The sequence below is a fragment of the Bufo gargarizans genome, chromosome 2 (genome assembly GCF_014858855.1).
Source record: "Bufo gargarizans isolate SCDJY-AF-19 chromosome 2, ASM1485885v1, whole genome shotgun sequence".
Taxonomy (NCBI): domain Eukaryota; kingdom Metazoa; phylum Chordata; class Amphibia; order Anura; family Bufonidae; genus Bufo; species Bufo gargarizans.
The window spans coordinates 328725864-328953304 of record NC_058081.1 but is presented as its reverse complement, the minus strand read 5'-3'; the positions used below and the strand labels follow the sequence as shown (position 1 = coordinate 328953304).

The 227441-nt window shown below is 43.5% G+C and overlaps 1 protein-coding gene across 1 annotated transcript; it reads left to right on the top strand.

The window, feature by feature from the left end:
• The first annotated feature begins 102515 nt into the window (after positions 1 to 102515).
• ACSS3 (acyl-CoA synthetase short chain family member 3) lies at positions 102516 to 226722 on the top strand. The gene is made up of 18 exons (XM_044280551.1): positions 102516 to 102549; positions 103825 to 103935; positions 111312 to 111859; positions 140675 to 140819; positions 163666 to 163854; positions 164004 to 164138; positions 165662 to 165802; positions 165900 to 165980; positions 172198 to 172293; positions 178007 to 178158; positions 186125 to 186228; positions 195958 to 196053; positions 222642 to 222705; positions 223991 to 224072; positions 224154 to 224276; positions 224544 to 224643; positions 224797 to 224972; positions 226295 to 226722. Exons 3-18 carry the CDS (start codon positions 111498 to 111500, stop codon positions 226361 to 226363), a joined length of 2115 nt encoding a protein of 704 aa, XP_044136486.1. The 5' UTR covers positions 102516 to 102549; positions 103825 to 103935; positions 111312 to 111497; the 3' UTR covers positions 226364 to 226722.
• Positions 226723 to 227441: the final 719 nt, after the last annotated feature.

Genomic DNA, 227441 nt, shown 5'->3' with positions numbered 1-227441 from the left:
CGGTGAGCTTGAGTTCTAACCTCATATTCGCGAAGGCAAGTGACCGGACACAAGTCAGGCCTGGCCGCAAACGCCGGGTAAGAGATAGTGCGAGAGGAGGATTTTGTGCGCCTAGAAACCAAAAAGGACACCCCCTCGGGCGTAAAAGACCTAGCCGAAATGTCCAGAGCCTGGACGTCGGAAACCCGTCTGCAAGACACTAAACACAGCAGGGAGACCAGCTTGGCCGAAAGGTGGCGCAAGGAAAGCTCCGAATTAGAAGGCCAGGACGAGAAAAGTGACAGAACCAATGACACGTCCCAGGTAGAAGAATACTTAGGCTTAGGGGGACGAGATAGCTGCGCGCCCTTCAAAAGACGGCACACAAGAGGATGCTGCCCGACCGGGCGACCCCCGAACCCCTGGTGGGAGGAAGAAATGGCAGACCGATAAACATTGATGGTCCGATAAGCCCGGCCCTCCTCAAACAAGGCCGTCAAGAAATTAAGGGCGGCTGAAACAGGTGCTGATATGGGATCCAAGTCCCTTCCCATGCACCAACCAGCCCAAGACTTCCAGGCGGAACGATATGCACGTCTAGTGCCAGGGGCCCAAGCGTTGGCCAGTAGGCGTCTAGTCGAGCCCGGAAGACCCTGGAGTTCTCCCGAGATCCAGAGATCCTCCAGGCCAGGAGAAATAGGGATCCCTCCGTCAGAAGCGGGTGAAGTTGACCGAGGGGGCCCAACACCAGGTCTGGAAGGGCCGGCAACAACCTGGGGACATCCACCATCAGCTCGAGGAGCTGAGGGAACCACGCCTGAGACCTCCAAAGCGGGGTCACCAACACCAGTTCGGCCGACTGGTGCCTGACCTGAAGGAGAACTCTGGGAATGAGAGCGAAGGGAGGAAAGGCATATAGGAACTCGCTGGACCAGTCCTGGAGAAACGCATCCACGGCCTCCGCCGCGGGATCCGGCCTCCAGCTGAAGAAACGCGGGAGTTGGGCATTGAGCCGGGATGCAAAAAGGTCGATTGACGGGGAACCCCAGAGAGAGCAGATACCGCAGAAAACCTCCACGTTTAGCTTCCAATCGCTGGAGTCTGCCCAATGACGAGAGCTCCAATCCGCCTCGGTGTTGTGGAGGCCCGGAAGGTAGTCTGCTCGGAACACCAGATTCTTGGAGAAACAATAGTTCCAAAAATCCTTCGCCAATCGTGCTAGCAAGGCGGAACGAGTGCCGCCCAAGTGATTGACATACCTCACGGCGGACACGTCCATCCGGAGGCGAATGCAAACATTCACCTTGTTGCACGTGAAACTCCGAATCGCAAAGGACCCGGCTAGCAATTCCAGGGCATTGATATGGAGGTTGGATTCCTCCTGGGACTAGGGTTGTTGCGGGTATCGAAATTTCGATACCCAATCGATACTTTTGTCCCGGTATCGATACGATACCGGGATTCCCGTTTTTTCGATACTGGGCTGCGTTTCTGCGCAGCCTAGTATCTCTGAACATGAGCGCGCTGCTATCGGCGCGCTCATGTTCTCTCAGCAGCACGGGGAGAAGGAAGCTGTCCTCCCTCCCCCTGTGCTGCTGCCGCTGCCACCAATGAGAAGAGAGGGGGGGGGAGGAGGGGCGGGCGCACTGCGCCACCAATGAGGATAGAGGGGCGTAGGAGGGGCGGGCGCACTGCGCTACCAAATAGGACTATTCCCATTTCCCACAGAGCGGCGCCCAGCGATGCCCCAGCACTCACCATTAGTCCTGGGCGCCGCTCCGTTCGCCCGCAGTGCCCCATTACTGTCTCCTCTCCTGCTCCACATGCTGCTCATTACTATCGGAGCGATGGGAGGAGACATCAGCTTCACTAGTGGGCGTTCCTTCTCCCTGCGCTGCGATTGGACAGCGCTACAGCCAGGAAGAAGGAACGCCCACTAGTGAAGCTGATGTCTCCTCCCATCGCTCCGATAGTAATCAGCAGCATGTGGAGCAGGAGAGGAGACAGTAATGGAGCACTGCAGGCGAACGGAGCGGCGCCCAGGACTAATGGTGAGTGCTGGGACATCGCTGGGCGCCGCTCTGTATGGCCTGATAGTGAAAGTCAGTCTAACACAATACAGGAGGCGGGTGCCGGCAGCAGAATCGCATTGCCGGCACCCTGCCCCTGACAGGGAGCTGCGATCAGAGGCAGTTAACCCCTCAGGTGCGGCACCTAAGGGGTTAACTGCTGATCTGCCAGTACCCGCCTCCTGTATAAAGGGGTAATTTATCATTGGTGGTTCAGTGTGCCCCTCAACCCCCCATCCCATTAAAATCATTGGTGGCACAGTGCGCCGGCCCCTCTCAACCCCCCAGTATTAAAATCATTGGTGGCAGTGGCCACAGGGACCTCTCCCCTCCCCCTCATTGGTGGTGCAGTGGCAGCTTCTGATCGGAGCCCCAGCTGTGTAAGCCTGGGGCTCCGATCAGTTACCATGGCAGCCAGGACGCTACAGAAGCCCTGGTTGCCATGGTAACATCCCTGATGCTGTGTGCACAAGGCACAGAGCAGCAGGGACAGTGTGAAGTCCTATTCACCCTGATAGAGCTGAATAGGACAAGGGATGAAAGATCCCAGGTTCTAGCCCCTAAGGCTACTTTCACACTTGCGTTCAGAACGGATCTGTCTGAGACGGATCCGCTCATATAATACAGACGGTGGATCCGTTCAGAACGGATCCGTCTGCATTATATTGTAAAAAAAAATTCTAACTGTGAAAGTAGCCTGAACGGATCCGTCCAGACTTTTACATTGAAAGTCAATGGGTAGCGGATCCGTTTGAAGATTGAGCCATATTGTGTCATCTTCAAACGGATCCGTCCCCATTGACTTCCATTGTAAACATTGTAAGTCTGGACGGATCCGCTTGCCTCCGCACGGCCAGGCGGACACCCGAACGCTGCAAGGAGCGTTCAGGTGTCCGCCTGCTGAGCGGAGCGGAGGCTGAACGCTGCCAGACTGATGCATTCTGAGCGGATCCGCATCCACTCAGAATGCATTAGGGCTGGACGGATGCGTTCGGGGCCGCTTGTGAGCCCCTTTAAACGGAGCTCACAAGCGGACACCCGAACGCTAGTGTGAAAGTAGCCTAAGGGGGGAAATAGTTATTAAATAAAAAGTGTAAAAAAAAAAGTAAAAAAAAAACCCACCAAAATATGAAGTATAAATGACCCCCTTTTCCCAATTTCACATATATAAAATATATAAATAATAAACATATTACATATCGCCACGTCAGAAAAGTCCAAACTATTAAAATATAAAAAAAAATCTAGGTGGTGAACGCCGGAACAGAAAAAAATTAATAAAAACTGCGCGATTTGCCATTTTTAAACATGCGGAATGCACGTGGCTTTTTTGGTTTATTTTTTTGCGCGTGGTATCGAATGGTATCGAGTATCGCAATACTTTTTCATGGTATCGAAACCGAATCAAAAATTTGGTATCGCAACAACTCTACCTGGGACCAAAGACCCCCCGTGGACACCCCCTCGCAGTGGGCACCCCAACCGAGAAGGCTGGCATCGGAGTCTACCGTGAACTCCGGACGAGATCCGAAAATGGCCCTGCCGTTCCAGGCTGACAGGTTGTGGATCCACCAGGAGAGCTCGTCCCAAGTCTCTACATCCAACGAGACGACATCCACATAAGAGGCACCCCCCCGAAGGTGGGCGATCTTCAAGCGTTGAAGAGCCCGGTAGTGGAGGGGTGCAGGAAAAACCGCCTGCATGGATGCTGAAAGGAGGCCAATTATGCGGGCTAACTGTCGCAGGGAAACCTGAGGGCGCCGTAAAGTTGGTTGCAACTCCTTGCGAATGGCGCGCACCTTCTCCAACGGGAGGCTGAGAGACTCGGACTCCGAATCCACCAGGAAACCCAGGAACTCCATGCGCCTGGACGGTAACAGGCAAGATTTCTCCCAATTGATCAGGAACCCCAGCTGCTAAAGGAGATCTGTCGCCCAACGAAGATGAGACAGGAGCAAGTCCCTGCTCCGGGCCATTAGCAGGATGTCGTCCAAATACACAATGAGACGGACACCCCTGGCCCGAAGCCAGGCCACAACCGTCCGCAGGAGTTTGGTAAAACCTCAAGGGGCGGAGGAGAGACCAAAGGGCAGACAAGTAAAGCGCCAGGTCTCCCCGTTCCAGAGAAACCTGAGAAGGTCTCGGGAGAGAGGCGCAACCGGGACTGTAAGATACGCGTCTTGGAGGTCCAGTTTGACCATCCAATCCCCTGGCAGAAGAAGATCCCTCAGGAGGTGGATGCCCTCCATTTTGAAATGCCTGTAGCGCACAAGGGTGTTCAGGGCTCGGAGGTTGATAACCGGGCGCATCTGACCTCCCTTTTTCTCGACCAGAAAGATATTGCTTACTACTCCTGGGGAGGAGGCGAGCGCAGGTTCCACGGCTCCTTTCCTGTAAAGGGTAGAGAGCTCTTCCTGGACCAAGGCGCGGTCCGTCGCGGAAAGACTTATTGGGTGGGGGCGCGGGATGCGGTCCGGTGAGGAGACTAATTCTATCTGGAAGCCCAGGACCGCTGACAGGACCCAACTGTCCGATGTAATGGAAAAAATGATGGAGTCTGCCCCCTACAGGTGGATTGAAAGAAACACGAGGAAGCGGCAATCTTACCATACGGACGTCTTGATCCGGGAGTGCCTCTGAAGCTTCTGGAACGCCAAGGTCTTCCACGGGAAGGGAAGAACGGGGTTGGTTGGCGCGAGTCCTGGTAGGAGGGACCTTGGTAACCAGTTGGTTGGGAGAAGGAGCCTCGGCCCCCGGTACGGGCCTGATAGGATGAACGGCCGGACAGGCGGCCCCTGACACTGCCGGCCCTGGAAGAGACCCGTCCCTGAAAAACCTTCCTCATGGAGGACTGCGCCTTATCCAAGGCCGTGAAGGCACCTACATAACGACCCAGGTCTTTTATTAAAGAGTCCCCGAATAAGAGGCCCTGGGCGTCCTTGCCCGGCTCAGTGAGGGCGAGATTTGCCAATTTAGGCTCAATTTTAAAGAGTATGGCTTTGCGCCTTTCTATGGAGAGCGAGGTATTGACGCTACCCGCAATACATATCGCCCGCTGCACCCAACCTCGGAGATCTTCCGGGTCCACCTGCCTATTCTCGGCCCGAGCGGACTCTGCCAAGTCAAATAACTTTGCCAGGGGCCCAAAGATATCGAGCAGCTTGTCCTGGCAAGCCTTCAACGCAGAATCCAGACCTTTACGTGGATTCCAGCCCAGTTTCGCAAGAAATTGCGTCATCTTGGGGTCAACGGTGGGGGTGTCACACACCTTATTAGGGATGATAGGCCTGGGACACTCAACCTTAAGCTTATTGCGCGCCGCTTTGCTAAGCGGGCGACGGATCCAATTTTCCAGGTAACTGGAAACATGCTCTGCAGGTAGCCATTCCGCCGACCTGGGATGGTGTAAGGCGTCAAGGTCAAAAAGCGGGTCCCCATAAGGGTCTAGAAGCGCACCTTCCGGAGCAACCGGAAGGGTGCATGATGCGCCAGAAGGTCGCGCGGTTAGGGGCGAGGGATCCGACGGACCCGGGCCCTCCGTGTCCGTGGCGTCCCCAGAATCAAGAACGTACTCATCCTCAGCCTCCTCACTAGACCCGATTTCTGAGTCGGAGTCGCTCTCAAATTGCGCTCTGGCGCATTTCCACTGCCGCGCCCGTTCCGCCTGGCGTGGTAAGGCTCTTTTGCATGTCAGTGGCACGCTATCCTGTGGGTGAGACGAGTCATCAGTCAAAGGGATTCTGGAGGCCTGAGTATCTTGTTGGACTTCGCACATGGCGGTGGATGGGGAGGGGTCAGGGGTCGCCACCTGTTGTGCGACTTGCGCGTCACCGGAATGGGTCCGGAGCGCTTGGGATAAGGTGTGAGAGATGGTGGCCGACATAGGCAATGGCCTCCGCTACCGCTTTTTGGAGAAAGGATGCGGCATCAGGGACCGGATCCATATGAGAGGGAGATGCGGTAGGCACCCCAGACGGGGGAATGATCGGGGTAACAGGAGGGGCAGCGACCCCAGGAGAAGGGGGATTAACAGCCGGGGAGGACATAATAGAGGGTCCTAATGTGGCCACTTAACTAGAAAGGTGCAGTAAAAACCTTAAAACTAGCGGGAGCCGGGTCCGCAGGGCACAGCAGGTCGCAGGCGACTGAAGAAAATGGCCGCCGAAGTCACGCGAGAGGACGGGACAGCGAGAGGCGCGCGGCCGAAATCTCGCAAGACTTCCGGCGCAACCGCCGGAGCCGCCGCGAGACCACAAGACGGGGCAGGGGAACGGCCACAGTGAATACCGAGACAGAAGGGGCCTAAAGGTAACGAAATAAAGAATCCCCACTGGCGAAACAACGCACAGGGGGACACCAGACAAGTAAGGGAAGGAAAAATCGCGTTCCCTGTGGAAAAAATATATATATAACGATCAAAATACAATACACATTAATCAGATACTCATCTTCCTGTGAGCAGCAAGAAAAAGGGAGGACTGTGGGTTGGAGCTGGCTCTTATACCGGCTAGTCCGGAGGAATGGCTGGTTACCTAGGTTACAGGGGCACTTTTTTCTCTTCCTGTGTTTTGCTGCTATATTTTAGTAAAGAAAGAGAAAAGCAATACGAAGCCTCCGTGTTAATTTTTTTGCACCATAGTTTGTAAACGCTATAACTTTTACCCAAACCAATAAATATATACTTATTGCATTTCTTTTTTTATCAAAGACATGTAGAACAATAAATTTAGAGAAAAATGTATATAGAAATGTAGTTTTATTTGAAAAATTTCATTTTTTTGCAAAAATTTTGGTCAATTTCGATTAATATCAAAAAAAGTGAAAATGTCAGCAGCAGTGAAATACCACCAAATGAAAGCTCTATTAGTGAGAAGAAAAGGAGGTAAAATTCATTTGGGTGGTAAGTTGCATGACCGAGCAATAAACCGTGAAAGTAGTGTAGTGCAGAATTGTAAAAAGTGGTCTGGTCATTAAGGGGGTTTAAGCTAGGGGAGCTGAGGTGGTTAAAAGTATCTTATAAAACATCAGAGAATGAGCCCATCAAAATTTCTGCCCAGAGCTGTCCAGAAGAGAAGACAGTAACCAGAGGGGACAACTGACAATGACAGACCAGAATAGAAAAGGGTAAGTAATGCATCAACGTGTACTGCTAAACAGTGTGCAGTATAAAGTCCATAGCTACACATGTACAGTATGTATAGACCCAACCAGCAAGTACAGGTTTAAAGGCGTCTCAGAGCTGGAGAGAGAGTTTTACTTTGAACTCTATCAAAGTACATTCAATAAATGAACTAAAGGCATATCAATTGCATCTCTCTCATTGGAATTTTACATGCAACTAGTGTCTCTAGGAGAATGATTATACGTAGCGAATTCAGCATCTTCCATTGCTTGTACAAAGAATTGGCACTCACACTCATCAAAGACTTCTTTAATGTACATCGTGGCGGAATATATATGCGTACGTAAAACTGAAATATATACTGTTAAAATTGCGTTTTATTCTTATTTTAGGCTCTAATGAACAATAAAATTTTATTATGTCATGCCACAATATAATGAACCAATGCATAGTTCATCAATAAAATTAAATACAATAGGATTAAACACATACAGACATACAGAATATTTACAATTGTGCCTGCGCTGTCGCTTTTGGGTTTTCTCTAAGTGCACTGAGGCAGGTAGAGCCGCTGCTAGGTACCTAATTGGATGACGGCTGCTCCGGTCCAAGGTGGTAGAGACAGTAATGGGAGTGAACAAGTTAATGTTCGGTACCAGCGCTGAAATTTAAATTTACTTTATTGATTTACCTTGTACCTAAGTAGGGTTTTGATCCGTGGTTGTCTAGCGATTGTCGGGTATGGTGACAGGATACGGTGGTTTGCGCAGCGCTTCTTCAAAGGATTTCTTCCTGCTCAACCTCAGAGCGTGTATGCCGCCCCGGCCGGTAGCTGGCGTGCACGCGAGGGAGCTGTGATGGTGCAGGGTTCCGGGACGAACGGCGTGACGTCACGACTGTCCTACGGAGTAAGCCAGAGACCAAAAGATCCTACGCGTTTCGAAACCTACGGGTTTCTTCGTCAGGGAACCCTGCACCATCACAGCTCCCTCGCGTGCACGCCAGCTACCGGCCGGGGCGGCGTACACGCTCTGAGGTTGAGCAGGAAGAAATCCTTTGAAGAAGCACTGCGCAAACCACCGTACATACAGACATACATTTGAATATACATGCGGTCAGGAACAAAGTGGTCATCTCACTACAAATTGTAGCTGTGTAGTAAGAAGAACAGACAATGTCAAGGTGGATTAAGGGTAGTCATTCTACAGAGTAGTACATTTAGGTGATACTTTACTACTCTAAGAGTTGTCAATTTCCCAATCATATTAGAAATCAGATCTATTCTAAGCATAAAAAAGTACAGTCAATGAAACATACCGTCGTGAAGTCAAGGTGAACATATGATGTTAAGGAAGGCAAGATAATGTAGAGCTCTCGTGATCTCTGTCTTTAAATATGTAGCTATTAGTCCCATATTTTATTAAATTTGGCTTTACAACCTTTGTACAAATACAATTCTTAAAGCACAGTATAGAGTGTAGCGTCTTGTCGCTCATGCAGGCACATCAATTATCATTTCAGGGTAGCAGATCCAGCAGTCTAAACAGTGATCTCAGATCTGGTACCCAAAAACAATGGTTCTGTATGAGGACAAGCGATCGCAATAGCAATCTTTTGTCCACATACTGTGAAGGAGAGCACTTCCTTCCCAACAATCGTTTTTCTGGTCTGCGCATGTAAACACGCCTTTATTACTGAGAACTCATAAACACTCATTTAAACTGATATATGATATAGTTAATAAGAATTTAGCTTAAAAGTGTTTTTGGGGATTTTAATATTGATGACATATCCTCAGGATAGGTCATTAATATAAGATTGCAGCAGTGTGTGGCTTAAAGAGAAAAAGGCGCTCATAGGGTGAATAAGTTAGGAGATGATCCTCATAGGAGGATGTAATGTGCTAACCTGTTTTTGTTGTGCTATCCTGGGCACAACGCCAGTGAAGGTGAAGGAAAGAGTCGATGGTCGGTGCAGCCGGAATGATCAAAAACCCTTTAGGTGGGAGCCAAACCGCCAGTGGGGCAGATTAGATATTGGGAGTTGGCTTGACTGGAATTGTCCAGCTGATTGGAGATAGTCCAAGATGCAATACACAATCAGAAGAGGATGTCCAATAAAATCCCTTCTTTTTTTTTTTGAGACATCCTCTTCTGGTTGTATATTGCGCCTCGGACTATCTCCAATCAGCTCGACAATTTCAGTCAAGCCAACTGCCAATAATTAATATAAGATCGGCAGGGGTCTGACACCCAGCACCCCCACCAATCAGCTGGTTGATGAGAAGGCCCGCTCCGTGCAAACATAGCCCTTCCTTCATTGTTTACCTGCTCACCATCGACAGTGCAGCAGTGAGCAGGTGTAATTACAACCATCTTATTCACTTCAATAGGATGGCTCATTTCTATTCAAGAGTTTAAAAACGAGCCGTCCTATAGAAAACCCCTCTAAGTGAGTGTTTGTGAGCTGGTATGTTGCAGGCAAAAGGGTTACAGATCGAGATATCACACATTTTTTCTCACAGATTTCACCATGAAGGGGAAGGAGCAGCTTGCAATATATGTGAAAACATGCAAACTGCAGAAAACAGTTAACAATCTTTACTTAAGAACCACTGGAAAAACGTTTTTTTTTAACCAAAATAAGCAAATGACATAAAAAATCTCTGTCTTTAAATATGTAGCTATTAGTCCCATATTTTATTAAATTTGGCTTCACAACCTTTGTACAAATGCAATTCTTAAAGCACAGTATAGAGTGTAGCGTTAAATGAGTCAATTCAAGTGTGGAGAGAAGAGGTCTAGGTGGCCATCCTCTATATAGTGGTTGTCTTCCTAGCATGAAATACAGTAGGGTCTCCATAAGGAACAATAAGTGATTCAACTATCATAAAAATTCCTCCTTGCACGTTTACATCTTATTGACATGACATTGTTCATTCTTAAAAAGGTTTCTCCCATGGCATATCAATATGTCATAAATATTTGATCAGTGAGAGTTTTACCTCTGAAGGCATTGAGTCTCCATGCTTTCTCCCTTTAGCTTCTGTCTGCTGTTCTCAGTTTCCATTTAAAGCAGCGTAAACTGAGTGAAGCCCAACAAAGCTGAAGGACACATTTTATATTATGTGGAATACAAATAAGTTTAAACCAAGAGATAAGCCTTCTATATAGTATCAGCAAAGCCAGAGAAATTAGGAATACAAATTTACTTAACTTAACCGTAAAAGGAAGCGCATAGCGCCTCCGTAGCAGAATACACAGAGCTCCTTCAGTGCTGTGTATTCAGTAAACTTGAAGCCAAGGACACCGAGGAACGGTCCCTGCCTTCTCTATGGGGATGCCCTGCTGTCACTGACAGCAGACCTCCCGCTCAGCAGCTGCAATCTCTGGGCGTTCTAAAACATCCATTCAGAGATAAATCCCATCCCCCAGGACGTTTGTAGTCTATGCACGGTTAGGAAGGTTTGATATTACTGTAACTGTTTAATAATATTAACCAGTTGTCATTTGAAAAAAAAAAAAAGGCTGTAAAATATATATTTTTATCTGGAATTTGGGAGAAATGTTGCCAGTATTTTATAGAATAAAACAAAAGTCAAACATATACCTATAAATTGTAAAACTAATGAAACTGATTATGCAGTGGTTTCTTAAAGGGGGGGATTTTTTTTTATTATTGCATTGTACTCATTATGAGCAAAAATAAAACATTTTTTATTGTCTTTATTAAAAATATTGAGCCCTTTTTTCTGTACATAGCTGAGATGCTCTACTAGCAGCCTTTGGATTGTCTTTCTTTTAAGTCAGTTGGGGAGCTGATGGGCTCTTTATCTCTGCTCTCTGACATTAAATAAGTGTTTTTTACCTCTTAGTTGTTTAGAAATAAGGTTTATTAGATGACCGGCACAAAGGGAAAGTGAAGGTAGGATGGACACAGCTAGAAAGACAGTTAACCATTTGTGACAGAACAGCACAATATTTTTAATAAAGACCAACTGAAAAAAAGATTTTTTGCCAAAAATGAGTAAAATGCAATCATAAACAAAAATTGCCTCCTAAGGTGTACATAGCCTTTAATTTCTTCCAATACTGTGTGTGTATATATATATATATATATATATATATAAATATATATACAGACAAAAATAACTGGCAGCACCACCTTGAAAGCAATAGCAAGTGGGTGCAAAGTCCAAGTACGGCAACTGGATCTTACCCACTTCAATATGATGAAAAAATTGGACTGCACTCCAGACGGTTCCTTATGGTAAAACGAGTGAAGTTTATTCACACATGTGATAGCAGCAAAAAAGCGACGTTTCGGCTCAACATGAGCCTTCTTCAAAGAGCCGAGGAGACGGCGATTCTACAGTGGCCCCAAACCCCGCCCCCAGGCCGACTCCATTGCAGCCTGTCTGCGGCCCCAGACCCGGGACCCCCCGCCTCTGGCTCCACTGACAGGCCCGCCCAGCAGGCAGGGTGGCTGCTGGAGGCGTGGGTGGCAGTTTAGTGTCCTGGGGTGTCGGCACGAGCAGGAGGCAGAGCGGCACCAGGCAGGAAAAAGAAAAAGGTAATTTTTCATTTATTTCATTTTTAAATTAAAAAAGATTGAATTGGCCAATTAGGGGAACAGGAACAGGGAAGGAAGGGGCCAGGCCAGGCTGCGCTGCCCATGTGTGGACTAGGGCGGCCGCGGGCACTGGCAGCCTGGCTGTCACAACAGTCACTGGCAATGGCATGGTGGCACTAGGCAAGGCAGGCAGTGGCACTGGCACACTACTTGGGGCGGCGGGCCCCCCTTGTGCCACTGCCTGCCTTGCCTGCCAGTGCCCTAGTCCACACATGGCCAGCGCAGCCGGGCCCCATCCTTCCCCCAAGTAGTGTGCCACTGCCTGGCAGTGCCCTAGTCCACACATGGCCGGCGCAGCCGAGCCCTATCCTAAGTTCCCCCAAGTTAGTGCCAGCCATGTGTGGCAACTGGCAACTAGTGTCACTGGCAGGCAAGGCAGGCACACTACTTGAGGGAAGGATGGGGCCAGGCTGCACCGGTGTTGTAAAATTAGAACCGAACTATAACATTTTCCTACCCCCACCATGTGACTTCCAGTTCGCACGCCCCAACGCGCAGGGACACAGAGTGTGCACCCAACCGCGCATGCGCCCTCAGGGGTATGGAGATTTCACGGTCTTTCTACTTGTATAATCTCCATCCTGCCCTGTGCAGGGAGGATAATACGATATTAAGTTATTATCCTCCCTGCACATGGCGAGATGGAGATTTTACTTGCATCCCTGTTCTCTAAAGGGGCGGTTTTAGGGGGTGGTCCTAGGGGTGGGTAGGGGGGGGGTGAGTTCCACCACCTTTTCTCTGAGAAAAAAAGCCCTGTATATATATATATATATATATATATATATATATAAAACTATATATAAACATACTGTATGTAAAAAATCACAATGACCAAGGGAAGAGCACATAAACATGTTTACAGTGAAAAAGTGTCAAAGTTCTGCAATAAATTCCTTCCTTTTGATGCTCTTCCAAAATGTCTAGCAAAATATCAATAAAAGCAGAATTGTAAAAATGAACAAACAGTATACTAAGATTTATGTGCTTTGTATAGAGGAGTATGTAAAAGTGGAGCTACCTTTGCTCCATCTACAGTGCTAGTATTCATCGTTCCCTTCATTCATCATAACACTGTTGTCCGGTTTCACAATACCAATGACCTATCCTCAGGATCGGTGATCAATATCTGACTGTAGGGGTCCAATTTCCAACACCCCTGACAGTTAGCTGTTTAAAGGGGCACAGTACTCATACTAGTACTGTGTTCTATTCAATATTTGCCTAGAGACAGACCACCCCCTGATCTGATATTGATTACATATCCAGAGGATAGTGCAATAAAATTTAGACTAGTATGTCTAAAGTCACAGGTGCACATCCATGCAGACAGCAAACAAAAACGTTTACTTCTCACACATTTGGGCCCCTAAATTGCCAGGGCAGTATAACTACCCAACAAGTGACCCCATTTTGGAAGGAAGACACCCCAAGGTATTCCGTGAGGGGCATGGCGTGTTCCTAGAATTTTTAATTTTTTGTCACAAGTTAGCGGAAAATGATGATTTTTTATTTTTTTTCCTTACAAAGTCTCATATTCCACTAACTTGCGACAAAAAATAAAAAATTCTAGGAACTCGGCATGCCCCTCACTGGAATACCTTGGGGTGTCTTATTTCCAAAATGGGGTCACTTGTGGCGTAGTTATACTGCCCTGGCAATTTAGGGGCCGAAATGTGTGAGAAGAACTTTGCAATCAAAATGTGTAAAAAATGACCAGCGAAATCCGAAAGGTGCACTTTGGAATATGTGCCCCTTTGCCCACCTTGGCTGCAAAAAAGTGTCACACATCTGGTATCGCCGTACTCAGGAGAAGTTGGGCAATGTGTTTTGGCGTGTCATTTCACATATAACCATGCTGGGTGAGAGAAATATCTTGGCAAAAGACAACCTTTCCATTTTTTTTATACAAAGTTGGCATTTGACCAAGATATTTATCTCACCCAGCATGGGTATATGTAAAATGACACCGCAAAACACATTCCCCAGCTTCTCCTGAGTACAACGATACCAGATGTGTGACACTTTTGCGCATCTAGGCTGCAAAAGTGCCCAAATTCCTTTTAGGAGGGCATTTTTAGACATTTGGATTCCAGACTTCTTCTCACGCTTTAGGGCCCCTAAAAAGCCAGGGCAGTATAAATCCCCCACATGTGACCCCACTTTGGAAAGAAGACACCCCAAGGTATTCAATGAGGGGCATGGCGAGTTCATAGAAATGTATTTTTTTGGCATAAGTTAGCGGAAATTGATTTTTATATTTTTTTCTCACAAAGTCTCACTTTCTGCTAACTTAGGACAAAAATTTAAATCTTTCATGGACTCAATATGCCCCTCAGCGAATACCTTGGGGTGTCTTCTTTCCAAAATGGGGTCAGTTGTGGCGTGTTTGTACTGCCCTGGCATTTGAGGGTCTCCGCAATCATTACATGTATGGCCAGCATTAGGAGTTTCTGCTATTCTCCTTATATTTGAGCATACAGGTAATGAGATTTTTTTTCCGTGCAGCCTCTGGGCTGAAAGAAAAAAATGAACGGCACAGATTTCTTCATTCGCATCGATCAATGTGGATGAAAATATTTCTGCCCAAAAAAAAAAAAAGGAGGGGAAAGGCATCTGCCAGGACATAGGAGCTCCACCCAACATTCATACCCACTTAGCTCGTATGCTGGTGTATGCCTCACCACGTAATCCGACAGCACCAGCCCCACTCTGCTGCTCTTGAAGCGGATCCTGCGCAACCTGCGGTCTAGCGACACGGGGCCGGGTACGCCTGGTGCTATCAGGGACCTCAGCCTCCTCGTCCGAACTTTGGGTCAGAGAGCCACTGCTTTCTACAGGTTCGTATTCTGACCCGCTGGATTCATCAGATGAGGGTTCCCACTCCTCATCCGACTGGGTCAGAAGCCTGTAGCCCTCTTCAGAAGAATACCCCCTGTTAGACATTTGGGCAACTAAATTTAGGGGTATTCCCTGAGACTACCCAAGAAAAAAAGGCAAGCCTGTCTTACAAAGGGGAGGCTAGCGAAGTACCGGAGGCCGCTGCGGTTGATAAAAAATATCAAAACTGATTTTTTTATCGCCCCAGTGCGTGTAAAGTGAATGTGCAGTGATCAAAAAATAATAATTTTTTTGTCACTGCGGTGGGGCGGGTGTGGGCGAACGCACGTGTGGGCGACCGATCAGACCTGATCGGGCAAACACTGCGTTTTGGGTGGAGGGCGAACTAAAGTGACACTAATACAATTATAGATCTGACCGTGATCAGTTTTGATCACTTTCAGATACTATAAAAGTACAAATGCTGATTAGCGATACGCTAATCAGCGAATAAGGGACTGCGGTGCGGTGAGCTGGGCGCTAACTGATCGCTAAACTACCTAACCAAGGGGCTTAAACTATACCTAAAACCTAACGGTCAATACCAGTGAAGAAAAAAAAAAAGTGACAGTTTGCACTGATCACTTTTTTCCTTTTCACTAGTGATTGACAGGGGCAAGAAGGGGTGATCAAAGGGTTAATTGGGTGCTGGGAGGTGATCTGGGGGCTAAGTGTGGTATTGGTGGGTACTCACAGTGATGTTTGCTCCTCCTACCAACCGACCAAAAGAAGGAGCAGAGGAGCACAGCAGCCATATAACCACATCATATTTACTAATATGATGTGGTATCTGGCTGCTGATTCGTTTTTTTGAAAATCATCAACCTGCCAGCCAATGATCGTGGCTGGCAGGTTGATGACGAACTTGTCCTTTGAATTTTGCCGGCCCGCGATGCGCATGCGCGGGCTGGCTTCCCCGGAAATCTTGCGTCTCGCGAGAGGACGCACCGGCGCGTCCACGCAATCCTGCGTACGGCGGTCGTGAGCAGGTTAAAGATATTGATGTAGATGAGAGTTGAGTCCTGCTCTTGGCACCAATGATGATCTGCTTTTTCAAGAGGCCATGATGCTTGGTTGAGTGCTGCAACCTCTTTATTGGTTTCATAATGCCATAGTTTTAATAACAGCTATTCTGGATAGTGTAGCTTTGTCCCGTTCAAGTGATTAGCCGACAGTCTTATGTGTTTGTGGCTTAAAGGGGTTGTCTATGTTACTATTGATGATCTATCCTCAGTATAGGTCATCAATATCAGATCCGTGGGGATCCGACTCCCAGTCCCCCCCACCCTTGGCAATTAGCTGTTTGAAGAGAAGGCAGCACTCATACAAGCGCTGCCTTCTCTGCTCTGTTTACCTTAGCAGTATAATTACAAGTATGGTGTCACCATTCAATTCTATGAGACGGCTCTGTCTGCTCAAGTGAATACTACAGATCCATACTATAGAAGTAAATGGGGACGCCATAAATGTAATTATACTGCTCACCGCTGTAATTGCGTTGGCAAGCAGGTAAACAGAGCAGATCTGATATTAACCCCTTCACGACTGCAATACGTTTATATACGTGATATTTGCACATGCCCCGTGCAGCTACCACGTATGAATGTATAAACGTCAAGCCAGGTCTTTAATCCAAGCGCTGCAAAACGCTTGGATTAAAGCTTCTGCCACAGGCACTGCTGCTGTTACTGACAGCATACAGTGCAGTAATGCCGGCAAGGGACCAATCAGAGTGGTCCCTTGCCGGCAATCGATCCGATTGGTTAGTCTGTGCAGACTAACCAATCGGATCGCGGTAGTGAAAAAATGCCTGTTCCAGGCTCTGATCTGCGCTCTGCAGATCAGAGCCTAAAATCAGGTAGTATCTTTATGCCCCCAAATCTGTGTGCCTCCAAGCCCCCCCTTGTCCCCACCTGCTCCTTATGCGGTTCCCCCCGCTCCCATCCACATTCATGCAGCCTGCCCTGATGCGGTCCACCCCCTCCCCGCTCCATAAATTTTTCCTGCCCCTGCCCCCATTTGTGCTGCCTAACTCAATCCCGGCCGTACCTCCCCCCTTTCCAGCGCTGGCCCCTGCCCCTGATGCGGTCCCCCTGCTGTGTTTGATGGCGGCGGCTCCATTCCTGAGCCGCCGCCATCAGCAGAGAGTGTCAGCTCTATGCTGACACTCTGCTGTAACCCCTAAGATGCCGTTGCAGCGGCATCCATGGGGTTAATAGAGGGAGGGGGCTCCCTCTCTCAACCATCGGGGCTGCCGCGCTGTGATAACAGCGCCCAATGGTTGCCATGGCGACCGGACGCTTTGCAAAAGCTTCCGCTGTTGCCACCTACAGGACATCTGATAGTATTATACTTTGCAATGCAAGAGCATTGCAAAGTATAGTACAGTCATCAGCCCCACTGGATCTTTAAGATCCAAGAGGGACTTGATAAAAAAAGAAAGTGAAAATAATAAAAGTTAAAATAAATAAATAAATAAAAATGTAAATTAAAAAAATTAATTGCCTTTTCCTATAAAAAAAAAAATAATAATACACATATTAGGTGTCACCGGGTCCGTAACGACCGTCTCTATAAATATATCACATAATAGACCCCGTCCGATAAACACCATAAAAAATTAAAAATAAAAACTGTGTAACAAAAGCCATTTTTGTCACCTTAAATCACAAAAAGTGCAACACCAAGCGATCAAAAAGGTGTATATCAAACAACATGGTACCAATAAAACCGTCACCTCATCCCGCAAAAAATGAGACCCTACATAAGAAAATCGCTCAAAAAATAAAAAAATATAGTTCTTAGAACATTGAGACATTAAAACATAATTTTTTTATTTCAAATATGCTATTATTGTGTTAAAGTGAAATAAAAAAAAAAAGTATACATATTAGGTATCGCCGCATCCGTAATAACCTTCTCGATAAAAATATCACATGACCTAACCCCTCAGGTGAACACCGTAAAAAAAAAAAAAAAAACTGTGGCAAAAAAGCAATTTTTGTCACCTTACATCACAAAAAGTGCAACAGCAAGCAATCAAAAAGGCTTATGACCCCAAAATAGTATTAATCAAACCGTCACTTCATCCCGCAAAAAATTATACCCTATTTAAGACAATCGCCCAAAAAATAAAAAAAAGCAATGGCTCTCAGACTATGGAGACACTAAAACATCATTTTTTGGGTTTCAGAAATGCTATTATTGTGTAAAACTTAAATAAATAAGAAAAAGTATACATATTAGGTATTGCCACGTCCGTAACGATCTGCTCTATAAAACTGTCACATGACCTAACTCCTCAGATGAACGCTGTAAAAATAAATAAATGAAAACTGTTCCAAAACAGCCAATTTTTCGGTCACCTTGCCCCATAAAGTGTAATAATGAATGATCAAAAAATCCGATGTACCCAAAAATGGTACCAATAAAAACCTCAACACTTTCTGCAAAAAACGAGCTCCTGCACAAGACTATCGGCAGAAAAAAAAAAACATATAGCGTTCAGAAAATGGACACACAAAAACATAATTTCTTTTTCAAAAATGCTTTATTATGTAAAACTGAAACAAACAAAGAAAGTAGACATATTTGATATCATTACGTCCGGAACAATCTGCTCTATAAAAATAGCACATGATGTACCCTGACAGATAAATCTTGTAAAAAAACTAAACGGTGCCAAAACAGACATTTTTCTGTTACCTTGCCTCACAAAAAAACGTAATATAGAGCAATTAAAAATCATATGTACCCCAAAATAGTACCAATAAAACTGGCACCTTATCCGCTAGTTTCTAAAATAGGGTCACTTTTTGGGAGTTTCTACTCTATGGGTGCATCAGGGGGGGCTTTAAATGGGACATGGCATCTAAAACCAGTCCAGCAAAATCTGCCTTCCAAAAACCGTATGGCATTCCTTTTCTTCTGTGCCCTGCCGTGTGCCCTTACATCAGTTTACGACCACATGTGGGGTGTTTCTGTAAACCGCGGAATCAGGGTAATAAATATTGAGTATTGTTTCGCTGTTAACCCTCAATGTGTTAAAGAAAAAAATGTAATAACATTGAAAATCTGCCCAAAAAGTGAAATTTAGAAATTTCATCTCCATTTTCCTTTAATTCTTGTGGAACACCTAAAGGGTTAACAAAGTTTATAAACTCAGTTTTGAGTAACTTGAGGGGTGTAGTTTCTACAATTGGGTCATTTATGGGGGTATCAACTATGTAGGCCAGACAAAGTGACTTCAGACCTGAACTGGTCCTTAAAAAGTGGGTTTTGGAAATTTTCTTAAAAGTTTTAAAAATTGCTTCTTAACTTCTAAGCCTTCTAACGTCCTAAAAAAATAAAATGACATTCCCAAAATGATGCCAACATAAAGTAGACATATGGGGAATGTTATGTAATAAATATTTTATTAGGTATCACTTTCTGTTTTAGAAGCAGAGAAATTGAAATTTGGAAAATTGAGAATTTTTCAAAATTTTGGGTAAATTTTTGATTTTTTTCATAAATAAAGGTGAAATATATTGACTCAAATTTATGACTATCATGAAGTACAATGTGTCACGAGAAAACTCTCAGAATGGCTTGGATAAGTAAAAGTGTTCCAAAGTTATTACCACATAAAGTGACACATGTCAGATTTGTAAATTTTGACCTGGACACTGGGGCATCAATGACCCTTGGTCATGAAAGGGTTAATGACCTATCCTGAGGATAGTTCATCAATAGTAAAGAAGTGGATGACCCCTTTAAGACTTTCCCGAACTGCAAATGTCCAGGGGGTATATTTAGATCAGGCTTTATAGATATACATGCATGCTCAGGGTTGAATTAAAGAGGACCTGTCAACACAAAATGCAGTGCAATCTGCAAACAGCATGTTATAGAGCAGGAGGAGCTGAGCAGATTGATATATATTTTTGTGGGAAGTCATTCAGTAAAACATGTAATGTATACATTTAAATATCTGCTATTTCTGATTTTGTTCTTTATGGGGGAGGTGTTATCAGTGATTCCATTCTCTGTGTAAGTGTGTATAGTGTATACATGGATAGCTGTTAATCACTGATAACTGTACACAGGGGGAAGTGTTATCAGTGATTGATAGAATTCTCTGTGTAAGTGTGTATACATAGATATCTGTCAGTCACTGATAGTTGTACATGGGGGAGGTGTTCTCAGTGATTGATAGCATTCTCTGTGTAAGTGTGTATACAGAGGTAGCTGTCAGTCACTGATAGCTGTACACAGAGGAGGTGTTATCAGTGATTGATAGCATTCTCTGTGTAAGTGTGTATACTGAGATAGCTGTCAGTCACTTATAGTTGTACCTAGGGGAGGTGTTATCAATGATTGATATTATTCTCTGTGTAAGTGTGTATACAGAGATAGCTGTCAATCACTGATAGTTGTTCACAGGGGAGGTGTTATCAGTGATTGATAGCATTCTCTGTGTAAGTGTGTATACTGAGATAGCTGTCAGTCATTGATAGCTGTACATGGGAGGGTATTGTCAGTGATTGATAGCATTATCTGTGTAAGTGTGTATTCACATATGTATTCAGTATGGAGACCAGTGGTGGTATTAGCGATTGCTCGTTCCCATACTGAGGAGGCGATCGCTGCATGTAATAGCAGTGGTCTCCTCCGCTGATGAGCGGGCGATTGCCGAAAAGGAAAGCTTCCTTCCAGACAATTGCCTGCATAATCTGGCTGTGTAAGGCTACTTTCACACTTGCAGGTAGCAGGGTCCGGTGGGCGAACTGCCTGTCGGATCCATGCTAACATTAGCTCACTGTGCCGCCGGATGTTCGCTCCGGCCGAAGTATGGCGAACAACCTGAGAGGTGGCTGGACAAAAACAGCAGAATGGTTCAGTCTGGCAATGTGGCCCCTAACCAAAAAAGGTTGTGCACCCATGGTCCTCTAAAGGATTCTGCTGCCAATTACAAGCAGGTATTCACAGCAGTGGGCATTAGTGCTGATTCTTCTGAGGTGAAGTGGACCACAAATCCCATGAGCAGCCAATAGCAGAGGGACCAGGGGGAGAGGCTAGAGAAGGAAGAGAACCAAAGCCATCTAAGAGACAGTGGCATGGCCAGAAAATAGAGAGACAGTGAGATCTCCACAGACAGAAGTAAGCCCTGCTTCTGTGCAGACAGTACGGCACAGCCCAGACAGCCCCTGTGATTCCAGTGTGAGAAGATAAAGCTCAGCTGCTGCATTACCTCTTCAGCATTGCCCAGACAGCTCCTGTGACTCCATTGTGAAAGGGGAGATCTCAGTTGCTGCATTAACCCTACAGCCAAGCCTGCATCCCAGGAGGATCCTGCCCCCGACTCCACTGCCATCCAAGCTTCTGAATGCTGCAGCCTCAAGCTGGTTCCCAGGTGGCACAATCGTTAAGTGCACCAACATTAGCGCGCCACAGTTTTCTGCAGCCGAGCCCCAACATTTTGCCTGGGTTAATTGGTAGACAGTAGGTTATAACAAGCTGAGTATTAGGAGTAGAAAGCTCGGAAGAGTATACTGTCTCTATCTTCCAAAGTAGTGTGTGTGTGACCACCAACACTGCTTACTGTTAGAGACAGCCCACCTGCTTCACCAGGGGTTTTCCTTAGACAGAATTGCAATCTGTGCTTTGATCCTTTTATTGCATTATCTTTATGTTCTTCACCATTGTTCACCCTTTCCAAAATTAAGGCTGGATTACACTGCCCCATCGGGCTGTGATCACTTTAGTCCTTCCTGGGGTGAGTGTGTACTGAGCTGAGCAGAGGTTTCCTAAGTCAGCCCCTGGCAGAAGAGGAAGACCATCCTGCATTCCTAAAGAGCTCCAAGCAGGCACTTGGATTTGGGTGGAGGCACTCCGCCATAGTGAGGTGAGAACCACCATATGCCCCCTAACGAGGGCTGCCCAAAGGGGTATTATACAATAAATTAGCAAAGATTTCTAATTTCTCTATTTTTACTTTCTCATTATGGGATATTGAGTGCAGACTGATGGACAAAAACTTGAAATATTTTATTTTAGTACAAAGCCACAACACAAAAAAATGTCTGAAGACTTTCAGAATGCACTGTAATTGTAGTGCAATAAACCTTTACATGTAGAAGTGTTGGTCTCACTTCAGGAAATGGCATTTATCATGTAGAGAAAGTTATTACAAGGCAATTACTAATGTATTGTGATTGTCCATATTGTCTCCTTTGCTGGCTGGATTAATTTTTCATCGCATTATACACTGCTCATTTCCATAGTTATGACCACCTTGCAATCCAGCAGAGGTGGCCGTGCTTGCACATTATAGCCTCTTTAGTGGCCCGAACCGTGGGAGTGCGCATAGGACTGCACTTTTTCCTACAGTGTGCAAGCACGGCCACCACTGTTGGATTGCGAGGTGGTCATAACCATGGATACGAGAAGTGTATAATGTGATGGAAAAATGAATTCAGCCAGCAAAGGAGGCAATATGGACAATCACAATACATTAGTAAGTGCCTTTTAATAACTTTCTCTACATGAAAAATGCCATTTTCTGAAGTGACACAACCCCTGTATTCTGTGTAGAAATGCATCTGTTGTCCACAAATGTCATTTACTTAGAACTTAGCACCATATGCACTTCTGCAAAAACCAGCCCTTTTACAAACCAGTACATTAGGCTTTGTTTATACCAGTGTTAGAAACCTCTCTTTCAAAATGCTGGACACCATGACAGATTCCATTACAGTAAGTGGAGTCCATTGGCTGCTGTTCTTGTCTGTCATGTGACGGATCGATCTCTGGCTTGCATTCTATTTTTCTGTGCCTATGACTAAACATAGGAACGAAATGCCAGATGGTGATGAGAGAGAAGCCTAATAAACCTTCCTCTGTAGAAATGCATTTGTCGTCCACCAGTTTACATTACACGACGCCCAGCACATGTGTCAACTTCTATAGGAACTAGTCTGTGTATACAAGCATTTGCACAGAGTCCCGTGCATGTGCTAAGCTGTATACAGTGTACAATGGTGGACAACAAATGCATTTAGTATATAATATATCATTGCACCATACAAAGACCTATGTTGCTAATCATACAGCCATACAAGACACCTGACCCTGACACCTGACAACTGACTCTGACACCTAACCCTGACTTTGATATTTGACTCTGACATCTGAGTTTGACTTATCATCTTCATAGGTCAGGGTCAAAGTGAGAATTGAGTTATATGAAGAAAATCCTTCAGTTTGCTGTCGGAAGCTATAGCTCTGTGGTTTAGATGTTTGCCTTGCATGCAGTGTTTTTGGGTTCAAAATCCATATCAGTCTTTAAAAAAAAATGGACATTTTATTGAGCAGTAGAAAAGAGACTTTTAGGTTTACTGAGTATTTGACTTTTGAATCACATAGCTTGAGAAAATCACTACCAAACAATAGGTAGACCTGTAGCTTACTGGTGGGTTGTCTGACCCTCATGCACCTGCTAAGGCCTCATGCACACAGCAGGCCCGACCCATTCAACTTGAATGGGTCCGTGGTATATCCGCACTGCAAAAAAATATGACATGTCATATTTTTATGCAGTGCGGAACCACGGAAAGAAACACCACGGAAGCATTCCGTAGTGCTTCCGGTGTTCTGTTCCGCATCTCTAGGCGGCCGTGTGCATGAGGCCTAATGGCCAAGAAAAAAAAAAGAGCTTTTTTTTTTTACAGAAAATATATGACAAAGAGTACTATAAGTAGTCCATTTTTATTTTATTAAAGAGTACATGGGCACCACTAATTTACTGTATCTTCATCTAATTACAGGTGACTGAAGGCTAATTTGTTTTCTGTTGTCTTGAAAGAGTCACTGTACAATATAATAATGCATTCTTATTTCTTAGGAAGGGGTCTAATTATCAGGTCTGTAAATCATTTTATTGCAATTATTTGTCGCCATCCAACCAAACATACGCTGCTAAGATATGACCACTAGGTGTCTCACTAGTCCACTGTGGTTAGGCATGGTCCAGCTCTCCCAGCAAATACAAGCAGGAGGAAGTGTGGGCGTGTTCTGGAGAAGCTGATGAGGGGACTTGCCAGATTCACTGCCTCTTCACAGCAAACCAAATTATCTTGCTGTTAGCTCTCCCTCTGCTATCTTACATGGCTTATACATTGATTCACCTCTCTCAAGTGTGTATGCAGTTCCATATTAGCAAGAATTAATATTTTTCTGGGACCCCTGAAAAAGTTTATTAGTCACTGTATACAGAGCTGTGTCCTGGATTATACATATCTACTGTATATATGTGTATTATACACACAGTGTGCTATAGCTTCAACACACTGAGATCTGCTCAGAAAGCTGATATACATATTACTGCTTTATCCACAGACACAATATATGATCATACAGATCGCAGTACTATGTGATAGCTTCTAAGTATAGAAAAACCATGTGGTAATTTCCCTATGTGGTAATGTTATAGCTTAGAGGTTACACTAATGGCTTTGCATGTAGACATCCCAGGTTGAAGTCCCCAGAAAGACATATGTTTTCTTTCTATTATTTCTTTTATTTTATTAAAGACCATATTAATAATAAATATTAATAATAAATAAATAATATGTCATTAACCCGTAGGATACCAGCGCTGTACATGTATATAGCTGGAAACACGGTCACAAATCCCAGTGCCGTACAGCTACAGCGCTCTGATCGGGCAGCCACAGAAGCTACTCCCGCCCGTTTAGCTGCAGGGGTCCGGCAGTCACTGATAAACAATTAAATAAAAATGTAATCAAAAAGTCGCACACACCACAAAATGGTATTAATAAAAAGTATACAGTCATGTGAAAAAATTAGGACACCCTTTGAAAGCATGTGTTTTTTTGTAACATTTTTAATAAAAGGTTATTTCATCTCCGTTTCAACAATACAGAGAGATTAAAGTAATCCAACTAAACAAAGAAAACTGAAGAAAAGTCTTTTCAAGATCTTCTGTAAATGTCATTCTACAAAAATGCCTATTCTAACTGAGGAAAAAGATAGGACACCCTCACATGTATTCCCTCTTAAATTGGCTCAGATCTCACACAGGTATATCACACCAGGTGCACATAATTAGTAGATCGTTACTCTGCATGTTGAACGAGGCTTGCCCTATTTAAACCTCAGACATTTAGTTTGGTGTGCTCCTGACTGTTGAAGTGAGAGTGAGCACGATGGTGAGAGCAAAAGAGCTGTCAGAGGACTTCAGAAAAAAGATTGTAGCAGCCTATGAGTCTGGGAAGGGATTTAAAAAGATCTCAAAAGATTTTGAAATCAGCCATTCCACTGTCCGGAAGATAGTCTACAAGTGGAGGGCTTTCAAAACAACTGCCAACATGCCCAGGACTGGTCGCCCCAGCAAGTTCACCCCAAGAGCAGACCGCAAGATGCTAAAAGAGGTCTCCAAAAACCCTAAAGTGTCATCTCGAGAACTACAGCAGGCTCTGGCTACTGTTGATGTAGAAGTACATGCCTCTACAATCAGAAAGAGACTGTACAAGTTTAACTTGCATGGGAGGTGTGCAAGGAGGAAACCTTTGCTTTCCAAGAGAAACATCGAGGCCAGACTGACATTTGCCAGAGATAAAGTTGACAAAGACCAGGACTTCTGGAATAATGTTCTTTGGACAGATGAGTCCAAAATTGAATTATTTGGACACAACAGCAGAGGACATGTTTGGCGTAAACCAAACACAGCATTCCAAGAAAAGAACCTCATACCAACTGTGAAGCATGGAGGTGGAAGTGTCATGGTTTGGGGCTGCTTTGCTGCAGCAGGACCTGGTCAGCTCACCATCATAGAATCCACGATGAATTCTACTGTGTATCAGAAGGTGCTTGAAGAACATGTGAGACCATCAGTTAGAAAATTAAAGCTGAAGCGGAACTGGACCATGCAACATGACAATGACCCAAAACATACTAGTAAATCAACCAAAGATTGGCTGAAAAAGAAGAAATGGAGAGTCCTGGAATGGCCAAGTCAAAGTCCAGATTTGAATCCCATTGAGATGCTGTGGGGTGACTTGAAAAGGGCTGTACGTGCAAGAAACCCTTCAAACATCTCACAGCTGAAAAAGTTCTGCATTGAGGAGTGGGGTAAAATTTCCTCAGACCGATGTCGAAGACTGGTAGATGGCTACAAGAACCGTCTCACTGCAGTTATTTCAGCCAAAGGAGGTAACACTCGCTATTAGGGGCAAGGGTGTCCTATCTTTTTCCTCAGTTAGAATAGGCATTTTTGTAGAATGACATTTACAGAAGATCTTGAAAAGACTTTTCTTCAGTTTTCTTTGTTTAGTTGGATTACTTTAATCTCTCTGTATTGTTGAAACGGAGATGAAATAACCTTTTATTAAAAATGTTACAAAAAACCACATGCTTTCAAAGGGTGTCCTAATTTTTTCACATGACTGTAGATTATCCCACAAAACATGAGCCCTCACACAGCTCTTTATGCCTAACTACAATTTTTTTTTAAGGTTTTTTTTTTTTAGCATAAAAGTGCAAGAAAAAATATACATATGTGGTATCGCTATAATCGTACTGACCTAGCAAATGAAACTTACAGCTCAATTTTCCACAAAAAACTCATGAAACTGTGGTGAAATGGATTTTTTAAATATAATTCCATCCGATTTTTTTTCCTGCTTTCCACCAAGTTTTATGCAACCATATATGGTGGCATTACAAAGTGCATCTTGTCCCAGCAAAAAAAATCTCTCATACAACTGGTTTTGTGAATGAAAAATTAAAAAAGTTATGGCTTTGGGGTGGCTGAGATTAAAAAATGAAAATGAAAAAATTTATAAAATTTCTATAAACTGGTCTAAATCAGCCCCATGCCACTTTGGACAACTGATTGGCCATCAGTATACCACAATCTTCCTGTAGTGGATTACTTTAAGTACCCAGGTATTGTTATCACCAAAGACCTACTTATGTCCTTTACTAAGAACATTGCTCCTATTGAATCATTTTTCGTTGACAAGTTCAGGTCCTGGAAAACCCTTCCCTTATCTATAATGGGTAGACTAAACCTTATTAAAATGATCTTGTTTCCCAAGGGTCTCTACTTATTGGAAAACGCATGTATGCCTATACCGCGCAGTTTCTTTGACCGCTTACATTCCTTGATGACTGTGTATGGGGGACAGCCAGGTGTAAACTTGCTTTACATACCGTGCAAAGACCCAAACAGCAGGGAGGAGCGGCTTTGCCTGATTTTTACTTATACTTCCTGGCTGGTCAGGTGAGAGACCTCGCACCTTGGGTATCATCTACTGCGTTACCGAATGCAGAATACTATTTACAACATTATTTACAACTAACTACATTGTGGCCAATACTGGAGAGTATCTACTTATTCCCAAGATATGCCCTCCCCATGCATAGGCTAGCACATCAGGTGTGGAGCGCGGCAAAACTCCAGCAATACAAAGATTTTGCAGATGTCATCTCACTATAGGATAACCCAATGTTTCCTTACTTGCAGAATTATGAAGGGGTGAAAATATGGAGAGAATATGCAAAACTTACCTTGAAAGATTTATGACAATGTGGTCTTATGTTCTTTTGTGCAACTGCAGGAAAAATTTGGGATCTTGCGCACTCACTTTTTTAGATACCTACAAGCTCTCCACGTACAGTTTCAGGATAGTAGACGAGCCCTTTGACGTATCCACTGATAGGAATACTTAATACACAAGGACCCAGGGGAATTATATCAGCTTTATATACCCACCTATTGAGCAACCGAATGGCTTTACACCCTTTGACGGTTGAAACTAAGTTGTGACACTAGACAAACGCCGATTTCTGGTATATGATGTAGGAGTGTAGCTACATTAAATCTTTCTGGCAGGAAGTTGCTAATACTTTATCTACTATGATCCTCAGCCCAATCCCTTTTTGTCCCAAGGTGTGCCTGCTGGGGATACTGGAGGAAGAGGTATGGCCTCACCACATTAGTATATTCTTGAGGGAAACAATGGAAAGGACAATGGAAATCCCTGGTAATCCAAATTATCCATTTTGAAAATGTAGTATTTAAAAATAGGAAATGCCCACAAAAATTCTGGAAGGTGTGGGGAGCGTGGTGCTCATCATCTTTGTGTCACGGCTGGAGGTGGGGAAAACCCCCAGCCGTGCGGTGCCAGGAGATGGTAGGGTTACCACTTGGCCAGGACCACAGAATTAGGGAGCGGGTCACCTCCTATTGCGTCCCTAACGCTGACCCTGTCTCCTGTCAGTATGAGCCGACCTTGATGGTAGGAGGACTCATACGCTGGAACCTATAGTCCCTACAAGCCCTCAAGTCAGCCCTGAACTAGAGAACAGGGTAGACAGCCCGTTCCTCCTGGAGACGGAGAAACAGGAGTCTAATGTGGCCAAGCTACAAAGGGAAACCGAAACAGCTTATGGCAGTGACAGGCAAATGGAACCAACACATCTCTCACCTGCCACAGACAACACAACCAGGAACCCATGTGCAGGTGCTGTTAGTTCAAGACACCAAGGAACACAGCACACACCAGACATCACACAGGAACCCTGGACCATAAGCTGCAATAACACAAAACCCCACACACACCTAGATCACACCGTGTAACAAAGATTTATGACCAGAAGGGAGGCCCCCACTGGTAGATGGTAATATACAGGAGGCTGCTCCAGCTATGCCTGGCTGAGAGCAACCTACTGAGCCCAGCCAGAGAACGAGGCTTTATAGACCTAAGTGGCCACACCCACCGGTCAGAACACACCCAGTGACCTCACACACACTGGGAAGAGAATTAACCCTTCCAGCACCACCGGAAAGGGAAAACACACATAAAGGGGAAAGCACACAAACTCACTCACCTGTTACCGCCAGCAACGGCATGCATGGCAAACATGTTCTGGGGAACAGCCAGCAGGCCGAGACCCTGCCACCACATGCACACAACAACGACGTTGCCGCGGACAACCGCAGGTGAAGGGAGGTGTCTACGTGCATACAAAACATGAACTCGTGCACAACAAACAGACAAAGGAAGTGCACACAAAAACACGTTGCCAAGGGCAACACACAAAGTGCACACTGATAGACAACACACTGTGCACACCAATAAAAGGCACACCTATAGGAGAGGTTGCCAGGAGCAACCGCATGCCTACCGCAGCAAGCTGCCTAAACCCACTCAGGCTGCACTGCTGCCAAATACCCAATGTTGCCAGCGGCAACCACAGGTGAGGCAACATACTATAGCCCTCACCTGTGATTGACAACAACACCAAGACCGCAGGCAACTGCATGCGGCCACAAGAGTCACGACCAATGACCAAGGGTTGTGACACTCTGACACTGTCCAACTCCAGACACTTACATACAGTCATGCCGACTATGATGCTGTAAAACTCCCTAAAGGAATCTTTGCTGCACAATATTTTGACTTTATTGAAAGAAATACATTGAAGTTCATAATGTTATCACAATTTTGTCTGACGCTGTGTATAAGCAATGTAATGCTGGTATCACTTTTTCTACATGATATGTATCTATCAATCAATCCTTTTTTATGTACTAATGCCATACCTTCTTGTTTATACTTCAATAAAACAAGTAAAAAAAAAATAATTATGTTCAGCTTTTAACATTTTAGATCCAAGCAGATTTCCACAAGCATACCATTCAAAATCCTGCTGGAATGTAGAAATATGGGCTCCTCGACACAAATTTGTCATATCATTTTTTATTTGCCGCTAAAAATACTCTATAAAAACCATATGCATTTTATTTATGTCTCATAAACATTCATGGCATTTTTTTGAATTTTTTCCTCACACATTTGATATACATTTTTTCGCCTATACAGATGGGTACGGAAAACGTCTTAAAAATGCCCATAGCCAGAGCATGTGGCAATTAAAAAAAATGGCTAGGACACAAAACACTGCAGTTGAAGAAAATACAACTATAAAAAATGCATGTGTGTCCTGTTTTTCAAAAATTCCCATAAACCTAAACCTAACATCTGGATTTGGTGTCTTTTCTGAAAAAAAAATAGCAACTCCAGATGGTAGTTGTAGTTCTATGGGAAATTGGAAGCACAGGACACGTATTCAATTTTTATAGTTTTTATTTTTTGAGAGGGAAATGTGCACATGAGAAAAGTTTAAAACTAGGAGCAGGTTGTAAACTGCATTTGAGAGGGTCTGAAAATGAATGAAGGAATGAAGATTACTTTGTGCACTCTTTCTCCTGTCTGCAGGATCCAGAATTGAGGCGAGCCTATAGACGTTCTATTGAGCCCATCTTGCTTCCTCTCTCTCAGCGAGGAGAGTGCATTATGTTAGTGCTTCTCTCTCCCTGTTCTAGTGATCAGTACTCAGACCCCCACCAATGAAAAATTTTGATATGTCTCTATGAAAACATGTTTTTATGAAAACTCAGTGACCCTTTAAATAAACGTTTTCTAGATGTAAACCTGCCAGATGTATGCCAAAGGAGACACTTCAGGCATATGTTTGAGCCACAGAGGTCTATGAATACCGTACAGTATTAGTCTGGATACCCTTTACTGGTTTCAGACATAGACTGCCAGCTGTACTGAAATGTGTGGTTTGAACTTAGACAGATGATACTGCAACTCATATGTCAAGTTTTGTTATGTTGGCAAACTAATGTAAAATGGCTTGCTCAGCTTTGACTATGTAAATCTCGCTCAGTCCCAAAAAAGAACATTCAGGAATCTTAGGAATATGCCGGCTACAGTGATCTGAAATGAATAAATTTTTCACGACCCATAATTTAAATCCTATATAACATTAAAAACCTCTTGTATGTGATTAAAGTCTGAGAATGATTTGCAACCAAGTGGAATAGCTGGAGGACAGCATGCACTGTATGCTGACTTTCTATTACATTTTGCACCATGAGCTTTCTCTATGTGTACAGCTGTCTGGAAATATCTATTAACAAGCCTTATTTCCGGTTCTTTCAGTGCTTTATCTAGTCCCTACTTACTTTCTATTCTAACAGTATTAGACTACCGCAACAGTAAACATTTCTCCTTGAGCATTAATTTACACGATGACTAATACTACTACTGCTACTACTACAACTACTACTACTACAAAATGTAAACTTCATTTCATTCACACAGACTGATGTGTAATAGCTTTTATAGCTGTGCAAATAAATTAATAACTGGCACATGTGGTAAAGCAACAGGAATGGTACTGAGCAGCTTAAAAGCTCTGAGGTCCACACTGACCACAATATCTCACATCTGTATGTGTATTATGATAGCTTGGTGTATGTTGTAAGGGAATGAAAATATTTGAGGACTTGAGGATATTAGATTGTCCACAGGTATAACTATGTTACGATAGAGGCCTGTGCCCATTGCTTACCCACTCCTCTGAGCAGGCACAGGTGTCATGTCCCTCAACCCGTGCTCTGGTCTGCTGTATCTGCCCTCTTCTGCCCACCTGCAACTGGTCCGGCATCTACTGCATACCTCCCAACCGTCCCGGATCTGGCGCAACAGTCCTGGATTATAGTGGCTGTCCCGGTACGGGAGAGGTAAGTCCCGCTTTCTGACAGCTGTCTCTGCGTCCATAGGAAGCAGAGACAGTTGCCTGTATTATGATGAAGCAAAGAACAGGCATCGGCTCCCTGCTTCATCATCCCTCCCCCCTGCCGACTCTCCACTCCTCTGGTCTGTGCGGGAGGCGGGGCAGGCCGGCAGTCAGCCTCGGGTCCGCCTCCTTCACAGACTAGAGCAGCCTATGTCCTGCTGCTGCTAGGAAGAAGGTAAGTATGTGGTGTTTATTTTTTTTACTTTCTGTGATGGGCACAATGTGGGCATATTACTGGGGGCACAATGTTTGCATATTACTGAGGGCACAGTGTGGGCATATTACTGGGGGCACAGTGTGGGCATATTACTGGGGGCACAATGTGGGCATATTACTGGTGGGCACAATGTGGGCATATTACTGGTGGGCACAATGTGAGCATATTCCTGGGGGGCACAATGTGGCCATATTCCTGGGGGGCACAATGTGGCCATATTCCTGGGGGGCACAATGTGGGCATATTACTGGGGGCACAATGTGGGCATATTACTGGGGGCACAATGTGGGCATATTACTAGGGGCACTACTTGGCATAATTCTGTGAAGACACAATGTGGGCAGAAATACTGTGCAGTGGCATGAATGGGGAATAATTACTATGTGGGGGCATTAAGGAGACTGGGTGGGATTAGGTGTATTGGTTTTGGGCGGAGTTTGAGGCATGGCCTTGCGTGGAAAAAATTTGCGCTCTGCGCAATGTGTCCCTCTTTATTCGTTTATAAAGTTGGGATGTATGCTACTGTTCCTTGTGGCCTCCTCTTTTGCAAGTTGCAGCTTCCGCTCTCCTGTCAGATTTTTAGCTTTAGGGCATGCACACGCTCCCTGGCTCTTAATGGACCAGCATGTGTGCCTTCCCCAACATATCACTGGTCACTTCTGATTATTAAGGCACCTCCCCCAGGAGAGGGCACCCGAGCTTTAGTTATTACTAGTCCCTAACCTCAGACTGTTTTTTTACTACAAATATTGCCTGACCCTTTGGTGCTTCACACTAGTGTCTCTGACCCCCTTCGGGTCAGCTGCCAACTACACAAGACAACGCCCTTAGGTGTAGCTTAAAGTGAAACCAGTCCACCCCCACTGTTCACTACAAACTACCAAATGCCTGATAAGTAGGGATGAGCGAATCAACTTCGATTTGCAAAAAAATGGTTGTAATACTGTACGGAGCTCCATAAAGTATTGGAATGTATTGTCTCTGATGAGCCAAAGTTCAACCCATCCAACCAAATGTGGAGTAAAAAAGGGTCAGTTTTTTTTTTTTTTTTTTTCTGTTCTTCTGATGGTTCAGAAGCCCAGAAAGCTCAACGCAGATGTAAACTCAAATGATGCAAGAAATTTTTGGTGTCATACAAGGCAGTAAGCACCATAGTAACTAGTATTGAGCGAATCATGGTAACCAAAGTGGACTTCGATCCGAATTTCAGGAAAAATTTGATATGTCACCAAGCCAAATTTCCTCGCACTTCTTGTTAAAGAATCAATTTTTTTCTAAAATGATGGCTGAAAAAACAAAACAAAAACCTTATCCACTTGCTCGCGGAGAGTCCATCTGCTCCCATCTTGATTGAATAAAAGCTGCCAAAGGACCTGCGGCGGGTGTGGTGACATGATCATGCTCATGGAGCAAGTGGATGAGGTTAGTATATTTTTTTTAAACCTTGATTAACCACTGAAAGCCTGAATATAAGTCACAGATGCCACAATCAGCATTGAACGCAAATCTGTGGGGTTAAATGAGGGGGCGCCGTGATCGCCATTCCCCATGAATGAGGGGACGCCGCGATCACCATTCCCCATGATTGCACCCACTCCATGCAATGGAAAGCGATTCATGACCAAGTAATTCATAGCAAATCAAATTTCTTGACGAAGTTCGGCAAAGCAGCCAAATCAAATTTTTCAAAACTTCGCTCATCTCTAATAGTAACATAGGTGGTCATTCATTACACTGAAATACACCTAAATAAGCCGTATTTCAGGGGCAGATGGCAGTGCAATGGTTAGTTGTGACGCTATCTGTGACTTTGCCCCGTTCACACCAGGTCTAAAATTGCGAGCGTGGCGGGGAAGAGGACGTGCCAGCAGGCCTGTTTCATTCATGATTTTCTATGCCTGTTTTTGCTTGGAAGCTGTCTTACATTTAGAACTGGCACTGGATTTGCCGAAGTTATGAAGAAAACGGTCTTAATAAATCTTCCCCATAGTTTGTAAGGCTAGAAAAAGATATGTCCTTCCAGCTCAGTCTATTATCCTGCAAAATTTAGATGAAAGTCTCTATAGTGCAATCGAGGACACTGTTTTTGTTGTGTGCACTGTAATAAAAGAACAGTATCAGGATAATAAAAGTTTACAAGTTGTGGTGTATAGGCAATCCAATCTGCATCTCTTTAAAATGCACAGCGAAGAGATACAAGCAGGAATATGGATATTTCATAAACTATCACATTAACCATACCACTGAAGTGCTAATCTATGAATACAAATAGGTTGTATAATGAAAGGCTCTAGAGGCCACTGGGATTATTTTATGAATTTCCAGATAGCTGCATTACTGAGATCATTTTTATAAATATAAAGCTGCCTTTATGGGTCGAGTCCAAGTATGCAATAAAAGTATTAAAGCAACAGAGAACAGATGGCATGAGATGTGAGGAGTGGCAAAAATGTGACACAAAAGCCATCCTCTAGGGAAAGCTTACATGGTACTGATCTTTTGGATGTAATTTCGGTCTAGTGTATTACAATCTGATTTAAGGTTGCCCTACTTTGGTCCTAATCCTTGTTTGTCATATACATTTATGTTCCATATCTGCACTGCAACTAATAGTATAATAGCCAGCAGCATAAAAGAAATATTTTAGAAAAACATAAATATAACGAGATCTGATGGTATGTGTTAGTGATGAAAATATGTGTTAGAGACGTGTGTGGAATATACAAAGACAAAAGTATTAATTTCACCACAACATGAAAATGAATGCGCTAAGGTGTTCCATTTCATCATCCCTAGAATATGTGTTCAGTTTAGTGAGAGTCATTGATATTATATGGGGAAGACAGAATTTATTGCACATTCTAGCAAATCCCTAAATTTTGTGACTCATTTGGTATAAGTCACTCAAAATGGCAGCTACATTTTACAGGTCAGAAAACATAGAAGAAGGCATCTGCCACCAAAAAGGATCATTTCTGGGTGTTTTAAAAAAATAAAATAAAAAATAATATGTATAGTACAGTGTGTTATTAAACAGGCTGTTTGTTACCACCAAATACTAGTCTTGAGCGAAGCAAAGCATTCTAGGAGGAATTCGGTCCAAAGTTTAGGAAAACTTCGATTTGCAAAAAATCTGAGTTTCCTCGAGCTTTGTGCGAATCAGTTTTTCCTAAAATGGCGGCTGCATGTGTTACAAAGTGAAAGTAAGAAGCCCAGGAACACGAGATCACCCATAATGCCGTGCAGCCAGCCATCCCCTGTGATGTCACAGCTCTATAAAACCCTCATCCTGCACGGTCTCCGCCACTGTCCTGTAAGCTGAGCCTAGGGAGAGACGTGGCAAGTGCTCATGCGCTAGGGACAGTGTTGCTGAAAATAATTAATAGAAGAATATTGGAGAGGGAGAGTGTAGGGAGACTGCAGGGAGATTACAAGGAGACTGCAGGGAGAGTGCAGGAAGACTTTATTTATTCCTACATTTACTTATTCGTACATCAGCCATAAATGTAATTCAATACAAATAACAACAACCAATACCATCCAATCTATACCCTAGGGGGGTCAGGACTTAATAATGACCATCCTCATATTTTACTGGCTTAACTTTTTCTAAATCATCCTTAAAAGTCTCCATGTCCTAGAAAAGTCAGCAAGGTGCAGAGAGGAGGAGCTGGATGTTCCCGATTACATATTCTCATCGATATGAGATGATGTGGAAAAGGAGGACAAGCAGATGGCAGAAGAAGGGCTCCCACCTGTAGGGCAGGGTAGCACTGGGGTTGGAGAAGAGGGTACGCCAAAGCTGATTAATATTCTGTGTTTACTGTCAAATAACCTGCAGGAGATTGCAGTAAAGAACAGGAATAATATGCATATTGTGCCCCCACCTAACTAGCAAAACCTCATACCAGCAACAGTCCCTCTTTAAAGGTGCCACGAGGTCATTAACAATGAAGAAGGACTATACAGTGCAGTCTATATTATTAATACAGCATGGCCGCTCTGTGTGGCCGCTCCATAAGGCAGCAGAGTGGCCTGGGTATAACTGATTTATAGTGATTTATGACTAATTAATTCGTAACTAGTCAAATTTCTTGGCTAACTTTGGCGAAGTTGCTGAATCAAATTTTTCAAAAATCTATTTACAAAAACACAGAAAAATAGTGGCAAATCTGGGGGAGCTGCTCAACCCCTAACACTGTAGCGTGTTTTTCATTGGGGGAGCAGCCCCACCGCATGTGGACCGCAGCAAACGACTATCCCCAGCAAAAAATATTTTGCATACGGTGGAGGATGTCGGCGCGGTCCACATGCACCACAAAGGCATCCTACACAAAACGGAGCATTGTGCGGATGAAAATATAATCATAAATCACAGAAGAAATGCACCAAACGGATATGCCACTGACTATACTGGCTAGTCATAAATGCAGATATTAAAAGCTGAGACTTTTGCCAATATATTCCTGTCAGGAAGATATCGGAGCCCACATGCACCACGTCACGGCTCTCAGCATGGCAAGGGGTCCTACCACTACGCTACCTATGGTGTGAACAAGGTCTGAAGGTGATGAAATCCAGCTCACAGCCAAGCTTCCACACAACCGCCTAGCAGGACAACTAGTGCAATGTGAACAAAGCCAGACTGTAAGCCACACCCATATCAGACCATGTAATGGAGGCTACCAGGTGCAAAGAGTGTTTGAATGCCAGGTAAAGGCACATACACTACATATAAAACAAGACACGGAGCATGTGGGCTCCGATATCTTCCTGACAGGAATATATTGGCAAAAGTCTCAGCTTTTAAAAATCTATTTACCCATAGTCATATGTGTCACTGTCACTTTGATGTTAGTAATGTTGCCTTGACATTAAAGCGCTTGGGGTTGGATACAGATCTATCAGACCCCAGAGTGTAACTTTTCAGGGCAATTGGGTCACTTTAGATTCAGGTTGAGTTTAATCGGGCCCCAATCAAATCTGATGACAAATTAATGTAAAAAAAGACCCTAAACAGCTTTGAAGAAATGTGCTCATCTCTAACCACAGACCGTAGATCACCATCCATCATCAAACTGTGGATTATAGTTTAGTAAAAGCTAACTCAATGCAACAGCATTGTCCTCTCGCAGTAGTAGATGGCACAAATGATTTTGACCTAAATATTTTTTGCTATTTTTGCTAAGTGCAGTACCTCATAATAATTTTATATAATGCATATAATAAGTTTGCAGGGTGCTGTTGTATTGTGTTTGCTTTTACTTTTTTAAGTTAAGCCATGGCGATGCATTCATTTGTGTCTTTTGTTTTTGCAGAATGCATTTTAAAGTATGGTTGCCTCCATTTTGGCTGTGCACTCCTAACTAACCCAGGCTTTCCATGGGCTGTTTTAAATTAATGCAGTATATATAGCTGTAGTCTCCCTAAATTCACTTGAGGCTTGCTAGCTAGAGAGAAGGTAACATATAGAGCAGGCATAGTATACAGGTCCTTCTCAAATAATTAGCATATTGTGATAAAGTTCATTATTTTCTGTAATGTACTGAAACATTAGACTTTCATATATTTTAGATTCATTACACACCAACTGAAGTAGTTCAAGCCTTTTATTGTTTTAATATTGATGATTTTGGCATACAGCTCATTAAAACCTAAATTTCCTATCTCAAAAAATTAGCATATTTCATCCGACCAATAAAAGAAAAGTGTTTTTAATACAAAAAAAGTCAACCTTCAAATAATTATGTTCAGTTATGCCCTCAATACTTGGTCGGGAATCCTTTTGCAGAAATTACTGCTTCAATGCCGCGTGGCATGGAGGCAATCAGCCTGTGGCGCTGCTGAGGTGTTATGGAGGCCCAGGATGCTTCGATAGCGGCCTTAAGCTCATCCAGAGTGTTGGGTCTTGCGTCTCTCAACTTTCTCTTCCCAATATCCCACAGATTCTCTATGGGGTTCAGGTCAGGAGAGTTGGCAGGCCAATTGAGCACAGTAATACCATGGTCAGTAAATCATTTACCAGTGGTTTTGGCACTGTGAGCAGGTGCCAGGTCATGCTGAAAAATGAAATCTTCATCTCCATTAAGCTTTTCAGCAGATGGAAGCATGAAGTGCTCCAAAATCTCCTGATAGCTAGCTGCATTGACCCTGCCCGTGATAAAACACAGTGGATCAACACCAGCAGCTGACATGGCACCCCAGACCATCGTCTGTGGGTACTTGACACTGGACTTCAGGCATTTTGGCATTTCCCTCTCCCCAGTCTTCCTCCAGACTCTGGCACCTTGATTTCCGAATGACATGCAAAATTTGCTTTCATCCGAAAAAAGTACTTTGGACCACTGAGCAACAGTCCAGTGCTGCTTCTCTGTAGCCCAGGTCAGGCGCTTCTGCCGCTGTTTCTGGTACAAAAGTGGCTTGACCTGGGGTATGCGGCACCTGTAGCCCATTTCCTGCACACGCCTGTGGATGTTTCTACTCCAGACTCAGTCCACTGCTTCCGCAGGTCTCCCAAGGTCTGGAATCGGTCCTTCTCCACAATCTTCCTCAGGGTCCGGTCACCTCTTCTCGTTGTGCAGCGTTTTCTGCCATACTTTTTACTTCCCACAGACTTCCCACTGAGGTGCCTTGATACAGCACTCTGGGAACAGCCTATTCGTTCAGAAATTTCTTTCTGTGTCTTACCCTCTTGCTTGAGGGTGTCAATGATGGCCTTCTGGACAGCAGTCAGGTCGGCAGTCTTACCCATGATTGCGGTTTTGAGTAATGAACCAGGCTGGGAGTTTTTAAAAGCCTCAGGAATCTTTTGCAGGTGTTTAGAGTTAATTAGTTGATTCAGATGATTAGGTTAATAGCTCGTTTAGAGAACCTTTTCATGATATGCTAATTTTTTGAGATAGGAATTTTGGGTTTTCATGAGCTGTATGCCAAAATCATCAATATTAAAACAATAAAAGGCTTGAACTACTTCAGTTGGTGTGTAATGAATCTAAAATATATGAAAGTCTAATGTTTATCAGTACATTACAGAAAATAATGAACTTTATCACAATATGCTAATTTTTTTAGAAGGACCTGTACATGTGGAGCCAGCTAATATGAGACCAGCTAGCACAGGGAGAGGTATCATATATAGTAGGTTCTCATCCAGAAAGAGATCATGTACTAAATAGAGCCTGCACATGGCAACTTTTAATTGTACCATACACCTTCTTGTTATAATTACACTAAGAGGACAATTCAGATCCAATAGGTCATTTGTAGATAACCCAATAAGAAACAGGCCTGAGTGACATGTGATTGATTTATTTTGCAAGCTCGGAAAAACTTTCTTGTCTTTATTTTGTGCTGCACTGTGGTGTTTGCTGCGGCCGGGAAGCAGGTTTTACTGCATGGTTGCACTTGTTATATGTCCTGCATGGTGGTACTTCAGTACTGGTGCTGAGGGTTATATGGGGGCTGGTATTTGTTCAGTTTTGCATAGTAGTGTTGGTTTGCTGGTGAAGCCTTGGCATCAGTGTGGATTGGCTGGTGAGGACCAAGTAGAAAACTTTTGAGAAGCCCCTTACTAGAAGATTCATTCATAGCTGAGAAGTACCGTGTAGTTTGCCAGGATCTTTAGATTGTAACGATGTTTCAGCTGTGATATTAAGCAAAATTAAAGTGTTCATTGAGTTTTTTCCTTAAACTAATAAAATACCAACCTAAGGCTACTTTCACATCTGCGCTTTCCCTTTCCGCTATTGAGATCCATACCAGGATCTCAATAGTGGAGGAAAACGCTTCAGTTTTGTCTCCATTCATTGCCAATGGTGACAAAACTGAACTAAAGGGAATGGAGTACACCAGAATGCATTCCGTTCCCATGGCGCACACAAAAGATGCGTTTATCAGTGCATCCCGGGATGCAGAGCAAGACGGATCTGTCAGGACTCGCAATGTAAGGCTACTTTCACACTAGCGTTCGATCGGATCCGTTCTGAACGGATCCGATCATATTAATGCAGACGGAGGCTCTGTTCAGTACGGATCCGTCTGCATTAATAACTTTAAAAATTCTAAGTGTGAAAGCAGCCTGAGCGGATCCGTTCAGACTTTCAATGTAAAGTCAATGGGGGACGGATCCGCTTGAAGATTGAGCCATATGGTGACATCTTCAAGCGGATCCGTTCCCATTGACTTACATTGTAAGTCTGAACGGATCCGCTCGCCTCCGCACGGCCAGGCGGACAGCTGAATGCTGCAAGCAGCGTTCAGCTGTCCGCCTGTCCGTGCGGAGGCGAGCGGAGCGGAGGCTGAACGCCGCCAGACTGATGCAGTCTGAGCGGATCCGCTCCATTCAGACTGCATCAGGGCTGGACGGCTGCGTTCGGGTCCGCTCGTGAGCTCCTTCAAACGGAGCTCATGAACGGACCTATGAACGCTAGTGTGAAAGTAGCCTCAGTCAATGGTGACGGATCCATTTTCTGACGGGTTCTTCGCCCATTGACTTACAATGGTTTTAAAGACTGATCCATCATGGCTATTTTAGAGATAATACAACCGGATCCGTTCAAAACGGATGCAGACGGTTGTATTATCATGACAAATAGGTTTTTGCTGATCCATGACTAGTGATGAGCTGCTATCGAATTTGCGATATTTGATGAATATTTGGGTGAATATTCGTCATATATTCGCAAATTCAAGATTATTTTCTTGATTGCGAAAACTCGGAAATGCAATAGTTGCGTAATGCGCGCTAAATACAGGCATGGGTCACTTTTGCTACATTTTCCAAGCTGCTACAAGTTTCCTGAGACTGGAGAAAATGGTTGGCACGGCAGAACATTAAAAATGGCTTTGTATGAAGTTAGAGGGCTCTAATATATTCGTGATTGCGCTTAACGGCACTATTGATGCAAATTTTTTGGCAATATGTGAAACTTCACGTTTTAGTAGGTCTGCACGTACGTATGTATGGACAGCAGAACCTATCACACTACCTAACACACTGCACTGCAACAGCTACATTATATCCGGATAACCTACACTGACTATCTCCCCCTATCTGTATTATATATATAAGCTATATAACTATCTATCTAATGTAATGTGGAAAGTACAGAGCACAGCAATGACACTACCTAACACCCTGCACTGGAACCTACCAGCTACACTATATCAGGATATAACCTACACTGACTATCTCCCACTAACTATCTGTATTATATATATAAGCTATATAACTATCTATCTAATGTAATGTGGAAAGTACAGAGCACAGCAATGACACTACCTAACACCCTGTACTGGAACCTACCAGCTACACTATATCAGGATATAACCTACACTGACTATCTCCCACTAACTATCTGTATTATATATATAAGCTATATAACTATCTATCTAATGTAATGTGGAAAGTACAGAGCACAGCAATGACACTACCTAACACCCTGTACTGGAACCTACCAGCTACACTATATCAGGATATAACCTACACTGACTATCTCCCCCTATCTGTATTATATATATAAGCTATATAACTATCTATCTAATGTAATGTGGAAAGTACAGAGCACAGCAATGACACTACCTAACACCCTGCACTGGAACCTACCAGCTACACTATATCAGGATATAACCTACACTGACTATCTCCCACTAACTATCTGTATTATATATATAAGCTATATAACTATCTATCTAATGTAATGTGGAAAGTACAGAGCACAGCAATGACACTACCTAACACCCTGTACTGGAACCTACCAGCTACACTATATCAGGATATAACCTACACTGACTATCTCCCACTATCTGTATTATATATATATAAGCTATATAACTATCTATCTAATGTAATGTGGAAAGCACAGAGCACAGCAATGACACTACCTAACACCCTGCACAGGAACCTACCAGCTACACTATATCACTATCTAACCTACACTGACTATCTCCCACTATCTGTATTATATATATAAGCTATATAACTATCTATCTAATGTAATGTGGAAAGTATATAGCACAGCAATGACACTACCTAACACCCTGCACAGGAACCTACCAACTACACTATATCAGGATATAACCTACACTGACTATCTCCCACTATCTGTATTATATATATATAAGCTATATAACTATCTATCTAATGTAATGTGGAAAGTACAGAGCACAGCAATGACACTACCTAACACCCTGCACTGGAACCTACCAGCTACACTATATCAGGATATAACCTACACTGACTATCTCCCACTATCTGTATTATATATATAAGCTATATAACTATCTATCTAATGTAATGTGGAAAGTACAGAGCACAGCAATGACACTACCTAACACCCTGCACTGGAACCTATCAGCTACACTATATCAGGATATAACCTACACTGACTATCTCCCACTATCTGTATTATATATATATAAGCTATATAACTATCTATCTAATGTAGTGTGGAAAGCACAGAGCACAGCAATGACACTACCTAACACCCTGCACTGGAACCTACCAGCTACACTATATCAGGATATAACCTACACTGACTATCTCCCACTATCTGTATTATATATATATATAAGCTATATAACTATCTATCTAATGTAGTGTGGAAAGCACAGAGCACAGCAATGACACTACCTAACACCCTGCACTGGAACCTACCAGCTACACTATATCAGGATATAACCTACACTGACTATCTCCCACTATCTGTATTATATATATAAGCTATATAACTATCTATCTAATGTAATGTGGAAAGCACAGAGCACAGCAATGACACTACCTAACACCCTGCACTGGAACCTACCAGCTACACTATATCAGGATATAACCTACACTGACTATCTCCCACTAACTATCTGTATTATATATATAAGCTATATAACTATCTATCTAATGTAATGTGGAAAGTACAGAGCACAGCAATGACACTACCTAACACCCTGCACTGGAACCTATCCAGCTACACTATATCAGGATATAACCTACACTGACTATCTCCCACTAACTATCTGTATTATATATATAAGCTATATAACTATCTATCTAATGTAATGTGGAAAGTACAGAGCACAGCAATGACACTACCTAACACCCTGCACTGGAGCCTACCAGCTACACTATATCAGGATATAACCTACACTGACTATCTCCCACTATCTGTATTATATATATAAGCTATATAACTATCTATGTAATGTAATGTGGAAAGTATATAGCACAGCAATGACACTACCTAACACCCTGCACTGGAACCTATCAGCTACACTATATCAGGATATAACCTACACTGACTATCTCCCACTATCTGTATTATATATATAAGCTATATAACTATCTATCTAATGTAATGTGGAAAGTATATAGCACAGCAATGACACTACCTAACACCCTGCACTGGAACCTATCAGCTACACTATATCAGGATATAACCTACACTGACTATCTCCCACTATCTGTATTATATATATAAGCTATATAACTATCTATCTAATGTAATGTGGAAAGTACAGAGCACAGCAATGACACTACCTAACACCCTGCACTGGAACCTACCAGCTACACTATATCAGGATATAACCTACACTGACTATCTCCCACTATCTGTATTATATATATAAGCTATATAACTATCTATCTAATGTAATGTGGAAAGTACAGAGCACAGCAATGACACTACCTAACACCCTGCACTGGAACCTACCAGCTACACTATATCAGGATATAACCTACACTGACTATCTCCCACTATCTGTATTATATATATAAGCTATATAACTATCTATCTAATGTAGTGTGGAAAGTACAGAGCACAGTAATGACACTACCTAACACCCTGCACTGGAACCTACCAGCTGCACTATATCAGGATATAACCTACACTGACTATCTCCCACTAACTATCTGTATTATATATATAAGCTATATAACTATCTATCTAATGTAATGTGGAAAGTACAGAGCACAGCAATGACACTACCTAACACCCTGCACTGGAACCTACCAGCTACACTATATCAGGATATAACCTACACTGACTATCTCCCACTAACTATCTGTATTATATATATAAGCTATATAACTATCTATTTAATGTAATGTGGAAAGCACAGAGCACAGCAATGACACTACCTAACACCCTGCACTGGAACCTACCAGCTACACTATATCAGGATATAACCTACACTGACTATCTCCCACTAGCTGTATTATATATATAAGCTATATAACTATCTATCTAATGTAATGTGGAAAGTATATAGCACAGCAATGACACTACCTAACACCCTGCACTAGAATCTACCAGCTACACTATATCAGGATATAACCTACCCTGACTATCTCCCACTATCTATCTGTATTATATATATAAGCTATATAACTATCTATCTAATGTAATGTGGAAAGTATATAGCACAGCAATGACACTACCTAACACCCTGCACTGGAACCTACCAGCTACACTATATCAGGATATAACCTACACTGACTATCTCCCACTAACTATCTGTATTATATATATAAGCTATATAACTATCTATCTAATGTAATGTGGAAAGTACAGAGCACAGCAATGACACTACCTAACACCCTGCACTGGAACCTACCAGCTACACTATATCAGGATATAACCTACACTGACTATCTCCCACTATCTATCTGTATTATATATATAAGCTATATAACTATCTATCTAATGTAATGTGGAAAGCACAGAGCATAGCAATGACACTACCTAACACCCTGCACTGGAACCTATCAGCTACACTATATCACTATCTAACCTACACTGACTATCTCCCACTAACTATCTGTATTATATATATAAGCTATATAACTATCTATCTAATGTAATGTGGAAAGTACAGAGCACAGCAATGACACTACCTAACACCCTGCACTGGAACCTACCAGCTACACTATATCAGGATATAACCTACACTGACTATCTCCCACTATCTATCTGTATTATATATATAAGCTATATAACTATCTATCTAATGTAATGTGGAAAGCACAGAGCATAGCAATGACACTACCTAACACCCTGCACTGGAACCTATCAGCTACACTATATCACTATCTAACCTACACTGACTATCTCCCACTAACTATCTGTATTATATATATAAGCTATATAACTATCTATCTAATGTAATGTGGAAAGTACAGAGAACAGCAATGACACTACCTAACACCCTGCACTGGAACCTACCAGCTACACTATATCAGGATATAACCTACACTGACTATCTCCCACTATCTGTATTATATATATAATCTATATAACTATCTATCTAATGTAATGTGGAAAGTACAGAGCACAGTAATGACACTACCTAACACCCTGCACTGGAACCTACCAGCTACACTATATCAGGATATAACCTACACTGACTATCTCCCACTATCTATCTGTATTATATATATAAGCTATATAACTATCTATCTAATGTAATGTGGAAAGTATATAGCACAGCAATGACACTACCTAACACCCTGCACTGGAACCTATCAGCTACACTATATCACTATCTAACCTACACTGACTATCTCCCACTAACTATCTGTATTATATATATAAGCTATATAACTATCTATCTAATGTAATGTGGAAAGTACAGAGCACAGCAATGACACTACCTAACACCCTGCACTGGAACCTACCAGCTACACTATATCAGGATATAACCTACACTGACTATCTCCCACTATCTATCTGTATTATATATATAAGCTATATAACTATCTATCTAATGTAATGTGGAAAGTACAGAGCACAGCAATGACACTACCTAACACCCTGCACTGGAACCTACCAGCTACACTATATCAGGATATAACCTACACTGACTATCTCCCACTATCTGTATTATATATATAAGCTATATAACTATCTATCTAATGTAATGTGGAAAGTACAGAGCACAGCAATGACACTACCTAACACCCTGCACTGGAACCTACCAGCTACACTATATCAGGATATAACCTACACTGACTATCACCCACTAACTATCTGTATTATATATATAAGCTATATAACTATCTATCTAATGTAATGTGGAAAGTATATAGCACAGCAATGACACTACCTAACACCCTGCACTGGAACCTACCAGCTACACTATATCAGGATATAACCTACACTGACTATCTCCCACTATCTGTATAATATATATATAAGCTATATAACTATCTATCTAATGTAATGTGGAAAGTACAGAGCACAGCAATGACACTACCTAACACCCTGCACTGGAACCTACCAGCTACACTATATCAGGATATAACCTACACTGACTATCTCCCACTAACTATCTGTATTATATATATAAGCTATATAACTATCTATCTAATGTAATGTGGAAAGTACAGAGCAGAGCAATGACACTACCTAACACCCTGCACTGGAACCTACCAGCTACACTATATCAGGATATAACCTACACTGACTATCTCCCACTATCTGTATTATATATATAAGCTATATAACTATCTATCTAATGTAATGTGGAAAGTACAGAGCACAGCAATGACACTACCTAACACCCTGCACTGGAACCTACCAGCTACACTATATCAGGATATAACCTACACTGACTATCTCCCACTATCTATCTGTATTATATATATAAGCTATATAGCTATCTATCTAATGTAATGTGGAAATTACAGAGCACAGCAATGACACTACCTAACACCCTGCACTGGAACCTACCAGCTACACTATATCAGGATATAACCTACACTGACTATCTCCCACTAACTATCTGTATTATATATATAAGCTATATAACTATCTATCTAATGTAATGTGGAAAGGACACAGCATAGCAATGACACTACCTAACACCCTGCACTGGAACCTACCAGCTACACTATATCAGGATATAACCTACACTGACTATCTCCCACTAGCTGTATTATATATATAAGCTATATAACTATCTATCTAATGTAATGTGGAAAGTATATAGCACAGCAATGACACTACCTAACACCCTGCACTGGAACCTACCAGCTACACTATATCAGGATATAACCTACACTGACTATCTCCCACTATCTGTATTATATATATAAGCTATATAACTATCTATCTAATGTAATGTGGAAAGTACAGAGCACAGTAATGACACTACCTAACACCCTGCACTGGAACCTACCAGCTACACTATATCAGGATATAACCTACACTGACTATCTCCCACTATCTGTATTATATATATAAGCTATATAACTATCTATCTAATGTAATGTGGAAAGTACAGAGCACAGCAATGACACTACCTAACACCCTGCACTGGAACCTACCAGCTACACTATATCAGGATATAACCTACACTGACTATCTCCCACTATCTATCTGTATTATATATATAAGCTATATAACTATCTATCTAATGTAATGTGGAAAGTACAGAGCAGAGCAATGACACTACCTAACACCCTACACTGGAACCTACCAGCTACACTATATCAGGATATAACCTACAGTGACTATCGCCCACTATCTGTATTATATATATAAGCTATATAACTATCTATCTAATGTAATGTGGAAAGTATATAGCACAGCAATGACACTACCTAACACCCTGCACTGGAACCTATCAGCTACACTATATCACTATCTAACCTACACTGACTATCTCCCACTAACTATCTGTATTATATATATAAGCTATATAACTATCTATCTAATGTAATGTGGAAAGCACAGAGCACAGCAATGACACTACCTAACACCCTGCACTGGAACCTACCAGCTACACTATATCAGGATATAACCTACACTGACTATCTCCCACTAACTATCTGTATTATATATATAAGCTATATAACTATCTATCTAATGTAATGTGGAAAGTACAGAGCACAGCAATGACACTACCTAACACCCTGCACTGGAACCTACCAGCTACACTGTATCAGGATATAACCTACACTGACTATCTCTCACTATCTGTATTATATATATAAGCTATATAACTATCTATCTAATGTAATGTGGAAAGCACAGAGCACAGCAATGACACTACCTAACACCCTGCACTGGAACCTACCAGCTACACTATATCAGGATGTAACCTACACTGACTATCTCCCACTAACTATCTGTATTATATATATATTAGCTATATAACTATCTATCTAATGTAGTGTGGAAAGTACAGAGCACAGCAATGACACTACCTAACACCCTGCACTGGAACCTACCAGCTACACTATATCAGGATATAACCTACACTGACTATCTCCCACTATCTGTATTATATATATAAGCTATATAACTATCAATCTAATGTAATGTGGAAAGTACAGAGCATAGCAATGACACTACCTAACACCCTGCACTGGGACCTACCAGCTACACTATATCAGGATATAACCTACACTGACTATCTCCCACTAGCTGTATTATATATATATATATATATATATATATATATATATATATATATACAGGTCCTTCTCAAAAAATTAGCATATTGTGATAAAGTTCATTATTTTCTGTAATGTACTGATAAACATTAGACTTTCATATATTTTAGATTCATTACACACCAACTGAAGTAGTTCAAGCCTTTTATTGTTTTAATATTGATGATTGTGGTATACAGCTCATGAAAACCCAAATTTCCTATCTCAAAAAATTAGCATATTTCATCCGACCAATAAAAGAAAAGTGTCTTTAATACAAAAAAAGTCAACCTTCAAATAATTATGTTCAGTTATGCCCTCAATACTTGGTCGGGAATCCTTTTGCAGAAATGACTGCTTCAATGCGGCGTGGCATGGAGGCAATCAGCCTGTGGCACTGCTGAGGTGTTATGGAGGCCCAGGATGCTTCGATAGCGGCCTTAAGCTCATCCAGAGTGTTGGGTCTTGCGTCTCTCAACTTTCTCTTCCCAATATCCCACAGATTCTCTATGGGGTTCAGGTCAGGAGAGTTGGCAAGCCAATTGAGCACAGTAATACCATGGTCAGTAAACCATTTACCAGTGGTTTTGGCACTGTGAGCAGGTGCCAGGTCGTGCTGAAAAATGAAATCTTCATCTCCATAAAGCTTTTCAGCAGATGGAAGCATGAAGTGCTCCAAACTCTCCTGATAGCTAGCTGCATTGACCCTGCCCTTGATAAAACACAGTGGACCAACACCAGCTGCTGACTGTGGGTATTTGACACTGGACTTCAGGCATTTTGGCATTTCCCTCTCCCCAGTCTTCCTCCAGACTCTGGCACCTTGATTTCCGAATGACATGCAAAATTTGCTTTCATCCGAAAAAAGTACTTTGGACCACTGAGCAACAGTCCAGTGCTGCTTCTCTGTAGCCCAGGTCAGGCGCTTCTGCCGCTGTTTCTGGTTCAAAAGTGGCTTGACCTGGGGAATGCGGCACCTGTAGCCCATTTCCTGCACACGCCTGTACACGGTGGCTCTGGATGTTTCTACTCCAGACTCAGTCCACTGCTTCCGCAGGTCCCCCAAGGTCTGGAATCGGTCCTTCTCCACAATCTTCCTCAGGGTCCGGTCACCTCTTCTCGTTGTGCAGCGTTTTCTGCCACACTTTTTCCTTCCCACAGACTTCCCACTGAGGTGCCTTGATACAGCACTCTGGGAACAGCCTATTCGTTCAGAAATTTCTTTCTGTGTCTTACCCTCTTGCTTGAGAGTGTCAATGATGGCCTTCTGGACAGCAGTCAGGTCGGCAGTCTTACCCATGATTGCGGTTTTGAGTAATGAACCAGGCTGGGAGTTTTTAAAAGCCTCAGGAATCTTTTGCAGGTGTTTAGAGTTAATTAGTTGATTCAGATGATTAGGTTAATAGCTCGTTTAGAGAACCTTTTCATGATATGCTAATTTTTTGAGATAGGAATTTTGGGTTTTCATGAGCTGTATGCCAAAATCATCAATATTAAAACAATAAAAGGCTTGAACTACTTCAGTTGGTGTGTAATGAATCTAAAATATATGAAAGTCTAATGTTTATCAGTACATTACAGAAAATAATGAACTTTATCACAATATGCTAATTTTTTGAAAAGGACCTGTATAAGCTATATAACTATCTATCTAATGTAATGTGGAAAGTACAGAGCACAGCAATGACACTACCTAACACCCTGCACTGGAACCTACCAGCTACACTATATCAGGATATGATCTACACTATCTCCCACTATCTGTATTATATATATAAGCTATATAACTATCTATCTAATGTAATGTGGAAAGCACAGAGCTCAGCAATGACACTACCTAACACCCTGCACTGGAACCTACCAGCTACACTATATCAGGATATGATCTACACTATCTCCCACTAACTATCTGTATTATATATATAAGCTATATAACTATCTATCTAATGTAATGTGGAAAGTACAGAGCACAGCAATGACACTACCTAACACCCTGCACTGGAACCTACCAGCTACACTGTATCAGGATATACCCTACACTGACTATCTCCCACTATCTGTATTATATATATAAGCTATATAACTATCTATCTAATGTAATGTGGAAAGCACAGAACACAGCAATGACACTACCTAACACCCTGCACTGGAACCTACCAGCTACACTATATCAGGATATAACCTACACTGACTATCTCCCACTATCTGTATTATATATATAAGCTATATAACTATCTATCTAATGTAATGTGGAAAGTACAGAGCACAGCAATGACACTACCTAACACCCTGCACTGGAACCTACCAGCTACACTGTATCAGGATATACCCTACACTGACTATCTCCCACTATCTGTATTATATATATATATATAAGCTATATAACTATCTATCTAATGTAATGTGGAAAGTACAGAGCACAGCAATGACACTACCTCACACCCTGCACTGGAACCTACCAGCTACACTATATCAGGATATACCCTACACTGACTATCTCCCACTATCTGTATTATATATATATATAAGCTATATAATTATCTATCTAATGTAATGTGGAAAGTACAGAGCACAGCAATGACACTACCTAACACCCTGCACTGGAACCTACCAGCTACACTATATCAGGATATAACCTACACTGACTATCTCCCACTTACTATCTGTATTATATATATAAGCTATATAACTATCTATCTAATGTAGTGTGGAAAGTACAGAGCACTGCAATGACACTACCTAACACCCTGCACTGGAACCTACCAGCTACACTGTATCAGGATATAACCTACACTGACTATCTCCCACTATCTGTATTATATATATAAGCTTTATAACTATCTATCTAATGTAATGTGGAAAGTATATAGCACAGCAATGACACTATCTAACACCCTGCACTGGAACCTACAAGCTACACTATATCAGGATATAACCTACACTGACTATCTCTCACTATCTATCTGTATTATATATATAAGCTATATAACTATCTATCTTATATAATGTGGAAAGTACAGAGCACAGCAATGACACTACCTAACACCCTGCACTGGAACCTACCAGCTACACTATATCAGGGTATAACCTACACTGACTATCTCCCACTATCTGTATTATATATATAAGCTATATAACTATCTATCTAATGTAATGCGGAAAGCACAGAGCATAGCAATGACACTACCTAACACCCTGCACTGGAACCTACCAGCTACACTATATCAGGATATAACCTACACTGACTATCTCCCACTATCTGTATTATATATATATAAGCTATATAACTATCTATCTAATGTAATGTGGAAAGTACAGAGCACAGCAATGACACTACCTAACACCCTGCACTGGAACCTACCAGCTACACTATATCAGGATATAACCTACACTGACTATCTCCCACTATCTATCTGTATTATATATATAAGCTATATAACTATCTATCTAATGTAATGTGGAAAGTACAGAGCACAGTAATGACACTACCTAACACCCTGCACTGGAACCTACCAGCTGCACTATATCAGGATATAACCTACACTGACTATCTCCTACTATCTGTATTATATATATATGCTATATAACTATCTATCTAATGTAATGTGGAAAGTACAGAGCACAGCAATGACACTACCTAACACCCTGCACTGGAACCTACCAGCTACACTATATCAGGATATAACCTACACTGACTATCTCCCACTAACTATCTGTATTATATATATAAGCTATATAACTATCTATCTACTGTAACGACACAGGAAAGCAGAGAGCACAGCAATGACACTGCTGTCTCTCTCAGATCTGCAAAATACTGCATACAAGTACTGCTTGGGAGGTTCTTATATAGTAAGGGGTAGGCAACTGTCCTATTGGTTGCTTGGGATGTTGCTAAGCTCAGAAAAAGATATTGTAGCCTTCTCATTGGCCCACAAGCAAGAAGGGAGGATTACTGATGAAAAAAATCTAGAATATTCAAAATTGCGAAATTCTCGAAGTGCCGATATTCGCGATTAATATTCGCGATTTGAATATTCTTGCCCAACACTATCCATGACTGATCCAGCAAAAACACAGATGTGAAAGTAGCCTAAATGCCAATACTTACTTTGAAGGCAATAGGTCACTGGCTTTCTTCTAGGTGCTCTGGTTTCGTCTTACATTTCAAAAACATCGTAATGAGTCAATTGGCATTTTATGAAACTGGCTCAAAAGTGTGTGTCAAACATAGGGAAATTAGATAATAAATGTCATTGGATACAGGGAATGATAAGAGTGATTGCAGTCTGAGTAGTTACAGACGATAGTGGAGCAATAAAACCAAGTGGAAATTAGCAAATAAATGTCTTTTAGTATGACAAGGGAAATTGGTATTGTCACAATATATGTTAAAACTTTGATCTTGGCAATATGTCTATTGTTTTTAAAAGATGTTTCCCCACTTTATGGAAAGATAAAAATGTAAGCTGATTTCAAGCATGATAATCCACACTGAGATTTCTTTGGCAAGCTCTCCCTAGGACTCAGCATGAACAAGTTTTTGTACTAGCTCACAATATGAAAAGACCCTAATTTGTTCTTTCATGATGTCCTTGTGTTAGTGTGGAATGTGAGATCAGCTCCATTCTGCTTAATAAATGAGTAAATGGCACTGAAACTGAATATCTCACAAAATACACAAAAGATCATTCTAAACTCTAAAATTAGATATTGATTTCCACATTCTTAGTTAAAACAGACAGCTGCGTCTTCTTTGAAACAGTTTTCCTTAGTAATACTATAATGACAAAATGCAACTGGTGTGTATTGTATTTATGTTTATTAAAACCAATTGCATTTTATGTGAAATGTCCATCTATGGCACAAGCGGTGTAGTGTAGTAGCCGAGGGACAGGTTGGACCTGGCTCCCTGGCTAGAGTGAGTTGAGAGTGTGCTGCTGATCAAGCTAGAGTAAAGACCTGCTTTGGTGTGCTCTACCAGGTAGGTCCTGGTAGACCATTCCTCAGAGTGAACAACTGCCAGAAACAACTTTACTAAGGGTTATCCTCTGAGAGAAGGAATTATTGCACTTTTACAGAAGGTTGAGGGCAAGTTTAAAGCCGTGCAGTAGGTTCTGGCACCTACCACACTTTGGAGACAAACTAGGACAGCACCCTGGTGCTGGGTGCTGAAAAAAGAATATTAAAGGGGTTGTCTGAGTTCAGAGCTGAACCCAGACATATCCCCTTATCCCCTCCTTCCCCCACTCAGCCCATCTTACATCAGCCTCGGACAACATCTGCAGGGCAACAACTTTTTTGATTATATTTTTACACTTCTAGGTCGGAGGCTTCCCAGTGACGTCACCAGCACTGATGGGCGGGCTTTAGCTCTGCCCTAGCCCATTTTACAGGCAAGGGCAGCGCTAAAGCCTACCCATTAGTAGTGATGAGCGGCAGGGGCAATATTTGAATTTGCAATATTTTGCAAATATTTAGTAGAATATTCGTCTTATATAGTAAGGGGTAGGCAACTTTCCTATTGGTTGCTAGGGATGTTGCTAAGCTCAGACAAAGATATTGCAGCCTTCTCATTGGCCCACAAGCAAGAATGGAGGTTACTGATGAAAAAAAGATCTAGAATATTCGAAATTACAAATATATATCACTATATTCTAAATATTCGCAAATTCTCGAAGTGCCAATATTTGCTATTAATATTCACTATTCTAATATTCACGCCCAACACTTCCCATTAGTGACAATCATGTCACCGGACTCACTGCTAGGTGGAAGCCTCTGCCAAACTTACCCATAGAGAGCCCGGTACTTCACCGGATCTCCAGAAAAAGCCCTTGCCCTGCGCAATTCAGTGCAGGGCAATAGAGAGCATCTATTCCGATATTTGTTGAACCTATTCTTTTTAATGATGAGCAACTCAATGTGAAAAGGGCAAGAGTGTTCTGTAATTAACAACTTTTCTCTGATTAGGGGTAGGAAACAAACTATAACATATATTTCTTTATGTATTTATATGTGTACATGAATGTCTGTCGTTAAATATTTCGGAATCTGCATATGTCTATGCCTTTTTTTTCTGGCCATCTTGCCTGAGCTGCTGCGTAAGAAATTAGACAATGCTTTATAGCAGCCACGTGGGCCATAGACACAATACGCATGAGATGCTCATTGACTTCTATGGAACTGTTTTGTAGATAGATGCGCTCTGTGACCTGTGCAGAGGTCACTGTACAGGTAGGTAGAGTAGATTTGCTGTGATATCACCTATTGTGAATAGAATTGTTGGCATATTATTAGGCTTAGAGACCTGTGCAAAAACTACAGGATTTTAGAATTTTTAAATTTAGATGGAAATGACATCCACTCTGGTTTTACAATTTTTGGTGCCTCCAGTACAAACTGCAAAGAAAAAGGGGGTAGGGGCTCGGCATGCAAGTTGGTACCTGCATTCCCTGGATTTAATGGAGGCCATTATGGCATCAAAAATGGTAAAGGGCAGAGTGGACCCAGCATGCATGTGGAACCAACACTCCCTGAATTTTATCGTGGCCGTTATGGCACATAGCAGGTAGTATGCAGGTAGTATTTAGTGTTAGGTTTCCGTCTTACAGAGATCGCCTTGACGTTTGGCAGACGGGCCCAAATAATTTTGTACAAAATGTATTTGCCAAGTATCTAAATTTTATAAAGCAAGTGTAGCATTAGCACTAGAATTTTCTGTACAACTATGGCATAATTTTTTTTCGTTATTTGGTTTGCAGAGTGTTTTTGGTTTGCATTGTGGTTTTTTCTTTACCATCATATGACCTGTATTAGCCAATAGAAGCTTGCAGGTCCTTAGCTTTACTGAAGTACACAGAGTCACATGACCTATTTGGCCAATAGAAGCTCACATGTTTTTCATTTTTAGCCTCACTGAAATACAGTACGCAGTTTTACACTAGGTTTTCAGAACAACCCAGCTATTTTTCTTCACTGTTGAAGGGGTTCTATGAATGCCACTATTATGGAGGAATTTTGGATGTCACTGTTTTTGTACACAGTGAATGTCACTGTTATGGGGTTACTGTGGATGCCACTGTTAGGGCACACTGTGGACTGTTATAGGAGCACGGTGGATGTCCCTGTTATGGGGGTGCTGTGGATGTCACTGTAATGGGAACACTGTGTATTTACTGTTATGGGGATACTGTGTATGTTATTGTTATGGGGACACTGTAGATATCACTGTTATGGGGGCACTGTGAATATCACTGTTGTGAAGCAACTGTGGATGTTACTGCTATGGGGACATTGTGGAGGATTATGGGTGTATGGTGAATGTCACTGTTATGGGACACTGTAGATATCAGTTATGGAGGCACTGTGAATGTCACTGTTATGAGGGAACTGTGGATGTCACTACTATGGGTACACTGTGGATGTCACTGTTATGGAGAGACTGCGGATGTCATTTTTATATGGGCACTGTGGTTGTCACTGTATGCTGGTGCTGTGGATGTCACTGTTATGACAGCACTGTGGAAGTGACCATAGTGACCACTTATAGGTGTTTTTACGTCAGTCACTAAGGGGCCTTAGGCTGGACCGCTGCTTTTTTTTTCGGCGGCCCAGTCTAAGAGCTGCTCACAGGAGAGCCTGCTCTAACATAACAGCCCGGACCAGCAGGAGTTCCAATCCGGGCTGTTTAACACTTTACGTGCCGCATGTAAAGTGCTGACAGAGGGAGCCGGCTCCCTCTGTCTCCCATTGGCACCCAGCAAATGTGATTGCGGGGTGCTAATGTGTTTGAAGGCTACCTGGCATCTGTTGTAGGCCCTGTTCCTGGCTGTAGTAATTTCCAGCAGGCTGCGCCTCTCTGGCTCAACCTGCTGGTCAATGTTAGAATGCATTGCCATTAAAATTCAATGCACTATAGGGATAATGCACTGCATTTTAAAAACAATCAAAATACTGTCTGTTATAGTTCCCTTGTGGGGCTATTAAGCGGTAAAAAAAAGAAAAATTATTAAAGTTAAAAAAATTCCATTAAAAAAATACACTTTTTTTCCATTGAAAATACAATTTTCAATGAAAAAAAATTGCAAAAAACTAATCTCCCCCTATGTTTAGTATTTCTGCATCCGTAATAACCTGGAATGCATAAATATCACAACAATTATCGTCTACGGTGAACACTAAAAAAAATTTAAATACAGAATTGCTAATTTATTCTTAGTTCCCACCTAAAAGACGTAATAACAAGTGATCAAAAAGCACCATTTATACGAAAATTATACCAATGAAAAATACAAGTAGTCCCGCAAAAATAATAAAGCTCTCAAACAACTCCATAGAAAAAAAAAGAAAAAAGTTATGGGTCTTGGGAAGCTGCAATGCAAAAACATTTTTTTCTTAAAAAAAAAAAAAGGGGGTTTTAATGCAAAAAAGTTGTAAAACATAAAAAAAAACTATATGTATTTGGTATCACTGTAATCGTACTGAGCCAGAGAATAAAGATATTATGTTATTTATACCAAAAAATTAACGCTGTAAAATGTATAACGTAAAAACGCAGCGGCAGTATTGCTTTTTTTCCCCATCTCCCTACCAGAAAGAGTTAATAAAAGTTAATCAGAAAATTATGTGTACCCCAAAATGGAGCCATTAAAAACTACGACTTGTACAGCAAAAAATAAGCCCTCATAAAGCTATATAGACGGAAAAATAAAAAAAGTTATAGCTCTTGGAACGCGGCGATGAAAAAAGAAAGAAAAACGCTTTGTCATAAAGGCCCAAACAGGCTTGGTCACCAAGGGGTTAACCAGGCACAAAAACAACAAATGAAATAGCTCGGGTCATTCTGAATGGATTCTTTTTTTTTTTCTTTTTTTTTCCACCTTTATATGGGGAAGTGATAATATTACATGTCTATATGTTCATAAAATACTTATGTAGCAGTTCTAAACTTGAGCGATATCGTGTCACCGTCACGGCATGATACAGTGTCATACCTTAAAAACTTTTAAAAGGTCAATTAAAGGTTTCTTGCCATTGTTCTCTTACTCATTAAGAATCAAGACGGTGATTGCGTCATCTGTATGCCCCATAGTGATTATGTCATTTTAGCATTCACTGGTATTGTTTTACACTGGCATTAGGGCAAGTTCACACACAACTGTGTCTACTAACAATAATTGGTTCGTACCTAATATCTTACTTTTATGTTAATGTTCCAGATACTCAAAAATGATAAAGATAATATTTGCATTATAATTGTTGTAGTGCTATTTTTTGTATGCGATATATATTTGTATAATAAGGCATTCTGCATTAATCTGAGCATAAATAAAGAGTTGGTTAAAGGGGTTGTCCGGGTTTACCCCATTTTCACTCCTGACATGAGCATCTGAGCATTTCATGCTCAGATGCTCTCCCCTGCCCTTGGATCACACAGGGTAAATGCTTTTTTGGTTATATTATTACACTGCTAGACAGAGGTTTCCACCTAGCAGTGTTCCCTGTGACATCACCAGCTAGCTCTGCCCTAGCAGTTTTACAGGCTAGGGCAGCACTAAAGACCCCCCATTAGTGCCGGTGACGTCACCAGGCTCACTGCTAGGCAGAAGCCCCCACCTACTTTTCCCCATGGAGAGCCCGGTTCATCACCACAAGAAAAAGCTGTAGGGCAAGGGGGAGCATTGGAGCATGAAATGTCAGGGAGGAAGAAAGGGTGAAAATGGGGATATAAGTGCTGGATTGAATAAATTTACATGAGCCCATGTATTTTATGTATAGATTGTATGGTACTCTTTATCGATGCATATCTATTTTATATCTTAGAACTGAGGACAAGACGGTGTGACTTTTGTATTCAATGCCCCACCATGCCTGATTGCGGAAACATTTCCTGATATTCACAGAAGTATCCCTTTAAATTTATCAGTGCCCCTTTAAACTTATAGAAGACTCTACAGCCAGGGTTATACTACACAATAGATTAGGGCTGAACAACAAGCCCATCAAAGTACAATAAAAAAAAGAACTGAGAAAAATTCTAACTGCCTGCAAATCACCCGTCAGTCATTGACAGATCCCATTTAGGGCTCATGCACACGACCGTATGTATTTTGCGGTCGGCAAAAAATACGGATGACGTCCGTGTGCATTCCGTGGAATGGAACAGCTGGCCCTTAATAAAAAAAGGCTTATCCTTGTCCGTAATGCAGACAATGATAGGACATGTTCTAATATTTTGTGAAACGGACATACGGAAACGGAATGCACACAGAGTTATTTCCGTTTTTTGGCGGACCCATTGAAATGAATGGTTCTGCATACGGTCCGCAAAAAAAACTGAACGGACACCGAAAGAAAATATGTTCGTGTGCATGAGGCTTTAGATTGTGGGAAAGTTTAAAACTGCGGTGGAGTGCAGAAGGAATCAAGGTACAGGCCACATCCACTTGGAGCAGAGGAACACAGCCTGAGCAGCCATTGGTGGTCCTGACTGACACTGCAGTGATGGTCACCGCCAGGCTTGGGAACCAGCAGTAAGTGTGCAGAATTTTTATTGAATTTAATATGATGTCTATGAGGCATTATGTTTCTAACTAATACCATTTAAATGAATTCCGTAAAAACAGGAAGATGGAATAAATTATTATATGGAAGGTCTGAAGAGAATGTACATAGCATTTACAACTAATCTGATCAAACATATTTTAATCAGATTAACGGAGCAATGTTGTGACTCATTTAGTATTCTGTGGGTTCTGTTCTAATACCATTATTTCTGCTACTTAATATAGAAACATTAATGCAAATAATAAGCAGTACTGACATTTTGCCCAGCTTCATATAAAGTTCATCTTTTATGAATTTCCAGAGCGCGATTTTCTTTCATAATTTCATTTTAGACTATGAGTAGAATTTTCTGATATGACCAAATTGGTTTACCAAGTAATGTATATTATTATAAAATTTTGTATATTATTCTAATATTTTATCCCTGGAGGTGTAGTGTCTTGATGTCATCATTGTAGTCCAGCAGACAGAGCCAGTTCCCAGCTAGAGATACCAGGGGAAGACAAAGCCTGCTGCACAGGAGGCAGAGGGGATTCAGCCAGGGCCTGGGGAAGAAGAGGAGTGCAGTGCCAGAGCCTCATAGCAGGGACCTTTACTAAAGCTCAGAGGTGGTGTGATGCAGCCATCCAAGTAAAGAAGTGCAGCCCAGACAGGTAGAGAGCGGCTGCAGCAGGCAGAGCATTGTATGGCCCTGAAGGAAGAGTGCACCACAGACCAGTGCAAGGGAGCAGATTGTGGAGCACATGTGCCAGACAAGCAAGGCTTTAAAAGTGTCCTGCCAGATTGTCCACTGCAGCAAAGATAAGATAAGATGCCTTTATTGTCACTGTACAATACAATGTAATACAATGTACAATACAATGAAATGTTGTTTGGAGCAATCCTAGATGCCATGGACAGGGGAACAAGAACTGACATTTAAACTAAAGCATTACACTAGAAAAAAACTAAACATTGCACTAGAAGACATTACTATTCACAGTTCACAGCATATATATAGCAAGAGCAAAGTAGGAAGTGCTTGTGAGTATACACACGCTGATTCAGACACCACTGCAGACAAGAGATCATCATGGGGTCATGAATGCAGCAGTCACTTTCAGTCTGTGGTAGTTTCTATCCTAGGAAGGGGCAATAATCTCTGAGCATTTAGGAGACTGATTGCTTTGGGGTAAAAGCTGTTCTTCAGCCTAGTGGTGCGGGCATGTAGGGCTCTAAGACGCCTACCAGAGGGTAGGGGAGTGAAAAGGCTGTGGCCAGGGTGAGTTGGATCCCCGCAGATAATTTTTGCCCTGTTGCTGCAGCGAACAGTGAAGATGCCATCCAGTGATAGTAGATGCCATCCAGTAATTCTGCCAGCCATTCTGATGATGCGCTTGAGGGTCTTCTTGTCCTCAGAAGAGCAGCCGGAGTACCACACTGTAATGCAGTATGTGATAACAGATTCTATGGTGCACCTGTAAAAATTGACAAGCAGCTGTTTTGGGAGTTGTGCTTTCTTCAGACTCCTCAGAAAATAAAGCCTCTGAAGGCCTTTTTTGGTAATTTCTGTTGTGTTTTTTTATCCATGATAGGTCCTGACTAATATGAACTCCCAAGAATCAGAAACTTTGAACTATCTCCACGTTTCCACCATTAATGCTAATGGGATGGTGTCCATTTTGTTTCTTCTTCCTAAAATTCAGAATTAGCTCCTTTGTTTTCTTGGTATTGAGTATGAGGTTGTTGTTCTTACTCCATCTCTCTAGGTTCTCAACCTCTTTCCTATAGGCTGTTTCATCATTGTTGGAGATTAGGCCTATCATGGTCGTGTTATCTGCAAATTTTATAATGGTATTGGTTTTGTGAATGGGTTTACAGTCATTTGTGAAGAGGGAGTAAAGGTGAGGGCTCAACACACAGCCTTGCGGTACCCCAGTATTTAGTGTTAAGGATGAAGAAAAGTGCTTGCCCATGCGTACGATTTGTGGTCTTTTTGTAAGAAAATCCAGTATCCAGTTGCACAGGTGTGAGCTGAGACCCAAGTTGTTCAGTTTCGTTGCCAACTTGTTGGGAGGGATGATGTTAAAGGCCGAGCTGTAATCATTGAACAGCATCCGCACATAGCTGTCTCTCTGCTCCAGGTGTGACAGCGCAGTATGAAGGGTAAGTGAGACTGCATCCTCAGCCGACCTATGTGCTCTGTAAGCAAACTGGTATTGGTCCATGGAGGTGCAGATCTTGCTCTTCATGTGCCTGAGGACAAGTTGTTCAAAACACTTCATAGCAATAGGAGTGAGAGCCACCGGGCGATAATCACTTAAGGTCTTCACCCCAGCCTGTTTTGGAATTGGGACAATTGTGGAGGACTTCAGGCAAGTGGGGACAATGGCCTGCTCTAGTGAGCTGTTAAATATTCTGGTAAAGAGAGGGATTCTACTGTGGAGAGATAGAGATCACGCACCAGGAGGATCCATCACCCGCTAGCAGTGCCTAGGGCCCACCAGTAAAATTTATTTTGGGGGCCCACTGTATAGATACATTCAAGTATTACCTACTCACACAGCAGCAAGATGCTACCAGATGATTGAATATGGGGGTCCCTGCAGCAACTTTGAGAATGTAGGTCCTGGGGAAAAGAGCATACTGGCTAGCCTTCCTCTATACCTAGAAGTCATCTCAGCTCTGATCGTGTCTATAATAGTAAACTGGGGAGTTTATTAACCGAATTTGTCAGAAAAATGTGCTTAGATCCGAATTTATTCGTGCCGAATCGCGTTAAAAAACAGCTATTTCAGGGCTGCAGAGAGCCTTTATAGGGGTGTAAAACACTGTGCCTTGCAGTAACACTCATAGGGAGTCTGCTGAGAAACAATAATGTGACTCAGTATAACATGCATATTACAGGTGTCGCTCTTAGAATCACTGCACACTTCACTTATTTGGGCAGTCACAGGGCCAAAACTGACCAAATAACTCAAGTATCAACTCAGCCTTACAGTTCAATGTTAGCGTCAAGAAGAAGCGCACTCCTTTTACACCATCGTCAGCTGATTCCACATAGATGTCTACAGAACCTGTTCTATTAAATGCTTATACAAGTAGAGCCACCCCAGACAGAGCGGAGAGGGTGTCAGCAGTAAGTTTGTGTTGACGTCACTGATTATTTTGCCCTTCCTCTGATCTGTCAGAACAATAACCCAAAAAAACAGCATCCTGTCTGTTGAGCATTTGCCATTACTCGGTCCTGCATTTGGTCAGTAATCCACCAGTATTGCTAATGCCCAAAAAAATAGGAGTGGATCTAAAACAGAGATGACACGTGAACCGAATATGTGCATGTCTTCTGTGTTTTCTACCCACCCCTGCTTTTGGCTACCAATTCATAAGCCAATTCTGATGGGACCATACAGGCCTTAAAATTGCTAGACAGGATCCATTGAGCATCTAATTTTTCCTTCTTTCTGACAGATCAGAAGTGTCAAATAAATGATGATGTCAGCCAGGCCAAAAGCCAAAATAGTAGACCAGTCATGAAGTGGGGAAGGGTTGGAACAGCAAGACAAGTCCACAGAGTGGACCTAAATAGCGGTGAGATGGAAGCAGCATGAGGAGACCTCAGAGTGGCCCAATTACAGGGTCTGGAGGTGAAAATAGTATGAGGAGGCCACCGAGTGGCACAATGACAGTCTGGAGGTGGCAGCAGAATCAGGAGGCCACAGAGTGGCACAATGACGGAGTGTGGAGGTGGCAGCAGCATGAAAAGCCACAGAATGGCACAATGACAGAGTGTCGATCGACCCAGATACCTCTCTGGGGAAACTGCCTGGCAAGAACAGGCCTCTAGTAGCTACAGACGATGACAAGCAAAAGCGTCAAGATAGGTTTGAGCTCGGATGAGTCGCGAAGTTCATCAAGATATGTCACTAAAAATTTTACCGCATATAACCGCAGCGCTGACCACTGAATTAATTTTGTTTTTCGACCAACATACTTCAATAAAGATTTTACCACATATTACTACAGAGCTGAACGCTGAATAAAATTAGTTTTTCCACTGAAATACGTCACAAAAGATTTTACCACATATAACTGCAGCGCTGAACGCTGATTACAATTTGTTTCACCACCAAAATAAGTCACAAAAGATTTTACCACATATAACTGCAGCGCTAAACGCTGAATATAATTGGTTTTTCCACCGAAATACATCAATAAAGATTTCACTGCATATAAATACAGCGCTGAACGCTGAATAAAATTAGTTTTTCCACCGAAATACGTCCCAAAAGTTTTTAAATACGTCAATTAAGATTTTACCACATATAACGGAGCACGGAGATGGAGAGGGTCCCATACGGACGTCTCAGAAATAAACCGGTGCTCCCGACAGCAGATCCTGGGAAAGTCAGGGAGTGTCCCGGTCATCCGGCATCTATTCACTCCGTTGCAGATTTATCATGGAGATTTTACCCCATATAACCGCAGCGCTGACCTCTGAATAAATTTAGTTTTTTGACCAAAATACTTCAATAAAGATTTTACCACATATAACCGCCGCACTGACTGACTGCTACCACCGCTACTTCCGTGAACCCCTACACCACTACTTCCTGGGTAGGTAGGCTGCTGCGAAGCAGGTGCTCTACCCCGGGCACGTTTGGCTCCCGACCTCCCGATGCTGCCACCCTGCTGACTCCCAGCCATGCTTTCAACACATATAACCTCCGCCAATGTGAACTGAAAATGTATTTTTCAGTTTGTACTGAAATAGGCAACTATACGCTTTCACCAGAATTAACTGCAGAAATGCACTGAGAATATATTTTTCTTGTTGTACTGGAATACAACCCTATACGCTTTCACCAGAAATAACTGCAACAGTGCAGTGTGTATATATTTTTCATTTTTTACTATAATACGCCCCTATATGCTTTCAACAGAAATAACTGCAGAAGTGAACTGAGAATATATTTATCTTGTCAGACTGAAATAGGCCACTATACGCTTTCACCAGAATTAACTGCAGAAATGCACTGAGAATATATTTTTCTTGTTGTACTGGAATGCAACCCTATACGCTTTCACCAGAAATAACTGCAACAGTGCAGTGTGTATATATTTTTCTTTTTTTACTATAATACGCCCCTATATGCTTTCAACAGAAATAACTGCAGAAGTGAACTGAGAATATATTTATCTTGTCAGACTGAAATAGGCCACTATATGCTTTGACCAGAATTAACTGCAGAAATGCACTGAGAATATATTTTTCTTGTTGTACTGGAATACGACCCTATACGCCATCACCAGAAATAACTGCAACAGTGCAGTGCGTATAAATATATATATATTTTTTTTTATTGTAATACGCCCCTATATGCTTTAAACAGAAATAACTGCAACAGTGCAGTGCGTATATATTTTTCTGTTGTTACTGAAATATGCCCCTACATGCTTTCACCAGAAATAACTGCAACAGTGCAGTGCATATATATTTTTCTTGTTGTACTGAAATACGCCCCTATACGCTTTCAACAGAAATAACTGCAGAAGAGACACTAAAGGCTTTGCAACATAACACTTGCAGCCCAATAGCAAAAAGCTGGAATGACAGAGCTGTCTAATGACTATGAATCATTCCCTTCACTTGTAAATCACTTTCCTATCAATGTCCCTAGCGCCTTCTGACATCTCTCCCTGCATTAGGATGCTGCGAAATGATTCCTATCCTTTACTTGCACTTATAAATTGTCTTTTTTTTTTGCACAATCGTTTTCCACTTGCTATCCCTAGCGCCTTTACACGTCTCTCCCTGCACTCTGAATGCTGGAAAAAGGCAGAATCTAAAATGGCTGCCGTATTTATAGGGCTGTGACATCACAGGGCTAGCTGGCTGCTGATTGGCTGCATGCAGGCATGTCAATCTGGGTGATCCCGCCTCCCCAGAGTTCCTTGCCCCATGTCCTCACACGTGTAGCCGCCATTTTAGGAAAATTGCGATTCGTTACCACGAAGCGCGAGGAAATTCTCATTCCTTGCGAATCAAATTGTTTGTGAAATTCTAATCGAATGCCACTTCGTCAGCTTCGATTCGCGCAACTCTATTCAAGAGTATAATTGTACTGTAATTCTCAGAGTGAATTTGTTGCAATCCACTTGCACCTCTTACAGATGTAGGAACTAAAATATATGTAACACTATTGGAGTTTCTTTAAAGGATATCTTTATTTGAGACTTCTTTCTTAAAGGGGTTCTGCACTTTCATTTAACTGATGATCTATCCTCTGGATAGATCATCAGCTTCTGATCGGCGGGGGTCCGACCAGGGGTGGGATTCAAATTTTTAACAACAGGTTCCCTACTCAGCGGTGGATACGCAGCGCGTCACGAGTCATGACACATATTTACATACACCATATATATGCAACACAGTCACGACATATTTACATACACCATATATACACTACACACAAATACACTATATATACACTACACACATACCACTCAACTTTTAAAAAGCCTTAGGCCCCCTCTTTGTTATTACTGTAATGGCCCCCTCTTTATTATTATTATAATGGCCCACTCTTTATTTTTAATGTAATGGCCCCCACTTTATTATTAATATAATGACCCCCTCTTTTTTATTAATATAATGGCCCCCTCTTTATTGATAATATAATGGCCCCCTCTTTATTATTAATATAATGGCCCCCTCTTTATTATTAATATAATGGCCCCCTCTTTATTATTACTGTATAGGCCCCTTCTTTGTTATTACTGTAACGGCCCCCTCTTTGTTATTACTGTAACGGCCCCCTCTTTATTATTATTATAATGGCCCACTCTTTATTTTTAATGTAATGGCCCCCACTTTATTATTAATATAATGGCCCCCACTTTATTATTAATATAATGGCCCCCTCTTTATTATTAATATAATGGCCCCCACTTTATTATTAATATAATGGCCCCCTCTTTATTATTATTATAATGGCCCACTCTTTATTTTTAATGTAATGGCCCCCACTTTATTATTAATATAATGACCACCTCTTTTTTATTAATATAATGGCCCCCTCTTTATTATTAATATAATGGCCCCCACTTTAATAACAAAGAGGGGGCCATTACATTAATAATAAAGAGGGAGCCATTACATTAATAATAAAGAGGGAGCCATTACATTAATAATAAAGAGGGGGCCATTACATTAATAACAAAGAGGGGGCCATTACATTAATAATAAAGAGGGGGCCATTATATTAATAATAAAGAGGGGGCCATTACATAGTGGAGTACCGCTTAAAAAAGCTGCTCTTACTCTGTGGGCAAAATAGATGTGTTTCCCTGTGTGTGGCCACCTTAAATATTGTCATCAACCCCATCCATAACTCTTGTTTGGCTAAAAGAATCTAAACATTGGGTCAGGATGAGGGGAAGGTGGAGTAGGCACCTGCTTAGGAGAAATAATTAAAATTGCCTGGGTCCGACACCCGGGACCCCCGCTGATTAGCTGTTTGAGAAGGCAGTGGCGTTCACTTGAATGGAGCTTAGCCGTGCCCACGCTAGTTGATACTAGTCGTGACGTCAGTGGGCGGGCGGCCAGGCGGTAAACAGTGAGAAGGCCGCAGCGCTGCTGGAGCGCCGCTGCCTTCTCAAACAGCTAATCAGCGGGGGGTCCCGGGTGTTGGACCCCCGCCGATCAGAAGCTGATGATCTATCCAGAGGATAGATCATCAGTTAAATGAAAGTGCAGAACCCCTTTAAGATAAAGCTGCCTTGCCTATCAACTGATAGAAATTGGTCAATGCTTTTGTCACACAGTCAATGTTTGGCCAGTGATTTCCATCAGTGATTGTGAGCCAAAAACAGAAGAGAAGGCTACACAGACAAAGTATAACGGAAAGATCTGCTCCGGTTCTGTGTTTAGACCCAAAACGGTGTTTGGCTCACAATAACTGATGGAAATCACTGACCAAACACTGATGTGTGAATAAGGCCTCATGCACATGGCCATTGGGCGGCCGTTCCGTGCTTTGGGGACCGCAATTACAGTACCCAATACACTGGCAACATCCGTGCAGCGGGCCGGACCCATTCAACTTGAATAGGTCTGTGGTCAGTCTGCACCACAAAAAAATACGACATGTCATATTTTTTTTGCGGTGCGGAACCACGGAAGCACTCTGTAGTGCTTCCGGTGTTCTGTTCGTTAACTCCGTTCCGCATCTCCGGAATTGCGAACCCATTCAAGTGAATGGGTCCGCATTCTCGATGCGGGGTACACACGGCTGGCGGCCGTGGATTGCCGACCCGCCGTTTGCGGGCTGCAATACAGCCACAGCCATCCAACGGCCGTGTGCATGAGGCCTAAGGCTCACTCGGCTACAACCTGGGAATTAGCTATCACTTATGACTGCCTATTTCCCTGCAGAAGCTGCTGCACAGTACATATGCTATCACACAGTGCATATTCAGATAAAGAGATGACTGTACAATAGATGGCAGCATAAAGTCCACCAGACCAGGTGCATTTCTTGGCAGTAGCTCTCTATAGCTCATAAGGGAGGACCTGATTATGCTCATTTAGCCTTTGATTGTTCACATATGAGTTCCTTTTAATCCTTTCCCATCATCTGTTGTATGGATTTTTAAAGAAAGTGCATGTTCCGGAGAGAAGGGACTACCATCGCCTCCGAGTACCTGCTGTTTCACACAGCAGACACCGGCTAATGAGTATGACTGCGATAACACTAATTGTGAACATTTAATCCCTCAGATGCCGTAGTCAGGTGAGATCACAGCCTCTGAGAGGTAGCAACCCCAAAAGCGTGTGCTTCCCAGGCAGGAATACCTTCCCCTCGCTGAGATCAGGGAAGGTTTTTCTTAATAGTCTATTTTCTTAATAGGCAAGAGACTGTACAAGGCTCCAAGGCTTATTACTGGTATATTTCAAAGCAGGCCTACAGATATTAGTATTCCAATATGAATAAAATTACTTAATAGCAATGGCAATCTAATGATTGGATGTTGGGGGTCCCCTTGGGGGACTAAAAGAAAGTTAAAAATTATTGAAAATATAAACATTCAAATCACCCCCTTTTCCAAAAATTAAATTAAAATATCCAAAAAATAAAAATCATAGGTAGGGATGATTAAACATCCAAAGTCGATTTGCATAAAACTTTGTTAGAATACTGTAGGGAGAGAGCACTCTGCACAGTATTAGAATGTATTGGCTCAGTTGAGCCGAAGTTATTACTTTGCAATGTCTCGCGAGACTTCAGGTAATAACTTTAGAAATTAAATTTCTGCTGTTGAAAACCCTTTACCGAACTCTGGTTCGGTTCCAAACATCTGAAGTTGATTCGCTCATCCCTTATCATAGGCATTCCCACATCCAAAAACACCCATACTATTAATATATAAAAATGTTTATCCCATACAGCAAACAGTGTAATGTAAAAATAAAAAAATAAAAATGGTCGATTTGCAGCTTTTTTTGTTGCTGCACCTCGCCGCAAAAAATGAATAAAAAGTGATAAAAAACCATACACACTTCGAAATGGTATTAATAAAAACTAAAGATCGTCCCACACCAAATTTGCATATGGCGATGGATTTGATTTTTTTCCAATTCTACGCCATTTGGAATTTTTTTCAGCTTCCCACTACATTGTATGCAATATTAAATGGTGCCATTAGAAAGTACAACTTGCCCAACAAAAACAAGCCCTCATACTGCTATGTGAATGAAAAAAATGAAAAAAGTTATGACTCCGGGAAGGCAGGGAGTAAAAAACTAAAACCGAAAATCGCCATGTCAGGAGGGGGTGAAGGCAATCAATAGAATAACAGGGCCATGGGTAAGGTTAGTGCATTGTACAGTATATTTGTATACACACTCCTCTGGCTCGCACTTATGGGCAATGGGTAGAGCTGCAGCAGTAGGCTCTGTGCTTCTATTTGGCTGAAACTATATTATGACACTGCTATGGTTCTGGTACAATACAATGTAATTCTGCGCGACAGCCACAATAATTTGATGTTGATGTTGTTACTGTGCTTTGCTGGCACTCATGATTACCAGAAAGTGTCAGGCTGGTGGCAGCAGTAGTTTGCTCCTACCTGTTTAGCTTCTACATTTGATTGCATGCTTGGTGGTCCATTGCTGCTGTTGTAGTCCCTGTTCCCTTAGACTACTACCTTCTGCTCAATAGGCAAATATGTGTTATTTTATTTTTTAAAGGGCATCTATCAGTAGATCTGTACCTATGATACTGGCTGGCCTGTTACATGTGCACTTGGCAGCTGAAGACATTGGTGTTGGTCCCATGTTCATATGTGGCCACATTGCTGAGAAAAATTGTTTTATGGGTGTTGCCATTAACCTAGAGGCTCTGCTCTCTGCAACTGCCATGCCCTATGTGTGGTCACTGCCATGCCAGGTGTGGTCACTTTTTCACTGGCAGGCCCTGTCAATCAAAGTGCAGAGGGCGCAGCAGTTGCAGAGAGAGCAGAGCCTCTAGGTGTAACATCATCACCCCATTGTTCCTAGAGGCTCATTTGCATGTATTAGAACATCATTTTTTTCAGCAATGCGGGCACATATGAACATCGGTCCAACACAGATGCCTTCAGCTGCCAAGCTCACTGGTAACAGATCAGCCAGTTTCATATGTACAAATCTGCTGATAGACACCCTTTAATGTCCAGTACAAAGGATTTCCTGTTTTCCTTTGGAGATGTCACACTTGCCTGAGGCTAAATAATCAGGACCAGTTCACTATGCTATTGATCAGCACTATTCCTATCTCTCAGTGACCTGCTTTGATATACCATATGCTACTGCAGATCTTGACTTGTGACCTGGCTTGTTTTCAGCCTCAGATTTTGGCCTATTGTATAACAATACTCTGTATAGCCTAAACTATTTGTTACTTAAGACACTGAGATTGCCTGCCATTACATTGACCAGTAAAATGTTAACAATGTTTTAAACTTTTGACTTTCAGGCTCCATATGTCACCATCCACTACAGCTTCTAACGTAAGACTACCATTATTTTGTAGACAATCATCTTGGCTATCTCATCCATAAATTGGACTTGCAACTATTTAACATATGATTAGTTATGCAGATACTTGTCATGTAACTGCATTGTTACTGTTTTGCTCCAAAAATTTCCGGTATACATTTTTATTATTTTTTAGTATTTATTAGTAATTAGTATAGTAAATCTACCTTTGACTTTAAACACTGCCTGACTCCTTCTGGGCATGCTCTCGATCAGATTCACGCATGTCTCGACTGAAATATGTTACCAGGTTTCTTCTACACATTCCCAATGTTGGTGCATACTGTTCGACTCACTTGGGTATTAGAGATTCTTCTTCAACTCTACCCACAAGTGGTTGAGGTCTGGGGACTGGGGGGGCCAATCCAGCACCTCTACCTCATTTTAATTGAACCATTTTTTCACCAATCTTGATGTATGCTTCAGGTTGTTGTCCTGCTGGAACACTGTCGTCCTTTTCATACCAACAGTACTTGAGTGTACAAAGTGACTCATCTTGTAGGATACTCACATATAGCTCAGCACTGAGAACACCATTGATCCTGTTCAAGTATCCAACGCCTTTGGCTGTGAAACAACCCAATATCATCAGGCTTCCTCCACCAAACTTGAAAATTCTTTCAATTTCTCGATCCGTAAGCCCTCTTTTCTCTTGTTTTTTTCCAGACTCATTTGCACCCATCAGAGCCCAGTCTATTGACTTTTGTCTCATTCCTCCAAATCACCCTTTCCAATCTTCTACTGTCCACTGTTCATACTTTTTTGCAAACTCAAGTTGACGCTGCCTATGATGATATTAAAGTCGAGGCTTCTTCACCTTTTTTCGGGCCACCATTCCAGACTTGTGTAATGTGTGTCGCATGGTGCTTGCATGGACGTCTGTGATCTCACTATTACGAAGCATACAAGCCACCTCCACTGTCATGTTTGTTGCGCCAGAACTAATAGAACTGACTCTGATATTTTGCCTAGATGTCCACCTTTTGGCTTTGGAATGGATGGATGGACTTCATTTCGTATTCTTCGAACTGTCATGAAACTCACATGATGCAGTTTGGCAATTTTCTTGGCCGAGATACTGCTATCGATGAGCTGGATGATGCTGTTTCTCTTTTCTTGGAAAATCTTCTTCATGGCTGTTCCTGAATTCAAACCAGTGACCTTTCGCTTGGGAATCAACCTAATAACACACACAGATATGGAACCTGAAAGTCAAAAGTTCAAAACATTGTTACCCTTTTGCTCATCAGTGTATCTTACCATTTCATGCAGATCCAATAGTCACAGTGGCCAAACCTTAACTTAATATCCCTGCTCTCTCTCTTTGACAGTGACAGGGGTACTGTCCTGAACACTAGTGTTCATCTATTTATCTAGCAACAAGGTTACGCTCAAAATCATTTCTCCAATGCACATGTGGCACACTAAAGAGATTTGCAGTTTTCTTTTTTAATAGACTCCTACAATTGGGTAGTTGTTATACAGACACATATTGATCATGGACTCAACAAGGAGAAATCCCTGTGGGCCAGATTATGATGTCACGAGACTGGCAGACCCAAAAACTATTCAGTAGTTCAACATTCTGAGCCTGTGTGTCATTTATGACCTGTAAGCGAGCTTATAGTAAGCGTATGATTCTAGGTACTACTATAGGGCTATATGTGTAATAATAGAGCTCTGTATATCACTATACCACTAGTTATATATTTCTAGTGTTCCCTATGTCTCTATAGGGCTCTATATATAGGTATGGTGCTCATTGTATAACTTTAGGACTATATATGTAATGATTGTGCAAAAAATGATGGTGCTCCATATTTGACTACAGCTGCTATAGGGGTCGGTAGTCCATTGGCCTTAATTTACTTCTGAGGCTGCTCCTGCTTCTGTACAGATTATATATATATATATATATATATATATACACACACAATGCATTCGGAAATCTTCAGACACTTTCACTTTTTTCACATTTTGTAATGTTGCAGCCGTTCACTAAAAAAAAATGTTTCCCAATCAATCTTCACTCAATATACCATAATGAGAAAGTGAAAACAGAACTTTGTAATAAATTAGCAGAGCACAATTTTCTAAAGTAAAAACAAAAAATTTGCATAGGAATAAGTATTCAGACCCTTTACTATTACACTTGAAATGTAGCTCTGGGGCCCTCCCATTTCTGTTGATCATCTTTGAGATGTTTCTACACCTTGATTGGAGTCCATCTGTGGTAAATTCTCGAAAGACATACCGCTGTCTACATAAGGTCTCACAGCAACAACCAAGCCATGAGGAAGAAAGAAACTGCCTTCGGAGACAAAATTATATATTGGATACAAAAAATTTTTTTTATAGAAAATTGCCAAGAGCACAATAGTCTCCATAATACGTAAATGGAAGAAGTTAAAAGCAAAACTTAAAGGATTCTTACATTGTGAGAAACAAGATTCTGTGGTCTGATGAAATCAAGATTGAACCTTTTGGCCTTAATTCTAAGTGTCAGGTCTGAAGAAAACCAGACACTGGTCATCACCTGCCCAATATCATCCCTACAGCGCAGCATGGTTGAGGCAGCATCATGCTGTGGCAGTGTTTTTGAGTGGCCAGGACAGGGAGACTGATCAGTGTTGAGGAAAGCTGAATGGAGCAAAGTAAATAGCTATTCCTAATGAAAGCCTAATTCCGAGAGCTCTGGATTTAAGACTGGGTTGAAGATTCACCTTCCACCAAGACTATAAGAACACTACCAAGACAACGCAGGGCTTCAGGACAACTCTGTGAATGTCCTTGAGTGGCCTAGCCAGAGCCCTGATTTGAACTCAGTAACACATCTTTGGAGAGACCTGAAGGAGCTTGAGAGGATCTGCAGAGAGGAATTTCAGAAAATCCCTAAATCCAGGTTTTCAAACCTTGTGGCATCATACCCAAGAAGACTGGAGGTTGTTTTTGCACATGTCCACAAAATGTGAAAAAGTGAAAGGGTCTGAAGTCTTTCTGAATGCTGAATTTACATACACCATCGACCAATCAAGTGTGTGTGTATTGGGGAGCCAGAAGAGATACCTTTTGGCCAACCAATTTAGAAAGAATTTAAAGATATGCTTTACAGCAGCCACATGGGTCATTGACACAATGATCAGTAGCTGACCCTATTAACTTCTATGGGAGAGTTTTCTAGGCATGCTCTGTGACCTGTGCAGAGGTCATTTTACAAGAAAGGAGTGGATTAGCTTTGACAACTACCTATTGTGAATGGAAGATCCTGTGTTATCTATACACAGAGGTGATATATTATTCTAAGCCTGCCTGTAATGATAAGGAGATAACTTCAGTAAAGTGATCTATACAGACCAAGAATATAAATATTGACATTGAAAATTACAAATAACCACCAAAAATTATAAAAAAAAATATGTTTAAAGTAATTTTCTGATGACACATTCTTTTTAACCACCTCCGGACCGCTGTACGCACGGATGCGTCCGGAAGGTGGTTGATCTATTCCTCCTGGACGCATCCGTGCGTCATCTCGCGAGACGCGAGATTTCCTGTGAACGCGCGCACACAGGACACAGGCAGCTCTGTAAAGTACCACAAAACACTACACTACACTACACCCCCCCGTCACTTATTAACCCTTTATGAACCACTGATCACCCCGATCACCCCATATAAACTCCCTGATCACCCCCCTGTCATTGATCACCCCCCTGTCATTGATCACCCCCCTGTCATTGATGACCCCCCTGTAAGGCTCCATTCAGAGGTCCGTATGATTTTTACAGATCCACTGATACATGGATCGGATCCGCAAAACACATGCGGACCTCTGAATGGAGCCTTACAGGGGGGTGATCAATGACAGAGGGGTGATCACCCATATAGACTCCCTGATCACCTCCGTCATTGATCACCCCCCTGTAAGGCTCCATTCAGACGTCCGTATGATTTTTACGGATCCACTGATACATGAATCGGATCCGCAAAACACATGCGGACGTCTGAATGGAGCCTTACAGGGGGGTGATCAATGACGGAGGTGATCAGGGAGTCTATATGGGTGATCACCCCTCTGTCATTGATCACCCCCCTGTAAGGCTCCATTCAGAGGTCTGCATGTGTTTTGCAGATCCGATCCATGTATCAGTGGATCCGTAAAAATCATACGGACGTCTGAATGGAGCCTTACAGGGGGGTGATCAGGGAGTCTATATGGGTGATCACCCCTCTGTCATTGATCACCCCCCTGTAAGGCTCCATTCAGAGGTCCGCATGTGTTTTGCGGAACCGATCCATGTATCAGTGGATCCGTAAAAATCATACGGACGTCTGAATGGAGCCTTACAGGGGGGTGATCAATGACAGGGGGGTGATCAATGACAGGGGGGTGATCAATGACAGGGGGGTGATCAATGACAGGGAAGTGATCAGGAAGTCTATATGCGTGATCACCCCCTTGTCATTGATCACCCCCCTGTAAGGCTCCATTCAGAGGTCTGCATGTGTTTTGCGGATCCGAACCATGTATCCGTGGATCCGTAAAAAATTATACGGATGTCTGAATGGAGCATTACAGGGGGGTGATCAATGACAGGGGGGTGATCAATGACAGGGGGGTTATCACCCCATATAGACTCCCTGATCACCCCCCTGTCATTGATCACCCCCTGTCATTGATCACCCCCTGTAAGGCTCCATTCAGAAATTTTTTTGGGCCCAAGTTAGCGGAAATTTTTTGTTTGTTTTTGTTTTTTCTTACTAAGTCTCATATTCCACTAACTTGTGTCAAAAAATAAAATCTCACATGAACTCACCATACCCCTCACGGAATCCAAATGCGTAACATTTTTAGACATTTATATTCCAGACTTCTTCTCACGCTTTAGGGCCCTAAAATGCCAGGGCAGTGTAAATACCCCACATGTGACCCCATTTCGGAAAGAATACACCCCAAGGTATTCCGTGAGGGGCATATTGAGTCCATGAAAGATTGAAATTTTTGTCCCAAGTTAGCGGAAAGGGAGACTTTGTGAGAAAATACCAAAAAAAACAATTTCCGCTAACTTGTGCCAAAAAAAATAAATTCTAGGAACTCGCCATTCCCCTCACGGAATACCTTGGGGTGTCTTCTTTCCTAAATGGGGTCACATGTGGGGTATTTATACTGCCCTGGCTTTTTAGAGGCCCTAAAGCGTGAGAAGAAGTCTGGGATCCAAATGTCTAAAAATGCCCTCCTAAAAGGAATTTGGGCACCTTTGCGCATCTAGGCTGCAAAAAAGTGTCACACATGTGGTATCGCTGTACTCAGGAGAAGTTGGGGAATGTGTTTTGGGGTGTCATTTTACATATACCCATGCTGGGTGAGAGAAATATCTTGGTCAAATGCCAACTTTGTATAAAAAAATGGGAAAAGTTGTCTTTTGCCAAGATATTTCTCTCACCCAGCATGGGTATATGTAAAATGACACCCCAAAACACATTCCCCAACTTCTCCTGAGTACGGCGATACCAGATGTGTGACACTTTATTGCAGCCAAGGTGGGCAAAGGGGCACATATTCCAAAGTGCACCTTTCGGATTTCGCAGGCCATTTTTTACATATTTTGATTGCAAACTACTTCTCACACATATGGGCCCCTAAATTGCCAGGGCAGTATAACTACGCCACAAGTGACCCCATTTTGGAAAGAAGACACCCCAAGGTATTCTGTGAGGGGCATGGCGAGTTCCTATAATTTTTTATTTTTTGTCGCAAGTTAGTGGAATATGAGACTTTGTAAGGAAAAAAAATAAATTAAAAAAACTCATCATTTTCCGCTAACTTGTGACAAAAAATAAAAAATTCTAGGAACTCGCCATGCCCCTCACGGAATACCTTGGGGTGTCTTCTTTCCAAAATGGGATCACTTGTGGCGTAGTTATACTGCCCTGGCAATTTAGGGGCCCAAATGTGTGAGAAGTACTTTGCAATTAAAATGTGTAAAAAATGGCCTGCGAAATCCGAAAGGTGCTCTTTGGAATGTGTGCCCCTTTGCCCACCTAGGCTGCAAAAAAGTGTCACACATCTGGTATCGCCGTACTCAGGAGAAGTTGGGGAATGTGTTTTGGGGTGTCATTTTACATATACCCATGCTGGGTGAGATAAAAATCTTGGTCAAATGCCAACTTTGTATAAAAAAATTGGAAAAGTTGTTTTCTTTTGACAAGATATTTCTCTCACCCAGCATGTGTATATGTAAAATGACACCCCAAAACACATTCCCCAACTTCTCCTGAGTACGGCGATACCAGATGTGTGACACTTTTTTGCAGCCAAGGTGGGCAAAGGGGCACATATTTCAAAGAGCACCTTTCGGATTTTGCAGGCCATTTTTTACACATTTTGATTGCAAAGTACTTCTCACACATATGGGCCCCTAAATTGCCAGGGCAGTATAACTACGCCACAAGTGACCCCATTTTGGAAAGAAGACACCCCAAGGTATTCCGTGAGGGGCATGGCGAGTTCCTAGAATTTTTTATTTTTTGTCGCAAGTTAGTGGAATATGAGACTTTGTAAGAAAAAAAATCAAATAAAAAAAATCATCATTTTCCGCTAACTTGTGACAAAAAATAAAAAGTTCTATGAACTCACTATGCCCATCAGCGAATACCTTAGGGTGTCTACTTTCCGAAATGGGGTCATTTGTGGGGTGTTTGTACTGTCTGGGCATTGTAGAACCTCAGGAAACATGACAGGTGCTCAGAAAGTCAGAGCTGCTTCAAAAAGCGGAAATTCACATTTTTGTACCATAGTTTGTAAATGCTATAACTTTTACCCAAACCATTTTTTTTGCCCAAACATTTTTTTTTAATCAAAGACATGTAGAACAATAAATGTAGCAAAAAATTTATATATGGATGTCGTTTTTTTTGCAAAATTTTACAGCTGAAAGTGAAAAATGTCATTTTTTTGCAAAAAAATCGTTAAATTTCGATTAATAACAAAAAAAGTAAAAATGTCAGCAGCAATAAAATACCACCAAATGAAAGCTCTATTAGTGAGAAGAAAAGGAGGTAAAATTCATTTGGGTGGTAAGTTGCATGACCGATCAATAAATAGTGAAAGTAGTGTAGTGCAGAAGTGTAAAAAGTGGCCTGGTCATTAAGGGGGTTTCAGCTAGCGGGGTTGAAGTGGTTAAAATGTACCTTTTCTTTTAATATAGATTGTTCACAACTCAAGATATACTCTCATAGCTATGTGGTAACAAGAAAAACAGGAAAGTTGAATTTTGATGTTGTCACAGGAATGAAGTGAAATTTGGCAGAACTAGGTTTGAGAGATAACTCACTTAATGGTGTTAGACCTAAAGTATGAGGAAGACCTGCAGCAGAAATAAGAAATGACAGAGTAAATGGCTTGTCCGAGTGTTAAACAGCTGGTTAGTGGGGGGTCTTACTCCCAGCACCCCAGTGGGGTTGCTGGGAGTCTGACTCCCATCAATCAGATACTGATAACCTATCCTGAGGAGTATTAAACTTTAAGACAACCTCTTTAAACTGCTAGTGCAGCAAACCACAGGTGAGGAGCTGCGGGGAGGGAAGTGATATTTGCAGTACAGATAGGAGTAGTAGTTGATTCACGGTTTAAGTCCTCACTCCAATGCTCCCTGGTGCCATGCAGTGAATGGAGGTTACTCCCTTTCTTCCACCAGGGCGCCCCCTTGTATTAGGGTTCCTGCCTGGTGTTAGGTGGAGTTTCCTTGATGTTAGGTTGATTAGTGCAAGGCAGGAGGACAGATAGAGGGGCAGCAGATGGAGTAAATGATCAGACCCACTGGTTACAATAAATAAAGTCTCTATTTACTGGATTGATGATGGGAGTCGTAGTACAAATAGCAGTTATAGGCACAGTTACAAAGTATATTACAGTGTAGTCTTTTGCCTATAGATGTGTACAGGCAACAATGATAGTAGTAGTAGTACTCCATGTCTCTCTCTCTCTCTAAGTACACTTTGCAGTCTCTCCAAATAACCATAGGTGTGCAATTTCATTCTAAATGACTATTTGGGCATTTCCCAGTTGCAGGGTGCAGATCTTAGATTCATATGGCCAGTCTATCTCAAAGTGTGGTGGGCACCAAAGCAATATACCCTTTCCACATCAGTTAAGTCTTATTGTCATAAACAAAGGAGTACCTTACTGTCTGAAACCTAAAGGTCTTGATGGTTCTCTAGACCTTCTATGAATGTCTGTTCTCTTCCCTCAGGAGTAGTTTCTCAGTTAAAGGGGTTATCCCATGACTAATGTAAAAAGTGAAAATCAGACATCATATAGTACATAACAATCTCTTTCTAGCACAGCTAGAAACAGCCCAGTACCTCACATGGTTCCAGCGATCTCCCCATTAATTTCTCTGCTAGATTTAGATAAAGCAAAAAGCTCAAGGGCAGTGGTCCCCAACCTTTTTTGCACCAAGGACCGGTTTCATGCGAGACAATTTTCCCAGGGACCGGGTGGGGGGAGAAAGGGGGCGGGGTTCTGGGGCGGGGCTTAGGGGGTGGGCGGGGCTGACTGATTCAGCACATAACAAAACACAAGGTGCATATTAAAATATATAACACTATATAATGACTATATAAACTGACTATGGTCTCTGCTGCACTGGTCTCTGCTGCACTGTACCATATTTTTCGCCCTATAAGATGCACCTAGTTTTAGAGGAGAACAATAAGAAAAAAAAAATTCATTACACCTCAGATCAGACCCCCAATGGCTCAGATCAACCCCTAAACCTTTAGCTATCTATCAGCCCCCAATGTCAGCCATAAACCCCCCCAATGTCAGCCATAAACCCCCCAATGTCAGCCATAAGCCCCCCAATGTCAGCCATAAGCCCCCCATTAGCCCCTCGTCAGCCATAAGCTCCCCATTGCCCCCTCATGTCAGCCATAAGCCCCCCATTAGCCCCTCATGTCAGCCATAAGCCCCCCATTAGCCCCTCGTCAGCCATAAGCCCCCCATTGGCCCCTCATGTCAGCCATAAGCCCCCATTACCCCCTCATGTCAGCCATAAGCCCCCCATTAGCCCCTCATGTCAGCCATAAGCCCCCCATGTCAGTCATAAGCCCCCCATTAGCCCCTCATGTCAGCCATAAGCCCCCCATTAGCCCCTCATGTCAGCCATAAGTCCCCCATTAGCCCCTCATGTCAGCCATAAGCCCCCATTAGCCCCTCATGTCAGCCATAAGCCCCCCCATTAGCCCCTCATGTCAGCCATAAGCCCCCATTAGCCCCTCATGTCAGCCATAAGCCCCTCATTAGCCCCTCATGTCAGCCATAAGCCCCCCATTAGCCCCTCATGTCAGCCATAAGCCCCCCATTAGCCCCTCATGTCAGCCATAAGCCCCCCATTAGCCCCTCATGTCAGCCATAAGCCCCCCATTAGCCCCTCATGTCAGCCATAAGCCCCCCATTAGCCCCTCATGTCAGCCATAAGCCCCCCATTAGCCCCTCATGTCAGCCATAAGCCCCCATTAGCCCCTCATGTCAGCCATAAGCCCCCCATTAGCCCCTCATGTCAGCCATAAGCCCCCCATTAGCCCCTCATGTCAGCCATAAGCCCCCCATTAGCCCCTTATGTCAGCCATTAGCCCCACATTAGCCCCTTATGTCAGCCCCATGTCCCCCAAGTCAGCCATCAGCCCCCATTAGCCCCTCATGTCAGCCCCATGTCCCTCATGTCAGCCCCATGTCCCTCATGTCAGCCCCATGTCCCTCATATCAGCCCCTAGCGCAAATAAAATAAAAAAAACCTCTTACCTCTCCTGCTCCTGGTCACCATCGCGATCCTCTTTATTCTGCTGTCGGCTGTGTATAGCGGCACACAGCGTGAGGTCACAGAGAGACCTCACGGTGTGCGCAGCCCTGCACAGCCGATAGCCGAACCGTGGACCAGGAAGTGGTGAGTACAGATCCTTCACCGCTTCCTGGTCCTTCTGTACTAATGAAGCGCTTCCATAATGGAAGCGCTTCATTAGTACAGAGTTAAAGACTGCCATGATCGCCGCGGCCCGGCTAACAATCCTCCGCGGCCCGGTCCTGGGCCGCGGCCCGGCGGTTGGGGACCGCTGCTCAAGGGGGCATGTCTCAGCTCTCACAGCTCAGGAGGCAATTGAAGGATCAAACTGAGCATGTGTGACTTTCTCAGTGAGCAGGACAAAGAAATATGAAAAACAGCAGGTGGCTCTATACCGATACATTTATTGAATAACTCAGTGGCTATGCAACATTTTTAATCACATGCAATTACAAAACTATTCCAATCCAGGGGCTGATTTGAAAACTGTAGAATATTTTTCGTGGGACACCCCCTTTAAGTTGTTTTCTGGCAGCTCACACATGTAGGTTTGGGGGGGGTTCACCTTCTTTTACACATAAGTAAATCTCTTAATCCTTCATTCTGTGATTGGGGTGAAATTGCGGCCTGATATTACTTATTTGGGGGGTTCACATTCTAAGTGAAGTAGTTTTGAACATTAAATCACTAAATTTAAAGGAGTTGCCAACTTCCTGGTTACTGCTGATCATATATGTGAATAAAATGTCAGGATCCCGAAAAGAAATATAGAGGGATTATAATGAACCCAGAGTTCTTACATTTAGGAGTTTTGGCGGGAATTTTTCCTGCCAAGAAAGTGAGGTTCAGGACTAAATATAGGAAGGTTACCGGGCAGAGTAGCAGAAGTCATTGATTGGGTCAGGGTGGGACCTATGGAATCACGTTGCCGGGCAGAATGGAGTAGGGATGCCCAGTAACAGGTATAGGATTGGGTGGGAGTTCTGGGCTGGGACCAGGCTAGGGTTATAAGAAGCGGTGTCTGCCAGCCGTGTGCTGCCAGACGAGTACCCGAGGAAAGATTGCTGCCCCGCCCGCCCTTCACTCATTTTATTTTTGTCACGGCTGCTTTATTAGAGGGAGGGTAAAAGTCGCTCACTGATGAGGTGAGTGGACGAGTTGAGTCAGTAGTTTAGGCCGAGCTTATGGCTGGTCTAATTATTGGTTTGTTAATAAGATATTGATGATGAGTTAATTCATTGATGATTTATTTTTATGATTATTTATTGTTAATTAACTTTAAGCTAATCTTTAATAAAGATGGCCGTGGCCTTATTTATTCCACCAATTTAAGCTGTCCACGTGTATTTTGTATTGATTAAGCTATTGGGCATTTGGTTATAGGGTTTGGGTATGATTTATAATCCCATGTCTATATGACACTTACTACTATAGCCTTTGTTGAAATTCTGTTGCATTTTCCAAATGTGCATGCTTGTGAAGGAACCTGGATATGTAGCTATATAATAGTTATGTAATGTGTATGTCAGTTTTATGCAACTATGAGGTGTATCTTTGAGATACATATCTGGACTTTGCTGCCCTAGAGCTACAGTGCCTTAAAAAAGTATTCATATCCCTTGAACATTTTTTCACGTTACACCCACAACTTAAATGTATTTTATTGGGATTTTATGTGATATATAAAACACAAAGTAGCAAGTACAGTACAGACCAAAAGTTTGGACACACCTTCTCATTCAAAGAGTTTTCTTTATTTTCATGAAAATTGTAGATTCACACTGAAGGCATCAAAACAATGAATTAACACATGTGGAATTATATACATAACAAAAAAGTGTGAAACAACTGAAAATATGTCATATTCTAGGTTCTTCAAAGTAGCCACCTTTTGCTTTGATTACTGCTTTGCACACTTTTGGCATTCTCTTGATGAGTTTCAAGAGGTAGTCACCTGAAATGGTCTTCCAACAGTCTTGAAGGAGTTCCCAGAGATGCTTAGCACTTGTTGGCCCTTTTGGCCCTCCAGCTCACCCCAAACCATCTCGATTGGGTTCAGGTCCGGTGACTGTGGAGGCCAGGTCATCTGGCGCAGCACCCCATCACTCTCCTTCATGGTCAAATAGCCCTTACACAGCCTGGAGGTGTGTTTGGGGGTCATTGTCCTGTTGAAAAATAAATGATGGTCCAACTAAACGCAAACCGGATGGAATAGCATGCCGCTGCAAGATGCTGTGGTAGCCATGCTGGTTCAGTATGTCTTCAATTTTGAATAAATCCCCAACAGTGTCACCAGCAAAGCACCCCCACACCATCACACCTCCATGCTTCACGGTGGGAACCAGGCATGTAGAGTCCATCCGTTCACCTTTTCTGTGTCGCACAAAGACACGGTGGTTGGAACCAAAGATCTCAAATTTGGACTCATCAGACCAAAGCACAGATTTCCACTGGTCTAATGTCCATTCCTTGTGTTCTTTGGCCCAAACAAGTCACTTCTGCTTGTTGCCTGTCCTTAGCAGTGGTTTCCTAGCAGATATTCTACCATGAAGACCTGATTCACACAGTCTCCTCTTAACAGTTGTTCTAGAGATGTGTCTGCTACTAGAACTCTGTGTGGCATTGACCTGGTCTCTAATATGAGCTGCTGTTAACCTGCGATTTCTGAGGCTGGTGACTCGGATGAACTTATCCTCCGCAGCAGAGGTGACTCTTAGTTTTCCTTTCCTGGGGCAGTCCGCATGTGAGCCAGTTTCTTTGTAGCGCTTGATGGCTTTTGTGACTGCACTTAGGGACACTTTCGAAGTTTTCCCAATTTTTTCGGACTGGCTGACCTTCATTTCTTAAAGTAATGATGGCCATTTGTTTTTCTTTACTTAGCTGCTTTTTTCTTGCCATAATACAAATTCTAACAGTCTATTCAGTAGGACTATCAGCTGTGTATCCACCTGACTTCTCCACAACGCAACTGATGGTCCCAACGCCATTTACTTAAGGCAAGAAATCCCACTTATTAAACCTGACAGGGCACACCTGTGAAGTGAAAACCATTTCAGGGGACTACCTCTTGAAGCTCATCAAGAGAATGCCAAGAGTGTGCAAAGCAGTAATCAAAGCAAAAGGTGGCTACTTTGAAGAACCTAGAATGACATATTTTCAGTTGTTTCACACTTTTTTGTTATGTATATAATTCCACATGTGTTAATTCATAGTTTTGATGCCTTCAGTGTGAATCTACAATTTTCATAGTCATGAAAATAAAGAAAACTCTTTGAATGAGAAGGTGTGTCCAAACTTTTGGTCTGTACTGTATGTGTGAAGTGAAAATAAAAAGATACATTATTAAAACATTTGAAAATCAATAAAAATCTGAAAAGAGAAGTATGAATTTGTATTCAGCCCCCTGTATTTTGGTATCCCTAAATAAATAACAGTGTGACCACTTGCCTTCAGAAGTCTGTGTGTAATTTGTTCTCAGTTGTTCCGTGAAGGCCTCAGAGGTTTGTTAGAGAACATAAGCATCAAACAGCAACAAGAAAACCAAGAAACTCATTAGACTGTTCAGGTATAGAGTCGTGGAGAATTGTGAAGCAGGGTTAGGTTATAAAAAAAATATTCCAAGCTCTGAACATCTCATGAACCACTGTTCAATCAGTCAACTGAAAATGGAAGAAGTATAGCACAACTGCAAATCTACCAAGACATGACCATCTAAGGACTTTTGTGTGTGGCAGCAATATCTTTTTTTAAGAAAAGCAGTTGTCGAGGCTCACCTGGTCCCAAGTTGCAATGGAAGCATGGATATTCGCCACGAACTAAGCGATGGTAGAAATATATGTAAAAGAGGATCCAGCTTCCAAACGTATAGATGCTTTAATGAAAGAGTGCTAAAATCCAGACATGTACATCAGAGCTACACGTTTCAGATCAATAAAATCAGATCCTTACTCATGACAACAAGATAGTGTGAGACACTGGCCTTAAATAAGGGGCAGGTCAAACATATCAGATGGACGCAATCAGGAACAGCTCCACCTCTAAACATAAAAGCATATAATAAAAGAGACTTTAAAAAAACGGCAATGTACCAGGGTCAATAATGCTGTATAAGATCGTGCCTGCGGTTAAGACCGATTGGTACACAGGTACCCATGGTGAAGATCTAATAAGATTCTCTATTTAAAAGAACTCTCCTATGATCACCTCCACGTTTAGGGAATTTGACTCGTTCCACCTCTTGCACAACAAGGCCACGAGTATCACCTGCATGACAAGCCGCATAATGTGAACTGACCACAGAAACCTTTGTGGTCAGCGCATGCAGAATGTCAGAAATATGCCTGCGAATCCTGGTTTTAAGGCTGTTGGAAGTGCAGCCTATATACTGTAGGCGGCATATCATGCAGGTGATACAATACACCACAAATGTTGTGTTACAGTTATTGTACTGTTTCGATGTGAAGGTTTTTTGAGATTGAGAGTGATTCTCCTGATGACGACAGCGAAGTCTTGCCTGTTGGTACTCTGGCACACATGGCTGACTTCATGTTAGGCTGCCTTTCCTGCGACCCGCGCGTTATACGCATTTTAGACAAAACGGATTACTGGTTGTTCACCCTTCTCGACCCTCGCTACAAAGAGAACTTCTCATCTCTCATTCCTGTAGTGGAGAGGACGAGAAAAACAGTACAATACCAGAAGGTCCTTGTTGAAAATTGCTACAAAAATGTCCATCTGACAACGCTGGTGTCAGCATCCTTAATGATACCTCAGTGCCTTGCAACTACTGGGTGTCCAAGCTGGACACGTGGCACAAACTGGCGCTCTATGCCTTGGAGGTGCTGGCCTGCCCTGCCGCCAGTGTTTTGTCTGAGCAAGTATTTAGTGCTGCTGGTGGCATTATAATAGATAAGCGTATTCGCCTGTCAACTGAAAATGCTGACAGGTTGACTTTTATAAAAATGAACAAGGCCTGGATTGCCCCTGACTTCTCGACTCCACCAGAGGAAAGTGGCTGAACATAAAGTCACTTTAAATGTGTTGTTTATAATGTACTGAATACACTGTATTCCCATGCCCCCCTCAATTTTTAGAGGTCAGCTCACCAGCAGGCCCTCACCTACAATCTTTTACAGGGTCAGCTCACCTGCAGGCCCATGCATAAAATTTTTTAGAGGGTCAGCTCACCAGCAGGCCCTCACCTACAAGTCCAGTCTCACTATCCAAGAGTCTGGTCAACACAATCCTCACCGCCGGGGGTCGCGTAACTAGTTATCATGGAGGAGTCTTGTTTGTTATCGGAATTAACCAGACATATCGCTCCACCAACTAAGAACGTCCCCAGAATCGACAAAAGAGCTATCAATCTGTAAATCCTTTCCGTGTCCGGGCCCGTTGAGGTTTCCTATGTTTAGTTAAATTAAGCCACAGGCTCCACTCCTGGTTGTGCCCTTCCGTCAATTCCTTTAAGTTTCAGCTTTGCAACTATACTCCCCCCGGAACCCAAAGACTTTTGTTTCCCGGAAGCTGCTCGGCGGGTCATGGGAATGACGCCGCCGGATCGCCGGTCGGCATCGTTTATGGTCCGTACTACAACAGTATCTGATCGTCTTCGAACCTCCGACTTTTTGATTAATGAAAACATTCTTGGCAAATGCTTTTGCTTCTATTCATCTTGCGCCGTTCCAAGAATTTCACCTCTAGCGGCGTAATACGGATGCCCCCGTCTGTCCCTCTTAATCATGGCCCCAGTTCCGAAAACCAACAAGATAGAACCGGAGTCCTATTCCATTATTCCTAGCTAAAGTATTCAGGTGACCCGGCCTGCTTTGAACACTGTACATTTTTTCATTGGTCAGCTAAGCAGCAGGCCCTCTCCCATAATTTTTTAAATGGTCAGCTCAGCAGCAGGCCCTCAACCATTATGTTTTAGAACAGGCATGTCCAAACTGCGGCCCTCCAGCTGTTCCAAAACTACAACTCCCAGCATGCCTGGATAGCTTACAGCTATTAGGGCATGCTGGGAGTTGTAGTTTTGCAACAGCTGGAGGGCCACAGTTTGGACATGCCTGTTTTAGAGGGTCAGCTCAGCAGCAGGCCCTCAACCATTATGTTTTAGAGGGTCAGCTAAGCAGCAGGCCCTCAACCATAATTTTTTCGATGGTCAGCTCAGCAGCAGGCCCTCGCCCATATTGTTTTAGATGGTCAGATCAGCAGGCCCTTGCTCCAAATGTTTTTGAGGGTCACCAGCAGGCCATCAATCATAATTTTTCAAGGCTGTGTATGCCCTCCTTTATGTGTAACTAAAAGTGTATTGGAGTGCTGGTTCCTTGTAATTTTTGGCAGCCCTTTCACTTTATATACAAGTAAATATACAGGAAAGAATGTTTCCTAACAATTTTTCCTCTAAAACCGATTTTATCTTTCTGGTTTTGTGCGTATTATTGTCAATTTGTAAAAGTGGCGCATTACTCAGACAAAATCGTTCCCAGCAGCGACCTGGGAGTCCAAGATGCATTCAGACATCCTCCCCATGCTGTTCCACATTTCGGTGGTGTTTCCATCAATTTCTAACCTTTTTCCATGAACCAGGCACCATCCCCTCTTCAGAGCAGGGGGTGCCTGGTTTATTGCTCGGGTTCTCCCATTGACTTCCATTATGCTCGGGTGCTCGGTAGGGCACCGTAAACACACCATTCTTTTCTTCAGTAAGGATAGAGAAGTTGGTCAGACTTGATGGGAAAATGGATGGAGCAAATATAGGGTAATCTTGGAAGAAACCTGGTAGAGGCTGCAAAAGGCTTAAGACTGGGGTGGAGGTTCACCTTCCAGCAGGACAACAACCCTAAACAAACACAGACCTACAATGGAATGATTTAGATCAAAGCATATTCATCTGTTCGAATGGCAAGATCAAAGTCCACGCCTAAATCCCATTGAGAATCTATGGCAAGACTTGAAAATTGCTGTTCACAGATGCTCTCTATCCAATCTGACTGAACTTGAGCTATTTTGCAAAGAAGAATGGGCAAAAATTGCTGCCTCTAGATGTTCAATATCCCAAAAGACTTGAAGCTGTAATTGCAGTAAAAAGTGGTCCTACAAAGTATTGACCCAGGGGGGCTGAATACAAATGCACACCACACTTTCCAGATTTTTATTTATTAAAAATATTGAATGCCATGTATCATTTTCTTATCACTTCACATACTTTCTACTTTATGTTGTTTTATCTAATAAAATCCCAATAAAATGCATTTAAATTTGTAGGTGTAACAGGAAAAAATTTGGAAAAGTTCAAGGGGTATAAATACTTGTTCAAGGCACTGTATATCTAAATGCTGTGGCCATGCATAGTGGTTTCTGTGACTCAGTACACCAGCCTCCCAGCTATGTTCTTTTTGCCCTCAATCAGTACTTTGAACCTTCTGTCTCAGTACAGTAATCCTCTTTGACAAAGGAATGTTTCTTTCCTCAACTGATTGTAAAGTTTAGCTCTGCAAAATACGTTTGGTATAAAACTGTTCGCCCTTAAGGCCCCCATACACATTACACTATTATCAATTGGACCCAACCTTTACAGCGGAACCAATATATATTTTAATGTGTTTGGGGAGCTCCAGACTGTTCTCCAACAGATGAGGTCAGAAGGATCAGGTAAGTTAAATTTCAAAGCCTGATCCTTTTGCTCTCTAGGGAGATATGTTGCCACCAAAAGTTTCTGGCAGCAGCTTTGTCCTCTTTCACCAATGAAAGACATGCATGCTCAGCCAAGCCGAACATGCTTGTATATGAAGGATTCCAGAGAGATAGCTGTGAACTGAAAAGTTGTTTGGTTGGCTGCTATTGAAGGTATATGGCCACCTTTAACCCCACATGTACTGCGCAAGGTCTGCGGGACTCTGGGGAACGATCGCGGCACCATGCCTGCTCTTACCAGAAGGCAGCCATGCCGGGTAAGGGCAGCATGGCGCTGAACTGCCCACCTGCATCCCCAAGTGCTGCGATTGGCCGATAAATGAGACCGGAACATTGCAGCGCATGAAGCTGTCAGAGATATCGGGGAGGGTCGGGAGGAGGTCAGGGGGAGGTGGCAGGAGCTTAACAAGTCATCACCGGTCACCTCCGAGGTGAGGCAGTATGGCGTGCATAGACTCTCATGTCAGGCTGAACACAATTATTAGGGTTCTGAGGCTGTTGGTGCCATGAGGTCGGAGTTATGGCTTCTGATATTATTTCACTCATCTACTGAATAGGTTAGACCACCCACTGGTCTAGCAGCCAACATGTCTAGGGTGGCTGTGCATTTTAAGTATCCCCCTCCCAGGTCTTCATTAGGATGCCCAAATGGTTTGCAATTAGCAGGCCAGTGCTAAATGGGGGCTTCCTCTGAGAATGTGGAGTGTCTCATCTGGTCTTCAGATGGGCTGGCATCTAGAGGCACCATTTGCATTTGCTTAATAGATCAATAGCCACTGCTATACAATTAGCTATTAATAATGTAAGTTTAGGAGAATATGAGATCTAGCTATCTGCCTATCTATCTGTCTGTCTATCTATCTGTCTATTTACCTCAGATTTCGTTACAGTATGGCATAAAGATTTACAAACTTTGTGAGAGTAGCTCCGGGTACACCCACAAATTCTGCGTTTATGAAGTGTGGGGATCAGCTCAAACAGTGACTTCAGGTGTCATTTAAACAATAGTCTTTTATTTTGCTCAAACACAGCTTTAAACAAATGCTCGCTTACTTCAGCGGGTAAACACAAAGAAACACAGTTCATATGAAAATGGTCTAACTCACAGTCCTCTGTAGCTCCAGAGTTCCACCACCCGCTGGAGAGGGGGAAAAAAGATTAGGCCATGGCAGGCTTATCCACAGCAACACACCACACAGCTTTACTCCCAGTCTGTTACTCTTCCAGACTAGGAACCACACCCCCAGCTCTCCTGGGATTCCTGGCTTAAATAGGCCAGCCAACACCTGGCCTGGATACGTGGGAGTAGTCATCCCATCCTGCTCTTTGACTACTCCAATGAAACCCGGCCCGGATCAGCTGCAGCTAGCAGCTAAACTACCTCTAGCAACTGTCAGTAACCTAGGGTTACTGACGAAACATTACCGGTTCATTTCACTGAGGCCAGGCACCTCGGTGACACGTATCTATCATCTATTATGGCACCTTGTGCCTTCTCACATATCCCCCCCCCCTCTGTCCAAAGCCGGGGGCTTGGACATCTTTAGCCCCCAGACTGTGTACCCTTGACAGGGCGTCCGCATTCCCTTGCATCTTGCCTGGCCTGTGTTCTACTGAGAAGGAGAAATCTTGAAGTGCAAGGAACCAGCGGGTAACTCGGGCATTATTCCCCCTCTTCTCTCGCATCCACCTTAGGGGAGCATGGTCTGATACTAACCTAAACCTCCTTCCTAGTAAATAGTACCTCAGGGAGTCTAGTGCCCATTTTATGGCCAGACACTCCTTCTCAATGATGGCATAATTCCTTTCTGCTGGGGACAGTTTTCTACTCAGGTACATCACTGGGTGCTCTTCTCCATTCACTACCTGAGACATGACTGCACCCAGACCGACATCGGAGGCATCGGTCTGGACCACAAACTCACGGGAGAAATCCGGGGCTATCAACACTGGTTGCTTACACAGGGCCTGTTTAAGCTCTTGAAAGGCCCTTTCCGCTTCTGGGGACCACTTCACCATAGCAGACTTTGTGCCCTTTGTCAGGTCAGTCAGGGGAACCGCTATTTCTGCGAACCTGGGGACAAACCGCCTATAGTAGCCCACAATACCCATAAATGCCTTGATCTGCTTCTTAGTTAGTGGACGGGGCCAATTCTGAATGGCTTCTACCTTGTTAAGCTGGGGTTTAATCTCCCCTCTCCCCACTACGTAGCCCAGGTATATGGTTTCCTCCATGCCTAGGGCACATTTGGCTGGGTTTATCGTAAACCCCGCCTTCCTTAGAGCATCAAGGACGGCCTGAACTTTTCTGAGATGGCTTTCCCAATCGCGACTAAAAATGACAATGTCATCTAAGTACGCCGCGGCATATTCCTTATGGGGCCGTAGTACTTGGTCCATAGCCCTTTGGAAGGTGGCAGGGACCCCCTGCAAGCCAAACGGCATTCTTACATACTGAAAAGACCCCTCAGGTGTAGAGAACGCAGTCTTCTCCTTAGCCTCTTGCGACAGTGGGATCTGCCAGTATCCTTTAGTGAGATCTAAGGTGCTAATATACCTTGCGGGGCCTAGCCATTCGACCAGCTCATCTACCCTGGGCATAGGGTAAGTATCAACTGTGGACACTTCATTAAGCTTGCGGTAGTCATTGCAGAATCTCCACTCCCCGTTTGGTTTTGGCACTAACACTATGGGGCTGGACCAGCCACTTTTAGACCTTTCAATCACCCCTAGCTCCATCATCCTCCTAACCTCTTTGGAAATCACGTCCCGGCGAGCTTCAGGGATCCTACAGGGTTTTAAGTTCACTCTCACTTGGGGATCTGTGAGGATCTCATGTACTATCACATTGGTACGGCCAGGGGTTTCTGTGAAGAGATCCGTATTCCTCTGCAGCAGTTCCCTAAACTGTTGTTTTTGGGAGGGGGATAGGGTCTCTGAAATTTTAACAGCTTCAATGGTGGACCCCTGTTGAACCACCAGGCAAGAAGCTTCAGGTGGGTCTCTCTCCTTCCAGAGTTTGACCAGATTGACATGGTATATCTGGTAGGGCTTTCTCTTCCCTGGCTGGTGTACCCTATAATTGACCTCTCCCACTTTTTCCACTATCTCGTAGGGACCCTGCCATTTGGCTAGGAATTTGCTTTCGACAGTAGGGACTAACACTAACACCCTATCTCCCGGATTAAACTGTCTTAGACAAGCGGACCTATTATATACCCGGGCCTGTGCCTCCTGAGCCTGAAGCATATGTTCCTTTACAATGGGCATCACCCTTGCCATCCTCTCTTGCATCTGTGCTACATGCTCTACTACACTTTTGTAGGGAGTGGCCTCACTTTCTCACGTTTCCTTTGCCACATCCAAGAGACCTCTGGGGTGTCTGCCATATAGTAATTCAAAAGGTGAAAAACCTGTGGAGGACTGGGGCACTTCTCTAATAGAGAACAGTAGGTATGGTAACAGACAATCCCAGTCCCGCCCATCCTTCTCTACCACCTTCCTCAGCATGGCCTTTAGGGTCTTATTAAAACGCTCCACAAGGCCATCCGTCTGAGGATGGTATACGGAGGTTCGCAGCTGAGTGACTCTTAAAACTTTGCACAGTTCCCTCATCACTTTTGACATAAACGGGGTCCCCTGATCTGTAAGAATCTCTTTGGGAATACCCGTTCGGGAGAAGACATGGAACAACTCCCGGGCAATATTTTTGGACGTGGGGTTCCGTAGGGGAACAGCCTCGGGGTACCGGGTAGCGTAATCAGCGATTACGAGGATGTACTGATGCCCCCTAGCGGACTTCACCAATGGGCCTACCAAGTCCATTGCTATCCTTTCAAAGAGGACCTCAATGATTGGTAAGGGAACGAGAGGGCTACGGAAGTGTGCTACTGGGGAAGTGACCTGACAAACTGGACATGATTGACAGAATTCCCTAATCTCTCGGTAACACCCCGGCCAATAAAATCGTTGTAGGACCCTCTCAAGTGTTTTGTCTGCACCCAGGTGACCACCTAACACATGGGAATGGGCCATGTCCATAACCATACGTCGATATGGTCCCGGGACTAGTAGCTGCTCTATCACTTTGTCCCGTATCTTGGTCACCCGGTATAATAGATCCTGATTCAGGGCAAAGTGTGGAAACCGTTGGTCGACCCCGGGCTCTTGCGGAACCCCATTAAGGACCTCCACATTCTCTAGTGCCCCTTTTAAGGTCAAATCTCGAAGTTGGGCCGTACCAAACTTTCCCCGGGATACCTCCAAGTCGGGGACATTTTCCTCTGGGGTATCCTCTTCCTCATTGTCTCCCAGCAGGACAGTCAGAGGAAACTCCTGGGTCGCCTCTGGACTCCCACCCACAGGGTTGCATGGGCCGGCGCGGTGATTCGGCATAGCAACCTTTGCCCACAGGTCCCAGAACAGGGGGCAGTCACGGCCAATAATAACCTCATGCAGTAAGCATTTCACTACTCCCACATGGTTGGTCAGGGCAGTCCACTCTGTCTCCAGAGTAACCTGGGCCAGCGGGTAAACTCTGGTGTCACCATGAATACATGTGACTCCCAGATTTTTCCCAGGGACCAACACATGAGGAAGAGAGGCCGAGATCAGGGTGATCAAGCTCCCTGAGTCCAATAGTCCTGAGACGAGAGTTCCATTGACGGTTAGTGTACTACACATATGGGGTCCCTCCCCCCCTGTGGGTACGGCGCTGCAAGCTGGCTGCGCAAAGAGGGAACTGCGCCGGCCCACAGAACAGTCCATGGGCTCCGTGGTGAGGGGACATTGGGCTACCATGTGACCTGGGGCCCGACATCTCCAGCAAATGATTTCCCGAGAGGTTCCTCTGGGTATGGGTTCAGGCATCCCCCTGGCCTTGACACGAACCTCTCGAGTAGGCTTGGCCCCTAGTCTCTGACTATCTGAGTCCTTCCGGGCCCCCCAATATATTGATTTCAGGTTCCCTGGACCGCCCAGGGACTTCTCCATGGCATGGAATCTCTCCACTAGTCCCACCAGGTCATCTGCTGTCTGGGGGTCACCCTGTGTAACCCAGCACTGAATGGGGTGAGGAAGGGAGTGCATGTACCGGTCCATGACTACACGCTCCACCATTTCAGCAGGGGAGCAAACCTCTGGCTGCAACCACTTTTGAACCAGATGTAGCAAGTCAAATAGCTGGGACCTCGGAGGTTTGTCCAGGCAATAGGTCCAGTACTGTACCCTTTGGGCTCGCACTGCCAAAGTAACACCTAGCATTGCCAGGATCTCGGCTTTTAATTTGGGGTACTCTTTTGCGTCCTGCAGGGCAAGATCATAATAGGCCTTTTGGGGCTCCCCAGTTAAATACGGGGCCAGGACTTCAGCCCACTGATCCGGTGGTAGCTTTTCCCGGTCAGCCAACCGCTCGAACGCAGTGAGGAAAGCCTCGACGTCATCCTCCAGGGTCATCTTTTGTAAAGCTTCCCTCACAGTCCTCCTGACACGGTGACCATCATTCGGAGTGGGAGGAGTTGAACTCTCCCGGGTGCGAACGGCGTCGGTCAGAACGGCCATCTGCTGGATGAGCAGCTTGTTGGTCTCTTGCTGGGCTTGCATGGCATCCGTATGTGCTTTCTGTTGCTGCAAGTTTGCCTGCACCAGGTGCTTAATCACTTCCTCCATGGGAGCTGGTGTGGGTTGGCTCTGTGTTGCAGCTTTGACCCAGGACATGTAATTCGACCGCGGGTTTATGCCCGCATCCGACACCACTTGTGGGGATCAGCTCAAACAGTGACTTCAGGTGTCATTTAAACAATAGTCTTTTATTTTGCTCAAACACAGCTTTAAACAAATGCTCGCTTACTTCAGCGGGTAAACACAAAGAAACACAGTTCATATGAAAATGGTCTAACTCACAGTCCTCTGTAGCTCCAGAGTTCCACCACCCGCTGGAGAGGGGGAAAAAAGATTAGGCCATGGCAGGCTTATCCACAGCAACACACCACACAGCTTTACTCCCAGTCTGTTACTCTTCCAGACTAGGAACCACACCCCCAGCTCTCCTGGGATTCCTGGCTTAAATAGGCCAGCCAACACCTGGCCTGGATACGTGGGAGTAGTCATCCCATCCTGCTCTTTGACTACTCCAATGAAACCCGGCCCGGATCAGCTGCAGCTAGCAGCTAAACTACCTCTAGCAACTGTCAGTAACCTAGGGTTACTGACGAAACATTACCGGTTCATTTCACTGAGGCCAGGCACCTCGGTGACACGTATCTATCATCTATTATGGCACCTTGTGCCTTCTCACAGAAGGTAGAGATTCCCGGATAGAACCCCCAGAATGCACCCCCAGGAGTTAGTGGGAAGATTGTGTGGGAGTTACTGCACCCACTGCTGGATAAGTGTTACCACTTCTATGTGTATATCTATTAGACCAGCATACCCCTATTCAGGTCCCTAACTGCCAGAGGTACTGTGGCTTGCGGCACAGTGCGCAAAAATCAGAGAGGCCTCTCTAGATCCATGGTAGGGCAACCATGATAACATGCTGGTGGTTAAGTACAAGGACAAGAGGGACGTCCTTGTACTGACCACCATTCACACTAATGCTAGCTCCCCTGCCCCTGTACCACAACCACTACCCTCAAACCAGTTTGCATCCTGGACTACAACTGGCACATGGGAGGGGTGGATCTTGCAGATCAACCCATGAAGCCCTACAGTGCCACATGAAAAACAAAAGTGTGGTGCAAAAAGCTGGCCGTACACATTGTACAGATGGCAATGGGCAATGCATACGTGCTATTTCATTCTGCAGGCCAAAGAGGAACTTTCTATCAGTTCCAAGAGGTGGTAATCAAGGCCCTAACCAAGGCCAGGAAGGGTTCCAGTACTTCAGAAAGTTCCGGTGCCCGTGTTGTACCAGGGCAACATTTTCCAGGGTCAAGTCCCCCAGACAGCAAGAAAGGGACGGACCCCAAAAAGATGCAGGGTGTGTTCCAAAGGGGGGATAAGGAAAGACACAATTTACCACTGTGAAACCTGCCCTGAAAAACCTGGCCTGTGCATGCAGAAGTGTTTCAGAATATACCACACATCTATGGAGTATTAATTTAATTTCATCCATGATGTACCCTGTAGTTTTACCACTTTATATATCTGATTTAGTCCACCTAGCTTGCATATCCACTGTCCAACAACCACTGCATATTTTTTTCTGTGAGACAACCGTGCCCTTTCCATCCCTTAAAATGTCCGGGTGCTCTTTCCGAAATGGGGTCACTTCTTGGGGTTTTTCATTTCTGGGGAAATTTATTTAATGCGACATGGCAGCTAAAATCCTTACTACTTACCTGCTGGCTGCTGCGATGTCTGTGTCCGGCCGGGAGCTCCTCCTACTGGTAAGTGACAGGTCTGTGCGGCGCATTGCTGTCACTTACTAGTAGGATGAGCTCCCGGCCGGACACAGACATCGCAGCAGCCAGCAGGTAAGTATGATGCTTCTACTATTGCTAAGTAACCATGGCAACCAGGACTGCAGTGGCGTCCTGGTTGCCATGGTTACCGATCGGAGCCCCAGCCATTAAACTGGGACTCCGATCGGAACTCCGCTACCACCAATGATCAAGGGGGGGGGAGAGGGGGAGGCAGTTATTGATGCAATAGAGGGAGGGAGGGGGGGCCGGGGGAGGCCGCACACTGCCACCAATGTTAATAATGCAATAGAGGGAGGGGGGCCGGGGGATGCCGCACACTGCCACCAATGTTACTAATGCAATAGAGGGAGGGAGGGGGGCCGGGGGATGCCGCACACTGCCACCAATGTTAATAATGCAATAGAGGGAGGGAGGGGGGCCGGGGGAGGCCGCAAACACGCGCCACCAATGATATTCAAACTGGGGAGGGGGGGGTCTGTCCCCCGGCTGCATGGCAGCCCCTGATCTCTTACAGGGGGCTATGATACGCACAATTAACCCCTTCAGGTGCAGCACCTGAGGGGTTAATTGTACGGATCACAGCCCCCTGTAAGAGATCGGGTGCTGCCAGGCAGCAGGGGGCAGTCATGTACACAGTTTGTTGTATATTCTAACTAGAAGCGTCACCATCACTATGGGAACGCCTCTGTGTTAGAATATACTGTCGGGTCTGAGTTTTCACGAAGTGAAAACTCAGCTCTGAAAAAGCTTTTATGCAGACGGATCTTTGGATCGGTCTGTATGAAAGTAACCTACAGCCACGGATCATCTTGTGTGCATCCGTGTTCTTTCACGGTCCCATTGACTTAAATGGGTCCGTGAACCGTTGTCCGTCAAAAAAATAGGACAGGTCATATCTTTTTGACGGACAGGATACATGGATCACGGTCTCGGCTGCAAAATGGTGCATTTTCCGATTTTTCCACGGACCCATTGAGAGTCAATGGGTCCGCAAAAAAAACCTGAAAACGGCACAACGGCCACGGATGCACACAACGGTCGTGTGCATGAGGCCTAATTCTGTGAAACACCTGATGGGTCAAAGTGCTCACTACACACTTTGAAATATTCTTTGATGGGTGTAGTTTCCGGAATGTGGTCACTTTTTGGGGGTTTCCACTGTAGGGCCACCATTCCAGCTAAATTCGCTCTCCAAAAGCCATATGGTGCTCCTTCCACTCTGAAGCATGATGTGCGCCTATACATCAGTTTTTGAGCACAAATGAGGTGTTTCTGTAAACTCCAGATTCAGGGTAATAGATTTTGAAGTTTTTTTGGGCTGTTAACCCTTGATGTGTTGCAGAAAGTTGATAAAAATGTAAAAATCTGCAAAAAAAGTGAAACTTTGAAATTTAATTCCCATTTTAATTTAATTTTTGTGGGGCACCTAAAGGGTAAACAAAGTTAGTAAAATCCGTTTTGAATAGCTTGAGGGATGTAGTTTCTAAAATGGGGTGATTTATGGGTGGTTTCTAATATGTAAGCCCCAGAAAGTGACTTTATAACTGAACTGGTTCTGAAAAGATTGGGGTTTGGAAAGGTTCTTAAAAATGTTAAGATTTGCTTCTAAACTTCTAAGCCTTCTAACGTCCCAAACAATAAAATGTCATTTTCAAAATGATCCAAACATGAAGTAGACATATGGGGAATGTAAAGTAATAACTATTTTGGGAGGTATTACTATCTAAGTAGAGAAATTAAAATTTGCAAATTTTCCAAATATTTGGTAAATTTGGTATTTTTTTATAAATAAAAATGACATTTTTTTTACTTAATTTTACCACTGTCATGAAGTACAATATGTGACGAAAAAACATGGCTTGAATAAGTAAAAGCGTTTTAAAGTTATTACCACATAAAGTGAGACATGTCAGATTTGCTAAAAATGGCCTGGGCAGAAAGGTGAAAAATGGCCCGTTCCTGAAAGGGTTAAAATCCAGTCATCAGACTGTACATCATAATCAAGCATCTTTTTATGGGTGATACACTATAGACTTCTGTAAAAACATGCTACACATTCAAAAGTTTTAAAAATTTGTGTAAATTATCATCATATGTAAATGATCAGGGCAATGATTAGGAAGAAGGGTTCCTAGGAATACTCATTCCCAATAATTGCCATGTGTAAAGGTGTGAACGATCGCCTGATGAATGAGCAAACCATTGGCTAAAAGCATCGCTGATGTGGTCACCTAAATCTTTGTTTCTGGGCAGCAGATCATCCTGTCTAAACAGGGGTCTGATGCCTAGAAGCCAATGGGCCCACAGGAGGAATTGATTCTGAGGGCCCACCCTCTGTGTATATAGGACCTTAAGGGCCCTGTTTTACTAGGGCCAGTCTGACCCTGATAGAAGCAATAAATCTATATGGGTAAAAGCTATCTGTCACGGTGGGGAGTGGGGGAAACTTCCCACTATATAGTAGGATCTGTTACTAGGCCAGACAAAAATGAAGGGAGCAGGCCACAACCTACAGGCCGCCCTAATCCTGACCCTGATCTCCTGACCGCATGAGCAAACCCTGAAGGTGGGAGGGCTCATGCACTGGAACCTGGATCCTGCTGACCCTGACGGTCCCTGGCATAGGGGTCAGAAACCGGTTCCTCAGGGACTCAGTGTCATGGAACCATGAACCAGACGTACAACAGAGATGAGTGGAAATAAGAAGGCTTTATTGGAAATCAAGCCGTAGCAAAAGTCCAAACGGATGGCTAAACCGAAGCAGGGTCTTGCGTAGACAGAGGTCAGGAACCAGGAGGGTGGTCAGACGAAGCCAGGATCAGGAACCAACGGGGTAGTCAGACGAAGCCAGGATCAGGAACCAACGGGGTAGTCAGACGAAGCCAGGATCAGGAACCAACGGGGTAGTCAGACGAGGCCAGGATCAGGAACCAGAAGCAGCAGCAGTCTTAGAAGCATGTGAACACAGGAGGACCAAGCAAGGAACTGAAGCCACAGACCTTCTATATATATATATGAGCTAGGCATCCAGCTCCTCCCAGTGGGAAGGAGGAGCCGCAGGGTGGGAGGCTACAAGAAACCCAGAAACCAAGATGGCCGCCAGCACATGTCAAACGAAGGAGAACAGTGAGAAGGTAAGACCATGACAGTACCTCCCCCTCAAGGGCCCCTCCTCCGCGGAGTAAGGAACGGTTTCAGAGGGAAGCGTGCGTGGAAGGCTCGGAGCAACGCAGGAGCATGGACATCTGCGGAGGGAACCCAGGAACGCTCCTCTGGACCATAACCACGCCAATGGACCAAAAACTGCAACCGACCGCGGACCAGGCGTGAGTCCAGGATATTGCTCACCTCATATTCCTCACGATTGCCCACTTGGACCGGACGGGGCCGAGGAACCGAGGAAGTGAAACGATTACACACCAATGGCTTCAACAGGGAGACATGAAACACGTTGGAGATCCGCATGCCAGGAGGAAGCGCAAGGGCATAGGCTACCGGGTTTACCCTGTGAAGCACTCGGAAGGGACCAACAAAGCGAGGCGCCAGCTTGGGAGTGGGCACTCGAAGGTTGAGGTTGCGGGTGGACAACCATACACGGTCTCCGACCTGGTAGGAAGGAGCGGGCGCTCATCTGCGATTAGCCTGGAGTCTCTGGCGTTGCGCAGAGACCTCAAGGGATCTCTGGATCTGTACCCAAGAAGTACATAGGACGGAAAGGTGATCCTCCACAGCCGGAGTATCCTGGGGAGAGAATACCTCCGGTAACACGGCAGGTTGGAACCCATAATTGGCCATGAAGGGAGACGTCCCAGAGGAAGAGTTCACCGCCGTGTTCCTGGCAAACTCAGCCCAAGGCAGGAGGTCAACCCAATTGTCTTGGTGATCGGAGACATAGCAACGAAGGAATTGCTCCAAGGCCTGATTGGATCGTTCTGCGGCCCCATTGGACTGAGGGTGGTAGGCCGAGGAGAAAGAGAGATGAATCCCCAACTGGGAGCAAAAGGCGCGCCAGAACCTGGACACAAACTGACTCCCCCGATCCGACACAATCTCCTTGGGCAAACCGTGCAACCGGAAGACCTCCCTGGCAAAAATCGAGGCCAACTCTTGTGCAGAGGGTAACTTCTTGAGAGGAACACAGTGGCACATTTTGGAAAACCGATCCACAATCATGAGAATGACCGTATGGCCTCGGGATGCAGGGAGGTCCACAATGAAATCCATCCCCAGGTGTGACCATGGACGCTCCCCGGTGGCTATGGGTTGCAAAAGGCCCAACGGAAGGTGCCGAGGGGACTTACTCTGGGCACAAACGGAGCATGCCGCTACATATGCGGCGATGTCGGAACGTAGAGAAGGCCACCAGAACAGACGTGAAACCGCCCAGGACAGCTGATTCTTTCCAGGGTGCCCCGCGGTCTTGGAGTTATGGTAGGTTCGCAACAACCGAGTGCGCAACTCCTCAGGCACAAAACATCTGCCGTTGGGTCTCCCAGAGGCAGCACCAGATTGAGCCGCCAAAATCTGCTCACCCAGAGGATAGGTCAGGCTGGTGCGAATAGCGGCCAGGATCTGATTCGGGGGTATGACCGTAGTCGGAATCGACTCCTCCCCGGACAGCTCGGAGTACTGCCGTGATAAGGCATCCGCTCTGATGTTCTTGGAGCCGGGTAGGTAGGAGACCACGTAATTAAAACGTGACAAGAACAGAGCCCATCTGGCCTGACGTGGTGTCAATCTCTTGGCCTCAGAGAGGTAGGTCAGATTCTTGTGGTCCGTCAGGATGAGAACCGGAACCACCGAGCCCTCGAGCAAGTGCCTCCATTCTTTAAGGGCCTGCACGATGGCCAATAACTCCCTGTCACCAATCTGATAGTTGCACTCCGCGGAAGACAGTTTCCGGGAGTAAAACCCACAAGGAAGCAGAGGACCCTCTGGTGTTCTACGCTGAGACAGGAGGGCGCCTACTCCCGTCTCAGACGCGTCCACCTCGAGGACAAAAGGCAACCCAGGGTTGGGATGCGACAGAATCGGAGCCGACACAAAGGCGGACTTTAGAGCCTCAAAAGCTCGGATGGCCTCGAGCGGCCAGACCTGAGGATTACTGCCCTTCCTGGTCAGATCCGTGAGAGGCTTGGCTAGCATGGAAAAGTCCCTGATGAACTTCCGATAATAATTGGCGAAGCCCAAAAAGCGCTGCAGGGCACGAAGCCCACTGGGCTGGGGCCACTGTAAGACAGCCGAAACCTTCTCAGGATCCATGGAGAACCCCTCAGCGGAAATGATGTAACCTAAGAAGGTTACCTGGGATCGGTGAAATTCGCATTTCTCAAGCTTACCGAACAGCTTGTTCTCTCGTAAGCGTTGCAACACTCGTCTGACATCCAGAATGTGGGCCTCCATGGATGCAGAATATACCAAGATGTCATCCAAATAGACCACCACACACTGCTGCAACAGGTCACGGAAAACATCGTTGATAAATTCCTGGAAGACTGCGGGCGCATTGCACAACCCAAAGGGCATAACCAAGGATTCATAATGACCGGTCCTGGTGTTAAACGCGGTCTTCCACTCATCGCCCGCCTTGATCCTTACCAGGTTATATGCCGCCCTCAGGTCGAGTTTGGTAAAGACCGTGGCCCCTTTGAGGCGATCGAACAGCTCGGAAATCAAGGGTATCGGGTAAGCGTTCTTGATCGTGATGCGATTGAGACCCCTGTAATCGATGCAAGGCCTCAACTCGCCGCCCTTCTTTTTCACAAAGAAAAATCCAGCCCCTGCCGGGGACGAGGATTTGCGAATGTGTCCGCGTGAAAGCGCCTCCCTCACGTACTCCTCCATGGCCTCATTCTCCGCTACCGACAGTGGATAGACTTTGCCACGAGGAGGAACGGCACCGGATTGTAACTCTATGGCACAATCGTATGGGCGGTGCGGAGGTAGGGCAACCGCGCGTACCTTATCGAATACATCCCGGTACTCTTCGTATTCAGGAGGCAACAGAGAGTCCGAGGAAGTACACAGCAACTTGACAGGCCCATGGATGCAACTAGCCCCACACTGCGGTGACCACGAGAGGATCTCGACCGATCTCCAATCGAAAGTCGGATTATGCTTCTGGAGCCAGGGGTACCCCAAGACCACCGAGTAGTGTGGAGACGAAATAACCTGGAGACAGACCGACTCTCTGTGAACGGCACCAATGGCTATCCCCACTGGAAGGGTCTCATGAGTCACGTGTGGCGGCAGAAGGGGTCTGCCGTCTATCGCCTCAAGAGCCAGTGGGGAACCTCGAGGCTGCAGAGGAATGGAATTGGCGGCAACGAACACTCTATCAATGAACAAACCACCAGCACCAGAGTCCACCAACGCCTGGGTCGTCACCGAGCCCCCGACCCAGGAGAGGACAACCGTGATCAGTGGTTTGTCAACACGGGAAACCGGGGACGAGGAGACTCCACCCAAGATCTGCCCCCGACAGGACCTCAGGTGCGAGCGTTCTCCCGGACGGTTCGGACATGCCAACCGAAAATGCCCACCGAGACCACAGTACATGCATCGGCCCTCGCGTCTCCGGAGTACCCTCTCCCCCTCAGACAGGCGAGCAAACCCCCGCTGCATGGGTTCACCCCCAGACAAGTCATCCCCAGGAGGCGTGGGAGGAGAGGGAGGCACGGGTGGGACAGCAAACGTAGGCGCCAATCTGTTAGGAGACCTCCGCAGGCTCTCCTTAAAGGAAGGTCTCTCCCTGAGTCTGGTGTCAATCAAAATCAGGAAAGAAATAAGAGACTCGAGCTCCACTGGTAGGTCCTTAGCTGCAACCTCATCCTTCAAGGCATCCGAGAGACCATGAGAGAAAGCAGCGACCAGAGCCTCATTATTCCAGCCCACCTCTGCTGCCAGGGTACGAAACTCAATGGCGTATTCAGCTACGGATCGTGAACCCTGTCTGATGGACATAAGGAGCTTCGCAGCAGAGGCAGCACGAGCCGGCACATCGAATACCCTCCGAAGAGAAGCAACAAAACCGGAAAACTCGGCAACCACCGGATTGTTGTTATCCCATAAAGGGCTGGCCCAGGCCAAGGCCTTGTCCGAGAGCAGCGAGATCAAGAAGCCCACCCTTGATCTCTCAGTAGGAAAGGCATGTGGCAGCAACTCGAAATAAATGCCCACCTGGTTAAGGAAACCTCGGCACTGAGTTGGCTCTCCCCCAAAGCGCTGTGGAAGGGGGGCAGAACCGGTCATACCCCGAGACACCGCAGGCGCAGCAACAGGTGTCGGGGTAGACTCTGGCGCAACAACCGGAGCGGCAGTAGGAGCGGGCCCAGGAGCGACAACCGACCCATCGGCAACGGAAGCGAAATGAGCCGTGCGTTCAAGCAGGGTTTGCAACGCCACAGCGAACCGACCCAACAGGTGATCCTGCTGATCAAGTCTGGCAACCAGCGTAGGTAGCGAGGATGGCCCTGTACCGTCAGAATTCATGGCTTGGTCCTAATGTCATGGAACCATGAACCAGACGTACAACAGAGATGAGTGGAAATAAGAAGGCTTTATTGGAAATCAAGCCGTAGCAAAAGTCCAAACGGATGGCTAAACCGAAGCAGGGTCTTGCGTAGACAGAGGTCAGGAACCAGGAGGGTGGTCAGACGAAGCCAGGATCAGGAACCAACGGGGTAGTCAGACGAAGCCAGGATCAGGAACCAACGGGGTAGTCAGACGAAGCCAGGATCAGGAACCAACGGGGTAGTCAGACGAGGCCAGGATCAGGAACCAGAAGCAGCAGCAGTCTTAGAAGCATGTGAACACAGGAGGACCAAGCAAGGAACTGAAGCCACAGACCTTCTATATATATGAGCTAGGCATCCAGCTCCTCCCAGTGGGAAGGAGGAGCCGCAGGGTGGGAGGCTACAAGAAACCCAGAAACCAAGATGGCCGCCAGCACATGTCAAACTAAGGAGAACAGTGAGAAGGTAAGACCATGACACTCAGACGAACCGGATTCTCCAGCTGCCTAGTAAGAGAAATGGCCATATGCAGCATCCGGATCGGCAGGTAAGATCACCAGATAACACGCTTGCCTGCCGCTGCCACCACGACTCGAACCCTGAGCATAAGTACAGGTGCCCACACATCAAACAGGACACCGTACAGACAACACCACACACAGGTATTCAGCACTCCTGATACTGCCTGGATCCCATGCCGCAAGGAGCACGGCAGCCCCAGGCAGCACTGCATACAGACTAATGGTTAACCTCTCCGGGAAACCAGCCCCCTCATGGAGGTATCAACATACCAGGATGACGTATAGTATACATGCAGGGACCAACACCAACAACAGCCAAGACATGTAACAACAAACAAAACGCTACACACACCCAGAACATAAACCCACACCACACAAGTGAGGGTAAAGGTACAAGGAGGGTACAAAAGGGAGGACAATTTATGTTCCATTACGGTGGCCCTCAAGGACTGGGCTGGAACACCAAGCAAGGCTGTAGTACAACTGCCCCCAGCCAGCAAGCCACAGGTTTATATCAAGCTTGCGGCCACACCAAGGAAAACACCTTAATCCCCACTAGCCAGAAGATTAACTCCTTGCTCACCAAACAGGGAGGCACACCTTAAAGGGGAAGTGCACGTGCAAACCACAAACTACACGTTGCCCCTGGCAACCAGTCTGCACGGCAACCGCGTCACGGTCAGCACCAATATGACCGTGACACTATCACTCCAGAAAAGGTGGTTGCTGCATGTAAATGCAGCTTTCAAGTTCTGTAACAAGAATGCAGATGTCAGTAGCAAACAGTTTATTCTCGATAATTGCCTGCTGTTGGGGCATTTAAAGGTTGATTAATAATGCATTTTGAAATCCCTTTGCAACGGTCTTAACTTAGTTTATGCATTGTACAAAAGCTACTGAATGCGAAGTGAATGTAAAAACTGACTGGCAGCAACAGGGTTAAATTCATTTACCATCATTACGTATAAGGCTGAGCCTTTGACCGTGTTAATATAAACTAGTATTGCACTTCACTCTGTTATGGGGAGGTATAACAATCACCAGTTGACTGCAAGAAGAGCTTCTTGAACAGTTTGGAGGAATATTTTGGCAGGTTTCTCAGTAGCCCCAGGGACCCTGGAGAATCGAATCCACGACTAGATTAACACTTTCCAGTTCTGAAGGTCCTGCAGCTAGATAGCGAGACAGTACACAATGCCATGTTCCTTGTGCTTTGCAGATGTTAAACTTTCTATCGCCCTCTCCTCGTGACAAACACTCCCCCTGACAACTGAATAAGGAGGTGGGACGTCTATAGAAAAGCAACTATTCACTGGCCAACTCCATTCTGGTAGGTTTCTTTCACTTCAGTGTTTTCTTACATATAATCATTGTTTGGCGGAGATCTCTAGAGTTGTTTTTTTTCTCTGCAAATGTTATAATGTGCATTCTGTTATATATTTTCACATCCCGAGGGGTGACTCCTGAGCTACAGTTTATTCCTTCTGCAATATTAGGCTTCTCTGCTGTGCTCCCTGCAGCTCACACAATCCATATGTAGACTAATTGTGTTGTATCCTCTATATGTAGTAGTACCTGCATGATAGGAGTAGCAGGTCAATAGTACTCCAAGAAAACCATCATAAATTGGGATATAGTTCTACTTTTGTAACATCTTACTGACACAGAAAACCTACTGGGGTTTCCAGGGGTGGATACAGGGAGCATAGGGCCCCTGTGCTCTCCTATAGCTCAGTATGGAGTACCCCATATGTCTCTCTAGCAATCCACCAGTAATTGTGAGCCATAAAATTAGCTCAGTCTCTTACATGCAGTTTGATAGACACTAGAAAGTGATTTAAGGGGACAGTGGGACCACCTACCTACTGGGCCTCAGTGCAGCTGCACAGGTTGCACATGTGGCATGTCTGCCCCTGGATAAAAAAAGAAAATCAAGTAAAAATCATTGAAAGATTTTGGATGGATTTAAAGGCCTGTTCACTTAAAAATTTTCCCTCCAAATATATTATTACTTACTATTATGTACTATTATCTTGAGTTGTGAGGGTGAGATGTAATGGGAGACACGAGACCCCCAGTCTAGTAATCAGTAGAAGTACTGTGGCTAGGTGCTAAATATACTTGGTTGGAAACCTCTTTGATGCTCTCCTTAACATAAGTAGTTAATTAAAATCAAGTCCCAGGTCCGTGCTTTGGCTAGAAGTGCTGAATGGATATTTCCATTTATAATAAAGAGTAGAAGTCTACTGCATGCAGAAGAATGTGTTGTTATCTAGAACTTCCCAATAGGGGGTCCCTTCTACTGACTATGCATAATGTAGGGCATTCATTTGAAAAAAAAGTTTAATGAAGACATAATTAAAATTGCAACACTGGAATTATGGAAATGATATGGAAATGATAAAGCAGAAACAAAATATTCAAAACCTCTTGATTTATTCAATATCGAGAATAAGTGCCACACACAGAAATACACATACTTACACGCCTTGGCATGCTATCGGTGAGGTTATTAATGGTTGTCTGAGGAGTGTTCTGTTTCGCTGAATGCACTTGGGCACACAAATCATCAAGATCCACTTCTGGCAGCTTCCTCCACCAAATCAATTTAGTGCAAAGCTGTTAGTGTACCTGAAAGGAAGACTAGAGAGGTCCAACTACCATACATTATGCAACCCCACACCACAATCCTGGAAGCAGAACAGGCGTGACATTCCCTTGTGAAGATCGCATGGTCTCCAGACCAATCTTCAGTTATTATTGCATCCAGAGCTAAAGGACTCATCGCTGAATAGAATAGACTTCCATTTCAGCCTCCTTGCTGTCTTGCTGTGCACCATGATAGACTTTGAGAGCAGTGACGTGAGGTCTATGGAACACCTATAGCTGGACTTCTTGCTCATAGCCCAATGTCGAACAAACACCTTCTGATGGTTTGTGTAGACCCTGTTTACCACCTTAGGCTTGAGATGTGACATCCAATTTCATGGATCCCTGTGCGCCATTCTTCTAATCATATTGTCCATCAGTGCAGAGGTTCATCTCTGTGCCCCTCTTGCTGTCATTCCAGTTTGTTGTTGTTCTCCCAATCAATGGAATATGCAGTGTTGAACAGTGCTGACATTTCAGCCTAGGTGTGTAGTGATCTGCTGGAGTGATAAACCAAGATCTCTCAGTGCAACAATTCTGTCCCTCTGAGTTTGTGTCAATTGTTGATAACTGGCACATCAACAAACAGGAGGCATTGCACAAACATCCTACATGACTTGATCTAATTTTTAAGGTTTAATGTATTTAAAAAAAAATTGCTTTCAATTTGGCTTTTTTGCCCTCCCCACATGCCACAGATTGGAGCTAGGTGCTGGAAAATTTGATCATCTGAAGATCTTAGTGCCACCTGCTACTTCCTCTATTTGCATAACCTTATAGCTTGTACTTCTTGGTTTTGCAATTTCAATGTTGAAGAGTTTAGTAGAGAGAATGCCAGAGAAACTCATCCACTTATTTTTGTGAACTACTGTATTTGTCTTTGGGTCTCTTAAATGTGAGACTGACCATACACTATAGATAGCTGTCTGTCAAATTGTTGTTCAGCCAACAACCACCCCTCCCCATACACATATTTACTTGGACCTTATGTGCATGTGGTCTAAATTCAGAGAGGGGGCTAAGCTGCTGCCAGACACCTCTGGCTGTGGTCTATCTCACCTGAAAAGTGGATCAGTTATGTATAAATCTGACAGTCTGATCCTTCTATCCCCCAGCATCTACTGTAAGGGGAACTGTTGGACATCCTCAAACTTGGTATGGCCAGTTTAAGATATCTCATTAATTTAATTGGAATCTATTCTATTAAATACAACCCAACTATCCTCAAATGATTCCCATCAGGAAAAACAAGAGTTCAAACATATGTGTAAGAATTGTACAGATTCTTTAAGCTTGAAATAAGGAGGCAAGTTACAGCACATTGACCAAAAGTTGGATCATAGTGTCTTTTTGATGTTTTAGAAATTCAGTAGTCCATCCCATTGCAATGGCCTCAGGTTAGAGCTTACCACAGCCTTCCCTTGGTCATCACAACATAAAACCTCATTCAGCTAAAATACCACTGGTAGAGCCAGTCTGCAGTGATTGGCAAGTAGAGCCGATCGGCAGATGCTGTATTACAGTGCCGATTGGCTCTTACGCTGGGTTCACACCTGAGCGTTCTGAAAGACAAGACAAGCGAACGCCGATTGTTGCGCGTTCCCGAAAGTCTATGTACGGGAACGCGCGACAAGACGCCCCAAAGAAGCTCATGTACTTCTTGGGGCGTCGGGCGTTTTACAGCGCGATCGTACGTGCTGTAAAACGCCCAGGTGAGAACCATTCCCATAGGGAATCATTGGCTTCTCCTTGTTGAGCGTTTTACTGCGCATAGGAGTGTAAAACGCTCAGGTGTGAACCCAGCCTTAAGTGCAACCTTTCTGCAGTATAGTACAGGGATACATCTATTGTTCTGCTATAGACCTGAGCCAGGATGAGTTGCTCCTTTGGATACCAGATGAGGAAACTTCATTTTATTATTACTTGAGACTGTATGTGCCTTACGGGACCCTGAAGACTCCTGTTCTCAACACAGAAAGCGATTTACAGCATCCAGCAGCTTTTTTACTTTTTTATGTACCGATTTATTTCTACTAGTTATCTAACATTCATTTTCTAGGGCTTTGGAATAAACTATTATTTTTTTTAATAAGTTTTTTTTTATAAGGTTACAACTGTAACTTGAGGGAGCACAGTATATTCATGTTATATAACATGCAGAGTGTGTCAACAATTCACAAATATTGACTTTGTTGACTTTGTGGTTGCAGTAAAAGGCACTTTCTGTTAGCAGTCTGCTCCATATAAACAGGATTCTCTGAGCCCCTCTTCATATACTAACCTTATGGCAAAAAGCAACAAATCAAGTTTTGTCCAGTTTTGAACACAACCGAATGGTCCATCAACTGAAAATGACTGCAAATAAACGTAGCCGGGGTGGGAGCCCTACTTACAGCACGCAGGCAGTGTGCGACAAGGACTGTTTACTGCAAATGCTGTTTAGCAATAGTCAGTAAAAGGTATACAGAGGCCCACACTTTTCCAAAAGTAGTCGAAAATGGCTCAATACACTTCTCACAATGCAGTAATGTCACAACAGATGAGTAATTCTGCTGAATGGAATCAATGCCACTATAGGACAGCGTACACAGTAGCTTGAGGTGTTGTGTTCATGATCTTAAAGGGATTCTGTCACCAAGTTTTAGGCTATAGAGATACGGACATGCACGGCTAGATCGCCGCAAGCATGTCCGCAATATACCTGTCCTATAGGGCTGTGTGCTTTTATTTTCTTTAAAAAAGGATTTTAGAGATATGTAAATTAGTCTTGTAAGGTGACCAAGGGGCTGTACGAACCTTCCTGGTGCCAGCCACACCCGCCTGTGAAGGAGCCCAGCACCGCCTATGTCCTCCGAATCTCCTGTTTTCGTCATCAATAGATAGCCGTAATCTCGCGATGCGCGAGCTCGCACATGTGCAGTTCCTTCCCTGAGGCTGATGCCAGCACAGGGAAGGAACACTATACCGGCACTGCGCGAGCTCACCCATCGCGAGATTATGGGAATCTATCGGTGATGAAAGGAGAAGATTCGGAGGACATAGGCGTTGCTGGGCTCCTTCACAGCCGGGCATGGCTGTGCACCAGGAAGGTTCGTACAGCCCCTTGGACACCTACAAGACTCATTTACATATCTCTAAAATCCTTTTTTAAAGAAATTAAAACCACACAGCCCTATAGGACAGATATATTGCGGACATGCTAGCGACGATCTAGCCGTGCATGTCCGCAGCTCTATAGCCCAAAACTTGGTGAGAGAATCCCTTTAAAGGGGTATTCCAGTTTCATCAAATAACTGGCAGCCATTGTAAAATGAAAAGTTATACTATTTTCCAATATACATTCTTTATGGCTTTCAAAATCTCTGCTTGCAGTCATTTAGTAGGAACTTGCAAACAGAGGATAAAAATCTGCCCTGGTCATATGGTGGACAGACAGGAACGACAACACGACCTGATGTGTCATGGGCGCCTGGCTGCAAAGCCTGGCCTGTTACACAGTCAGTAAAGAGCGGAGGATGTGCAGCATTGCTTAGTCTATTTTCACATCTGCATTTGCCTTTTCGGCTATTGAGATCCGTTAGAGGATCTCAAAACCGGAGGAAAACACTTCAGTTTTTCCCCCATTGATTGTCAATAGGGACAAAACCGAACAAACCAGAAAGGAGTGCATAAGAATGTATTTTGTACCATTTTGTTGCGTTCCCATGCAAGCAGCGTTTTGGTGTGCGCCATGGGAAATTGAACATGCCAGATCCGGGATCGAAAACCATGTAAGTGAATGGTGCCGGATCCATTTTTTTGGACACGAAAAACCTGATCTGGCGCCCATTGACTTACAATAGTATTTGATCCCGGATCTGGCATATTCATTTTTGATATAATACAACTGGTTCCGTTCTGAACGGATGCAGCCGGTTGTATTATTCAAACTGATGCCTTTTCCTCCGGTTTTGAGATCCTCTGCCAGATATCAAGACCGGAAAGGAAAACGCAGATGTTTTAAGTAGCCTTATGCTGTATACACATCCTCCACAGTCCTATTCTTATTGGAAACTCAGCCCAGCTTCCCCCAGCTGTCGGATCAGAAAGAAGAATGAGAGAGAGGGCTCACAGCACGCTGGGGACAAGGAAGCCATTTGTACAATCCTGTCTGTGCCGTGCCCCCTCCGCCTCTATGTAATTCGTGCAGCTACATAGATGCAGGGGCGTAGCTAAAGGCATACCTCCCAACTTTTAAAGATTGCAAAGAGGGACAATATTTGCAGCATACGGTACATTGTGGCAATTTTTTTCATACTAGTCCACGCCTCAAACTCTGCCCAAACCAGAATTACTGAGTCCGTCAGAACTGCGGCAAATGGGGACCGAGCCCCTGGGGGAGTTTTATTCCTTGCACTTCAATAACCATTTAAATATTAGCACATAAATCATCAGATTATAGATACTGCTAGGTCCAAGTTGCACCAAATAATGAAGTTATAGTCTAATATACATATAGAAACCATATAGATAGTTTAGTAAGGAGCAATTTAGTAAATGTATTAATGCCCCAGGTCATAAAGAGAGACATTTAAGGATCAAAGAGAGACAGAGGGACTTGGGTCAAAAAGAGGGACACTTGGAAGGCATGGCTCAAGGCTCATGGGCCCTGGTGCAAGAGTTCAGCTTGGGCCCCCTTCCCTCAGTGCTTTGTGGCAAGGAGCAGGGAAGCACCCCCCCCGCCCCCCCCCCGCCATACCAAATTCTTGACCTAACCCTTTCCCTCCAGCCAGTGGTGTAAGTTGACCAGCATGCACTTTCTAGAATACTGGTGTCTTCTTGTGGTACAAGATTCACTATCCGTGCAGCTGCCGCGACGGGTCCAGACCCGTTCAACTTGAATGGGTTTGTAATCCGTCCACACTGCAAAAAAAATAGAACATGTTCTATTTTTTTGCATTGCGGAGGCACAGAGAGAAACCCAACAGAAGCCCTGTATTCAAGTGAAAGGGTCCGCATCCATGATGCGGTGAGCACACGGCCGGTGCCTGCTTTGAGCGAGCTGCAATAAGGCCACGGCCGTGTGCATGAGGCCTAAGTCCTAGCAGTAGGAAATCTGATAAAATAAAATAAAAATTGTGCTATACATGTAAATATCCCCAATGAAGCCAGTGATTGACTTCCCCGGACACCGGAAATTTCAGCTCTGGAGCAGCAGGGGATGTAACAGATGAGAATTGCTTATTTTTTTATTTTATGACATTTTCTACTTTTATATTAATTTATAAAAAAATCCCCTAAAAGTCTGATGCACACAGTGCACAAGTGTAAATGTGCCCATAATATTCATGTCCAGGAAAAGGGGGGCCAAACACAAGTTTGCTGTGGGGCCCAGCCTTTCCTAGTTACGCCTCTGGATATGCCATTACTTTAAGGGCTCATGCAAACGTATTTTTTGTCCGTGTCCATTGCATTTTCTTTTATTTATTTTTTGCGGCCTGTATGCGGAACTATTCATTTCAATGGGGCCAGAAAAAAATTAGAAATGACTCTGTGTGCATTCCGTATCCATGTCCGCAAGTCCGTTCCGCAACAAAATACAACATGTCCTATTCTTGTCCATTTTGTGGACAAGGACAGGCATTTTTACAATGGATCCGCAAAAAAATGCAGCTTAAAATTAGAATTTTTTTGAAAAGGTTCAATATTCTAGGCTCAAAGTGTCACTCTAGTCAGCTAATTATCCATACCCCCTGATAAAGGGGACCTCAAAATGGTGACTTTGGGGTTTTCATAAACTGTAAGCCATAATCCTCCAAATTATACCAAATAAAGGCTGGAAATATCTCGCTTTGCATGTAATGAGTCTCATATGTTAGTTTCACCTTTTAAGCTGCATTACTGAAATAAATGAAGTTTTGCACGATGTTCTAATTTTTGAGTTTCACCTGTATATATATATATATATATATATATATATACACACACATAAATACACACGAGCAGGATAATTAAATGAACAACCAGTTCAACCATGACTTTCTGTGCCAAATATAACATTGTGCAATCACTTTTTAGCTCCCAGGAATCTTACTTGCGAAGAAAACCTGTGGAGGATTCCAAGAAGCCTCTTCCCGGGGCGTAGACGTCAGTGCTGAACCTGTCTGCAGGGAGTGACTATCCAGGGCTGGTTTTCTCACAGTCCCTGCCCGCTCACTAAGTACACACATCTCCTGCCAGAAAAGTCAACTGCAACTTAAGAGAATGTACTGTGGTCTAAAATGGGTCTCAAAGCACGTTCTCCAACAGGGTGGACTGAAGGCTGGGTGTCCCAGTATACCATGCCTACATGCTGCAAAAAGGACAGGACTTAAGGGACAAATCTGGTGGCAAAGGAACTCATCTCAAAGTTGTTGGAGGATCAGGACACAACCAACCTGTTCTGTCGGACACTGCAAACACCTCAGCAGAGCTTACACTTCTGTGTGTCTGGAAGGCTATGACCAGGTATTCAACTCTTCAGTGCAAAACCCCCAAAGAGTATGGGGGCGGGCAGCCGAAAATATTGCGTGGTTTAAGCCATGGACTAAGATTGTGGACAACTCCAATCCTCCCCTCACAGAATGGTAAGTGCATTTTTACAAGCAAACACGTTTCTCTGTTTGCTGTAGACAGTTTTATAGATGCGTGCAGGTGCTATGGATCTGAAGGGGTTTCCGGGACCTAAACACTGATGGCCTATATTTAGAATTGGGACATCCTGGACCCTGACGATCAGCACAGTGACTCTTCCATAGGCCACTTTCACATGGTCAGTATTTGTAAGCTGAAACCAGGAGTACAACCTACAGAGAAAAAGTCTAAGCTGGATGCCCACGGCTGCACCGTGTTTTGTGGTCTGCAAATTGTGGATCCGCACAACATGGATGCCGCGTGTGTGTTCCGCAATTTACGGAACAGGCGGCCAATTATAGAAATGCTTATTCTTGTCCGCAAAATAGACAAGAATAGGACATATTTTTTTTGTGGGGCAATGGATGTGGACAGCACACAGAGTGCTGTCCGCATCTTTTGAGGCCCTGTTGCAGTGAATGGGTCCGCATCCAAGCCGCAAAAAATGCAGCTCAGATCCGGACCCAAACAACGTCCGCGTGCATGAGGCCTTATGGAAAGATTTGTGCTGCTTCTGTGTACTGGCTTCTCTCCTGGTTTTGAGTTACTTAGGCCTCACATGGCCATTGGGTGCAATTGCGGTCCCCAATGCAAAGGCAACATCTGTGCAGCGGGCCGGACCTATTCAACTTGAATGGGTCCGTGGTCAGTCCGCACTGCAAAAAAATATGACATGTCAACTTGAATGGGTCCGCATCCGTGATGCGGGGTGTACAAGGCCGGCAGCCGTGGATTGCCGTGTGCATGAGGCCAAATACTAGTGAAAAATGCTGATCAAATACTGACTGTGTGAAAGTGACCGTAAATTAGAAACTGCTGTAAATACATTGATAAGGGCTCATGCACACGGCCGTATGTATTTTGTGGTCCACAAAAAATATAGATGACGTCCGCGTGCATTCCGTATTTTGCGGAACGGAACAGCTGACCCCTAATAGAACAGTCCTATCCTTGTCCGTAATGTGGACAATAATAGGACATGTTCTATTTTTTTTGCGGAACGGAAATATGGACATATACGGAAACAGAACGCACACGGAGTAACAATTTTTATTTTTTTTGCAGACCCATTGAAATGAATGGTTCCCGATGCGGTCCGCAAAAAAAAAAAACAGACACGGAAAGGAAAAACGTTTGTGTGCATGAGCCCTTAGGCCTCATGCACACGACCGTTTTTAGGGTCCGCATCCGAGCCTCAGTTTTTGCGGCTCGGGTGCGGACCCATTCACTTTAATGGGGCTGCAAAAGAGGCGGACAGCACTCCGTGTGCTGTCCGCATCCGTTGCTCCATTCTGAGGCCCCGCCCCAAAAATATAGCATGTCCTATTCTTTGTTTTGCGGACAAGAATAGGCATTTCTACACGGGTGGCTTCCGTTTTTTTTGCCGATCCGTGGTCGTGTAAATGTAGCCTTAGACTCATGCACACGGCTGTACCCTGTTTTGTGGTCCACAATACATGGATACCATCCGTGTGCGTTCCGCATTTTGCAGAATGGAAAGTCCTGCCCTCTCCTTTCCTTGTCCGTAAATATGGACATGAATAGGGCATGTTTTATTTATTTTTTGCGGGTGCCGCGGAATGGACTCGGTATGCTGTCCACATCTGAAGTGTATGGGTCTGCATACGAACTGCAAAAAATGTAGATAAGATGTGGGGAAAAACAACGGTGTGAATAAGCCCTCAGTCTGAAAATGTCACAGGTTGTAAAAACATCAAGGCATTGATAAAATGGTGTTCTTTTTATATCATTACACCACAAAAACTGACCCCACTGTATAAACCCCTTCCTGCACTGGCGGCAGAATGTACTTCCCATACAGAGGCGTAAATGAATTGCTTGGCATGCCGCTGCCTGAGCCACCTGCATTCTACAGCTGACATTATGCTGCAATGGCCAGGATCAAAGAAAACTCAGATCCTGGTTGTTTAACCCCTTAGACACTGCAGTCAATATCAACAACAGGATCTATAAATGTTAGAGGACAGTGGGTATCATCATGTGTCACTCTGATTATGATCCTGGGATGCCGATAGGTTCACATGGCAGTCGGGGCCTACCATAGCCCTCAGGTCATGTATGGTATGTGAGTCAATAAGATTGTTAATGTTACACTGATAACAGTGCAATAGTGATGTATTGCCATGTGTTATGTAAACGATCAAAGGATCGCAAGTTCAAATCCAATAAAGGAACTATAAAAAGTTTAAAGACTTCTTCTATAAAATGTTTTATGACAAAAAAAACACTACATAATTTATGCAGTTGCGTGAACATCGTAAAGGAGTTGTCTGAGTTGGGGCTCATGCACACAAACATGTTTTTTTTTTTTCCGACAGAAACGGAAATGACTCGGTGTGCATCCCGTTACCATATGTCCATTCTGCAAAATAATAGAACATGTCCTATTATTTCCGCATTACGGACAAGGATAGGACAGTTCTATTAGGGGCCAGCTGTTCCGTTCTGCAAAATATGGAATGCACACGTCCGGTATCCGTGTTTTGCAGATCCGCAATTTGCAGACCTCTAAACATCCAACAGTTGTGTGCATGACCATTAGGTCGAGTTCACACTTCAGTTGTTTGGTCAGTTATTTCTATCAGTTTTAGGCCTCATGCACACGACCGTTGTGTGTTTTGCGGTCCGCAAAACACGGATGGCGTCCATGTGCGTTCTGCAAATTTGCAGAACAGCACGGACAGCCTTTAATATAACTGCCTATTCTTCTCCGCAAAGCGCGGACAAGAGTAGGACATGTTATATTTTTTTGTGAACCATGGAACGGAGCAACGGATGCGGACAGCACACGGAGTGCTGTCCGCATCTTTTGCGGCCCCATTGAAGTGAATGGGTCCGCTTTCGAGCCGCCAAAACTGCGGCTCAGATGCGGACCAAAACCACGGCCGTGTGCATGAGGCCTTAGGCTACATTCACACGAACGTGGTGTTTTGTTGATCCGCAAAACAAGGACAGCGGCAGGTGTGCATTCCGCAATTTGCGGACCGCAATGCCACAGCTATCATAGAAAATGCCCATTCTTGTCCGCAAGGTGCACGGCGTCATTGGTTGCTATGACGCCGTGCGCTTCATGCCAACGCTGCTGTACAGCAATACACTTGCATGATCTATACAAGTGTATTACTGTACAGTGACACGAAGCGCATGGCGTCATAGCAACCAATGACGCCGTGCACTCAGCAGCACTCGCATAAAGTAGAACTGGCTTAGTTGCCTATAGCAACCAATCAGATTCCATTCCTTTCATTTTTTACAGCTCCTTGAAAATGAAAGGTGGAATCTGATTGGTTGTGATGGGCAGTTCTTCTTTACACCAGTTTGCTAAATGACCCCATATGTGACCAAATACTGACCCCCGTGGTACCCCACTAGTGACAGTGACCCAATCTGAGTGTGTACCTTTAATAACCACCCTCTGTTTTCTATCATTGAGCCAGTTACTTCTCCCAGTCCGAGCATTCTCATTTTATATACTAACCCCAGTGGTCAGACCCCTGCTGATCAGGCACAAATCCCCTATCCTTTGGATATCTTTTGGATAAGGCAGGGGTCAGCAACCTCCGGCACTCCAGCTGTGGTAAAACTACATCGCCCAGCGTGCACACTTGCTTGGCTGTTCTCTAAACTCCCACACAAGTGGAAGGAGCATGCTGGGAGTTGTAGTTTCACAACAGATGGAGTGCCGAAGGTTGCTGATCCCTGGGATAGGGGATAAGTGTTTATGGTGGGCAATTCTTCTAACGTGGCCCTGATTACAGACTTGCATACCACATATATGACATTTCTATGTGTGGTCATTAATAGGGATAACATAAGCGTGCAGCAATTTTCAGTGAAGCTGCAATTTATTTATATTTGTAGAGGCAGTGATAATGAATGTTTTTGGTCGATTACATAGTGTGCCCGGGATACGAATAGAATGGGGCCTACACTGACAGCATAGAGATGGCAGCCAGGCAGGGAACTATATCCGTCTCCACAGTTCAGTAAATAGAAGACGGGGAGCGCTTCCAACACACGAAATGGACCATTTCAGAGACCTTTTTCTAATAGAAATGTACAAATTCAGTAACGAATGTATAATACAAAACTGTTCATTATCACTGCTCCTACTCATTACAGAAAAAGAAAACTGAAGGGCAGTTACACTTTAATGGCTACCACTGCCTGAGGTGTGCATCCAGTACTCAGCGGTTTTCTCATAGTTAGAGCTCGTGCACACAAACGTATTTTCTTTCCTTGTCCAATCAGTTGTTTTTTTTGCGGACCATATGCAGAACCCTTCAGTTCAATGGGTCCACAAAAAATGGAAGTTACTCTGTGTACATTCAGTTTCTGTATGTCCGTTCCTCAAAATAAATAGAACATGTCCAATTATTGTCTGCGTTACGGACAAGGATAGGACTGTTCTGTTAAGGGCCAGCTGTTCCGTTCTGCAAAATACGGAATGCAAAGGGACGTCATCCGTATTTTTTCAGTTTTTCATATGGCTGTGTGTATGAGCCCTAACCATTAGGTCTCTAAAGGCCCATTTACATGCTATTGAGCAGACGATTATCGGGAAGGATGTATTCTTTCCTAACAACCGCTTGCTCGTCAGTGAAGGAGACTGCTAAGATCGCTAATGCCATTGCTCGTCCTCATACAGAATCATTGTTTGCCGGCAGCAGATGCTGTTTGATGGCTTGATCTGCTTCCAGCTCGTGTTGAGCGCGAATATTCGAATTGCGAATTTTTTTCTCGAATATCGCAATTTCGAGATTTCGCAAATATTTAGAATATCGTTCTATATATTCGCGAAATCGAATATTCGTTTTCTTTATTTTTTTTTAATTATTATATTTTTTTTCTTTCCCACTTCCCTAAAGTTGTTCTTACCTGTTCCTTGATTTCCTGGCTTCCTGGCTGCTCCAGTCAGTGGCGTTTTCAACTTACTGCTATATTCCATATTAGCTAAATTACAATCTAATCTATATGTGTATTTTACGAAATTTCGCAAAAGTCGAAATTGCGATGCGAGTAATATAACACGAAATAATCGCATGAAGATTTCAACTTACCACTGCTATATTCCATATTCTAGCCTAATAATATAGCTGTGCTAAGTTGAAATCTTCATGCTATTATTTCGTGTTATATTACTCGCATCGCAATTTCGACTTTTGCAAATGTTCTTAATATTGCTCTAACTTCGTCTTTTAGAATATTCGTAATATTCTGAAAGACGAAGTTAGAGCAATATTACGAATATTCTAAAAGACAAAGTTAGAGCAATATTACGAAATTTCGTAAAATACACATAAATTGTATTTAAGCTAATATACTGCTATAGTAATATTTTTTAATAGTGTACATATTTTACAAAACTTAAGTTCAGAAGAGGCAAAAAAAAATTTGAGGAAAAAAATGGGATTATAGCACTATATTAGCTAAATTACAATCTATATGTGTATTTTACGAAATTTCGTAATATTGCTCTAACTTCTTCTTTTAGAATATTCGTAATATTCTAAGAGACGAAGTTAGAGCAATATCACGAAATTTCGTAAAATACACATATTAGCCTAGCCATAGTCAATTAGCATAGGAACGTTGCCTTATACTATCAAGATAAATAATCGCAATACGCGAAAAATAAATCGCATATTATTCGCGATAATGGGAATAATTATGAATATTCGATTTCGACGAATATAACACGAATATTCATTCGAATATTCGCGAAATATCGCGAAATCGAATATGGCACCTCCCGCTCATCACTACTTCCAGCAAATGATGATTTAGGTGACCGCATGAATGATCCGATTACCCGATTACCTTTACTCCGCCTGTTAGTGATAATCTGCTCGATGTTTGGCCAATGTAAAGGGGCCTTCAGATTATGGCGACAGTAGGGTTGCCACCCATCCGGGATTGACCCGGACAGTCCGGGTTTGTAATCCTGTGCCCGGGTACAAGCCTTTCTTAGACCCGGGCACAGGATTATTCTATTATATTCATTGAAACTGCAGACAGTCAGTGTGGAGTCCGTCCGATCGCATATTTTAGCTGCTGCTGCCTGAGTGCACTGCACTGTCACTAGTGACTCACTCACTGTGGCGGCGGCGGCCGGGTGATGATCAGCTGAGCGGAGCGCTCCCTCCCCCAGTCCCCCGCCTCCAGTCTACAATCACTACAGTGATGCGGCTGCCAGGCAGGCAGTGCAGCCGCAGCGGCTCACTCACTGTTTAGTAGTCTCCAGTCCAGTCTCCTCGCTCCGCCTCGCTCCTCCCCTGCCTCCCAGTCCCTCCCTCCTTCTCTCTGATAAGGAACCAAGTCAAGTCCACAGGAAGTGACATCAGAGAGAGAGGCAGGGAGGGAGATTTGAAATCATTCTTCCAGCAGCTCCAGGCTCCAGCAGCCTGCCCAACTAGTGCCCAGCCCAGACTGTGCCCACTGTGCCCTGCTAGTTTTTCAACCTGACCAAGACTGAGTCTGACACTGACACCAGATAATCACTTACTTTACTTCTAAAAAGGTATGCATATAAAACATTTGAAGCATGTTTGTAACAGTGTTTAAACAGCCTCAGGTTTCTGAATCTGTCAATCAGAAAAAACATTGTTATGTAGCTGACTGACATTAGCGATGGGCTAATGTCAGCAGTACATAACAGTGTGTTTTATAACTCCTTGCCCGCCGCTGTTCTCTTAAAATAAAGACTATAATATAAGACTAAACGACTAAAAAGACTAAACTATATAATATGCTAATGAGCCTCTAGGTGCTATGAGGGCATTGCTGCAGCACCTAGAGGCTCCGTCCATTCACCTTTTGGCAGTGGCACGCCCATGTTTAGTTGATTGACGTCCGAGTTCTCCTCTTCATCCCGTAAATCCCGCGCCTGCATCGAATACTAAACAGTACGGCGCAGGCGTGGGATCAGGGGCGTAACAATTGCGGTGCGACAGCGATCAGGGGTGGAGGCGGGACATGGGCGTGGCTGGAGGTGGGACATGGGTGGGGCCTGGAAAGGGGCCCTCCCTCCCTTCTGTTCGGGTTTGGCTTGAAGAAAAGGTGGCAACCCTAGGCGACAGTCAGGTTTCTTGAGGCAGTTTTGGAAGCCAAAAGTCAATTAAAAAAAGAGGAAATATAGTATCCTCTAGTTTCCCTCCTTTTTATGACACCCATCCGATTTTGGCTTTCACAACTGCATGACGAAACCTGACCACGTAGCCGTACCCTTAGGTCCTTAGTAGAATGCCCAATGTTCGCACAGGAAGAGAGCTGATTTGCTCCCTCATTCAGTTCTATCACTGATTACACAGGGAGATGGGCTGCAGGTAATTGAGCAACTTTCATCCTGATGAAAGATGGAAATCGGGTTATAAATGAGCATTTGCACATTTATCAGCTGATTAGCACAGGTATATGGTTCCTGTGAACACTTGTTCCCAATAATATGCCTGAATATCGTTTGGTCCTAACAGTTGCTGGAAAGTAACATACAGTATAATTATCTTTGTAGGTGAGAGGCTGATACGAGATAAGTACAGAATGTATGTCCTTCTTACTTGAACTTGCAAAATAAATATTTAAGATGTTGTAACTGATTTTGCTTTGAAGAAAATAGGCCAAAGGTGTCCTGCCCCTGTGCTTGTCCCACTCTCGGCCTGTATCTGAAAAACAGCTTTTACAGCTATATAGCACAGTAAAGTGCCATATTATATTGTAGGCTTTCACGACCAGCTAAATTGGTTGTGTGATAAGAGATGCTTGTGTAACATGGCTGCAAATAGTTTACTAGTAAGTAAGGCCTGTATGACACCAACAGATTATCTGACAGATTTTCAGACCAATCATTGGCCAGATGGTGTATTACACCCACAGATAGTGTTGAGCGAACTTGTGTTTTTAAGTTCGGCATCTAAAGTTCGGGTTCAGGTTATCGAAGAATCGCTTTATGGATTCTAAATTCTGTTATGGTCCGTGGTAGCGGAATCCATAACGCGATTCTTCGATAATACGAACTTTAGACACTGAATTTAAAACACAAGTTCGCTCAACACTACCCACAGATCTTTTGTTATAGGCACCAACTATTGGTCTGATTAGACAGATATGGTCAGATAATCTGTTCGTCTAATATAGGCCTAACCCATGCAAAACATTGAATGGAACTACAACAATGCAAAGATATTGTGCTATCGATTTTAAATATATTGTACTTCTAGGGATAGTATTTAAAATGCACCAAATGTATCAAACAACTTGGGACATTTAATATATTTGGTTCATAAGGGTGCTAACACGCGGCAGGTTTTGTTGATGGGGAACCAAACGGCAGCCAACCAGCCAAATACCCACTGGATCCCATCATAGTCAATGGGGTAAACGTCAGTTTCCAGCTATGCTGGTTCGGCCTCATGCACACGACCGTTGTGTGTTTTGCGGTCCGCAAATTGCGGATCCACAAAACAGGGATGGCGTCCATGTGCGTTCCGGGGGGGGGGGGGGGGAAGAGTCATGAGAGAGATGTCTGTGCATGTGCTGGCACTGCTGGAGAAATGTGCCATGGGGCCGCCCTGGTTCTGTCACATCTCTCTCATGACTCTGAGTCATTCGCCCCCACCCCCATGCACATTTATCCAGTTCAAACAGAACCAGGGCGGCCCCATGGCACATTTCTCCAGCAGTGCCAGCACATGCACAGACATCTCAGATTCATGAGAGAGATGTCTGGGCATGTGCTGGGACTGCTGGAGAAATGTGCCATGGGGCTGATGCCACCCTGGTTCTGTTTGGACTGGAGAAATGTGCATTGGGGGGAAGCCTTATTGTTTTTTGCCCCAGGGCCCAATTTCACCTAGCAAAGCTGGAGAGGGCGTGTACATCTCATATCACCCATATTTCCTCCCACTATTAGAAACCTCCTCTTTCAAAACGTCGGAACATGCTGCGTCACAACAGGAAGTGACAAGGGTAGTGGAAGTTCTCCGGTAGGGAAAAAATTTGGCTCTTAAAAGAAATTTCAATCACGGTTTTGTTTATATTTGGCTCAGTTGACTAAAAAGTTTGCCCACCACTGGTCTAGGGGATTGGTCTAACATGTACTATATTTCTCTACACTGTGCACAGCTATTCAGGAGTGTGGTACTGGAGTGGCTGACCAACACTTCTTCATGAGGGAATTAATTAGCCAATAAATTGCGCAGTGTGCAACATGCAAGCCAAGACACCTTTCGAAATCTAAAAAATTCTTGTTCAGAGAACAAAGATTTGATAAAAGGGGTTTTCTGGGAAAAGATATTGATGGCCTATTCTCAGGATCCTCAATATCAATATCAAGTATCAGCTGTGAAAGAGGCCCAGCGCTCTGTGTGCCTCTTCTTAGTCCAGTGATGTCACCATGCATCTGTCATGTGGCCTAGTTGCACCTCAGCCCCATTCAAGTAAATAGGGGTTGAGCTGCAATACCAAGCACTTCCACTATACCATGTACGGGTCATCATTATCTTTTCCAGATAACCCCTTTAATGTGGCAGCCAGCTAGAGAATCATTCTTTTAATTAAAATCACACCAGGTACCTTGTTTAAAACACTAATACAGTGTTCCTCAACTCCAGTCCTCAGGGCCCACCTGCCGGTCATGTTATTAGAATTTCCTTAGTATTGGGCAGCTGATATAATTAGTGTCCATCCATCAGGATTTACCACAGGTATTCATTCTGTGGGATACTTCTAAACCCTGAGGACTGGAGTTGGGGAACCCTGCACTAATAAATGTGCCTCAATGATTTATGAAGAGGCCTATTAAAACCTGTACAAAGAGCAGTCAAAGAGTATAAATAGTAAATGGCAGTGAGTTCAGATTTGGCTGTATTCACACACACACTGGCCCAGATTTATCACAGGGGTTCAGGCTGGATGATAAATCTGGTGCAGGGACAGACACTTTTCTCTGACTATTCCAACTATAGGGTTGGTTTACTTTAAGACATAACTTGAAAGGGGTTGTCCAGGTTCAGAGCTGAACCTGGACATACCCACATTTGCACCCAGGCAGGCCCTGTGTTTTGAGAATTGTAGCATTTCAGGCTCTAAAGATCTCCTTTGCCCTGAGCTGGATCGCGCAGGGCAAGGGCTTTTTAGTTTATAATAACACACTGCTGGGTGGAGGCTTCTGCCTAGCGGTGTTCCCAGTGACTTCACTGACTTGAAGAGGGAATTGGCTAATTGATCGGTCCCTTCAACTCTTACTTTACCTGCCTCTTTTCTCCCTTCCCATAAATAAACACACAACACTACTGCTTGGATTTAATCGGCCACAGCAGCCGTTTATTAAATAAATACATAACATAATTAACATAAATTAACCAATGACGAGGGAGGTCCTAGAAGCCCCAATAGCCTCATAAACACCGGGAAAAACCCTGCGACTCCATCTTGCCCCCAGCCGTTGAACCCAGCTCGGAGGCAGCAACTGATGGACGCCTAGTTCGTTAATCCCAGCTCCTCCATGAGAGTCCAGCCCCTCCTGCGGGGCCCCCCCATCCTCAGATACCACCATCTTTTTCCACTTCAAGGACCTCCCCCGCCTCCAAGAACGCGCAGATTGACTTCCTCAAACCTGCGCGTCCCTCCACATCCATAACGCTAGTTCCACTCCATTCTGTATCCCCAATGACCACAAATCCGTCCCCACCGCGTTCAGATGCACCCCATCCATTCACCAAAATGCACCAACTCCCTTCTCCAACTCTTCATGCCGCACCGCCACAGCCCCATTCCTTGCCATAAATCGTCCCACCGCCCTATTCACCTTAATCCGGGCCTTATTAATGCTCTCCACGGACTGTGCCTCCCTCCACGACTTACGCGGCACAATGTCCGACCAAACCGTAACCACCCCAGGGAACAACGCCCAGATCCTCAGCAAGTCAAATTTCACATCCCGTATCAATTCCCGAAATGGGCGCCTCCCCAAGTCATTTCCACATGGAGCACCAACACATCCGGGGCCCGATCCAACCGCGCAAACCTCTGTACCTCCCGCAACACACCCCCCCAAAGCATCCCTCTAACCCCTAACCACCTCACCGTAGCAACCTCAGCAGTCAACCACAGCTGTCGACCATTCGGCCTCACATCCGCCCTGAGCGCCCCCCAAAAAACGTAGGAATGTCCTAAAATCCACACCAAAGCCGCCGGCAAACCTGCAAACAAACAAAAACACAATTAACACAAACCCACACCCACTGCGCCCCAACTACAAAAAACCCAGCCTAACATAAGACCTAAATCGTACCGACTCCCAACGCCCGATCCTCATAATGACCTCATCACTGACCCCCCAATCTGGCCGCCTCAGTCACAGCACCAATCCTAAATGAGTGTCCGGAATACTCCGTCTCCCGAACCCCCAATGCCCTCAAACATTTCCGAAAAACAGCCATGAATTGAAATCTGGACAAAAACGAACCATCCTCATGGCGGAAAAACGGCAATGAATCCCGCACAACACCCAAACGATAACTCCCCACACACCTAACCGGGCACATGCCACACCCCGGAACAGGAAACAACGTAAACCGCTGCCCTCTGCCTTCCTGGTCAGTTTTTGACCTACGAATCCGAACCACAATCTGGTCCTCGCCCCACTCCACATCCTCGCTCGCCAACCCCCTGCCCGGTTGACACTAACGCTCACCAATTCCCCCAACCTGAACGCCCCAAAAAACGCTAAAGCAAACGCCGCCTTAAACAACCCCAACTCCCATCCAGAACTACAGACCACGCTCAGCTTCTCGCCCAACTGCATCAACAAATCAAAAGACACCGGCCTCCTCCAATCAGCCACTTTACCCTCCCCCCTACGCCAACCTCTTAAAACCTGTCGTACTAAGAACCCCTTTGTCAAATCAACCACTCCCCGCAGCCTGAAACCAAACGCCACCCCCGCAACAAAACGATTCACCCTAGACACCGACCAACCCTCACTTTTCAAATGCCCAACAACATCACCATCTTAACACACCCATCCTCCCCACCGGCTCCCCAGCCACCGATCCACTCCTCCCAGATGTCCCACGCCTTACCATACTCCCTCCACGTACCCGGGCTCAGCGAATCCCTAAGCAACCCCATCACCTCTCCTCCAAGATCCCCCACAGCCATGACGGGCACTCCAGACCCTCCAACTCCGCTTCTGGCGCAAGAAGCCGGAACCGCTCCCACTGTGAACGAGAAAGAGAATCCGCCACAGAATTAGACACACCAGCGACCTGCTCCGCCACCAACCACACATTCAATAACAAGCACCGCAATACTAAAAACTGCAAAAGCCGCACCACTGGAGGAGAAGATGCAGACAAACTGTTGATAGCCTGAACTACCCCCAAGTTATCGCAATGAAAACGCACCTTCTTATTTTCAAACTTTCCCCCCCACAACACAACCGCCATGACAATGGGAAACAACTCTAACAAAGCAACATTCTTCACCCAACCCCGCACCACCCAAGACTCCGGCCACCCGCCCGCACACCATTGCCCCTGACAATACGCGCCAAAACCAACTCCCCCGGCCGCGTCTGTGTACAACTCAAAATCCGCGGTGTCACAAACCTCCCCCATAACCAATGTCCGCCCATTATATTGCCCCAAAAACTCTGCCCAAACCCTCAAATCCCCTTTTAACTCCTTCCGCAACCTAACAAAATGATAAGGCGCAGACACACCAGATGTAGCAGCATCCAACCTCCTACAGAAAATCCTACCCATCGGCATAATCTGACATGCAAAATTAAGCTTCCCCAACAACGACTGTAAATCCCTCAACCTAATCTTATCCCGCACAATGGCCCTATCAATTTCCTGCCGCAAATCCCGTAACTTGTCCCCCGGAAGCCTACACTCCATCCGCTCCGTGTCTATCACAATCCCCAGGAAGCATAATTCCGTCACCGGACCCACCGTCTTCTCCCCCGCTAACGGCACCCCAAAACGCGCAAAAACAGACTGCACCGTGTGCAACAACAAAGAACAAACCTGAGAATTCGCAGGCCCCAGACACAAAAAATCGTCTAAGTAATGAATAACCGAAGAACAACCCGAAACCTCCCTCACTACCCACTCCAAAAAAGAGCTAAATGTCTCGAAGTACGCACACGAGAGAGAACACCCCATTGGTAAACACCTATCCACAAAATACTCCCCCTCCCAACAACAACCCAACAAACCCATGCTCTCCACATGAACCGGAAGCAGCCGAAAAGCCGCCTCAACATCAACTTTTGCCAACAACGCCCCCCGCCCACACCGTCGCACCCACTTCACAGCCGCATCAAATGACGTATACACCACCGAACAAAGTTCGGGATCTATACCATCATTGACCGACGCCCCTTTTGGGTAAGACAAATGATGGATGAGCCGAAACTTGTTCGGTTCTTTCTTCGGCACCACCCCGAGCGGAGACACTGTAAGGTCCGGAATCGGTGGCGCCCTGAAAGGGCCCGCCATCCGCCCCAACTCAACCTCCTTCCTTAACTTAGATCAAGCGCAGACCTAAGATTTTTATGAACCATAGGCCCCGCCATTACCACCGAAGGAATGCGAAAACCAAACCGAAACCCATCCCCCAACAACCTGGCCGCCGCCCGATCCGGGTACCTATCTAGGAACTCCTGCATCTCTTCCACCCGCACCGGCGTCCGACCCCTTTCCTAACGCCATCACCGCCCCTATGTCTACCCCCCCCCCCCTTAAAGCACCGAATGCTCCATGGGCCCCCCCACACCCTGTGCATTCGTGCTTGAACTTGCACTTAGCACCGAATCTGCAGCTCCCCTCATTAAAGAGGAAACACAACCCTTTTGCCGATGCCGCTGCCAATGCTCCTGGAGACGACCCCCCGGGCTCCCCCCGAAAGGACTGCCCCGCCCTAGGCGGTGCCGTTACCTTCAACCACAATCCAATGTCCTTGTGGTCCCACCTGATATCCGACCTAACCGCCTTACGCTGCCGAAACTGCTCGTCATAGCGAAGCCACCCCACCCCGCCATACACCCGATACGCCTCGCCTATAGCGTCCTGGTAGCAGAACAACGCCGAACAACATTCCGGGGACCGTTCCCCAATCACACTTGCCAATATGGCAAACGCCTGCAGCCAATTAGCAAATGTGCGGGAATCAACCTATGCCGCCGCTTCTCCTCCTCCTCCTCCTTTTTTCCCTCATCCTTCTTACCCCTATCCAAATTAAACCTTTCCAACGGGAGCAGTGAAAATATCTCCACATACTCCCCTTTCCAGATTTTTTCCTTAACTTCCTGCTTCAAATGGGCCCCCAACGGACCCTCAAAGCACACATACACTTCCCCACGCGCCCGATTATCCAACCTCTGCACCTCCTCCTCCCCCCCCCCTCCCAGCCTGAGTCTCCACCGACACCGACCCCCGCACGACCCTGCCACCGATCCCGGCGGCACCCCCCACGCCGGCAATGGCGACACACCTCCTGACCCCAGACTGGACAACCAACCCGCCAATTGCCCCAACCCTTTACCTAAATCTCCCATGGCCACCCCCCCCCCCCAGCACCCCCCGCCGGGAAGCCCTGCGCTAACAAGGGACCCCAAGTAATCTCACCAGGCACCACGGGCGCTGTGACTCCCGCTGCCGCCAATCCTGACTCCCGCTGCACGGACTCTCCTTCGGCGCTGCTCCTGGACGTCGACGGTACCTCCTCCCGGACGACTGGCACGGCCCTCTGGATAACGCTGGCAGGCCTCTGGCACGCTGACACGGCTCCCCCTCCGTCTGGAACTTCGCTGGGCCTGCACAGCTCTTCTCCCACACACTGTGCAGCCCGAACCACCTGGAACTCCTCACACCGCCGAGTAGACCGCCCGCTGGGACCTGGACTGGGCCGGTCCACCGTTCCTGGTCCTGCATCCCCACGACTAGCAGCAGAGAGCGGGGAAGGGGCGTCCCGCTCTGCTCCGGGCCCCGCCGTGTGATGGGATTCCTCCCGCGACGAGAGGGCCCTGCAGAAGACTGGGCAGACCCTCTCCGCCGCGGAGGGTCCCTTGAGGGGCTCCCTACTCGGCCCCGGACCCTGGGGGTGCTTTCTGGGCTAAGGCGCGCCGGTGGGACACCCCACCGCGGCCGGACCGCCCGTACATTGGGGGTAGCTGCAGGAGCCATAACACACGCACCAACCTGCTCCTGCAACCAGCCAGGCCCCCGCACCTCCGCCTCCCTGCGCAGCCGCTCCAACATCTCCTCCACAGACCACGCCGGCGCCGCCATGCTCCTCCGTTCGCTTCCCCTGGCCGAATGCCGCTAACACCGCCTCCCCCTCGCTCTGCCTCATAGCCCCTCCCCCGTTCGCATGGCGACACGCGCCATTACCTAAAACCCCTCCTCCGATCCTTAACCCCTTACCTCCCTGTCCCCTCACACCCAACCCTCTTCATGAGCGGCCTCCCCCTAACGCTCCGCTCCATGTCCGGCCTAACTGACGGGCAGGCTTTGAAATGCTCCGGGGCTCATAACAGGGGGGCTGCCTGGGTGAAATTGTGGGTATGTCTGGGTTCAGCTCTGAAACCGAACAACCCCTTTAAGCCAGAATTCTGGCACAATCTCGACAGAAAAAAGCACGTCATAGTTCACGCCCCGTTTTTATTGAAGCCTTAGGCTACTTTCACACTTGCGGCAGTGTGATCCGGCAAGCAGTTTCGTCGTCAGAACTGCCTGCCGGATCTGCCAATCTGGATGTGGCTGAAAACATTTGTGAGACGCATCCGGATGCGGATCCGTCTCACAAATGTATTGCAAGAACGGATCCGTCTCTCCGCTTGTCATGCGGACAGACGGATCCATCTTGTATCTTTTTTTCCCCCCCCATTTTTACCAGTCTGTGCATGCGCAGACCGGAAGGACGGATCCAGCATTCAGGCAAGTCTTCAGTTTTTTTTGTCCAGGGATAAAACCGTAGCATGCTGCGGTTTTATCTTTTGCCTGAACAGTCAAAAAGACTGAACTGAAGACATCCTGATGCATCCTGAACGGATTACTCTCCATTCAGAATACATTAGGATAAAACTGATCAGTTCTTTTCCGGTATAGAGCCCCTAGGGCGGAACTCAATACCGGAAAAGAAAAACACTAGTGTAAAAGTACCTCCTTTTTAAGCGAGTTAGAAAAAAATCTAATAATCTTATGGTTAATTGCACACGCGTGCAGGTGAAGGCGCAGAATATCCGCACAAATTTCTGTGCATTTCTACAACCAAACCTCACCAAAACCCGTAATTTCTAATTTGAGTTTTTTTGGTGTGGATTTCATGCAGTTTTGCCCAAGATCTCACCCTTCTGTTGAAAAGGGTAAAATCCGCACCAATAATCACAAACATAATTGACATGCTGCTAACTTCTAAACCCGCACGGCAGGTCAATATCCGCATGGAAGAAAAAAAGCAAAGTCTACATGAGATTTTTGTAATCTCCTACATTATACTGGTGCTGTATTATGCTGCAGTTTCCGTATGGAATAAATGCACATAATCTGGAACGTGTGCAGGTACCCTAATTGCACCACTTTTTAGACCGATTAGAGGCACAGACACATTAATAAATGTGGACACAGTGGCTAAATTGTATTTTGTCTCTGAAAAACCATATCGAAAGAAGTTACTATTGAAGTGACTGCTGCACTTTTCATAATCGCTCCCTACTGTATCGGTGACTTCTCATCATGGTCAACTTGTGCGTTTTCCTGTTTATTGTAATGATGGTTTTTACATGCAGAACATTGATGGAATTTTCCATAGGCAGTTCAATGAACACTTCCCAGAACAGCTGCCTCCTTGTGCATAATTATACTTTTATCTTCTTTCATTGTATTTTTCTTCATTCAAGTCAAGATAAAAATACTATGCAAAATCGTAATGGACAGAGTAGAAGTGCGTTCTCAATGCAAAATGTGAGTTTAAATTATACAACTCTCACATACATTTAAGCAGTGTTGGACTGGGGTGCCTAGGGCTAGTGATGAGCGGCAGGGGCTATATTAGAATTCCCGATATTTCACAAATATTTTGTAGAATATTCATCATATATTCGCGAATTCGAGATTATTTTATTGAATGCGAAAAATCGGCAATGCAAATTCGTAACACGAAATACAGGCGTGGGTCACATTTGCGACATTTTTCAAGCTGCTAGAAGTTTCCTGAGACTGGAGAAACTCGTTGGCACGGCAGAACATTACAATAGCTTTATTTGCAGATAGAGTCAAGTGATCCAATATATTCGCGATTTCCCTAATTGGCAGTGATTTAGAATATTTTTTCGCACTAGGCGCAACTTCACATTTTAGCAGGTCTGACTACAGATTACTGATTGGTGCACTAAGTATTGTTGTGAACTTGACATTGCTTCCTTCTCATTGGCCCACAAGCAAGAAGCAGGAGTGGAATCATGTGTTCAGATGGAAAAAAATGCTGAATATTCTATATAATGAATACATAGCACTATATTCTAAATATTCTCAAAGTGGCGATATTCGCGATAAAAATTCGATATTCGTGCTCAACACTACCTAGGGCCCACTAGTAAAATTTAATTCTGGGGGCCCACCATACGGATACATGCAAATACTACCTGCTCACCCAGCGGCAGACAGCAGCAAGATGCTACAAGTTGATAAATCATGGGGTCCCAGCAGAAACCTCAAGAAGGTGGGTCCAGGCTGACCTGCCTTTGTGCCTAGAAGTCTTCTCCACCTTCCAATGCATTAATAATAAACTGGATAGTTTGTTAAATAATGGTTAAGGTACTGTATGCTGCCTATCTATATGTAGTGCAGTCAGTCTACTGTATCATGTGCCAGGGGTGAGGGACTGGGGGCCCACCAAAGGATTCACCTGTACCCTTGTGGTTCAGTCCAAAACTGCATTTAAGATCTAGCAAGCTTTTTATCTGCAAAAATGTGTAATGGTAGACCACAGCAAAATTCAAGTGTGAACTTAGCCTTAGGTCTCTTTCACACATCAGTGAATCATAGACTTGTGCTGTTCGTGGTCTCCAAAGACCTCTCCAGTGTCCATTGACTTTAATGTGTCTTTTCACAAATCCATGATTTTTCATGGATCATGGGTACGTGGCAACATCACGGAAGCATGTCCTATTTTTGTCCAAATCCCTCATGCACATTATAGTCTAGGGGTCCAAAAAAAACACAGTCGCGACATGGATGCCATCCATGTTTGTTCTGTGGTTTTCACAGGCCATTGGTAGATATGCCCAGGAAAATAATTTTCAGCCTAGCCGTGTCCATGAAATACAGATGAGACACGGCAGGCAAAAAACTGACCAAACAAGGACCCCTCATAGACCTTTTCATGGATGTATCACTGACCATGAGTGAAGTTCTCAAAACTTCGATTCGGCTGCTTTGCCGAATTTCACTAAGAAATTTGCTTTGTGACTAATTACTCTGTCACAAAGTGCATTTCTTTGAATAGCGGGCACAATGACGGGGAACCGTGCACAAGATTTCGTGCGGGATTTTCAATCAAGATGGCGGCGGAGGAGGACTCTTTCCATGCAAATGGATGAGGTGAGTATGAATGGTTTGTTTGCCACCATTTTAGGGAAAATTGATTTGTTACCACAAAGCACAAGGAAATTTAGCCTTGTGGCGAATTGAATTTACCTTAAAATTCGGATTGAAGTCCACTTCTTGAACTTCGATTCGGTGAACACTACTGACCATCTTGTCTCAGATGTCATCACGGACACGGAAGTGTGAAAGTCTGACATACCTGCCCTGTAAGACTCATCCTTGCCAGTTCTGACGTTCTGCACAAGGAGAAAACCCATCCCACCAAGACACATTGTACCCAACTATAACAGTAAGTAATGCACATATACTGTCCCAAACTGAACGCAACACATTTTACCATACTGAAATACCAGATTCCAGAGTCCTACACACCTGTGTTTTATATTTACTCTGTCTATTTGCTCATTAAAAAGAAAAATATATTCGAGGTCAAACTTTCTAAAACAGGCTTTCGTATACACACACTTATGGCTTAAGACTTGCCAAAAAATTTCACCTTGAAAAATGGAACGCGTATGGCACATTACCTTATCATGTATCGACTTTTCTTTTTGCTTTAAACAAAGTTTACCTGGTACACTGCAGGTGTAGATAGCAACTTCCAAATAAAAATTGTATATAAAAATTATATATAAAAATATATTCGATCACTGACTACTGGCCTCAGTTTCGTTTCGCACAGGGAGGAGAGTTAGGCAGAATTATCATTACAATTACATAAATGTTCTGGTGTCGTTTTGTTTAAAAGAATTGCATGAACACAACACAATGTTGATTTATTTTAACACGTATGACATTTCTTTGATGTTAAGGCCTCATGCTCAACTGCATTTGTTGAAAAGCTGTGGTGAGGCTCCAATGTACCTAAACCTGTATGTTACGGTGGGCAGGTCATTCTCAGAAAACCACCCGGCTATTGTAGCAACCCACTGGGGAGGGTCTGTGAGGAGGATGAGAGTGGCAGTGGATATGCTGGTGATAAAAGTATTTACAGTTCACAGTGGCAAACTACCCCTTTGGCTTTCACTGGGGCGGTGTAGTGACTAGGAGGGCACACCATTTCTTTCCTCAGGGCACACCCTGGTATTGGGGCTCCTGCCTGGTGTTAGAGGGATGCCCTTGATGTTAGGTATTTGACAGGCGTGCAAGGCAGAAGTGCAGATGAAGTGGCTGGCGTATGATGGATTCAATAATCAGGCTGGTTGGTTGCAACAGATAACGGTCTCTTTACTAAGTTGATGGTAGGAGTAGTAGTAGTAGGACATATAGCAGCAAAAGTCACAGTTCCAAAGTGCAATCTTCTCTCAATAGCAGTGCATAGGCAACAAAAATAACGCTAGTTTTAGTACTACCTGATTCTCACAAAAAATACTTCGATAACTTCCCAAGATAACCACAGTTTCCCGGGCAAAATGATGGATGTAAAGTCAATTTCAATGTTTTATACGTGCCAAAGACAATAATACCTTCTACGGCAGCAAAGACTTTCTGCCATAAATGAGCAAATACTTTGCTGTCTGAAGCTTGCACGGCCTGTAATCTGGACCTTCTAGGATGTCTGGTTTCTTTCCTTCAGGGATACTCTAGTAGTAGAGTGGGTGCTGTGGTAGCTGTAGCCTCAGATGAAGATTCTCTGGCTGTGTGCCTTACATATGTAGGTCTTCCCTGTAGCTTTGCTAGACACCAACTCTTAACTGGAAAGAGGGGTGGGACCAAGTCCATCACCATGGCAACGTAAGAGTTCTCCCAAAGTTAACCTTATGTTGCGCATACATTGCTATGAATGTATAAAGTGCATATAAAGATATTGTAATGGTACATCACTACATTTAACTTAAGACATTAAATTACATTAGTTAACTCTTTGTAGTGTCCCCACTGAGGTACTGCAATACCATATCATGGTGATAATGCAAGCACTAGTGTTGAGCAAGCATGCTCGGCCAAACTGCTGTTCAGCTTGAGCATCGCTATGCTCGGCACATCCGAGTGCTCTGCCAAATACTGCGAGTGCTCGAGTACAATTTAATACAGTGAAAGACAATGGGAGACCCGAGCATCAAACCTGGCACCCCCTGCTCTGAAGAAGAGAGGGTGTCTGGTTTATAAAAAAAAAAGGTTAGAAAGTGATGAAAACCCCATCAAAAGTAATAGTATTGTCATAAGACTATGAAACCAATAGATGGCACAGTTCATGAGTCATGAACAGCGCCATCTATTGGTTTTATAGTCTTATGACAAGACTCTTACTCTTGTCATAAGACTATGAAACCAATAGATGACACTGTTCATCTTGTTGGGGCGCTAGTAAGTGGGGCACACTGCTCAACAGAGTCCACACACCGTGTAGCACTCAGCCTGCGCTAACACTGAAGTGTATATCGGATTTCTGCTATCATTCACACATCTTCTAGCACTTTATCTGCAGTAATATAAGCTTGCTAAGGTGTATCTGAGGACTATTGCCCTGCTTGTAATGACTCATGAACAGCACCATCTATTGGTTTCATAGTCTTATGACAATACTATTACTCTTGTCATAAGACTATGAAACCAATAGATGGCGCTGTTCATGAGTAGTGTAGATCGCATATCTTTCCCATATGCCCATGTTTATGCAAAACTGTATAGAAAGGATTTTTGAATATTATTTTAGGACAATCAGAAAACTTTGTCTCCCTAATGATATTGATCTAGGTGCGCAGGTCCACCCAAGCCATCCAACAGATCTGAAGTAACTTTGAGGCTTACCGGCTCAAGTCAGATAAAAGCTGGTTTGAAATGTCTCATAGTGCACAAGACTGCCATTGTAAGATATACTGACTAAGCCTGTTATCTGTCTCATGGATAGATTGATGGCTTGCACATATGTGGCTTTTGGCATATAGCCTTTGTTTGGCTGTCTATTGTATGTCGTAGATAATAGGAGTCCAAGACGCATCCAGCTATCCTCTTAATGCTGTTTCCAAACCAATTTTGATGGTATTTCCATAAATTTCTAACCTTTTTTTGGTGAACCAGACACCCTCTTCTCTTCCGAGCAGCGGGTGCCTGGGGTTCTCCCATTGACTTCCAGGGTGAAAGGGTGACTCCTTTCCAGGGTTCAACAGAACATGACAGGTCAAAATGCACACATGAAAATGGCAAAGGTGAGGATAGCCAAACAAATCCTATAGCTCTTTGCATTTTATGGCATCATATCTTCTACTTTTCTGTATATCATCACTTCTAACTAAAGCCTGTATTAGACAGGCAGATCAGCAAGAGATTGTAAGGAGGGAAGCGTTCTCTCCCGGCAATCGCTAGCTAGCGGAGCAGACCACTGCTATTACATGCAGTGATTTCCTCTGCAGCATGGGAAGGAGTCATCACTATGTCATCACTCGTCCCCATGCTTTCTAGTGGTTTGCTTGCGGCAGATGACTATTAGACTGCTTGATCTGCCCCCGGCAAGTGCTGATATTTAGGCACGCTTAAAAATCTGAAATGCCCGATGGCGGCAGCATTACACTGCAAGATGATCACATGCGAGCATTCATGTAATCCCTCGTTAGAAATTATTGGCCAAAATAACGGCCAGTGTGATATAGCCTTTAGCTTAGGACAAGAAACCATCTTTAATAACTTCTGGCTTTGGAGAATGGCGACTACTAGGCCCCTATTGGGGTATTGTCTGTTAGGAGACTAGATCAGATATTAGCAACCTCTAACATTCCATTTGTGAAACTGCAACTGCCAGCATGCATCATTCACTTCTATGGGAGCTCCAAGAAAAGCTGAGCAAGTGTCCATGCTGGGAGTTTCAGTTTTAGAACATCTGAGGTGCAGAGGTTGATGACACCTGGGCTAGACTCTGTGATCCCTGGTGTTATTTGACTGGCAGACTGGAGGATATCTTTCCAAGGGAGACTCGCATAGAACAAATACAACATACCTTGTAACATGCAGTCCTTTTTCTAAATTTGAAGTCTTTGACCCTTCACGACTTCCACCTTATAAGTACGGCGGAAGTCGCATCTTTAAACTTTGACCTTGCAGCTGGCACCATAGCCGCCGGGTTTCTGGTGTTACAAACAGCAGAGACCTGCGGCACATGTATGCGATAAGCCGTATAGCTGATCGCATACATTTCACCCCTAATATGCCGTTGTCAAATGTGACCACGGCATCTAAACAGCTGAGATCGGGGAACCTGTTACACTGTACTAATAACTCGAAGCCAGCCAATTCGGCATTATTTGTCACTTCAACTCCCCAAATTTTTTTGACAAAATGTGATCAGAGTCACACACTTTAAAATGGTATCACTGAAAAGTGCAGATTGCCCTGCAAAAAAAATGATCCCTCACACAGCTATGGAAGCATAACTACAAAAAAAGTTATATGGTGGTGGAAAAAAACATACATTTTTTTTTTTAAGGTTTTTAGTTTTTTTTTCCGGTATTAAAATGCAATAAAAAAATTGTACTGACCTGGAAAACTAATCCCGCCATGTGAATCCCGTATTGCAGTGCGGACCCACTGACTTGAATGGGTCAGCGATCTGCAATATACGGCACAAGATAGGACATGTCCTATCTGTTGTGGTGCGGAGGCACGGACTAAAAAGCCGACAGAATCGCTTCCAATCTGTGCCTATGCTCCGCACTGCGCCATATCTTTGAGGATTGCAGACCCATTCAAGTCAATGGGTCCGCATCCGTGATACGGGATTCACACGGCTGGTGCCCGTATATTTTGGAACCGCCGCTTGTGGTCCGCAATACAGGCACAGATGGCCTACGGTCGTATGAATAGACCCTTATGGCAGATCAGTGGGGGAGCGGGGTATGGGACCCTCACTGATAACATATCAGTGATATCATCCTGGAAAACAACCTCAGGCTACAGGTTAAACCTGAAGCTGGATTTCCACAGAGGCGATGAGCCTGCTTGTTAGTGGAGATGAAGAGCTACATTTACATGAAGCAATCGCCTCCATAGTATGGCTACTGCTGTCGCTCTTCCTCATACAGCTGGATTGTTTCTGGGCAGCAGATCACTGTCTGGACAGCGTGATCTGCTGCCCAGAAATTACAATGTAGCTGAACATTTTAGCATATTATCTGGAACTAGCATTCATGGGAACATTAGTTTCTGATAATCGTCCTGAACATCGGGCCATTGAAATCATAAAGATAAACTTTTATATTCTAGTTCAGTAGAGAAAGCTAGGGGCCATTTATGCAAGTGTACTTGTAACACTAATCAATATCTGCCTGTAATAAAAAACATGTATTAACTGTTATAAATGGCACACCTATCCAACACATAAAGGCCCTTTGACACAGGAGGACAGAGCAGGTAACGATGGGGAATGCAGATGTTTATGCTTGCTTGTTGGCTACACTTACTGTACATGCAGCAATAGTCAGGTATGTATTGTGGGTGAATGATCGCTACTATGATTGTTTATCCTCGTACATTTTGGTGAGTCATGAAAACGGTGATCATCTTATGAACAAGCATTTGCTATTTTGTCAGGTGAACAGTGGCACTTTTACATCGGGCAATGAATAGGAATGATGGTTCATATAAAATGGCCATTATTGATAATCACCCTGATACCTGCCCCGTGTAAAAGGGTCCTAAGACTTGCTTACAATATGTTTTAAACTTTAATCTAAACTTTCGATTTATAAAATGTGAGCACAGTCTCCTGTGTGTATATATTGTTTACTTTTTCTGGTTTACAAAGTGCTGAAAACTGGCAATGCTAGAAATCCATGATGGGATCCATAGAGACCAACTTGCCCACCAAATTAAAAAATAAATTAAAACCTGGAGGTGATGAAGTTTAGGTTTCGGGTATATCTACTGATCCTATGGAAGGTGTAAGCTTAGACCTGCACCAGATTTATCACAGGGGTTCAGGCTGAATGATAAATGTAGCACAGGGACAGACACTCTTGTCTAGCTCTATACCAACTAAGGGTGGCTTACTTTGAGACAGACTTTAAAGGGGATATCCAACCCCTGTATTGCCCCCCAAAATTCCTTGACACCTCAAACAGGTTATACTTACACTGTTACCCGGCACTCGCGTCGCTACTGATGCCTGGGAACGAGACTCCCGAGTGTCACACGCAAGAATGCTAGGAAGGCTCCTCCCATCGCGACCTGCTATTGGCTGCTCCCCCATCGCCGGATTCTTTGATCCTCGTAATGGGGAGATGCAGCTGTGGCCGTGCGGGCATCAGGAGCAATGCAGGTGCCTGGGCAGAGCGGTAAGTAAAATCTATATGAGGTACCTGGGCATTTTGGGGGGGGGGGGGGCATTATAGGGGTTGGATGACCCCTTTAACGCCAGAACTGTGGAACTATATTGGTGCAAAATGTCAAATCTTAGACCTGTCCCTTTTCCCTTGAAGCCCCACCCCTTCTGATAAGCCACACCCCCTTTTGAGCAAGTTGGAAAAAGTTGTAGAAACCCTTTTTGGCAACAAATTGCAGCACTTTTTAGACAAATCCCAGGCTCAAACATTAGTAAACCTGGGCTCATGTGTCATTTGTAATAAGTGTCTTCTTATCCACCAGGGCCCAGCTCACTGTATGAGTAGTTAATGAGGCACACAAGACACGTACATTTGCCATTATAGTTCTAGTTCTTTAGTTGGCAGCAATATGACCACATAAATACTGCTAATGACTGCTACCGGAGAACTGCAAACATTATTAAATTGGCCATATTGCTAGAGTTGTGCTTTATAATTGTCCCAGCCGGAACAGATGTAAACTGAGAATATAAATTCTGTCCATGTAGGTAATTATGCCTTCCAAGACAAATGCATGGAAGGATTCAAAACCTGGGCAGGTGATCATGATCAGAAACTAATAACCAGTTCCAATTATTCAGAATGTGCTTTCCAGTTCATTATTCTGATTAACAGTTTTCTCCTGGCTCTACTTGTCGTCATTTTTATAAACCTTTAGGGACATTGGCCTCTTGGGAAGTATCTACATTAGCGAAGCCTTTCATCAGGAGGCAAAGCTGTTCTTCCACTACACAACAAGCTCAGTCAGGAGGATACAGGACATTTTGTGCTTTTATCTCTTCCTCGACGTTTAATATATTCCTAAAAAATGAGTGATAGTTAATTATTCCTATTTTATTTTCCTCCAGGCCTCAAATAATTCACATTTGTTGTCCCAGCAGTAGAGCTCATAACATAAGAAATCATTCTCCTCCTAAACGCTCTAGTTTAAGTCAACTTGAAATGGGAAAGGAAGAGTTAGCTAGGTCAAAGTTTTGTCTTTCGATTGCTCTATTGATTGGACTTTTTTATCCTGAGGACTTAGACCACGTCACACTCTTATCTCATTTACCTTTAAGAGGTACTTTAAATAACAGTCATCAGAAGTAGGGTTGAGTGAATCGAAGCATCCAAAGTGGACTTCAATCCGAATTTCCTTGTGCTTCATGGTAACGAATCTATTTTCCCTGAAATGGTGGTAAAAAAAAACCATAATAGCCTCATTCATTTGAGCTCGAAGAGGCCGTTGCGGCTATCTTGATTTAAAGGGAACCTGTCACCGGGATTTTACGTATAGAACTGAGGACATGGGTTGCTAGATGGCCGCTAGCACATCCGCAATATCCAGTCCCTATAGCTCTGTGTGCTTTTATTGTGTATAAAAACCGATTTGATACATATGCAAATTAACCTGAGATGAGTCAGAGCTTGAAAATATGACTCTTCTCTGGTCACACAAGTAAGATATGACTCTTTATGTTAATTTGCATATGTATCAAATCTGAGCTATGGGGATTGTGTATTGTGGATGTGCTAGCGTCCATCTAGCAACCCATGTCCTCAGTTCTATACACAAAATCCCAGTGACAGGTTCCCTTTAAGATCCCGCGCAAAATCTCATTCGCAGTGATGTATGACATCACCACGTCGGCCTGCCTGAGGACATCATCGCTCACCACACAAGATTTCGCTCGGGATCTTCAATTAAGATGGACGCAGCGGCTTTTAGTGCCAATTAACCCCGGAACGCCCTAATTTTTAATCTCTGATGCCACAATCAGCGATGAACGCAACATCTGAGGGGTTCAATGACTAGGCCGCTACTTGCAAAGAAATGCACTTCATGATAATAATTGCTCACTAAGGGGCAGCTGAATCTAATTAAACGTCGCTCATCACTAATCAGAAGCCTCACATTTTGATGGAATCGGCCAACTATTTTTTAAGAGATGGTTATGTTTTAAACATCTTGGTCTTGCAATATTACAAAATATGACAACAAAAAAATATCTAAGGGCCCTTTCACACTTGCGTTGTCCGGATGCGGCATAGAGTTCCGTCGTCGGGGCTCTATGCCGGAAGAATCCTGATCAGGATTATCCTAATGCATTCTGAATGGAGAGAAATCCGTTCAGGATGCATCAGGATGTCTTCAGTAACGGAACGTTTTTTGGCCGGAGAAAATACCGCAGCATGCTGCGCTTTTTGCTCCGGCCAAAAATCCTGAACACTTGCCGCAAGGCCGGATCCGGAATTAATGCCCATTGAAAGGCATTGATCCGGATCCGGCCTTAAGCTAAACGTCGTTTCGGTGCATTGCCGAACCCGACGTTTAGCTTTTTCTGAATGGTTACCATGGCTGCCGGGATGCTAAAGTCCTGGCAGCCATAGTAAAGTGTAGCGGGGAGCGGGGGAGCAGCATACTTGCCATCCGTGCGGCTCCCGGGGCGCTCCAGAGTGACGTCAGGGCGCCCCAAGCGCATGGATCACGTGATCACATGGAACACGTCATCCATGCGCACGGGGCGCTCAGACGTCATTCTGGAGCGCCCCGGGAGCCACACGGACTGTAAGTATACCGCTCCCCCGCTCCCCGCTCCTACTATGGCAACCAGGACTTTAATAGCGTCCTGGCTGCCATAGTAACACTGAACGCATTTTGAAGACTGATCCGTCTTCAAATGCTTTCAGTACACTTGCGTTTTTCCGGATCCGGCGTGTAATTCCGGCAAGTGGAGTACACGCCGGATCCGGACAACGCAAGTGTGAAAGGGCCCTAACAAAGGATTAGAGATGGGAAAAGTTGTATTTCTGTCCAACACCGGGAGTAAACGGTCGACACAAATAACCACCGGCAAACTAACACAGAGGGGGAGATTTATAAAAACTGGCGCAAAGAAGAACTGGCTTAGTTGCCCATAACAACCAATCAGATTCCTCATTTCATTTTTCAGAGCTCCTTTGGAAAATGAAATGATCAATCTGATTAGTTGCTAGGGGCAACTAAACCTGTTTTCCTTTGCACCAGTTTTGATGAATCTCCCCCACAGTCTATTTAATGTGTCTCCAGTATTTCGCCTGATGTCCTATGTCAATATCGAAATTCACCATGTATGATCCTTCTACTCCCTCCTGCCATCTGCACAAGTCACAGAGCCTGCCTAGAGAACTCTCCCATATAAGTCAATGAGTCTTCTCCAGACCATTGTATCTGTCGCCCATGGTAGCCGCTGTAAAGCATGCCTCTAAATACTGGCAAGATGGCAGCCCCCATAATCATGTTCAGGAAAAGAAATGAAAAAAATCTGAAAATAAAAACACATTAGAAAAAAAATAGGAAAAATTTGTCACACTATCTGGGTTTAATTGGCAGAAAACAATTATAGCTGACACTTTCTCTTTAAATAGCAAGTACTGCATTAAAAACTCTAATCCATCCCTGATCCAAGTGCACCCATAGGCATGGGGCTCGTGCTTAATGGAAGATCTGGACCTATGTGCACTATAACCCAATATAGATATTCTTTATCAGTTAATGAAAAATGCATGGTATATGGACACATCAGTGTTTCCAGCCAAGACTTCCGTTACACATGTAATATCAACTTGTCTGGAAATGGTGCCAAGTATTTGCTCCCAGGGTTTGAGCATATCATGTCTTCACTTAAACTTTGCTTAAATTGCCCCAGAGAATCTGAGTGCCGCAGGGTGTTCCCAACTAATACAATCTGATTTGACAAAATGTTCATGTTAATGAAGCATGTTGTGAAGCAGTCCCTGTTAGTTATACATATACGGTATATTACAGTTTCAAGAAAATATCCTGTTTTTTCTATGCCAGGTTCGTTGGCGGAGAACTTAATATTTGTTACAATGCTCTTGACCGTCACATTGAAAATGGAAGAGGGAATCAATTTGCAGTTATCCATGATAGTCCTGTTACCGGCACCAAGCAAGCTATCACTTACCAAGAGATCTATGAACAGGTACAGTGTATGAAACTAGTACAGAAGTGCTGAAAGAGTTCAAATAAAAAATGAAATTCACATTGTTCTGCCATCTTGGTGTGGCTTTACTCACATTTAGAGGATTATTTTAATCCTGTAAATTCTGCCAGAAGAAGGCGCTGTAACTAAAGAAACCTGCAGAACAGAGTCTGTCCATGACTGGGTATAGGTCTGACCATACGTATTAGATAAGCATTTCTCTTTACCCTCCATACACATGCATGCTAAGTTGGGCTGAGTATGCGTGTGCCCAATTTTTATTTCGCCTGCTCTCAGGGAAGAATTGGCAGTCCACCCTACACATTAGATTGTCAGCTGGTGCCACCGAAATTAGGGGGTTTGCTAGCAAAAGGTAGAGCAGAATTGTTCCAGGAGAGCAAGGTTCTCTTGTAAGACAATGCCATCTATCTAAGGGGACAGAATTTGAGGGTGTTAGCATAAAGCTCCTGTGTCGTTTTTATTATAATTTATTTGTGTAGAATTTACCACTGTTAACTTTTTGAGCCTAAGGGCAAAATTAATGGCTTACATAATATACAACCCATGCAGCTGCTATATGGTCTCAACTGGCGGACCATGGTCCAAATCAAGACCATGGATACCAACTGTCCAAAACCGTACTTGCCCTGATTGCAACTGTATTTGTGCCCGCAGGATGCAAAGGACCTGTACCACTAGAAGATGCAATTGATTTCTGATATGGCGCAGCCTCGTCATACTTACATATCTTCTTCAGCAGTCTGTGTACCAGAATGATATCTACTCCAGCTTGTAGCTGCTGTAAATTTCAGTCATCATGTAGGCCAGTTTCTGGTGAAAGGTATGATAAATGTGGCAGGCTGATGGCCCCACCTATGCACCACCCTCACAACTTTCACTTTTTGGAAACTGGCATGGGCAGCATACAAATGCCAGTTGCAACTAGATTTAGTACAATGGCATTTTAAAGGTCATAAAAATAGGTTATGCAACTTTTAATGACAAAAATCAGGTGTAGAGAGATGGTAAATCTTGCCCTAAGAGCTTTCTCTTTGAACTTCCCACTTGTCACGTTGACATTCTTGTCTACATGTCAGACCTTCATTCTGTGACCAATAGCAAGATTCTCTGCTGAAAGAGAAATAAATGACAAAAAAAATCTAAAATCTAAATTAAATTGAAAAGTCATAAATTACCATGAGATAAGGTAGAGGACCACGCTCAGTACTACTGTATATAAAGCATCTAAATGTCCATCACCTGTCAAGCCCACAATCAAGCTTTATGCTTATTTCCTTATTTAGTGATCTAGCCCACCCTTAGCCCTCAGTTTCCAAGTGGCCCAGCATTAACCCCTTGGGTGCTTGGCATGAAATTATTGGATGACAGTGCCGCAAACCTTTAGGTCGTGCATGGAGGATGAGAGTGGTAGTGATGGCTCTGAGCGTGGTGGTAGTACACACAAGTTACAATCTCCACTCTTGCACCCCCTAAGGCCATGAAGTGACTGGAGGGCGCACCCTTTCTTTTTTTGGGGCACATCCCTGTATTGGGGCTCTTGTCTGGTGTTGATTGGAGTGCCCTTGATGTTGGATGTTTAGTTGGCTCCAAGACAGGACCGGTGAATGATGGAGACAATGATCAGACCCGTTGTTTGCAATAAAGTCTTTCTTTACTAAGTTGATGCTAGGGATTGTATAAATAGCAGCAAAAAGCACAGTTCCAAAGTATATCACAGCGTGATATTCTCTCAATAGCAGCATATGGACAGCAATACTGATGGTGGTTATAGTATTCCCTCTCTCTAAAGACACTTTGCAGTCTCTCAGCAGAACGAGTTCTTATTAAGTTCTTCTGAAATTTCTATACAGAGGGGTACAGAACTGAAATGCGGGCGGCAAGTCCATCTCAAAGTATGGAGGACTTTTTTGCAATATTCCCTTCTACAGCAGCAAAGTCTTTCTGCCATAAATGAGCATAATACCTTGCTGTCGGAGTCCTAGACCTTCTCAGATGTCTGGTCTCTCTTTCTGTCTGGAGTACTTTTGTAGTATGGCTACTTACTGGGCAGTTGTAGCTCAGAGACTATTGTTCTCTGAACTTGGACCTAGTTGTGCAGGAGGTTGAACAGACTTTCCTCTAGGCTGCTTCAGACTAGACTCCCTCAATACTAACTAGTCAGGGGGCAGACCTAGTTCTTTATTTGACATTTTGTTAACCATATGTTGTCCATACAATGCCATTAAGCGCATGTACGTAACAAATCACAACATTTAACTCCAACATTGCATTTAGGCCGAGTTCACACGAACGTGTGTGACCCGTGCCCGTGCTGTGGCCCGCAAATTGCGGGCCACAATGCATGATCGCCGGCCGTGGGTCAGCCGCATCGGATCGCGGACCCACTCACTTTAATGGGTCCGCGAACCGCCCGTTCCGCAAAAAGATAGCACCTGTTCTATCTTTTTGCGGAACGGAAGCACTGGACGCAACCCCGCGGAAGCACTCCGTAGTTCTTCCGAGGGGTCCCGTTCCGTGCGGCCGTTCCGCAATTCCAGATTTGCGGACCCATTGAAGTGAATGGGTCCGCATCAGTGATGCGGAATGCACACGGAACTGTGGCCGTGTATTGCGGCCCGCAATACGGCCACGGATCATACACATTCGTGTGAACTGAGCTTTACTCTAGCAATAGTACTTAACCCTTTGCAGTAGTCCTTCTGGGGTACTGCAACTGCTCAATGTTAATTCTGCCTGAGATATGGAAAGCTAAAGATACTCTATAGCACATTCGATCTCTACCTTGTGTGTATGACCTGAACTATGTAAGTAGAGAAGAAATCCGATTTTTAGATCATTTTAAGTTTTAACTGAAACCATAATAACATATATAATTACATTTGGTTACATATAACTGTTGCCAGGTATACTAATCCGTGAGACTAAAGTCTTTATGCAATTTTTGCCTAATTGTCAAAGATGCTATTTTAATAAAGTCGCCCCGCGTGGAGAAAAATGTACCAGTCTCTTTCTTTCTTATTTAATTTAGCGTGAATGCAGTGCATCCTAAAAACCCAGTCAGTTTAGTAAGGAGTAATTTTACCATTGGAACCCTATGTGATATCCATATACTGTATCTGAGGGGGTGGGGGGTTATATTGCTGTTGATAAAGTAAGGCTACATTCACACGTCAGTATTTTCCTATATCCCGATTTTCGGTCAGTTTTTTGCGGATCCGTTGTTCCTGAAAATGTTTCCGTATGTCATCCGTTTTTTGCGGATCCGCAAAAAACGGAAACATGTATAAATTTCAATAATCAAATAAAGTTGTTTGAATTTCTTTGAAAAAAATAAAAATAAAAATAAAATTTGTTATGTGTTTCCAGGAACGGATTCCGCATAAAACGGATGACATCCGAATGTCTTCCGTTTTTTGCGGATCCATTGACTTTGTATTGTACCAGGATCCGAATTTTGCGGAAAAGAATAGGACATGTTTTATATTTAAACGGAGATGCGGAACGGAACAACGGAAACGGACAGCACACATTGTGCTGTCCGATTTTTTCCAGGACCCATTGAAAATAAATGGGTCCAGATCTGGTCCTGATCTGTTCCGCAAAAAACTGAACAGATCAGGAAAGAAAAAACGGACGTGTGAATGGACCCTTAGAGAGGTTTTTGGTTCCTGGGAACAGACTGTACATTTGTCTGTATGAGAATACCAAGCAATGCCCATTCAGCTGTCAGATGGAAAATGGGAATTGGACTCACCGGTAATTCGGTTTCTACAGATTCCCTCATGACAGCACAACAGGAGGTCGTTCCCCCTTGACCTTCTTGGAACAGGAAACAGAGAGGTTAGAAAGTCCCTCCTACCTCCATCCACCAGTGTTTTTCCAGATTACTACAGCAGGATGGATGCAACCGATTTATTAAAATCCTCAGAAAGTCTTAGATGCAATATTTATATAGTAGTTAGTAAGGGAGGGAATGTAGGAGTGCTGTCATGAGGGAATCTCTGAAAACCGAATTACTGGCAAGTCTAATTCATATTTTCCAACTCATCCCTCATGACAGCACAATAGAAGACGTACCAAATTATAATTTAGGTGGGGGGGGGGGCGCAAGTCTAAGGACAACATATCTCAGATATTTATCATTAGATAAAAAATACCATTTCATAGAATCGGGAATAAACCTGAGACAGAAACTTTTTGATTCTGCCAGAAAACTAAATCTTGATCATAGAATGTGTGAACTCAGTCGTAACTCTGAAATGTCTCTTTATCTGCATCCTTGATCAACCGGCCTACCTCTGTTTATAGACTTAAATACTTAGAGGAAGAATAAATAGTCTTAGGTAAAGGATGCCCTTTACCTCTAAGCTTAGTTTATATGGTAAGTACTATTGCGTAAAAGCGACTCGCTCTAAAACCAGATAACATATTGTAATATTATATATAACCACTACACTGAGTAAACATTTACTGTAGACCCCCATTGCAGTTCATTCCCCAAGAGCTTAATTGTTATAATCTGATAAACGCCTATCTCCAGAATGTCTGCAAGGTATATGTAAGAAACCGAGCCAAGCTGACAGCACTGGCACATGGCAGGCATGGACATCAACAATGAGGTAACCAAACTAAAAATTAACTTCATACCGGTGCAGGACAAGCTTGGGATCCTGTACCAGGAGGTGTTGGTATGAACTCGGGAAAGGAGAAAGAACCCTTCCGATGAAACCAGGCCAACCGTGAACCCACCTGCACGCCTAGCTTCAAGGTCAGAGGCAGTCTAAGGCTAGGTTCACACCTGAGTGTTTCACAGCACTTTCCCACGCGTTGTAAAACGCTCAACAGGCAAAAAACAATGTTTCCCTATGGGCATGGTTCTCACCTGAGCGTTTTACAGCCCGTACAAACGCGCTGTAAAACGCCCTACGCCCCAAGAAGTACAGGAGCTTCTTTGGGGCGTATTGTCCCACGTAACACCTCTGTTTTTCATTGTACGCCTCTGTGGTCAATAGCAAGAACACGCGTATGACGCGCATTTCCAAAATACATAAACGCCCCAAAATACGCCTTAAAAACGCCTGTAAACAGTGCTTATCGAATACGCTCAGGTGTGAACCCAGCCTTTTAAGGGTTTAACAATATCTTTACATGGCACTAGCCCGGGGACACAGGGACTTAGGAGTGGCAAAAGGTTACAGGACCTGTGCAGCGTACATAGCCACAGCTTATATGTGTGAGCATGGCTGTAGGTGTGAATGTGGAAAGAGGAATGCAGTCTATTGCCGTTTTGTAGCTCCCTGGGTTGGCGTGCAGTGAGGGGAGTCTCCTTCCCGGAGGCGACAGAGGTGCCCTTGAGATTATGGGTATTAGGTGCAATGAAGGCAGGGTCCCTAATGTTCGTGACATCAGCACCCTTCTGTGCAAATAGATAGAATAACATAGAGAAGAGTTTATTTGACCATAAGTTGACATTTACTGAAAATCACTTGTCTTGAGGTAGATATACCAATTCATTGCCATAGAAGGGATAGCTATAATCCATTCAAGATGAATTCCCAGCCAGGATGGTGCTGCCTCCCATTATAACAGGTCTGGGTAGGATTTTTACTAAATTTCAGTGCTCTGGTCACGCTAATGTTCCTTTGACTTCAGGCTGACCCACACTATCTCCAGGTGTAGAGTATACTATACCCTATAAATCACATGGCCGGTACACATATATGTCTTGCACTCCTTGAATACAATTGCCATTGATATTGTCCACATTGTCTATGAAGGAATGTGACTCCAAATACAGCTTTGCGCTAAACTGTAGATCGTGAATAGGCACTGTAGGCTACTACACCCCCCAAATGATAGTAAGGTGAATAGATTGAACTACCACTCATATCTACTAGGCTTTCCCTAATCTTTCTGTCACATTTGATCCTTACCTGAGATCTTCACCTTAGGACCTCTTTAACTTTAACTTAAAGGGTTTCTGTCATCAGAAAAAAGGGTATTAACCTGGCTGACATTAGCTATGTGCTAATGTCAACTGAACATAACTATATTAGTCACATGTCACTATATGCCACCGTTATTTCGAAAAACAAACTTTTATAATATGCAAATGAGCCTCTTGGAGCAGCGGGGGGCGTTGCACCTGCTCATAGAGGCTCAGTTCGCTCACCTCTTTCCACGCCTTTCTATACTTCATTGACAGGGCCAGGCCAATGTTGGTCTCCTGTCTGCCGGAGAAATATTGTGCCTGCACCGTCCCGTTCAGTATTCGGCGCAGTGAGGGAGGGACGTTCGCCGGCAGCCGGCTTCCTCACTGCGCCTGCGCTGAATCCGTCACAGTGAGGAAGCCGGCTGCCAGCGAACGTCCTTCCCTCACTGCGCCTGTGCCAAATACTGAACGGGACGGTGCAGTCGTGAGATTTCCCCGGCAGACAGGAGACCAACACTGGCCTGGCCCTGTCAATCAAGTGTAGAAGGGCATGGAAAGAGGTGAGCGAATTGAGCCTCTAGAAGCAGGTGCAACGCCCGGAGGCAAGTGTCAGCCGGCCACTGCACAGAGTCCATGAGGCGGCAAGCCTGGCACAGAGTCCATGAGGCGGCAGTCAGAGAACCCACCTATTGGCTCGGACTCCGCCAGGTGGGTTTCGGGCTGCTAAGGGACCTCTACCTTGAGAGGTGTTAGCAAGGCTATTTGAGACCTGTAAGGAGAGGCCAGACACCCCCCAATCCTAGTCCCAGCCTTAGTCCCTAAAAGTCCTTGTAGAATTTATTTAACCCTAGAGCAGGGAACCTCTCTGCGTCTAACCCCTGTAGGCACAGAAAGAACACTGGTAGGTGGAGGTGGGAGGGACCTTTTTAACTTCTTTGTTTCCTGTCCCAAGAAGGTCAAAGGGGAACAACCTCCTGTTGTGCTGTCATGAGGGATGAGCTGGAAATTAAAGGATAACTGTGACACTTAGACCATAATTTCAATTTTTATATATGTAGTTACTAATAACATGATATTCCAGAATCAGTTACTATTAGACTGACTTACCCCATATTTAATAAGATTCAGCCCTTAGCAACCAGTCTGCATAAAACTGCAATTTCACTATTCAGTTAAGATGGCCGCCACTGCCCTCACCCTGAGGCTAATGCCGCCTGCCCTCACTAGCCAGTAACAATAGCCCCCCAAAAGTGTCAGTAACCAGAGCCCTCCCCCTAAAGGGTTAATCTCCTGCAGCACAAAGGGGTCCTCTTACCACATGTTGCTTTCATTTATACACTGAGCAGATGGCAAATCTCCCTTCCCTGCTCTGCGCTGATTCGGCTCTGCATTATCCAGCTCTGCTGAGTGAGGGAGCGTCTGCCAAGCGCAGGGACAGGGGGAAGTGCACACAGCCCAGGCACTGTTATCAGCTGCTGGGGAGGACCTGGCTTTAATCATTTACTTACAGTCCCTGGCTGTCAGTAATATGACCCTGCACGCTGTGTGCTCTGTCTATCAACAGATAGACGGCCCATGCCTAGCAAGCCTATTTTAAGCACAGGTAAAAGTAGGCAGTACAGGGAACAAAAATGTGGAATTAAGGGGTAATTGAATACACAGTGAAAAGTTTAAATAGAGCCACCAAGGAGATATTAATCACCACAATCCAATACTCCCCAAAAAAATAAAAAAATAATGACAGTTATACTTTAAGATTTAATTTCCTCCCAAAATAGTAATGTCCTTTTCTTCAGAAGTGTTTAATAACAGAACATTTCCACAGACAAACAAGTCCACCTACTGAGCACCCCGCTGAGCACCCCTGCTGTTGATCCTGCTGGTCCACGTTCTCCTGCATTTATTTGTGGAGCAACCTGCTCATTAGCTTCCCTGCTCACTTCCTCCTCGCAGTACTATTGAGAGGATCTCATAGTGAACCACTCACCATTTATTCATTCTTCCCTATGCAGTACCTGGCTGCAGGAGGTATCTGCAAATGGTTCATTGTTAAACTGTAATGTAATATCATGTTGTGTAATGTTTTGCCATGCGTTGTAATGCCTTGTATACCCCCAGCATAGCTCTGTATGGTTGTGACGGCGTTAACAACTCTGACACAGTCCTTTGCGGGAGGTTCCTAGGTGGTGGCTGGCCCCACCTCTAGCTCTTCTAGGAATGTCTGAGGAAGGAGTAGGTCCCATAAAAGGAAGGAGTAGGGAGAGGAAGGAAGCAAAATCCATGTGCTCACTCTCATCGGGCCTCAGGATTCAGAGACTAACATATCTTTGTTTGATTGCTTCAAGATCTACATCAAGAGAGAAGACAACATAATGAGAAGGTTCAGAAATCTGCATGCCAAAGTGACAATATTAAGTTAGTAAGGTAATTAGAGTTGAGCGAAGTCCCTACAATATATAAGTTCAGAGACAGACTAACAAAGAAAGACAAACACAATGTAGAGTAATATGTAAATGAGTCAAAACCAGTTGGGCTGCGCAATACCAAACGAGAGACAAAGAATGGTCAGAAGACGAGCTGGGATCAGAAGCACGAGCAATCCAAATAAACACAGGAGCAAGAACCAGGAATACAGATAGTGAGTCAAAGACTATCACTGGCACTGGTGAATGACCAGGAAGGGGTTTAAATAGAGCACCAAGTCCCAGGAACAGAACCTGATAGGTCCATGCCTTGGGGCTCCATTGGTGCTCCAGTCAGAATATAAGCACATAGTAATAGAGCAGCTGAGCAATCAGCCCACTGCTAATCTCCCCCAGCACACGCCCGTGGGGGAGAAACAGAGCATTGCATCCTGTTGCTAAGGATGCGGTCACATCCCCAGGGGGCATGGCTCAGCAGCATGTCTCTCGCAACGCGACCATGCTGAGGCTGAAGAACGCACTGCTGGAGCCCAGAGTCCTATTTTGCAGTACAGTAAAGAGTGACGTTTATTCTTCTATCACTGGCTTGGTTTCCTGATTCTCACACCATACACTGGCCATTGCACACTGCACGTGCCCTGCTGGCCATTGCACACCGCACGTGCTCCAAAGGAAGAAAGGGTGCCCCCTCATTTCACTGCATGGCCCTAGGGAGCAACGGTGTGAGGAAGGCTGCCGTGATTGACTGGAACAGCCAGAGTCACTATCACTCCCTTGCTCCGCTCTGGCTCCTCACAGGTCGCTGCACCTACATCTCAATTCATAAAATTATATAGCTGGATCTCTCTCAAGACAGTGGAAAAGGAAATTGTTGGGCAATATACATATGTATACATATGTATATATAAGGGGCTACTTTCTATCCAGAGGAGTAAATGGGTTAACAAGCTACCGTATTTTTTGCTTTATAAGACAAACCCGATAAGACGCACCACAGGTTTAAGAAGAGGAAAATAAGAAAAGAAAAAATGTCATCAGACCTCATATCAGATCCTCAGATCGGACCCCCATAAATATCAGGACATCAGATCAGACCCCCTTATCAGGATATCACATCAGCCCTCCATGTCAGAACCCCATCAGACCTCAGATCAGCCCTCAATGTTAGACCCCATCAGACATCAGATTAAAATAAAAACCTTATTTTACCTATCCTGCGCCGTGGCTCTTCACCTCCAACAGAAGTTGCGCTCCCTGTTTTCCCGGCCTGTGCTGCTCTGTCACCTGGCTGTGTGCAGCGTCAGGTCATCGTGCGCGCACTATGTCCTGACACTGTACGCGGTCAGGACATTGAAGACCAGGAAGGGTAATTACTACAAGTGCTTGCGGCGCTTCGCTCCCAGCTCCAGGCACCTAATTCATACTAGTGAGCACTTCCATAATGGAAGCGCTCACTAGTATTCATTGTAAGAAATGCACAATTGTATAGTCGCTCACCCGTCTATTATCACGTACTGGTGCTCAAAGTCTGGCTGACTCACCCAGTCAGTGGTATAAGGTGAGAACTTAATTAGTAGACTGGAACTCTATATCTGGTCCTCTGCATGTAGCCAGATATAGAGTGCCAGTCTACTAATTAAGCTCACTAGTATTTGCTTTATAAGACGCACGTCAATTTTTTCCCCCACTATTGGGGGGAAAAAGTACATCTTTATAAAGCGAAAAGTCTGTGAAGGTTCTCATTTATCCAGGTCATGGTATATCTGTAAATAATAAATCAAGGCAACTGGACTTACTGTAGATTTCTTGAAAACTTTTCACTCGTTCTTCCAACGAGCTTTCTCAATTTTGAGTGACTGTACAAGAATTCTCTGGGAATAAATATGTAACTGAAGCAACATCTGGTATACCCCATGCTGGGTATAATGACCTCTGACCCCATGCTGGGTATAATTACCAGATGTGGATTCAGTTACATATTTATTCCCAGAGAATTCTTGTACGGTCACTCAGAATTGAGAAAGCGCGTTGGAAGAACGAGTGAAACATTTTCAAGAAATCTATAGAAAGTCCAGTTGCCTTGATTTATTCTTTGCAGATATAAAGCGAAAAATATGTTAATTGCAATACATCCCAGAAGATGCGGGTATTTGATTGTCTCATGTGAGCTGCTGCCCACCCAGAGAAGGGGAAGAATATCCTCCAAATAAGTGAGTAAAAAAAAAAAAGAGTTTTAAATTAGTTGAATAACCTCATTAATATTTCTGTGACTAACCTTTTAAATAACGAGACTTGTTTTTTTTTTGGAAGCTGATGGGTCGGCCAGAGCATTTTTCGTATCACAAATATCATAAGCATAACCGTAATTCAACTGTTTATACATAACTAGTATTATACTGGTGGTGAGCAGGACTAGTAAATATCTCAACCTTGACAAGCAAAAACATGAGAGGAAGTAACTTGAAGTTCCAGATGACCAAAGAGACCCTAGCTCATGTGACGAGCCCTTTTACACGACCTTATGCCGAGCCTCTGTAACAGCAGTCCCTGGCCAATTCATTTGACACAGTTAGGCCTCTTTCACACGGGCGTCGTGTTTTTTGCCCGGATAAGAGGCGGGTGCGTTGCGGGAAAATGCGCGATTTTTCCGCACGAGTGCAAAACATTGTAATGCGTTTTGCACTTGCGTGAGAAAAATCGCGCATGTTTGGTACCCAAACCCGAACTTCTTCACAGAAGTTTGGGATTGATGTTCTGAAGATTGTATTATTTTCCCTTATAACATGGTTATAAGGGAAAATAATAGCATTCTGAATACAGAATGCATAGTATAATAGTGCTGGAGGGGTTAAAAAATGACCTGTGGTGACGTCAGATCACATGCTCTAATCACATGGTCCATCACCGTGGTGAAGGAGCATGTGATCTGACGTCACCACAGGTCCTTTAGCCCACAGCTCATCATTAAAGAAGTAAAGAGACCGGGAACTACGCGATCAAGAGGAGAAGGCGAGTTATAAGGGAAAATAATACAGTGAATAGACTGTCACCTAGAACCCATGCGTGAAAATCGCACTGCATCCGCACTTGCTTGCGGATGCTTGCGATTTTCACGCAACCCCATTCATTTCTATGGGGCCTGCGTTACGTGAAAATCGCAGAATATAGAACATGCTGCAATTTTCACGCAACGCAGAAATGATTGATAATCACCACTCATGTGAACAGCCCCATAGAAATGAATGGGTCAGGATTCAGTGCGGGTGTAATGCGTTCAACTCGCGCATCGCACCCGCGCGGAATAATCGCCCATGTGAAAGGGGCCTTAGGGCACAAAGTCCCTTTTAAAAGGAGAGGAAAATTGAAGCAGTTTTAGAAATGGTTTAAAATGTAATGTTTTTATTTTTCTTCCTGTCTGCCCTTGTCAGTAAATGTGACAGATAAACAATGTCATGCTCAATAGGCTGAAATCTTCTCGCACCAATTATATTATATCCTTCAGCACAATTCCTAACACCATGTTATGCACTAACAATACAAGAACACTGTGGCATTTATTCTACTCAAGGTGACAGCCTGTGTACTCGTCTGCAGAAGACCGAATATAAATATAAAGATTTCACCGTGTTTATTTGTTCATAAGCCAGAAAGCATTTAGATGGTTAGAACGATATGTTTCTTATGCTCTGTGACAATGCTTTCTGTACACACTATTAATTCATTGTGTGTCAGATGCCAGATTATTGCATATTAATGTAATATAGCTTAAGGGGCATCTGTCGGCAGATCTGTACCTATGACACTGGCTGACCTGTTACATGTGCGCTTGGCAGCTGAAGACATCTGTGTTGGTCCCATGTTCATATGTGCCTGAATTGCTAAGAAATTATGTTTTAATATATGCAAATGAGCCTCTAGGAGCAACTTTCTCTCCATTTGCTGAACCCTCTTCACTTTGATTAAAGGGGTTATCCAAGACTATAAAAATATCCCCCATATGCTGGGCCCCTCACAATGAATATACTTACCAACTTAGCTGGCTCCCCACTCCCTGTGCCGCTCCTGGTTCCTGCACTGCCGCTGTTGCTTCACCCTGTGCTTGGATGAAAACATTCGGTGTTGAGGGGAGCAGTGGCAGGCGGGGACGGAGACGAGCCTCTCTAGCGTCGCCCGCCTGCCATTGGCTGCTCCCCCCCGACACTGGATGTTTTCATCCACGCACTGGGAGAAGCTGCAGCGGCGGTGTGGGGACGAGGAGCAACACGGGGAGCCAGGTAAGTATATTCAGTGTGAGGGTCCCAGCATATAGGGGACATTTTCATAGTCTTTGATAACCCCTTTAACTGGGCCAGGCAATAAAAATGGCATAACATATGGTCCTGTCAATCAATGTGCAGAGTCAGCTCCTAGAGGCTAATTTGCACACATTAAAACGTCATGTTTCTCAGCAATGCGGCCACATATGAACATGGGACCAACACAGATGCCTTCAGCTGCCAAGTGCACATGTAACAGGTCACCAGTTTCATAGGTACAGATCTGCTTTTAACATGATTTTATTTTAATTATTTTTATTTTTTTATTTTTATTTTTTTAAGTAATGCAGAACTCTAAGAAAAGATGATATGGTCCAGAATTATTTCCTGGATAATGCAAGTTAGTCTGGGTTCATATCCCCTTTTTTCCCTATGTTTTTTTTTTTTTTTCTTTCTTTTTTTTTTTTAAATCTCCATATTTTATTTATAATACAAAAATACATATCCGCATGACATTTAGAATATATCATAAATTCTGAAGTCATCCCCAACCCACCCCGCCTATCCCCCCCCTCCCATCCTTGCAGGGGAAAAAAAAGAGGAAAAAGAAAAAGGAAAAAAAAAAAAAAAAAAAGTTCCAAATTAATTAATTAAACCATTAAACCATGTCCCACTCTTCCCACAGTTTACCCCATTTTAGATAAGATCCTCTTTGTTTGTGCAGAATCTTCTCATAGCTTTTCACTTTCTCAACCAGAGCCAGCCAGTTGCTGCAGTCTGGAATGGAGGAGCTAAACCATAGTCTAGCGACAAGAAGCCTAGCCAGGAACATAACCTTGATCAGTAATTGACGTTTTATGGGCTGATAGTTAACCTCCGATAGGTCTCCCAAGACCCATATCCTGGGAGACAGAGGAACAACCATGTTCAGTTTACAAGCCAAGGTGGTCTGGACTGATCTCCAATAACTACCCATCATTGGGCAATCCCAAAACAGATGTAGGTGGTCTGCCTCGGAGTCGCCGCAGCGTGGGCAATCAGAGGAGGCCCTAAGTCCTCTTCTATATAGCCACATAGGTGTCACATATATTTTGTGCAAAATGTTAAATTGTACAACAGTGTGATTGAAATTATGTGAAACATATTTTAAACTTTCCCCTATATTCTCCCAATCTGGGGGACCCACCTCTGAAAGTAACAAAGACCAGGACTTCTGTCCTGGAGAAAGAAGACCCATAAAAAAGTATTTCATTAAGTGTCTATAGTAGAGTTGAGCGAACACCTGGATGTTCGGGTTCGAGAAGTTCGGCCGAACATCCCGGAAATGTTCGGGTTCGGGATCCGAACCCGATCCGAACTTCGTCCCGAACCCGAACCCCATTGAAGTCAATGGGGACCCGAACTTTTCGGCACTAAAAAGGCTGTAAAACAGCCCAGGAAAGAGCTAGAGGGCTGCAAAAGGCAGCAACATGTAGGTAAATCCCCTGCAAACAAATGTGGATAGGGAAATGAATTAAAATAAAAATTAAATAAATAAAAATTAACCAAAATCAATTGGAGAGAGGTTCCATAGCAGAGAATCTGGCTTCCCGTCACCCACCACTGGAACAGTCCATTCTCAGATATTTAGGCCCCGGCACCCAGGCAGAGGAGAGAGGTCCCGTAACAGAGAATCTGTCTTCATGTCAGCAGAGAATTAGTCTGCATGTCATAGCAGAGAATGAGGCTTCACGTCAGCCACCACTGCAACAGTCCATTGGCATATATTTAGGCCCAGCACACACACAGGCAGAGGAGAGAGGTCCCGTAACAGAGGATCTGGCTTCATGTCAGCAGAGAATCAGTCTGCATGTCATAGCAGAGAATGAGGCTTCACGTCAGCCACCACTGCAACAGTCCATTGTCATAAATTTAGGCCCAGCACTAGTGTTGAGCGGCATGTCCCATATTCGAATTCGCGAAATTTTGTGAATATTCAAAAGAATATTCGTAAAATATTCGCGATTATTCAAATTCGTTATTATTTCGCATATGCGAAATTATCGCATAATACATATGCTATGCAAAATTCACATGTGCGCTAATGAAATCGCCTTACGAAGATTCGCAACTCAATTCAATCACTAATGTATGAATGCAATGCCCTTTGCCTCTGTTCTGGGACAAGTGTAGATATTCGCATGTGCGCTAATAAAATCGCCTTACGAAGATTCGCACCTCAATCACTTTCTAGGGAATGTGAGACTTTTGGGAATCAATCGAGATACAGTGGGGGGTGATGACAGTAGTTGACAGAGTACAGATCAATGTAATCTGTAAGGTGGAAAGTAAAATAAAAAATACGAATATTCGTAAATCGAATTTTACGAAGTTCTACGTATTCGCGAATATGGTGCTATACTATATGAATGCACAGGCCTTTGCCTCTCTGTTCTGGGGACAAGTGTAGATATTTGCATTTGCGTTAATAAAATCGCCTTACGAAGATTCGCAGCTCAATTCAATCACTAATGTATGAATGCAAAGCCCTTTGCCTCTGTTCTGGGACAAGTGTAGATATTCGCATGTGCGCTAATAAAATCGCCTTACGAAGATTCGCAACTCAATTCACTAATGTATGAATGCAAAGCCCTTTGCCTCTGTTCTGGGACGTGCCGATATTCGCATGTGCGCTAATAAAATCGCCTTACGAAGATTCGCAACTCAATTCACTAATGTATGAATGCAAAGCCCTTTGCCTCTGTTCTGGGACGTGCCGATATTCGCATGTGCGCTAATAAACTCGCCTTACGAAGATTCGCAACTCAATTCACTAATGTATGAATGCAAAGCCCTTTGCCTCTGTTCTGGGACGTGCCGATATTCGCATGTGCGCTAATAAAATCGCCTTACGAAGATTCGCAACTCAATTCACTAATGTATGAATGCAAAGCCCTTTGCCTCTGTTCTGGGACGTGCCGATATTCGCATGTGCGCTAATAACATCGCCTTACGAAGATTCGCGCCTCAATCACTTTCTAGGCAATGTGAGTAAGATCTGAGCTGTTGGACCTTTGGGAAACAATCAATTATATGTGTACTGTAATTTTGTGGGGGGGGGAAAAAACAAAAAACAAATATTCGTTTTTACGAATATATAGCACTATATTCAAAATATTCGCGAAATCGCGAAGTTGCGATATTCGCGAAAAAAATTTGCTTTTCGAATATTCGCGCTCAACACTACCCAGCACCCAGGCAGAGGAGAGAGGTCCCGTAACAGACAATCTGGCTTCATGTCAGCAGAGAATCAGTCTGCATGTCATAGCAGAGAATGAGGCTTCACGTCAGCCACCACTGCAACAGTCCATTGGCATATATTTAGGCCCAGCACCCAGGCAGAGGAGAGAGGTCCCGTAACAGACAATCTGGCTTCATGTCAGCAGAGAATCAGTCTTCATATCATAGCAGAGAATCAGGCTTCACGTCACCCACCACTGTAAGAGTCCATTTTCATAAATTTAGGCCCAGCACACAGGCAGAGGAGAGAGGTCCCGTAACAGAGGATCTGGCTTCATGTCAGCAGAGAATCAGTCTGCATGTTATAGCAGAGAATCAGGCTTCACGTCACCCAACATTGGAACAGTCCATTGGCATATATTTAGGCCCCGGCACCCAGACAGAGGAGAGGTTCATTCAACTTTGGGTAGCCTCGCAATATAATGGTAAAATGAAAATAAAAATAGGATTGAATGAGGAAGTGCCCTGGAGTCCAATAATATATGGTTAAGGGGAGGTAGTTAATGTCTAATCTGGACAAGGGACGGACAGATCCTGTGGGATCCATGCCTGGTTCATTTTTATGAACGTCAGCTTGTCCACATTGGCTGTAGACAGGCGGCTGCGTTTGAGGCCTAGTATTTAGGCGCTGGGTGACCGGTATGGATTTAGTGACAGAATTAGACTTGGAAATGCACAGTAGCGTGTGTGTGAAGTTATTCTGAATGACCCTATGTGCACCTTCAATATTATATACCCTTTTAGGGATAGATTTCAAATAGCTCTGATATAGCAGAAACCACTAAATTATGAAATTGCTAAATTGGGAATTGTATTTCAACCCAGAACAAGAAATGTGCTTGAACGGACACTAAATAACTCGCCCAGCTACAGCACTAACGACAGATTTAGCTGGATATGAATTTGAGGCCTAGTATTTAGGCGCTGGGTGACAGGCAGGGGCGTAGCTATAGGGGGTGCAGAGGTAGCAGTCGCTACCGGGCCCAGGAGCGAGCCTGAGGGGCCCAAAGACCCTTGTGCCACATAGGAAGACACTGGTATTATAGAAAGTGTATGCAAGTTACACCTCTGGCTGGACAAAAGGGGTTAGGTTAAGAATTTGGTATGGAGGAGGGGGGGGGGGTGCAGTTTAAATTTTTGCTTTATGCAGCACGAAGGTTTGAGGGAAGGGGGGCCCAAGCTGAACTCTTGCACCAGGGCCCATGAGCCTTTAGCTACGCCCCTGGTGACAGGTATGGGTTTAGTGACAGAATTAGACTTGGAAATGCACAGTAGCGGGTGTGTGAAGTTATTCTGAATGACCCTATGTGCACCTTGAATATTATATACCCTTTTAGGGATAGATTTCAAATAGCTCTGATACAGCAGAAACCACTAAATTTTTAAATTGCTAAATTGGGAATTGTATTTCAACCCAGAACAAAAAATGTGCTTTGACGGACACTAAATAACTTTCCCAGCCACAACAGGACAGCGTTAACGAGAGATTTAGCAGGATATAAATTTGAGGCCTAGTATTTAGGCGCTGGGTGACAGGTATGGGTTTAGTGACAGAATTAGACTTGGAAATACACAGTAGCGGGTGTGTGTGAAGTTATTCTGAATGACCCTATGTGCACCTTGAATATTATATACCCTTTTAGGGATAGATTTCAAATAGCTCTGATATAGCAGAAACCACTAAATTATGAAATTGCTAAATTGGGAATTGTACTTCAACCCAGAACAAAAAATGTGCTTTGACGGACACTAAATATCTTGCCCAGCAACAACAGTACAGCGGTGGGTAACGAGAGATTTAGAGGGAATTAAATTTGAGGCCTAGTATTTAGGCGCTGGGTCACCGGTATGGATTTAGTGACAGAATTAGACTTGGAAATACACAGTAGCGGGTGTGTGTGAAGTTATTCTGAATGACCCTATGTGCACCTTCAATATTATATACCCTTTTTGGGATAGATTTCAAATAGCTCTGATATAGCAGGAACCACTAAATTATGAAATTGCTAAATTGGGAATTGTATTTCAACCCAGAACAAGAAATGTGCTTGAACGGACACTAAATAACTCGCCCAGCTACAGCACTAACGACAGATTTAGCTGGATATGAATTTGAGGCCTAGTATTTAGGCGCTGGGTGACAGGTATGGGTTTAGTGACAGAATTAGACTTGGAAATGCACAGAAGCGTGTGTGTGAAGTTATTCTGAATGACCCTATGTGCACCTTCAATATTATATACCCTTTTAGGGATAGATTTCAAATAGCTCTGATACAGCAGAAACCACTAAATTTTTAAATTGCTAAATTGGGAATTGTATTTCAACCCAGAACAAAAAATGTGCTTTGACGGACACTAAATAACTTTCCCAGCCACAACAGGACAGCGTTAACGAGAGATTTAGCAGGATATAAATTTGAGGCCTAGTATTTAGGCGCTGGGTGACAGGTATGGGTTTAGTGACAGAATTAGACTTGGAAATACACAGTAGCGGGTGTGTGTGAAGTTATTCTGAATGACCCTATGTGCACCTTGAATATTATATACCCTTTTAGGGATAGATTTCAAATAGCTCTGATATAGCAGAAACCACTAAATTATGAAATTGCTAAATTGGGAATTGTACTTCAACCCAGAACAAAAAATGTGCTTTGACGGACACTAAATATCTTGCCCAGCAACAACAGTACAGCGGTGGGTAACGAGAGATTTAGAGGGAATTAAATTTGAGGCCTAGTATTTAGGCGCTGGGTCACCGGTATGGATTTAGTGACAGAATTAGACTTGGAAATACACAGTAGCGGGTGTGTGTGAAGTTATTCTGAATGACCCTATGTGCACCTTCAATATTATATACCCTTTTTGGGATAGATTTCAAATAGCTCTGATATAGCAGGAACCACTAAATTATGAAATTGCTAAATTGGGAATTGTACTTCAACCCAGAACAAAAAATGTGCTTTGACGGGCACTAAATAACTTTCCCAGCTACAACAGGACAACGGTAACGAGAGATTTAGAGGGATTTAAATTTGAGGCCTAGTATTTAGGCGCTGGGTGACAGGTATGGGTTTAGTGACAGAATTAGACTTGGAAATACACAGTAGCGGGTGTGTGTGAAGTTATTCTGAATGACCCTATGTGCACCTTCAATATTATATACCCTTTTTGGGATAGATTTCAAATAGCTCTGATATAGCAGGAACCACTAAATTATGAAATTGCTAAATTGGGAATTGTACTTCAACCCAGAACAAAAAATGTGCTTTGACGGGCACTAAATAACTTTCCCAGCTACAACAGGACAACGGTAACGAGAGATTTAGAGGGATTTAAATTTGAGGCCTAGTATTTAGGCGCTGGGTGACAGGTATGGGTTTAGTGACAGAATTAGACTTGGAAATACACAGTAGCGGGTGTGTGTGAAGTTATTCTGAATGACCCTATGTGCACCTTCAATATTATATACCCTTTTTGGGATAGATTTCAAATAGCTCTGATATAGCAGGAACCACTAAATTATGAAATTGCTAAATTGGGAATTGTATTTCAACCCAGAACAAGAAATGTGCTTGAACGGACACTAAATAACTCGCCCAGCTACAGCACTAGGGACAGATTTAGCTGGATATAAATTTGAGGCCTAGTATTTAGGCGCTGGGTGACCGGTATGGATTTAGTGACAGAATTAGACTGGGATATGGCCAAAAAATGAACAGACTATTGCTGGTTAAATGCACTTGGTGTGACAGCTTCACCCTGATGTAGGCTTTAGCCAAAAAACAACCACACCATTGAGGGTTAAATGCACTTGGTGACAGGCGCAGCTTGCCCCTGATTTTGTATATGGCCAAAAAATGAACAGACTATTGCTGGTTAAATGCACTTGGTGTGACAGCTTCACCCTGATGTAGGCTTTAGCCAAAAAACAACCACACCATTGAGGGTTAAATGCACTTGGTGACAGGCGCAGCTTGCCCCTGATTTTGTATATGGCCAAAAAATGAACAGACTATTGCTGGTTAAATGCACTTGGTGTGACAGCTTCACCCTGATGTAGGCTTTAGCCAAAAAACAACCACACCATTGAGGGTTAAATGCACTTGGTGACAGGCGCAGCTTGCCCCTGATTTTGTATATGGCCAAAAAATGAACAGACTATTGCTGGTTAAATGCACTTGGTGTGACAGCTTCACCCTGATGTAGGCTTTAGCCAAAAAACAACCACACCATTGAGGGTTAAATGCACTTGGTGACAGGCGCAGCTTGCCCCTGATTTTGTATATGGCCAAAAAATGAACAGACTATTGCTGGTTAAATGCACTTGGTGTGACAGCTTCACCCTGATGTAGGCTTTAGCCAAAAAACAACCACACCATTGAGGGTTAAATGCACTTGGTGACAGGCGCAGCTTGCCCCTGATTTTGTATATGGCCAAAAAATGAACAGACTATTGCTGGTTAAATGCACTTGGTGTGACAGCTTCACCCTGATGTAGGCTTTAGCCAAAAAACAACCACACCATTGAGGGTTAAATGCACTTGGTGACAGGCGCAGCTTGCCCCTGATTTTGTATATGGCCAAAAAATGAACAGACTATTGCTGGTTAAATGCACTTGGTGTGACAGCTTCACCCTGATGTAGGCTTTAGCCAAAAAACAACCACACCATTGAGGGTTAAATGCACTTGGTCGCAGCTTGTGCTGGCGCACCACAAGACACAAAATGGCCGCCGATCACCCCAGAAAAATGAGACTGACAAACGGTCTGTGCAGCCTAAAAACAGTGAGCAATTGAGTATCAGCAGCTCAATGGTCCACAGCTGCAGATCGATCAGTTAATCAAGTCCTTTGGAGGAGTTAATCTGCCTAATCTCGCCCTACTGTCGCAGCCGCAACCTCTCCCTACGCTAATCAGAGCAGAGTGACGGGCGGCGCTATGTGACTCCAGCTTAAATAGAGGCTGGGTCACATGGTGCTCTGGCCAATCACAGCCATGCCAATAGTAGGCATGGCTGTGATGGCCTCTTGGGGCAAGTAGTATGACGCTTGTTGATTGGCTGCTTTGCAGCCTTTCAAAAAGCGCCAAGAAAGCGTCACAAAAGCGCGAAGAAAGCGACGAACACCGAACCCGAACCCGGACTTTTACGAAAATGTCCGGGTTCGGGTCCGTGTCACGGACACCCCAAAATTCGGTACGAACCCGAACTATACAGTTCGAGTTCGCTCATCCCTAGTCTATAGCAATATGATATTTTGATTTTCGTGGCAACTTTCTTAATAATAAGATCGTGTAGGAATTCAGGAGTATCTATAAGAAGAAGGTGAATATTCAGAGTGCTAGAGAGTGCAGACCTCAATTGGAAATATGCGTACCAAGCCACCTCACCCAAATTTGCTCTATGCCCTATTTCCATCGAGGACAGAATTTGTCCACCACTAACCACCTGATGTAGATACTGAACTTTCTTAGTCCTCCAATACTGGCAACAATTCAGGTCCCTTAAATTCACAAGCTTTGGATTATGCCACAATGGGGTGCAAATAAGTTATGCCTTAACTCCACACCAGCTCCTAATGACCCGCCAGGTCTTTGTAGCCATTCTGCAAAAAAGTGTATACCCGGTCTGTATATTTAATAGATAGTCGGACTCCAATACAGTAAAGAAATCCGTAAAGCCTGAGTCTTTCACCACTCTATTGCAGAAATGGCTATTTTCCCAGTCACTAAAAAGACAGAGCTGAGAGGCCATAAAGTAACCCCTAAAGTAAGGGAGGTTAAGGTTAAGGTTTTTTCCCTATGTTTAACATATACATTTAACATATACATATACATTGCGTAGTACACTATGCTTTTCTATCCTGCAGAGTCTGGCAATAAAAAAAATATCCTTTTTTTGCAATGGAACTCTATGGTGAATAGATATGTTATTTGCATATGTAAAACAAAAATGTGATGATGTGAATTCAGGTTTAAATCTGTGTTAAAAGGGTATGCTAGTTGTTAAAATGATCCCCTAACAATAGGTTGTGGGTGTCCTACTGCTAGGATTCCCACCATTCACAAGAACAGGTTCACTATACCCCTTGGAACCACTGAAAATGAATTGATTGGCAAATTGAGCAAGCAAGCTGCCACTTCATTCATCTCTATGGGAGTTCCAGAAATAGTTGACCGCTGTCTCCTGAACTCCCTTAGAGATGGATGGAGCTGCAGCTTGCATGCTCAATCTGCCACTCTGTTCATTTTCAGTGGTTCCAAGGGGTATAGTGCACCCGTTCTTGTGAATGGGGGGGGGGCTCAAAAGTGTAGGGCTACCCTTTTTCATAAATGGTGGGGGTCCGAGCGGTAGGATCCCCCACCAATCTAATAATTATTCCCTGTCCTGTGGATTGGGGTAACTTTTAACAACCCCTTTAACTTATATGTGACAAATGGCACATTTCCATACAGCTTTAGTTAAGACTCCCATACACATTAGTGCATTGTCAGCCAAACTCTCCAGAATGAACATATGATGTCAGAGAAGAGAAGAATCGGACGAACTGATCTTTTTCATCGAATCAATTTTCTCTACCAGGACATATGCCACAACCAGAGCTGTTTTGCAGCGTTTTTCTCCAATCTCTCCTCCATTGGCAATACATACATACTCGGCCAAACTCAACATGGACATATATGGGGAAGTCTGGCATTTGGTTGACTGTATGGCCACCTTTTAGAAATTGTCAAACATAATTTGAATTGTGTTTCTGTGTAGTATGAGCTATATGCATGTCCAAGGGCAACAGAAAAAGATTTTTTGTATAGCCAACTATTAATAAGTTTTGTTCATTAATCACTAGAGCTTTATATACGGGGGCCTTAATTGCTTTGTGGGGGCCTGCCTATGCATAACTCAAAAATATTTATTTATTTATTTATCTTTTCTTCAGGTGTCCAGGCTAGCTGGTGTTATGACAAAATATGGAATCAAAACCGGGGACAGAGTTGTCATATATATGCCAATGATACCCCAGGCAATGTATGCAATGCTGGCATGTGCTAGAATTGGTGCTATACATAGTTTGATATTTGGAGGGTTTGCACCCAAGGAGTTAGCCGTGCGCATTGATCATGCAAAGGTAAACTGATTTGATTTTGCTCCTTCTATAAAAATTCTCTGGAATGTGAAATATGCCTAAATAATATGGTATAACCTTAGGCTACTTAACAAATATTATAGATTATTTTAATTAATTTGATTAATTATATTCACATATACTTTCTACAGCCAAAACTAATTGTTACTGCATCATTTGGCATTGAGCCTGGCAGAAGAGTCGAATACATCCCTCTTGTGGAAAAAGCACTTGAGATGGTACAGCACAAGCCTGAAAAAGTATTGGTCTACAGCCGACCAAACATGGTAAGTCAATTGCTATTGACGATCTCCCTATCAAATTTTTCTCTTGCCTTTCTCCATCAAAGTCATTAAGAAATAGGTTTAAAAATAGTGGAATGAGGAGCTGACATCTCTTTGCTAAAAAATGGTAAGGAAGGACATACTACAAATAGAATAAGATTTTTCCGTACTACTTTTGGCAAGACACTAGTGTGAACCTAACCATAACTGGGTAAGCCAATGAGCAAGGGTATTCCAGTGAAAGATACTTTTGATCAGTGGGTACAGATATGTCATTCCTTACCTTTCCTCTTGGCTTGAGATATCCTGAAATGAGTGGTGTGATATGAAAATTATTTCAAACACCCAACAAAAGTGGGGGGAAAAAAAGGCTGGTGAAAACTTTTTCACTGCTGTTTTTTCCACGGATGCATTTCTGAAAAGCAGCCATTAAAAATAGTTCCCTTCAATTGTATGGGAGCTGTCTGGCCTTTATTTTATTTTTTGATGGTCAGTGTTCATGGTCCATTAGAAAAAGCATGTGTAAATACACCCACAGACTGTCATATGGTCATTTTTCACTGGTGTGTGAATGGACCCTAATGCAAAAGCTTTTATTTCAAAGTTGGTCTTGTCACGTGACTCTTCTTTAGACATGAGGAACCAAGCTGAAGGATAAGAAAGGACAAAGTAGGAGATGATAATGGAAGGGGTTTTCTGTCATTTTGTTGTTGTAATTCAAATAACAACGTGTAGCAGTAAACAGATGCATACAATGATAGCAGCTGTGATCACATCTGTTTCTACAATGAAACAATGGGACTGAAGAGACTGGAAATCGCATTTGTTGTGCTGTATAGGAAAATGTTGCATGAATCTTTTCCTGTGATATGATATTAGACATCCCCAAAAAATATCTTGTCAAAACCAAAGGGATTGCACCTGAGGTCCACTCATATCAGTCCTTTCTTCACAAAAGATATATAATAACCAATATTTGAAGAAGATAGTTGATCCCCAGGTTTGAAAGATTACTTTTTTTTAAGGTAAAGGTTTCCCAATTAGATGGCTAGATTGAATGAAGATAAAGTTCATCTTGTTATCGTAAAATGCCAAGATCCACCAGAGACACCTAAAAACGACTTCCTGAGACAATTAGGGTCGTTTACTAATGACTAGCATTTCATATGCCAGTCTTAGTAATAAGCCCACTAGAGCAAGATCCCACCAATTTATTAAGAGGCGCATGCTTTGTAATGCATTTTTTGCATGTTCTGCTGTCCACCGCTAGAACCTGAAATCCACTCCAGCTAGGATCTGGTATATATTGCAGTTATGCAAGTATTCACTTTTGTCAGCCTGTTGGACTGTGGTGGCCCACCCCTTCTATTGAGCTCCACACACTTTTTAGAAAAAAGAGAACATACTAAATTTTGCACAAAACGTTTTTATGTGCTAAATATTTCCACTTTTTATCCAAAAACCATGATGATTTTGTAAATGACCGGCAAAGTTCAATAACTCCACATTTCTTTTTATGTTCACAGGAACAAGTGGCTCTCACTCCTGAACGTGATCTTGATTGGACAGAGGAAATTGGAAAAGCTCATCCCCATGATTGTATTCCTGTTCCAGCGAGTCACCCTTTGTATGTTCTGTATACATCAGGCACAACAGGACTGCCAAAGGTGATTTAGAGTAGACTAAATGTGACACCACACTGGGGTTCAATATTTGAAGTGCCATAAAAAAAATGTGGTCATAAACTGTTTTATATTGTTTTAGGGTGTTGTAAGAAGTACAGCCGGCTATGCGGTGATGTTGAACTGGACAATGTCTGCTGTCTATGGAATGAAACCGGGTGAGGTAAGGAAAATTCCTATGTAATAATTGGTGTGATGTAAAGACATCATCTACCTCATTAAAATACTTCTGGTGCCTGGTCTACAATACACAGTCTATCTGTAGAAGGTGGTGTGTAAAGATGTTGACATGAGATGTAGAAGTACAGCATCCTTGTATAGCACAGTCCTACTAATTTGAGGTCTCATCTCAACTTTTAACAAGAATTATGTGGTCTTCTTTAACCACTTCAGCCCCGCTTGGTGAAACCCCCTTCATGACCAGAGCACTTTTTACACTTCGGCACTACACTACTTTCACCGTTTATCGCTCGGTCATGCAACTTACCACCCAAATGAATTTTACCTCCTTTTCTTCTCACTAATAGAGCTTTCATTTGGTGGTATTTTATTGCTGCTGACATTTTTACTTTTTTTGTTATTAATCAAAATGTAACGATTTTTTTGCAAAAAAAATGACATTTTTCACTTTCAGCTGTAAAATTTTGCAAAAAAAACGACATCCATATATACATTTTTCGCCAAATTTATTGTTCTACATGTCTTTGATAAAAAAAAATGTTTGGGCAAAAAAAAAATGGTTTGGGTAAAAGTTATAGCATTTACAAACTATGGTACAAAAATGTGAATTTCCGCTTTTTGAAACAGCTCTGACTTTCTGAGCACCTGTCATGTTTCCTGAGGTTCTACAATGCCCAAACAGTAGAAAACCCCCACAAATGACCCCATTTCGGAAAGTAGACACCCTAAGGTATTCGCTGATGGGCATAGTGAGTTCATAGAACTTTTTATTTTTTGTCACAAGTTAGCGGAAAATGATGATGATTTTTTTATTTTTTATTTTTCTAACAAAGTCTCATATTCCACTAACTTGCGACAAAAAATAAAAAATTCTAAAAACTTGCCATGCCCCTCACGGAATACCTTGGGGTGTCTTCTTTCCAAAATGGGGTCACTTGTGGGGTAGTTATACTGCCCTGGCAATTTAGGGGCCCAAATGTGTGAGAAGAACTTTGCAATCAAAATGTGTAAAAAATGACCGGTGAAATCCAAAAGGTGCACTTTGGAATATGTGCCCCTTTGCCCACCTTGGCAGCAAAAAAGTGTGACACATCTGGTATCGCCGTACTAAGGAGAAGTTGGGGAATGTGTTTTGGGGTGTCATTTTACATATACCCATGCTGGGTGAGAGAAATATCTTGGTCAAATGCCAACTTTGTATAAAAAAATGGGAAAAGTTGTCTTTTGCCAAGATATTTCTCTCACCCAGCATGGGTATATGTAAAATGACACCCCAAAACACATTCCCCAACTTCACCTGAGTACGGCGATACCAGATGTGTCACACTTTTTTGCTGCCAAGGTGGGCAAAGGGGCACATATTCCAAAGTGCCCCTTTCAGATTTTGCAGGTCATTTTTTACACATTTTGATTGCAAGGTACTTCTCACACATTTGGGCCCCTAAATTGCCAGGGCAGTATAACTACCCCACAAGTGACCCCATTTTGGAAAGAAGACACCCCAAGGTATTCCGTGAGGGGCATGGCGAGTTCCTAGAATTTTTTATTTTTTGTCACAAGTTAGCGGAAAATGATGATTTTTTTTTTTTCTCTTTTTTCCTTACAAAGTCTCATATTCCACTAACTTGCGACAAAAAATAAAAAATTCTAGGAACTCGCCATGCCCCTCACGGAATACCTTGGGGTGTCTTCTTTCCAAATTGGGGTCACTTGTGGCGTAGTTATACTGCCCTGGCAATTTAGGGGCCCAAATGTGTGAGAAGTACTTTGCAATCAAAATCTGTAAAAAAATGACCGGTGAAATCCGAAAGGTGCACTTTGGAATATGTGCCCCTTTGCCCACCTTGGCATCAAAAAAGTGTCACACATCTGGTATCGCGGTACTCAGGAGAAGTTGGGGAATGTGTTTTGGGGTGTCATTTTACATATACCCATGCTGGGTGAGAGAAATATCTTGGCAAAAGACAACTTTTCCCATTTTTTTATACAAAGTTGGCATTTGACCAAGATATTTTTCTCACCCAGCATGGGTATATGTAAAATGACACCCCAAAACACATTGCCCAACTTCTCCTGAGTACGGCGATACCACATGTGTGACACTTTTTTGCAGCCTAGATGCGCAAAGGGGCCCAAATTCCTTTTAGGAGGGCATTTTTAGACATTTGGATCCCAGACTTCTTCTCACACTTTCGGGCCCCTAAAAAGCCAGGGCAGTATAAATACCCCACATGTGACCCCACTTTGGAAAGAAGACACCCCAAGGTATTCAATGAGGGGCATGGCGAGTTCCTAGAATTTTTTTTTTTTTGCATAAGTTAGCGGATATTGATTTTTTTTGTTTTTTTCTCACAAAGTCTCACTTTCCGCTAACTTAGGACAAAAATTTCAATCTTTCATGGACTCAATATGCCCCTCACGGAATACCTTGGGGTGTCTTCTTTCCGAAATGGGGTCACATGTGGGGTATTTATACTGCCCTGGCTTTTTAGGGGCCCTAAAGCGTGAGAAGAAGTCTGGAATATAAATGTCTAAAAATGACCGGTGAAATCCAAAAGGTGCACTTTGGAATATGTGCCCCTTTGCCCACCTTGGCAGCAAAAAAGTGTGACACATCTGGTATCGCCGTACTAAGGAGAAGTTGGGGAATGTGTTTTGGGGTGTCATTTTACATATACCCATGCTGGGTGAGAGAAATATCTTGGTCAAATGCCAACTTTGTATAAAAAAATGGGAAAAGTTGTCTTTTGCCAAGATATTTCTCTCACCCAGCATGGGTATATGTAAAATGACACCCCAAAACACATTCCCCAACTTCTCCTGAGTACGGCGATACCAGATGTGTCACACTTTTTTGCTGCCAAGGTGGGCAAAGGGGCACATATTCCAAAGTGCCCCTTTCAGATTTTGCAGGTCATTTTTTACACATTTTGATTGCAAGGTACTTCTCACACATTTGGGCCCCTAAATTGCCAGGGCAGTATAACTACCCCACAAGTGACCCCATTTTGGAAAGAAGACACCCCAAGGTATTCCGTGAGGGGCATGGCGAGTTCCTAGAATTTTTTATTTTTTGTCACAAGTTAGCGGAAAATGATGATTTTTTTTTTTCTCTTTTTTCCTTACAAAGTCTCATATTCCACTAACTTGCGACAAAAAATAAAAAATTCTAGGAACTCGCCATGCCCCTCACGGAATACCTTGGGGTGTCTTCTTTCCAAATTGGGGTCACTTGTGGCGTAGTTATACTGCCCTGGCAATTTAGGGGCCCAAATGTGTGAGAAGTACTTTGCAATCAAAATCTGTAAAAAAATGACCGGTGAAATCCGAAAGGTGCTCTTTGGAATATGTGCCCCTTTGCCCACCTTGGCATCAAAAAAGTGTCACACATCTGGTATCGCCGTACTCAGGAGAAGTTGGGGAATGTGTTTTGGGGTGTCATTTTACATATACCCATGCTGGGTGAGAGAAATATCTTGGCAAAAGACAACTTTTCCCATTTTTTTATACAAAGTTGGCATTTGACCAAGATATTTTTCTCACCCAGCATGGGTATATGTAAAATGACACCCCAAAACACATTGCCCAACTTCTCCTGAGTACGGCGATACCACATGTGTGACACTTTTTTGCAGCCTAGATGCGCAAAGGGGCCCAAATTCCTTTTAGGAGGGCATTTTTAGACATTTGGATCCCAGACTTCTTCTCACACTTTCGGGCCCCTAAAAAGCCAGGGCAGTATAAATACCCCACATGTGACCCCACTTTGGAAAGAAGACACCCCAAGGTATTCAATGAGGGGCATGGCGAGTTCCTAGAATTTTTTTTTTTTTGCATAAGTTAGCGGATATTGATTTTTTTTTGTTTTTTTCTCACAAAGTCTCACTTTCCGCTAACTTAGGACAAAAATTTCAATCTTTCATGGACTCAATATGCCCCTCACGGAATACCTTGGGGTGTCTTCTTTCCGAAATGGGGTCACATGTGGGGTATTTATACTGCCCTGGCTTTTTAGGGGCCCTAAAGCGTGAGAAGAAGTCTGGAATATAAATGTCTAAAAATGTTTACGCATTTAGATTCCGTGAGGGGTATGGTGCGTCCATGTGAGATTTTATTTTTTGACACAAGTTAGTGGAATATGAGACTTAGTAAGAAAAAACAAAAACAAAAACAAACAAAAAATTTCCGCTAACTTGTGCCAAAAAAAATGTCTGAATGGAGCCTTACCAGGGGGGGGTGATCAATGACAGGGGGGTGATCAATGACAGGGGGGTGATCACCCATATAGACTCCCTGATCACCCCCCTGTCATTGATCACCCCCCCTGTAAGGCTCCATTCAGACATCCGCATGATTTTTTACGGATCCATGGATACATGGATCGGATCCACAAAACACATGCGGACGTCTGAATGGAGCCTTACAGGGGGGTGATCAATGACAGGGGGTGATCAGGGTAATCAGGGTGATCACCCCCCTGTCACTGATCACCCCCCCTGTAAGGCTCCATTCAGACATCCGCATGATTTTTTACGGATCCATGGATACATGTATCGGATCCACAGAACGCATGCGGACGTCTGAATGGAGCCTTACAGGGGGGTTATCAATGACAGGGGGTGATCAGGGTAATCAGGGTGATCACTCCCCTGTCACTGATCACCCCCCCTGTAAGGCTCCATTCAGACATCCAGCATGATTTTTTACGGATCCATGGATACATGTATCGGATCCACAGAACGCATGCGGACGTCTGAATGGAGCCTTACAGGGGGGTTATCAATGACAGGGGGTGATCAGGGTAATCAGGGTGATCACCCCCCTGTCACTGATCACCCCCCCTGTAAGGCTCCATTCAGACATCCGCATGATTTTTTACGGATCCATGGATACATGTATCGGATCCACAGAACGCATGCGGACGTCTGAATGGAGCCTTACAGGGGGGTTATCAATGACAGGGGGTGATCAGGGTAATCAGGGTGATCACCCCCCTGTCACTGATCACCCCCCCTGTAAGGCTCCATTCAGACATCCGCATGATTTTTTACGGATCCATGGATACATGTATCGGATCCACAGAACGCATGCGGACGTCTGAATGGAGCCTTACAGGGGGGTTATCAATGACAGGGGGTGATCAGGGTAATCAGGGTGATCACCCCCCTGTCACTGATCACCCCCCCTGTAAGGCTCCATTCAGACATCCGCATGATTTTTTACCGATCCATGGATACATGTATCGGATCCACAGAACGCATGCGGACGTCTGAATGGAGCCTTACAGGGGGGTTATCAATGACAGGGGGTGATCAGGGTAATCAGGGTGATCACACCCCTGTCACTGATCACCCCCCCTGTAAGGCTCCATTCAGACAACCGCATGATTTTTTACGGATCCATGGATACATGGATCGGATCCACAAAACGCATGCGGACGTCTGAATGGAGCCTTACAGGGGGGTGATCAGGGAGTGTATATGGGTGATCACCCGCCTGTCATTGATCACCCCCCTGTAAGGCTCCATTCAGACGTCCGTATGCTTTTTGCGGATCCGATCCATGTATCCGTGGATCCGTAAAAATCATACGGACGTCTGAACGGAGCCTGACAGGGGGGTGATCAATGACAGGGCGGTGATCAATGACAGGGGGGTGATCAGGGAGTTTATATGGGGTGATCATGGGTGATCAGGGGTTTATAAGGGGTTAATAAGTGACGGGGGGGGGGTGTAGTGTAGTGTAGTGTAGTGTGGTGTTTGGTGCGACTGTACTGACCTACCTGAGTCCTCTGGTGGTCGATCCTAACAAAGGGGACCACCAGAGGACCAGGTAGGAGGTATATTAGACGCTGTTATGAAAACAGCGTCTAATATACCTGTTAGGGGTTAAAAAATTCGGATCTCCAGCCTGCCAGCGAGCGATCGCCGCTGGCAGGCTGGAGATCCACTCGCTTACCTTCCGTTCCTGTGAGCGCGCGCGCTTGTGTGCGCGCGTTCACAGGAAATCTCGCGTCTCGCGAGATGACGCATATATGCGTGACTGTGCGCCAGCCTGCCACCTCCGGAACGCACATGTGCGTTAGGTGGTCCGGAGGTGGTTAAAAAGTGTCATCCCCACTTTCAGTTACTTGATGAGGATACGTCACTTGATTAAGAATGTCTAAAATTTACAAGTATTTTCCTAACATGTCTTTATAGGTATGGTGGGCAGCCTCTGATTTAGGCTGGGTTGTCGGACACTCATATATTTGCTATGGACCGTTAATGCATGGCAACACATCTGTGTTGTATGAGGTAAGACTATTTTAGAACAAAAGTATCTGTAGAAGTTCAATCACGGGTAAAGTTAAACAAATTCTATAAAAATCTTTGATTTTCTTGTTAAGCATTAGATGACACAACTTCATCGCCCTCACTATTTTGGTGTATTTCACCTCTTTGAAATGGCTCTTTATTGAGTTTTCTTTTCATGACAACGCTCATGTTGTTCCTAGTTTATTGTATTGTTAAAAATCTTCATAAAAACATAATTGAAAAAAAAATATATATGATGACACAACGTGTGTGTGTGTGTGTTGGTGTACATTTATTTAGGTGTATGTAGGCACAAAATACTGTACAAGTTATAACCTCTAATTCTAAACGGTGTGGTAGCCTCCACAGAGCATTGTGTTTAGAGAAAAATATAGAACGGAGATGTAATAACTGTCCAGAAGTGAGGTTCAAATTAGTTGACATTAGGAAACCACTTATGTAGTTATTAGTCTACAGTATCTGGATAGAAGGTCACACACTCAAAAAGAGAGAACATTATACCAGTTATTAGGCCACTCATAATCCCTTTAAAGGGAACCTGTCACCAGGATTTTGTGTATAGAGCTGAGGACATGGGTAGCTAGATGGCCGCTAGCACATCCACAATATCCCAGTCCCCATAGCTCTGTGTGCTCTTAATGTGTAAAAAAAAAAAGATTTGATACATATGCAAATTAACCTCAGATGAGTCCTGTCCCTGACTCCTCTCACATACAGGACTCATCTCAGGGATAGGACTCATCTTAGGTTAATTTGCGTATGTATCAAATCTTATTTTTTTTTACAAAATAAAAGCACACAGAGCTATGGGGACTGGGTATTGTGGATGTGCTAGCGGCCAACTAGAAACCCATGTCCTCGGCTCTATATACAAAATCCCGGTGACAGGTTCTCCAAGTCGAAAACGCATGCATTTCTTCATTAAAACTTTTTTTGTTTTAGTAATTTGGACTGAATTATTTGATTGTTAAGTTATGCACATTCAGTGGCCATTTCATAAGGAGACCCTTTATGGAGGAAACAAAGTGTTGGACACATTATATAGATCCTAGTCCATGTGGACATGATCACATCCGTCAGCAGCTTCCTCTTCTGGTTCCGATCTCTATTAGATATCTGGATAACAGCTATGTACACCTTCGGAGACATTTTTTTTTTAATAATTGCATTTTACTCATTTTGGGGTAAAAAATTATTTTTTCAACTGGTCTTTATTAAAAATATTGAGCCGTTCTGCCACAAAGAGTTAACTGTCTAGCTGTGTAAATGATACTTTTTACTTTCACTTTGTCATCTAATAACCCATATCTCTAAACTACTAAGAGGTCATAAGCACTTATTTAGGCCACATTCTTATCAGTAAGATAAGGACTGAGCTTTAATGTGTTATAATGTCAGATTAGCTGGCTGACAGAAAAGCGAGAAAATTCAGATCCTCTATTAGAGAATCTCAGATATGTACAGAAAAAAGGGTTCCCTATCAAAGACCAATGTAAAAAAAGATTTTTGGCTCAAAGTGCGTACAATGCAATAATGAAAAAAAATTGCCCCAAGGTATATATGGCCTTTAAAGGGTTTTTCCAAACTCTAAACATGCCCTCAATGCCTGGGCCCCTCATATAGATTATACTTATCCTGCTTCCCGGCATACTTATCATTATCCCCGCACGGCTGCCGCTGCGTCTGCCCATCGTGCATATCAAAACACAGGTGACGTGGATGGCATATCTGCCAACATGCAGTAGCGGCACAGTTAGAACGTAGATAATTTTGGGCTTTTAAGATGTAGTACATTTATTTTTATTTTTTTCTTCAGTTTTTAGTACTTTTTCACTCTCTGTGACAAAACACTAAGGGTACTTTCACACTTGCGTCAGACGATTCCGGCAGTTCCGTCGCCGGCAATCCAGACGCAAATGGATGGCATTTGTCAGACGGATCCGGATGCGGATCCGTTCGACAAATGCAATGAAATACCGGACCCGGTATTTATTTTGTACACAGATTTAAAGGTCTGCACATGCGCAGACCGGAAGAACGGATCCGTCAATGCAGCAATTTCAATGCGCCACTAATACAGTTGAATGGAAATTCTGGCAAGTGTTCAGGACTTTTGCTCGGAGAAAAATTGCTGCATGCAGCGGTATTTTCTCCGTCCAAAAAAACGTAAGAGGGACTGAACTGATGCATCCTGAAGGGAATGCTCTCCATTCAGAATGCATTAGGATAAAACTGATCAGTTTTTTTTCCAGTATTAAGCCCCTGTGACGGAACTCAATACCAGAAAAGAAAAACGCTAGTTTGAAAGTACCCTTAGATGCTTCAATCACTATCACCCGTGGCATCTACGGGGTTAATCAATTCAGATCCGAGTTATCTCCAATCCCAGTCATTGCAGTGGGTATCCAGCTGTATATTACAACTGACACTGTGCCTGAACACGTACAGTACTGCACAGTGAGAGAAGTGCTCCTCTTACCCCATGAGCAGTGCACCCTTTATGTGTGGGATGCATTCGATGGAACGCTCCAGTCTATAAATATGGCCCATGCCAGTTTCGATGATTTTGCATACTGCAGCATTTTCCTGAAGGGTCCCTCTATCGACCTAGATTCTATAAAATGTGTTTCTTTGATATATTCTTCCTTCTTTCTACTTCAAAGATTCTTTAAAATAGATCATTTCTAATTTGGCTTAATCGCCTGCTGCCATGACATAAAACATGAATACTTTCTGAAGCAAGGTAAAACGCTTAATGTTGCTATGGAAACAATGTGCTCCGGTGGTCCAACTCATTGGCGCCTTTGTTTAAGTTAACAAAATAACAATATAAACAGCAATTTGGTGACTAAATATTGTGGGGGAGATTTATGAAACTCTCTAAAAGAAAGACTGTCTCTGTTCCCCATAGCAACCAATCACAGCACAACTTTTATTTTGTGTTCTGCTCTTGGAAAATGAAAGCTGTACTGTGATTGGTTACTATGGGTGACAGACACCTTGTTTAGACTTTCATAAATCTGCTCCCATATAGTCTATTCTTACAGTAGCCGTAAACAAGGACATGTTGTAGAATTGCATTCCAATTGCGCTTAGGGTGCATTCACATGACTGTATTAATTTTTGCGTTCCGCATTTTGCAGATCGGAACGTCCTAAACTATGATAGAAGTGCCTATTCTTGTCTGCAAAACGGACATACATAGGACATGTTCTATCTATTTTGCGGGGCTGTGGCATGGACTTGCATATATGGATAGCACATGTTGTGCTGTCTGCATCTTTTGTGGCCCTATCGAAATGAAAGTGTCCATATCCGATCCACAAAATGGCAGAACAGAGGCGGAAAGAAAAATACGTTTGTGTGAATGGGCCCTTAGCTCCCATTCACACCACCATATGTATTTTGTGGTCCACAAAATGACGATCCGCAAAAAATACAAATGACGTACTTGTGAATTCTGTGTTCTTTATTTTTTTTGCTTGCAAATCCATTGTAACAATGCCTATTCTTGTATACTTTAGTTTTTGCATGTAATTGTAAAATTTAGTATAGCCACTGAATTATTCAATAAAATCCATCTGTATTTCTAAATTCTCTGTCCACCTCAGTGAGATGGACGCACATGCTTTGGTCAATCTTTTACTGCCAGCTGTAGAGAGCTACAGCAGTCTCTGTACAGGGAACTTTACTCCTGGTTTCTGAGGCTTTTAGCTGTGGCTTCCAGATCCAGCTGAGCTGAAGGTGCTCAAGCTGGCCAAGGCAAGGATCGTCCATGAGAGGCGGGCTCCTGCTTCATTCCCCAAGTAAGGGGGTAAACTAGACTCCTCTTTAACTAGACTAAACTCCTCCTCAGAGGGAGAGCTAGAAATAAAAAGAAGGTTGCATTCTAGGTAAAATAGTTCTGCCATTGTTGCCACCATCTGCTGGTGAACCAGGCACATTACATTTGAACATAACAGTTACATGGAAATAGATATGCACATTATGGAAATTAATACATAGAATGACATGAGGTTAGCCATAGGAGATAGTAGCAAGGCGCAAAGGTGGTAACTGCACTCTGGGGGGTTACATATCATCAACATAGACGTGGATTATTTACTGTAAGAGCAGTGAGACTATGGAACTCTCTATCTGAGGAGGTGGTGATCGTTGGTTGATTGATTAGACAAGTTCCAAAAAGGCCTGGATGCCTTTCTTGAATGTAATAATATCACTAAATATGGGTAATAGATTTTTGGTGACCGGTCATCGATCCTGGGATTTATTCTGATTGCCATATATGGAGTCGAAAAGGAATTTTCTCTCTAATATGGGGCAATTGGTGACCACCTCATAGAGGTTTTTTGCATTTCTCAGTATCTCCTCAGATATTACTGACATCCCATATGCACTTTCTGTGATCCTTTTACTTGAGTAAATAAACTGAATGTCAAGGGTGGCTGGATCAGCTAAGATGTCCACTGACCATGTTATGTCTCATTAATGCACATCTCATAGCTGACACAACATCTGCGTGACTGCAATGCTGGGAGTATAAAGATGGTACTGGGAGATACCACTAAGGAAGTATACTGGACAAATCCTGAGCTGGCTGAGATGCCAGCCCACTGCAGTGTCGGGATGTTTCCTCTGATGCCATAGCACAGAAGTTTGACTTAATGCTTGGTGCGGAGCCTTCAGAATCTAGGTCAGCAGAAAAGTAGCAAATAAACTCTGTGCGTTGTGCAGTCATTTTCAAAATTTCAAACCCTTTAATCATTTCCTGTAATTAAAGGGATACTTCCACAACTGTTTGCCGTGCTAAAAGTCCAAAATAAGCAAGACGTTAAAGAGCCATAGGAGTAGATAGAATACATTTTGATAGAAGTATCCTTTTAAAGAGGACCCGTTAGCTCCCCTAACATTTCTGTTTTAGTAAATGCCTGCAATCGCCATAAAATAATAGTGCTAGAGCTGCTTTTCTTAGAACTTTTCTTTGTGCCTTCCCTCTATTATTCCTCATGACATGTAAGAATACATTATGTTGCTAATAAGATGTGTGTCTACACTTTCTGACACTGACAGTGATTTGGCATTGTATAGGAACACGATGATAATGGTAAATGTTACACCCAGTTGCCAACTTAGTCATAAATTTCCAGGAAGAGCAACAGAGGAGCAGCACAATGCAAATTCCTAATAAAATGTGGTGCAGAATTGTTATTTTATTTACACACAATCTCAACTTGAAATGCGTCAGCCACACTGAACTGTGATAATAAACATAACTGATAACATGAAACGTTTCTTCTACACGTGTTTTATCCATTATTTGAACAGACTGCCGGATTACAGCTTTGAATGTGCCCTTGTGTGTGTCATGTGCACCAGATTCAAGACAGGTGTTCTGTCCTGGGGGGTGGTTTCTACTTCGATCTACCCAAAGAATCAAAAGTAAAAACGAGTCCAAGGCAACAAGAACAATTACTGCTATTGCGGACACATAGGCAAAAAATGCAATCTGTTCACCCATAGGTTTTTTTGAGAAAGGCCTGAATGTGAAAACATTGCTGTTCATGCGTATGTGCTCCTCAATGACATAGTAATTGATCATATTGCCTTGGACTTATTTGCAATTTTAAATATGCCTTCTAGAAATTTTACATAACCATGACTACAGTATTTATAGAAAATAAACTGTCCACAGGGAAAGCCAGTGGGAACCCCAGATGCATCGGCATATTTCCGTGTGCTGTCTGAGCATGGAGTAGCTGCCATGTTTACTGCTCCAACTGCAATTCGAGCCATTCGTCAGCAAGACCCAGAAGCTGCCTTAGGAAAGCAATATTCATTGTCGAAGTAAGGCTGATTTCCCTATAGAATTGTTAACAACGTGCTAAGATTTGTGTATGCCTCTACCACAAGTGCTCAATGCCAATGTGTGATGTACTCACGCGTTTCTATACTCTTGTCAGTCAGTGTAACAACCAATAATTTGGTTGGAATCAATTGTTTCAGCGGATACAGCAATTATCATTAATGATTGGAAGGTTAACTATTGTCAACTACTGTGCGACCAGCATTAGTAACACGTTCAAACTGAACTGAGGTCTTCTTAGTAGGGAAATTCAATCATTTGCATGGAGAAAAACCTAATTCTTCTATTTCTATTACTTGAAACGTTGGAGGAGATTTATCAAACTGGTGTAAAGTGGAACTGGCTTAGTTGCCCATAGCAACCAATCAGATTCCACCTTTTCATTATGGTCAGCTCCTTTGGAAAATGAAAGGAGGAATCTCATTGGATGCTATGGGCAACTAAGCCAGTTCTACTTTACACTAGTTTGATAAATCTCCCCCATTTTTTTTTATGCTGGTATTAAAAAAATATTCTGAAGTCACATTAGTGTTGATCGCGAATATTAGCACTTCGAGAATTCGCAAATATCTAGAATATAGTGCTATATCTTCGTAATCGCGAATATTCTAGATTTTTTTTTTTCCAGCAGTACCCATGATCCCTCACTGCTTCTTGCTTGAGGGCCAATGAGAAGGCTGCGATATCTTTGACTTTAGGAGTAGTGTTGATTGCGAATTTTCGTATTGTGAATTTTTATCGCGAATTTCTCAATTGCCGATTTTCGCAATCAAGAAAGTAATGACTGGAGATTACGAATTCGCAAATATATGATGAATATTCACCCAAATATTCATGAAATATTGCAAATTTGAATATTGCCCCTGCTGCTAATCATTGGGACTCTGTTCACATCACATTTGTGTTGTTCGTTTATCTTGCATGACAGGAAAGCTACTGATGTACACGCTAGACATGTCCATAGTGTTGCATTTGCCAGACAGAAGCCAATCATCTTTCATTATGCATTTTTACAATGGATCCCTATGGGTGATGGATGCCACTGTAATGGCATCCGTCAGAGGCATCTGTTTACCGTATACCTCATGGTGTATACGTTAAAGATCTGTCACCACGAAATGCAATTCAGTCTGCAGGCAGCATGTTATAGAGCAGGAGGAGCTGAGCAGATTGATATATAAAGAGGATCTGTCACCATGTAATCTGCAGGAAGCATGTTATAGAGCAGGAGGAGCTGAGCAGATTGATATATAAAGAGGATCTGTCACCATGTAATCTGCAGGAAGCATGTTATAGAGCAGGAGGAGCTGAGCAGATTGATATATAAAGAGGATCTGTCACCATGTAATCTGCAGACAGCATGTTATAGAGCAGGAGGAGCTGAGCAGATTGATATATAAAGAGGATCTGTCACCATGTAATCTGCAGGAAGCATGTTATAGAGCAGGAGGAGCTGAGCAGATTGATATATAAAGAGGATCTGTCACCATGTAATCTGCAAGAAGCATGTTATAGAGCAGGAGGAGCTGAGCAGATTGATATATAAAGAGGATCTGTCACCATGTAATCTGCAGACAGCATGTTATAGAGCAGGAGGAGCTGAGCAGATTGATATATAAAGAGGATCTGTCACCATGTAATCTGCAGGAAGCATGTTATAGAGCAGGAGGAGCTGAGCAGATTGATATATAAAGAGGATCTGTCACCATGTAATCTGCAGGAAGCATGTTATAGAGCAGGAGGAGCTGAGCAGATTGATATAAAAAGAGGTTCTGTCACCATGTAATCTGCAGGAAGCAGGTTGTAGAGAAGGAGGAGCTGAGCAGATTGATTATATATATATATATATATATATATATATATATATATATATATATATATATATATATATATATATTTTAGGAAAAACATTTAGTAAAACGTGTAATTTATATATGTATATCTTTGTTTTTTTCAGATTTCATTGTTCACAGGGGAGGTGTTATCAGTGACGACTATCTATGTATATACACATGCAGCAATTTACTGGTTCAGGCCATGGTTCATCACTTAACAGTTAATGTTATGCTATGATTCACTTCTAAGCATAGGATGCTTACTGAAATGCTAATTGTGCGCTTTCAGTGGTCCAAATGGCTGCACTATGTATTCCAAAAGGCTGTATATGGGCAGCAAATGGTTAACTGGCAGTCCTTAGTAACAGTTGTCGGGTGGTAGGCTGGCCCCACTTTTCCCTGATTAGAGAGTTCCTGGCAAGTCGGCCTAGAATGAGGACGCACATGCTGCTGCTGGTGTGTAAGCAAGACAGGCTGAAGCAGGAGAAAATAATTTTTCTCCAGGGGAACACCATCCCTGTGAGTGACAAGCTGGCAGAAAAGCAACTGTGCTAAGAACCAACCTCTGAGGGAAAGAAGCATTGCATTTTTGCAGAAGATTGGGGACTATACAAAGGGACAGTGCTTAGACAGAGACGTTAAAAGTAACGCACACATACTGCTATAGACTTTACTGCATGTGGTTTAAATTATATTGTTTCTGAGACAGACTGGCCATCCAATCTAGAATTGCACGCTGCAGTTGAGCATTGCAGAGATACATTTAAAAAAAGTCGCACACCTTTGGTCTTTTGCTATCTCTTACACAGAAAATGCTATCAATCACTGATAACACATCCCCCCTGTACAACTATCAGTGACTGACATCTAGCTATGTATACATACTTACACAGAGAATGCTATCAATCGCTGATAACACATCCCCCCTGTACAACTATCAGTGACTGACATCTAGCTATGTATACATACTTACACAGAGAATGCTATCAATCATTGATAACATCTCCCTGGTGTACAACCATCAGTGACTGACCGCTATCTATGTATACACGCTTACACAGAGAATGCTATCAATCACTGTTAACTAGGGATGAGCGAATCGACTGAAACATCTAAAGTCGATTCGCATAAAACTTTGTTCTAATACTCTGTATTGGCGCCGATGAGCTGAAGTTATTGCTTCGCGAAGTCTCGCAAGATTGCTTTGCTCAATAACTTTGTAAATTAATTTGTACTGTAAAAAAAATTGTACCTTGGAACTGAACCTGAGTTCGGGAAATGTTTTTTTTACAGTAAAAATTAATTTATGAAGTTATTGCGCGAAGTCCCGCAAGACTTCGGGAAGCAATAACTTCGGCTCATCGGAGCCAATACATTCTAATACTGTACGGAGCTTCTGCTATCTATGTATACACATTTAGGGCTCATGCACACAACCGTATGCCCTCCGAGACATACGGTCTGTGAGTGGGCCATATGTCCCGGAGTTGCATAGATCGTGCGCATCGGGCCGCCCGCGGGCCTATTGTCCCGCACTCATAATATCATATAAGTGCGGGACAATAGCCCTGCGGGCGGCCCGACATGCACAGCATCATAGTAACCTATGATGCTGTGCACTCCCGGCCGCACGATGTATGCCGCCCGCTCACGGACTGTATGTCTCGGAGGCCTTACACAGAGAATGCTATCAATCACTGATGATACCTCCCTGGTGTACAACTATCAGTTACTGACAGCTATCTATGTATACACACTTACATAGAGAATGATATCAATCACTGCTATCACTTCCCCAGTGTACAACTATCAGTGACTGACAGCTATCTATGTATACACACTTACATAGAGAATGCTATCAATCACCGATAACACCTCCCTGTGCATAACTATCAGTGACTGACAGCTATCTATACATACATACTTACACAGAGAATGCTATCAATCACTGATAACATCTCCCCTGTGTACAACTATTAGTAACTGACAGCTATCTATGTATACACACTTAGACAGAGAATGCTATCAATCACTGATAACACCTTCCCTGTGTACAACTATCACTGACTGACAGTTATCTATGTATACACACTTACACAGAGAATGCTATCACTCACTGATAACACCTTCCCTGTGTACAACTATCAGTGACTGACAGCTATCTATGTATACACACACACAGAGAATGATATCAATCACTGATAACATCTCCCCTGTGTACAACTATTACTGACTGACAGCTATCTATGTATACACACTTACACAGAGAATGATATCAATCACTGATAACATCTCCCCTGTGCACAACTATTAGTGACTGACAGCTATCTATGTATACACACTTACACAGAGAATGCTATCGATCACTAATAACACCTCCCTGTGTACAACTATTAGTAACTGACAGCTATCTATGTATACACACTTAGACAGAATGCTATCAATCACTGATAACACCTTCCCTGTGTACAACTATCAGTGACTGACAGCTATCTATGTATACACATTTACACAGAGAAAGCTATTAATCACTAGAAACACCTACTGTGTAAAAAGTGGTCAGAAATAGATATTCAAGTGTTTAAATCACAAGTTTTACTGAACTTTATCCTGCAAAACTATATATGTATCTGCTCAGCTCCTACTGTTCCATAACATGCTGCAGGTTGTATTTTGTTGTGACAGGTCATCTTTAAATAGAGGCCATAAACCTGATGTGAAAACAGCATTATATAATATAGTACTGTATGGTACATTTTGCTTCCAGATTGTGGATTTAAGTTCTTTCTCAGGTTATAATATCAATTTGCTCTGGGATGACCCCTGTAAGCTGAAAACATTGTGTCCTCCACAAAAACTACCTGGAGAACTAATATTTGTTTCACGATCCTCAAAAATGTCAACTGAAAAGGAGAAAAAATTAAATTGGGTTGTCACACGTCAACAAATGGCATTTATCGTGTAGAGAAAGTTAATACAAGGCACTTACTAATGTATTGTGATTGTCCATATTGTCTCCTTTGCTGGCTTGATTTGTTTTTCCATCGCATTATATACTGCTCATTTCCATGGGTTATGAGTATGACCATCCTGCAATCCAGCTGCGGTGGCCGTGCTTGCCCACAATAGGAAAAGCTGTCCTACGTGCACTCCCACAAACCTAGCCACCTGAGAGGCTGGCACTTTTTCCTATAGTGTGTAAGCACAGCCACTGCTGCTGGATTGCAAGGTGGCCGTAACCCCTGAATACGAGCAGTGTATAATGTGATGGAAAAATGAATCCAGCCAGCAAAGGAGGCAATATGGACAATCACAATACATTAGTAAGTGTCTTATATTAACTTGGTCTACACATTAAATAGCATTTGCTGAAGTCCAACAACCCTTTTAAACAGAAATAAACAGGTAACTAATACAGAAGCAGAAGTTCTTACCATATAATTGTCAGAAATAGCTACTGGAAGCTTTCTATATAGAGGATAAGGGCTTCTTTAGGGTCCTGTACAGTATACACATGGCAAATGAAAAATATGACAAAGCCGCCTCACTTGGTGTCCAAAGGAGCAGCTAATGTTGGCAGAGGTAAAGATCAGTACAGGACATGTAGTACCACTCTGTACTCTACAGAGGCGCTACTAGACAGAAAATCACTGCATACCCCAGGTGGTGTTCCAGTGTAATGCCATGTGTTGCAGACTGGCAGTGTCGGGGGCATTGTATGCGGAATGTGGTCTACAGTGGTAGTAAAAGCGTTATAACCAGAGGCCACTGTATTTGTTTTTTCTCTGAATTTGAAAAAAAAATTGAGTATGATATAAAATAAATGGGTCCATCAAAATAGAAAAGGTGGAGAGGGTTATCACAGCTAAATGTGCATGTATAAAATTGTATCTTTTTTGTTTTATATTATATTTATAAATATATATAAATATATTCGACTGCAACATTACAATGAGATATGCACACTTTATTTTGGTGGAGAGAGTGCTCCTTTTGCTTCTTTAGAGTGGGAGGACATGAAAAAAGGGCAAAGGTACTTCCAGCCAGGGGGAGAAGCCGTGGCGGCTCCCTGTTAGAGCTGTGACACTGGTATGGGCATGTGCCATGTGTTTTCATGTGCTGGGCAGTAGGACCAAAGCCTTATAGCAAGAAAATTAGTGGCCAGATAGCCTAGGATTTGTTTTGTGTTGCTGATGTGACTTATTTTTTTGCATGAGAAGAGAATAGCGCTTGTGAACAAAAAACCCTTGTGTTGGTGCAGAGTTAATGGTCCCTTGAGACAGTCTTACCCTGGAGTGATCCTGTGAGCTGTTTCCTCACTGAGAATGTTACATTATATACAGCAGAGCATCTAAATTATTATTAGAAAACCGAAAGAATATCCTTTCTCTGCTAAAGCTGAGAAGGTACTTGCCGTTCCAGTACTTGATGAAGCGTCTTAACTGTGGAATGAACCTACTCTGATTAAAAATGGAGACATCCTTAGCTAAATATATGTTAATGTGCTGTTTGGTTAGGGAATTGCTTAATAATTTTATCCTTGCCATGAATGAACGTTTGCCCTTTAGGAACATGTTGACTCGCGCTGAAAGGCAAGATTTCTATATAAAGCTTCATATATGTTGATGTCTGCTTAATTACAGAGTTAGAGGACTCTTCATCACTAATCAGCAGAGACACATGACTGCTACAAGCTCGCTCGCAGCAGGACTGTGCAAATTCTCTGATGAAAACTATACAGTGATTCATTCTTGCATCGTTTAGATCTCATATCATTAGAGACATCCCAGGAGGAGACATTGCGGGACAGACAGATAGAAAAATCATAATTAAGTTGCTTTTGTCTTGATATCTTAAATATAGTATAAAGTTTACTACAATTATAACAGCAAAAAGACAACTGTACTTCACATTTATGTCTTAAGTGAAGCTTCACCTAAGTGACGGTAGCTTTATAGTCAGTATTGTATTTCATATTCATTAATTTCTGTGGGAATGAAGCAAAGCTAACTAGTTGCTAGGCAAGCTTCTCCTGTCCTTGTTTAGTACCTTAAGTACCCAAGGGTGTACTGTTTGAAGTGGAGGTGAGTTTACATGACTCGTTAATACCCCTGAAATGCCTGTCCTGAATATGAACATGAATATTCAGGGCATAATATTGTGTGTTATGTAACCAAGCATGAAACCGTTGCCAGCCTGAGGGGTCCGAGGTTTATTTGAAAGCTCTGAATCCTCTGCCTTTCACCCTAGAGAATAGAATGATAAAACTTCTACTATAGTATAAGAACTGTATAAATCCTTATGCACTAAGCATCTGCTATCACATAGTTCTGTAGTTGGCAAAATAAAAGAGCGTAGTTTAAAAAAAAAAAAAAGTTATATAAATATATAAACAGTAACTTGTATGGTAGATATGGTGGGTGGTAAGGAGCCACCTTGGATAGGGAGAGTGTGGGGAGAGGGGGACACACACAATTCTTAATCCACCTCTGGTAGGGGGAATTTCTTAACTCTGTGGTTTTACACGCTAATCTTAATCTATCCCCCACTGTGGTGCATCTGGTGTAGATTTCAGAATTGAAATCTACACCAGCAAGGAAACCGGATTAGATTTCAGGTATAATCGGTTTTATGCCATAGATAATAATAAATTGGCCGGGCTATGCCCACTCTGTACTGCCCCCTCTCTATCCTACTCCACTCACCTTTTTAGAAAAGTTGCAAGTGGGGCTGAAAACTCCCAAAAAGTCACAAAATGTTGTGCACACTGGGCATGGACAAAACTTTAATAATTTCTTTTACACCAGCTTTCAGGCGTACAAGGGATGATAAAATGTCCCTAGCGCTTATATCCAATAATAAAATCTGTTCACTCTATCTAGTCTGCCTAATGATGATGTAAAAAGATTATTTTCATACAGTATATTGCAAAGAATAAAAATAAACTGACATACTGATGCTACAAAAACATCTACACTGGCCATCTGTTGACTATGCTGCCAGTCTTTTTCAAAGCTACCGTACAACTTAACTAGTAGTTGACATGAAATAGTAATGTATAAAGAACCATGGCCATTCTCAACCAAACAATTTCATCCCTCTTTTCTGTTAGATTCCGGACTCTGTTTGTTGCTGGAGAACGTTGTGACGTAGAAACATTACAATGGGCTAAAAGAATTTTCAAAGTTCCTGTGCTGGATCACTGGTGGCAAACTGGTAAGTTTTTACAATTTCTTAATGGATTTTGCCATGGTTTTTCTTACGGATTCCCCACAGTTTTCAGCCTGTGTGTTGCAAAAAGCAAAATCCGAGGTGGAAAGCCATAGGTCAATTTACTTTGTAGATAGTTTTTAGAGTGTGTGGATTGTTATTTCTCAATATCTCATCCTCGTTGCTGGTACTGTGCAATGCAATGGTTCACAGTACTACAAAATTGATTCAAAGCAGGAGTTGTTGCCTATAATTCCCACTGAACTCTATGAAGACTGCAGCGGCCGTAAATCAACAGGGGTCATTGGAGTTCGGGAGTTGTGACGTGCGTCTACTGTATAATGCATTTATGACATATTGTGTGGATATGCTTTAAATGTGTCGTAGTTGAGGTTCTAGGGTTTAAGGCATAACCTGTGCTTGTGCAATAAGTTAAGCCAGACCGCAAAACACTTATGGTTGTGTAAATGCGGCCTAAACTTTGTTTAATGCAGCGAGCCAAGGAAGTTGAAGATAAGGGCTCATGTACACGACTGTAAATATTTAGCGGTCCACAAACAATACGGATGACATCCGTGTGCATTCAGTATTTTGCAAAACGGAACAGCTAGTCCCTAATGGAACAGTACTATCCTTGTTCGTAATGTGAACAATAATAGGACATGTTCTAGTTTTTTGTGGAACGGACATACGGAAAGTATGGACTCAATAATAAAGCCTGTGGGTTGCAATAAATACAGATTTTTACTGAGCGGATTATGAAAGTTAACAGCAAAAGCACAGTTCAGAACTACAGTGTCTTACAGGGCAGCCATTTCTTCAATGACAGCATGCAGGCAACACAATAATGGAGGGAGTAGTACTTCCAGTCTTTCTCTATACTATACAGTCTTTCCAAGCAACCATAAGCATGCTATTAGGTTATTAACTCCTACAGCAGTAACCAAACTGAGGGGTGCAGATTAAGGACTCTTTCACACGAGCAGATGCTATGCGGGTAATCTGTTGCGTGAAAGAGAGCCAAGCCCCGATCCGGACAGCAGAGACATGGAGCATTAACATGATTGATAATGCTCCGTGCCCCTCTGTGATCTTTTTATGACAAAATCACGGTAACTACCTTATCTCACCGTGATTTTGTAGTACAAAGATCACAGAGAGGCACGGAGCATTATCAATCATGTTAATGCTCCGTGTCTCTGCTGTCCGGAACGGGGCTTTGCTCTATTTCACGCAGCAGATTACCCGCATGGCATCCGCTCGTGTGAAAGATCCCTAAGACATGAGTGGCCGGTTTGGATCAAGTGTGGCAGGTGCTTGAGCACGACTTGCCTCCCACAGCAGTAAGTTCCCCTGCCATAAACAGTCTGTTCCTTACTGACATTATCACACATGGCCCTGCAGGTTCTATACCTTCTCAAGATGTCTGTTCTCCTTCTTCTAGATTTACTTTAGTGTTTTTGTAAATTGAAGTCTCAGAGATAGCAGTTCTCTAGAACTTGAGGCATTGTCTGCAGAGCTTCTATCACACGCCTGTATTGCAGCGCTCCTTAGACTAGACTCCTCTAACTAAATAAGGGATGGACCCGGATCCATCGCTCTGACAACCTGATTGAATGATAAACAAACTTTAACCAAAGAGTTGCCGATGCATTTGCCATTGGACGTGCATAACATAGGAGGAAAAATATTTAACTATAAATCACAACATTGCACCAAATAAGGTTAAGCAGGTTAAGTTATGTAGTAATAGTTAACCCTTTGCAGTGCCCCACTGGGGTACTGTATTAACGTATGTCAACAGATAATGAGATTGCTTCAGCGATTCTGCAAGAACCCACAGGGAAATTGTACATATTTTGGTACAGATTTGCTTGCAGATTTCACTTGTGGGAAAAAAGCTGAGCAGAAAGATGAAAAAAAAAAACCACTATATTCAGTTCCTCTGCCTGCTCACATGCCAATCTCTGTAGAACACAACCTCTTGTGATGGCATCTTGTCCCATGGCCAGAGACAGTGATTGGCTACAGCTGTCACATGTGCCTAGACATCATTAAATGAGGATAAGTTCTACAGAGACATCCAAGGGAGCCAAGGAAGTGTCGGGGAAATTTAGAATATTTTTTATTATTTTTTTTCCATTTAGGACTTCCAAAGGTAATTCACAGCAAAATCTGCAACAATTGGAGTTTGTTGTGGATTTTGACTTCCCCAGTAAACTGAATTGAATAAATCTGCAACAAACTCGCAACAATTCTGTCAGAAACTGTAAAAATCTGCACAGAACATCACTTTCTACACTGAAAATGTATGCAGTGTGTGAATGAGATTCATGCAAATCTCATTCACTAAGCTTATACTTTAATCTGAATCTTAACCCTCTTTTTTTCTGGACAAAAAAATTATCAATTTCAATTCAATATTATATATTTTGTAGTAGATTATATGGGCTATCCATGTATTTAATACTGATGACCTGTCTTCGGGATAGGTCATTAATATCTGAGGGACACACCACCAATCAGCTGTTAGAAGAGATCGCAGAGCTCTGGTGACCACTGAGACCTCTTCCTTGGACAGTGACATCACGTTCATCGGTCACATGGCCTAGGCACAGCTCAGTCCCATTTATGCGAAGAGGTCTGAGCTGCAATACCAAGCACAGCCGCTACACAATGGATGGCACTGTGCTTGGTATGTCATGGCCCCATCAAATAGCTGATCGATGGGGGAGTTGGTAGTTGAACCCCCACCACATTGTGCAGATTAGCATCTATCCGTACACAAAAAAAGCACTCGTAAATCCGCTGTTTTGGTGCATTTGTTGTGTAGATTTTATGTTTATGTTAACAACCCCATTTCAGTCTAGGGGGAAAATTTACACAGCGGTTTAATTTATGCATGGAAGTAAAAAGCAAAGTGTATATGAGAGTTGTCTAATCTCATACACATTGCGGGTACTGCATTACACTGTGTTTTTTTTTTGCACAAAAAACTGCATGAAATCTGCATCATGTGCAGGTGTCCTAATGGTAAAATGATGAGGCATTTAAGGTTTATTTCATGCTGTGAGTGAAGAACATGAATCCTAAAACAAGCATATTTTCTAATGTTCCATTTATGCAGATTTAGACTGAAAATTACCTTAGTTACATATTTCCCAAACAAAACCAGATCATCAGCTTAAATGGAAATCTTCATCTGTGGTCTAATCTTCTTACTGGAGACAGCATACCGTTATTGTTTATGTACAAAGTCATATTGAGGAAAATTGGATTTAAAGTGTTAGAACTGTTAATCTTTAAATCAATAAAAAAAAGACTTCTGACTGATAATCCAGAAGACCAAATAGACCCTGTCAACTGCTCTACTGCCATGTTTTTTTTTTTTTACAAAATTTAGGGTGCATCCACACAAGACCTATTTTGGTGCAGAAAATGTGCAACAAATTAACTACACAATCTGCATAAGTATGTGGATTTTTAGCTGGATTTGGCTGCTAATTGAAAGAAATCCTTAATCTGAACCAAAGGTCAAGTTATGTGCATATTCTTTTGGAGGAATTTTCAGCAGCATATCTGCCACGTGTGGCCACCCCCTATGGTTTGTTTGGTTAATTTCAGACTTTTAAGCTGCCGATCAGTGGGGTGCAGATCCCTAATGATCTGATATTGATGGTCTCCCCTAAAGGTATATAGCGCAAATCGGCACTAATGATGCACATATTTTTTGCGCAATACATACAACTTCACATTTTATCAGGTCTGAGTAGATATTACTAATTGGTACACTAAGTATTGTTGTGACATCACAGCACTATGTCTGTAGTATGTATGTAAGGACAGCAGAGAAACAGTAATTCCTATCACACTACCTAACACCCTGCACTGGAACCTATCAGCTACACTATATCACTATCTGACCTACACTGACTATCACCCAGTAACTATCTGTATTATATATATATATATATATATATATAAGCTATATAACTATCTATCTAATGTAATGTGGAAAGTACAGAGCACAGCAATGACACTACCTAACACCCTGCACTGGAACCTACCAGCTACACTATATCAGGATATAACCTACACTGACTATCTCCCACTATCTGTATTATATATATAAGCTATATAACTATCTATCTAATGTAATGTGGAAAGTACAGAGCACGTCAATGACACTACCTAACACCCTGCACTGGAACCTACCAGCTACACTATATCAGGATATAACCTACACTGACTATCTCCCACTAACTATCTGTATTATATATATAAGCTATATAACTATCTATCTAATGTAATGTGGAAAGTACAGAGCACAGCAATGACACTACCTAACACCCTGCACTGGAACCTACCAGCTACACTATATCAGGATATAACCTACACTGACTATCTCCCACTATCTGTATTATATATATAAGCTATATAACTATCTATCTAATGTAATGTGGAAAGCACAGAGCACAGCAATGACACTACCTAACACCCTGCACTGGAACCTACCAGCTACACTATATCAGGATATAACCTACACTGACTATCTCCCACTATCTGTATTATATATATAAGCTATATAACTATCTATCTAATGTAATGTGGAAAGTACAGAGCACGTCAATGACACTACCTAACACCCTGCACTGGAACCTACCAGCTACACTATATCAGGATATAACCTACACTGACTATCTCCCACTATCTGTATTATATATATAAGCTATATAACTATCTATCTAATGTAATGTGGAAAGCACAGAGCACAGCAATGACACTACCTAACACCCTGCACTGGAACCTACCAGCTACACTATATCAGGATATAACCTACACTGACTATCTCCCACTATCTGTATTATATATATATAAGCTATATAACTATCTATCTAATGTAATGTGGAAAGTACAGAGAACAGCAATGACACTACCTAACACCCTGCACTGGACCCTATCAGCTACACTATATCAGTATATAACCTTCACTGACTATCTCCCACTATCTGTATTATATATATAAGCTATATAACTATCTATCTAATGTAATGTGGAAAGTACAGAGCACAGCAATGACACTACCTAACACCCTGCACAGGAACCTACCAGCTACACTATATCAGGATATAACCTACCCTGACTATCTCCCACTATCTGTATTATATAGATAAGCTACATAACTATCTATCTAATGTAATGTGGAAAGTACAGAGCACAGCAATGACACTACCTAACACCCTGCACTGGAACCTACCAGCTACACTATATCAGGATATAACCTACACTGACTATCTCCCACTATCTGTATTATATATATAAGCTATATAACTATCTATCTAATGTAATGTGGAAAGCACAGAGCATAGCAATGACACTACCTAACACCCTGCACTGGAACCTACCAGCTACACTATATCAGGATATAACCTACACTGACTATCTCCCACTATCTGTATTATATATATAAGCTATATAACTATCTATCTAATGTAGTGTGGAAAGTACAGAGCACAGCAATGACACTACCTAACACCCTGCACTGGAACCTACCAGCTACACTATTTCAGAATATACCCTACACTGACTATCTCCCACTATCTATCTGTATTATATATATATAAGCTATATAACTATCTATCTAATGTAGTGTGGAAAGTACAGAGCACAGCAATGACACTACCTAACACCCTGCACTGGAACCTACCAGATACACTATATCAGGATATAACCTACACTGACTATCTCCCACTATCTGTATTATATATATAAGCTATATAACTATCTATCTAATGTAATGTGGAAAGCACAGAGCACAGCAATGACACTGCCTAACACCCTGCACTGGAACCTTCCAGCTACACTATATCAGTATATATCTACACTGACTATCTCCCACTATCTGTATTATATATATATATATATATATATATATATATATATATATATATATATATATATATATATATATATATATATATATATATAAGCTATATAACTATCTATCTAATGTAATGTGGAAAGCACATAGCACAGCAATGACACTACCTAACACCCTGCACTGGAACCTACCAGCTACACTATATCAGGATATAACCTACACTGACTATCTCCCACTAACTATCTGTATTATATATATAAGCTATATAACTATCTATCTAATGTAATGTGGAAAGCACAGAGCACAGCAATGACACTACCTAACACCCTGCACTGGAACCTACCAGCTACACTATATCAGGATATAACCTACACTGACTATCTCCCACTATCTGTATTATATATATAAGCTATATAACTATCTATCTAATGTAATGTGGAAAGTACAGAGCACAGCAATGACACTACCTAACACCCTGCACTGGAACCTACCAGCTACACTATATCAGGATATAACCTACACTGACTATCTCCCACTATCTGTATTATATATATAAGCTATATAGCTATCTATCTAATGTAATGTGGAAAGTATATAGCACAGCAATGACACTACCTAACACCCTGCACTGGAACCTACCAGCTACACTATATCAGGATATAACCTACACTGACTATCTCCCACTATCTGTAGTATATATATATATAAGCTATATAACTATCTATCTAATGTAATGTGTAAAGTACAGAGCACAGCAATGACACTACCTAACACCCTGCACTGGAACCTACCAGCTACACTATATCAGGATATAACCTACACTGACTATCTCCCACTAACTATCTGTATTATATATATATAAGCTATATAGCTATCTATCTAATGTAATGCGGAAAGCACAGAGCATAGCAATGACACTACCTAACACCCTGCACTGGAACCTACCAGCTACACTATATCAGGATATAACCTACACTGACTATCTCCCACTAACTATCTGTATTATATATATATAAGCTATATAACTATCTATCTAATGTAATGTGGAAAGTACAGAGCACAGCAATGACACTACCTAACACCCTGCATTGGAACCTACCAGCTACACTATATCAGGATATAACCTACACTGACTATCTCCCACTATCTGTATTATATATATAAGCTATATAACTATCTATCTAATGTAATGTGGAAAGTACAGAGATCAGCAATGACACTACCTAACACCCTGCACTGGAACCTATCAGCTACACTATATCAGGATATAACCTACACTGACTATCTCCCACTAACTATCTGTATTATATATATAAGCTATATAACTATCTATCTAATGTAATGTGGAAAGTACAGAGATCAGCAATGACACTACCTAACACCCTGCACTGGAACCTACCAGCTACACTATATCAGGATATAACCTACACTGACTATCTCCCACTATCTGTATTATCTATATAAGCTATATAACTATCTATCTAATGTAATGTGGAAAGTACAGAGCACAGCAATGACACTACCTAACACCCTGCATTGGAACCTACCAGCTACTCTATATCAGGATATAACCTACACTGACTATCTCCCACTAACGATCTGTATTATATATATAAGCTATATAACTATCTATCTAATGTAATGTGGAAAGTACAGAGCACAGCAATGACACTACCTAACACCCTGCACTGGAACCTACCAGCTACACTATATCAGGATATAACCTACACTGACTATCTCTCACTATCTGTATTATATATATAAGCTATATAACTATCTATCTAATGTAATGTGGAAAGTACAGAGCACAGCAATGACACAACCTAACACCCTGCACTGGAACCTACCAGCTACACTATATCAGGATATACCCTACACTGACTATCTCCCACTATCTGTATTATATATATAAGCTATATAACTATCTATCTAATGTAATGTGGAAAGTACAGAGCACAGCAATGACACTACCTAACACCCTGCACTGGAACCTACCAGCTACACTATATCAGGATATAACCTACACTGACTATCTCCCACTAACTATCTGTATTATATATATAAGCTATATAACTATCTATCTAATGTAATGTGGAAAGTATATAGCACAGCAATGACACTACCTAACACCCTGCACTGGAACCTACCAGCTACACTATATCAGGATATACCCTACACTGACTATCTCCCACTATCTGTATTATATATATAAGCTATATAACTATTTATCTAATGTAATGTGGAAAGTACAGAGCACAGCAATGACACTACCTAACACCCTGCACAGGAACCTACCAGCTACACTATATCAGGATATAACCTACACTGACTATCTCCCACTAGCTGTATAATATATATATAAGCTATATAACTATCTATCTAATGTAATGTGGAAAGTACAGAGCACAGCAATGACACTACCTAACACCCTGCACTGGAACCTACCAGCTACACTATATCAGGATATAACCTACACTGACTATCTCCCACTAACTATCTGTATTATATATATAAGCTATATAACTATCTATCTAATGTAATGTGGAAAGCACAGAGCACAGCAATGACACTACCTAACACCCTGCACTGGAACCTACCAGCTACACTATATCAGGATATAACCTACACTGACTATCTCCCACTATCTGTATTATATATATAAGCTATATAACTATCTATCTAATGTAATGTGGAAAGTACAGAGCAAAGCAATGACACTACCTAACACCCTGCACTGGAACCTACCAGCTACACTATATCAGGATATAACCTACACTGACTATCTCCCACTATCTGTCTGTATTATATATAAGCTATATAACTATCTATCTAATGTAATGTGGAAAGTACAGAGCACAGCAATGACACTACCTAACACCCTGCACTGGAACCTACCAGCTACACTATATCAGGATATAACCTACACTGACTATCTCCCACTATCTGTATTATATATATAAGCTATATAACTATCTATCTAATGTAATGTGAAAAGCACAGAGCACAGCAATGACACTACCTAACACCCTGCACTGGAACCTACCAGCTACACTATATCAGGATATAACCTACACTGACTATCTCCCACTATCTGTATTATATATATAAGCTATATAACTATCTATCTAATGTAATGTGGAAAGTACAGAGCACAGCAATGACACTACCTAACACCCTGCACTGGAACCTATCAGCTACACTATATCACTATCTGACCTACACTGACTATCTCCCACTAACTATCTGTATTATATATATATAAGCTATATAACTATCTATCTAATGTAATGTGGAAAGTACAGAGCACAGCAATGACACTACCTAACACCCTGCACTGGAACCTATCAGCTACACTATATCACTATCTGACCTACACTGACTATCACCCAGTAACTATCTGTATTATATATGTATCAGCTAACTATCTAGTGTAATTGGATAAGCAATAGGATCCAGGTGAAAGCACAGAGCACAGCAATGTCACTGCTCTCTCTCTCTCTCAGAACTGCAAAAATACTGCATACAAGGGCTGCTGGGGAGTTTCTTATATAGTAAGGGGTAGGCAACTTTCCTATTGGTTGCTAGGGATGTTGCTAAGCTCAGACAAAGATATTGCAGACTGCTCATTGGCTCACAAGCAAGAAAGGAGGTTACTGATGAAAAAAAAAATCTAGAATATTCAGGATTACGAATATATAGCACTATATTCTACATCTTCGTGAATTCTCGAAGTGCCGATATTCGCGATAAAAATTAGCGATTAGAATATTCGCAATCAACACTAGTCATGATCCTAGTATAATGTGATATCTATAGGTTCTCTAATCCCAACTCTTTGGTTCAACTTTCTCTAGAAACAGGATCCCCTATTACATCAACATGTATTGGTCTGGGAAATTCATTGACACCACCTCCAGGGCAAGCCGGGAAGCCTGTTCCAGGGTACAATGGTAAGCCAATGCACTCCATGTATTGAATGTCTTAATCTGCTTCTATTATATTTAGTATGGCTAATAATTGAGTTCCCTGCTTCAATAACTAATATTACTTGGATTATATCACTCTGGAGAGGATTGGGAAAATGGATTAGACAGGGTTGACTGGTGTATAAATGGTGTAAGCTAGGAGGTGCCTATAAACTATATAAGAAGACACATACGTACAATTCTAACTTAGCCCTCATTCAGATGTACTGTACGTATTAGAAGTCGTCATACTGTATGTCCAGAGTGGTCTCCAAGTCCATTTTCTGTTTAAACATGAGGCAAAGTATTGCATGCCCCGAGTTTCTAGAACCATCAGTCTGTGCAGAAAAGGAATGTGTGAATAGCACAATTTACTTATTACTAATGTGACTGTATGCGGTCTGTAAATTAGGTTTGTGTGAATTAGGCCTTACAATGATCAGCCTTTTCATGACTTTTCATGGGTATTTTTGCTTTTACATTAAGAAGGCACTTTGTTGTTTCTGCCCTCTACTGGAGAGGATTTTGATTACCACCCATAGACTAAATATGCCTGGGCAGTCCACATTTAACTCTCCATGGACATTTCTGAGAATGCCGGGAATTAGCCGGACACAAACTGCAGTGTGCTGTGATTTTTGTCCAGCCTATTTGCCAGGCAGCGGCCGGATCTTTGCCAGACCCAATTGTAGTCAATGGCGTCCGGCAGATAGGCAGCAGTATCCGGCAATGCTGGATCCGGAGAATTCTGGCAGGCTGCTCCAATAGTATCCTCTGCCGCAAATGTGAAACTAGTCCAACTGTTGATTATGTTCAGTAAAGGCCAATTTAAAACATGATTTTTAGGCCAAAATAAGTATAATAAAAAAAAATTTAAAATCCCAAAAGTTCCCATAGCCTTTAATGGGTAAACAAATTAAAGGGGTTTTCTCAAGAAGATAAACCCCTGTCCAAATTCCCTACTAAAATATTTGGATATCATATGTAGAGATGAGCGAATCGAAGTTGACGAAGTGGAATTCGATCAGAATTTCAGGAAAAATTCGATTTTGCATCAGATCCAAATTTCCTCAAGCTTTGTGGTAATGAATCGCATTTTTTCCTAAAATGGCTGCTGCATGTGTTAGGACATGGAACATGGAACTCTGAGAGCGAGGGATCACCCACAATGCCATGCATGCAGCCAATATGCAGCCAGCCCCTGTGATGTCACAGCCCTAGAAATGGCCTCAGCCATCTTGGATTCAGCCATTTTCTAGTGTGCTAAGTGCAGGGGGAGAAGTTAGCAGGCGCTAGGGAAAGTGGTAAAAAAGATTTTAAAATTTTCTTTAGAAGTGTAGGAAATGGATAGGGAGGAATGATTCCACACTATAAAAGGAGAACAAAGAAGGACCTGAGGGGTAATTGCGGTGGATCACAGCGTGCAGTCATAGAGACCAGGCATGAGATATGGCCGGCACATTCAGGCTACGTTTGTATTCAGGCATATTAACTATATTAATTGGTGGCAGAGTGGCCACAGTCTCTCTTCCTCTCTGTTCTCATTGGTGGCGCAGTGGCCACAGTCCCTCCTCCTCCTACTCTCTGTTCTCATTGGTGGTGGAGTGGCCACAGTCCCTCCCCTCCTCCTCCTCTGTTATCATTGGTGATCAGAGGCAGCCGCACACAGTGGGGAGGGAGGGACTCCCTCCTTCTCCACTGTGTCGACTCAGGATCACATGGTGCGTGCCAAAAGCAGCGCATGCCATGTTCTAGCGCGATATGGCGATATAAACAAAATCTCTATCATTGGCCAAATTTATATTGTTTATATCGCATATCGTCTATATCTTATCAATGGGGACAAAATGTAACTGAACAGAATGGAATGCTCCAAAATGCATTCCGTTCCGTTCTCTTACCGGAGAGCAAACCGCAGCATGCTGCAGTTTGCTTTCCATCCTGGGATGCAGAGCAAGACGGATCCGTCATGACCCACAATGCAAGTCAATGGGGACAGAACTTTTTTATCTGACACAATAGAAAACGGATCTGTCCCCCATTGACTTGGAGTTCATGACTGATCCGTCTTGGCTATGTTAAAGATAATACAACCGGATCTGTTCATAACAGATGCAGATGGTTGTATTATCAGTAACTGAAGCGTTTTTGCTGAACCCTGCCGGATCCAGCAAAAATGCTGGTGTGAAAGTAGCCTTAGTGGGGAAAAAAAGGCTTGTTAGCCGTTGTGCGGTGAAGTGACAAAATTACTGCCTTTTTTGGGGTATATTCATTTCCTTTTTATTTATTTATTTTATCTAACAGTATGTCAGACAGAGAAGTCCCAGGCCCTGCACAGGGGAGTGGCAGAGTCCTAAATGTTTCTGGCTCTGGCACAGGTCACAGCAGAGTAAGGGGGCATGGCAGCAGGGGTCACTTCGAAAGGCCTGAGCTCCCCGTGTCATCTAGCGGTCGTGTCTTGACCAGCAACCCAGCGGTGCTTAAATGGTTGACTCGGTCATCCACTTAGTCCCAAGTGACATCAGACATCCCCAGCCAATAGTCGGTGGGTTTGTCTGACACAACCCTTAGTTGGCATGACCCGGGAGCAGGCCCTGTGCCCTCATCTGTCCTCAATCTGTCTCTGTCCTTCTGTCCTTTTCTTTTTTCTCAGCCAGAAAAGTATTATATGCTGTGGGCTCAGCTCCACTATATAGCGAGGACGAGCTACTATAGGACAGTCAGCAGCTACTGCCCAACCAAAATATGGAGCAGACATCCGCCGCTTCCTCCGGTAGGCTGGCTAGTAGTGATGAGGAAAGTGGCATGAGAGCTGGTGTTCGGAGCCTGGCTCAGATACCATTGAGGAGCACATGAGTGACGTGCAGACAGTACACAATGATGATATAGCCTATCGCAATTGGGAGATTCATCATTATTGGGAAAAGAGGGTGACCACTTGCCCGTGAGGCAGCGGCAGAGCCAACAAATCGGTACCGTGGCCAGAAGTCAGCAGGGTGGCTGCAGTGGGAGGTCAGGAACCAAAAGTGCCCGGGGTAGACCACCCACTTTTCAGGAGCCTACCTTCCCTGAAAGTAGTGGTGCAGGAATTCACGGAAGGCAGCAGCATTAGCAGTCAGTCAGTGTGGAGTGTTGGAGGTAAAATCACCAACTAGGCGGTGTGGCAGTTTTTTATTTAAGCCACTAGAGGAGGTGAACATGGCCATATGCTAAATCTGTGGGCGGAAGGTGAAGCACCACGGCCCTGCGTCAACATATGCAGCATCACCATAAAGTGGCCTGGGAGAACCGTGGCTCCGATGTGGTGGTCCAGTCTGCCGCAGCAACCGCTGCATCTCCCAGTGGCACGCACCAGATTTCAGGCAGTCAGAGCTCCACCACCTCAGCCAAAGGGAGCTGTCTGTCCTTCCCATCATCTACCAGTCCTGATGCTTCTGCTCCTCGTCCTCCTACTCCTCGTTAGTCTTTTTGTCAGCAGTCGATCGCCGAAGTGATTGCCAAGAGACAGCAATAAGCGTTAGGTCATCCTATAGCGCAGAAACTGAACGTGCTCCTGGCCAAGTTGCTGGTACTGCAGTCCCTCCCTTTCCAAGTGGTGGACTCTGCAACTTTTAGAGAAATGATGGCTTGTGGAGAGTCCCAAGCCATCATTTTTTTGCAAAAAAGGCAGTACAAGCCTTGCACATATATGTAGAACAGAAGGTGGGCCAATCCTTGAGCCTGTAGGTGTCTGCCAAAGTGCACGGCAGCGCCAACGTGTGGAGCAGTAACTACGGTCATGGACAATACATGTCCTTTACGGCCCACTTGGTGAATGTGGTTCCTGCCCAGCCACACTAGCAACTTGGCCAAATGACGCCGCTTCTGCCTCCATGTTCTCACGCTGTTGGTCCTGCGACAATGTCCACCTCTGCCTCCTCATCCACCACCGTGTCCCCAGCCTCCACTGCAGGGACAATTCACAGTGCTCCTCCAGCATACCACATGTGCACGGCTAGGCAGTGTCACGCTGTTCTACACCTCAATTGCCTGGGCGAACGGAGTCACACAAGGGAGGAACTGCTCCGTGTCCTTCATCAAGAAATCAAATCCTGTCTTTCTACGCGACAACTCAAAATCGGATCCATGGTAACCGTTAACAGGAAGAACATGGTTTCGGTGCTGCATCAAGGAGGGCTGAGCCATGTGTCCTGCATGGTGCATGTGTTCAATCTGGTTTTCAAGCGGTTCCTGAAATCTTCCACAAATCTGCAAGACATCCTAAAAATGGCCAGGAAACTTTGCATGCACTTCAGCCACTCGTACACCGCCAAGCACACCCTCCTTGAGCTGCAACGGCAGAACGGCGTCCCCCAACATTTCCACCCGTTGAAATTCTTGATGATCCAAGCGGCCAGGTGTACTTCCCTGCAGAACTTTGATGTCAGCCAGTGGCAGCTCATGCGTGACACCTGCCATTTCCTCAGGCCCTTTGAAGATGCCACGTTATTTGTCAGTCGCCAGGACTACGGGATGAACAACATCATTCCACTGCTTCATATCCTGGAACAGATGCTGGTAAATCTGGCTGGTCAGGGGACTGGACACATGACACCTACATCTCACGGCCACATGAGCCCTGTGGGAGCTGAACTGGAGGAGGAGGAGGAGGAGGAGAAGGAGGAGGAGGACATTTGAGCACAAGCAATGTGTAGCGAAATGGGTGGTTTTTCTACACAGGTGATAGGAGAGGTGGAGCAGGAGCAGCCGTAGGAGCAAGAGGGAGATGAGGAAAACGAGGCAGTTGACCCAGGCACACCGTGACAGTATGCAGTAGAGATGGAGGCAGGGAGTCCCTCCGAGTGACTAGCGCAAATGGCCCGATCCATGCTCAATTGCTTGGATAGTGACATCCAAACTGTCACCATTCGGCAGAGGGATGACTTCTGGCTCTCCACCTTGTTGGACCCTCTCTACCGGTCCAAAAAGGGGACCTTTTTTTTTTTTTTACACCTCTGAGAGGGAGGACAATCTGAACTACTATAGCGACATCCTATGTAGTCAGTTGGCCGCTGCCTAACTGCGCCATCGTCCATCCTCTCGCAGGTCTGACCGGGGGGCCCTCTGTGCTCTCGTTCCACTGCCATGGCTGCTGTGGCATGGTAGGAGCAGTACCAGCTCCATCAGCAGCAGCTTGAGTCTAGAGTTGCTGATGAGCGGCTTTCTTCACCCCCCTAGAGAAGAAACTACTCACCAGCAGCAGCTAGACCTGGAGCTGAACCTGAACCAGCAGGTGGTGGCATACTTGGACAGCACCCTGCCACCCCACATTGAAGATCCGCTGGACTACTGGGCAGCCAAACTGGATTTGTGGCTGCAACTGGCCGAGTTTGTCCTGGGAAAGCTGTCCTGCCAGGCCAGTAGTGTGGCATCAGAGCAGTTGTTTAGTGCAGCGGTGGCCATATAATTCGCCTGTCCACCCAAAATGTGGAGAGACTGACCTTTTGTGAAGATGAATCAGGCGTGGATCAGCCAGGATTTCCACCCACCAATGCCTGATCCATCAGATTAGATCATCCATGATGCCTCACCTAAACCTTGACAAAAGAGACCGGTTTCTTATGGATTCCTGCCTCAGCTACTATTCTGATGCTGCCACCCACCTGATGCCAAACATCTGATGCCAAGTGATCCTTCTTACACCCACCACCGTTAGTGGGTACTAACCTCCACACTATGTTACCTTGCCACTCTGTGGTCTCCCCATGCTGCTGCCAACTCACAAAACTGTACCTGGGCCACTCTGTGGCCTCCTTATGCTGCTGCTGCCATCTCCACGCTCTGTCATTGTGCAACTATGTGGTTTCTTCATGCTGCTGCCACTTCACCACTCTGTGGTCTACTCATGCTGCTGCCAAATCACTATTCTGTGGCCTCCTCATGCTGCTGCCACTTCACCACTATGTCACTGGGCCACTCTGTGGTCACCTCATGCTGCTGCCACTTCACCACTCTGTGGTCACCTCATGCTGCTGCCACTTCACCACTCTGTGGTCACCTCATGCTGCTGCCACTTCACCACTCTGTGGTCACCTCATGCTGCTGCCACTTCACCACTCTGTGGTCTCCTCATGCTGCTGCCACTTCACCACTCTGTGGTCTCCTTATGCTGCTGCCACTTCACCACTCTGTGGTCTCCTTATGCTGCTGCCACATCACCACTCTGTGGTCTCCTTATGCTGCTGCCACATCACCACTCTGCGATCTCCTCATGCTGCTGCAACATCACTACTCTGTCGTCTCCTCATGTTGCTGCTACCTCACTACTATGTCACTGGGCCACTCTGTGGTTTTCTCATGCTGTTCCTACCCTCCCCACTCTGTGACTGGTCCACTAGTGTCCCTGTTTGGCCTTGTTGACATCATCATTTATTTGACCCTTCTTCTGATCTGTCAGAAGGAAGGAAAAATGAGATGCAAAATGGATCCTGTCTATGAAGCAGGCTTATGATTTGGTAGCCAAAAGCAGGAATGAGTACAAAACACAGAAGACATGCAAATATTCCATTCACGTGTCATTTCTGTTTTGGATTCACTCCTGTTTTTTTTTTTGGCTTTACTTATACTGATGGATTACTGACCAAAAGCTGAACGAGTGAAGGCGGATGCTCAACAGACGGGATTGGTTTTTTGAGGGTTACTGTTCTGATGGATCAGGGGAAGGGCAAAATAATTAGTGACATCAACACAAACTTACTGCTGACACCCTTCCAACTCTGTCGGGGGGCTCTACTTGTATAAGCGTTTAATAGAATAGGTTCTGTCGAAATCTATGTGGAATCAGCTGGCGACGGTGTAAAAGGAGTGCGCTCTTTCACATTATAGTAGGATCTTGGGCCTCTTTGTCGGGTTGTAATAATTCAATTAAGAATTATTAATTATGGTCATAAAAATAATTAACCATAAAAAAATAAATTTTATAAAATTTGTCATAAATTCTTAAAATCATGACCTGGTGAATTGTAGACAACCAAATTGATACAATTCACATCTGAGTCCGACTATTTCCTCAGATAAATAAGTTCTTTTTGACGTGAGATGACGTTAATGATAAAACATGTAGTTCTGCATTATACAATAATACACAGGTTTATAAAAATATGCAGATTTATTGGTTACAAGATTATAAACATATATAAGTAGATAAACACAATGATACATGCAAATGAATATATATAGCATTATAAGCTTAACAATACATGTGAGTGGAAATAACTTGTCACATTATAACCAAGCTATTATTAGGTTAGGATATCAAATAGGAACATAATTTATATATTACCTCTGTTCAGAGAAAGCCTCATGATATCAGGATGGGCCTGTCTAATCCTAGACATCAATATGGAATGCTAAATACATTCCACCCCCCTCTAACCAACTACACGTCACATGACTTCAGGCATGGGCAAATCCATTCAAGGATATAACTTAGAAGAGATAACTGTATCCTTCCGCCCCATCCTGGACTATTTTCACACATATGACTTTGGTAAGACTATTAAGACAAATGACAGGGATATAGGATCTTTGCTAGATCATATCTTAAATGGAAAGGACTTGAAATAAGTCTTTCCTGTGGGAATCCATCACTTAGCTTGGCGAAGAATGTTCTATCAATATATATATATATATATATATATATATATATATATATATATATATCTAAGCAATTATTTAATGCTTTGCTAGATTATGAGTCTTGATTCTTCTGCAGGTAGAATGAAGCCTCACAATATCCTAAAACTACATCTCAATATGGAGATGATCAATTAATTAATGTATTTATTCGCCAATCCTAGATGGTATAATGTCACCCACACTATCAAATTAGTCTTAATAAAATGAAATATCATTTTCTGTGTCTCTTACCAAGTCCTAGTAAAAATCTCACTTCTGCTCCTAGGAAAGCTGGATGGTCCATCATAGCACATCTCCTTATGGCTTTCATCTTGATGGACCCCTCTAAAGAGCTTAACTTCTCTTTCCTCTCTTTCTTGTGTGTGTGTTCCTTTTCTCTGTCCTTTTTCTCCCCCCTGTGTATGGTTTATGAACACAAACTAATCAGTTAGACACACCTTCCTAGTTTGGAAGTTTCCAATCATAATCGGATGGGCGTGACTATTGATAAGAAATGACATCATAACCTTACCCAGAATTCACTTTTGCTACTGTTGTAATGTCACCTACTCATACCTAGGTGGCACTGCTGTGTAGGCTATTTGCATCATAGTATAAAGGGTTAACTTCTGTAAGTCTGAATAAAGGTATAATATACAATTGACCTTAAAAGCTTTAATTCAAGGCTATAGGGATTAGATTTGACACTTGTAGCAATTAGAGACAGACCTCTAGGCGTCTCTCTGGATGTTTATCACACTGTATGATGGATCATAAATAACTTGAATCTCCTTGTTTTCTCACAGAGATAACAGTATCTCCTGTTACACCAAAGAGGTGAATAATTGTTACAAAACACACATCTTCACAGACACTCTTTTAGAGACAAAAATTCTCCTAATGAGAAATATATATAATATACTGGATACATGTTGTCTTCATAACATATAACAGTATAATATATATTATATGTTCTACTGATTGTCTTATGCTAAGGACTAAGGCTCATTAAATGAATACATGAATACTATATATTTGCTTCATTGATAAATGCCTAATTGTATAGGTAATTATCACCAGCTGCATAGAGCTTATCTTTACCTCCCGTCATAAATTTATCAGTAGACGAGGAGGATTCTTCTCAGACTGGTACACTCATGAGAAGAATAACACTAAAGAGCAGAAACCTTCGTGTGACCTTACTTTGGCCTTCTCAAGACATACAAAATTGTAACTATTGTTGAGCATGGCTCTTAAAGGTAATGAACATTCATCTTGACTAAAATAAATTGGATATCAATGCATTTACCTATGAAAAGGCACGACATCTTCATAGTTCTTTATACCTGGCGCTAACATTGACCTGTAAGGCTGAGTTCACACAAGTTATTTGGTCAGTTTTTAGTGAATAAGTGAAGTGTGCAGTGATTCTAAGACTGACACCTGTCATGTGCGTGTCATACTGACTCAAAGTATTGCTTCGCTTCCACAGCAGACTCCCTATGCGTGTTACTGCAAGGCACAGTGTTCTACACCACTATAGAGGATTTCTGCAGCCAGGAAATAGCAGTTTTTTTACGCAATTTGCCCCAAATAAATTTGTTTTGAATCTTTTGCCGAATTTAATTTTGGAGAAATTTTGCTAATTTCTAATTATATGCTTAGGAACCCCCTGTTTGAGCCAGAGTGGAGAGCCACCCTGTATGCTCCAGCAGGCTCTAGCTAGTGATGATCGAGCCTCCTCGGCCGAACACCTGTTCGGCTTGAGCATCTCTATGCTCGGCACATGGCGGTTTTTGGCCGAATACTGCATGTGCTCGAGCACAATGCGCAAGTCTACGCCCCGCACGTTTCTTGGCTGCTGCACAGCCAATAAAAGTGCAGGTAAGTACGGCCCTCACTGTAATGTTTGGCTCATTCTTAGTCAGGGAGAGCTATGCCGAGGAAGGGACAGACAGTGTAGGGAGTGATTTAAGAATATTATTACCACCAGAACTTTCCAGAGACCCAAAAGTCATTTTAAAGACTTTTGTGTGTGGCAGCAGCAATCTATATTTTTAGCGCAACCTGCGCTAAATAGCTAAAACTTTACAGACCCAAAAGTCCTTCTGAAGACTATTGTGTGTGGCAGCAATATCTATTTTTAGCGCATCCTGCGCTAAATAGCGTACAACAGTTAGGCCGTTGCAGACAGTGACATTAGCTGCGCCACATCTCCAGTGTAAAGTGTGCGCATCCAAAAAAATCTGACATCCAGTGTACTTTTTCCGTAGACTGTGTCCGCTGCGGACAGTGACATTAGCTGCGCCACATCTGCAGTGTAACGTGTGCGCTTCTAAAATGTATCTGTGACATACAGTGTACTTTTTCCGTAGACGGTGTCCGCTTCTGACAGTGACATTACCAGGGCCACATATGCAATGTAACATGTGCGCTTTAACAATTTGTACTTTTTTGCGTAGACGATGCGGACAGTGACGTTACCGGTGGTACGTCTCCTATATAATGTTTCCTCATCCCAAATACCTGTGACATTACCTGTAATTTTTCATTAGCTGCTGGTGACAGCATTGACATTATCTGCAGGATATCTCCTCTGTGACGTTGCCACATCCCAAATACCTTTTTAAATTTGTTTGAGCAAACACTAAATCCTAAACTACTGTACGTGTTGCAGACTATATATAATATAAACCATTTTAATATGAAGAAGGCGAGTAGTAAGGGACAGGCAGTGGCCGTGAAGCTGGCCAATCCCCTGTCGAAGGCGCAGGCCCGGATGCCTCCCGCCCTGCACCTGGACCTTCGCAAGCACCATCAGCGACCACATCCACTTCCGTTTCCCAGCGCAGCGTACAAATGTCCTTACCCCAGGCATTTGAACACAAGCACAAATACTCAGCCACCCACCCTCAGGCCATAGCACTAAATGCGCAGCTTTCCAAATTACTGGCCCTGAAAATGTAGCCATTTAGGCTTGTGGACACTGAGGCCTTCCACAGCCTCATGTCGGTGGCCGTCCCGCGTTACGCAGTCCCCAGCCGCCACTATTTTGCAAGGTGTACTGTGCCCGCCTTACACCAACATGTGTCCCGTAACATCACACGTGTCCTGGAGCAGGAGACGGTTGCCTCCACTACAGAGGGTAGTACCCATGGAAGTTTAATTCTGTTCTGCGTGGGTGGGCAGAAGAAGAGGATGAGGAAATTGAGAGTGATCCTCTTGATGCGCGGCCTAGTGTCACAAGGAGGGAAAAATTTTGGAAGATGGTGAAGGAGTACATTGCAGACTGTGCCTTACAACTACTGGGTGTCCAAGCTGGACACTTGGCACGAACTGGCGCTCTACACCTTGAAGGTGCTGGCCTGCCTTGCCGCCACCATTTTGTCTAAGCGGGTATTTAGGTAACTGAAAATGCTGACAGGTGGACTCTTATAAAAATGAACAAGGCCTGGATTGACCATGACTTCTCGACTCCACCAGAGGAAAGCTGATTAACACAGAGCGTCAGGTCACCAGCAGGCCCTCGCATATAATTTTTTACAGGGTCAGCTCACCAGCAGGCCCTCACCTACAATTTTTTTACAGGGTCAGGTCACCTGCAGGCCCATGCATATAATATTTTCCTGGGTCAGCAAGCAGTGTTTTGGTGTCCGCCTCCAAAGCGAAATTGAACGGAGGTAAACTGAGGCAAACTGATGCATTCTGAGCGAATCCTTTTCCATTCAGAATGCATTAGGGCAAAACTGATCTGTTTTGGACCGCTTGTGAGAGCCCTGAATGGATCTCGCAAACGGAAAGCCAAAATACCAGTGTGAAAGTAGACGAACACCGCCGGATCGCCGATCGTCATCGTTTCTGATCGGAACTACAACGGTTTCGGATCATCTTCGAACCTCGGACTTTTGTTTATGATTAATGAAAGCATTCTTGGCAAATGCTTTTGCTATGGTTCGTCTTGCGCCGGTCCAAAAATTTCACCTCTAGCGGCACTATACGGATGCCCCCGGCCGTCCCTCTTAATCATGGCCCCAGTTCCGAAAACCAACAAAATAGAACAGGAGTCTTAGTCCATTATTCCTAGCTGAAGTATTCAGACGACCAGGCCTGCTTTAAACACTAAGTTTTTTCAATGCTCAGCTAAACAGCCGTCACTCTCCCATAATTTTTTTAATGGTCAGCTCAGCAGCAGACCCTCAACTATAATATTTTAGAGGGTCAGCTCACCTGCAGGCCCTCGCCTACAATCTTTTACAGGGTAAGCTCACCTGCAGGCTGTCACCTAATTATACCTAATAGGTAATTTGCGCGTATGCTGTCTTGCTTGGAAGTGGTAGCCGTAGCTGTTTCTCAGACTCCCTCTCCGAAATCAAACCCTGATTCCCCATTACCCATGGTCACCGTGGTTCGCGCTGAAAATAACATCGAAAGTTGATAGGGCAGACATCCGAATGGATCGTCGCTGTCACTGGGATGTGCGATCGTCCCCAGGTTATTTAGGGTCACCAAAGTGGCAGCAGGCACTCGCCCATAATGTTTTAGATGGTCAGTTCAGCAGGCCCATGCTCCAAATGTTTTTGAGGGTCACCAGCAGGCCATCAATCATAATTTTTCAAGGCTGTGTATGATGCCCTCCTTTGTGTAACAAAGGGTCTATTTGAGTGCCGGTTTCTTGTAATTTTTGGGAGCCCTTTCACTTAGTACATAGGCTTTATGAGTGTAGGAGTCCTACTACATGAACAATTGTACCACAATGTGAATGAGGCCCTCCTTTATGTGATATACTGGTTGCGTCGGAGTGCCTCTTCATTGTAGTTTTTGGCAGCACTTGCACTTTTCTATACAAGTAAATATACAGGAAAGAATGTTTCCTAACAATTTTTCCTCTAAAATGTATTTTATCTTCGGTTTTGTGCGTATTATTGTCAGTCTGTAAAAGTGGCGTACTACTTGGACAACATCGTTCCCAGCAGCTCCCTGAGAGTCCAAGATGCATCCAGACATTCTCCCCATGCTGTTTCTGAACTATGTCGGTGGTGGTTCCATAAATTTCAGATTTTTTCCTATGAACCAGGCACCCTCCCCTCTTCAGAGCACGGAGTGCCTGGTTTAATGCTCGGGTTCTCCCATTGACTTCCATTGTGCTCAGGTGCTTGGTAGAGCACCCGAGCATCCCTATGTGTTCAGCCCGAGCACTATGGTGCTCGATCAACACTAGCTCTAGCCATCTGAGGATTACATGGATGGAAATTAATTTGCTCTGCGGAGGGAATCTGATGTTGGTCTACATGGGAGTCAACCAGATAATTAGGTGCTTGTATAACATGATTTTGGGAAATCCTACAGCACGAGAGACTGCTATGTCCAGTAGAGTGCAGACCCCCCAATAGGATGCCTCCATACTCTAACAGAGCATATGGAAACATGTCCTATTAGAAGAACCACTTTAAAGGGAACCTGTCACCTCAAAAATGCATCTACAACCACCAGCAGTACCTCATAGTAGCCCCCAGTCTGATAATAATCATATGTTTCATCCTGTAGTCCGATGCTGCATAATCTAAAAAAAATGCAGTTTTATTCTACATCAGCACCATTTTGCCGGTCAGCTTGAAGTCAAGGGAGCAGCGGCTTCCTTGCTTCAAGGCAAGGTAACCACACCTCCTAACTGTTCTTTCTTGCCTGTGGGTGACAGCTTGCAGTTCGGCCGCGATTGCCAAAGTCTCACACATGCGCGGTGCGCCGCTGAAAACCAGCTAACAGCGGTAGCAGGAGATGGAATCACGCACGAGTGCAGGGTGCACCGCACATGTGCAAGACTTTGGTAATGCTGGTGGGTGTACAGGGCCGGCCTTTGGGGTGTGCGGGCTGTGCGGCCGCACAGGGCGCCATAGCAACAGGGGCGCCGGGCGGCCGACAGCTCGCAGTGTAATATGCGGCAGGCGGGGCGGCACTTGTGTTCTCTCTCGGGGCGGGCCCCCAGCCGCCTCCCCTGTTTGACCTGTTTCCCCTCCCCTGTGTCAGTGGCGGATCCAGGGGGGGCAACGGGGCAATTGGGGCGCCTGAACACCTAAGGCCGGCCCTGTGGGTGTAGATGCATTTTTGAGGTGACAGGTTCCCTTAAAATATAATAAATGAATGTAAGCCTGCACCTTGTGTACTTGCCTAATAATGGTCATCTTTCATAAGAAGTGACCCTCTTCTGTGCTAAGCACTATCACTACCATTATCTCTGACTCTTAGAAAGGTTGTCTTTTATTCAATAAAGGGCCTGTGGAGAAACATTGCCTCAGCTTCAAAGAATAAAGAGCATGAAAGTAAAATCTGCCTTTTACCATTTCTACTTCCTATATTAGAACAGAAGCGAGACGTGTCTGAGTCTTTTATCTGTAAACACTTCTGTCTCTTTCATGCCATATTTCTTCCTGGGGAAGTTTTAGAAAGTGTTGAGCATATACAGAAGGTGCTGTTCACAGCTTTGAAGTTATTTGATATGCAGAACCTCTATTATCTGCACCAAGATAATCTGAAAGCTGTGAATCACACATATTGAGCGTGAAAGTGAGCTGTAATGTCAAGGCTCCCGAAATGTAAGTTATATCATTTTAGATAAGACAAGGCCTAAATCCTTCCTGCAGGCCATGCAGACTGACTTAAGAAAAAAAAGAATTACAGCTGAAGCCATACGTTTCCATACACCTTTAGCCACATTTATTCAAACTCCGTTTTTCACAGTTCTTGACATGTAATCCTAGTGCATATTCCCTCTCTTAGGTCAGTTAGGATCACTATTATATTTCAAGAATATGACTTGTCAGAATAATACTAGAGATAATGATTTATTTCAGCTTTTATTTCTTTCATCGCATTCCCAGTGTCTCAGAAGTTTACATACAAATTGGTTTGTATTTGCTAGCGTTGCCTTTAAATTGCCTTTAACCCCTTAAGGACATAGGACGTAACGGCTTAAAATCGTAATTCCGGAGCCGTGGGGGTTAATCGGAACGGGATTTCGGCTGAAATCATTCAGCCGGCATCCCTTAACAACGCAGGGGGGGGGGTCATTTGACCCCCCTGTATCGGCGATCGCAGAAAACCGCAGGTCAATTCAGACCTGCGGTTTTCTGCGTTTCCAGTCCATTCGGGTGTCCTGTGACCCGATGAACCGGAAAAAGACTGCGATCGGTGGCGTAATTATACACCACCAATCGCAGTCCGAGGATTTGGAGAGGCGGTGCTGGCCCTGGTGCTGAACACTGCTGTCCAGGGTGCTGATTGGTGCAGGGGAGAGAGGCGCGAGATTCAAACTTCCTGCGCTCCTCTCTCCCCTCCTCTTCCTGTCCAGCACCCTGACCGTGCAGCATCGTTTAGCACCAGCTCCTGTGTCCCCCTAATCGGCATCCATCACCCTCCTGCACCCATCGCCACCCAGGTAGGTTAGGGTCAGTGAGGGAGAGGCACCGTTAGGCAGGGAAAGAAGGGAAAAGTAAGTTAGGAAAAAATAAATAAAAAGTACTTTTATTCCAAACTTCCATCTATCCATCTAACCCTAACCCAGACCCCCCCCCCCCCCGCCACACTGTACAGTATGGTCATGACACGTCACCGGTTTGAGGCCATCCGGAAATGTCTGCATTATTCCGATAATGCAGCATGTCCACCCCGAGGTGATCCTGCCTATGACCGGCTGTATAAGATACGGCCGGTCATCGATCACTTTGGGGCCACATTTTAGCAGGCCTACGTACCTGGAAGGGAGGTCGCGGTTGATGAGTCTCTCGTTGCGTTCAAGGGGAGACTCAGTTTCCGCCAATATATTCCCACAAAGCGGGCGAGGTATGGCGTGAAGCTATACAAAATTTGTGAGAGTACCTCAGGGTACACTTACAAATTTTGTGTGTACGAGGGGCGAGATTCCCGTATTCAACCCCCAGAATGTCCCCCCACTCTGGGTGTTAGCGGGAAACTCGTGTGGGACCTTATGTACCCACTGCTGGATAGTGGTTACCACTTGTACGTGGATAACTTTTATACCAGCATTCCCTTGTTCAGGTCCCTTGCCGCCAGATCCACGTTCGCTTGTGGGACCGTGCGGAAAAATCAACGCGGCCTCCCTGCCTACCCCCTCCAGGTACCTATCCCCAGGGGTGAGACCCGTGCACTTACCAGTGGAAACCTGTTGCTGGTCAGGTATAAGGACAAGAGGGATGTCCTTATGCTGTCCACAATCCACGGTAACAGCACCACCCCAGTCCCTGTGCGAGGTACCGTGGCAACGGTCCTCAAGCCCGATTGTATCGTCGACTACAATCGGTATATGGGAGGAGTTGATCTCTCTGATCAAGTCCTCAAGCCATATAACGCCATGCTCAAAACCCGGGCATGGTACAAAAAAGTTGCGGTCTACTTGGTGCAGGTTGCCATGTACAACTCTTTTGTACTATCCCGAAGCGCTGGCAGCACAGGGACATTCCTCCAATTCTATGAAGCAGTCCTCAAGGACCTGATCTTTTCGGACCGGGAAAGAGCAGGCTGGAGTACCTCGGGAACTGGAGGCGTCCGGATCGTCCCTGGCCAACACTTTCCAGGTGTGGTCCCCCATACTGGAAAGAAGGGACGAACCCAAAAAAAGTGCAGAGTGTGTCACAAGAGGGGGATACGGAAGGACACCACTACTCAATGTGACACGTGCCCCAATCATCCGGGCCTCTGCATTATCGATTGCTTCAGGGAGTATCACACTTCCATGGAGTACAAAATTTTTATTATCCCCAACAGTTCACTAGAGAACATAAAACACTATGGCTCTCAGACTTTGGAGACACGAAAACAATTTTTCTTTCCCCAAAAAATATTAGTTTTAGTGCAGGCATCCTCAAACTGCGGCCCTCCAGATGTTGTAAAACTATAACTCCCAGCATGCCCAGACAACCTACAGCCATCATCAGGGCATGGTGGGAATTGTAGTTTTACAACATCTGGAGGGCCGCAGTTTTAGGATGCCTGCTTAGTGTCTCCAAAGTCTGAGAGCCATACATATTGGGCATCGTCGCATGCGTAAAAGTCGTCGCTATAAAAATAACTTTTGACCAAACGCCTCGGATGAACGATGTTAAAAATATAAAATAAAAACGGTGCCAAAACACCTATTTTTGGGCAAAATTTCAATTTCAATCCATTTTGCCGGTAATAAAGCAAGGGTTAACAGCCAAACAAAACTAAATATTTATTGCCCCGATTCTGTAGTTTGCAGAAACACCCCATATGTGGTCGTAAATGGCTATATAGCCGCACGGCAGGGCATAGAACGAAGGGAACTCCATACGGTTTCTGGAAGGCAGATTTTGATGGACAGTTTTTTTTTTTTTTACACCATGTCCCATTAGAAGCCCCCCCTGATGTAGCCTAGACTAGAAACTCCAAAAAAGTGACCCCATCTAAGAAACTACACCCCTCAAGGTATTCAAAAGTTACTATGTTAACCCTTTAGGTGTTCCACAAAACTAAATAGGGTATGTAGAAACAATTTTAGAATTTAATTTTTTTGTTACATTGCCTCAAAAAAAAGTAATATAGAGCAACCAAAAATCAAATTTACCCCAAAAATAGTCCCAAAACAACAACCACCTTATCCCGTAGTTTCCTATATGGGGTCACTTTTATGGAGTTTCTACTCTAGGGGTGCATCAGGGGGCTTGAAAGGGTACATGTTGTAAATAAACCAGTCCAGCAAAATCTGCCTTCCAAAAACCATATGGCGTTCCCCTTCTTCTATGTCCTGCCGTTTAGTCAAATAGTAGTTTACCACCACATATGGGGTGTTTCTGCAAACTACAGAATCAGGGCAACCCATTTTGAGTGTTGTTTGGCAGTTAACCCTTGTTTTACTCCTGGAAAAAATTGATTATATTGGAAAATTTTCCAAAAAATAGAAATTTCAAAATTGTTTCTCCATCTGCCATTAACTCTTGTGGAACTCCTAAAGGGTTAACAAAGTTTGTAAACCCAGTTTTGAATACCTTGAGGGGTGTAGTTTCTAGAATGGGGTGGTTGGGAGGTTTCTATTATCTAAGCCTCACAATATGACTTCAAACCTGAACTGGTCCATAAAAAGTGGGATTTTGAAGATTTCTCAAACATTTCTAAATTTGCTTCTAAACTTCTAAGCCTTGTAACATCCCCAAAAAATAAAATATAATTCCCAAAATGCTACAAACATGAAGTAGACATATGGGGAATGTAAAGTCATCACAATTTTTGGGGGTATTACTATGTATTACAGAAGTAGAGAAACTGAAACTTTGAAATTTGCTAATTTTTCAACATTTTTGGTAAAAAATTGATTTTTTTATGCAAAATTAACTTTTTTGACCCAATTTTAGCAGTGTCATGAAGTACAATATGTGACGAAAAAACAATCTCAGAACGGCCTGGGTAAGTCAAAGCATTTTAAAGTTATGAGCACTTAAAGTGACACTGGTCAGATGTGCAAAAAATGGCCTGGTCCTTAAGGTGAAAATGAGCCTGGTCCTTAAGGGGTTAAATTAACTTCATAGATGCCAGCTGTCCTGAATTTGCAGGTACTGTCCCTAATTTTCAGAGACAGTCCTGGCAAATTCAGGTTGTTCTGTGCCAAAATGTTTTTTTTTGTGTTACCCCCACCCATAAACTGGCAATCCCAGTGTTTTGGGCATTCCCACGGTAAGACTTGCATGACTCCAATTTACCATCTTCAATGTTGGTAACTATATAACTTGGGTCAGATGTTTTGGTCAGCCTTGCACAAGCCTCTCACAATAAGTTGCTGGAATTTTGGCCCGTTCCTCTAGGAAGAACTGGTGTAACAGAGTCAGGTTTGTAGGCCTCCTTGCTCTCACATAGTTATGCATTTAAAGACTCATGCTAGAATTAAATGTCAGGACTTGTGAAAAACTGAGTCTTAATAAATGTGCCTAAGGTGTATGGAAACTTGTGGCTTCTGCTGTATAAGAAGGAGATGGACTGATAATGAACAACTTGTGTTTGGCCAGGAATGAACAGTACTCGTGTGTGTGTGTGTGTGTGTGTGTCACATAGTGAAAACTACATGGGCTTCTGCAATGGAGTAACTCGGATTTTTTTTTTTATTAATTTCATCCAAGTTTCTGGTAGTACAAGATGTAATGCACTGATAGTGGCCATGTTTGTATAATTCATGTTGCTATGCAATTGTGGTTGAAAAACTACTGCACGACACCCAGGGGTCCCAAACCTACCCCTAACATTCTTTTAATTTTGCATGCCAAGCCACGTATGGATGCATAGGTTCAGTGGTTTGCTTAGGTTGGGACAGGTAGCTTTTTTTGTGCCTGTTGTGCAGCTTAAAATACGTTCGTGTTCGTGGGATCTTAAAGCTCTGAACCCGGACATATCCCCTTTTTCACCCAGACAGCCCCTCTGAGATGAGCATCGGAGCATTTCATGCTCCACTGCTCTCCCTTGCCCTACGCTGTATCACACAGGGGAAGGGCTTTTTTGTTTACATTTTTCCCCTGCTAGGCGGAGGCTTTCACCTAGCAGTGTTGTTGTTGACATCATCAGCACTAATGGGCGGGCTTTAGCGCTGCTGTAGCCTGTTTTACGTGACCGGATCTGCAGAAAAAGCCCGCGCCCTGCACGATGCAGGGCAAGGGAGAGCATCGGAGCATGAAATGCTCCAATTCCCATCTCAGGGGGGCTGCCTGTGTGAAGAAGGGGATATGTGGTTGGGTTCAGAGCTTTAAGATCCCATGCACATGAATGTATTCGTGGTCTGCATGCAAACCAAATTTTTTGTGGATCGGATGCAGACCCATTAATTTCAATGTTGCCACAAAAATGCAGACAACACACCGAGTCCTGTCTGCATCTGTATGTCTGTTCTTCTCCTATTCTTGTCAGTTTTGCAGGCAAGAATAGGCACTTAACATAGAGCAGGACATGCAGAATGGGAAATTGCGGGGTGCACATGGCCGGTGTCCATGTTTTGTGGATCCGCAATTTGTGAACCGCCAAACGGATACGGTCGTGTGTATGGGACCTAAGGCCTAGTTCAGTTTTGGTGCTGTTTTTAATGCATTTTCTTTTGCCAGAACTGGACTGAATCTTGAAACTAAGGAGAACATGGCTCTGTGATCTAACCTTACTTTGGGGGAAAGGCATACTTGATCTCATAAGAAGGGATCTGAACCGGTCCAAGGCTCTAAATAAAGAGCGTCTACATGGCATAATACAGTAATACAAAATCTATAATTCTTCTTTAGGATTTATTCATGATCTTGATTAGAAGGGAAAAGGTATGTTACAAAAGAAAATACTTTTTGAGTGCTTCACTAAATAGTTGGAGAGTCAGAGGCTGAAGGCTAATTCTGTGTGGCAGGTGTGATGGTACCTATCAATGTAAAGGGGCACTGCGCAATTCTTCTTTTCCCCTGCACTAGCCAATTCGCCCATTAATCCTAGCAGCAGAAGCCCCATTAATCAGCTCATAGACCATAAAGGGGGTTTTAACTTTTGGAAAATAAATGTTAGATCGGACTGGGTACACTCAAGACCATAGAGGTCCCAGAATTATAAGTGTATTGTATTTGTAGATATCCCTTTTATGTGTCATCAATATCTTTGTATGCATGTTTGAGAGACCCTATTAGTATATATATGGTTATGTGTGTAAAAATAGATTATATAGTTGTATAATATGAATGGCCGATATCGAGCAAAAACTCATGCTCTGTTACTAAGAGAGTCAACATGATCCCTTCTTGCACCCTTACAATCCATCTAAAGTTAAAGTTCAATGCTTTACCTTACTGACTGGTGGGGATGCTTATGATGTGCTAGCACCCTCTAGTGGTGAGCATGCTTCATTAAGACTATACAGTATAACCACATATGCTGCAAATATAATACAATAAAAGTAAATCTAAAGGTGTAAAAATGTGTATCACCAAGTTTGTTCATCTGATACTTAGGCCTGTTTTCATAAATGTTTTCTTAAATGTGCTACAATCAGCTTCCCAATCTTTTTGCCTAAAAGCAAATTAGGAATAAGTTTACTTTCACACAGGGCAAAACAACCTGTTGGCAGAGATTTGCATGTGGCCCATAATGCTGTTCTACGCAGCCCCCAACCTAGGCCTTGGCAGATACATGTGTTGCACCCCGGTTCCTTCTGGTTCCATTCTTCTCAGAGAAAAAGCAATGAAGATGAATGTTCTGCAGTTTTCACAGTAGCATTCTCTTTTAGAGTGTGCAGATTGTGTGGTACTGTGCCGCTCAAGGCATATCATAGTTTATAAATGTAAAAACACAAAATGCAATCGCACACTGCAACCAGCACTCTGCCCTGCCTTTATGCTGGATGTTGAATAAGGCATTGGTGTACATTTTGGCCAAAGCGTAATAAGCCACTCACCACGTCAAGGTCGCCTTCATGAGTGGTCCCTAACACTAGTTCCTACCTTTTATGGGCCATGACAGCCACATAAAGTCCAGGGAGCGCAGGTACAGCATGCACGCCAAGCACACTCTGCTTTTAACCCCGTCCGGTGCCATTACGGCTTTCATCGGATCCAGGGATGCAAGTACTCACATGCATGCTGAGCCCACTTTATACTTCTCCTGGAGCCTAATGGCTACTGGTAGGTGCTGTATAAGCAGATTCAGTTTCATACTGACTTTAAAACCAGCCTCCAAGGGGGCAGATTAACTGGCTGGTTTTACAGTCAGTATAAAACTGAGTCTGCTTATACAGCACCTACCAGTAGCCATTAGGCTCCAGGAGAAGTATAAAGTGGGCTCAGCATGCATGTGAGTACTTGCATCCCTGGATCCAATGAAAGCCGTAATGGCACCGGACGGGGTTAAAAGCAGAGTGTGCTTGGCGTGCATGCTGTACCTGCGCTCCCTGGACTTTATGTGGCTGTCATGGCCCATAAAAGGTAGGAACTAGTGTTAGGGACCACTCATGAAGGCGACCTTGACGTGGTGAGTGGCTTATTACGCTTTGGCCAAAATGTACACCAATGCCTTGTTCAACATCCAGCATAAAGGCAGGGCAGAGTGCTGGTTGCAGTGTGTGATTGCATTTTGTGTTTTTACATTTATATCTCTCTTTCGCCACAGCAATCTGCACCTGCTAGGGGTTGTGCGGGCTGAAATTTTCCATATAATAGTTTATGCCTTTTGCACTCGTCACTTCTTTTAATAGAAGCCAGAATTTTTTCAAAGATGCATGTGCTAAGCTTCCTTCAGCTCCTCCTATACAACCTCAACCCCTCAGTGTGGCTAGCTACAGCATGCCCTGTCTAGGCCTTAAGGTGGTGCACCCTATTGGCAAGCGTTGCTCACCTCTACTTCCTAAAAAGCTTCTCACAAAAACTCCAGCTTCTGGTTCTCCGGGTCCTGTGTCTGTCCCATAAGGCTCCCATGCACTATTACTTATCCCCTCCAAGAACATGCATCTAGCCAGTGCTGCGTAATCCAGACAGCTAATCTTTTCATTGTCACCAATGTGTTTCCCAAAATATACAGTACAATCCACATTTTCACTTCACAGTGCAGCACACAATACAGTGTGTCTCCTACTCTGTAATCCACAGTTTCACTTCACAGTGCAGCACACAATACAGTGTGTCTCCTACTCTGTAATCCACAGTTTCACTTCACAGTGCAGCACACAATACAGTGTGTCTCCTACTCTGTAATCCACAGTTTCACTTCACAGTGCAGCACACAATACAGTGTGTCTCCTACTCTGTAATGCACATTTTCACTTCACAGTGCAGCACACAATACAGTGTGTCTCCTACTCTGTAATCCACAGATTTACTTCACAATGCAGCACACAATACAGTGTGTCTCCTACTCTGTAATCCACAGTTTCACTTCACAGTGCAGCACACAATAGTGTGTCTCCTACTCTGTAATCCACAGTTTCACTTCACAGTGCAGCACACAATACAGTGTGTCTCCTACTCTGTAATCCACAGTTTCACTTCACAGTGCAGCACACAATACAGTGTGTCTCCTACTCTGTAATCTACATTTTCACTTCACAGTGCAGCACACAATACAGTGTGTCTCCTACTCTGTAATCCACAGTTTCACTTCACAGTGCAGCACACAATACAGTGTGTATCCTACTCTGTAATCCACAGTTTCACTTCACTTCACAGTGCAGCTCACAATACAGTGTGTCTCCTACTCTGTAATCTACATTTTCACTTCACGGTGCAGCACACAATACAGTGTATCTCCTACTCTGTAATCCACAGTTTCACTTCACAGTGCAGCACACAATACAGTGTGTCTCCTACTCTGTAATGCACAGTTTCACTTCACAGTGCAGCACACAATACAGTGTGTCTCCTACTCTGTAATGCACAGTTTCACTTCACAGTGCAGCACACAATACAGTGTGTCTCCTACTCTGTAATGCACATTTTCACTTCACAGTGCAGCACACAATACAGTGTGTATCCTACTCTGTAATCCACAGTTTCACTTCACAGTGCAGCACACAATACAGTGTGTCTCCTACTCTGTAATCCACAGTTTCACTTCACAGTGCAGCACACAATACAGTGTGTCTCCTACTCTGTAATCCACAGTTTCACTTCACAGTGCAGCACACAATACAGTGTATCTCCTACTCTGTAATGCACAGTTTCACTTCACAGTGCAGCACACAATACAGTGTGTCTCCTACTCTGTAATGCACAGTTTCACTTCACAGTGCAGCACACAATACAGTGTGTCTCCTACTCTGTAATGCACAGTTTCACTTCACAGTGCAGCACACAATACAGTGTGTCTCCTACTCTGTAATGCACAGTTTCACTTCACAGTGCAGCACACAATACAGTGTGTCTCCTACTCTGTAATCCACAGTTTCACTTCACAGTGCAGCACACAATACAGTGTGTCTCCTACTCTGTAATCCACAGTTTCACTTCACAGTGCAGCACACAATACAGTGTGTCTCCTACTCTGTCCCCATTGTGGCTCACCAGCAATGTTCATCGCACCCTGCCCAAGGTATATGACTCTCCCAGAGAAGTGGTACATGGTTACAAGCTACTGGCAACATTTCTCTACCATTTAGACCGATCCTGTAGATTCAGGGCCCTTGCTCACAGTGCATTTCATCCACCTTAATGTAATACCTTCTGTTGCAGTACAGCATGGGGAATTGGCATAAATGCAAGTATATGGCACTTAAATGCAGGGAGATATAATGGCATTTAATATCCCAACATAATGTGCGTACTGTTGTATTCTTCGGTAACTTGGCATACTCTAGTCATAACCCTAGGTGGTGTGGTCATAGTCACATAGCAACCCATACATGTAGCAACAGAGCGGACTAATAAGAATACATGTTCTTTTTGTAACAGGAACAAAATGCTATTTCCATCCCTCCTGAAAACTGGTTGTGTTGGAGCCTTTCATACTCCCTACTTAAAAAATAATTTTTCAGCCTTGCCTTTATTAAAGGGGTTTTCTGAGATTTTTTTTAACTGATGACCTATCCTATGGATAGGTCATCAGTATCTGAATGATGGGGGTCTGACACCCAGGACCCCCTGCCGATCAGCTGTTTGAGAAGACAACGGCGCTCATTGTAGTGTTGCAACTTTCTCACAGCTCACGAAGCACAACGCCGTACATTGTAATGCGGCAGTACTTAGTATCACACTCATTACCATTCACTTCAATGGGCTGAGCTGCGCCTAGGCCATGTGACCGATGAAACTGACGTCACAAGGCCTAGGAAAAGCTGCAAGAAGGGAGTTGTGCTACTGTGACCACCAGTGCAGTCTCAAACAGCTGATTGGCAGAGATCCCAGGTGTTGGACCCCCACTGATCAGATACTGCTGACCTCTCCAGAGGATAGGTTATCAGTTAAAAAATCTTGGAAAATCCATCTAAGTCAGTCTTGTAAAGAATAAATCAAGGCAACTGGACTTACTGTAGATTTCTTGAAAACGTTTCACTCGTTCTTCCAACGAGCTTTCTCAATTCTGAGTGACTGTACAAGAATTCTCTGGGAATAAATATGTAACTGAATCAACATCTGGTAATTATACCCAACATGGGGTCAGAGGTCATTATACCCAGCATGGGGTCAAAGGTGTTGATTCCATTATCCAAATTGGAGTCAGTAGGTGATAATGACCTCCCAGAAAAAGGTGTCAAGACAGCATTGTCTGCCACATACAATGCTGTCTTGACACCTTTTTCTGGGAGGTCATTATCACCTACTGACTCCAATTAGGATAATGGAATCAACACCTTTGACCCCATTCTGGGTATAATGACCTATGACCCCATGCTGGGTATAATTACCAGATGTTGATTCAGTTACATATTTATTCCCAGAGAATTCTTGTACAGTCACTCAGAATTGAGAAAGCTCGTTGGAAGAACGAGTGAAACGTTTTCAAGAAATCTACAGTACGTCCAGTTGCCTTTATTTATTCTTTACAGATATACCATGACATGAATAAATGAGAATCTTCACAGACACATCTAAGTCAGTGGAATGTGTTTTGGGCCATTGCATGAGAATGCTAGTTAAAAACAATCTCTTTGTCTGTATACGGCAACTCTTCCTGTACCAGATTAATGTGAATGAACATGTGAACTTCACATATGCCAGGGCAAGTCTAATGGCTTACTGTGGTGTGGCTTTATGTACATAAATATTAATGGCTTTATACAATAATCTTCCATTTTTGTAATTGTACCTTCCCTCAAACGTGCAGCAGTTTAAGATCTCTGCTTTCAGTGAACAGAAACAATGTTTACATGAAACCTCAGAGTTTTCTACCCCAGTCTAGACAATCCTTTGTGATCTAAACAGTCTCGAATCCTCGCTGATGCATTTTACCTGCAGGGATACATTGTAGCAAACTATTAGGGTGGTGGAAAGATGGGAAGATTTATAAAGGCTATTATGCCACAAAAGTAGTGTTAAAAAGTCACAAATTATGGCACACGCCATATTTGCCCCATAATTTGCAACTTTTCATGCTTCTCATCACCTTCCTAAAGTTATGTGAAAAGGGCATGGAGAGGCGTGGAGCCTGTGCAGACCACCGGGCTTGCTATAATTTACATCAGAAAGTAGCATAATTAATAGCTAAAGTCTATGCCAGCCCCTGGCTGGTGTAAATTAGAGTTTCTGGCACACAGAGGGCCAGAGATGCACCCAATTTCTTTTAAAGGCTTGTGTCTCTTAAAAACTTGAGCGCATCTCAATCCAGCGCCTTTGATATCAAGTTCGGTATACGAGATGCCACTATTGATAAATCTCCCCCATAGTGTTTAGCTGAGTGGATCGCTTGGACTGGATATGATAGTAACATGCTCTCAGAACAAAGTAGAGGAAAATAAGAATAATTCTATTCACAGACTGGAGGCAGATATTCAGAAATTAGAAAAAAAAAGGTTCTATAATGGTATTAGAAGAAAGACTTTTTTTCTTCATTTTTATTTCAGTTCTTTGAAGTGTTCATGTATGTTGCAGGCTGTGTATCGCTCTGTATATTTAGGCCTCATACACACGACTGTGTCCGTATTGTGGTCCGCAAGCCACGGAACCACAAAATATGGACACCTTCTGAGTGCAATCCGCATCCTTCTCACTACTATTACAAGAAATGACTATTGTCTGTAATATGGACAAGAGTAGAAAGGAAACACGAATGTGGACAACACAAAGATGACATCTGTGTGCTGTCCTTTTCTTTTCAGACCGATAGAAATGAATGGGACCATGTGCAATCCACAAAAAATGCAGATTGGACCCAATTCGGTCTAAAAAATGTATACTTCCACCCTGTGTAAATATAATATAAACACGTCTCAAATGCACATGATATTTTTGTTGCAGTTAAAATAGTGGACAACCACATGCAAGAAGTGAAGTCAAACACCCTGGGGAATATTGTAGTCAAGTAAGTGCCTTAGTTTCCTGATCTGTATCACAAACTATATAAAGTCATAAACTCCCTTTAAATGTATTGTATCAGCAGTTTCGGCCATGCAGAACTACTGACAACTCTAGGGAGGGGCTGAGGAGAACAGGATAAGCATACCTTTTGTGGAGATTTTATTATACCAAGTAATCTGAATATGAGATTTCATTCTGCCAGATTCTCCTCTTGAAAGTGCCCAGGAGATAGTGCTTCAATGTTAAGTGCTTTCTGCATTGTACTGCCTCACAGCCCCTCCCCTTTTGTTCTGAATGACAGCTGTAATGTTCTTCTGATTGGATGCTATAGATGTCACTCAAAGCGGAGAGGAGGGTCTGTGAAGCAGCCCAATGCAGAAAGCACTTTACAGTGAAGCACCACCTCCTGGCCGCTTGAGTTAGCAGAGCCTGGCAGAGTAAAACTTCAGATTCACACTACTCCACAGAATGTATATTTGTAGTGTTCTCCCTAGCTCCTGCCTAGTGCTGTCAGCAGTCTAGTATGGTCAAAATGGCTTAAGAACTCCCTCTAATAACCCAAAAATATGAGGGCCACAGAGGGGATTACTGATTACTTTTACTTCCCTTTTCCTTGCCGCTTTAAAAAACAAGGTAGAGGGGGACATGCTATTGTGTAAAGTCATCAACCTAAGTATGACTGCTCACACCAAGGTTTCATTAGTACAATGGATTACCTGGTGACAATTGGAAAAAAAATAGTATAAATATGTATTTTATATATAGGTGTCCATAATTACCATGAAGTATATACAAGTAAAAAAAAAAATGCTCATTGACCATTATTTCTATATATAAACATAGGGTAGAATTGTGGACAGTTCTCAGCTGAGGGACAGGACTAAATAACATGTAAGTAATGCCACTTACACATAAAAAAGGCAAACTGTGTAAAAACTTTAATTTTGGTGTAGTTTTTACAGCTTTGTACAATCACTTATTAAGGTCCTAAAAAAAAAGCTGATCTGCAGGAGAACCAATCAGCAAGTGATGAATTCCCCAACAGCACCACCACAGGAGAAACAAAGCATTACATGTTGCCTAGTGAAATCAGTGGACTGTGTAATGACTATGTCCTTCAAAGTAATAGATGTTAATGTAACACTCTCTTCTGCAGCTAATTGATTGAGGTCCTGAATGGGGGATTCTCATGTCCTAATAGGCCAGTTGAAAATGAGGTTCCTAATGCAGCCAATCCCCTTTAACATGTTACTATTTTATACTGTATATATATTTTATTCCTTCTTTAGGTTACCTTTGCCTCCAGGGGCATTTTCAACACTTTGGAAAAATGAAGAAATGTTTAAAAGTCTCTATTTTGAGAAATTTCCAGTAAGTATAACATGAAGGACATTGCTGAAATACGGAGCAATATTTTTCTACTCCTAAATGTTTTTATTATATATTTACCAGGGATATTATGACACTATGGATGCAGGGTACATGGATGAAGATGGATACGTGTATGTATTGTCAAGGGTTGATGATGTCATCAATGTTGCAGGACATAGGTTATCTGCAGGAGCCATTGAAGAGGTTAGTTAGTCTGCTATTTTTACTGTCTATTACAGAATATACAGATATAACAATGCAGTAAAAAGTACAATAATTGATTTAAAATCTTATGCATGTTTGGGGTTATTTCACAGAATGTTTATACCAGGTGTTGGCTTTCACTAGTCTAGCTTTGGCCTTTAGATGGTCCTCTATGTCCTCAATAATAACTATGTTGAAAATGTAAAAAAATTTCTCTGCATTATCTCTATGTACGCTACTTTTTACATGTTTTTTCTCATGTTCCAGTCTGTTCTACTACATAAGTCGGTAGCAGACTGTGCCGTAGTTGGCTTGGAAGATCCTTTGAAAGGACATATTCCACTGGCACTGTGTGTACTACAAAATGGTAAGGACTGTATTTCTTCTTTCCCTTCTTTTATAGCTATTGGGTTTGGTGTAATGGCTATTAAATCTTAAGTACTATATTTTGTCTTTCTTCGCCTTTATAGCTATTATGTTTTGTGTAGTAGCTACATATTATTCATATATCTTATTTCAGATGTAGAAAAATCAGAAGACAAAATATCCGAAGAAATAGTGTTGCTAGTTAGAGAACATATTGGGCCAGTTGCAGCATTCCGGAAAGTGATCATTGTAAAGCAGCTACCCAAAACACGTTCTGGCAAGATTCCTCGTTCTACTCTCTCTTCACTAGCTAATGGCAAACCATACAAGGTAAGTCAACAGTGTCAGACTGATATAATGTAAGATGGATATTAGACTATTGGCTTGCAGTATGAAATAATGGCTCTGCTGGATGGTGAAGTGCCCCAGTGGTATATTCCATTACACTGTATTTGAAGTCAATGTGCAGAGCTGATGTATACATATTATGGCATTCTTAGGTAAGAAGAAGAGATATCGGTTCCCAATGGAGGACTAGGAATTTCTAGATCAGTTGATCGCTCATTGATTTCAATGCAAAGCAGTGTAATTTTTTTTTCTCCATCATAGTTCTTGGTTTTATGAGATAGCAGAGATATTTGTAGGAATCCACCCTACCTCATTCTTTCAAAATACTGTAAAGAGGATCTCGCATATGATGGCTAGCGGTTGGGAGTGCAACTACACCCATTGCTTGATAAAGGGCTTCAAATGGTATAGGCCCAAAATGTCGCTAAGCTATACTGATGTGCACTAACCCATCTGGCTGGATAAAGATTTCACTTTTGCAATCATCACTGGAGTACTGTCTGAATATGTGATACTTTGAAGAGATCACTGTGTGTGTTATGAACTCGGAGAGATCACTGTGTGAACTCGGGGAGATCACTGTGTGAACTCGGGGAGATCACTGTGTGAACTCGGAGAGATCACTGTGTGAACGCGGAGAGATCACTGTGTGAACGCGGAGAGATCACTGTGTGAACGCGGAGAGATCACTGTGTGAACGCGGAGAGATCACTGTGTGAACGCGGAGAGATCACTGTGTGAACGCGGAGAGATCACTGTGTGAACGCGGAGAGATCACTGTGTGAACGCGGAGAGATCACTGTGTGAACGCGGAGAGATCACTGTGTGAACGCGGAGAGATCACTGTGTGAACGCGGAGAGATCACTGTGTGAACTCGGAGAGATCACTGTGTGAACATAGGACTGCAGATGACATCTACATTATCTGTGTTCAGAGAGTTATCACTGTTTTCTGTAGTGTTACATAGGACTGCAGGGGTCATCTACCGCATTATCTGTACTCTGAGCCGTTAGATTCAGCATCTACATAAATAAATTATTTAAATTCTTCCTGATTAAAGTGTCTTTGATTAGGGTCCCCAGACATACAGTAACTTTGCTTGGGGTCCCAGAAATGCCACGTATGCTCCTGCATGCATATATAGCACTAAGGATTAAAGTCATGCTGCCAATGTTTATATACTTGCTGACTGCAGAGGGTATAGATGGCATGTACAGTATATAAAAGTACGAAAGTTGCGAAAGAGTTAAATAAAACAAGTAGTACATTTCAATTATTCCTTAACTGTATTGTTTTCTTACAGATTGGCTCAACCATAGAGGATGCTAGTGTGTTCAAAGATATTGAAGAAGCTATACAAGCAGGACTGTGAATCTTGGAGAGACATTTGTGGTCCAAACCTCTTTAGTGCAAAGAAGTAACTATAACAGCTTAATAAAGCTAGGAAATTAAAGGGGTTTTCTGGGACTTCTCTATTGATGGCCTATCCATAGGACAGGTCATGAATATCAAGTTCTGTATCCTGGCTGGTGTGACTCCTGGCACTCCCACCTATCAGCTATTCTACAGTAGCTCTGGTGCCAGAAACAGGCATCAAAACTACACAGCTGCATTCACTTCAATAGGGCTGAGCCCGGTACCAAGCACTGCTGCTATACAATGTATGGTGCTGTGCTTGGTAAACCGCGCCAGTGCCTTCTCAAATAGCTGATTGGCGAGGGCCCCAGGACCCTCACCAATCAGATACTGATGAGCTATCCACAGGATAGGTCATCAGTATGAAAATCTCAGAAAACCCCTTTAACTCTGTATTCAAATCCACATATGTCAGTTAGAGATGAGCGAATCAAAACCCACAAAGTGGAATTCTATTCGAATTTCAGGATAAATTCTATTCGCCTAGAAGTCGAATTTCCTAGTGCTTTGTGTCAGCGAATCGATTTAACCTGAAATAGTAAGTATTAAAAAAAAAAAAAGTTCTATGAAACTTACCTCCTCCATTTGCTCGCGAAGGTGCCGCCAGCCTCCATCTTGCTTGAAGATCTCGGCTGAAATCCCGTGCGGAGTGAGATTACATCAGCCGGCGTGATGACGTAATGTCGTGCCACACAGGATTTCGGCCGAGATCTTTTAAGCAAGATGGCGGCGGACGGCCCGTCGCGAGCAAATGAAGGCGGTAAGTTAATTTTACCCTCAGATGCCACGATCATGTATGAACGAGGCATCTGAGGGTTACAATGACGGGGCGGCGCTATTGTCATTGCATCATTCATTCATTGTGCATTCTGCTGATGTCCTTCCCTAACAGCATAGTCCACAAGCTTTAGGGAAACACCACACCCACCATGTAACGTTTCAAGGATCATGCCCCCTTGGTCAAGCATATTCTGTCATCACCACTCCATTTTAAACCATACTGTTGTATACGTGTGTGTGTGTGTGTGTACATA

What these genes read in the sequence shown, in the direction of transcription:
- ACSS3 (XM_044280551.1), top strand. Translation starts at nt 111,498, where the DNA reads ATGTACTGTGGTCTAAAATGGGTCTCAAAGCACGTTCTCCAACAGGGT. An exon ending in AATCCTCCCCTCACAGAATG is followed by an intron (nt 111,860 to 140,674) that starts GTAAGTGCATTT and finishes TTTCTATGCCAG; the next exon opens with GTTCGTTGGCGGAGAACTTA. An exon ending in TCTATTTTGAGAAATTTCCA is followed by an intron (nt 224,073 to 224,153) that starts GTAAGTATAACA and finishes TATATTTACCAG; the next exon opens with GGATATTATGACACTATGGA.